General features: G+C 48.7%; 5 protein-coding genes and 4 long non-coding RNA genes across 36 annotated transcripts; 6 read left to right on the top strand and 3 right to left on the bottom strand.

Moving 5' to 3' along the window:
• Positions 1 to 16,537: 16,537 nt before the first annotated feature.
• IL36RN (interleukin 36 receptor antagonist) lies at positions 16,538 to 22,095 on the top strand. The gene is made up of 5 exons (XM_072770185.1): positions 16,538 to 16,621; positions 16,801 to 16,861; positions 18,415 to 18,500; positions 19,559 to 19,686; positions 19,881 to 22,095. Exons 2-5 carry the CDS (start codon positions 16,833 to 16,835, stop codon positions 20,103 to 20,105), a joined length of 468 nt encoding a protein of 155 aa, XP_072626286.1. The 5' UTR covers positions 16,538 to 16,621; positions 16,801 to 16,832; the 3' UTR covers positions 20,106 to 22,095.
• On the top strand, positions 19,559 to 34,409 carry IL1F10 (interleukin 1 family member 10). Its single transcript, XM_072770184.1, has 6 exons — positions 19,559 to 19,686; positions 25,048 to 25,158; positions 30,848 to 30,907; positions 32,933 to 33,018; positions 33,309 to 33,436; positions 33,722 to 34,409. Exons 2-6 carry the CDS (start codon positions 25,112 to 25,114, stop codon positions 33,932 to 33,934), a joined length of 534 nt encoding a protein of 177 aa, XP_072626285.1. The 5' UTR covers positions 19,559 to 19,686; positions 25,048 to 25,111; the 3' UTR covers positions 33,935 to 34,409.
• Positions 34,410 to 38,598: 4,189 nt separating this feature from the next.
• LOC140601372 (uncharacterized) lies at positions 38,599 to 92,763 on the bottom strand. 2 transcript variants are annotated; one of them, XR_012004386.1, is made up of 3 exons: positions 92,518 to 92,763; positions 85,977 to 86,137; positions 38,599 to 38,975 (listed from the first exon to the last, which is right to left on the bottom strand). It is a non-coding gene; the product is annotated as an uncharacterized lncRNA (long non-coding RNA). The 2 variants fall into 2 exon arrangements; XR_012004385.1 differs by lacking the exon at positions 92,518 to 92,763 and adding an exon at positions 92,240 to 92,405.
• IL1RN (interleukin 1 receptor antagonist) lies at positions 68,540 to 82,310 on the top strand. 3 transcript variants are annotated; one of them, XM_072770177.1, is made up of 5 exons: positions 68,540 to 68,717; positions 76,716 to 76,767; positions 78,503 to 78,591; positions 79,731 to 79,843; positions 81,004 to 82,310. In XM_072770177.1, the coding sequence occupies exons 1-5, from the start codon at positions 68,708 to 68,710 to the stop codon at positions 81,214 to 81,216; spliced, it is 477 nt and encodes a 158-aa protein (XP_072626278.1). In that variant the 5' UTR covers positions 68,540 to 68,707; the 3' UTR covers positions 81,217 to 82,310. The 3 variants fall into 3 exon arrangements, with proteins under 3 accessions (XP_072626278.1, XP_072626279.1, XP_072626277.1); XM_072770178.1 differs by lacking the exon at positions 68,540 to 68,717 and adding an exon at positions 76,469 to 76,574; XM_072770176.1 differs by lacking the exon at positions 68,540 to 68,717 and having other exon boundaries at positions 76,583 to 76,767.
• PSD4 (pleckstrin and Sec7 domain containing 4) lies at positions 92,160 to 127,282 on the top strand. Of its 5 annotated transcripts, none has more exons than XM_072770179.1 (17): positions 92,173 to 92,485; positions 111,325 to 112,415; positions 113,541 to 113,666; positions 113,926 to 114,004; positions 114,502 to 114,883; positions 117,740 to 117,916; positions 118,328 to 118,408; positions 118,554 to 118,666; positions 118,903 to 118,961; positions 119,166 to 119,255; positions 120,367 to 120,410; positions 120,760 to 120,920; positions 121,946 to 122,016; positions 122,106 to 122,269; positions 122,976 to 123,120; positions 123,363 to 123,506; positions 125,046 to 127,282. In XM_072770179.1, the coding sequence occupies exons 2-17, from the start codon at positions 111,438 to 111,440 to the stop codon at positions 125,301 to 125,303; spliced, it is 3,072 nt and encodes a 1,023-aa protein (XP_072626280.1). In that variant the 5' UTR covers positions 92,173 to 92,485; positions 111,325 to 111,437; the 3' UTR covers positions 125,304 to 127,282. The 5 variants fall into 5 exon arrangements, 4 of the variants coding, with proteins under 4 accessions (XP_072626280.1, XP_072626282.1, XP_072626283.1 ...); XM_072770180.1 differs by lacking the exon at positions 92,173 to 92,485 and adding an exon at positions 104,077 to 104,227; XM_072770181.1 differs by lacking the exon at positions 113,541 to 113,666 and having other exon boundaries at positions 92,174 to 92,485.
• LOC140601371 (uncharacterized) lies at positions 126,892 to 131,968 on the bottom strand. The gene is made up of 3 exons (XR_012004384.1): positions 130,937 to 131,968; positions 127,651 to 127,697; positions 126,892 to 127,555 (listed from the first exon to the last, which is right to left on the bottom strand). It is a non-coding gene; the product is annotated as an uncharacterized lncRNA (long non-coding RNA).
• Positions 131,969 to 138,492: 6,524 nt separating this feature from the next.
• On the bottom strand, positions 138,493 to 195,483 carry PAX8 (paired box 8). 21 transcript variants are annotated; one of them, XM_072770157.1, is made up of 12 exons: positions 195,368 to 195,483; positions 194,925 to 195,032; positions 164,024 to 164,216; positions 161,836 to 162,036; positions 160,365 to 160,453; positions 159,931 to 160,056; positions 159,480 to 159,667; positions 154,913 to 155,036; positions 154,295 to 154,504; positions 147,506 to 147,607; positions 141,159 to 141,245; positions 138,493 to 139,694 (listed from the first exon to the last, which is right to left on the bottom strand). In XM_072770157.1, the coding sequence occupies exons 2-12, from the start codon at positions 194,947 to 194,949 to the stop codon at positions 139,618 to 139,620; spliced, it is 1,422 nt and encodes a 473-aa protein (XP_072626258.1). In that variant the 5' UTR covers positions 194,950 to 195,032; positions 195,368 to 195,483; the 3' UTR covers positions 138,493 to 139,617. The 21 variants fall into 21 exon arrangements, with proteins under 21 accessions (XP_072626258.1, XP_072626262.1, XP_072626259.1 ...); XM_072770161.1 differs by having other exon boundaries at positions 164,024 to 164,189; XM_072770158.1 differs by having other exon boundaries at positions 195,324 to 195,445.
• On the top strand, positions 148,402 to 150,374 carry LOC140601368 (uncharacterized). The gene is made up of 3 exons (XR_012004382.1): positions 148,402 to 148,522; positions 149,850 to 149,911; positions 150,277 to 150,374. It is a non-coding gene; the product is annotated as an uncharacterized lncRNA (long non-coding RNA).
• LOC140601367 (uncharacterized) lies at positions 153,974 to 158,571 on the top strand. Its single transcript, XR_012004381.1, has 2 exons — positions 153,974 to 154,925; positions 157,538 to 158,571. It is a non-coding gene; the product is annotated as an uncharacterized lncRNA (long non-coding RNA).
• Positions 195,484 to 207,098: the final 11,615 nt, after the last annotated feature.

Here is a 207,098-nt window from a genome sequence, read left to right as displayed (position 1 = left end):
CAGGGGGTCCAGTGTTTCCAATGTCAATTTTTTTCTCTGACAAGGTCAGGACTAAGCACTAGATGACTGCAAGTCTGGCTATGAGAGACTTGTGGCGGCAATGAAATGGACACATAGTAAGCAGGTTTTATGAGAAGGGCTACAAAGAATGTCAGTTCTATAAATAGCTGACCATGTAGAAATAATAGTAGACATCGATAAAAAACACAACATAATTCTAGGCTGTGATTATAAATATTAACTTCTCAGAAATCCCAAGAGCACTGGAGATGAGCAGGAGGTAGATGACCAGCCTACTTTACACTGTACCACCTATTCCTTCTGACAGAGGAGGCGAGGAAGTGGTGGTGGTGAAGGAGGAAGATGAGGAGGGGCAGGAGAAACCATAGAAGGACTCAAGAGGCAGTTTCTGATATTTTATTGGCTCTCCGAGTTTGAGGGAGGTTTTAGTCCATTTAGTCCTACTATAACAAAATTCTGTAGACTGGCAGGCTTAATAAGAATAAACATTGTGTCTTGCTGCTCTGGAGGCTGGAAGTCTGATATAAGGGTACTAGCATGGTCAGGTGAGGGCCCTCAGTGTGTTGCAGACTTCTTGTTTCCTCACGTGGTGGAAGGGGATAAAGGTCTCCTAGGCTTCTTTCACATGGTTATCAATCTCATTCATGAGGGCCCTACCCTCAGGATCTAATCACCTCCCTAATCTGATTACACTGGGCATGAGGATTTCACCATATGAATTTTGAAGGAATCAGACATGCCCATTCCCACACCCCATATTCTCCATCACACTTACTCAAGAGAGAAACCTAGGAGCCACCCTTGATTCTTAATTTCCTTGGAGCCCTAGCTCTAATCCATGAAGTCTATCTCTAAAGAGATCTACCCTCAAAAGATTTCTAATCCACCCATTTCTCTTCAGCTTCTCTGCCACTCACCACTCCAAATGAGGCAGCCACTATAACTCACTGGTGCTGTAAATCAGACTCCTGACTGGTGTGTTCCATCCTCTTTTCCCTGTATTCATTCAATCTGGCCTCTGTGAGCCAGTCAGGGTTATTTCCATAAATGGAAATCTAAACTATATCTTTTCAATGTTCATTCCTTCAGTGCTTCCATTTGCACTTAGAAGGAAATGCAAATTCCCTTCCATAGTTTTCAGGGTTGCCTGAATGGCCTAATCCCTGCCTCCAACTCCTTTTCCAGGTAATTCTTTCTCCCTGTCACTATTCTCAGTCATGCTCATCTTTCAGTTCCTTGAACATGCCAAGTTCTTTACAGCCTCAGGGCCTTTGCATATGCTGTGCTCAGGTACATCCCTATACTTATATCAGTTTACTCTCATTCTCTGCTTTTCTGGCTTCTTCAACCTACCTTTTCATATGTCACCTCCTCAAAGAAGCCTTCCTTGAGCACCATGTTCAAAGTAAGCCCCTCTTCTACCTCCTAAATTTTCTATCTCTCATTTTTTACTGTTTCTATCATACAATTTGTAATGACTTTATTTATCTGTCTTTATCTCTACCCCCCTCCTTACACTATAAAGTCTTCGGTTGCAGGGAAGTGGTATTTGTCTAGATTACCACTATATCCCTAGTCCTTACATGGTGTCTGTGTTTAATAAATATATAACTTGTTAATAAATTAATAAGTGAATAAATGATTGAGGAACTGACTTCTTCCCCAGGCAGCTTGCTCTCCTTAGTGAGAATGGCCTCATTCAGAATAAAACCTACCTTCCTGCTCCTAAGCCTCAATGTCGTGGAGAAGGTATCTCCCAAGTCCACAGAGTAAGGACATAGCTTTGTGAAGATTGCTTTCATTGCCCTCTTTAACCTCTCTTTCTCCTCTGACATAAACCACCAAAGACGGAGAACAGTTCTTCTCCACTTCTGATGTCTCCTTCCATTACACAGCTGCCTTTCTGTCGCTCCCTCCTTTCCTCTACCCAAGTGGAAGAAAGCTCGAACATCCCAGTACACACTATCTTGGTGTAACTGCTGGTATGACCTTCTTTCCCTTTTAGAAGTGTCATTTTATATGATAAATTATGTGGTCACCCTACCTATTAGAAACAGAGAGGGGCGCCTGGGTGGCTCAGTCAGTTGAGTGTCCAGCTAACTCTTGATCTTGGCTCAGGGCTTGATCTCATGACTGTGAGCTCAAGCCCCACATTGGACTCTGTGCTGGGCATGCAGCCTACTGAAAAAGAAAGAAAGAAAGAAAGAAAAAGAAAGAAAGAAAGAAAGAAAGAAAGAAAGAAAGAAAGAAAGAAAGAAAGAAAGAAAGAAAGAAACAGCAGGGATAGTGTGCTCAGTTGCTATTTGCCTACTTTCCATTGGGAGCCAATTGCATTGAAGAAAGCATCTTTATAGACATGAAATGGTAAACATTTTGTGGAACTGTCCTGAGTCAGGTGCCTGGATCCTGTTCTGTCTGAACATGGGAGCTCACTGGGGTCAGGAAGAGCACGTCCTAGGGCTCAGTGAAGGTGTTCTCATGAGGAGCATCTCCACCTGACAGTTCCACAGCTTCTCAGAGCCCAGGGAACGTCACCACTATGAGCATCCTGGACCCTAAAATGGACTCAGAATCCCTGTTAGAAATCCAGAAGAGAGAAGAATTTTCTCTAAGGCTGAGGCTCTGGCTTACAGCCTTTCCCAATAACCTCTTCCCAATTCCCAGTGCCTAGAAAGTGTTGACTTTTCTAGAGATATATGAAAACAGAAGACTCTTCTAGTATTTCCTATACCAGCAGATCTGGAAGGGCGTATGGGGTAATATTCTTCAGAAGCAGTTGGTGGAAACTCCCACTCCAACTCAGAACTTTGAGATACATAGGAGGATAGAAGAAAATCCCAGAGGCTCTCATGATGCATGTAAAGAAAACTGGGGTTGGAAGAAGGCTGGGAACCATGGGATTTTTCTCCAAGGGAGTAACGGGTCAAGTGACGAGATGCTCCACCCTGAAAAGAGTTTGATCCTGGGAGCTATTCGGTCTCTCCAAGGGTGCTTAACAGTGGGTAGAGGCAGAGTGATGCTGACAGTCATACCCTCCCCAACAGCCACACACACACCACCTACTGAAATCTGATGAAACCAAACTACACATTCAGAAGTGTGGGAACATCTTCCTTGCAGACCCAAAGCTAGTGTCCTGAGAGGGGCTCTTGCCCTTCCTATTCTTGTTCTTTGCTTGCAACATTTTGGCACAAAGTCTGGTAAAAAAAAAAAAAAAAAAAGGAACAGCTTCCAAAATCAAAGCATCATCTCTTCTTCCCCCCACCATTCTGAGAAAAATGATAAGAAAGTTATGGTTGTTGGATGGATGATGTTATGGGTGTTGTTAGGGGGCCTGATACCGAGTGGGAAAGTGGAGTGAATACTGCAAAATCTAAAGTGATTGCACTAAAGGAAAAGAAAAACATGAAATATTTTGATGTTTATATCTAGATGATTAGATGGTCCCTTATAAGTGGTTTAGAAAAGGAAATAGACTAGGAAGAGAAAGACCCCGGAGTCACAGAATAAGGGCTCAGCCCAGAAGAGGGGATTCCTACAAATAGAGAATCCATTTCCTGAATGGATCTGAAGATTGGGCTAAGAGAAAGAAGACGGTGTGCACAGGACTCTGTTGTTTTCAGTTATGCATTTAAAATTTTCTATCTGGCTTTTAAAAACAGTCTGTATGTATTACTATAATAAAAATTAAAATGAGTAAAAGCGGTATGATTCTCTGCCCTTCTTTTACTCATCTGGAAATGTCTTTCTTTTTTCATTGCGATAAAGACTGAGTCCATTTTAAGGAGATAAATATGGGAAGTCCGGAGGGTTTATCCAAAATCACAAAACATGGCATCTTTCCTCTTTTTTCTAGAGAGGAAAACCAAACTTCTGATGAATATACTTGAGAACATCACGCTCATTTTTCACATTCATTTTCACCTGGATGTTGGAGTTTGTGCCTCAATCCCTGTACTTCTTGGTGACAAAGTCAGTGATGAACTAGAACTTCTTTCTCCTGACCATTCATAAGACTTCATTTCTGTGGGTGCCCAAATAGCTCAATTCCCGAATAGGTCATTCTCAGGCCTTCAGAGGCCCTGGAGCCATGGAATGAGTAAAGCACTTGATCCTGCCCAGAGTGCCTCATCCTGATTTCTCAAAGCCAGGACTCAGAGATGTTCCTCTCCTGGTTTAGAGTAAGGTGGATGCTGTTGGAGGCCCAGCCTTGATGATTCAATCAGTGGAGGCTGTATCTGCTTAAGACAAAATCTAGGGCTGCACTGCCCTGCCTTCATTCCACCTGTAAGCAATTTGCCCTTCCCTAAGTTTCTCAAGTCTGGTGAATATTATTGAATCACTGTAACTATAGCAAAATAATTGCTAAGATTAAACCTGAATCTATATAGTTGGAGGAGCCCTGGCTCTAGATTCCTCCTTATGACCCTGAGATATGTTTATAAGTGCTTGAGAACCAAGAGACATCTCCCCCTGTCCTTCCCCATGATAAGTATAGGTGTCTGTATGCATATGTAACCACAGATGGAGGAATGGTCCTCAGATTCCATGAGGCTGTGTAACCACCATATCCAGGTTCTTTCTGTCATGTCCTCTCTGGATATTCCATCATCAATACTCTTTGCTGTTTCAGAGTTCTCTTGAGACTCATTTTGGATTCTCTCAATAGTCCAGAGAATGCAACCATTTGCTCTTTGGATGACCCAGCTCTTGTAGAAGATCCAACTTCTACATGATCCAACTGGACCATAATTTCCATTTATGTACATTCTTCAAATCATTATATGAATGATGGGATTCTTCTATATCCTTGTAGTCGTCTTTTATTTTGTCTAGTTTTTAACACATTTAAGAACTCTTTAGGCAGTTGCCCTTAGTAACCACCAGATACTATGCTTGAGAGGTCAGCTTAGTTAAAGGAACAGATGTTTGGTACTACTAAATTTGCATGGATAATTTTGTGTTTCATAGTCCAGTTTAATTTCTGCATCATAATTAAGGCAGTTCTGCCATGAGAACTTCCTTGGGCATTTCTCTTCTTGAGAGAATGAATAATGAGTTTGGGTGAGCCTTTGATACTGACATTTGAAGTTCAGTGGTGTTGTTCCTCCTCAGATTAAATGACAGCTTAATAGCTACCCCTTCCCCTCCACTACAAAGCCCTAAGTGAGGCTGAGATATCCTCAGAGAACAGATTGTAATGATAGCTTGGGCCAGGAAACAGTTGGGATTTCAGTTTTGCTCTTCCCAAACAGGAAAGATGCTTTTCTTTTTGCTACAAGATGATAGAGAGAAGGCTTTAGAAAATGGAGTATCCAGACCAGATAATCCCAGCTCCAGTAGGCTTCTCATTGCTAGCTGGGCTCAGGGATCTGCCTAAGAAAGTGAAAGATAAGAGAACCAAATTGGTGAATAACATAGTTTTAACTCAAATGCTACTCATCTCTAAGCTGCCCTTTCCAGTCCTCTGTGCAGAGCAAGTTAATATTCCTTCATTTTCTTTTTTCTTCAACTGTTCTTGGCTTCTGACCAAAAACCGAACTCTGCCCAATCTCCATCTGGGACCAGCAGCAGATGAGAGGGAAGGGGCCCAGAGCTAGAAGACCAGAAGGCTAATGCCCAGGGCTGCCCTTCTTTGAGGCCAGAGCTTGGGGATGGGGTGTAGCTAGGGGGTGGGATGTACCTTGACTCTCACTTTGTACATTTTCCATTTTGGAATTTTGAGTTTCATTGTTGTAAAATTTAAATTCTTCCCAGTTAGTATATACATATTTTTAGAATTGAGTTTTTATTTATTATTACAACGGATCTGCCAAAGCCCAAATATCCTCTGGGAGAATGTCCTCAGTTGGGTGATCTTGAGGCGTGGTGGGGGTGGGCTGGTTTTCTTACTTGAACACAGAGACTCAAGAGGTGACAATACTTTGTGTGAATAAAGTACTTATGGACACTTGCAAAAAACCCAAAACCCAAAACAAAATTATGGTCATTCTGGACTAGACCTTGTTCCGTGGTACTTCTATTTCCTTGCAGATAGAGGAGCTTTCTTACAGGGAAGTCAAATGGTTCTGGGCATGCCCTTTGCTTCCCCCAGAAATCTCTGCTTCATGCGACTTCTCTAGAAGGTCCAATTCCTATAAGAAAGGTAATTTCCTGATAGAAGATATCAAACCTAGCTGTGACCTCTGGTTGCATCACTGTGGTAGTTCAGAGAGAGTGAAATGTATGATAGTGAGTGATATCCTTAAGTCTCAATTCAGTGTGAGGAGGCTGGTTGATGTAGGGGAAAATACAGAGTAGTGAAGATTAAGGCTCAGATGAGAGGCTGTGGGATTGGTTATTTTAGGAAGGCATGATCCCAGAGTGCAGGGATAAGACATAAGTTTCATGACTCCAAGGACATGTGGTAGGAGTTGGAGACAAAGAGACAGGAATGAGGTAAAAGATTGAGCTTCTGAGGGTCCATGGATTCAGGGACAGACTGGAGAAATCCCATCCTCTCGACTGCTCAATCTCCTTCTCTGCTTGTGTTTCAGGTAAGAACTCACCAAGGAGAGTGAGTCAGTGAGAAACTGCCCGTAGAGGACCAGACAAACCATGTCCTCTTGGGATCTTCTCCCTTTGTCACCAGACTGAAGGCAAATAGCCATGGGTCTAAGGCTGAGGAGAGAGGAAGGGTAGGGTAGTCTTGGATTTATGCATCTGTCCTCTTGTCTCTAGGTTGGATATTATCTTGTCTCTACTGTAATAAGACTCTGGATGCCAGACTTATTCCAGGCATCTTGGGTATTCAAGGATGTAATCAGTATGTGTTTTGTAAGATGGGGCAGGCATCAACTTTGAGTTCCACTCTTTCTTTTTTTTTAATTTTAATTTTTATTATTTTTTAAAGATTTTTATTTATTTATTCATGAGAGACACACAGAGAGAAAGAGGCAGAGACAGAGGGAAAAGCAGGCTCATCGCAGGGAGCCCGATGTGGGACTTTGATCCCGGATCCTGGCATCAGGCCCTGAGCTGAAGGCAGACGCTCAACTGCTGAGCCACCCAGGAGTCCCTCTTTCTTTATTTTTTTTTTAATTTAAATTCATGGTTTGTGTCCCTCTCTAATTTTTCCTACCATGAGAGACTCCTAACTCTGGGAAACAAAGGGTTGCAGAAGGGGAGGTAGGCGGAGAGATGGGGTAACTGGGTGACAGGCACTAAGGAGGGCACTTAATGGGATGAGCACTGAGTGTTATACTATATGTTGGCAAATTGAATTTAAATAAAAACAAATGTAAAAAATAAAAAAGTAAAATCAATTAGTCAACATTATTAGTTTTAGATGTAGTGTTCAATAATTTATCAGTTGCATATAACACCCAGTGCTCATCATATCGTGTGCCCCCCTTAATGCCCATCACCCAATTATGCCATCACCACACTCACCTCCCCTCCTGCAACCCTCAGTTTGTTTCCTAGAGTTAAGAGTCTCATGATTTTTCTCCCTCTCTAATGACTTCCCATTCAGCTTTCCATCCCTTCCCCTATTATCCTCTGTACTGTTTCTTATATTCCACATGTGAGTGAAACCTTATGATAATTGTCTTTCTCTAATTGACTTATTTCACTCTACCCTATAATACCCTCCAGTTTCATTCATGTTGATATAAATGGTAGGAAAGGATGAATACTTACCATTTGCTCTTTCTTGACCCTTCATCATTACTACCCAAATGGCAGAGAGTTCCACTGTATGCCCTCATCACAAAACTCAAGACTCAAGGAGGGAAAATCAGATACCCCAAAAGGTGGTCACCATCCTATCCCTGTGGCCACCCTCACTAGGGCACAGTTCTCCAGCTAAAAAATATTGATTAACTTTTATTTAGTTGGGTTAAGAAAGATTGTCAAAATAGAGTAACTATCAAAATAACAGAGAGCATGTAACTTCCAAATTTGAGGGAAGGATGAGCAAAGGGAAGGCAAACAAAACCATCTCACTCAACCCAGTTGAAGGCACTAAAGGAAGGAGAAAAAGAAACAGAAAAAAAGACACCAGAAAGAAACAAATAAAAAAAAAGAATGAAAAGAAAAAATAAAAGGATGGTAGAAATGAATTGACGTATTTCAGTAATTGGTCAATTTAATTTAACAGACTAGAAAAAGAAATACTGCAATGTGCTAATTAAAAGAAACATACTTAACAACGGAAAGGCATGAGGGTTTTTTGTTGTTGTTGCTTTTTTTTTTTTTCTTTTTTGGTGCCAAGTAGGCTCTGACTGGACCAAAGCTTTCACAAAAACAGCTATAAGATCTGGAAGGAAATGAGTAGGAAACTTGAATGCATTGATAGTGAGCACAAGCAAACACATATAGGTAGATTCTGCAGGGGAGTAGCTACTTGGAAAAAATGCTGTGAATGTGTCCGTTTCCTATATATCCTATTTTTACACATTGAGGTCAGGTTTAAGCTGCATGGCATGAGACAACTAAAACTGATAGAAAACCATACAGTCCTCCTTGAAGAACCAGGGGACAGATTTGGGACAACCACAACCACTGGAAAGTGAGGGAGTAATCTTAGGAGGAGAGAGGCAATGGGAGAGAGCTTGTGACTTTATGGCCGCCCCTCAAGTTGGGTTTGTCTGGTGTCTCCTCATGATTAGATTCAGCTTACACACCTTTGGCAGGAGTGCTACAGAAGAGGTAATGTGTCCTTCTAAATGTGCCATCTCCTATGAAGAGGCACCTTGTGTTGTCTTGCGCCATTACTGGTAAGTGAAATTTTGGCCACTTGGTTAAGATGAAGTTGGCCAGGTTTCTCTGTTGCAAAATGACCAATATTCCTTTTGAATTGATAAGCAATCTGTGAGGAGATTCTTTAAGACAACGCATAGCTCTTATTCGTCATCAGACAGTCGCATAAAGGCTTTAACATCTGTTGATGATTTTTACCTGAATCACTCATTACTATGATGATTGAAAAATATTAAGTTTATTTTTATTATCCTTGAACTAATTATGTTTTTTATATATTGGCAGCAAGCTGTTAGAAAATGAAATAAAACATCAATTCCATTTACAATGAAATACTTAGGAAAGGATTTAACAAAGGATGTAAAGGACACATACGTGGTTGTACACTTAAAAATGGTTAAGATATTACTCAGCCATTAGAAACGACAAATACCCACCGCTTGCTTCGACATGGATGGAACTGGAAGGTATTATGCTGAGTGAAATAAGTCAATCGGAGAAGGACAAACATTATATAGTCTCATTCATTTAGGGAATATACAAAATAGTGAAAGGGAATAAAGGGGAAAGGAGAAAAAATGAGTGGGAAATATCAGAAAGGGAGACAGAACATGAAAGACTCCTAACTCTGGGAAACGAACTAAGGGTGGTGGAAGGGGAGGTGGGTGGGGTGTGGGGATGACTGGGTGACGGGCACTGAGGTGGGCACTTGATGGGATGAGCACTGGGTGTTATTCTATATGTTGGCAAATTGAACACCAATAAAAAATAAATTTATAATAAAAAATGGTTAAGATGGTAAATTTGTTATGTGCATTTTACTACAATTAAATATAATATAAAAATAGAAAAAACAAATGTGTAAGCACTCACTAATAATTGTTACCTACATAATTATTATATGTGTGTGTGTGTGTGTATATATATATATATATATATATATATATTCTATATATATTAAAGGAAGTAATCCCTGGTTCTCGAGGAGTTTGCGAAAGGAGATGATTCTACTCTGTCAGTGCCAAGTGCCACAGACAGATCCAAGGAAGGCTTGGGGTCTCCTCTGGAGGAATCCCAATGTAGTTCCCCTTGCCCTGTCTAACTCTGCTATGGGTATTCACTGCTCCAAGTCTTCTGTGGAAAGAGATTTTTTTAAAAAAATAGGAAAGACTGCATGGATTGACCAGGTAGATGTTTGGAAGAAATGCATCCAAGTGTGGCCTGCTCAATCCAGCCTGGCCAAGAGTGCCATCTCTGTGAGGTCGTAGCCATGCACACAGAACCTGTACTCTGCCCAAGCAGAAGGACCATGGCCCAGGGAGCAGGAATGATGGAGCCGGACCGGTACTCTTCCCAAGCTATTGACTTTTTCCTTCCACATTTGGCTTATTTCCAATTTTCAGCTGCAGAATTTGATTCAAGTCCAAGCTGTTCTGTGGACAGAGGTTCAGAAATGGCCAAACCACATTATCTGTGGGAGGTGGGTTCTCAGACTCTGGAGGCCTCTTAAGTACAAATGCATGAAGCACCTGGACCTGCTCTGGAGGGCCTTAATTGGATCTGAGGTAAGGAAGTTGCCTGTGTCTCCAGTCCTGCCCTTGGTGACTCAGTCAGGAGAAACTGCCTGTGGGTGTGACATACACCGCAGTCTCACCCTGCCATTGCCTACACACTCCCCGGTCCCAGCCTGTAGAACTGGCCCTTCCCTAGACCCTCCGCCCTGGAAGATGCCATGGGACTAAGCAAGGAACAAAGCAACACGTTTCTGGCTCAGCACCCAGCTGCAGTGCTCTGACCCACAGACTTGCCTGTAATTCCACGTGGATTCCAGCGTTACTCAGAAGTGCTACGAGTTGGGTAGCACCTTCTCCTCTGTCGCTCCACACAGTGACTATAGGATGTGGCTGTAGTTGGGGCGGGTGCCCAGGGCTCTGGCAGGAGTCCCTTTCTGTTCACATTTCCCTGCATCACCACCATATCTCCTGTGCCAGGCAGGGCCTTCATGGTTGTTCAAAGCCACCAAAAGTCACTCTAGGGAGGGAAGAATTCCCTCTGTCCTGATGTGTGCCACACTCTGTTGTGGTGGAGCCCTGTGTCTCTGGACTAACTCCATTGGTTTCTGCTGTCTTTCTTGAAGTCTCTGCTCTTCTCAAGAAGCCCCTTGGTCCTTCCTGCCAAAGACTCCTGGCAGGGAGCCTCCTTGGCCTCCAGCTCTGCCCTCCATTCTTGATTGCTTGAGTCTATAAGTGTTATGTGGCTTATTTGTTCACAGCGGGGGATGGGGATGAGTTAGTATGAAATCGAACTGCCGGAGTCCTAATATCAGGTCTTACTAGCTTGTGACCTTGAGTTAGTTACTTAACTTCTTTATACTTGGCTTTGTCTTGTTAGTTAAATGGGAATAAAAATTACACTCACTTCACAGGTCTGATGGCACAATGCCTGTACTGCTTTTGAGGTAATGCTTGAATGCACAGACAATGTTAACCTTTCTTGTAAGGGATTTGAGAATCTACAGCATATGCTGTGGTCATTCAGCCAGGCTGAGTTGGGGCCTTCTCCCTCTCTGGGTCAGGTAAGATGTGTTAGCACAAGCACAAGGAAGTGTTTGGTCTTAAACTGGCCTCAGGTTTAGATCAGGGTAAACATGGCCTCTGCCATGTTCACAGGGTCCTCTTCACATACCTGGGGAGGAGGGCCAGAGAGGTGAGAAACAGAGGGTGTGGGAAGCAGGTTGTCTGTGGGTTTGTGCTAAGTGCTTACACTGCTCTTCACAGCCTCTGTCTCACCCATCCTCATGACAGTCCAGTGAGGTGGTGGTTCCTCCTTTCTTTACAGAGAAATGCAAATGAGGTGAGATGAATCATCAAATCAGAGAGATGAGGCAAATTCCCTCAGGCCATGTGGCCAATGATGATGATGATGATACAGCTGACATTTAAGCACTTACTTGTGCCAGGTATGGCTCTAAACACCTCATATACATTAACTCCTTTAATCTTAACAACCACTCCTGAGTAAGTATTATTTTTAATTCCCATTTTACAGATGAGAACTCCAAAATGCAGAAAGTTTAAACAACTTGACTAAGGACATAAGCTAATAAGTGACAGATTTAGAACTTGAATCAGGATCGTTGTGACCAGAGTTCAGCAAGCTTTTTCTATAAAGGACTGTATATTAAATATCCCAGGTTTTGCAAACTTTGCAGTTTCTGTCACAGATACTCAACTTTGCCATTGTAGTGCAGAAGGATCTACAGACTGCGTAAACAAATGAGCATGGTTACAATAAAGCATTGTTTAGAAAACAAACAGTGGGACCATGTTAGCCCAAAGACACTGGCCAGAGAGTGTGCACTATGGTCATAACTGCTATATTAAGAGAATGTGGACCCAGAAGCATCAAAGCTCTCTGAGAAATAAGAATCATAGCTGCAAACAAAATGTGAGACAATTCTCTGGCCTTTCCAATGTGCTACAGCATACAACTCATTCAGTGTTAGTACGATTTTATTTATTAAAGATATACTGTTTACCAGGCATCACCTTAAGTGCTTGGAATACACTAATGAACAAAATAGACAGGAAACCCCTCCCTTGTATGAGCTTATCTTCCAGCAATATAGGGTGGGGGAGCAGATAAATAACACACCTAACACATAGCTGAATTATATATACAGTGTGTTAACAGATGTGGGGAGCTGTGGAGAGAAATAGAGCATGGTAAAAGAAATGTGGCAGTAGGAGAAGAAAGCATAGGATGGTGAGTATAGGTCTCATGGAGAAGGTAATATTTTAGCAAAGACTTTACAGAGGTGAGGAGTGAGCCATGCTCATATCTTGGAGAAGAGGTTCCTAGGCAGAGAGAAGAGTCAGTGCAAACGCCCTAAGGCAGGACTGTGCCTGGCTTGTTCAAGAATGAGCGAGAGGTCCATTTGACTTGAGTGTACTGCATGGTGTGGTAAAAGAATGGGGTCAAGAATTAATGTCAGCCTAGTTTTGAGGGGCCTGCAAGCGTGGCAGAGACTTGCCTTTTAGTTTCAGAGACTCAGGGAGCACAAGAGTGACATGAACTGAGGCAGATTATAAATGGATCCCTCTGGGTGCTGTGTTGTGTCTTAGGGTCCATAGCTTTAGACTCAGGTTTCCTCAATTTGGTTCTGATTATTGGTTCCATATTATGCAACATAATTAAGCTTTCTATGCTTGGTGTCCACATCCATCAAACAGAGATAATAAGAACATTTACCATATAGAGCAGTTATGAGCATAAAATGAGAAAATTCTCATGAAATAGAAAAAAAACCCATTAAACATAGTTCTAGGGACATAGTGGACACCAAAAGAATACTGGTTATTTTAATTATATTCAATTTATCTGCCTAATAAAAAATTACTATTTTACTATAATAAACTGCTTGTGAATGTGTGCTTAATACTGATACAGGTGTGTGCTCTTCTACCGTTTCCTCCCTCATCTCTACAGCAAGAGCAGGAGCCACCCTCACCTCTAGGGCACTGCCACTCTCACAAAAGTGGTGAGAATCACCTTGGGGGACATTACTCCTCTGCAGACTGGCACAGCTTTTGGAACAACCTCCATGGTCATATAAAGTCCATGAAGAATTGAGATATTTCCTAAGAAGGAAGGATACAAGCTGAAGCCTGAGGAGAATGAAAAGAGAACAGGAGAAGAAACTGCCCATGGTGATGACAAAGTGTGTTAGTTACCTGTTGCTGTGTAACAAATTATTCTAAAACTTAGCAACAGCTTACAACAGCAAGCATTATTTCACACAGCTTCATAGAATAAGGAATCAGAAAGGTGACATTTACTGGGTGGTCTGGCTCAGGACTTCTCATGAAGTTATAGTCAAGATGTCACAGGCTTCCTCATCAGAAGGCTGGAGTGGAGCTGTAAGGCCTGTTTCTAAGACTGTTCACACATAGCTGTTGTCAGGAGGCCTCAGGTCCCCACCAGACAGGCCTCTTCATAGGCTGCTTGAGTGTCCTTCTGACATGGCAGTTGGCTTCCCCCAGCGGAGAGAGAGCCAGGAGAGATCAGGATGTGGCACCCTGCCACTTCCACCAGGTAGTATATTCTTTAGAAACACGCCACGAAGCCCAGCCCACACTCAAAGGAAAACTAAGCTCCACCTCTTAAATGGTAGAGTATCAAAGAATTTGTGGACAGATTTTAAAACCATCACACAGGATGTATGACTTGGGGCAAAATAACATATCTTAAGTAGTGTCAGTTCAATTTTCAAAAAAGTCCAAAACACAACTCTCACACAAACACAGAGTGAGCATGTGCCAAGGATTTATCATTATTAATAAGTGAAGGAACTAGCAGGATGATAAAACTGATTCAAAAGACATGATCAGTCAGGAAATAAATGGTGGAATGGGTTGGCTGACTTAGATTTAAAACAACAACAACAACAACACCCTGCTTAATGAATTGCAAGGCAATAAAACTGCACCCTCTAGGGCCATCTTTATTACTAGGCAGAAATGATTTGCAATTTATCAATTTCCTCTTAGTTCACACCTAACTTCACAGAGTCTATCTAATCCATAGTCATCAATAAGCCAAAGACATCTGTTTCCTAGAGAATTGAGTAATCGCTGGTGGGGCCTGTTTGACCATGCTCTAGTGTGATATTGGAAACACATGTGGTCACCATTTTGTCTTATTTTCAAGTTTGAAGAACTTAACTTTCTTCATGGCATTCATTTTATTTTTGTCACTTGCATCATCTTAGCTCATTCATTCACCTCTCCATCCATTCATCCTGTACCCATCACCATGAAGCACATTGCAAGGGAGACGAAGCTGGCAGACATAGCCCCCTGTACCCTCAGCAAGCCGCCCCATCTGGAGAGGGGAAGCCATGCACTGGTATCATTCTATCTTAGTCAGAATGAGGACAGAGCTTCTGAAGCCCCACAGATGTGTCCTGTAGGTACATGGGTGCAAATCACTGAGGTCAGGTGATCAGAGAGGGCAGCCTTTTCAAGTGAAACAATATGTATTTCTCTAGAATCACTTTACAAATGAAAGTCGGTCTGCTTAAAACCACTTTTGGGGGGCCTGGGCAGTGTAGCTGGTTGAGCGTGTGACTCTTGGTTTTGGCTCAAGTTGTTATCTCATGAGTGTTTGTTAGAGCTCCTGGTCAGTTGGGCTCTGGGCTCAGCCAGGGGTCTGCTTGAAGATTCCCTCCCTCTGCCCCTCCTCACCCAGCACTCATGTGTTCTCTCTCTTTCATTTTTTTTAAAAGATTCTATTTATTTATTCATGAGACACACACACACACACACAGAGGCAGAGACACAGGCAGAGGGAGAAGCAGGCTCCACACAGGGAGCCCGATGCGGGACTTGATCCCGGGTCTCCAGGATCATGTCCTGGGCTGAAGGCAGGTGCCAAACCGCTGAGCCACCCAGGCTGCCCATCTCTCTTTCAATCCCTCTCAAATAAATATGTAAAATCTTAAACAAACAAACAAACAAACCACTCTGTCTATAGGCCAACACCTTCTGGTATTTCTTTTTCATTTTGTTCCTTTTTGTAGTTATTTTCAGTGTCATTTCCATTTGGCCAATTTAATGATTTTGCATAATGTAGCCTCTATATTTTAAAGTTCTCTGAAAGGTGTTTATCACATTAGAAAACCTCAATATTTTATTTATTTTTGAATGCTTTAAGGCCTTTTTACCTATAAGCTGGAACACAATTTCTTTAAAATTTGTACCTTAACAATAAATGGCTATCAGTCATTAAATTGTTGGTCGTTAAATTGTTATTATGCACTGCCCTCTACCTTTAATTCAGCTCCATCACGGAGAGTGTATGGAGGTATTGAAACCACATGAATTTTTTCCCAGTCACATATTTTTTTTGCCAGTTAGGTATTGGAGAAGGATTGAGTACAGGTGGCATGGACTAGATTTTATTTTCTAAGGAAATAATCAGACACATGAGTGAAGAGGTTGATACAAAGATGTTTGTCATCACATGATTTTCAATAGCAAATAATAATAGACTATAGATAATTGATCATTATAAATAAATGATGCGTCTATACAGTGAAGTGTGTGCAGCTATTCAATGTTATGCCATAATTCATATTCGGTATGGAAAGATATTCTTCTATTTTGCTACATGAAAAAAAGCACGTTGAATAGAGTGTAGGCTCTATGACACAGTTGTGGGAGACAGGATTGACAGTCACATGTATATGTACACAGAGGAAAAATGTCATTGGTTTTCTGATGGTACACTCAAAGAAGACAAGTTTTCTTTCTTTCTTTTTTTTTTTTTTTTTAGAAGACAAGTTTTCATGGATTTTTTTTCCAATCTGGACTTTCAGGTTTTTTCTACGATGAAAATGTAGACTAAAACATTGCCTGAGCAGGAAAGCCCCACCTCTGGCATTTTCCATAGGCCTGGCAAAGGAAGGAAGGACAGAAGGAAGAGAAGAAGGGAGGAGAAAGGGGGAATTTGTTCTGAAATCTGCTTTCCTTGAGGGGCTATTTGCATTGAAGCCTTTGGGTCTGGAAGTGTCTAAGGTCTGGGAGCTGAGTGCTCTTGAAGAGCTGGAAAGCCCCTTGGAAATTCATCAGAATTGCTGAAAGAATGCTATCTGCAGAACCTTCCTTCCCTGGGAGAGGTAATGAACAGTAGGTGTTTCCAGAGGCTTAGGGTGGTGTGAAATACCTGGGAAACCCTGCTCCTCCTCAGCTTCTGGCAGTTTCAGGGGCTCCTCCCTAGTGCATTATTAAAAGGGCTGAGGCATCCCAGAGGAACGGGCAGATACACAGGCTCTGCCAGGAGAAAGGAGCATTCTGAGGTGTCCTTTGGGGAGCTGGGTTTCATTCTCCCCAGCAGGATTGAGGCTCTCCGCACCTCTAGAACCCTCTGTTCTGTGGGGGATGTTCACATACTGTGGGCGGGGTCAGAAGGCTGTTTGCTACCCAGGCCCCTGCCAGCTCAGTCTATATCTCCACCTAAGATTTTGTGTTATTTCAGAATAAGAGAGTCTACACACTTTGAAGCTAAAGATGGTCCTGAGTGGGGCGCTGTGCTTCCGGTGAGTATCTGAACCTCTGATTGGGTGTGTCCTCTGGGGGAAGTAAGTTATGGGTAGACCCGTTGTCCATCCTTTCTGGGTAGAGAAGGGCTGTGGCTGCCCAGAGCTGGGGCTCTCATGGGTGGGTGGGCAGCTCGGAAGTTGTGAACAGCCCTTCATTGTCCTAAGAGAAGTTTTTCCAGCCTCTGTCAAGCTGAGGCTGGCCACCTCATGGGGGTTCCCTGATGAGAAGAGGGAGCAAGTGCATCAGTCTGTGTGCAGCCGCAGCCCTGAGTATCCATAATGAGAAGGGAAGTCAGGAGACCCAGTCGGAGCTGTTACCACCCACTGGGATGAATTGATGTCAGTCCAGCCACTCTGCTCCATTACCTCCCTGCTGCCCTTCAGGGCGAAACAACAACAAAATGATTTAGTCAATCAATCTCTCTGTCCACTGGCGTGTACTGAGCCAGTCAGTCTGCTGCGTTCTGGATTTTGCACTAGTGACTGAAAATGGTCTTTGCTTACTCTGAACTCAGAGTCTACCATAGCTTTTCCCAACGTGTGTTCTGTAGATCCCCAATCCTATGAGTGGCTTTACAGTGCTGCTCCTTGATCAAGTCATGTGGGAAATACCACTGTGTCTTCTTATAAGAGAACCACAGTGCAATGCAATATATTAGTAACTTTGAATGAGATTTGTTTGTGTTTAGCCATCACTGAACCAGTTTTCACATAGCATACTTATTTCCATATAATTTCTGAAGAAACCCACTTTAGGATATATTTTTCACCTCACAGGATGTCAAAAAATCAACTGTGATCAGAGATGAGAAATAAGTTTGAAAAGTAAAATGAAATAATTTTAATTTTTTGTACTTTTTAAAGATTTATTTATTTATTTGAGAGAGAGTGTGCCTAGTGGGGAGGGGCAGAGGGAGAGGGAGAGAGGAACTTAAGCAGACTTTGCACGGAGCTCGAGCCTGACACAAGGCTCAATCTCATGACCCTGATATCACAACCTGAGCTGGAAACCAAAAGTCTGATGCTCAACTGACTGAGTCATCCAGACGCCCCAAGAATTTTAAATGTAAAGATATTCCTCACTTAATAAATGGAAGTAAATGTGACTTCATGTCTTTAAAAATGATTGAAGAATCATATTTTCATCTGGAAGAGGCTTGGGGATTATCTAACCCATTGTCTTAATTTAGCAATGGGGAGACTCAGGCCCAGAGAGAGCAAGCAGCTTATCTGTTGTGACTCAGCAGCAATGGTGGCACAGCCAGACAAGAACCCAGCACTCTGACTCACAGTCCACACATGGAGAATATTGGTTGGTGTAGAAAAGATGGAATAAGGTGAAGGAGCAAAATCAAGAGTCAGATGGGAGGCTGTGTTATTATCTCATTGGTAGGGTATGAGCCCAGCAGGCTGGCAGAGAAGGTTGGGCAGTTACTTCTGGCACAGTGGGAGGAGACAGAGACAATGCCTGATACTGGGGGACTCTGTAGAGCCCAGCCAGCCTGAACAAACACCCATCCCTCCCCTAACTAAGTGTCTTGATGTTTCAGAATGAAGGATGCAGCACTGAAGGTACTTTATCTGCATGATAACCAGCTTCTAGCTGGAGGGCTGCATGCAGGGAAGGTCATCAAAGGTTGGTGGTAAAAAATGACCCTATGTCCCTAGGTGTCTATACACTGAGAGGAGGGGGCCTGAAGAGGGCTTAGAATAGCTATGCAAACTGGCACAGGCCTACAGATCCCAGACCTGACACAGTAGAGGGGACATCATAAAAGCAGGACAATTAAAATACTATACCTTGTACCAAAGTGAGGACACATGCCCCAGTGCCACCTGAAGCCTCTATGCAAACGTGTGAATATTTTCCAGGATGAATGCTTTGTTCTTCCCTCATAGGTGGACTTAGGCCAAACCTTCCTTTTCCTGGGACCCAGTACTGAGGAGAGATCTGAAACAGGCCTCTAGGCCTTTATTCCCATGTGAGAGTGACTTTCCACCCCTTTACACAGGGTCCCCTCTGCTCTGTGGGGATTCTTGGTTACTCAGAGTGATGCAACCCAGATAGCAGGTGGTACCATCTGGCCTCATGCTTACTTCTTCTGCCCCATACACTATGACAGGTTTTGTTTCTAAAATAGCACATACCTGCCCACTTGGGACACCTTTACTGGGCTGTGGAGCCAGGCAGATACTCCTGCCAGGCTGTGTGTGCTTGTGTGTATGTGTGTATGCATGCATGTATGTATGTGTGAATGTGTATGTGTTTGTATGTGTGGTGGGGGATGGTACAGAGAAGAAGGAGACCCTCTTGTTCTCAGGAATATCACAGAAGGTATAAATATGCCTGAATAAATCTGATGATAGTCTTACCAAATCAAGTTTCCAAAACAAGGCCAGAAGGGCAAGAGGCATTAAAGGAAATGGTCAGATCTTCCCTAGAGCTTAGAAAAGACTTGAAGGTTTGAACCTGGATAAGAGGATGGGCCTAGGGATGGGAATATGTATGGTACAATGTCCTTACATGCCTCAATGTCATTGGGCCAGTTGGCAAGAGACCACCCTTCCCTAGATGACAGCGGCTAACAGGCTTCCCTTTTCCCAGTCTAGGGACAGGATGTCTCATGCAGGTCTTGCTCTCCAAAGTCCACGATGTAGGGGAAGATTCCCCTGAATATGGCTCCCTTTCTCTAGGTGAGGAGATCAGTGTTGTCCCCAACCGGTCTCTGGATGCCAAGCTGTCTCCAGTCATCCTGGGCGTCCAGGGAGGAAGCCAGTGCCTGTCGTGTGGGACAGGGCAGGAACCAACTCTGAAACTAGAGGTGAGTCCTGTGGGGGCTTCCTTGCTATCTGACCTCATAAGCCAGCAGATCCTGAAGCCACTGGGCCATGCATCCTAGGGCCTGAGCTCCTCTCCCTCACAGGGTTCTGTGATTGCAGCCCTGCCTTTCCATGCCCCCAGCCCAGTTCTCCTGCCTCCTCCACTCCTTCCCCTCACCTGCCCCTCTGCTCACAGCCAGTAAACATCATGGAACTCTACCTTGGTGCCAAGGAATCCAAGAGCTTCACCTTCTACCGGCGGGACACGGGGCTCACCTCCAGCTTTGAGTCAGCTGCCTACCCAGGCTGGTTCCTCTGCACCGTGCCTGAAGCAGACCAGCCTCTCAGACTTACCCAGCTCTCAGAGGATGCCAGCTGGGACAACCCCATCACAGACTTCTACTTCCAGCAGTGTGACTAGGGCAATGCATCCCTCAGAACCTACCTGAGCAGAGGCAGCTCAGGCGGGGCAGAGGTGGAGGAGGACACTGATGGCAGCCACCCACCATCTGCTCTCAGGGCCTCACCTCTGGCTGGCACTCGGCCACTCTCCCTTTTGATTCCCAGTTTAGGTAAATCCTTCTGAGATTTGGGGCTTTGTCCACATTTTCTTTCCCTGTTGAGTGGTGCTACTTCTGTGGAATCTTGCAAAAACCACTCAAGATGAATTGGAAATCACATAAAAAGGTTCCTAAGGGGTCAGGGTTGAGGGAATTGTGGAAATCCTTCATGCTTCATGGTAACTTACCCAGTAGTCTGGAGCCCCACAGACCAGTCCATCCCAAGTTGAGCCTATTAGGGCCACCAGCTGCTCACATGAAGTCCTGTCATCCACCAGTATGCAGAATAGGGAGGTCATAGAGTTAGAGACCCAAGGCCCAGCCCCATCCCTCTTCCTTACAACTCAGCTGCCATCATATTCTATCTTTTCCATATCAACCCTCGTGCTCTAGCCATGGCAGCAGAGGGTGGTGATGTCCGAGGAATGACTCCAGCTCAGAAGGCTGAAGAATGTCCAGGCATTACCTTTTGAAGCCTGAGGTACCATTAAAATCCAAGATACTGGTATCTATTCCCATGAAAAGTTGCTCGTGGCATTCTAAGTGAGAAGAGCAAATTACAAAGTAGCATATCTTGTAATTTCATTTTAATTTAAAAAATATCTATATGTGTCTGCATAGAAGTCTGAAAGAGTTTACTTCAATTTTAGCAATATCAATTTAGCAATTATAGGTGATTTTTCTTTTTGTTCTTTTATTTATTTGCATTTTCTAATTCTTCCATGATGAAGATGGACTCCTTGTGTAATAAATAAGTTAATCTTGGGGAAAACAGAGCAGACAATATTTGTGACCATCCTCGGCACTCCCTGAGTGAAATTCAAATTGAATTGAACTCTGCTGGTCAGCAGCAGCAAGAATCAGAACATAGATCTCCTCAAACCTGCAAAGAAAGAGAATATGATGAGTTAGCATGGTTGAAATCTCCTGAAGAAGGAATTTATAGAAAGAACAATTCTGGACCTAGAGTGGTCACAGCTCCCTAAGATTGCAAGGTGTGGGTTTCAGCCTCCAAAGGATCCTGTGCTGGTTGAAATTTATTTCCTTCTGGATACCTTAGACTGTGACCTTATTTGGAATTAGGTTCTTTGCAGATACAATTAGTTAAGAGGTCATGCTGTATTCGGGTAGGCTCTAAATCCAACATGACTGCATGTGCAAGAAAAGGAGAAGACACGTAGGCACACAGAGACCAGGAAGGCCATGTGAAGATGGAGGCAGAGATTGTACTTTCACTGCAATAAGGCAAGAAATGCCATGATTGAGGCAACTGCCAGAAGCTAGGAAGAGGCAAGGAAGAATTTTTTCCCAAAGCCTTCAGAGGGAGGATGGCCTTCTAGTCTCCTGAACTGTGAGAGAACAAATTTCTATTATTTTGAATCACCAGCTGTGTGGTAATTGGTTGTGGTGGCCCTATGACATTAACACAGCCGTTGCTGATCCCATCTCACATCGTGTGTGTGTCTTTTCCCACATTGTACCCACATTTTCTCTGTGACCAACAGAATGTGGCAGAGGTAATATTATGCCACTTTTGAGATTAGATTACAAAAGACTCTGCAGCCTCTATCTTGTTTTCTCTCTTTGTTTACTTGCTCTGGGGAAGCCAGCTGCCATCTCCTAAGCAGCCCTAAAAAGAGACCCATGTGTTGAAAAATGAAGCTCCTACCAACTGCCACATAAGTGCATTTGGAAGCAGCTTCCCCAGCCCCAGTCAGGCATTCAGATGACACAACTCTGGCCGACAACTTGATTGCCACCTCAAGAGAAACTCTGAAGCAGAACCACCCTGCTAAGCGGGTCTAGATCCCCAACTCTCAGAAACTGAGAAAATAAATGTTTTTGCTTTCAGTTGCTAAGGTTTTTTTTTTAAGATTTATTCATCTTTTGAGAGAGAGAGAGAGAGAGTGAGAGCACAGGCACACATAAGTGGGGAGGGCAGAGGGAGATAGAGAATCTCAGGCAGACTCCCAGTGAGCATGGAGTCTGACACAAGGCTTGATCTCATAACCCTGAAATCATGACCTGAGCTGAAACCAAGAGTTGGACACTTAACTGACTGAGCCACTCAGACTCCTCAATTAAATTTTGGGGTCACTTGTTATACAGCAATGAGATAACTAATACAGAGGGAAAGAGAAAGAAATACATTTATTTTATTATGGTTACAATTTTCTCCAATAGTTTCATTTCCCTTCTCAAAATTAACATCTGACCTTTTATTTCCCCAAACATTCTGTTTAAAAGTTGATCATACTAAATTTGTTGAATATTCTCTGTTCCTGCAAGATTTAGTTCCTCCTTGATTACCTTTGCAGTTCCAGTCTGACATGCCAAGGACTGTCACTCCAGCACCCCTACCTTCTAAACTCTAGGGGATCAGAACAGAAGCCAGAGGAGAGGTCTAAATCTGAGCCCCAGGCATTCTTCCTGCACCTCACCAGTCAGACAAGCTTGGCAGGTTCATATTCTGCTGAGGCACTAGCAAGGAGGTGGCCAGACCAGAAGGGTCTGTCTCCGTGGAGCTACTGAGACCCAGATGCCGCCAAAGCCTTCAGGTAGCAGACAGCATAAGTTGTATCACAGACCTCTCAGAAGTATCAAGAACATGAGCTCCGGGCATCAAGCTTGTTTCTACAGATCCAGTTCACACTCTTTCTTTGCCCACAGGCCCATTCATAGTCTCATATCATCATCTCCTCCAAGAAGGCTTTGCTGAATTGAGATCTCTGGTTATCTACTCTGTGCTACATTGCTATGCCAACTTCTATGGCCCCTGAAATGACCTCAAGGTCAAGGCTGTATCAATTTGTTTCTAAGCACCTCAAATAATATTTGACAAATAACTGGAAATCAGTGAGTACAGAAGGTGGAAACTATTCTTCCACCCTGGAATATTCTTTCTCTCTCCTCCACCCATCTAAATGGGCCCACCTTTCAAGGAGCAGCTGAAATTTCACCTCAACCTGGAAGCTTTCTCCAGCCTAAAGTGATTGATTCATCATTTGTAAGATGGTAGAGTTCAAAACGGTTTCAGCAGAGATAACCTGATATGAATCCATAGAAAAGGAAGGAGTATTAAATGCTGCCTTTAGGAATGTATAGGCTAGGGGACCCTGGCATCCTGACTCTTTTTTGAAAGAGACATAGTGGTTTTAGATTTCTTCAATTTCAGTATAAGCCCCCAGATTGGCCTGTATTTATAGAGGTGAAATGCATTGGTGCCAGTTATAGGCATTGAGGACTACAAGTGTGTTCTGAGTAATAGAGAGTGTCCTAAGACCAAATCCTAAGGGCAGAGGCTAAGATGCTGAAGCTCTTTATCCTGGAGAAGCAAAGCACAGAGAGCTCCATTCAAACACTCAAAGCTCTGCCTCATAGAAAAATAAACTTGTTCTGTGTAATTCCAGGAGGCACAAGCAGGACTAATGAGTAGAAATTATGTGTGACCCAAAAATTTTAACCGCAAGGACCACATACACTGTTAGGGTTCCTTTAAGAGGTTGCGGAAGTGTTGAAGAAGAGCCTGATTAACTATGTCTCAGGGGTGCCGTCGCACAGGTTTCTCCATTTGGAGGAAGCCTATATGCCATGACTCAGGCCCTTTCAATTCTGGGAATTTTTTTTTTTTTAATTCAAGGAGATTCTCTGCCTCTATCGTTTCCAATGTGCTCTTGTCCCACAGATTAGAGTCTGGCCTTCTTAATTATCTTTTTAAGTGTTTATGACTTAGCTCCCCAGCTGAACCGTAAAGCTATCTAACAACAGGGACTATGCACTGCATGTCTTTGTCACACAGCAGTGAAATGCTCAGTAAATGCTCATTGATTACCTGGCATAATACCCCATGTGTTGGCCCTTTCCAGAGAGATAAGAGATTGGGAGAGGGGTGAAGAATGACTGTTGGCCTTAAGAAACAGAAATTGGGTCCCCTCCCTCCCATCTTTTCTTATCTGTCACCCTTTAAGCATCTGCATGAGGACCTCTCCTACTTTCTTACCAGGCCCTTTGTGGAACTGTGCAAATGACTTTAGAGTGAAAATTACCATAAGGCAGATGGTCCCCAGAGAACACTATGCTAAGCTTCTCTGACCCTTGTGAATAGATAGATGGGTGGATGGGTGGATTGGTGGATGGGTGGATCGTTGGTTGATTGGACAGACAGATAGGTGGATGGATGGACTGAGTTAAGTAATGTTGATTAGAGGCTTGAGTATTCTCTTTACTTCTGCCCTGCTCACACTGTCATGTGTCCAAGCACTTCAGGGCATGTGATGGCTGCTCAGTCCCAGCATGTATCTAAGGTCAATGTCCTCTGTAGGTGGGTTTCCTTAGATGTTCTGTGTCATCAACCTAGTATCAGCTAATATAGGACCTGTTGAAAAGCTTCCCTCCCCTCTTTCCAAACTGGGCCATACATGTAATGCCATCAGTCCCCTCTCTTATCTCACTGGCTGCAGCCTGGCTTAAAACACCAAAGGTTGCTCTGTCTTTGGGCCCCTCAGATGCATCCCCTCTTGCCTCCTCTACCTCTCTAAGTCTAGGACAGAGCCCCATGGGGGCACCAAAGGGAAGGTAATATGAAGACATCTGACCCCAAGACTGTCTACCTGGCTATTGAAAACACCAATAACAATGTCAATGACAGTAGCTATGAGCAGGGGCCCAGCGACTGGCTTCTGCTAGGGGTTAATGGATGAGTCTCTCCCCCTTCAACAAACACTCATTAATGCCCCACCTTCTTATTATCCACTCTGTACTAAAGGCATTGTGAAATTTCTAGTCTCTTCTTTCCCATCCTAGAGCCAATTATAAAGATTGCTGCAGGCTTGACCCACCCTGACCAGACAGTATAAACTCAGGGCAGATGCCCTGGAGAAATCAGTTGGACATTCCAGGCTTCCAGGATTACAGGTCAGTGGTTGATAGGCAGTATTCTATCTCTCCTTCTCGTTTTCCTTCTCATTTCTGTCAATATTTCTGATACATCCCCTCCCTCAATGCCTCTTGGCAAGCTCTCTAGATAACAAGGTACCCCCTGCACAGAATTTCATGGGATGCTAAATAAGTCTGGGAGCACATAGAAAGAATTTGAGAGAAGGCATTGGTTAAGCCAAGTCAAGATTTAAAAATACTTAGATAAGAAGATTTTAAAAAGTAATTTCAGATAGCTAGGCCAGTGGAATTCAAGTGTGTGGTGAGGCTTGGGGTATGCCCCGGTGCTTGCTGTAGTGGTCAAGGACAGTACAGTGTTCGCAGGGTTCTGGTGTCACCATCATGCTCTGTTTCAGCAAAAGCAAGCCCCCTTTATCTGTTTTACTTTCATTAGGTTTCCTTGTAAATTTTCATTGTGAAACTTAGTTTTGAAAAATACTGACCTTGCCTAGCCTCTCATTGTAATAACTAGTGGGAGGCCCAGGGACTACAGGGGATTTTCTAAGGTGGCAAGACAAATTGGTAGCAGATTTAGGTCTAGAACCCAACCGCGGTTGAAATCTCCCATGTGTGTTTCTATGTCCTGGTTGTAAGTATATGTGTGTGTCATGGTGGTGGGAAGAAGATACATGCTACCCTTCATGGATCAAGATATTCTTAACTTTTATAAGGGAAAATATGTCTGTATATAGAACAATACACAATACAGTGAAATTTAATAGGAGTTCAGAGTAGGGTTACAAGAGTAAAGATTCATTAAACTCTGAGTCATGGAATCATAGATAGGTTGATTTGGAAAGAATCTTAATAACCACAGACTCTAATTCTATGATTTTATAGATGCTGAAACTGAGAACTGGAGGTTAAGTGACATAACTTCATATGTCTGAGCTGTTACTCTGACCTGATAATTAATTTGGTAGAGCCAGAGACTCAATCTATGGATAAATGATAACATATCCAGTGGCTCTAATGCCAAAAGACCTGAATGGATGGAAAGGATGGGGCATGGCTTTTGAGCCATGGAAATCAAAGACAACTCTGAGCATGCCCACTGGAAAGATAAGAAGAAGGCACGTGCCTAGAGGGGTGGTTTAGTGTCCACAGAAAAGTAAATACACTCATAAAAGTGAATCAGGGCCAAATGATGATGAAATGGGCAGCCACTGTAGATTCTAGAGTGGGGTGGGGATGTTGTGAAAGCAATACCTAGAATATAGGTCCAGGTACCTCACATAGGTTGGACTAGATTAAAGGTAGAAAAATCAGGAATCCAGGCACAGGTCCAGTGGCTATTAGGAAGACAAAGTTACATTTTAGGGGCACCTAGGTGGCACAGTTGGTTAAGCATCTGACTCTTTATTTCAGCTCAGGTCATGATTTCTGGGTGGTAGGATTGAGCCCTACATCGGGCTCCATGCTCAGCATGGAGTGTGCTTGAGATTCTCTCTCTCTCCCTCTGCTTCTCCTACTCATGCTCTCTCTCTCTCTCTCTCAAATAACTAAATCTTTAAAAAGGAGACAAAATTACATTTTTTATAAAAGATCTTATTTATTCATGAGAGACAGAGAGAGAGAGAGAGAGAGGCAGAGACACAGGCAGAGGGAGAAGCAGGCTCACCATGGTAAGCCTGATGTGGGACATGATCCCAGGACCCTGGGATCATGACCTGAGCTGAAGGCAGATGCTCACCCACTGAGCCACCTAGGTGCCCTGACAAAATTACATTTTAAAGAATAACTTATCAGTACTTGTTGGTAAATCAGACTTAGAATAAGGAAAAGGGGGGAGATGAATGGGCTGAGAGGAGGAAAAGATTGATTTGATTTCATATCTGTTTGGTTGAGTGTGATGGCAGGATGTCCAAAGGTAGGTGTCCTATAGACTGTTGGAGATAAAATAGCATGTTCAGTTGGGGCTTGGGAAGCATTAGACCAAGATGATCACTGCAGCTCTGGAAATGAGTGAATGGCAAATCCATGCAGTACAAGAGAAAGTGCTTAGGACTTAGACTTGTGACTTCCACCTTAGGAACACCGCCAAATGGAAGGGAGAATCTACATGAACCTGAGAAGGGGAAAATGGAGGTGTGAATGAATCAATCAATGTCAAGAGCTCTGAAGAGGCAGAAGCCAAATATTAGAGGAATCAAAAGAGTCTTTAGATTTGGCTCCACAGAAGTTAACATATGGGTTTGGAGAGAACATAGTCCACATAGAAAATGTATAGGAGAAAGAGGAGAGGGTGTGATGGAGAAAGCCTAGCACTACTTGGATAATTGTTTTTGACTCAGGACAGGTGGATTGATGAAGTCTGAGACAGGCAGAAGTGGTGTCCAGAGAGGACTATAGACCAAAGTCCAGGGAAAGGTCACTTGGTGATGATAGGGAAGGGAAAGCTTAAGGTATGGAGTGTGTGGTGCATTGAGAGGGATCATGGCAGACACTCAGCACCAGAACCCCAGGCTCTCTGATGGACGAGAGGCCGGCTTCTCACTCCTATTCACCTCATCACAGTCTAGCCAGAACCCAGGTAGGGGGTGGCTGATATGGGAGTCTTTGAGAAAAATACTGGGATTTAGGGTTAGGCCGGGACAAAAGGCTTCTGGGGCCCCCAGGGATCCAGCTGGACTGGACCAGCACTGAATTTCTGCCCGCCTCCCCATGTGCTGACAGTGACCAAGAGTGGGAGTCCTCATCCTCACACACAGAGCCCTCCACTTGATCTGTCCCAGCCAGACTTTGGCAAAGCTACTAGGCTTCCCATATTTTTGCAGCTACAACCAAAGGAGCCCCAGTGGTTCAGTTGAGAGATGGCACAGCATTAAGAGTGCTTGCACTGAGGCCACGCTGCTGGCAGCCTGTCCATCTTACTAGTCCTTTGCCACTCAAAGTGTGGCCAGGGACCAGCGGTATTCATATCACTTGGTTTCATGTTTGAAATGCACAGTCTCAGGTTCCAGCCTAGACCTAGGGAACCAAAATCGGCAGGTGATTTATATGTTCTACTGAGAGTGAGAAAAATCGAGATGGTGTACCAGTTCCCAAGCCTGGCTAGTCATGGAGTCACTTCAAACACTGGAGAATCAGAAACTTTAGCCCAGAAAATAGTACTTATCCAGAGGCCCCCAGGTGATTGGTGGGCAGGCGTGTTTGGGAGCCAATGACTTTAACTGATTTCAATTTTTTTTATTGGAGTTTGATTTGCCAACATATACCATAACACCCAGTGCTCATCCTGTCAAGTGCCCCCCTCAGTGTCCATCACCGTTTCACCCCATCCCCCTGCCCACCTCCCCTTCCACTACCCCTTGTTCATTTCCCAGAGTTAGGTGTCTCTCATGTTCTGTCCCCCTCACTGATTTTTCCCACTCATTTTCTCTCCTTTCCCCTTTATTCTCTTTCTTATTTTTTATACTCCCCAAAACGAATGAGACCATATAATGTTTGTCCTTCTCCAATTGACTTACTTCACTCAGCATAATACCCTCCAGTTCTAACTATGTCGAAGCAAATGGTGGGTTTTTGCCATTTCTAATGGCTGAGTAATATTCCATTGTATACATAGACCACAGCTTCTTTATCCATTCATCTTTCGATGGACACCGAGGCTCCTTCCACAGTTTGGCTATTGCTGCTATAAACATTGGGGTGCAGGAGTCTCAGTTTTTCACTGCATCTGTATCTTTGGAGTAAATCCCCAGCAGTACAATTGCTGGGTCCTAGGGTAGCTCTATTTTTAACTCTTTGAGGATTTCAATTTTTGAAAAAAATGAAAACCTGCTTTATACTGCAAAGGAAATTCATGTTCATATAGTAAAGATGTTAAGACATGTTTAAAAGGAAATCACTCATAATTCTGCCTGCTGAAGACAGGTGGTGTAACAATATGGACAGTCTTTATCCCTGGGTGTATCTCTCAGTGTGTGTGCCTTTAAATGGGATCATAAGGCACACATTCTTTATAACCTGAATTTTCCACTTCCCATATTTTGATGTTGTAAAATGTTCTTCCACAATATCATCTTTAATGTACATGTTTCTTATTTACTTAATTTGCCATCATTTTTTAAACTAATGATGTGCTATTGGACATTTAGCTTATTTCCAAATTCTTACTACTGTCTGAATAAAGTGAACATCTTTATAATTAAACATTTGGACAATCCATTACTTTTCCTTATAATAAGGGGAACAGGTGATATTAAAGTATGTGTAGAATGTTTTAAGATTTTATTTTATTTTTTTAAATTAACTAATTAATTAATTAATTAATTTATGATAGTCACAGAGAGAGAGAGAGGCGCAGAGACACAGGCAGAGGGAGGAGCAGGCTCCATGCACCGCGCCACCCAGGGATCCCTGTTTTAAGATTTTAATCATGTCACCGACATCCATCAGAATTTGCACTCCTAGAGGCACCCTGTTATTCTTTGCTCTCACCAAAACTTAAATGCCCACCTCCAAGTTCAGGGATGGAAAATGACTTGTCCACAGTGACTAAGTGGCAGATCCAGTACTAACACTGGGCACTGGAGCTCAGTGCTACTGGCGTGGCCAGAAGCCCTGCTGTCATCATCAACCTGTTCCTCCTCACCCACTTTTCAAAATGTCCCTCCATGTCAAACTCTCTCCCTCTGAGCCCTGCTCCTTTCTGTCCCCATTCTTTCCCCTGTTCCTTCTTAGTTTCTACTATCCCCTCTTTTTTTTCTATTTCCTCTTCTTACTCAGTGAGAATCAGACCTACTGTGTATACCTCAGCCCCAGCCGCCCTTGCATTTACTTTTCTGGGCTACTTTTAATGGCTACCACTCTTTTGCCCTGATTGACTCTGGGTTTTCTTCCTTGCTAGGTTCTGGAATGGCCTTTCTGAAGGTGGTCATTTTGGGGAAAAGCTCTAGGGCAGGACAATCCAACCAGAAGGAGAGGAGAGCCGTGTGAAGCTTTGTGGTCCGGGATTAATAATAGGATACAATTTAGATCACTCATCCTCAAATTTGAGTGGTCCAGGATTAATAATAGGATACAATTTAGATCACTCATCCTCAAACACACAAGTCTCTATATTTCAGGCCTGTCCTGTTTTACATCTGGAGCAGAATGGGGGTGGGGTGGGGTGGGTGGTCTCTTTCACAGTCTTGGCAGAATGTTCCAATCTCTAGGAATGAGGCTAACCCTGAAGGGAGATCCTACACCCTCCAGCAGCAGGCTGGTGATGCCTCCCGGTAGCGCTGCTATTCCCTCAGCTCAGGTCGGGGAGGACAGTAGTGTGGTGACTCTAGGACCAGGCTGGGCAGTGGGACATGATTTGAGCTCAGCTCATCCCCAAACTGTGAGGCTGGAGCACATGCCACCTCAGTTTCATCCCCAGGAAGTACTCCTGTCTAAAATCTTTGAGGAACCCATTCTTTGGTTTCCCCAAGCTAGCACCATGCACATGTCATGGGCTCACACCCCTGCCAGATGGCCCCAGAGGAGGGTGAGGCAGAGCTGCCTGGAGCTTGCTGGGCTGGAGAGACCATGGTGGATTCCAGCAGGCCAATTATACATAAGCAGCCTAGTGAGATCTTTCCAGTTTGTGATTTAATGATTTGGGGACCCCTAGGGAGCCTGCCCCCAGCTCTACATACCCTCCTTCTCTGACAGCCCTTCTCTCCTTCTCTCTCAGCAAGGACCAGTCACCCACAATCACAGGAATGTGCTCCCTCCCCATGACACGATACTACATGTAAGTCTTCCTGGAGTCCTTCCTTTATGAACCAGGGGTTTAGGGATGACATGGGAAGAGGGAAAGAAGGCTAAGGATAGGGATGCAGCTCCTTCTCACCCAAAAAATCTCAAGTGACCCATAATTAAGCTTATTCATCATGATCATAACAATAGCTCTGTTTCCTGAGCATCCTCAAGATGCCAGCCCTTCTACTGCCTTGCCTCCATCCCGAGTAACCTACAAGGGAGACATGACTGAGTCCATTCAAACCAAAGCTCAAAGAGGTTACATAAATTACCTCATGTCACACAGAGCCAGGATTCACCCTCTGTGCTGCTCCGTCCTCCTCTCTCCAGGAACTCAGAGACAATTTTGAATCTCAGTGACAGCATCTTTATATGTCAGCCTCCGTGGCCTTTATTCCCTGTCTGCACTCCCAGCTGTCACTTTTACCTCATTTGACATTCGAGACACTACTTAGAGTGTATATTTTATTGCCTGTGATTTTTTTCATTGTAAACTGCCTCCAGCCCTTTGAGAAACAAGATGAGACATAACACAAATAAAACAGGACTGACTTCTGGGCTGCATTTCCTCAGTTCCACCATGGGCCTGCCCTGTGCTAGACATGAGGGGGCCAGCTGGGGCCTCCAGGAAGTTTCAACGTGCCTAGGATGGCAAGACACATGTGTGTGAAGCACCCAAATGACAAAACAGGTGTCAGCACTTTGGCATATCTAACTTGGGTTCTGGTCTCCAAATAGAATGTTGCTGGCAGATGAATTACCCACAAGTCCTCATTGCCCAGGTTGGAGAGGGAATGCCAATTGGCAAGTCCAAGGTCTTTTCAGAAATTTATTTTTATTGTACAAGTGAACCTACTTTAAACACATACAGTCATTAGCTAAGGATATTATAATTAGCTGTTATTGAGAGAGAAAAATCTCCTGGAGGCGATGGCATTGGCCCAGAGGTTCTGCCCTTGGAGGTAGGGTGGGCTCCCAAGGTCCTGAGAGTGACTGACAGACATTTTGAAGACACCCAAGTGACCGAGCTAATAACCTGCGGGACTTTGATGTTGTGTACATTCAACCACAGTTCCCTCCCTGCTCCCCTGCATGTATTTACCCTCCCATGCCGATCATTGGAACCACTGCCAACCCCAAATGACTGTAATCACACCCTCCAGCTCTTCACTGACCTCCTAAATTTGGCACCCATAGCACGGGCTCACCCTAGAACACACCTTGCATGGAACAGGGTGACCATGTTGCCAAACCTTCTGTCACATAAGATTTTTTTTTTCTGATTTGTGGATTTTACTCTACAAGAAAGTCTTTAAAATATTTGAAGAGCAAACCACATTTATTTTTTTAAAAGATTTTATTTATTTGAGAGAGGAAGCACACATTCGAAGGGAAGGAGTAGAGAGAGAGGGAGAGAGGATTTCAAGCAGACTCTGTGCTAAGCACAGAGCCTGACATGGGGCTTGAGCTTATGACCCTGAGATCAAGACCAGAGATAAAATCTAGAATTGGGTGCTTAACTGACTGAGTCACCCAGGTGCCCCACAAACCACACTTTATTATACACTCAATTAATTCCTTCCTTGAAGGGAATAAACATTTATGCAAAATTGGTTCAGGCCCAGAAAATCTGGGAAAAGAGTCACTCTATTCTAGAGAGACATCTGAGCCTCATTAGGAAATTTCTCAGGAAGGGCATGAAAAGGGGGCTAGCATAATCAGGAAAACTGTCTACCCATTAGTGAGAAGACACTGGCTTCCCTCGCTAGCCCAGAGCCCTGACAGAGGCTAACGCTGGTAAAGGGAGCCTCTGAGAATCATGAGTTCCAGAAGACCTTCCCTTGCCTTAAGGCTGACCTGGTTTCACCTACTCTTGGGTGGAGTCATACACCTACTTCCTCCTGTAGGAGAGAAGAACACCTAAATGCTCAGTGTAATCCTTCAGAGCGTGGGGGTGACTTTGGGGCTTGGTGCTGCCTAAATGGAGCAGGCTGTCAGCTCTACCATCTTGTTCCAGAATTAAGGATGCAGATCAGAAGGCTCTATACTTCAGAGGTGACCAGCTCCTGGTGGGAGATCCCAATGTGGACAACTGCTGTGCAGGTGAGCATCTGGGGCCTCCACCCCCTTGGACACATTCATGCTCCACCTGCCACTGGCTTTCCTCTTCCCTCCTGCCCTGGTGACAGTAAGAAGAGGCAGGGAGCAGCTGAGGACCTCTCCTTTTAGGAGTGTCATGACCGCTGCAGGGGTCCCAGCCTGCCTGGCAGCTTGCATGCAGGGGTCAAGCCAGGTGTGCCCTGGCCCAGTTTTTTCCTGCCCAGGCTTAGCTCACTGAGAACTTACAATCTGGGTCCTTTTATCTCCTGGCTCTCTTCTTTCTTTCCTCCCAGAGAAGATCTGCATACTTCCCAACAGAGGCCTGGACCGTACCAAAGTCCCCATCTTCCTGGGGATCCAGGGAGGCAGTCGCTGCCTAGCATGTGTGGAGACAGGAGAGGGGCCTACCCTGCAGCTGGAGGTGAGAAACCACACCTTCTTCTGGGGGACCCTGAAGGCATGGCCTGGCTTCCAGGATGCTCTGACATCTCTGCACCCATCTGTGGGACTCCCGGCCAGGTCCACACATTCCTCCCCTTCCCTCTACACCTAGTGCCAAGACCCCTGCCCTCCAGAACCTACAGAAGGCCCTTCCCTGGGTATGGACCCTCCCTGTAAAGTCCCTCATTGGCCAACCCCCAGAGGCCTCTAGGGCTGACACTTCAACCAGTGGCCTCATCCTGCAGCAGCCATCTTGCCCCCACAGGATGTGAACATCGAGGACCTGTACAAGGGTGGTGAACAGGCTACACGCTTCACCTTCTTCCAGAGAAGCTCAGGCTCAGCCTTCAAGCTTGAGGCTGCTGCCTGGCCTGGCTGGTTTCTCTGTGGCCCAGCTGAGCCCCAGCAGCCAGTACAACTTGTCAAGGAGAGTGAGCCATTGGCCCGCACTGAATTCTACTTTGAGCAGAGTCGGTAGGGATGCAGGAGGCTGAGCTCCAGGCCAATGCCCCCGCACCAAGCTCATCCTGCTCAGGATCTGTGGTAGGAAAATTATGCCCCTCCTAAAGATGTCCACATCCTAATCCCCAGAATCTGTGAATGTTACCTTACAAGGCAAAACGGACTTTGCAAATGTGATGAAGGTAAGGATCTTGAGATGGGGAGAGCATCTGGATTATCACAGTGGTCCCAGTATAACCACAAGGGTCCTTCTAAGAGTGAGGAAGGAGGGTGAGAACCAGAGAATGGAAAATACTGTGCTGCTAATTTCAAACGTAGGGGATGAGGGCTACCAGCCAGTGAATGCAGGTGGCTTCCAGAAGCCGGAAAAGGCACAGGAATGGATTATGCCCTAGAGATTCTAGGAGAAACAACTGAATTTTAGTCCACTGAAACCCATTTCTGACATCTGACCTCCAGAACTTTAAAATAATAAATTTGTGTTGTTTTAAGCCACTGCGTTTGTGGTAATTTGTTATAGTAACAATAGGAAAATAGTACAAGGTCTTAGTATATCCCTGTGAACAGTGCTTACTGAAAGGGGAATGAGTCACTCAGTGAATTCTTGGAAGGTTGCCACAGCTTCTCCTGCAGCCCATCTGCTCTACAACTTCCAGAAACAGCCAGAAGCTCCAGGCAGAACCCAGCTCTCCCCCTCTGTCTACAGGTGGACAAAGTCTTGGGCTGCTCATAATTTTTAGTAGATTTAGTTTAAATCTTGTACTTTGCCTATCAGATATTTCATAGTTAATCAGTCATTCAACCGATTGATCAGTGCCCCTGGTTGTCTGCTAGTTTTGACTTGTGAGGAGCAAGGAGGATCAGCGAGGGAGAGATGGCGAGTTTGTACTGAGTGTGTTGAGTTTAAGGCTATAGTGGAGCAGGGCCGAGCTGACTTGTTCCAGCCAGCAATACAGGGTTGGGACTTGGCTGAGAGTTTGCAGTCAGGACTGACATTTGTCCTCAGAGCCAGGATCCCTCTCCATTTCACAGACAATGTGGGGTCAGGCACAGACGTGGGCAGAGAGCCCATGGTGTCAGTGCTCAGAGTGATGGGCTGCTGGCACTCTTTCTCTCCTGTGTAACTACTCCACGTCCATCCAACATGCACCAGGGACCAAGGTAGCCAAGGACAGGCTGTCTTCACCTTCAGAGCTGCCCTGCAAGGTGAACATTTGTATCCCTTTGACAGATGAGGACACTGAAACAGCAGGGGTGAAATAACTTGCTGAAGGTCGCATGAGCTGTACAGGATGAAACCCAAGATATCCGGGCCCATCTGACCCCAATGTTGTTCCACACATTTTTATTCCACTCTTGTTCTGGGAGATGGGGAAAAGAGGGCGAACAAGAACAAGCTTCTTTGGAGCTGATCATTGAGTGGGAGAAACATTAAACAAATAAGAACAGTTTATATGATAGAGGGTAAGGGTGGGTGGTAGGTATTGAAAGATATAACATTGGAGAAGGTGGTCTGGGGCAGTGACTCTTTTTAAGGCGGTGACATCTGAGCTGAGGCTGAAGGACAAGAGCAAGGGGGACTGGGAGTGATGGGGCAGAGGAGTGGCAAGCATACAGGGTCCTAGACAGAAGTGGCTTGGTGTGTTCAAATAGCAGTGGGGGACAGGGGTGTTGGAGCCTGGGGAACAAGGGAGAAAATTAGGAGGTGAGCAAGACCAGCAGGGACTGGGTCATGGAGGTCTTAAAGGCAAAGTGAGGGCTTCAGTTTATCTTTAAGTGTGAAAGGTAGCTATGTGAAAGATTTTATTTTTTTAATTTATTTTTTAAAGATTTTATTTATTCATTCATGAGACACACAGAGAGAGGGGAAGATACATAGGCAGAGGGAGAAGCAGGCTCCCCGTGGGGAGTCTGATGCATGACTTGATCCAAGGACCCAGGATCATGACCTGAGCCAAAGGCAGATGCTCAACCACTGAACCACCCAGGTACCCCTATAGGAATGGATTTAGCAGAGGAGAGACATGTTGGCCTTATGCCTTTAATGAGTTTAGATTCTTACCCTGCTTCTCCAGGGCCTGCATCTGCCCCAATTATTTTATCACCTGGCTACCATGTCATAACTATTGTGTTTATGTGTTGAGACCACTCTGTGCTTTTAGAGGGCATGTTCTGTTAAATTTTGGGTCATCAGTATCCAGAGTAGCTGCTAGAACACCAAAGATGATGCAGAAGTACAATGCCTTCAATAGATTAGTGGATGATCACTTGGGTCTTGTGGATTGTTCAAGATACAGTGTAAGGAGAGCCATATGGTAGCCAGGTGGATGCTCCCCACTGCGGCACAGAGGTGGGGTTAGCAGAGAGGACTGGACAGGGCTTCCAAAAGGAAAGGGCACTTAGTCTGGGTCTCAAAGAAAGAGTAGTTTTCCAGGCAGAGAGTGTGGGTATAGGCATTTCTAGGCAGACAGAACAATTTGGAGAGGTATGATGGAAAAGAGCTCCTAGTACTTCTGGGGCATGGTGGGACACCACCTGCTGGCCCCCAGGGCTTGTGGCTGAGGAGTTGTCAAAAATTAAGATGAGAAGTTAGGAAGGAAAAAAAAAAAGAGAGAAGTTAGGAAGGGCCTGGCTATGAGTGCCTTGTGAGGGAGGTTACACCTTATCCAGGAGACCTGGAAAACTCATCCAAAGCAGGACTGGATTTTAAGCTTGACCCCCTGAGGTCAACATTGGACAAATCCAGCTGCTACTAGGGCTGCAGTACCTCCACCTTCCTCTTCACTTCCCCCACCTGCCTTCTGTTTGGCACTGCCCTGGGATCAGCTTTGGTGCTTTGGTTCCAAGGTTTGTCTAGCCCCTGTCACCTCCCCATATTTGCCTATCCCCTTCACTCATGGTAACTCAATTTGACCCAACTTGGCACAGGGTCCACAAATGGGAGAAGAACTGGGTTTGCCTAGATGGTTGTGGACAAAGTTCATAAGAGAAAGGTAAATTGGATCAATTTCTCTATTTAAGTAAAAAAGAAAAAAATACACATTTTGAGCCTCTAATATATGTCAATTCTTTATTAGTGGTTGGGAGATGAAAAGGTTGAAAGAAACTCAGGAGACACAGTCTCTATCCTTTAAAGGTGTAGATCGTGTAGTATGGGGAAACTAGATGTTAGGAATAAAAAACAACACGTTTTGTTGTTTGCTTTCTACAGAATGACTAGAAGACACTCCAAACAGCACTCAAGGAGCTTTGGACTGAAACTCTGCAGGGCTCTGTTATGAATTGTGATGGGATGTTCTGACACTGGAATTTAAGAGTAGGAAATGGAAGTAACTTCTGATAAATACAGTTCAGAGATGCTAGGAATGTTCTTCCTCCAACTCCCAAGACTTTGTTTTTTAATTCTTCCTCCCCCTGGTGACCACAAAAAAGGTTTCATTCCAAAATCACCCAGTCAGGGACTCCTAGGTGGCTCAGTGATAGAGAGTCTGCCTTCTGGTCAGGTCATGATCCTGGGGTTTAAGATCGGGTCCCGCATTGAGCTCCCCACAGGGAACCTGCTTCTCCCTCTGTCTATGTTTCTGCCTTTCTCTGTGTATCTGTCATGAATAAATAAATAAAATCTTAAAAAAAAAAAAACCCCAGCCAATCAAAGCTATTACTGTGTAAATTTCTGGGAGAGGCACACTTTACATTTCAGCCACTATTTACATCTCAGGGTGAACGGTAGTTGGGAGCCAGAAGCTAGGAAACAAGTGATTGGAAAACAGTGTAGTAACCTCTCATTCTGGTAGCACCAGGGAGCCAGGCTGGTGGGGAGAGTAAATGGTTCCATTCAAGAGGGTTAGGAAAGGATTTAGAGAAAGTGAGGCATCCATGGGGACCAGCCAGGTGAGGGACAGGAGGAGCTGTGGGGGCAGGTCAAGATATTCCAGGCAGAGGAGACAGTCACATGCCTTCAGGAAGTCCTGAGTGTGGCAGCATGTGTGTGTTAGTTAGTACACACATGTATGTGTGTGCTCATAAGCATGTACATGTGCGTATATATGGATGGTGTGCATGTATGCACGTGTGAACCGGTGTCCACATGTGTACATTTGTGTGTTGTATATATGCGTTAATGTTTGGGTGTGTGTGCTCTATGTGTGCCTGCAAGATGTGCTAGACAGCTAGGCAGCTGTTGATAAAGGACTTTGTCTTTATTCCAAGAAGCTCTGGAGCAACTTTATACAAGAGAATAATGTGTTCAGGGTTTCCTGTAACCCATATGTCATTCCAAGCAGGATTTAAAATCTAGGGACACTTACCTTTTGACCCCAATTTTCATCTCATGATCCCACTCCTACATTATAGCCCCTACAAACAATGGCTCAAAACATTTGACACAAACTCCACAGGCTCCACAACATAAGGCAGTTTTAGGGAGGTATAAATCTGGAATCAGGGAGGAAAATAAAAGTGAGAAAGAAGACTCTAATGGGAGCTAAATTTTCCTAGATACCATTTGGCTAAAATATATGACCATTTCATAAATGAGCATGACAAAAATGAACAAAATGAGCATAAACAGGAAAGTTAACATCTTAGAAGCATTGGCATTTGAGTTATTTGATAACATTGCTGGTTGGATTTTACATTTGCGTAACTATTAATGTTCCCTAGTGATTCTGCCAAAACAAAGTCTATCCTTAAAGCAAATTCCAATCTCTGCCCCTAAAAGGCACAAACTCCATGCAATCCAGGATCTGGTCCTGGAGCCCGTTTCTGAGGCCAACAGCTTGCAGTGAAGCCTTCAGGCTGCAGGTGGCAACAAAGATCAACCTTCTTCACTGCCTTTTTGAGGCTGTGAACAATTAAATTTAATTCCTCCTACATTTAGTATTCACTGTGTGTTAACTCCCGTGCACCAAATCTCTGCCTCACTTACAAGAGTTGCATCCTTCTCAGATGGTGTGTGAGTGCAGATCCAAATCACTGGGAGACGTCACAAAGCCCTGCATGCTCCTTCCTTCTGGCAAGTTTCCTAGAACCTTCTAGGTGCTCTAGAAGCTTGGAGCCTAGGAAGGAAGAAAGATGGATATTGAACACATATCAATTTTATTTCTTGTGTATATGTGTGAAGGAGCAAAACATATACACCTGATTCCTTCTCCTGGTGACAGAGATGCTACAGTGAATCATCCTCTCCTGCAGTCGTCCCCTCCAACCCCTTTGGGACACCCCTAAGCTCTGATCATAAAAGTAGAGTGACAAAGAAGCCTGGAAGCCTGGAGTTTTGGCAGAAGCCCTTCTTCACTGGAGCATCTTCCACTGATACTTTCTGAGGACCCATGGCCATAAGATCTGAGAAAATCAATCAATCAATCAATCAATAAACAAACAAACAAACAAACAAATAAATAGTACAGCCACCATGACCTTGTCTACTCAGAGAACTGGAGACTTGGGTATCTCCTAGCTAAGTATTTTCTAGACATCTTACAGAGAACATTATTTCAACGAATGCTCATGGGTTTATGGGGGAAATGGATTATTATAGTTTCATGTTCCAACTTGACTGAGCTAAGGAATACTCACATAGCTGGTAAAGCATTATTTCTGGGAGTGTCTGTGCAAGTGTTTCTGGAAGACATTAGCATTTGAATTGGTAGGATGAGTAAAGAAGATGGCCTTCACCAATGTGGGTGGGCTTCATCCAATCCACTGAGGGCCCCAAAAGAAGAAGTAGACAGAGGAAAGGTGAATTTTCTTTTTTCTCAGGCTGGGATATCCATCTTCTCAAGCCCTTGGACATTGAAGCTCCAGGTTCTAGGACCTTTGGACTCCAGGCTGAGTTCTGCCGCTGGCTTTCCTGGTTCTCCTGCTCACAGATGGCAGACTGTGGAACTTCTTGGCTTCCATAATTGTATGAGTGCATTCCTATAATAAATCCTTCTTTTTTCTCTCTCTCTCTCTCCATGGATAAATAGATATATATGGGCTGATATGAGTATTTATATCTTTGTATCTCAGTATTTCTGTATAATCTATCTATCTATCTATCTATCTATCTATCATGATCATCATCTGTCTATTTAATCTGTTCTATTGGTTCTGTTTCTCTGGAGAACCCTAATACAGTTATCTCTGATTTACTCTCCTACATTTTTCTCTCCGCTTTGGCCACAACAAGCTCTTCACTGCTCTCCAAAAACAAACACTCCAGCCTTGATGCCACCCCAGGGCCTTTGCACTAGCCTTCTGTGTGGAAGTCTCACTTCCTCAACGAGGGCTACCCTGATCACTTCATTTAAAATAGCAACATGTACCCTTCCCCGCATCTCAGCACTCCCGAATCCTCTATAATACTATCATATTCTATCGTACTCTATGATTTAGTTTTTATTTGTTTTACTTTTTTCCTTTTTGTTCCACTAGAATACAAGTTATACAGGGCAGAAGTTTTAATCTGTTTTGTTTGTTTATATATCATGAGTATGCAAAAGTGTTTATAACATGTGTCAGGCACTTAGCAACATTTGCTGAATAAATACGGGAATAGATGAACAAGTAAGCTGAATATTCATTATTCAGGTCACTATGGTGCTCAGTCCCAAGAAACTCAAGTAGGATTCTCAACATGGTCCAATTTGGAGGTCAGGCCCTATGAAGAATAGCACCAGGACACTTTCCCAGATTTGTTAGGAATGGTTGGTAGTGGGTAGGAGTAGTGGAGGAAGGGTCTAGTTTCCAGGGGAGCTGGTAGGAGTGGATGGGGTCTCAGGACTCCTAGTCAATGTCTAAAGTGCTTCTCATGGTATCTCAGTTACGTATTGCCATGTAACAACCAATCTAACCCTTAGGAACTTAAAACAACAATTTATTATTTTTCATGACTGTGTGTTGGCTGGTGCATCCTCTGCCGATTTTTCCTGGGTTTGGACACATTCAGCTGAAGGTTAGCTGGTCTAGAAGATCCAAGATGGTCCCACTCATATGTCTGGTGGTTGATATGAACTGTTGTTTGGGGGCCTTGGCTCTCCTCCATTTGTCCTCCATCAGGTTAGAGTGGCTTCCTTATGTGACAAATCTTAGGGCAGCTGTTCAAAAGAGGAAAGGTAGAAGCTGCAAGCCTTCATGAAGCCTAGGCTCTAGAACTCATATTGTCATTCTTGCCATATCCTACTGGTCAAAGTGACTCACAAGGCCAGCCCAGGTTTAAGGGAATGTGGGTGGAGAAATAAACTCCACCTCTTAATGGGAAGCACTGCAAAAAATTCGTCCCCAAAGTCACTTGAAATAGAAAAGGAGGGGTTAAACCCAGATTGAATGAGCACTCTTGACCTTCATGTTACCCTGCCTTCACAAGAAATTCAAAGGGCAGTAAACTCTTATTCATTCATTCACTCATTCATTCATCAAACATTACTGAGTACGCATTGTGTTCAAGTGCAGTGCTGGGCATGGAGGATACAGAAATGAGTGGGGTCCAGCACTTGATGCTTCTAAGGAAAATGGGAAAGCCATGTTGCTCAAGCCCTCTAGGATGTTCTTTATCCTGCTTAGTGGTTCTAAGGCTAACTGGGAACCCAAGGAGAGTGTTAGCTCTTGGAAGGATGTCCAGAGGGAAGTGTGGTCCAACTAGAGCTCTTATCTGTGGGAGGCAGACTGGTAGAAGTGAGGGTAGGAGTTAAGGCAAATCACTAAGGCTGGAGAGGAACAGATCCAAGGAAGAGAAGGAATAGCAGAAAGCAAAAGGCCTATGGCCCCAGGAATGGGTTCTGAAATAGGTAAATACCACCTGCCTCAAACCAACTGACCTCTGGTGCCCTACCAATATTATGATAAAGATAGAAATGCTGTTCTTCAATGTTTCCTTCCTTCTCTTTTTCTTCCTTCTCTCTCTTCTATTTGTATTTACTGAATCCTACTTTAGATTCTGTTAGAAACAATAGCCAAACTGTGGAAGGAGCCTCAGTGTCCATCGAAAGATGAATGGATAAAGATGTGGTTTATGTATACAATGGAATATTACTCAGCCATCAGAAACAACAAATACCCACCATTTGCTTCAACGTGGATGGAACTGGAAGGTATTATGCTGAGTGAAGTAAGTCAATCAGAGAAGGACAAACATTGTATGTTCTCATTCATTTGGGGAATATAAATAATAGTGAAAGGGAATATAAGGGAAGGGAGAAGAAATGTGTGGGAAATATCAGAAAGGGAGACAGAACATAAAGACTCCTAACTCTGGGAAACGAACTAGGGGTGGTGGAAGGGGAGGAGGGTGGGGGGTGAGGGTGAATGGGTGATGGGCACTGAGGGGGGCACTTGACGGGATGAGCACTGGGTGTTATTCTGTATGTTGGTAAATTGAACACCAATAAAAAATAAATTTATTATTAAAAAATAAAAAAAGATTCTGTTAGAAGATATCTATAGGTTTTGACTTTGTAGCCTTCTCAACCTCATACTCTCAAATCTTGAATTCATTGTTGATCATGTAGTGAGGACTTAATCAATGGATTGAGATGATTCTAGGCTATAGATTCAAACTGAAAGGAAGATCAAAGAGTATCTTCCTAAGATATTCCTTCACAGACATTCTGGTAGCTGATCCTCATCCAAGACTATCTCTCTCTCACATCATACAACTCCTAGGATGTTGATCACCTTGTAGGTAGTATAGATTTGCATGCTTACTAGGTTAAATAATAGTTTGTTCTCAGAGTAAGAGAGGGTCTCAAAATCTCTTAACCACTTATATCAGGATCAGCTAGTTAAAAATGAAGACTCCTGTGTTCCCATCTCAAACCAGCTGGTACAGAGTTATGGGGTTAAGCCTAGAAACCTGAATTTCTAGGGAGCTGGTGGGTGATATTTCAGAAGTCTCTGAGGATCTCCAATGTAAACGAAACTTCACTTCCTCCACAATCAGCCCCACAGAAGTAAATCCCAGTCGGGGGACATGGCGCTCTGTCTGTGTATATTTCCATGACAAAAAAGGGAATAACTAAAACAGGAAGTTGAGAATCAGAACATAACTCTCTATACAAAAACATGTGCCACAAATGTGACCTAAAATGTCATTCTCTGCTCAGGCTCATTAGTCATAGAAGATCATGGAAAATCATTCTCATTATGAGGGGCTGCTCATTAGTTGTAACTTCCCCCAGACACTTTGTGTGAGAGGCAAAGTGGGTGACCAACATGGAAATTCAGGGAAGCCCTGGTTCTGAGAATTCACTAGAGTAGACTCCACTGGGGCAGGAGGTGCTTTGCCTAAGATTGGCTAATCTGGGGGCTAGGGACATGGTTTTTAGGTGAGAGTTCAAGGTTGATGTTACCTCCTTTCTTATTCTGGAAGTTGGGTATCTCTCCTTACTGTGTTGTCCTCGGGTACACTTGTATTTTACCTTGTAGGTGGCACGTTGTAGGCCTGACCAACCTTCTAACCAAAGGGATAGGAGCTCCTGCTACTAACCCGAGGTCCTGACAAGAGAATATGGGAATAGAAGCCCATACCCACTCATTCTAAATACACTGCTGGGGGTAGATGAATGCTTGACCCTTTATCAATATTCTTATTACAAGGCACTAGACTGTGAGCTCCTAAAGGGCAGAGACTTGGCATTTTTATTCCTATACATTCATAAACGAGCACAAAACTGCTAACATCACCTCATATGGATGTGCAGATTTTATGCTGCATGGCTCTAGAAGACACCACTCACATTTTGATATCACGGACTTGAATATTTATTATGACAATGTTATGGTAATTGACAATAAAGTGACCTGTACTAAAAAAAAAAAAAAAAAAAAAAAAAAAAAAACAGTATTTCTAATGACTTTCTAGCTGATGAGAATAAAAAAGGAAGCTTTATGCTAATTCATTCCAAGGAACCACAAGTGGTTGGAGTACAAGGAAAGGGAGTGAGGCAAGAGATGTGGCTCAGAGGAAAATAGGGGCCAAATCATGAAATTTATTAAGGCTATATATGCTAAACCCTGCTCTTTAACAGGAGGACAACATGGATTCCCTATGGACAATTTCAAACAGAGGGATAACATGATTCGATTTGCCTCGTCCAATAGCTGCTTCTGGCATCTGGCTGAAGAACAGGTATTGGCACAGTCTCTCAAGTGGTTTCCTTTTTTGCCTTTAATCCAATTGAGAGATGAGTGTCTAACAATTGTCAAGGAGATTTGAGGAAAGTGAATGGATTTAAGGTATAGTAAGAAGGTAGAGTTGATAGATTTTGGTGATTTATTGTGTGCAGAATGAAGGGGTAATTGTTGAGATGGTTTAACAAATTTCTATTTTATTGTCTATTGATGGATGTTTCTACTGATGGGTAGTAGATCTAGTTTTTAAAAAATATTTATTTATTTATTTATTTATTTATTTATTTATTTATTTGAGAGACAGAGAGAGAGAGAGAGTGGATGGAAGGGCAATTGGAGAGAATCTTCAAGCAGACTCCCCATTGAGAGCAGAACCTGGTGTGGGGCTTGAACCCATGACCCTGAGATCATGACCTAGGCTCAAACAAAGAGTTGGTTGCCCAACTCTCTGAGCCACCCAGGTGCCCCTGGCATCTCTATTGGCATCCACTCTATTGGTGGATGGCAATTTCATTCACTGACATAAGGAATAATAGAGGAGAAAGTGGCAGTTTTTGGGGAAAAGATGATAAGCTTTGCTTTTGACTAGTTGAATTTTGAGGTATGTGTGAACTCCAGATAGAGGTGCTCAGTGGGCAGCTATCTATGCAGATCTGGTATTCAGGAGAGAAATTTGGAATGGAGATTAAAATTTTGGAGTCTCCAGCATAAAGGAGATAATTGAATCTGTGGGGTGAGTAAAATGGGGAGAAAGATTAGTTTAAAAGAGAAGATGGTCTAGGACAGAGGGATTTGGAGATGTGGAGGACACAGAGGAAGGTTGGAAGGAGAGGCCTGAAGAGGTAGAGAAAAGATTGGGAGACATGAAGTAGGGAAATCTAGAGAAGAAAGGGTTTCAAAGTGAGAATCAACAGTGTCAAACACTGTCAGTACATCAAGGCTGGTAAAGTTTGAAGTGTCCATTGGATCTAGGAGCTAGGTGACTGTAGAGCAAAAGAGAAATAAAGGGTCTTCAGGAGTGAGTGGAAGGTGAGAACATGGAGTCAATGAGTAGAGACAATTTCTTTAATAGATTTGGCTGTGAAGGGGAGAGAGACAGATGGGTATAGCTAGAGGGAGGCATGTGGCTAAGGGAAGAATTTTTCAAGATATGACAGGTTTAAACAGCTGAGAGGAAGGAGCTAACAGAGAAAGATGGGTTGGAAGGGGCAGAGAGAGGATGGGTTTGTAGGTAAGTGTGTGAGCTCTGGAGTAAGTCTGGGTGACTAAATTCCTGTTCTGCTCATTCTCTTGTGAGTACACTAAATGAAATTGTCATACTGAGGTTATTTTAAAAATTATATAGCAGAGTCATATGCTTTTTTCTTTTTTTATATTGTGCAATACCGGTTTTATTTATTTTTTATTATTTTTATTATTTTTATTTTTTTGTATTTTTTTTTATTGGAGTTCCATTTCTTTCGATGATGCATCTGGGAGAAAAGAAAAGTGCCAAGGACCTTCCTCAGATTTAACAAGAAATCTTTTAAGCCTTTATGCCATTTAAAGATATGGAAATGTTTTTCAGCATTATTTCCAAGGTGATTGTTTTATTTATCTATTATTATGAAATAAGGCATCCTGGAACTTAGTAGCTTAAAAAAAAAAAAAGGACAATCTTATTTTGCTTGTGATTCTGCAATTGAACAGGGCTCAGTCTTGTCTCTGATCCACCCAGCATCAGCTAAGGGAACTCAAAGGTAAAAGCTGGGGTCATCTGATGGCTCCTTCACTAACAGGTTTGGAGGTAAGACTGGCTCTCTGGTGGGACCGTAGTGGGGCTATTGGCCAAATTACCTTCATATGGCCTCTCCACACAGAGTGGGCTTCCCCACACATGATGACTCGGTTCCAAGAGTGAGTATCTTGAGAGAGAAAGAGAGCCAGGCAGAAGCTGAATAATTCCTGATGATCTGGCTTAAAAATCATTCAGCATAGCTTCTGCATTATTCTATTCATTAGAAGTGCATCACTAACATTGTCAACCTATATTGAAAAAGAGGGAAATTAGATTCCACCTCCTAATGAGAAATGTCTTAAAGAATGTGTGGGCATATTTTAAAACCACCACAACAACACATTGCCAATTAAGACAAATTAAAGCTATAGGTTTTTTTTTTTTATCAGGATTAGTTTTACATAACTTCTAAACCCTGAAGTGTTTTATAAGACCTGCTTGTTCAAATAATACTTGCAAGGGCATATTTGTTTTAACTAAGAATAGAAAAGTTTGTGACAGTAATGAATATTCATACAGGTCTTCATAATGTGTAGAACAAAAGTGATAGTCTTGTGGCTGTTCTTGATTTAATGTTGCTTAAAATGGATTCTTTGAAGTAGTTTATGCTGCAGAACTGTATCTGTCCCCCTGAAGCTGTAAGGAAGAGGGGATACCTCCCATATTGCTGGGATTTTTTTTGTTTGTTAGTTATGAGGACTAGCACTCTAGCAAGATTATTTGTATGATAAGCAAACAGCAGACCCTTGGATTTAATTTTAACAGCAGAATGGAAGAATTTTAAAAAGGATTTTATTTAATGATAGTGGAATAAGGAACATAGAGTGTTTTCCTTCCACTTGATGTAAACTTGGGGAAATAAAGTGGGTGTATACTAATGTGAGCGCCTCATCATAGCCTCATAGCCTTCCCCCATTTGGGGGAAGATTGAGTAAGTTAATGCATGCCAAGCTCTTGGCATGAGGCCAGGCACACAGAGTGCTCACTCAATAGTTAAGAATGGTGGGTAATGTCAGAACCTTGAGGAGGATGAGTGGGTTGGTACCCAAAGCTAAAACATCCAGGAACTAACCTTGAATAAGATCAAAGAAAAAGGAAAGGATGAAGAAAGTTTCAATGGGTTTTAATGTGGGCTGATGGGGAGTTGAGAAAGTATTTCTACCAGTTTCCATTATTTTGTTATAAAAAGGAAGAAGAAATTAGGTAGGAGATTGAAGAAAGTAAGGAAGATTTGAAATATTTTCTGTGGAGATGGGACAGCTAGAAAATTATAAGAAACAGGAAAAGGATGCTAAGCAACTATAAAGGACAGCTGGTTGGCTATCATGAAGGTGCAATGGTACAGATCTGCCATGTTCTCCCAAGCTTCTCGGCTCTGATGTAGAATCAGAATGAGGAGGCAGACATTGGACAGATCCAGAGCTTTGCCAAGTAGTGCAATGGGTGAGCAGAGGGCTGTACAGTGAGAGGAATATTGACAAAAGAATGGTCCAAGTAGGGGCTGGAAGGAAGTGAAGATAGGAGGAGATGATAGAACAAAGTTGAGTTGGTCAAAGGACTAGAGGTCTCTGGTGATTGAATAAGTAAGGAGTGGGAGGGATCCCTGGGTGGCGCAGCGGTTTAGCGCCTGCTTTTGGCCCAGGGCGCAATCCTGGAGACCCGGGATCGAGTCCCACGTCGGGCTCCCGGTGCATGGAGCCTGCTTCTCCCTCTGCCTGTGTCTCTGCCCCTCTCTCTCTCTGTGTAACTATCATAAATTAAAAAAAAAAAAGTAAGCAGTGGGAAAGATGGAGAATGGGGGAACAGAGGGAGAGAGAAAGAGAAAGGAAGAAAGGAAAAACAGGCCATAAAGTCTGTCTTTGTGGTCAGAGAGTAAGATGCTTGAACTTTTCAGAAGTGAAGAGGTTATGATAAATGATAAGTCATAGGGTATAGCAATGAGGGTGGGTGAAAAAGTGTAGAAGTGGAAGTCATTGAAAGTGAGAAAGTCAAAGGCCTGAGAGGTCATGGTGTGGGTCATCCAAATAATGTCAAGGTCCCTTGGGGTTTAGGGCAAAGAAAAGGACTTGGTTCCAGTACCAAATATTTAATAAATGGAGGGGAATGATAAGGAAGTCAGTGGCTGAAAGCTACAAAGAGAGGTACAAGATGGTATAAACTTCAAAAGGGCTGGGGTTTTCATTTGTTTGCTTTTGTTGGTTGTTCATTTAACAAAGGTTGCAGATGTCACAATCTGATGTCAGTGGAAAGGTGACCCAATGTTGGTCCCAACTTCCTGGCTCTGAAATATCTGGTGTAGGGGGGGCTTGGGTTCTTTCTCCTTGAGAAAGCTACAGGGAAAGCATGGTCCCTAGAGGACAGCCAGGGTTCAGTCAACACAAGAACTGGGGGAATATTTAGAAAAGAGAATGGAAAGAGAATCATTCATTAAAAAAAAAAAATAATGATCAAGCACCTGCTATGTGTGTGATACTCTTTTGGGCATTGGGATGTATCCATGGCACACATGGGTGGCTCAGTCATGTAAGTGTCAAACTCTTGATTTCAGCTCAGGCCATAATATGAGGTTCCCTGCTCAGTAGGAAGTCTGCTTGTCTCCCTCTTCCTCTGCCCCTCCTCCTTCAAATAAATAAATAAATAAATCTTAAAGAAAAGTAATTTATATTCCAGTAGTAAGAGACAGAGAGATAAACACTCGAGCAAATACATACACAATAAACTTTTGGATGATGGTACAGGCTGTGAAAGAGAAAAATAGGGCTATTAGCTGGAAAGTAGAGGGTGTGTGGAGGAAGTGGGAACTTATTTGTCACAAATTGTGTCCTTCAAAGGGAATGGAGGGTGCAGTGGGAGTTGTGTCGACAGTAAGCCAAGATAGATTTTATAGAATCAATGCTTATTAGAATAAATAATTTTGTTGAATAGCAGATGGAAGAAAGCACATTAGGGTTTGCAAACCATCACTGTGGGATGTGTGATTTTGCAAAATAACTGTGAGGGTTTTTGCAGCAATTCTTTCCCATTATAGCCCCCTGAGAAAGCTATGGCCACTGCATGACCTTTTCTATCTTTTTGACCCCAAGGCCAAGGACAGACACTTACAATTCCTGCCACAGGCCCCACAGGTCTCACAGGTCACTGAACTACTGGAAACCAGAGCAGACACTTACTGTGTGGGAATGGAGGCAACCTCTAGGGTAAGACAGTTTGCATGCCACTCAGGAAACAATGGTGTTCTTGAAGTTGAGCAAAGGGAAGTGGCTAGCACTTCAGACATGACATTCATTGAGGCTTAGAGGAGATGTTTTTACAGCAAAGAAAAGGAAGCTTTACTTTACCAGGGTTAGTAAATACAGGAAATTTACTTTCTTAATAGGTCTCTAAATAAGGTTAGAGGAAGACCAGGAACAATACCCAGTGGAAAGAGCTAACTGACTGATAATGAGGACTAGGATTTAGGGGAGGAAGCTTCCTCAGTGCAGGTGGCCCCAAGAACAGCCCTGGGCTCTTGTGATCCTCTCTGATGCCCTGATTGGCTGGGGTGCTAGGAATGCCACTTGAGCCCAGATGGTTGCCCCCTTGCCCGATTTTCCTTTATCAGGAATCCTATAGTCTTGTATGTCCTCATGCTCTATTCACTTGAGATAATGAAGAAGTCACTTGAGGTAATGAAGAAGACGTATTTTTCTAACTATGGTTAAAGCCCTTCCCTTTAAAAGTAGGTAAATCGATATTGATTCACTTGTTACTACCCTTTGAGCTTTTACTATATTCAAGATAATTGTAGTAGAAAACAGAGACTCAAAGATAAAAACGTGATAGTTCATAATGCAGTAGGGAGAACCAATTGTCTTTAAAAATGACATTACATGGGATCCCTGGGTGGCGCAGCGGTTTGGCGCCTGCCTTTGGCCCAGGGCGCGATCCTGGAGACCCAGGATCAAATCCCACGTCGAGCTCCCGGTGCATGGAGCCTGCTTCTCCCTCTGCCTATGTCTCTGCCTCTCTCTCTCTCTCTTTCTCTCTCTCTCTCGACTATCATAAATAAAAAAATAAAAAATTATAAAAAAAAATGACATTACAAACTACTCTGTGCTGAAGCACTGGTTTATCCTGCACTCTGCACTCTCTTTTAGGCCTCTCTCAGGCTTCGACTATTGCTTACAGATTTTTATATTTAGAGCAGTCTCCTCTTCTAACTTCCAGGTGTGTGGGTCCATCTGCCAACTAGACACCCCCACCTTGGGTGGCCCATTTACATCGCTAACACAATGCAACTGAGCTCATTTAACCCCACTACCTTCAGAAACAATCTGCTCCCTCTGCTTCATGTATCTCTATTCTTAGTAAATGATTGTACTCTCTTCTCAGTTACCGAAGCCCCCAAATAAGAACATCCTTGCTCTCTGTTGTCCCTCTACTTTCACGTGTTGCATCCACATTCAGTAGTCACTCAGTCTTAGTGAATTGATCTCCTAAGTATTTCTAGGTACTTCCATCTATCCTGATGGCCAGCACCATAGTTCAGACCCTTGTCTCCTCATCTGTGGTGCTAAGGTAGGTGACTTCCCCACCAGCAGCCTTACCACAGTTTTGCCTTGTCCTAAACTTTGGTCCAGACTGCTACATCTGGGTGGTCTTATGCCTTTTCTTCCACGGTTCCCATATGATTTTAGCACAGACAAGATACTTCACGTTTGGGGCTCAGCCAATCCTCAGGTCATCTCCCAGCTGCGGTCACAGTTCCCCACACACACAGCACAGTGTAGCCATCAGGAACCTCTTGCAGCCCCCACCCCACCCCGCAGGATGCTCTTTCTCACATCCAAGGTCTGTCCTTGCACAGACTGCTCTTTCTGTTTGGAAAATTATTCCTCTTTAGCTTCCCTGGCTAATTTTACTCATACTTTGGAGCTCAACTAAGGACTCAGGCCCTCAGGGAAACAGTGTGTCATCCTGTGGCCACAAGGTGTATCTCTTTTCTATGGTCTCTATGGTCTTTTGAGACCCTGGATAAACCCTGTCATAGCACTTGCCAAACTACATTTTAATTGTGAACCTCTGATTAATCTATAAGCAACCTCTGGGCAAAGGCTGTGTCCTATATATTTTTGTATCTCAATGAGAGTCTTGTAGGAAGTGCTTAGTAAATGTGCGATAAATGAGTAAGTGAAAGAAATGAAAAATGAATGAAAGGAAGGATAAGGGGAAGATGGAGAGAGAGAGAAGGAGGGAGAAAGGTAGAGAGAGAGAGAGAGAGAGAGAGAGAGAGAGAAAGTGCATGAGAATGGAGAAGAACAGGAACTAAACCATACTAGAAATAGGCAGTAAAGGCTTCAAGGAAGAGGTGATATTTGAGCCAATGTTGAGGTAGAAGTAGGAGTTAGCCAGACAGAATCAGGGCAAGAGGATTTTTACACATAGTTGAGAATACACGCAGGCACAGAGATAAGGAAGATGGAGAGATGTTGGTTTATTTTTCAGGATTCAGTTACAGGTGACAGGAAATTAATACAGCTGATTTAATAGGGAAATGTTTTCGTATCAAGAACTGTACGCTTACAGAATCAACGGAATAAATAGGGGAATGAGCTTTACGCTGGGCATTCAGAAATAATCTCTGGAGGATGGCTTGCTGAGGGAGCCATCATCTCTGCCACAATTTGGGAGATGCTGTCACAAATTCTGGCTCCAGCTTCACACCACCAGAGCCCAGTGCAAAATCAGGAAGTGGTTGCCGTGGCTGTTGGCTCCAAGAACATGTAGCCTCACCCAGATCTGGGGACCTGAAGCATGCCACGCTTGCTAAAATCTGCAGGGAAGAAATGGGTGGCTCTCCCCAAATAATGCATTCCAAATTCAAGTCTCCCATGGATGTGTCTGATTGGCAGAACTAAAGTCACATCTGGAACCTTCACTGCAACAGAGTCTGCAAAATGTGGTTCTCTGCTTTTTGAGAAGCAAAAGGTGGTGCAAACACAGCTGGAAAGCCACTATAATTAGGCAGAGGAGCCAAGCTACCATATGCACTGCCTCCTCCCACTTTGGTAGAGCCACAGTCACCAGAAATGGCCCGTATTATGTGGGAGAGATGAGCCCAGGCTGTCTTCAGGGTCACTCCTCCTGCTCCCCTGACATTCTGCTCAACAATGCAGGCAGGGTCTGTTGGGTCTCAGGGTCAATCCTCTCTGCTGAAGCCTATGCTCCTTCTCTGGATTCCCACCTTACAGCTCACAGTCCAACTTAGAACCAGCATGTGTGGGATTAGTGCTCATGTCATGGCTGACCGACAATGATAGATATGGTATTCCCCTAGGGGGGAGTGTGGTGGGCGGAGCATGGGCCCAGGGGAGAGATGTGGGCAGAAGGTCTTGTCCCACAGTGAGCTTTACTCCTCAATAGCTCTGTGGACTTAGACAAATTACCTCAATGTTCTCTATCACATTCAGTGCTTCATGTCCTCAACATGCTCAACATGAGGGATTAGGATAACAGCTGCCACCATTGCTGTGAGTAACTTGGTGCTGTTTCTTTGAATCAGTCCCTCAAATTCAAAGTCCTCACGGGGAGCATCCACTGGCCCGTCTTTGAACATATTCCCACACCCTCCTTACTGTCTAGGGAACAAGAGAGGAGTAGTTGGTTCTTTCCAGTTCTGAAATGGAACGCAGAGAGCGCTACTTCCTACCAAGACCAGTGGGGTATTTATCCCCTCATTGGTAGCATGTTTAGTTGGTGAATAGAAAATTTAAAAGCCACTACGTTATGGATATATTTTTATTTTTTTAATTAAAAATTTTTAAAAACATTTTCTTTATTTATTCATGAGAGACGGGGGGGCAGGTGCAGGCGGTGGCAGAGACACAGGCAGAGGGAGGGAGAAGCAGGCTCCATGCAGGGAGCCTGATGTGGGACTCCATCGTGGGGCTCCAGGATCATGCCCTGGGCCGAAGGCAGACGCTACACTGTTGAGCCACCCAGGGATCCCCTGGACATATTTTTAAAATAGAAATTATCCATTTTAGCCTCCTTCTGAATACTAACACCCTTGAAATCACAAGTTTTATATTCTAGCTATATTTGTTTCTGTTACATCTTAAACACAATAACACTACTGAAATATGAAAATATATTCTGGTATCTGATCTTGTCTCATATACCACCAGTGATAGCCATCACACACTTGTTGAACACATGTGCACATGGCACATGAAGTGTTATAATATTAGTGTCACAAGCCTGTCATGGTTGGCAGATCCATGCTTGTCAGCCAGAGACAAGGAATAGAAATGGACTTAGTTTTTTTTTAAATTTTATTTACTTATTTATTTTAAAGAAATAAAGAGAGATTGTGAACAGTAGGGAGGGCCAGAGGGGTAGGGAGAGAGTCTCAAGCAGACTCTATGCTGAAGGTGGAGCCTGATGTAGAGCTTGATCTCACAACCTCAAGATCACAACCTGAACAGAATTAAAGAGTTGGACACTCAACCACCTGAGCCACCCAGGTGCCTCTGGACTCAGACTAGTTTAAATAGAAAAAATAGTTTATTGAAAAATATTATCAAGTGGTTCCCAGAATCCATGGGAAGCCTGCAGAGCTGGCTCAGAAAACAGGCAGAAATAAGAGCCAAGAAAGGGTAGAGAGAAAGGCTGCTCCCAGGGGAAGGGGCATTGTGCTGTAGCTTTCTGTTCTTTCTTAAACACTGGCAAACTGGAGAGTATTTTGTGGTTAGACACATTTACATTCACACAACAGGTGCTAGTTGAGTCCTGTGCCCAGAGAAGCAGGGAATGACAAGATGTGGTATCAGGACACAAGTATGTTGGACCAAGTGCTGGACACTGGGAGGCACAGAAGGAGTGTGTCCTGGTATTTATTAAACGTATGAAGATGGTCCACTGGTAGACCCCATCATCGAAATGGAGCAACCAAGCCTGAGAATTAAGGCACTTGCCTTAGTAAGCAACACAGACAAGATTCCAATTCAGAGCCTCCCAACTGAAAGTCGTGTTTGTGAACACTATGCATTTCTTCTCCTCCTTTGGAGATTGTGTTTAGGAATCTCAAATGATCCAGGATGTAGATGCCACAGGGAAGATTCAAAGAACCTGTGAGGAGTTAGAGATAGCAAGCAGCTGGGAAATCTGGAAGGCTTCATGAAGGAAGCAGTGTTCCACATGGGCCTTGTGAGCTCACCAGGGTATCAGCAGGTGAATATGTGTAGGAAGGAGGATGTGGCAGTTTGAAGGCATGAAACAAGCCAAGTGAACCAGAAAGGTGGAGGGGGGTTAGTTCTAGAGACAGTGAAGGGTCCATGTGACAACTATGGGAATGCATGGAGGGCAAAGGAGCAGGTGGGGACCTCCTCTGGGGAACCTGCTATAACCTGGATGGACATAAAGAGTGAAACAGTTTCCTTCCACAGGCAAGGGAGGCATTTTTATTTTTTTAATTAATTACCATTATTTATTAAGTATGTGGGCCTATTGATTTAGAGAATTTTTTGTTTTATTTTGTTTTGTTTCTTTCTTTCCCTTTTTTTTTTTTTAGTTTCAGAGGTAGAGTTTAGTGATTCATCAGTTGCAAATAACACCCAGTGATCATGTGCCCTCCTTAATGTCCATCACTCAGTTACCCCACTCCCCACCCCCCTCCCCTCCAGTAACTTTCAGTTTGTTTCCTATAGTTATGAGTCTCTTATGGTTTGTCTCCTTCTCTGATTTCATCTTACTTTATTTTTCCTTCCCTTCCCCTATATTCATCTGTTTTGTTTCTTAAATTCCACATACGAGTGAAATCATATGATACTTGACTTTCTCTGACTGACTTATTTTGCTTAGCATAATACCCTCTAGTTCCATCCACGTCATTGCAAATGGTTAGATTTCATTTTTTCTGATGGCTGAGTTTGCATTCCCACCAGCAGTGTAAGAGAGTTCCCCTTTATCTGCATCCTTGCCAACATTTGCTATTTCCTGAGTTGTTAATTTTAGCTATTCTGACTGGTGTGAAGTGGTAGCTCATTTCAGTTTTGATTTGTATTAAGGGGGGGGGCATTTTCAGATTGAGAGTGAATTGGGGGCAGGCGGCCTGATATGCTCGATGATCAGAGCTATGATTTAAAACCGCTATCTGGGGGATCCCTGGGTGGCGCAGCGGTTTGGCACCTGCCTTTGGCCCAGGGCGCGATCCTGGAGACCCGGGATCGAATCCCACATCAGGCTCCCAGTGCATGGAGCCTGCTTCTCCCTCTGCCTGTGTCTCTGCCTCTCTCTCTCTCTCTCTCTCTGTGACTATCATAAATAAATAAAAAAATAATAATAATAAAAAAAAATAAAACCGCTATCTGTAGACCTTTCTTTTGAACAACTGATGCCAAAATTTTTTGCATTTATTTATTTATTTATTTATTTATTTATTTATTTATTTTTTGTTGGTGTTCAATTTGCCAACATATAGAATAACACCTGGCACTGAGGTGGGCACTTGACAGGATGAGCACTAGGTGTTATTCTATAAATTTTTTTAATTCAGGAAAGCAGCTTTGAATTTTGACAAGGACTTTAATGAAAAGAACAAATTATGTCCCCATTACCTCATAAAATCATTGTTTATTCTGTGTGCCCCTCCCAAAAGATATGATCTCAGAGGAAAGGTCAGTCTTTTTTTTTTTTTTTTTAAAAAAAAAAGGAGAGTTGTCAACAGTACTTCAATACACTTAAATATCAAGGTCTCTCACTTTCCTCATTTTATTTAGCCCATTATTATACTAGCACAGGCCTAAGGACCAACATGTAGAAACCACAGCTCTGAAAGATCTGGTCATGTATAGAAGGCAGACTGATGCTGCAAAAGGTCACAGGCAGAGCAAAGATTTCTGATCTTAAGGGCTATTGCAGTACTTTGAACATGCAGTTCTAATTAAGAGCAGGGGAGGCCTGTGGGCATGGGAAGGAGAGGTCAGATGTGAGAGATACTGGATGGAGATGCACAGCACTTTTGCTGTGTTCTGTCCTCTGATGACCACGGATGACATGACTAATTGAGAAGATCACTCTTTCTTAAGGGATCCAAGACACAGTCTCACAGTCCTTAGTACCATACTCCAGGCAGCCTGCACCAGTGGATCAGAGGGGACACGTGACCCCAAACATCTTTGCTATTACTATATTGGGTGATTTCCTGTGAAAGGAGATGGGGATGGGGATGGAGACGGGGTCACTAATATTCCTGATGATTCTGGCCCAGGATTCTGGAAGAAGTGTGGTAGGTAGATTTCTGGCCCCCAAACATGTCCACATCAATGTATACAGAATGCCCAGAACCTGCCAACATGTTATTTTACTTTTCCATGTTACTTTACATGGAAAAAGGGATTTTATAGATGGAATTAAGGATCTCAAAATGGTAAGAAAAATGATCCTGGATTTTCCTGGCAGACTCAATGTAACCTCAAGGATATTTATAATAGAAAAGCAAGAGTGTAAATCAGAGAAGATATGGCAACAGAAAAAGAGGTCAAGGAGATGAAGTCACAAGCCAAGGAATATGGGCAGCCTCTAGAAGCAGGAAAAGACCAGGAAAAGGACATCCCCCCTCAGAGTCTCTAGAAGGAACACAGCCATACTGCCACCTTGATTTTCTCCCAGTAACACCTGTGTCAGGCTTCTAACCTGCAGAACTATAAGATAACAAATCTGTGTTTTTAGAGAGAGAGAGGCAGAGACCAAGGCAGAAAGAGAAGCAGGCTCCACGCAGGGAGCCCGATGTGGGACTCAATCCCAGGACTCCAGAATCACACCCTGGGCTGAAGACAGGCGCTTACTGCTGAGCCATTTCAGGCATCCCTGAAATTTAGTAGTTTGAAGGGTGGAGTGGGAAGCTAATGTACTCTCCTTGGGGCATTCTAGATGTCATGTGTAAGGTGCATATTATTGGGGATATGTCCATCCAACAGCTGGAACTTCAGGGACAGAAAGGAAGGAACAACAATATTTTAAAAGGAGGAGAAATGCATAATAACCGTTTTTTTGTTGGGTAACTACAAGGTTTCTGGTTCTTTCACCAAGTTATTTTATTGAATCATTATTACATCTGGAAGGTAAGTTTTTTTGTTTGTTTTGTTTTTTTGAAGGTAAGTTTTTTAAAACGTATTTTCACAAATAAGGGGCCCAGGTAAATGGCCAAGGATTAGGAGATGTGCTAAAGGTTACCCAGCTAATAACAGGACTCATATCTGGGTCCAATCTAATTCTAGACAGTGTCACTTTTACCATTATGGTTCTACTGCAGTTCTGGAGGAGGAAATCAGGGCAATTTCTGATCCATGTCCTGATTCTTCTCAGGAACACAGAAAATGAGGTCACCAAATAGGTAGCATCAGGGTTAAAGGGCCACTTTGAGAGGTTAGAAGTAAATAAAGTTTAGAGCAATGGTAGTAGGAGGGGTGACAAATTTTTGGTAACCTGGAGAGGATGCTTCTCAGAAGGAAAGTTTCTTCACGTTGTGGGGTCACTGACTCCAAGACCAGTGGGTGTCATGGATGATGACAGCAGTGATTCACTGTCTGTTGGCCCAGCAGAGGGATAGGGCAGGAGACTAGGCAGTGGCCAGGGATCTGAGTCCTCTGCCCCTACAGTACTTTATTCCTAGACTTCCTCACTGTGGGGGCAGGAGGAGGTGCGTGAAGGGATTTCCCCAATGTCTGAAGGTTCCAAAGGGACAGGAGAAGCAACTTCTAATTTCTAGATCTACAGTTGGATTCCTGTTGGCTCAAGGAGCTGGAGCCTTCTGTACTTCATATACCTTCCCCAGCCCATGTAGTGTGGCACTGGGCTTGGACCCAGAAGACTTTGGTCTTATCTACTCCAGGGATTCATAAACCTGAGTACATAGCTACCATTTATGGAGCACTTAACATGTGCCAATAGCCGCACAAAGCAGGTTTTCTCTGACCCTATTATTCTGATAAGGATCAGAAGTTCAGAAAGATTCAGTAACTTGTCCAAGGTCACAGAGCAAGTAATAGGTGTGGCAAAAACTTTAAACCAGTTTTATCCAACTCCAAATCCCATACATGACACATTTTGCTATGAATTAAACTCCTGGTCACAATGGGGAAACAGATAATTGAAGTTTACCATAACACAGTGTAGTAATGTGGAGCTAAAAAGAAGTGTATGGATGGCCAGGGAAGAACCCCTACTACTGAGAGGGAGATGTAACGGGGAGGCTTCTCGAAGGAGGTGACCTCAGAGCTCAGAGGTGAATGAGTTTCTGGCCAGTAGAAGGGTAGAGCAAGAAATAGGCAAAGATGTGAAGATAGTGGCCGTGTTTGGGAAGAATGTGTAGTCTGGCAATGAAGATGATGAGTCAAGAATTTATGACATCAGGGATACTGTTGACATGGATGAAGACAGGAGGTTCTATAAAAAGAAAACCCTCAACACTTCCAGCTAAGTCCTAAAGCCATGCTGCTTATACATTGTCCCTCAGGAGAACCAAGGAGGTGAACATTTGGGCCTGCTTATCATTCTGTTCAGTAATAATTATGTTGTTCATTAAGTACGTGTCAGGGTAACATTTTTGGTGAGATTTGTTTGATCAGGATATAAACTCTGTGCATGTAGTCACAGGTTTCTCAGTTTGTTGCTCATACACTAAGGTCATCTGATCATGAGGCACAGCCAGCTGCTCAGACTTCTTTAAAATACAGGGAAATTGGCATCTAGTTGCACATCCTCTGAGAACTGTGCACCTCCAAAATCTCCATGCTTTTTCTGAGCCTCAGTTGGGTGAAATGACACTACCAGTGTGCAATAAACATATTTTGTGTTTGCTATTTGGTCTCTAAAATTAAACATCTCAAAGAGCTGCATCATTTTCCATAAATATGGCATTATTAATTAATTTCCCTTTTCTACACATTGAAGTTTCTTCTAATGTTTCACTATTTTCATCATGAAATAACCCATGTGGTTTTCATTCTTTGGATGATTTTCTATTGAAAAACTCCCTGAAATGGGATTAATGGATCAAAGATTGATAATGTTTTTATGGCTTTTGGTACATGTTACACAATCACTTTCTGAAAAGTTTAGAACAATAGCCCATTGCTGGCATCAAGTTTCTGTGCAACCTCATCAGTGGTGGGAGGTGTGCTTTTCCTAATTTTCACTAATTCATTAGGTATAAATGCCTTTTTTTAAACTATGGCTATCTCTGACTGGGAGCTCGATCTGACAACCCTGAGATCATGACCTGAGCTGAATCCAAGAGTTAGATGCTTTACTGACTGAGCCACCCAGGTGCCCTCAGAGTAGTGATTTTTAAATTGTTTTTAGATTATACATCTTTTTGCGATATGGGTCCTTACTTCTGAAATGAACCTGACCTATTGCATAAAATTTAAATGAGTTCGTGGACCTACTCAGGCCTATACACAGACACCTCTCAGGTTAAGATCCTTTGTTCTATAATAAGCACAATAATTAAAATGTTCATTTGATTATTACTCATTCTTGCCTGTCTTAGCAAAAAGCTGCATTATTATATTTTGTGTTAGAAGTCTAATGTTATGAATAATTCAGTGTATTTCTTTTCCTTTTTTCCCCCCAGTGTTTTGAGCCTATCACTGGGTGGACTTCAGAGTCCCAGAGGGAATTTGACTTCATGACTTAGACCTCCAACTTCAGTATGACATGATCCGAGTTACATAGGAACCTGAGTCTGAAATACAACTAACAGATTGAGGCCCCTAAGACTTCAGATTTATCAGATTCAGAATTTTAAATAACCATGTTTGAAATATTTAAAACAAAAAAAAACTGAATCAAAATGTGAGCAAGAGAGAAAAATAACAAATGACCTGGCAGTTTGGGGAAAGAACTAAATTGAGTTTTTAGAAATCATAATTATCTTTAAAGTGCTGAGAGAAAATTAACTGTTAATACAGAATGTATACCAATGAAAACTATCTATTAAAAAAAGGATGCAATAAGGATATTTACAGGTAAATAATAAATAAGCTTACCACCACCAAGCCTTCATGAAAAGAGTAAAGAGTGTTTTAAAAAGAAGGAAAATGAGTCCAGAAAGAAGGTATATTAGTTTTCCATTAGTTGCTGTAACAAATTGCCGCTAATGTACTGCCTCAGAACAACACAAAATTATCTTCCATTTGTGCAGGTCAGGATTCAGATCCAAGTCTCACTGGGTTAGACTAAATGTATCAGTCCACAGGGCTGCTGGAGGTTCTAGGAGACAAACTACTTCCTTGCTTTTACTACCTTCTAAAAGCTTCCCGCATTCCTTGGCTGGTGGTCCCTTTCTCCATCTTTAGAGCCAGTAACAGGTGTTGGGTCCTTATCACATCATATCACTCTAACTCCTCTTTTGTTTCCCTCTTCTACTTTGAAGGACCCTTGTAGGTAGGTACATAGAGCCCACCCAGATAATCCAGAATAATCTCCCTATTCTAAGGTCAGCTGATTAGCAACTTGCATTCCATCTGTAACCCTAATTCCTCTTTGTCCTGTAACATAACACATTCATAGGTCCCAGAGAATAGGAGGTAGACAGCTTTGGGAAGCCCAGGAGATCTGGGCTATTAGTAAGAATGGTGAGCCAAGAAACCAGTGTAAACATGTGGGAAAATAAACAAGCCTTGTCTTGTCTATTTAAAAAAAAAAGGTGGGGGGGGGGCAGCCCAGGTGGCTCAGCGGTTTAGTGCTGCCTTCGGCCCAGGGTGTGATCCTGGATACCCGGGATCGGGCTCCCAGCATGAAGCCTGCTTCTCCCACTGCCTGTGTCTCTGCCTCTGTGTGTGTGTGTCTCTCTCTCATGAATAAATAAATAAAATCTTAAAAAAAAATGTGGGGTTAGTGACAGTAAAACTACAATGCCATAGAACAATAACATAGAGGTTGAGGAGGAGATGACTGAAGTTTAAAATGCTTATAGATCCATGTATTTGGGGGTAAGGATGTGTAGATATTTATTACCTTTAGACCCTGTAAAGTAAAACATTTGTGGTAAAATTTTAATAGCAGTCACTGACAAGAGAGGAGAGATAAGCACTGCAAGAGAGCTAAAACAGAAACGAAAATGTAAGTAATAAAGCAAGTCCAAATATATTAAAGATTACCAAAAAAGGGATGTGAACTAGGCTTCCTAGCTGAAAGACAGATTGCCAGATTAGATTTTAAAATCTGGTTTGGTGATGTGTCCAAGACACATGCCTAAAATATTAAACATAAAAGTTCTAAGTACAAGGATGAAAGAATATAGCCAGGCTCTAACTAAAAGACAGCTGGGTCACTCTAAATGTTGGAGCAGAATCTCACTGAGAGAGGACCAACAGGAAGGGGCTGGCCACAGCAGAGCAACCAGCTCTTTTTTTTGCCACAAATATAGGGCATTTATGAACTTGTATGGCTGCAAAAATATGATAATAAAAAACTTCAACACACATGAAATTTTGGATGAGTCATCGCTATCAGCTGACATGCTATGTCTATGTCACTCTACAGAAAGCTTTGCCTGTGTTATCAAGGTGCTAACATTATTCCCATTTCACAGATGGAGAAAACTTCCCATTACAGGCAGAGATTATATTTGGGCCATGCCTTGGTTTCTCTTGGGCTCTACTCCCTCCTAATTGAGCCCACGCCTCACCTGGAGATCTTTTTCACATCACCCATCATAGGACAAGCAGGTGGTGTCCCTTTACCAAAGGACAACAGTCATCCTCAAGTGTGTTTAGATTGATCTGGAAGGAGGCTTCTCTGGTCGCACATGAATCAAGAGGCTATGCAGTATGTCTGATCCCAGATCAACCACTGCATGCACATATGCATCCACAGACTTCTCTTGGCCTGGCAGCAATGCCCACACTCAGATCCTGGGTCCTATTCTGGATTCTTTGAGGAAACTGTCTTCTGGGTCTTATAGGAAGACCTCTTCTCTCTTCCCCTTTGTCCTCACCCCAGGGTTTCTTTCTGGGATGTGGCTTGCAAATCTTGCCTCCATAGCCTACAACTGTCTTTAACCACCCACATCAGACCCCTAGCAAATTAACCCCAGAAAGGTTCTCAGAGCAATACCCAAATTAAAGAAACAGGTCTTGCTGCACGAGGCAAACATTTTCACTCTCTTCCACAGTTTGCACTTTGGGGCAGAGACAGGTTCATATGCTGGCCAGCCTATAAATCTCCCAGTACTTCTGTGGCATTGGAGCAAGCTCCTTACCTGGTAGGTGTGCTGGAGAAGCCAAGTTCCCACCCCTTCCTGGGCTCTGTGTCCTTAACAAGTTACCCTTCACCTTTGGACCTCTGATGGTCAGTTGTCAAAAGCCTCTGGTTATTGAAGGGATGAAAATATAATCTATATAAATAAAGCACCTGGCATGGTGCCGCCCAGCACAGGTGCACATTTGACAAATGTTGCTTCCTTCCTACCTCTCTCAGGAAGTCCATATCCTCTTGGATGGGCCAGCTCTTGTTTCCATTGTGTCATCAGATACAGGCTAGGGCCCTGTTGGACATGGATTCTGGGAATCAATTTTTGGCCTCAATTCTGTCTACAGACTTCTTTGTCATCTACCTCCATCCAACCATTTGCCAAATGGAGGTGTTTGCATTTGCCCTCTGCCAGTTGAAGTACCCAAAAGGTTTACATTTCTGGCCATACTTAGAGGTTTGGGGATGATCTTATGACTGCCATTTCTTAGATCACATATTGTTCTTCATGTGTAATAAGAATTCCATCTAATATTTGTCTAGGGGTTAGCAGTTCATAAAGCACACTCAGCAAAAGGTAGATCAAGTATTAGAATCCTCATTTTAGAGCTGGGAAAATTGCATCCAAGAGAGAAATAAAGACTTCTCTGGGAAGCAGTCAGTGGCTAGATGGGAAGTGAAGGTGTTCTGTGCCGAGGTTTCCTCACTACACATCCAGTGCTTTGCTGGTGAAGCAGATGTTATTGTAAAGCAGACTCTGAGCCAAACAACACTGGGCCTCAGTTTTCTCATCTGCAAAGTGAAGATAATAGTAACACAGTCTGAAACTATTGTGAAAGTTCAGGGATATAGTCCTTATGGTAGCATGGCAGCTGGCACTGGGCGCTGCTGCTGTAGATGCTGGTGTGTGCTGCCCAGACCTGCCCCCGCCCCATGAGAATGGCCTACACCTGAAGAAGTTGTGGCTGCTCTCCAAGGGAAACCTACATCCAATGGCCAATCAGCGTGGGATGTGGAGACCTGGCTCACTTTCCAGGTCCACCCTAGCTCCAGAGGGATGGGGGATATCCTAGGGATGGGCTAGTGTTGTGACTGCATGGCACTTCAGCTCCTTCTGCTCACTCCTCCTTTCTTCACACCATGCAGGGGTAGATCCTGAGCTGACTTTCCAGTCAGTGCCCTGTGTGCTAGTCTTTGTATCATGCTGGGCTCTGTGCGCATGTGTGAAAACCATCCTCAATCAGGTGTGAACCACAAAGGGGAGTGGGTTTGCATGGAACCATCCACACAAAGCCCTCTTCCCAGGGTAGCAGAGAGGCTGGCCTGGTCAGGTGTGCACCCCGTGTCCTTACAACAGACTAGGACGGGCAAGTTCTGGGTTCTAAGTCCATGACCCTGGCCTCCAGCCCTGGGATCCAGACAGCTGGGGAAGCCTTTAGGTCTGAGCAACCCCAGACTCTGGGTTGTTCTGTTCCTGGGCACAGCCTTCTTTCCCCAGTGATGCAATTCTTTGCAACAGACCACAGGTCAATCGTGTTCCTGTTACCGAGCACAGAGAGGCTTGTGGCTCGGTCTCTCCAGGAATTCTGACGCACCGCAAGACACTGTGGTTGGAATGCTTCTTTCCTCATAAAAGCCCCTGGCTTCAGAAAAGGAAGCTTTCTCAGGTGACTAACACTTGAGGTAGGGCTTCCCAGGACCCAGACACTCTGTTACATGAAACAACCTACAGAGATCCACTTTAGCTCAAATTATTTTGAGGGGGTGGGAATAGGACCCCATATTTACCATCAGGTCCCCCATCTTCTCCTCCCCCAGGTAAGCATACAGGGTAAAGGTAAAATGCAAATTGAACACTTGCTAGCCTATTCCTCTCTTGCCTCCAGACTGGCACCCCAAGTCTTCCCTGTCACAAGTTCTTGAGCCACTAATGCTGCCCCAGATCTAGAGCCCATGATGATATAGATGGGTAAGGGCCTGGAGGCCAGAGGCTCCAACTCTGTAGGCTGCTCCTGCTGCTTTTCCCTGCAAGCACTATACTTCAGCTCTGCTTTGCCTAACCCCCCATTTCACTTTGGAGCTTCTCTTCCTTCCTCCTTCCCTACTTGTCCCATCTTGCTCCCCTGGCTGCTCCCCCAAGCCTGTGTAGGGTGCCCCTGGTCTATGCTCCCATAAAACCCTGTGCTTCCCTTATCCACGCACATGTTACCCTGTGATGTAGTTTTCTAAGGGTGTGAAGATTAAGTCCATGAGGACAAGGACACACCTGCCCTGCTTACCTCTGTCCCCTCAGGATCTGACATTTAGCACCTGGCAGTGGTGGGGGTTGGGGGAGAGGCATAAATTTTTGTGGAGTGAATGTACACTGGGCTTTGTTACAATTGTTAGCTGTTGTCACAAGGGATGAAACGCCACCCTGAGCCGGCTGACAGCATCTACCATGTGGCTGCTGTGAAAGTCAGAGGAACCGCTTGTGTTCCTGAGATCAGCTTGAACAAAACCAGGAGGATTCAGATTATTCTGACTCAGGTCCCACATCCCATGCACTGTGGCTGAGGATGTGGTAAGGTGGCAGGGCTAAGAAAAGCAGGGGCAGCTCACTAGCATGAGGCAAGGAGCCTGACAGAGAAAACCTCAGGCCCTACTGAGCTGTGGATCATGAGGAGGAGCTTTGTGAAGGGCAGTGTACCGCGCAGAGCTAGGGAATGGCCTCCCAGTTGTCAGCCTGTGCCTTGCTCGAGTCTGTGCCTTTGCATTTTCATTTTGGTGGACTTCTCACTTCCCTTCCGTCTTGCTTGTTGGCCTTTACAGGATTGTTTAATTGAAGGTTTTGGTTGCAGGAGACAGACATGCTTGAGCTAGCTTCCACCATAATGGGGAGTGGTGAGACAGGGCCCTGTGATAGGATGTGCAGTCAGACCTCATGAGAGACTGCCTGGGAACAGGGGGGTTATGAGACGGGAAGCCAGTCGTAATTATCTGTCAGGCAAAGGCCTCTGCTTTCTCACTTCTGCATCTCTCTGCTTTGTTCTTCCCTCCCCTCAGAGGGGCTTTCTCTGCCTCTCTGCAGCAAGTGGCCACTCTAAAGGTAATGGATTTTGAAGTCCTTGGTTTGAGAGTGTTTCCACATGGCCTAGCCTCTCTTCATTCTAGTTCCCCCTCCTGGCAGTCAGTTGGTTGGAAGCAGCTGCCCACCAGAGGTCCTGTCAGCCATGGCCTGGGGACAAAGTCAGGTACATTTCTATACGACTGGCCCTGAGAGTTGTGATGGTGATGACAGGGTAGTTCCCAGAAGAGTAGATCTTGGGGTTAAGGAGAATCTGCATATCTTAACAGTAATTGATGTGAACTTGTATATTTCAATGTGTGACTACTTTTGAATGTCATGTTGGGAGTCTTACTCTTTTATACAGATGTATGAGTAAGTGTGTGTGTGTGTGTGTGTGTGTGTGTGTGTGAGAGAGAGAGAGAGAGAGAGAGAGAGAGAGAGAGAGGTACTGTATACATGAGCGGTGGCTTCCCATGTATTCCTTTACTCATTTGTCTGTGTGGCAGGTTCTGTGCTGTGAGTTAGGGATGAAATGATAAACAGAGCAATCTTTGCTGTGACATGCCAGGGCACACAGAGGATCACACAAATGAAGTGTCTGACCTGAGGTCTCAAGGGTGAGGATAGTCTACTTGTTCCACACAGAGGACGAGCCTATGTCAAAATCCTGAGGCAGGAGGAAGAGGTGCTATTGAGAAATCAAGAGACTTGTGTAGCTAGAATTCAGAGGAAAAAGGAGATTGTTTTGCAAGTCGAGCCTGAAGTCTGGTTGTGTAGACTCTTAGAAACCCTGCAAGGACTAACATTTATCTAAGACCCTGGGGAACAGCTCATTGCTGTCTCTTTTCACAACTCAGATCCATGGCTCTGGCCTCATGGACCTAAACTAGCAGGAAGCAGGATGCCCCCTCCATGCCTCTTGCCCAGGACTGTGGTGAGGGGATTCTTTGATGCTCGTAGGCTTCCCACAGTGCACAGGGACCCCGCCAGGAGCCCAGCGGATGACTTCCCCTTGGAGCTTTGGCATCTGTTCTACCAGGAGACCTCACCTGCAGCTGTCTCAGTCTGAAACATGGGCTCTAAATAACACTGAACCTCAGTATCTCATGCTTCCATTCCTGAGACCTGCTCTTCTTGTTACCTCCCACCTCCCCCCATCTTCTATCTGTCCCCCACCCCCTTCTTCTTTGTGCAGCAGGCTGGCCCCAGGCAGGTCAATGCTTGACTGAATGGTCAGTCATTGTGCTCGAGGTGGAGTGCCTCTGTGTTCTCCAGAAGCAGCCCCCTCCACCATTGAGGATGCCCAGCCACCCAGAATTCCCAAGTTCCCAGATGCCAGTGCTTCCCACAAATGCAATCTTCCCCATCTCTGGGATGTTTTTTGGCTCTGGGCATATCAGGTGCTCTGACTATGCTGGGAGGAGAGGTGGCAAGCCTGGAGAGGAGAGTTCTGGAGTGGGCCAGGCCCAAGGGGTTGGCAGTGGCCACAAATGGCCCCTCTGTCATGAATGTGCCCCATGTCAGGCCTGACAGGGAATGCCAGTTTTGTGCACTGATCAACACACCATCCCTGGCCTTGACTGGGAGCCTGGTTTACTTGCTTCCCAGAAGACTGGCTGGGCCCTTAGCACCCCAGGCAGAAAGCAGACCTGTGCTCTGCAGAAATTATAGCTACTACTTAGATTATGCTTCTTGTGTTCTTAGCATCTTATGCTTATCAGCTCAGTCCTCACAACTATCCTACAAGGTGGGTAACAGTCTTACCCTCCTTTTATAGATGTTTCCAAAATCATACAGATGTGGTTTGTGAGGCCAGGACCTGAAACCCTGGATGCCAGAACCTGCCTCACCGAGTAGTCCTCCCAACGTAATAATGCATGCATGCCACGATGACAAGATGGTGTGCACAAGCAGATTCCCCAGCTGCCCTGATACCCAACTTTCCAGGTTTACAAAATTTGTTTCTGATTCATTAGCGAATGGGCATTTCTCTGCAAAAGCTGCTTCAGAAATTCCCAGCCCAAACTCAGAGTCCTTGATATTCTAGTTGATGAGCCAAGAGTGAAGAGAACAGGAAGTGAAGGCCCTGTGGGAAGTCCCTGTGGTCAGGAGTACCCAGGAAAGGGCACCCTGGCCAGCTCTGGCTCTCTGCACCTCCCAGCCGACTTCAGGCCCTGTGGGCTGAGTGAAGGGACCCTGGGAATGAGCCCAGCCCCCAGAGACAGGGTTAAGGGAAAGTGAAGCACTCCAATAGGCCTGTCTTGTGGGGTTTATGAATGATAAGCCCTTCTGCAAGTAAGCATGGTCTTTCCTTCTCCAACAGAAGAGACAGGCTTGAAGGTAGCCAGTAGGCTGGTCTGCCTCTTCACTCTCCCCTTGCCCTGGGCCCTAAGGCACTGCCTAGAGCAAGGCCCTGTTTCAATGCACACAACTTGTAAAGGATTTTATAGTCTGCATGCCCCTTCTTCCTCCAGCCTTCCCCTAATCTAGGGACACTTCCAGAGTCATAGAGCTGATTAGTTGCAGGCCTGGGGACAAGACCTAGAACTTCTAGCTTGCCAAGGGGGCCCTTGCCACTGCTCTCCATGCATCAACTCAGATGGTCTTAAGGATTCCTGAGTTGTCTGCTTCGTGCTGGCAGGATCCAGGGGCACGAAGCTAGAGAACAAGCTTGGAATGGCAAAGAGGAGAAAGTTTAGAACATAGGGTCTTATAGAGAAGGTGAGGAGAGAGTATCCAGCCTTGTGGACAGTGTTATGCCAACAGCTGGGGTGGGGAGCCTGAGGGTAACGGGAAGAAAGGATGGACACCCTGCTGCTCCATAAGCTGTGTCCCAATCAAATAAGCCTCCACATGGTCCCCAAATAAACCAAGAAGATCCCCACCCAAGGACCTTTGTGCTTGTTGTTCCCTCCCCCAGGACACTCTTCCACTCCTTTGACATCAAGCAGACCTCAGCCCACAAGTGACTTTTTCAGATCAGCCTTCCCTGCCACTTTACAGAAAACATGCTCCCACCCCTGGGTCCTTCAAAAACAGAGCATACTTTTTACTTTCCCTAGAGCACATGCTGTTATGCAAAGTTAGTTTCTTTGTCTATTAGCTTCTTGTCTGCCTTCCTCCATTAGACAATCAGAGACCTTATCTGGCTTTCCCCTAATGTTTGGAAGAGTGCCTGGCACACATGACCAAGTGAGCCCATGTTGTCTAGATGATAAGGGCATGTGTGCATGAACTGGCAGCAGTGAGGTTGGACACAAAGCTGAGATCCAGCCTTACTAAGCCAGCTTAGTTCCTCATGGGAGACTTCTGGCTTTACAGAGGTAAGAACCAGTCTGGCTTCTATTAGCCTGAGTCACCCTTTTGGAAGCTGGGTCTGGCAAGCCCTGCATGGGTGTGTGGAAGGCAGGCCCTGGCCCTTCCCCTTCCTCTCCTCAGGTAATCAGGAAAGAAGGAGCAGCTCTATCCTGGGAGTTACTGGCAGCACAGGTACCACACGGTGCTTCTTTCTGTGCAGCAGCTCAGTCTGGAGCCAGAGGCCAGAAGACCTTAGAAGACCGTGGATTTAAAAAAAAGAAAAAGAAAAAGACCTTGGATTCTACTGGGCCCTTCCCATGGCTGCACGTAAGCTCCTTTCACTCCTACTTGTCCATCTGTAGCACGGGTAGGAAAATATCTACTGTTAGTGTTTACCAAATGCTTTCAGACTCTGAAGAGCAAGCTTCCAGGGAAATGTAAAGGGTATGTAGCTCCAGGCCTGTCTGGGAGGCCTGGCCAAGGTGGAGGCAGTGGCAGGGCAGGGGCTGCCAGCCCAGTGACTACCAAGACAGCAGGCAATGGAGGAAGTATGACCATGATGAGACAAGTCATGGAGCTCTTCAAGTCTATTGGTCATTTTCCACTATTGATAGAGACATGGAAATTGGGAAAATATTTCTGTCAGATGAGCGAAAGAACAGTGTGAGTTCAATGAGAAATACTGACAATGAGTTGGGCACTAGGTCACAAGATCTGAAGGGTAGTATGAAAGGTAGGGACTGTGAACTGATTCACTCCAGCAGATGGTTTTCTCATGAGAATGCAGGCCCAGATGGCTAGAACTTCTCCTTTTTCAGGAGCAGTCAGATATTCTGATTTCCCTATCTAGTATTTTGATTAAATGAAACAATAAAGTGAACAAAGAAAATATTCAACCTGTAGGCAACTGGTTTGCAATCTCTGGTTAAGATCTGTGTGGGGCAGAGAAAAGATCTGAAGACTTGGTTTCCAATTATATGCTTGACCTCTGATTCCTCCTTTCTGGGTCTCACTCTTCTCAGTGTCAAGAGGAGACTGGCCAACACTCAGGGTCTCACGGGCGCAGTGATAGCCAATTCTTCCATAAGCTTATGAGCCATGCACTCTGCTGAGCTCTTTACATGGCCCGTCTCTTCTAATCCTCACAACAACCCAATGAGGAAGCACTATTATTGTTCACAGTTTCAGAAGTGGGAACTTGGACACAGATAGATTCAGTGATTTGCCCAAGGCCAGACAGCTACTATAAGGGGAGGAGCCAGGCTCTACTGCAGACAGTCTATTCCAAACCACCATATTGTGCTCTAGAGGCACAGAGACTGAGTGAGGTCATGGATGGAGAAGTGCCCAAGCAGTTCTTCCAAGGGCAGCAAACCCTTCCCTTTACCCCAGTAGGTGAGGCAGTCTCCAGTGGAATGAGTTAAAATGTCAGCTCATGGTCTTATGTATCTTTCAAATGTGTAAAGATGATGCCACTCCTGGAACCAGATGATGATAGAATGTGAGGAAACTATTATACTTAAAAACAGTCCATTCCAAAATATCTTAAACTGGCACATAGTAGGTCCTGAGTAAGTTTGAATTCAGGAGATGAGTGCAGTGTAAGCCCAGTGAAGTCATGTTTTCTGGGAAGCCAGGAGCAGGGCTTGAGAAGAGAGACCAGGGAGAGATTCAGAGTTTGCCTCAAGAGCTGGGAGCTCCAGGACAGAGGAGCAAGGATGGAGGTGGGCATGTACCTGGGCATGGTGCTTACCTCACTGGACCTCTACCTACTCTCTAACACCACTGACCTCACCGCTAATGCATGTGAAGAAGGCAAGGCAGGAGGAAGAGGACGTGAAGGTGCAGATGGTGATAATGAAAGAGAAACTCTTTTTATAGCCTAAGTTTGAAACCAATGTTAAACTACTAGAGGTTGACATATCTTGACTTACATAATTGGAGGAAATAAAATGTGAATGGCTAAACTAAAAATTAACTTGATCAGAAGGGGAGTGATTGATCAATACTGCATCTGCCATAGTTTCTTCCTGAGTGGAAGGGTCAGGCTCTTGGTTCTCATGTGCTTTATCTTCCTGTCTAATAAAATGGGCCACATTTCTGCAGTGCAAGACTCAATGATTAGCAGCTAATCATGCCTGCAATTTGCAATACTAGCCAGCAGATGGTATGAGCACTGATTAAGGATTCGTGTTATAAGGTGACCAATCATCTCAGTTTTCCAGAGACTAAGGATGCAGGACTTTCAGTACTAACCCTTGGAAAGTCCTGGAAAAACCGGGGTAAATGGCCATGCTAGTCCAAAACCAGGTAAAGAGCTTTCTTTTTAACCTCTGTAAGTTTTTAGAATCATCCTTTTCTTACTACCAAAAAACGAACAAACTCCTAAAATTTCCAAGCAATTGTGGAATAAATCGTTACTCTGTAAGACATGAGTTCAAAGCAAAGGGAACACTGTAATACAAATATAAGTCTTGCTTCCATTCACTGTGCAACCAAGCAGAGGAAAGAGGTCAGCTGCCTTTCTGGCAGGACTTCAGCGTGGGAAGGAATACAACAACTGGGTGCAAATCCTGCCTCAGCCACGATCTGGAGCAAGTGATTTCATCTTTCCGAGCCTTGATTTCTTTGTTTTTTAAAATATTTTATTTATTTATTCATAAGAGACACACACATAGAGAGAGAGAGAGGCAGAGACACAGGCAGAGGGAGAAGCAGGCTCCATGATGGGAGCCTGACGTGGGACTCGGTCCCAGCAGTCCAGGATCAGGCCCTGGGCTGAAAGCGGCACTAAACCACTGAGCCACCCAGACTGCCCACGGAGCCTTGATTTCTGATTCTGCAAGTTGAGTATAAGTATATGCCCATCTCGAAAGTGGGTGCAAATATACCCACTTTGCATAGCTGTTATGAGGACTGAGATCCATATGAAAGAACAGAACACACAGTCTGAAGCATAGCCGATCAGAAACACAGCTGTGCCCACCCCGACCTAATTCCTGCCCCTCTCCCTCTCTGTTTGCCCATGGAGAAGCTAGCTGCCTTATAAACCTAGTCATCTATGCCACGAAGGCAAGAGCAAACATGTACCTCTAGAAGCACGAAATAACCAGGTAAATAATGGCTTTCAACTCAGATCCATATCAAATCTAGAAGTTGCTGGAGCAAAACCATCTTAGAAGACTTAGAAGCTTATAAAAAATTCACAGTGAGTTTGCCATTTAGGCCTAGGAGGACAGTATGCTTCTTATGAAGCAGTGATTGACAACAGTTGACTTCATATACAATCTCCTGACCACCATTCCCGGGCCAGGAGGGCACTGACCCTGATGGCTGCAGCTTGGTGGGACAAGATGCCAAGATATCTATTTCCAAGCCTGGCCTGCTGCCCTAGGGAGTTTCTCAAATGCTGCTGCATTTGGTTAAAATTGACTTGGTTACCTGGCAGGGCTGGGTAGGTGGAAGCTGACAAAGAGAAGTTGTGAGATCATATTTGCCCTTCCTCCTCCTGTTTGTACTGATATATTTACCCATCTCTTGGAAAGAGTAACCAAAGACTTTGTACTATTATCTTAGTAAAAATTTCCAAAGTTTGGACAACAGCACTGCCCGTATTGTGTGCTGTGTGCCGTGACACTCACATATGTAAGAGTTGCCTGACGGACCTAAATATGAGATTGAGCCACCACAACTTAAGATGTACACCTGTCCACCCAAAGCCAGCTGCTTAAATTTTTACAAATGGTGCTTGCATGACATGAATGCAGGCCAGTTAGGCACAGCTGAAAACGTCTGCACCAAGATTCACTGAAGTGTCCTGATAAACTGGATTTGTCAGGAGGGATTACTTTCTGTAAGGGGGACAGGACCTGTGGGGTGAAACATTGGGCTGAGATGGGAGAGACTGGAGTTGGGAAATAGGAATTCATGTTTCTCTTGAGAAAGATGAAGAGCCGCCCAATCTCCCCACCTCTGTAGGGTGTTGGAGACAGCAAGATCTGCTGTGAGCATCTCTTCCCAGCTCTGCATTCAGTGTTGTTAGGCTGGTGGCTTGAGGTCATCCACGGTGTGGGTATTTACACCAGAAAAATTGGCAAATGCTACTAATGAGAACTCTTTTGGAGATCCAGCTGTCAACATTTACTGGCACACTACTGCCATGCCTTCAGGCTCAATGACCCCAAACCACACACCAAGTCTAATATTATCTGTCCGCTGGCTCCAGGATGATCTTTAATAAAACAAACCTGACAGTGTTACCTTCTGATTCCATTTTCTTTAAGATAAATTCCCTGGCCCTCGGTGTGGCATTAAAGCCTCTTCTTCCTCCCACTCCTGCCCAACTTTTCGATCGCTTTTGCCCCTACCCCCAAATGCCATTCCAACTCTGCCACCCTGAATAATACGACTTAAAAAATAAAAAATACACATCAGGTTCCACCAAACTTCTTGCTGTGAGGGATGACCAAGGCTCTGACATACTGCAAAGGTCCGGATAGGTGGAAGTCAGCATTGGAGCCTTTTGCCCCGGGAAGCATTTGCTGGTGTCAAAAGCCCCAGTTGAGTTTTGGACAATCTTATGAGGCTGGGCAGGGGGTGAGTGAGTATAAAATTTGTACTTTATCTCCCACTGAGGAGAAGGGGCCTTGATAAACACCCCAAGTCTGGGCTAGAACCCTAAAGGATTAGGACTGAATGGAAATGGAGTAGCCTGCATAGTTACCTATGTGCCATTGTGATCATCTCAAGCCTGCTCGGGGTGGATGGTCACCTGGAGCTGCAGCACCCAGCCTCACTGCCCAGCAGAAGCAAAAGGGAATTCTCTCTACGCAACTACAATATTGTCCAGAGCCTCAAATGATCTCTACAATGTTTGATACACTACGGTGCCCAGCAGTCGATAAAAAGTAGTCAGGCACATGCAAGACAACCTGTGGAGCAGACAAAATCAGATGGCAGAAGGCGACCCAGCAGAGATTCAAATAATGAAGCTCTCAGGTGCAACCTTTACAAGAACCATGAGTACTGTGTTCAGAGATCTGAAAGACAAGACTGAGACTTTTGGCAGAAACTATACCAAAAAAAGGAAGCAGATGGAAATCTTAGAATCGAAAGATGCAATTAGCTGAAATTGAGAAATAGCATTTATTGAACACTTCTTCTGCGGATGGTGCTCTAGAGGCGCCCACAGGGGCCCACTGCTTGGACTTGTAGAGCTTGTCCAGTATCACTCCAAAGACATAGCTGTCCTATTTCCCTTTGAGGGGGCCTTAGTCATTTCTGCTGTCACTAGTGTCCGATAGGGCAGGGCTCGGCATATAGAAGACACTAGATACAGTTGTGATGTCTGGAGCTTGCAGGGAGAGTGTAAGGTGCTGACCAGGGAGGCAGGGTCCACTGCAATGGTGTGGTCATTAACCTGAATTCAGGAACTGGAGTGCAGAGCTGAGCACCCGGAACTGAGAATAAGGTTAGTCAGAGATTTCCTGTAGGCAGAAATCATAGGGACACCAACTATTTTTGATAAGACGGAACCAAGAGTGGAATTGCAGCCAGAAGCGTGAGGGGAGGGAAGGAGCCTCTCCTCCCCTACTCATTTCCCCCTCCAGCCCCGACAGATGAGGGCCTCCCCCTCTGGAGTCCAGCCTGGTGTACAGGGCAGGGTTGAAGGGTTGAGGGGTTAGGGGCATTGTGACTGACCTCTCCCACCTCTCCCACTCTATGTGGGGTGAAGAAGGAGACATAATAGCTTTCTATTGGGTGAGTATTTCCTACATGGAGGGTCAGGGTGAAATACACCCTGTGCAACATCTCAGTCCTCACAGTACCGGTGACAAGGCCTCAGTTTCATTATTCATCTACTGGATAATGAAACTGAGGCCTTGAGAACAGAGCCTGGGTGACCCAGCTCCCAAGTGACATGGGAGAGTGCAGCCCCAGGTCAGCTTGACTTCTTGGTCGGATCCTAGGGACTCCCTCCTCTCCACCCGGAAAAGGCCTACCAGGCCACTTCTCAGGCGCAGACCTGGCAAAGGTGGAGAACCCAGGGTTCTGCTCTCCAGGAGATATCTTTCTCTCTGAATTTGGGATGGGGACAGAGAAGCATTTACCCAGGAGCCACAGCATGGGTGGGACCTGTCTGACAGCAGGCAGTCAGGATAGAGTCCCCCGGTCTCCCCTGGGCAAGTCTTTCCTCCTCTTCAGTCTTCAAGCACACTTTTCAAGGGATGCTGAGGTAACATTGAGGAGGGCTTCAGCAAAGGCATTAAAACACAAGTAGGAGAGAACTGATCACAGTGGGGGCTAGCTGCCTTCCATCTCAGCAGGGGTGGTGACCAGTTTAGGCCTCTGATGATTCGTAGCTGTTTCAGAAACTGTAACCCCCAACTCAGCAAATGCTGCAAGTGGCAAATAATCAAGCAGGTTCTTAAACGTCATGTCCTTCAGCCAGCCTTGCCCCAAACAAACAGAACTCACCCCTACCCCCTGGCCCTCAAAGGTAGATATTATTTCTTGCATGTGTTTCAAAGGTGAATGTCTGTCAAGGTCACTCACCTTGTGAGAACAGAGGGGACACGTACATGTCACTTTGCCCCTCAAAGTAATCACACAGGGAGGTGATACAACTTTTGCAGAAATGTTCCATTTGCTCTGAAAGAGGAGCTCTTTAAAGATTTGAGATATTCATTTGTAACCTTCATTTTTTAAAAATGTTTAATTGAGGTATAATTGACATATAATATTATTTTACTCTCAGTTGTACAACATAGCAATTCACCCATCACCTGTTTTATATACATAGTTATAAAAATATCTTTTTTCTTGTGAAGAGAACTTTTGTGATCAACTTTCAAGTACATAGTATAGCCTTCCTCCTTACAGGATTTTACTCTCATTTGGACATGGACACTGATTTTTTTGGTTGAAAATAAAGTCAGACTCATCAAGATCAGTTGCTGTCACAGGATGACCACCGTCTGGGAGTCTGAAGACCTGGATTCCTGGACATGCCTTTGCCATTCATGAGCTGTGTGGCCTTGGACAGGTCCCTTTCCCTCTCTGGGTCTTTCTTAGTGTTCTTCAGAACAATGATAGGGTGGGATAGGACGAAGGCTGAGCTCCCAGCCAGTTCTCCAATGCTGCCATCTGCGCTTCGCATTAGCATTATGTGCTCTGGTCATGTGAAGCCCTGTCCGTGTTTTCCCTATCCATAAATAGGAGTATGCATACATTTTCCCTAACTTCTAGAATGTAGGAAGGAAAGAAGGTGATGCTTATTAGTGCTCACTGCAGGCTAGAATTTCTCCCTCCCTCCCTTTCTTCCTTCCCTCCTTCCTCCCTCTTTTCACCCATGAGAAAGACATGAACAATCTCCCACTGGGCAACCGAGGCAGAGGAGGTAAGTGACCTGTTCCAGGTCACACGGGTAGCAAGTGGCACATGAAAGGGGTGAAATTTGGACCCGTTTCTACACAACTGCTGAGCTGGGTAGATCCCATTTTCTCAAGACCATAACTTTAAAGACTTGGCTAGTAGGAAAAGCGCTGGCTTCAAAGCACCTCTTAGGAAATTTCCTCTATAGTAGGAGTCAGCAACCTTCAAAACCTGATCCAGCCACCACTTGTTTTTGTAAATAAAGTCGTATTGGAACATGATCAGCGTGTCATTTACAGATCACCTACTACTGTTTAAGCTACGATAGACGCTAGCTGAGTTGAGAAATCATGACAGAGACAAGCCCTAAAATATTTACTATCCTGTCCTTCACAGAATGTTTGCTGGTCCAGAGTCCAGCAAGGCTGTCCCCCCTTCAGAGAACACGAAGTGACATGAGACCGTCCTGTGTGCTGAGGAGCCCTACCGCTGGGCTGATTAGGAAGGAGGACTTTTCTACTTAAATCTATTTTTTTAAAAAGTCAACAAACAGCCTCAGGATACCTGTCAGGCAGATAAAGGCGTTCAGTTTTCATTGTGCTTTTCTTCCCAGGAACTCAGTGAAGGGGAAATAGAAATCTTAATTTTGGGGAAATTGCACAGGGGAAAAAGAGGGAGGGAATCAATTACAACACCCCATTGCGACACTCAGCACGGTTGAAAGTGACAACAACAAGGGTTTCTCATTTTGGAAATGTGGGGGCATTTCCGTTTCTCAGAGCAGGACAGGGCGGCAACAGCCTGACTTGGGTGAGTGACTATTTTCTTTATAAGCAGTGACTCCGGGCCGAAATGGCAGTGTCCCGTTGCCTCGCTGTGGCCACCGAATGGAAACCTGCAGGTGTCCTCTCAGCTACCTAATCTCTTTCCTCCTTTTCCTGTCCCATTCAGAGACAGCCTGCCGTCCCTTGGGGAAGAGACCTTGCAGGATGCAAGCCTTCAGGTAAGGCGGCCCCCCTGAGGGGGGTGGGACAGACCGGGAAATGGAGCCACCACAGCCATCGGGGGCCTCTGGCTTCTGCGGTGCCTGAGACTGGGCTGAGTTTGGGCTGGAAAAGCATGTCCGTGATTCGTGAAAGGGGAGCCACATGCGTGGTCATCAGGGCTTGTGCTTCAGAAGAGCTCAAGATGGGCAGAACTTGGCCAGAAGCCTGGCTTCTTCTCCCATAGACTCTGGCAATTCAGTGAGTGACAGACAGACAGATGCGGAGGAGCCACGCTGGGGCTTTTTGCCGGGCAAGGAAGCAGGAGGGCCACGGTGGGTGGCAACTGCTGACTAGTGCTGCAGATCTGTATTGACATGGTGGAGGACTCTTGGGGGCCTCAGTCTCCCCATCTGCAATGTGGGGTTAAGGATCACCTCCTTCCTGCCTGCCTTACTGGGTTGTCGTGAAGATCACACAGTGCCAGAAAACTACGTGATCTTTTAAAAGTTGGGCCAGGAGTTTTGTGAGATGTCACCAGCACTGTTGGAAAATTGGCAGGCTGTGACGCTGTCCTCATGGGCCCTGGGTCCTGTGATATCCCAGGACTGAGTCACATCACCCTCAAACTGAGTTTTCCTAGCTTGAGGCTGCAGTTCAGGATTCTCTGTGTGTGTGTATGTGGGTGGGTGCATCCCTCCCCTTTCCAGACACCAGGTACCTCCCCTTTCCAGGCTTCACGAGGTTTGCCTCTGCTGCCTCCTACTGACTGGGAGCTCCAGGAGATGCACCTAAAGGTCTCCAGTAGGAGTCTCATCCAGGAACTCAGAATAATCTGGAAAGGTCAAATGCTCATGTGTGCAAAGACCTTTGCAGTTGGTCCAACCACCCCTCACTGAGCTCATGAGCTTCCCAAAGTCACCTGATGACATGGGTATTGTCAGCCACATTTCATTTGTGAGGAGATGAGGCACAGGTCCAAGGTCACATGGGTGGGCAGCAGGGAATGGAGGGCCCACATTCTGGCTGGGGTTCTGCAAGCCTTGCTCTAAGCCCTTCACCAAGGAGAAAAGACTGGGAGCCCCAGGGTGAGCTGGCTCGTTCCCAGGGAGGGCTGCCCCTGTCAGATCCAGAGCAGCCACTGAGTGATGGAAGACTGGCACTGGGAAGAGACCCTCATCGTCTAAGGTTCCAAGTGAGTTAGCTGCAGCGTGCTTTGTCCCTTGAAACTGCCATGATGGCCTCTAGTCACAGATAACTCTTTAAATTTATACTTAAATTAATAAAAATTAAGTTAAGTTAAAAATTTGGATCCTTCGTCACACCACACTTCAAGCACTCGATAGATAGCCATATGTGGCTGGCAGCTACCATATTGGACAGTGCAGATATAGAACATTTCTGCCCCTGGAAAGTTGTATTGGATGATGCTACTCTAGAGCATGTTTTGCTGGAGTAGAATGCGTCTGCTCTGGGAATCTGAGGGTGAAGAGAAAAGATGAAGAGAGGGGTAGAATGTGGGTGCCTTGTGTTCCAGCTGGGCCTGCCTCTTAGTGTTGACCTCAGTCTTTCCTCCATGCCAGGGATGTGCTAAAATACCACCACCACCCCCCAAAAAATACCACACCCCTGGGCCCACGCCTGGCCAAAAGTTGAATGCAGATTCAGTGAGCTCTGGGAGACACAGGAAGAGGTGGAGCACAGGGCTGGGCCCACAGAAGTGGCTCACTGTACCTGGGTCCTTTCACATTTCAGAATCTGGGATGTTAACCAGAAGACCTTCTACCTGAGGAATAACCAACTAGTCGCTGGATACTTGCAAGGATCAAATACTAAATTAGAAGGTGAGTGGTTGCCAGGCAAGTGGACGTTGTGTGGGTCCTGGGTCACTTTGCCATGGAGTCTCCAGCTTGCCCCCCAGAAAACCTTAGTTTCAAAGTCTTAATCCCCACTTGGGTGTTTGTGGCCGAGTGAGAAGCTGGGGGAGGCCTGGCCAGTAGAACGCACACTTGAGGGCAGCCTCCAGAGGGCAGCAGGGTCAGATCAAAGGTCAGGAGCCCCCAGCTACTGGCACGGTGTTCCAGAGCCACAGCTGGCAGGGGTAGGGCACAGAAGGCAAGTTGCTCCTTTTCCCTCCTGTGACTATTAAGCCTTCCATGTTCCTATGTTGATCAAACCCTAACTACCACCCAGAATGAATACACCATATCTAGGCCTGGGTTATGCCCCTTATTCACAGACACCATATTCAGCCACCTTCTGGTCCTTGCTCAAAACAAGCTGCATGAACATGGGCAGGCTTCTCCTACTCCATCCGTTAGTTTTTTCTTTGCTAAAATGAGGCCAGTGTGATGGCAGATGGGGGAGAGTCTTTCAGCGCTAGCCTTCTGGGATGTTTTCATGGCCCTGTTGCTGACGTGGTACTATAGGATGACGTGATCTCCACCTTCCCACCCTGCCCCATCCCCTTGTTCTTGGCCCTCTGCCTCCCTCAGAGAGAGCGTGAGACCTACCTTCCCTGTCCTTCTGTTAATTCTCCTAATGGACATGCCAAACGCAGAAAGGCTGAGATTTTCACAGCTATGTGAGGGCTCAGAGACTACCAAGGGTAAGAGGCAGCTTCAAAGTCACCCAGGTCCCTGTAGACCCTGTGTGTAGCCCTGGGGCCCACTGTGTGCTATATCCCTGCCCATGGGCAGCACCCCTGGTGACCAGGAGCACATGTGTCCTGAGGAGAAGCGAGGATAGAACCCATGAGGAGCAGAATCTGGGTGACAGGGAACTTGAGGAGTAACTCGATAGAGTGCTTGGTTTGATCTTCTGTTTGAATGCAGACCAGGATGATGTGGCCTCAGCATCCTTTTGACCTTAGGTTTTTAGTTGGTGGAGGGTGGCAGGAGGGAGACGGAAAAATCTCCTGGGAGAGTCTAGGCTGCCTCCTCTTCTTTCTACAACCTGACCCTGCCCTCTGCTCTTCCTCCAGAGAAGTTAGATGTGGTGCCCGTCGAGCCTCATGCCGTGTTCTTGGGGATCCATGGGGGGAAGCTGTGCCTGGCCTGTGTCAAGTCTGGAGATGAGACCAGGCTCCAGCTGGAGGTAAGGACCAGTCTCAGATAATGACCACACCAAACCTGGTGGCTGGAGCGACTGTACTGTGTTCTTTCTCGGGACTCTGTGGGTTGATTAGGCAGGCGAGGCTGGGCAATTGTGCTCCACTTGGCATAGCCTGCACCCCTCCCAGAGCGGCATTCAGCAGGGAGCTCTGCTGACACGGAGGTAGGCGGAGGTGTGCCTAAGGGGGTTTCTCACCCTCTAGCTCTTGTTCCACGTGCTCTCTCAGAGCTGCACTGCCAGCCTGCGCTTCCTTACAGCATGGCTGCTGGCTTCCCAGAGAGATTAGTTCAAAAAGACAATGTGCAAATGCCTGTTAAACCCCTGCTGACATCACACCGCTGACGCCCCATTGGCTGAAGCTAGTCATGTAGCTGAATCTAGTCTCAATAAGGGAGGGAGACAGGAAGGATGGTTCATTTGGGGGCCTCATTCTCTGCATGCCACTCTCTTGCCTGAGGGCCTCCAACCCACTTAGACTTGCCCTCTTTCAGTGAAGCCAAGCTTCAGAACTTTCCTCTTTTAATCTTTATCCACTCAAACCCACAAGTTGGCAGCCTATCCAGGGCCCTGCACTCCTTGATCCCTGCAGTATTAATGGGCTGCCAGCCCTGGGAAAAGATGGTTTTGTCTCAGGGACTTGTTGGATAAGATCTTAACCCAATGTGAGTGGCTGTAACAGTGGCCCTGTCTCTTCCCCCCACCAGTGGACAGGGGCATTCTTTTGGAGGGTGACTACTCCGTGTGGAGTAGGAGTGACCAGGACATTGTATGTACCGTGTTGAGTGGACTACAGTACTCTCTGCCCACCTTCTCCGCCATGCCCTCTTACCGGTGGCACAGGCCCTGACAGAGCACCAGCCTCCACATGCACTGGCCTCTGCTGCTGATGCCATGCATTCACCAAACATATTGGCCCATGGCTAGAGTGGCCAGATTTCCCAAAGTCAAGGTGTGACAATGGGACAGCCTCTTTGTGTCGCTGCTACCTAGAGACCCGGGACACGTGGCCTACTGCAATGGTCTGTGGTCACTGTTTTTCCAGCACTTGTGGGCCAGCCAGAGGCTAAATCATGGTGGGGAGAGGGAGGCAGCATGGGACCTCTGGGCTCCTCAGCTCTCACTGCTCATTTCTTGGCTTCCAGGCCGTTAACATCACTGACCTGAGTAAGAACAAGGATCAAGACAAGCGCTTTACCTTCATCCTCTCAGACAGTGGCCCCACCACCAGCTTTGAGTCTGCTGCCTGCCCTGGCTGGTTCCTCTGCACAGCACTGGAGGCCGACCGGCCTGTCAGCCTCACCAACAGACCAGAAGAGGCCATGATGGTCACTAAGTTCTACTTCCAGAAGGAATAATAGTGTGTCCATTCCGTGCTTCCCCCCCACTCCCAACACATCAATGACTCCAGAGATGCCTCTCCATTCTGCCTGGGGTCTCCTGGCTGTGGTGGAGGCTCTGAGGAGCAGCCTCGGTGGGGTGGACCCTCAGAAGGATGTATGAGAGCCCTGGTAACGGGACCCTGCCTCCAGCCTCCTCAGCTAGCCAACCTCAATGCTGCCACCACAGTGGTCTTTCTAAAGTGCACCTCTAGCTGCAGCACTGCTCCAGGCCTTTCAGGGCTGCCTCTGCCTTCTGGATTAAAGCCAGGCTGCTTGGCCAGCCTGGCCCCCTGCTCTCCTCTCCGTAACTCCTTGCTCTCCTCCCTTGCCCCATGTCCATGTCCTGGATCCCTCCTGCCCCTTTGCTGGCCTCCCAAACCTTGTGTTTTGCAAACCGATGCTGTTCTGTGGGGAAACCTTAGAGTCTGTGCCAAGATGGAAGATAAGGATTTCAACTTGGCTTTCCTTTGAAGCCAATTTCATCCAGTTTCAAGGAGAGTCCTTTATTTAGACACTATGTCCATTCTGGAAAAGTGTGGGCAAGGATGAAAGTAGCTCTCCCTTTTGATTTCTCTTATTTTTGTAACGTCCTGACCTGCAAAAATGACAAGTTAGTGTGTTATGTTGGTCTCTACTTTTTTTCTTTCTGTGATGTTCCTAAAGCCTGGCCCCACTGCTCCAGCGAGGTACCATCTCCACTCCAGACCTTTGACAGCCACCTGCAGTGCTTCTCCTCCCCCATCTCTCCCATCAAAACTCCCAGCTGCAGGCCAGGGCATCAATGTGGCTCCACTGTTCCTGGGAGGGAGGAATTACTCTCGGACCATTTTAGCACTTCTGACACTCTGAGACTTGTTTGAAAGGTTGTGTCTCTGTCTGTCTCCCACACCAGACTGTGAGTTCCCAAGAGAAGGGAGCATGACCTCTGTGTTTTGGGGCTCCCGCAGGGCTGAGCACACAGCTCCAGCCCTTAGCACGTGCTCACTGAATGTGTGTTGTATGTGTTGAGTAGAAAGGTTTCTACTCTCTGTGACTTAAGCTCTGTTTTACAATAAAATCTTAAAAACTCATCTACTTCACTGGCTGTGTCTAGGGCCTTGCCAGGCTTGGCGCATGGAGAGCTTGGGAAATGAGGAGGCCAATGGGCCTTTTCTCACCCCAGGGACTAGGCCTGACTGCCTCTTTTCTGAGAGTCTTTTTCTTTTTGGGGTTCACTCTTTCTGGATACATGAGAACAAATCTCCCTGCCAGGAAGGTGTGTAGCATCATTATCCACAATATCCCCCAGTAGAAAACAATCCAAACACCCATCACGGAAGAACGAAACAGAAATCATGTGTGTTCACACAATGCAATGCTCAACAGCAAAGAAAGTGGATGGATTGCAATCCACAAAACATGCATCTTATCCACATGGTGTGGAGTCAAGAATCACAGAAGCATGCACAGAGCATGATTCCATTTACATAAAGCTAAAACGCAAAACTGAGCAGTTGCAGGGAGAGCTGTGTAGACAGGTGGTGCAAACATGGAGAAGCGGGGGGGGGGCTGTGTCTGAAAGTGGAGTTTCTAAGTGACTCCTGGGAGACAGAGGGTCAGGGGGGAGTGCCCAGAGGCTTGTAGGATCTGGGCAACACTATTTCTCGGCATGAATGTGATTAGACAGTTTTCTGTGTGTATGCTATATTTCATAATTTTGAAATCTAAAAAAATAAAAAACCTTGCCCCTCTGAGGTGTGAGAAAAGGGGGCACTGGGAATGATGAGAACACCAAGTGGAATACTGAATTTGGCCCTGTGAGGTGGGAGTGCAAGACTGTCCTCAAACATAGTGCAGTCCCTCCTTCTGCTTGGGTTCTGCTGACTTCTGGACGTGGTCTCAGGAGTCCTTGAGTCAGGCCCAGCTGGGTTGCCCCCCTCGTTGGGGCCTGCTGCTCACTTGTTTCCAAAGATTGTTGACTTAGATGGGCTTTGCAAACAGCGTTCCCTGGACTTCTCTCCAAGGCCCAGGAAACAGAACCAAACTCCACAAATCTAAGTCACAAGGCTGAGCTCCATGCCTCGAACCCACTTCCAGCTAAGCCCTCTGATCCTCTCCACTTACAGACCGGACTTCACGCATCCCCTTGATGGAAGAGGAGATTTCATCGCTAAAAACTAACTTCAACAGGTTAAAAGGCAACCTGTTTACCAATTGGTTAATTGGAGAAAATCTTTACGCTCTTGTCAAGATCTCGGCTCCTTGGAGGAGGCCACCCTCAGGTCAGCTTTCTCTTCCTCAGATGGAAGATGGAAGGAGCCACACCTGCTCCTCAGGGATGATTGGGGGATAAAATGAGTTGGTGTGGGTACAATGCTGTGTGTCAGAGAAGGGTGCATGTGGCGGATAGATTTCAATTTGGTAAAGGGGGAAGTTCAGGGCTGAAAACACTTCGAGGCTTAATGGTACCAGTATCGACAACACTTGTGGGGCTCTACAGCCACCCTGCCCTCCTCTTACAGAAGGGGAAAACATGAGGCTCAGCCACTTTGTGTGATTAGATCAAACAGCCAATTGTAGGTAAATAATGGACAAGGCCGTGAGACAGCCATGCACATGAGCTCTAGAATGTTCTGGCTCTCCTGTTTGCAAAGAGTACTCACGGACAAGTGAGTTAATGTCTTGGATGCTCTGTTTCCTCATCTCTAAATGCAGGTAATAACTAAGGCACAAGGCTGACTTATTTAATCTTTGCAATATTTCTGTGTAGTAGTACTACTGTTATCAGTTCTGGAAGAGTCAGTGCTCAAGGGAATCTGCTTGAAAGCCTTGGTGCTCAAAGTGTGGTACCCAGATCAGCAGCAGCAGCAGCAGCAGCAGGGTTGAAGAGTTAAAATGCAGAGTCTCAGGCTTCATGCCAGACTTCCTGACTTAGGATCTTCATCTTGAGCAGATCTCCAGGTAACTCAATCCACGTTCAAGTTTAAGAAGGTCTGCTTCAAAGAGCAGCCCTCATGCGGTGTATAAACTCAGGTGCATTTGTTAAACTGACTCTCATAAACCTAACCCATGTCCTCAACATTCCTCCCACTAGCTCACTGATGATACCCAAACTCCCTTATTAAGACCTTCTTCTCTGGCTTAATGTGTTTTTAAGAAGAAAAGCTTTATGGATGCCTGGGTGGCTCAGTTGGTCAAGCATCCAACTCTTGGTTTTCACTTGGATCAGGTCATGATCTCAGTGTCCTGAGATCAAGCCCCGTGTCGGGCTCCATGACCAACGTGGAGTCTGCTTGTTCCTCTCCCTCTGCTCTCTTTCTTATAAATAAATGAAATATTGGGGTGCCTGGGTGGCTCAGCGGTTGAGCATCTGCCTTCGGCTCAGGGCATGATCCCGGGGCCCTGGGATTGAGTCCTGAACCAGGCTCCCAGCAGGGAGCCTGCTTCTCCCTCTGCCTGTGTCTCTGCCTCTCTCTGTGTCTCTCATGAATAAACAAATAAAATCTTTAAAAACAAAGTAAATAAATAAGTAAACTCTTTTAAAAAGAGAGACAGAGAAGAAAAGCTTTAAGCCCATTCTGTCCTGTTAGAACATCATCGGCTCCACACATGCAGGGATTTTTATCTGTTTTGTTCTACGACGCACCCCAAGTACCTAGATCAGCAAGTGATATGTACAGGTTGGCCAATAAATATTGGATGAATAAATGAATTGGCCAGTGATACATCAGTAGGAATTAATGTATTACATGGGTCAGAAAATTTGGGAAGACAGGGAACTTAGGCCAGGGAAGTTTTGAAAGAAACCTAGAAGAAGGGAAAAAGATGAGGGTGTTGTTGCAGGTTGCAGAGATTTTGGAGCTCATCAGGGAGAAAGATATGGCCACAAGGTGGCAGTAATGCACACGGGCTTTACCGGGCTACCCTTTGACAGGTGCCCTTCCCTGCAGGCTTGGAAGTCCTTTCAGGGGCTACTCGGCAGGTAGGAAGTTGCTACTTAGGAGGAGAGGCAGGCATGGGGAGGAGAGAGAGAGAGAGAAAGACAGAGAGAGAGGGTACTCATGTGTCTAGGTGATGTCACTAGCAGCACAGTAGGGAATTTCTGGGTCAGCACAGCATCAGCTGGACTCTTTATGACCTGATGCTTATCCCTGGCTAGCAGATGTTGGGAATAGCTTTGTGGGGTATGCAAAGCAGGCAGGCTCTAAATGGCTAAAACACAGCTTATTTGGGTGATGTGTAAAACAATTGGTTGTGTAAACATTTGAATTTGGCCTCAGGTGGGCTTTGGTGCGAACAGGTCTCAGCTCACTGTGAAGAAATCAGCGACCTAGGGGCCAGTATGCAGAGGCCACCTTTGGCTCCCTTACATAGCACAGGGCCTGTGAAGTGGCTCGGAAAAGGCAGGCCTGGGCCGCCTGTGAAGGCGACAAGGAGGCAATCAGGGTGGCTGGGAGGTCGGAGGCTTGGGTAGGAGAGCAAAGCACAGGGAGGGAAGATGGGCAAGATTCGGAGAGGAATGTGGCCTTTTCGGTCACTTCGAGGTCTGCCCTGGAAGACCACAGAATCATGGAACAGCTCATTTGAAACTGCAAACCTGAAAGTATGGGACTCCATTTGGTTTTTAAAGTTTTCCTAGTCTAGTCAGAATTTCCCTACTAAGTAGCGGACCAAATACCATCTCTTCTCTGGACCTCCATGTTCTCACTTACAAAGGGAGAGGATGAGACCAGGTCTGTGGTTCTCATTAGGCTCACCTGTGGAGCTTTACCAAAACCGATGGAAGGCTGACTCCATCTCCAGAGACTGGTTTGGGGGTGGTCTGGGCACGCTCAGGTCAAGATCCCCCTGGACCAGAAGGCTCCTGAGTTCAAGTCCTCACAGCTGCTCCCCCAGAGTGAACCCTGTCTGGTAGCATCTGGAAATGCAAAGGAGGTAAATGATGCTTACCTTCAGAGAAAGGTTCTTTACCAAGTCAGCAGTATATTTTGACTATATTTTAATCTGAGTTGAAGGTAGAAGGTTTTCTACTTAGTCTAGTTAAGGCACACTTGGAGCTTCTTTTTTTGGCATAAATTATGCTATAACTGTAGATGTTAAATTGGGGTAAAAGTCTTGCAAATCTTGGGGAAACCAAATAATCTTGTGTTTCCTCTTCATAACATTATGAAATCCCTGATCATAGCGGCAAAATGTAACACGCTTGATATTGAACCCAATTCTTAGAAAAGTTTGGAGATAGTTGAAGTATGTGTTTTGGGGTTCTTATCCTCAAATCTGACAAAGCCTAAATACAGGGATGTTCAGCTTTCAAAAGAATGTTTCTGGGTCTTCTGCTGCATCCAGTATGTGGGGGTTTTCAAACAACAACAAAAACTCAGAAACCAAAAAAACCACCCAAAAAAACAGTTCAAGAAATGTCCACCAGAGGTCAGCATTTTACTGAAGAGAATCCAATATGCCAGCCTGCCAGGGAGAGGGCAGCAGAGCAACAGAAGTCCCTGACTTGAAGTCAGAAGGCCCAGGAAGAAGGCCCAGCTCCACCATGTAATAGCTAGAGGATTCTGAACAGGCTACTAAAGCTTCCTGAAGCTAGTTTTATTCATTTGGAAAACCAAGATCATAGTACTTCTCAAAGTTGTTTTGATGATTAAATAGCATGTGTAAAAGTACCCTGCATAAAAGCTTTATATAAAAACTGGCTTAATAATGTTATAACCCAGGGCACCTGAGTGGCTCAGTGGTTGAGTGTTTGCTTTCAGCTCAGGTCGTGATCCCCAGGTCCTGGGATCGAGTCTTACATCAGGTTCCCTGCAGGGAGCCTGTTTCTCTCTCTGCCTATGTCTCTGTCTGTCTCTCTCTCTGTGTGTCTCTCATGAATAAATAAATAAAACCTTTTTTAAAAAATGACGTTATAACCCAAGTGTCCCCAGATGTCTTCAGGCTGTGGAAACAAAGCAAATCACATGGTCCGAGTGTCAGGATCCCGGTCCAGCTTGCCCCTTAACACCCTTCCTTCCTCCCCTCAATCCATAGGATTGCTGGGATGACCTAGTAAGGGGCCCACACTCTTGTCTGTCAGGACCTTAGCCCCAAACCTTCCACCCCTTACTTCCCTCCTCTCCTTATTCATCATTGTTTGGACCAAGGGCCAGCTCTCCAGATCATCCCAGAGCATCCAGTTCTCAAAGTGTCCAAGTGGGTTCTGAGAAAGGGAAAGAGGGTTTATTTCTTCAGCTCTTATACCACTAGGTGGCACTTGTCTCCCCAAAAAGCACTTGGTGAGGCCTTTCCCAGTGAAACACTTGGCCTGTGATCATTTGAGCATTCCCCAGAAGCGGCAGCAATTTTTTGCAGGCACGATTCTGATTTGGGAAGGAAACACAAGGAAGCAGTGTGCAGGGACTCGGTCTCTCCTCTCCTGCTCATGCGCCTACAGAGTAAATCTCCAATGCCTCCCCTTTGGAGGATGGTTTCTGCTTGGCATAATCGAATGACTCCATTCTTCCCCCAGAACGAAGGATCTACTTGCCCCAAATGCCTTTCCAAAGGTTCCTTTTTTTTTTTCCTGACAAAATTGCTTCCTGCTTTGAAATGACAATTTCTCATTCAACATCATGCTTTTGAGATTCATCCACATGTTGTGGGCAATCAGTAGATTGTTTCTATTTGCTGAGCACTAGTCCAACTTATGAATAAATCACTATTCATTCATGGAGTTTGGGGTTGTTTCCAGTGTTCGTATTTGAAAAATGAAGCAGTTGTGAACACTTCTTTGTACAAGTCTTCTTGGGGACATTTATTTCTCATTCTCTTGAGTAAATTGCTAGGAGTGGCATGTCTGAGTTCAGTGCCAGATGTGTTATAAGAAATTGACAAATTGCTTTCCAAAAAGGTTGCATCTTTTTTTACATCAGCAAAGTAATAGTCATTCTACTTCCTTGCCAGTATTTGGTATTATGAGTGTTCAAATTTTAGCCATTCCTGGAGAGATGATGTGATATCTCACTGTAGTTTTATTTTGCATGAATGATACTGCGCATCCTTTTCTGTGCTTATTGGCAATTTATCTTTCAGTGTAAAGTGTCTGTTCAAGTCTATCGGCCTTTATTTTAATTGAGTGGTTTGTATTTCTACTATTGATTTGCAGCAGTCGACTATGACCTGGATATAATTCTTTTGTCAGATATGTTTTGTGAATATTTTCTTCCAATCTAGAACTTGCTTATTCATTTCCCTAACAGGGTATTTTGGTGAACATAATTAAAAAAAATTTTTAATACAATTAGTATTGTAAAAAATTTTGGACTCTTACAAAGTTGCAAAATTATCTCCTTATTTTCTTCTAGATATTTTATAGTTTCAATTTTTCTAGTTAGATCTATGATCCATGTTGAGTTAATTTCTATGTGTGATGTGAGGTGAAACATGGGATTCTTTTTTTTTTTTTATTTGCTTTATTGAGATACCATCATTCACATGCCATAAAATTCAACCATTTATTTTTTTTAGGATGTACTTATTTATTCATGAGAGATACAGAGCGGGAGGCAAAGACATAGGCAGAAGGAGAAGCAGGCTCCCTGCAGGGAGCCCAATGTGGGACTCGATCCCAGAACTCCAGGATCATGCCCAGAGCTGAAGGCAGATGCTCAACCGCTGAGCCACCAGACATCCCCAACTCAACCATTTAAAGTGTACAATCCAATGGTTTTTGGTACTGTCATGGTTAATTTTATTGTTGGGGGAGCTAAGAGATACCCAGACAGCTGGTAAAACATTATTTTGGGGTGTGTCTGTGAGGGTGTTTCTGGAAGATGTTAGCATTAAATCAGTAGACTAAGAAGGTGGCTCTCACCAATACTGGTGGACATCATCCAAACCATTGAAAAGAACATAATGGCAGAGGAAGTGAGAATTTGCTCTCTTTGTTTAGGCCAGGACATCCCTTTTCTTCTCCTGCCCTTGCCCATCAACTCCCCTGGCCTTTGGGCTCAGACTGGGACTTACACCACCAGTGTTCCTGGTTCTCCAGCCTGTAGAAGGCAGATCGGGAGCCAATTCCTATAATAAATCTCCACTTTTATAGAAATCTGTATATATATCCTGTCGGTTCTAGTTCTTTGAAGAACACAAATACAAGCGTTTGGGTAGTGTTGTGCAACTATTATTACCACAATTGATTTCATCCTTTTCATCACTCCAAACCCAAACCCCATATTTTTAGCAGTCACTGACCATTTCCCCTTTTCCCTAGGCCTAGGCAACAGCGGATCTACTTTCTGTCCCCAGAGATTTGCCTGTTCTGAACATTGCATATAAATGGAATCATGCAATACAGGGTCTTTTGTGACTGAGTTCTTTCACTGAGAAAATGCTTCTGAAATTAAATCCAGGGGCACCTGGATGACTCAGTTGGTTAAGCCTCTGCCTTTGACTCAGGTCGTGATTCCAGGGAACTGGGATTGAGCCCTGTGATGGGCTCCCTGCTCAGCGGGGAGTCCACTTCTCCCTCTCCCTCTGCCCCCCCCCCCACTCCTGTGCTCTCCCTCTCTCTCTCTCAAATAAATAAATGAAATCTTAAAAAAAATTGATACATGATGCGACAATATGGATTTAGATAGGATGAATAATATTGCACTGTATACATATACTACATTTTGTTTATTCATTCATCAGTTAATCGACATTTGGGTTGCTCTACTTTTGGCTACTATGAATAAGGCTGCTAGAAACATTCCTGTACATATTTCTGTGTGGGGATACATTTTCATTTCTCTTGGATATATACCAAAAAGTAAAATTGCTAAGTCATACGATACTTCTATGTTTAACCTTTGAGGAGCTGTCAAACTGCTTTTCCAAAGCTGTTAGATCATTTTTTTAATGTTATAATCCCACCAGTGACATATGAGGGTTCCAGTTTCTCAACAGAGAGATTAACTGTCTTTTTTTTAATTGTAGTCAGCCTAATGTGTGAAGGAGTATCTCATGGTGGTTTTAATTTGCATTTCTCTGATGGCTAATGATGTTGAACATCTTTTTTTGTGCTTCTGAGCCATTTGTGTATCTTTTTTTTGCAGAAATATTTGTTCAGATCCTTTGCACATCTTTCAGTTGTCTTTTTGTTATTGAACTGAAAGATATCGTTATTCACTCTAGATACAAGTTCCAAGGTTCACGTTTTACCATATGGCTTTCTATGTGTTCCAGAACAATTGGGAAGACTTTTCTTTCTCCATTGAATTACTTTAATACTTTTGTCAAAAGGTACCAGTTGATGGTTTGTGTGTGGATCTATAGCTTGAAAAGTCTGGTTCAAACATTGATCTGCTTCTCTGTCTTTATGCCACTTTGGTTTCAAGTGTTCCTTTTTCCCTGTGATGTCTCCTTTGACTCATGGGTTGTTTGGAGATGTCTTGCTTGATTTGGCATTTTCCAGGTAAAAGACTGTTACTGATTTGTAATTTAATTCCATTGAGAAAGGTGAGGATAACCATCTCCATGAGCTAACCCACTGAAATTCAGTGATTGTTCTCCACTGTCAGTCTATATGGTCAGTCTTCATCCCTTATCCCACAATGCCTCCTCAATGCCTGACATATATGCTGCAGGTGCATAATGTATGTTTGCAGAGTGAACTAATGAATTAATAAGTTATAGGATGGCTGAGCTAGCATCGGGCGGGGCTCCCTCTAAAAAAGACAAAGCATCGGCACTGCACGCTGATGTAGAGCATGGACTCCAGGTCCTTCTGGCTGTGTGACCTTGGTCGGGTTACTTAATCAATCTGTGTCTCAGTTTCTTCGTTAGGTGAAAAGCTGCCTACGTCATCGGGTAGTTGAGCGGATTGCATGTGCTAAGACAGGGAGCTATTGCCTGGCACATAATCAACACAATAAACAGGGATCCCTGGGTGGCGCAGCGGTTTGGCGCCTGCCTTTGGCCCAGGGCGCGATCCTGGAGACCCGGGAGCCTGCTTCTCCCTCTGCCTGTGTCTCTGCCTCTCTCTCTCTCTCTCTCTGTGTGACTGTCATAAATAAATAAAAATAAAAAAAAATATTAAAAAAAATTAACACAATAAACATTAGCTGTTGTTCCTTCCAGGAGAGCCTGGTCGGTTCCATCTTAGGCAGCATCAGGCGAGGAGATGGGCTGCCCCCGGGTGCCAGTCTCTAGGACTGGGCTATGTCGGAGATAAGGAGTCACTTAACCCGGATTTTCACATACGGTGCCTTAACGTAGCCACAGAAACAGAAACCAGAAACCGAGAGCCATCAAGTGGAATCCTGGAAACTAAAAGCTGCCCGCCAATGTCGACCGATGTCTGAGGATATGGCTGCTAAAATAGGCTCGTCTCAAACCACAGGTACTGGCCATCATGCCGTCAAGTAGCAAAGCAGCCGGCAGAAGCACACCGAGGTCGGCGGTCACGGCCGAAATGCTGCGCTCGGACCACGCAGTGCTCCTCGCGCCCGCGAAATACAAGCAACGGGTGTGCAGGGACCGGGGGCTGCGCGCGTCGGCTCGAGGCGCGTACACGTCTGGGCGGCCTCGGCTTCCGGGGTCTGCGCGCACAGGCGAGGGACAGGCCCCCCGGCCCCCGCCCCGGCCCCCGCCCCCGCCCCGGAGCGCGCAGGCCGGCCCGCGCCGCCGCCGTCAGACCAGTCGGGCGGCTTCGCCCCCGCCCGCCCCTCCCCGCCCTCCCGGAAACCCGGGCCCTCCCGCGAGCGCCCGAGCAGGCCGCGCCGGCCCGCGCAGCCGCCGCCCGCAGCCCTCGCTCCCGCCCGCGCTCGGGCGCCGCGCCATGGGGCCGCCGGGCCCGCGGGAGGCCGGAGCAGGCGCGCGGCGGGCGGTGCGGAGGGGCCCGCGGGGAGGCCGGGCCGGGGCGCCCGCGCAGCCCTCGACGGTGGCCGTGCGCCGGGACGCGCCGAGCGCGGGAGCACCTGCGGGGGCTGCGGGGCCCTGCGCCGAGGGGCCGCGGGACGGTGGGGAGCGAGCGGCGCCCTCGGAATCCAACCTCATCTGGTGACAGGGACGGCGCACGGTGCGACGGTGCCCCCTGGGCTGGGCTGGCGGCTCTGCTCCGGGGCTCCTCCAGCTGGGCCCGCTGGGTCTGCGCCCCGGTGTCAGCGCCGGGTGACCCCAGGGCCTCGCTGCTAATGACCGTTGCCCTGTGCCGCCGCGGCCCCTGCCCTCCCTGCCCTCGTGGATGTTGGCCCATCTCCATGTGCCTGGCCAGAAGACATCGGAGATTCCTGGGAAGGTAAACAGTGTCTGCTCAACTAACAAACTCACATTCCCTCTAGGGTTCCTTGCTGGTCCTAGAATGGAGTCTAGCTTGTCCTTTCTTGGGACGCTGGAGCCAGGAATGTGCGTTCCTTTGCTGGGTTTTTTCCATGCCGCAGGATAGAGTTTGCTTCTCTGGTCAGTGCACTCACCCAGACCCCTGTGTCTGTGGCCTGCATGCTAGGTCAGGAGGCCAGTATCAAAGGGAGGGCCTGAGTAGTTTGGGACTCCACCTGCCCTTGAACCTCATTAGCCCAGCCGTTTCCCCAGCCCAGAGCTGATTGAATGTAATTAGCAACTAATTGAATGTCTGTGAGCCCCTCTGCGTAAGAAATACACCAAGGCCAAGGTTTGATAGCAGATAGTGCAGAATGATTCATTCTTTACTTTCAGACATGGTGTTTTCTCTGTGTGGGGCCTATGACGAAGAGCCATTCATTCATTCATTCATTCATTCAACAGATATTTACTGAGTGCTGACTGCTAACCAGGCATGTAGGCATTGGCAGCCGCTCTTGTTTACATACATGTTGTATGAGAGAGAAAATAAACAAGTGGGTGAATCACGTTATTTCAGAGAGCATATTTTAAAACAAAAGAAACTGGCTGGTCGCGGGCATGGTGGTGAGACAAGAGAAATTGGCCCTTAGCTAGATAAGGTACAAGCTTTCCTTTTTTTTTTTTTTTTTAAGACTATTTATTTATTCATGAGAGACAGAGAGAGAGAGAGAGAGAGGCAGAGACACAGGCAGAGGGAGAAGGAGACCCCATGCAGGGAGCCCGATGTGGGACTCCATCCCGGGTCTCCAGGATTATGCCCTGGGCCGAAGGCAGGCGCTAAACCACTGAGCCACCCAGGCTGCCAAGGTACAAGCTTTCTAAATGAAGTGGGAAGGTGGTACAATTTTCAGGCCCTAAAACTCTGGGGCTCAGGTTAGGATGTCCTCTGTTTCCATGAGCAGAGACTTCTGAGCTGCCTCTGAGGGGTCAGTGAGCAATGGATAAGTGGTGAGTAGCTCCTCTCTGGAGTCCTCAGAATACACTTGTGGGGGAGCTTACTTACATCAAGGCGGAACTCTAAGCTTCCCCAGAAGACAGGCTTCGTGGGTTCACTCGCTCATTTGTTCATTCAACAAATGCTTACCGAGGGCCCATATATTCCAGGCACTATTCCTGGTGTTAAGGATACATCAGCGAACAATATAGTCTTTCCCCTCACGGCGTTTATTTTCTGGTGGGAGAAATGGACAATAAACAACAATAACAGCAATTTTAAGGTCATATCTGATAAGTGCTATTAAGAGAAGGAAAGTAGCTTAAGGGGTTAGAAGATGATAGGGCAGTTGTGTTCAGTAGAGTGGTCAGGACAGGCTGTGCTGGGGAGATGAAATTTTAGTGGAAACCTGAATGTAGATAAGATATAGTCATGTGACTATCTGAGGGAAGAACATTCCAGGCAGCAGAAATAGCAAGTGCAAAGGCCCTGAGGCATAAATAAGGTGAGCATGCTGGGCATGCTGAATGGGCTGGAGGAATAGGAAAGAGGCCAGTGTGACTCTGGGAGGCGAGCAGACATTTCAGAGGCTCTCCTCAGGTGTGGCCACAGCCTGATGACCAGAGGCATTAAAGAAAGCAGATGATGCTCCCAGGTGCTGAGGCAGGAAGATTCATATTCTCTGCAAACCCAGGGTCAAGCCTCATGGTTTACAGTGAGCAGGGGAATAGGTGATCACTAGAGATGGAGATTATGTGTCTTAGCACGAGGGGCGTCACTTGCTTTTCTTACACCCAGTATCCATCAGGAAAACCATCATGGGGCCACACAAAGAGAACTAAAGTGGTAAAACAGATCCCAAGCTTTTAAAAATTAGTAAATCTCTGGAAACTGGATATGGGGAGAAAAACTTGCCTTCTTGGAAGATTCCAATCACCTTTCAGTCTTTAATTAGGTGACTTATTTAGGCTTAAAAGGAAAACAAGACATTTATCATTGACATTTATTGAACACATACTTTATGCCAGGCTCTCCTTTGAGCACCTTATGTGCAAACACAAATCCTCACAGCAAGTCTGTGAGGTAGGTACTGTCCCATTTCACAGATGAAAAAAACTGAGAGACCCAGAGAGTAGGACAGACAGTTGCCTGCTTTTACACAGCTAGTAAGTGAAGAGTCAGGATTTACCATCAAGGGGCACAATTTTAGAGTCAGGCACTGAGAGACAGAGAGGGGATGGGGGAGGTTTTGGCTGAAGGGATGTTTGTCCACAAAGGAGAGAGGAATCCAGTAGAAAGAGATCCTAGGGCCTAACAGCAGGGGATGGTTAGAGGAGACCGTAGTGGTTAGAAGCACATTCCACCTCTTTTTGTTCTTTTTAAGATAATATTGCACGGGTTAAAAATTCTTTAGAAAGTATTTTTAAAGGTACTACCTGTGTGTGTAGTACCCTAGGGATTTTATCAGCCCTTAGGGATGCACAGTGGAAAATCTCCCTCTCCCTCCTGTGCTCTGACCCTCAATTCTCCTCTTCGGAGGCAATTTCTCAAGACTATTTCAAAAGAGATGTGTTCTGTTTGCAAAGGAGCATCCAAGTATCTATAACTTCTCTCTTTTTTTTTTTTTTTTTTTTTACATAAATGGTAGTAATACTCAGTTCCGTATTATCATCATCATTATTATTTTACTTAAGATACTTATTCTGATTCAGCACATAAAGAAATAGTTCACCCTTTTTAAATATACATGCAATGTCCCATTGAGTGGGTGCAGCCTGTTTTTCTAGCCGGTCCTCTATGGGCTTTGAGGTGGTTTTCCCCAGTTTTGTGTGTGTCTGCTGTGACAGCAAGCACACGTGTACCTATGGGTCCGTGCACTTCTGTGACTATATCGGCAGGGGAAATGAATAAACGTGGGATTACCGACTAAAGAGCAACGAGTATTTTAGATGTCGATGCTGTCAGCCCTGCATTCCAGGGGCACAGTATGACACACTTCGGACACAGCTTGCTTCCCCACTGCTCCACCAACTCCGTGTGTTACCAACCTGTTCCTGCCAATGTGACAGATGAAGACAACTGGCACCACGTTGTCGTTTTAATAAGTCTTTATAGGGAGTGCTGTTATGTCTCACACCTGTTTTTAGCTATTGGTCTTTCTCTTTCTGTGGACCGTTCACATCCGTGGCTGGCGGTTTCAATTGGATTTTTGCCTTTTTGTTGTTGTGATTGAATTATCAGGGGTCTTGTTGTGAAGAAGAAGACTTCATCCCTCAAATCTAGTCCCACCGACTGCCCCCTCGCACCCCCCCTCCCTTCTTGTGAGCAGCAGCCACTCTTGAGATATTTGTGGTAGGTTTATTCTGGGATCTGGATGTATTCTAGAGAAATAGATGATGTTGATTTATATAGGCATGTATTTCAAACTTACATAAATTGTATTGTGCTACAAATCATGTGCTTTTTACTTTTTCAGCCCGAAGCTATTTTGTTAAAAAGATGGATCTGAGTGCTGTGTGAGCACTTGGTTGGTCGCTCCCAACCGCTGCCTGGCGCTCCCTAGCTGGGATTATGGGATTCTCATAATAGCTGATTCTTTCTGGCTAGTGGCTTGGTCTATAAAGATGGTTTGGAGAAATTATGGGAGTAGCCTCGGAGGCTGAGGAGGATTTAAGAGATGAAAGTGGTGAAAGGAACAGATGACCCAGAGTATAGCATGAGGACACAGCAGTGTGCCAAAGTACCAAGGACACTGAGGGAGTCCCCTAGACTTCAGGATTGTGCTTCGGGATGTGGAAGTGTGGTCCTGGGAGATACTGGGGGGTCTCACATGCCAGTGTTGCACCTTCCCAGATGGCAACATGGGTAAGGCAGGGGCTGAAAGACAGCAGGAAGTATTTTCAAGGGCAAGAGTGATCTCCTGGAAAACTGGAACCTTCTGCCCATGATTCTGAGAGGCGGGAGGTCCCTGCAGTTCTCCTGGTGAGAGAGGTTTTGGGTGAGAGTAGGGCAGTGGCATGTGCTGGGGAGGGAAAAGCAGCAGGATGGGGCACTGGGGTCAGGAAGGGTCTGGGCTGGTGTCAGGGCTATTAACTTGGAAAGCTGGGTGGATGTGACACCACAGACAAGACCCAGGAGGGCAGGCTGGGCACGGGGATGGGGAGGCGTGTTTGTGGGCATGTGGGCATACTGTGGGGCATGCTACTGAATCTAACTCCTGCTCATTGGGCTAGAGGATTCTTGCTGGCAGTTAGGACTCCCGGCTTTCAGCAAGAAGGTGGGAGGGAGATGAACCTGTGAGGTGAGTGAGGTCACCCCAGGAGAGAGTAGGGCCAGAGAGGCCCAGGCAGACCAGAGCCTGGGGCAGGTCTGCAAGTAGAAGTGGATGGACAGGCTGAACCAGCCAAGGAGGCTGGGTACACTCTGCAACTCTCCCTTTGTTGGCTGCATGACTTCAGAGAGGCTTCTTCTCCGCATGGGAGCCTGGGCAGGTGTGGGGTGGAGGGCCCTGCCTTCCTGGTGTCTCCCAGTGCAGCTTCAGAGGAGGCCTAGACACACAGAGACAGACAAGAGGGAGAGGACCTCGGGTGGTGCAGGTGTGTGGGCTCTCTTCCCAGGGATGAGCTCTGAGCTTCCCTGGTGCTGTTGCCACTGGAAGCTGCCATGCCAGGCCACCCCTCTGTCTCTGCGGGCCACAGTGGAGAGAGCATGGATCAGGTCCTCCTGGCACAGAGAAGGGACCAAGAAGCCCAAGGCTCTGTGGCTTTGAGCTGGGTTAAGTCCCAGCACCTCCAGGGAAGTCTGGGGCCTTTTAGGTGGACCCAGGAAATGCCTTGCCCTAAGTGTCATCTTCCTCCTTCACTAGGACCTTCACACCTGTTCAGTGCTTTATGGAACACCACAGCCTTGCATGCCTGCTAATCGTAAGCCTGAATATCCATTCAGCAGTTGACAACTCATCAAGGCTAATTAGCATTATCATACGTAACTCCCAGTTCTTTCTTCAAAGTAAATGCTTTTTACACAGTGTCTACTCATTTACATATCTTGCCATGATTTTTGACGGGAGAGTTTTCCATCCATACTATTTCATTTCATATTTTTCCTTGACTACACACAATTTGAAACTAAAATAGCTATTATTTACTTCCACATGGCCCTAAGAAACAACATCTATGACAGCCCAGGTTCATTGTATCAGCTATATTTTTAAAATGCATATTCAAATAAATACTCAACTACTAAAATTGTTCATTATGTGTACTGCATCCCTACTTAGGCAAACACAGCCTTAGGTTCATGGAATCCTGGAGGAAGTAATCTTTACCATGTAGGAGCCAGGGGAAACTTTTCCTCTGCCCTCTTAGATTCAGTCACTGGGACAGACAAATTAAACTGGCAAAAGATTACCAGTCAAGAGAGGTTTTTTGGCATGCACCTGAGACCCAACCAGAGAAGCAGCTGGCTTGTTAGAAGCAGCTGGTTAAAAGTGTATACACCTATACACTTGGGGGGGGGCAGGCAGGGAGACAAAAGGTCTCTATGGGAAGAACAGATCGGTTTCTTTAGGAAAGACAAATGGGTTTTTAGAACAGGTGAGAGATGAGAAGGTTTGTGAGCACATTTGTCTCTAGGGTATGGGTGATCTTTCAGTGTCCTTCAGGGCCATAATCTTTCCTGGAGAAGGGAATTGGGAGAATTTTTATTTCATCTTCTGGGGGTAGCTCCACCCTGAAGCAGGAATTTATGGGACCTGTATTTTCCAGAATTTGCTGCATTTAGTCAGTTAAAGGAAGCTCTGAGAAGACTTCTTTTTGCCGCTGTCAAATCTCAAATGTCTTCACCTTAAAATAATCTTCATAGCAACTCCGGAATTCTAAACAGGTCCCTGTCAAAGACGTCAGAGAGGTCACCCCGGCAGCCACTTGAAGGGTGGTGACAGTGAGGGGTCAAAAACAGTGCACACTATTGCAGACTGTCCTCGTGGCATACTAGCTCCCTGCCTCCACCCAAAAGGAGGGACGAGGTTGGTCAAGAACATCCCAGTCTTTGAAGTGCATGGAAATCGTCACTTGTTGTTTAATTCAGCATATTTAATTTCCTAATGCCTTTATTGCTTTTGCTGCTGATAAATATAATACATACTTGTTTTTAAAATTTAGCTACATACCAAAAAGTGCATCAGGAACTTTAAATCGTGTATAGCGTTGCCATATGCATTCAGCCACTATCAACCAATGCTTTGGTATTTTGTTGCCTAAATACACAAACATGTTTTTAAAAATTAAGATCATAATGTATAATTGGTTTTCTTAATAATATGCCATGAGCATCTTTCCACTGCATTAAATACTCTCTAAAACTGAGATAGTTAAAGGTGGCTGAGGCTCACCATATGGCTCTGGGCTCTACCATAATCTATTATCCAATTCCCAATTGTGGGTGTTGAGGTTGTGAGCTCTTTTGCCACTAGAAGAACTGCATACTCTTGTACTTTAGCAGATGCTTGTGAGCATCTGTTGGGTGCCAAGGGTGGGCTGGAGACAGAGGCAAATAGCTAGGAACCTACCCACGCTTGCCTAAGGAGGAGGGCAGACCCATGACAAGAGGCTGTAGGGAAGGTGCCAATCTACAAAGACACAGAGTTGGGAGGGAGTGGAGAAGGGGAGCCTTGGGAGACAGAGGCTGGGTCCAGACTAGTCCCAAGGAAGAGGAGAGCCAGGGAGCTGTGGCCTGGGCATCTGGGCCTGCAGTGTAGAAACACCTTCCCAAAGTTACTGTGCCTCCCATGGAACTGGGCAACCAAGCCCAAGAGGTAGAAGCTTGTCATTCACTGTCATAATAATCACTTCCTGCCTTTTTCCAGGAATCCAGGGGCAGCACTGGTGCCCACATAGGTATCGAGAGGTCGGTGGTGGTGGTATTACCACTAGACTAGGCTCCCTGCCTCTGAGAGACTTCTCCCTCCTGTTCTAGGGGAAGGAAGCCCTTACCACCCCCAGTGCTCCCTCCTCAGCTCCTGGCTCAGACCCCCAGGGTGCCCATAGTCACATAGACCAGTGCAGGTATCCCCATCTAACCTGAGAGGAATGTTTAGGGAGGCAAGCGTCCTCCTGTCTGTCCTCCCTGGGGCCCCGGGGTTGTGGAGGCTGGAGAGCTCAGAGGGAATAGGGCCTTTTCTGGAAGACAAAACGTGTAGCTGCCTAAACAACAGAAAGTGTTATTCAGCCACACAGGAACCCACTGAGGGACTTTTGGCTTCAGCTCTCACCCTGCCCAGTGGCTGGTGTCCCTGCAAGGACAGCTCAGGAGTTTCTATAAGCTTCGAATGGGGAGAGGTAGTTCAGGCTACACTGTCAGTAGTGCTGCTACTTGCAGAGATCTGCTCCTTCATTCACATCAGCAGTAGGCAAGGGGCAACGGGGTAGAGCAAAAAGTGGATTCACTTGGGTTTGGCAGTCCTGGGTTCAAATCCAGCCAGAGTAACTGCTCAGACCCTCAGTCTCCTCATCTGTGCTGCAGCTTGTAAAGGGCCGGGTAAATGTCAGTACAGGGGCGGGGGGCAGCGCGTGGTGAAGGGCAGTTATAAGTCAGGTGCCAGTTCCCTTCCCTGCTGCCCGTCTCCTCTCATGCCTCCACCTCTCAGGAGGGCAGACTGCAGTGCTGGAATCCCCAGAGGGGATTCCTCCCCTAGAAGGTGGGCCCTATTCCCTTCTCTGTGCTTAGCTCGTAAGCTATACCTCCGTACCTTTGCTGAGCTGCTTCCTCCGCAGGCAAACAGGAAGTCACTTACCTCCAGGCAGGCAGGAAGGGGCTGCCAGGCAAGGCTGCATGCCCAGGGGTTGTGGTCAGGTCAGGGGGCTGGGTGTCCTCTGGGCCCCAGGGCAGGGATGGTGGGCTGGGTGGGGAATCCCTGGGCGTGGCAAGGGGAGGTAGGTCAAAGCTTGTGCTGGCGAAGGCTCTGGGGCAGAAGCCAGTTCCCTCCTCCTGTCCCCATCCAAGCCACATGGCCACTGAGTTGGTGCCCTCCTTGCCTGTGTCCAGGGATCCTCCCTCCAGAGTTTTAGTCCTGGAAACCTTGAGAAGGGGCTGAAAGCTCTGGGAGATGGAAGAGAGCTGGTGGCTGGTACAGTCAGGGAATCTGTTCTTGGAGATTGCTGTGAGTAGAAACACCCCCACACCACCAAACACACATCCCATATGCACGCATACAAGCCCCCCGTACACCCCACTGGTTGGGAGGAAAGGGAGGGACAGATTCTATTGCCTGTGGCATCCTCCTGATGCGATCAAGGAGGAGACGAGTAGCTTTCATTCATTCACTCAAGTGGCCGTGGGCATGCATGAGCCAGGCGTCCACAGCCTTCGTGCTCCACAGGTGAATGGGCTGGTCCTTCCCTTGAGGAGGTGGTAGTGTGGGGAGCATGTGGACTCATAAGTCCACAGAGGAGGCGGACCACTGGCACCCTGCCTGACCAGCAGCTTTGTAGCCACCGGAGCTGCTTGCACCAGGATCATTGCGGTGGTGTAGAGGCTGGACTGTGGGGGGCAGAGCCGGAATCGGGGTCTGGGACATCGACCCCAGGTCCTCACCTCCTAATCAGTCCTCACCTTGTGACCGCCTGGCTTCAGCCCCCATCGTGCCCCTGGTGCCCCCAACCTCTGCTTGTCCATAAGCTCCGTGCAGCCACATTTTTTTTTAAAGATTTTATTTATTTATTCAGGAGAGACTCACAGAGGGAGAGAGAGGCAGAGACACAGGCAGAGGGAGAAGCAGGCTCCACGCAGGGAGCCCGGCACGGGACTCGATCCTGGGTCTCCAGGATCACACCCTGGGCTGAAGGCGGCACTAAACCACTGGGCTACCAGGGCTGCCCGTGCAGCCACATTGGATGGCCACTTTGCTCCTTATCTTCCTAGACTTTCTAGTAGCATTTGACATAGCTGACCACTTCCTCCTTCTGTAGTTATCTCCTCTCTTGTCTTCTGTGATGTTTCTGTCCCCTCCCTGGCAGTCCCTTCTCACTCTCCTTTGCAGACTCGTCCCTAGTAGGCTCCATCAGTCCCTCAAGTAGCCCCTTCCTGCTGCTCACACACGCTCACTTCTGCAGCCCAGCCTTCCTATCCCCGCCAGGCATGGTTTCAGTTGCCTGCTTGAGTTTCACAGGTATCTCAAACCTGAAAAAAAAAGAACTCTGAAAAAGCAAACTCTGGATCTTCTCCCCAATCCTGCCATTTTTGCAAATGCCATTTGTACCCATCTGGTTGCTGTAGTCAGGAATCTGGGGCTTGCCCCTGACTAGTCTTTCCTCTTCACACCTTGCTTCTGCTTGAGTAGCTGGTCCATCCACTCAGCCCAGTGTGTATCCCAAGCCCCCCTGCTCCTCTGCTCTGCCCTCTCTGAGCCCCTCCATGCCACCAGCCTGCCTCTCCTGGGCCCCCGGGGCTCCCAGCTGGTCCCTGCTCCTCAGTGAGCCCTTGACTGTCTGTTATCCATACGGCAGTAGTTGATCTTAAAAACCAATATGGCAGTGCTCCTGACCTGTCATTTCCCTGCTTAGCCTGCACGCTGGCTGGCTGCTGAGGCCCCCCTGGCATCTGGTCCTGCCACTCCCACCTCATCTCCTCCCACTATCCCCTGAGCCAGCTGCCCAGCCACACTGGCTTGCTTTCTGTCCCCTTAACCCATGGAGAACTTTCCAGTCTCAGGCAAGGAATTAGACATGCTGGCTCCCCTTCACCAAGGTGTAACGGTCCCCACGAGCATTGCAGGTCTCCTGCCGCTGGCCCTCCTGGCTCCCCACCCCTACCTTCCCCAGTAACCACAGTTTACAATCAGATGTAGATTACCTAGGCCACTTGTCTATTTTCTGCCTCTGTCGCTAGATTGGAAGCTCCCTGGGGACAGATGTCCTGTGTCCTGTTCCTGAGGGGTCAGCAGCTTTTCTCATAGGAAGCACAGGAGGAGTAGGTGCTGGCCGGCTGGGGCCATGTTCCAGAGAGGCCTCAAGGGAGGGTTTGCATTCAGGCTGAGGTGACTTTGGGTTTCTGGCATGTACAGCTGGGCACAGTTCTGTAAGATCCCAAATACAGCAGGACGGGCAATGGAGGGTGGGGGTGATGAACCCGGTTAGCATTACATTGAGTCTGAGGCACTCAGGAGATAAACCTGCCCCTAGCATTTGCTAGCCCCAGAACATGAACGGTGGAGGGGCCCATCTGATGTGTTCAAATATGTAAAAATTAGAACTGCAACTGACAAAGTGTTCTTTGAAGTGTGTCTATCCTCCTACCTCCCATCTTAATAGTATGACCTGTTGAGATTTGAATTGAGATTCTCGGCTTCCCCTGAATGTGGCTACCACAGCAGAGCCCACTTCTGGCCTCCAACCCCTGCTGTGGCCAGCCTCCCCTCCCTCTTCTCCACCCTGTACCATGTGTGCCTGCAGGGGGCAACCTGCCCACAGGTGCAAACCTCGTCCCTCCTCTCCCTGTCTTCCCCAACGCCCCTGCAGTCTAGGGCTGCACAGAGCAGTGATGCAGGGCCTCTTGGTAGGATGATGCCACATGGGCCCAGGAAGCCGAGAATTCCAGGCTCCTGGGTGCTCTGAGTATGGTGGAGAAAGGCCTGGTGGGCCTGACCTTCTGGGGGAGAGACACAGCGGAGGAGGGGTAGAGCTGGAAATAGGCCTCTAAACTAGGGGCCAGGGCAGCCTGGGTCAGAAGGTATTCTGATTCTGGGGCTCACAAGTGGCAAAGTCTTCTGGGCCCTTGGAATTGTGCAGACCAGAGCTTGGGGCAGGGATGGGGCTTTGGAGCCTCAGCATGAAGCTGGGGGTGCCTGAGGCCGAAGACGTAGATTGTACAGAAGGAGAAGAGAATGGTACGCGAGCAAGGCTCCCCACCAGCCTCTGTGTCACACTCGTGGGCAGCTGTGACCTGCATCCTGCAGGAATTCAGTAGTGGGGAATGGATGACTGTTGGTTCTCGTGGTCAGACACTCTGAGTTCTAACCTCCGCTGTGTGACTTCCCAGGTGTGCGACCCTAGGCAGTGGTGTCACCTCTCCGAGCCTGCCTTCAGCCTGCAGTGGACATAGCAGTACTTCATAATGGAGCTGAGAGGAGTGCAGTACGGTGCTCCTGGGGGACACTTTGTAGCTGCAAGACAAGTGTGTCAGGCACCGCTATTACCTGTATGAAAAGAAGCCTTTCACAGTTTGCAATATCATTTGTGAGAAACGGAAAAAGAAAAGCTGCCAGGCTAGGGCCCTCCTCTGTCCCCTGGGTGCCTGGCGACGAGGGACCGCCAGCTGGGGCAGAGATGAGAACCTGGTGACAGAACCACAGGGAGGAAGGGGGTGGGGCCTGTCCACAGCCCGGGCACAGCACCTTCCCCTTTCTGTCCCTGGGCCCTAGCCTGGGGAGGAGGGCGTCGCCACGTCTCTCTGGGCCGCCTGGAGGGTAGGGGGCCGCGGGGCAGCAGGGGCCTGAGGAAGGGGGCCAGAGGCAGTGGACCTGGGAATGGAGGCGCTTGGCTTGTGGGCAGGAAGTGTGAGGTGGCGAGGTGCTCAGGAGCCCGGAGGAGGCCGCGGGGTGGGAGGGGTGAGCGTGTCGTGGTGGTGAGGGGAGCGGAAGTCGGAAGCACCGGCAGCCACATTCTCCATTCACTGGTGGACGGACCTGCATGGGGAAGGCCCGCTTATCCTTTCCTGGGTCCTTGGGAGGTGAGCAAGGTGGGCCTGCTGGGGGTGGCGGCCTGGCGGGAGCTGAGGGGAGCAAGGGATGTGGAGAGTCCCATGCGGGCCCCTGTGGTAGCCGCAGGGGCAGGTGGGCAGGAGGAGGGCTCTGTAGGCCCGCTGCGGGCCCACCTTCCATGAGCCTGGCAGGCCTGCAGCCCTCACGTTCGTCTTCCTTCTCTCTGTCCCCCTCCTCCCTCAACCCACCCCACCCAATCTGGCCTTGCCTCTGATCCCTGCTCTGACCCCTAGGTACCTTGGCCTCTCCAGAGCCGCTGGGGGTCTCCAATTAGGAAGGGGGAAGGGGCTCCTTCCTGAACCTCTTATGCGCCTCCTCAGGTCCCTGGTGACCACTGTTGCTGGGTACCCAGTGGGGGCTTTTGTGACCAGAAGCTCCGGGTGAGCCTTTGAGAGCGAGGCTAGAGAGAAGGAAGCCAGACAGGCCTGGGCTTTGGGGCGGAGGCAGCTTTGGGTGTAGTTGCTGCGGGAGCTCAGACGCAGAATTGGCCATTAGGGGGCTCCCAGCTCTACCTCGCCCTTCAGGCCCCACCCCAAGAGGCTGGATTAGTGCCAGGGACCCCACTAGCTGGTTTGCCAGGGCAGCCGTGGTTTAGGCCCGTTGACCTGATACGCAGTGGCCATCATTTTACTCGCCAAAGCCTCCCTGTTCAGGACACTGTGAGGCCTTCTGCTCGTAGCTGTCATCCTCATGGTAAATGGAGTCTCACGGAGGGAAGGTCCTTCTAAGGGCCTAAGATCCTATGGTTGGCTTCACTCCTCTGCTAAAAAGGCAGGGGAGGGTGAGCTGTCATCAGCAGATAATAAATACTCCTCAGGCCTGTTGGACTTTAGCCAGGTTGGAAGGAATGTGCCTCAGATGGGCCTGTATCCCCAGCCTCCTGAGGCTTTAAAACATCCCAGAGCTGCTGCTTTCTGCAGGTAATGAACCACCCAGCACAGGCCTTAGAACCTGGGCTGCTGGGCTCTTTGGGGAAGGAGGGGAGACCCAGGAGGGGTGAGGGTGGTCCAGCCTGGCCCTGAGCCCTCCTAGGGGTCTTTGTCATTCCCAGGGGGCAGCTGCTCTGGAGATACATTGGTGGTCTGCCCCCATTCTCTCTGTACCCCAACCTCTCTGCCCCTCATCTTCTCTGCTCCCACTCTCCCTTCCCCCACCCTCTCTTCCCCCATTGTCTCTGTACCCCATTGTCTCTGTACCCTCATTCTCTTCCCTCTCTGCCTGAGCCCCAGCTGACCCCACCACGGGATCCTCCGCACTGCTGGTATCTCTCTGTCTCTGTCTCTATCTCTGTCTCTCTCTTTGTGCACACTTGCATGAAGGCTTCTTCCGTGTAGGCAGGATGTGGGGCTGCCCCTAGGCATGTCTCTCACGGTGCTCTTGCCCAGGTTTAGGCAGGAGCATCTGTCTTGCAACTACAGATAAGGAACTCTTCCTCTATTCCTCTACCCTCTGGGATGACATCCCTAACCTGGCTCCTACCAAGGGGTGTGTAGGGACAGGCCACTTCCTAAATTCCTGGATGGGCCAGGAGCCCATCCTTTGCTTTTTCCATAGGAAGGAAAATTTTCTAGGGATAAGGAAGGAATGTCTGCTGAATCTGGAAGCTTCAAGGGAGTGAGGCACAGAGCCATAAAACTCGGGGATGTGGCTCAGAGCTTAGGGAGCCCACTGGGAGGGTTGTTTGTGGGCTTATTTGTTTGGGCCTCTCTAAATAACCAGCAAAGCAGCAAAGTTAAACTGAGCAGGACATGCTATTTCTGAGCACCTGCAGGGGGCCAGGCCAGCAGCAGCTCTCAGACCCATCCTGCTTTATCACAAATCTATAGCATAGCTTTACTCCATCTTATTTCCTTTATTTTATAGATAAGGAACCAGGTGAAGTTTTTGACCAGAGTCACATAGCTCATCAGTTGTAGTTGGAGCTTGAGTCTAGTCTGTGAGCCTCTAGACATAGGGGGGCTACAGACATGCAAGGCTGCCACCTCCTCGCCCAGGGCAGGCCCTCCCCCAGTGTCCTGTGGCCTCCCTGCACCTCAAAGTAAAGCCGTGTGCCCCAGCAAGGGCGAGGGGCGGGCGGTGAAAAGCAAATGCACTCTCAAGAAGTACAGTCCAAGAGCCAACTGGTCTCCTTGCCCTCCCGCGCCGCCCCCCCCACCCCCTATCCCCCCACCCCCGAGATCAAGACAAAGTTGCATTGAATCCCAGGGTGAGGGGCGGTAGGGGGGGAGGGACTTAGGCCCCTTAATCCCCTAGTGATGAGTTTGTGTGTCCTATATATTCCCATCAGCCAGGCCCAGCCTAGCCCCTGCACTGTCCTCCACTCCAGTAGAGAGGGGGCGCCTCCCCCCTACCTCCTCCCTCTCCTCCAGCCTCAGCTCCTTCCCATTCCTTCCTGTCTTCTGGAGCTCAAAACATTTTGTTGGATTCCATAGAGCCATTCTGCTTCTCCAGGAGCTTATACTTCAACTTCCCAAGCCATCCAAGGGCCGCTTTATTTTGGAGGTTAACAAAACTCACCATGTAAGGCATGCAGCAGAACTTTCTTCCTCGTTTGTTCTGGTTAGAACACCTGAGATAAGCGGTTTCTTTTTTCTTTTTTTTTTTTTTAAAGATTTTATTTATTCATGAGAGAAACACACAGAGAGGCAGAGACATAGGCAGAGGGAGAAGCAGGCTCCCTGCAGGGAACCCGATGTGGGACTAGATCCTGGGACTCCAGGATCACGCCCTGGGCTCAAGGCAGACAGACGCTCAACTACTGAGCCACCCAGGGGTCCCAGATAAGTGGTTTCAAAAGAGATTTCACTCAACACCAGGGCTGAAAAAAAAGTAAATCAAGACAATTCTAGATATGGAGACCTGAGTTCTGGTCCCCAGGTCCTGGCCCACCTCTGACTAAGAAGGAAGGTTGCCTCCAGGAAACAGGCCCCTACTCCACCCTTGACCCTGCCCTCACCCAGGCAGGGCTGCCTTGATGGCCATAGGCAGTGAGCTTACCCCTCAGGCCATTCTACCCCTTCATTCAGGGAGGAGTGATTTAAAAAAGGAGAGAGAGAGGAGAAGGGGGAGAGAAAGAGAGGAAGAAAGGGAGCAGAGGAGGAGAGACACGTAAACTCTCAGTCACAGTAGCCCTTGCAGAGGCGGAGAGCACAAATCACGTGATTGAATGAGTCTTCCTCATGTCTCCTCCTCTCTACCAGCTGCTGCCTGGGAGCCGGGACCCATGTGAACATTTTGGCTGCTGGCCTGGCAGGACCCTACCTCTGGGAGAGCTCTGCCCCAAGGGTCCTGGGCTTCCTGGGAGGAAGGAAGATGTGATTGGTTCATAGGCAGACTGTCCTTGGGAGGTAGTTGCAAGGTCAAAATGATGCTAAATCTCCTCCAAGCCCCATCTCCCCAGTCCTTTGGTAAGGTTGTCAAGGAGGGGTTTTCAGGATCCTTCCCTTCCATGCACTCATCCATCCATCATCCATCCACCCATCCCTCCATCCTTCTCTTTTATCCATACCTTCTATCCATCATCCATCCATCCGTCCATCCATTTTCCTTCCCCTCCCTCCCTTCATTCCATCCATCCATCCACCCAGCCATCCTCTCATTTCCACAAACATTTTTGGAGTACCACTTCTGAGTCAAGCAGACACTGAACTGGACAGTGGGAAAACAGATGAATTCAAGAGACTCTCTGCTTCACAAGTAATTCATGCTTCATTCAATTCATGAAGGCCCAAGGGAATTGATTTATGGGTGGGGAGAGAGGGTGATACATAAGAGAGCCACAGACCTGCATGCAGACTCCAGCTCTGCCACATACTACTAGCTGAGCTACCTGGGTACATTTTTTACACTCTCTGAGCTTTAGATTCTATTAGGAAGGAGATGATAGCACTTGTCTCATTTGTGGGGTGGCTGTCAAGACAGATGAGCTCATGGCTGTGAAGCACCTAGCTGGATAACAGGTGCTTTGCGGGGGCTTGGTACATTTTTTTTCACCTCCTCTGTGGGGTTGGGTTGCCAGATAAAATACAGGATGCCCAGTTACATTTTAATTTCAGTTAAACAGTAAATTTTTAGTATAAGTATGTCCCAAATATTGGGCATCCACTATGTTTATTTGCCAAAGGTGGCAACTCTACTGTGAAGCCATGTGCTGCCCATTTGGAACTGCCAGCCTAGAACCAAGAACACCTGCCACCAAGCTCTGTAACCCCAGGGGTCCCATGGGTGGTCCTGAATTCTTGAGTCAAAAGTAACCTTTAGCTTTCTAATCTATCTATTTTCTTGGTGCTTCCATTCTGGGAAGGGAAGACAGGAGCCATGTGAGTGAAACACCAACAGTCACACCTCAGGATAAATGCTCTGAAACAGAGTGAGGGGTGGGGTGGAGTCAGGTCGATTTTAATCCATTCAGAGTCATGGACTAGCCAAACTGTATGCCTCTTCTGTCACCAAATGCCGTCTGCTTCTTCCTTCTATTCCTCGGTCCCTACCCCACCTCCCTCAGGTCCCAGAAATCTGCTCTCTCCTCTTTGGTCTCTGGAAAGCTGCTACAGCTTCTGTCCGCCCCCTCCCCTGCCCCCCCAGCCCGGAACCTGTTGATCTGGATTTGTTCTGGGAGGGCAAATCCAGTGATCATTTATGCCTAGCAGAGTCACGAGCATTTACCCATTTGGCTCCTTAATTCATATACATATTTATTTAAAAGTACATATTTGCAAAGAGAAACACGTGGGACTCCTGTCTCATAGCAATTGCAGAACTCCTTTCCACAAGGCTGCTGCCAACATTTCCCATTCCAGTTACTGGCGTTTGAACTTTTCCCACCAAGTGAGTTCACTGATGAGAGTAGGGGAGTTGATGTCATCCAGACAAAATGCTCTCATTCCCACAGGGACATGCTCCTGAGGCTGGCACATGTTCATGTACAACATGTGGACCGTGTAGAGGAATGAAGACCAGGGCAGGGGTGTTGGGAGGGGAGCCAGCTAAGCACAAATAGCCCAGGTCTTGGCAGGAAGGGAGGGTAAAGAAAGGTCGGCCTTGGGATCCATAAGCGAACTGTAAAGAAGGTGCTTCCCTCCACCTCTGTCCTCTGTCTCCTAAATGGAACTGCCTTCTCTGTGTTCTTTGTACCCTGTGGGCTTGCTTGCTTGCTTGCTTGAGAAGGCTGCAGTGGGGAGATCTCACCTCCTCTCTCACATTTGATCATTCTCCAGACAGGCCTGGGGAGGTAGATTGGATCTGGTGGGGTAGCCCAAATATAGACAGTGGGTTGTGAGACTCACTCGTCCTTCTCCCTTGGAAGTACCCAGAGAGGACTGAGAGTAGAAAACAGACCACACTGCTTGGGGGGAGGAAGGTTCTGGTATTGCCTGTTGGACCAGTGCAGGACTTAAGGAGCAAAGCATAGGAGTCCTCAGCCTATAACTGGGAAGAGGGGCGTGAGGTGGAGACAAAGAAATGAGAAGGACCAATGGCTGAGCAAGGAGACCCAGACGACAAGAGCCAAGGGTAAGACTGGTGCACATTGCTTTGATTCAGAGCATCGAATACAAGCTTAAAAATAAGGACTAGCCTCGCCTTCAAGGAAGGTATAGTCCACACAGTCACTGCTAGAACTTGGTAGCCCCGAAGGCTGGACACGAGCCTTTCCCAGGGAGACAGCCTCCAGATCTTGAGGCCCAAGCAATGACAGGTTCCTGCTCTGAGAGAGGAATGTAGGGGTTGGGACAGAGAGGGAAATATCCAGACAGGGGTTCTAAGGGACTTTTAGGAAGAGGCTCTCAGAAGGAGCAAGAAACTGAAATTCCTGGTGGTCCTGTGTCGTTTCTGTCAGATACTGTCCCAAAAGAGGGCATGGTGCCAAGCCATGTTTTCTAGGTGACTTTAAACGATAGGTTTGAACAGTAACTCCCCACCTGAGCCTGGGGGGGGCGGGGGGCGGGGTCCCATTTATCCAGTGTTTAATGGTGGGCCAATAGGTAGGCCCCAGGTGGTTACAAGTTGGGAGCAGGTGTGTGTCTCTTTATATCTTTGTTCCCCCAAATAGTTTAACACAGCACACAAGCACACACAAGATTTTAGGATGGAAACACATGAGTGCAGGATGTGGGCCAAAGGGAAACTCAGAAAAGTTCCAGTGCAGCCAGGGGTATGTTCAGTATCGGGCATCTACTCTAAAAGGGCTGTGCACTTAGCCCTGCACTTCCTGGGACTCTACCAAGCAGGAAATGGGTCCAGTTAGGAGTTGCAGAGTGTCTATGTGGTCAAAACAAGCCATTGTCCTGAAGAAGTAGGGCCGCCCAGAGAGTCTTGTAACTCGTCTCTATGCTGAGGATGGAGATGCATGCTTCTGGAAAAGATCCTTCAAGATTCTTCAGCTAGTGTGGCCGATGCACTGGGCAGGTCTGAGCAGATGTGGTGCAGCCACAAGTCTCCTGCTGCTCCCTCTCCTTCCCGTGTAGCTGGGTAGGCCGCAGGGGCTGTGGGTCCTCTCATTGGGGCCCCCAGTGAGTTTAGCTGAGCCAAGGATGAGGCCTCAAAGACAGGAGCCCTGGAAAGTAGAAATAAGGCAGCCTGTGCCTTCCTTTCCTGGGTGCCTGCTTCTCCCTCAGGGCTCCTCGCCTCCAGTCTGTGTCTGTTTGGCTCCCCCATACTTTGGTTTATGTGTGTTTTCAGCTTGCCACTGCTTTTATGCTGCTCTGAGGAATGTCCACCTTCTGTTCCTGCTACCAACCACTTCAGTTTCTCTGTTCTCCCTTCCAGATTCCCAAAAAAAAGATCAAGTGTGCCCCATTTGTCTTTCTCAGCTAAGCCACTCAGCCACCTTCTGCCAATAGATGGGTGTCTTTGGAGCAGGTGCCACCCTGGCGTGAGCAGTTGAGATTGTGAGATGGACAGCATTGATGGTATACCCCTCACCCCTGGCAGGGCTATGGAGGGCATGTGTTCCTTGACCGGTGCCAGGGATACAACAGGCACCCTGAAACCTGTCTGATACACAAGACGCATGTGTCCATGGACTGACAGCCCTTTGCTAACCTGCATTTGCTTTGGGCGTTTCCAGGGTAGGTGCAGACTCCCAGCTGCCACTTGGGCCAGCGCTCCCCATGCCCAATCCTCACAATGGGATTGTGAAGGCAAACACTTCTAGGGGCTTCGGAGCAGCTTGCACTCTGGATGATGGGGGACGACAGACTCTCTGAAAAACCCCAGCCCATGGAATTTCTCAACCTCTATTTGGGAGACAACCTACAGCCATGTCCAGAAGCACACCTGAAGGAAACGTGCAGCCTTCTCGACCCTCCCAAACCTGAACCTCTTCGGGAACAGACCTGGGCCTCGGAGCCTCCTGATTGCATGAGGCCAGATGCTCCTCCCAGTGGTGCCAGCATGGAGCCCCCGCACCTGGGGAGTGGCTCTTCCCAGGGCGGGGCCGGGCACAAAGCAGCACCCCCTGGGTCACCCAAGGATAGCCATCCCCTGGGGAGCCCAAGGCAGAGCCAGAGCACATCCACCCAGGTGATGTTCTGGGCAGGCATTCTGCAGGCCCAGATGTGTGTCCTGGACCTGGAGGAAGAGTTGGAGAAGACAGAGGGGCTCCGGGCTGAGCTGAGATGCTGCCTCCCTGCAGCCCCTGTGGAACTCCCCCCTCTCCCCTCCAGCCCTGCTGGCCCCCGCAGCTCAGGCCTCCATCCCAGCTCACCCTCGGTGGAGGCCCCAGGGGGAGACAGCAGTGACCCTGAAGGGGAGAACCAGAATGCTGTGTGGCCCAGGAAGGGAAGGACAGACTCCTCCCCAGAGTGGGGTGCTGAGGAGGAAAGTGTGTTCTTTGACAATCCCCTCTTTTTGGAGAGCCCTTGCTCGGACACGGGTGCTTCTGGAGCTCGCTTTTCCTGGGAGTTCTCAGACTCCTGCATGGATTTGAGATCTGAGCCCCAGGGTCCCCAGACCCTGGAGCCTCCCCCCTCAGGAGGAGGGGTGCTGTGGGAACTGGACAGTGAGCCAGATTTGGGGGATGGCACAGCTGATTCCAGTGGCCACACCACGCCTCCCTTCCCTGTGCCCACCTACAAACCTCACTCCTTCTCACAGACTGTGGTGGATGAGGCCACCAAGGGGACCCTGGAAGCACCAGGGTGCTGGACAGAGAGTGAGGTAAGCTGAGCCCTGGGGACCAAGCCAAGGCTGTGCATGGAAGGAAGGGCCTTTCTCTGTGGTCACCAGGCCCAGAACACCCTTTTTAGATGCTAGGGCCTTTTGGAATCCTAAAGTAATAGAGCAGAAAAGCAGGCCCAGTATGACCTTCAGAATTATAGGGCATTTTATAAATGCCGTGATGTCATCAGAACATGATGGCAATTAAGTCTTCAAATGTCTCCATCTCACCAGCTCCAGGGGGCTGAGTCTGGACACATTTAGAGAACAAACAGCTCCTCCAATTGCAGTATGTTCCAGACCATTCTTAGACACTACTCCTCCTACTTCCAAGACATTCCCAGCTATAACAGGATAGTGCTCAGCCTGCGAGATGACCTCTGCCCCAGGCTGGGAGATATCTGTTTTAAGAGTCTTGTCCTTTCTTTTCTAGAGATATTTCAGCATTTGGTTACTTTTAGTTCACAGTCTTTTATTCCCACCCCTCCGCCTCCTCCCCAGGGGCCATAGGTCAGGCTTGCATAACAATGGCAGAGGTTCTTGATATCAACTAGGACAAGTTCTGGGGACAAGTGACACGTGAGACGGTGGGGAGCACTGTTTTCCCAAGGAGCCCTCTGTTTAAGAGATAAGGACACTCAAGATGGAGAGCTGGGCTGTAACTTTCTAATCTCTCTGGTCCCAAAGAACAGTGCAGAAGAGCCGTGAACCAGAGCAGCTCTCTCACCTGACCCCAAGATCAGAGGAGCTGCTAGGTATTCTTGGAGGCCCCCCTGCCCCCACCTGAAGGCTGGGAGGTCCAGCATGGGGCATTGTGGCTCTGTCCTGTGCGAGTACATTCTTGGGACCTTGTTGCTGTAGGGCCCTTGGGGACCTCAGAGGGAAGCCTGGGAGCCTCATCCTCACAGCAAGTAGCATTTGCTCTCACCTCCGTGCCTGAGAGCTGTCATAATCCAGGCCGTCCTTGGGCTGGTACTGGAGACCACAGAGGGAGGAGGATGGAGGCAGAGAAGACCAAGAGTCAGTGAGCATGGACGAGGGGCTCCGGAATCCTTGTGGGATGCGTTTAAGGCCCTAAGAACTGTTTCCCTTGGGTCAAACCTCTTGCCTCTCCTTCTCTCTAAGACTTTGCTGGGAAGCAGTCTTAACTCCGCCCTATCTGCAACATCCTGTGTGGACAGAGCATTGACCTGGGACACAGGACAAGTGGAATCTGATCCCAGCTCTGCCACACATCGTGTGCCACCTTGGGCAAGTCACTTCTCTCTCGGCCCCCCCTTCCCCATCTGTATGAGGTAATGCCCCGGTGGTTCTTGGGCCAGCACCAGCGTTCCTAGGATGCGGGTCTTCTCTCACCCAGGATTCCTCTTCTGAACTGAGGCCGTGCTGTCAGAGTGGGAAGAGAGCAGAGAAGGAGGGGCCCTGTCACCCTCCTCAGTCACCCTCCCCCTCCTGCCCTCCCCTCTGAGTGTCTCCCAGGCTCATGGAGATCCCCTGCCTTTCTCAACAGGCCCTGCCCAGCCCGGAAGGCTGGCAGACAGAAGAGGGCCCTTCCTGGGCCCAGGTGCCTCTTCTCTCCCAGGACCGAGGTGAGATCTATTAGAGACTCTGGGAAATTGGGTGTGGGAGGCTTTGGATTTGGGTAGGGACAAAGATGGACCTTGGATCCATAGATATCATTAAGAAGTCCCATGGTATTGTGTTGAAGCCAGACCAAGGGTGAAATCCTGCTTCTCCCTCTGTGGCTTCATTCATACAATGGGTTTGAAAATGCTCATTGCATAGAGTTAATGAGGAAATGTCGAAAAGACCCAGCATTTCTGATGCCCAGGCCTCAGTGGTTTAGAAAGTCCTGAGCCCTGGGTTGCCTCAGACGGGAGTCCTGGGAACCCTCTGCCCACTCCCTGTGCCTGGGGGAGGTCCCTGTCTGAAGGAGGCACAGAACATGCGGCCCAGCTTCAGGGGAGGAGCCCCAGGGAGGGCGTGTGTGGAGTAGCTGCCCAGGCGGTTTTCCTGGCTCTGCCAGGCCCCCGGCCCTCAGCCTGCCTCTCGCCCCGTGTCAGCTTCCCTCCATGCTCTTCCTCAGGTGACAGTGATGCTGAGTGTATCCAGAAGTCTGCTCCATACACCTTGGCTCCGGGCCCCTGGGGGAGCACAGCCTCTTTGACAGAGCCTAGCAGTCCCGAGTCTGAGGGCAGAGGCCCTGGCCCCAGGCCCAGCCCTGTGTCCTCCCAAGAAGGCAGCCCACAGCACCAGGACCACCACTTGGGCAGCAGTTTCCCCGGGTGCATACTAGATGCTTCATGCCCTTCACTCTTGGAGCCAGATGGCACAGAACCAAGTTTTCTGGAGAGAGAAGAGGCAGGAGAGGCCCCACACCCTGGGGAAGAAGTAAGGAGTGAAGGTCCAGCCAGGACTGCAGAGGCTGGAGCCTTCCAGCCTGGCACTTGCTTGACTTCTACAGAAGGGTAAGTGTTAGCCTAACCGGTCGTCTGACTTCTAATTGTGGATGCATTTAAGAATACCCTGGTCTGGATGGAGCATGAGAAATGCACACTGGGATTTAACATACTAATATCTATTAAGCCAGGATTGTATGACTGGGTGCCAGCAGTTATGAGCAATACTGGAGGATTTGAAAGCATGAGAAACCAAAAAGCAGACAATTACACATGTGGGGCAGAATTGGTGTGTGCCGAGGCAATGTCCCAAGAGCCTGGATACCGGGGGGTGGGGGTGGGAGGGTGGTTCAGAGGACCTGACCAGGCCTATGTGTCCAGAGAAATGGCAGTCGTGCTAGGCAGGGCTGGGGAGTGGGAAGATCAGAGTTTGTGATGTGTGAATTACACACTGCTTTGAACTTGAGCAGGTGTCTGGGAGAAACTCATCCATGAGCCTAGGCCCAGGGTGCTGGCTCAGATCTCAGGAGAAGTCAGAACACCAAGGGGAAATTTGACTGGAACCAGGGAGTGGATCTCAGAGCCCATAATGGGATCAAATAACCATAGAACTGTGGCCCGAGGCAGGAATAGGACAACTGGGAAGCCAGTCTCGATGTCTGCCTGCCCCAGGAGGCTGCCTGAGGTCTGTCGGTGCCCAGGGCCTCCACCCAGGAGAGGGGTTTTGTTCTCTGGCTGCCCGGGTAGGGGACATACTGAAGAGGCCAGGAGGAACCAGTGATGATGGTTCAGATTGTACTAACTGGAAGGTCGGCCTCACCCCTATCTCAGTGTCACTGGGTGATGGGGACAGAATCTCAGGCAGTGCCAAAACCAGAGCATCTTCCCCATGCATCTGGAAAACCATACTGCCTCTGGAGGTGTTCGGAGGCTTGGTAATCTGAGGGGATTACCAAGGGGAGTCTTTCAGGATCTGAGAAGAGAGGGCTCGTCATACCAACATTAGTGTCAATTCAACTCAAAATAAAAGTAAGTAAATCCACCTAAAATGAGAACCATATTTTCTTTTTTTAAGATTTTATTTATTTATTTGAGAGAGAGAGAGAGCACACAAGCAGGGCGAGGGACAAAGGGAGAAAGAGACTTCCTGATGAGCAGGGGGCCTGAGACGGGGTTCAATCCCATGACCCCAAGATCACGACCTGAGCCAAAACCAAGAGTTGGACACTCAACCAACCGAGCTGCCCAGGTGCCCCTCAGTTAATTTTTAAATTTTTAAATTTTTTTTAGATTTTATTTATTTATTCATGAGACACAGAGAGAGAGAGAGAGGGAAAGACATAGGCAGAAGGAGAAGCAGGCTCCATGCAGGGAGCCCAATGTGGGACTTGATCCCAGGACTTCAGGATCACACCCTGAGCCAAAGGCAGATGCTTAACCCTGAGCCACCCAGGCATCCCAATTAATTTATTTTAATAACAGCTTTTTTGAGAAGTAATTCACCCATTTAAGTACACAACACCACAACAAAATGACAGTTTATGTTTGCATCATTTTTTCCTCCAGAGTAACTCCCCATCTAGATATTATTTTAGTTATCACACCAATCGGCCAGGTCATTTCTGTAAAAGCATTTTAGGGCTTGCTCAGCTATCAGAGTTCTCTTCAGATGAGACGAGTTGTCCTTATTTTTCTCTTCAGTTGTCCACTGGACTCACTGCTCCAGTTCCTTGTTTGTCAGTGGCTCTTCCTGTGATTCCTAGACTCTTCTGGCCTCACTAACACAGACTTCATGAAGCCCCATGTTTTGGGCAGGGGGCAAGATGGGTGATGTTGCTTCTCCGAAGGTCTCCGTTATGCCAGCCCCGCCTTGCTGGGTGTACGGGAGCCTCAGAACTCAGGGAGAAATGAACAGTGAAGACATGGCCCGGTTGGGGGCAGAGATGGACACTTGTGTTAAGGAGAGAGGGCAGTCGAGTGCAGCCCCATTTGATAAGTGGTCAGTTTACCAGTGAACATTTTCATGTTCTCATGGTGTTGCTTATCTGTACAGCTCCCTAACTGTGGTTACTAGGATTCAGAATATTCAGATTAATGATGATACCCCCGCCCCCGATTGTAATGTTGCAGGGGAAACGGAAAAGTCGGGTGGAGACTGGCTTGGTGACTTCCAAGGCTCTGAGTGTCAGACCCTGAGCACCCCCCGAGTCTGTCAGGGTGGCCTGGTCCTCTGTATGTTCATGATAATAACAACAGGTCACCATGTGGGCTCCTGAGGAGAGGGCTTGCTTACCACAAGGCTGCGGGTATGAGAAGGGAGAGGTCAGAAGCCACCTCTTTGACTCCCTCCCAGCTGTCACCATGCCTGAAGCCAGGCTTCTTGTTCATCCCTCACCCTTGCACCTTCCTTGGCTCCAGCTCTAGGAGTGAAGCCTGAGGCTGGGGCTTAGAGGGGGGAAAGGGGGCAGGGAGGCATCACAAGCACAGCAGGACAAGTGAGGGAGACAAATGGCTGGTGGGGCTCAGGGAGACAAATGCCATCCCTCCTGGGGATGGATTAGATACCACTGGCATCTTCAAAGGACTGCACGTGACAGCTAATGTGACCTGGGCTCAAAATGTCCTTGTGGTTTAGCTGAGAAAGTGCTGGGGCCTAAGCTTGGTTCCCACGCTTGCTGGCCTGGCAGGTATGCCACCTCTCTGGATCCTCCTGTGCTCAGGCCAGGCCAGGCCCCAGTTTCCCCAGGAAGGCACTGGTCCAGCTGCTGCCTCCACTACTCAAGGCCTGGGAGCTCCAGCTCCCCTGCTGAACTCTGAGCGTGGACTCTGGGCACCCCTCCCATGGCTAACCTATAGGGACGCTTGACCCAGTCCCTTCCTGCCCATCCCACGTAGTAGTCTGAGGACACTGTTGTACCTCTACAGGCTTCCTGAGAGCCCCATGCCCCAAGCACAGTCCCTGGAGGAAGGCCAAAGGCCACAGGCTGGAGACAAGCTGGCTAATGGTGTCAGCCCCGACAAGGTGGCCTGGAACTTGGCCTCTCGCCTCTATCACCTGGAAGGCTTCCGGAAGTCTGAAGTGGCTGCCTACCTGCAGAAGAAGTAAGGGGCTTGGAGCGTATGCAAGGCTGGAGGTTGTCAGGAGAGGGAGGAGTGGTCAGCGGACTCTGTCGACCAGCCGCCCCTCCGGTCCCTGTGTCCCTGCTGCCATTCATCCCATCCTTCTTGTCCTATTCCATCCCCTTCCCTGTCCTCTTGTGGTGCCTGCCTCTTCCTCTTAGTCCCACTTGTCACCTCTTTTCCACACTTTCCAGCCCACCCGAGAGCCCCCAGTCCTGGCCACCCTGCCTCCCAACCCGACTCCACGTGTCCTCCCCACTCAGTTTTGGATGGGTGCCAGTGGCAGACAGGACCCTGGCTGCCCCCTTGCCCTCTTACCCTCCAGGGATGTGCGGGCCCTGGGGCCCCAGCCACACCCCCAGGGCGGGCTTCACTGCTATATTCTCTCTGCAGCAATGACTTCAGTAGGGCTGTGGCTGAGGAATACTTGTCCTTCTTCCAATTTGGAGGCCAGAGTCTGGACCGAGCCCTCAGGTAATGCCTCCAGGCCCTCTCTGGGGAGGAGCGACAGTTGGGAGGTGGTGGCCCTGGGGAGGCTGGAATAGGATTGTCCCCCAGCTTGGGTGCCCTCTGGCTGCCCCAGCCTGGGCTCTGTCCTGGAATCTGGCCCTCCTTCCAGGGGCTTCCTCCAGGCCCTGGTGCTCAGTGGGGAGACACAGGAGCGAGAGCGAGTCCTCTACCAGTTCTCCAAACGCTTCCATCACTGCAATCCTGGGACCTTCTCCTCCGCAGGTAGGAGGGGCAGGCCTTGAGGGCAGGGCAGGGGGTTCTGTGGTGCCTGGGAAAATGGCATGGAAGTGTCCCCAGGGGTCTGCTCAGGAGTACACTGGGTAGCAGCTCGTGGGAGTATTTGGGTGGCTGTGGAGAACCAGAAGCACTTGGGCGTCGCTGCACCCAGCATCGGCAGTGGAAAGGCAAGAGTCCTGGTTCCAACGAGCTTTCTCTCCACTTGCCTCCCTCTGGGGCAGATTCTGTACACACCTTGACCTGTGCCATCATGCTCCTTAACACGGACCTGCATGGACAGGTGAGAGGGCAAGGGAGCTGGGACCAGCAGCATGGAAGGGCCCCAGGGGGTGGGGGCAGGGTTATGTCTGGAGAACTGGGGGTTGGGGGTAGGGGAGGAGTAGGTCTGGAGAACTGGAGAAGATTCCAGAGTGGCCGGCTAGGGGGTTATTCTCTTGGGGTGGGGAGTGTGTGTCAGCTGTCCCACTTCTCTCAATGGCCACAGAACATTGGGAAGAGCATGAGTTGCCAGGAATTCATAACCAACCTGAATGGCCTGCGAGATGGCGGGAACTTCCCCAAGGAGTTGCTGAAGGTAAGGCACGGGGAGCTGGTGGCTCACTGGGATAATGATGCCAGGGCTCCCTGTGTAGCTCCTCATCCCGGCCGGGGGGGTGGGGGGGTGGGGGGGGATGCCCCGCCTGGGCCTGGCTCTGCTGCAAAGTCCTTGGGAGGCCAAGGCTTGTTTATGGAAGGTGCTAAAGTGTGCATCCTAGTCAGCAGCAGCAGCACCTTAAAATTTGTTGGCTTGTGCAAATTCATAGGCCCCTTGCCTTGGACCGACTAAATTAGAATCTCTGGGGCTAGGATCCCTAAAATGTTCTCTTGAGTTTCCAGGTGATTCTGAGACATGGGGAATCTGAGACTCACTGAGATTTTGTTTTGTTTTGTTTTGTTTCTTTGGTTCTCAGAAATGAACCAAGGCAAAGTTTTAAGTGGCATTAAGTCTAAGACTTAGGAGCTGCGTGTTCTAGGGTTTGAATTCTTCTAGTCTTAGGCAGCTTGGCTGCTGAAGTTCCTCCAGGAGTAGCGACTGCTTTACAGTGTGGTTATCACAATGAAATAAAGGTTGTCGTGCTTAGCATGACAAGGGGCACAAGCCTGCTTTTTAGTAAGCTATGATGGCACTGATTCTTTCGTCTCTGTGATGGACACTTCTCGAACACTTGCCGTGTGCCTGGCATGATGCTAGGCATCGCTAGAGCTACAAAGGCCAGCAAGATGCATGGACACGAGTACTCTTTGTTGCATCATTTCCGAGTTCCAGCACTGATTTACTCATTCTTCCACCATCCATATTTTGGCCCTGTTAGTCAGCTGTTCCTGCATTGTCAGATCCCTCTGGGCCAGGATGGTATGTGGATGATTCATTTCCTTTTCAGGAGAACTAGCTCAGGCCTCATGAATCTCAGGTAGGGATCAGGATTGCTTTGATCACCGTGCAGCATCTGGCACAGTCCCTGGCACACAGTGAACGCTCTGTAAATGGTTGCACGTATGCATGAGGACATGGATGCATGGATGAGCTGCCTCCTGGTCAAGGAGGAAGGGGATGGAAGAGGCAGACTGCAGCTTTTCCCTGTCCTACGTCTGAGTTTGGGCCTCATGGGCAGAGGCTCCCTGCTCACTGTGCACTTCCATTCTAGGCCCTCTACTGGTCTATCCGAAGTGAGAAGCTTGAATGGGCCGTGTAAGTAAGACTCCCCTTCCTTCTACTCCCCGCCCCTCTCCCCTGCCTCTGGGCCTATCCTCCTTCCATCCACCCACCCACCTGAGAGTTGGAGGAGCCCAGGGCCTCTGTGTGGGGTCCAGACAGAGGCCAATCTCAAAGAGGGTAGAGGAGTCTAGGTAATACCTGGAGGATCCAGGGGCCGTGGGGAGTAGGGATGACAGGAATAGCTGGCTTTGAAGGACTCCTTTTGGGGGGTCCTGGGATATGGCTCTCCAGTGAGAGAGAAGGTAGAAGGTGCTGAAGCTGCGGGCCCCTCCTGGTGGCTTTTACCCAGTCAGTACCCCCAACCTGATTCTCTGATGCCCAGGGACGAAGACAACGCAGGCAGACCAGAAAAGGCCCAGCTGTCTCTCCCCTCTGGCAAGATGAGCAACCCCTTCCTCCAGCTGGCCCAGAACCCCACGGCGCCCACCTACAAGCAGGGCATCCTGGCTCGGAAGATGCATCACGATGCGGATGGCAAGAAGAGTGAGTGTCTGCTGTGCTGAGTGTGTGAGGCTTGTGTCTGCCACCGAACCAGAGTGTGTGTGCATACAGGCATGCAGAGTGGCTTGGCATAGGGACATGAGCTGAAGTGTGTGCCAGCATGCAGAGAGATGGTGCAGGTCAAGGACAGGCAGCCTGTGTTCTTTCCTTGATGGGGACCATGTGCTGGGTGCCGGGTAAGATGCCAGGGGGCGGGGGTGCAGAGACAAGACACACTAGGTACTCTTTGGCCCCCAGGACCCCTGTGGTAAGGGGGAGGTGAGACAAGTACATCAGTGTTGGGATAAAAGGTAGAAATTGCTGAGGGGTGTAGGGAGGGGGAGGTCAAATATGGGGGTGTGGAGGAGGGCTAGGTTTTGATTTTGTTTGGAGGGTGAGATGTGGGGGACAGGGATTGGTGAGGCTTCTGGGAAATGATGGTATCAGAGTTGAATCTCAGAGCAAAAGAGGCCAGAGGGCATTTCCCTCAGACAAGGAGCAGGAATGGTTTGCTGGGAATAGAAGGGGTGTGACAGAATGGCAGGGGGTGCATTTGGCCTCATTCTGCAGACAGGAGCTTTAGGGCAGGGCAGCCATGGGACCAGAGTAGTAATGGAATCCTGGATTGGATGGGGTGTGGGACCAGCCAGGAGCTAGCATTTGGGCCTAAGCAAGGCCGGGAGGCGACCCCGGGGAAGCCGGCCACCTACTGCATGACAACCTGAGCCCTGTGACTCTCTGGATGGGACCAGAAAGATGTCTGGTGGAACTGTGCTTGCGGGTGGGAGTGTTTGGAGGGAGGATGGTCGGTGTGGACATCTGGTTTTGTTGTCGTTTGTGCGGTCCAAGCAAGATTGCCTGGGTGTGAGGCATGGCATCTGCTTGTTTGCGACTGTTTTCTTGTGTTGGTACGTCACTGTGTGTTCATTATGTGCACCCTGGGGAGGGACTGAGTTGGCGGGGAGAGGGGACTGCATGTGTCTGGTTGGGGTGCCACCACCTGCTTTTGTGTTCTACCCCTGGAGCAGCACCGTGGGGTAAGCGTGGCTGGAAGATGTTCCACACCTTGCTTCGAGGGATGGTCCTCTACTTCCTGAAGGTAGGAAGGGCAGGGTGGGGAACCAGAATGGTTTGGAGGGTGGGCAACTGATAGGCACCCCTTTTCTGAGGCCCTGTGCCCTGTGGCAGGGAGAGGACCACTGCCAGAGTGGTCAGAGTTTGGTGGGACAGATGGTGGACGAGCCGGTGGGAGTGCACCACTCACTGGCCACCCCGGCCACCCATTACACCAAGAAGCCGCACGTCTTCCAGCTGCGGACTGCCGACTGGCGCCTCTACCTCTTCCAGGCACCGTAAGTCCCTGGGGGTGCCCGCCAAGCAGCAAGGCCCTGGCCCTCCTCTCCCTGATCTCACGCTCACCCTCTGATGGCTGTTGGCTGGGGCCTTGGTGGGAACTGCCGCCTTTTTGTTTTTTTTTTTTTTAAGATTTTATTTATTTATTAATGAGAGAGGGGCAGAGACACAGGCAGAGGGAGAAGCAGGCTCCATGCAGGGAGCCCGACGCAGGACTCGATCCTGGGACTCCAGGATCACGCCCTGGGCAGAAGGCAGGCGCCAAACCGCTGAGCCACCCAGGGATCCCCGGGAACTGCCTTCTTGACCCGGAACATCAGACCGCCGCAGCCGGCAGGGGTCCTAGGGCTGCACCTGAGGCCTCCTCTGACCCTGCCCACTTTGCCACTGCAGGGGCCTCTTCCCTGGAAGCCCCGGGCCAGCCTCCTACTTATGAACAGAGGATCCCAGGAAAGCCTCTAGCCACTGATTTTTTTTTTTTTTTTTTGCATTTGATCTAAAATCCATTGCTTTCCTAGATTTTCCTCTTTGACAGATGATAAAAACCACCCGCAGAGGTCAGCCACCTGGGCTGGTGACCGGCTTCTGGCTTTTTGAGGCTCTGGGTCTCGAGAGTCTGGAACTGTGCAGCCCGCAGGAGGCCGCGGGGAGAGGGACGGGGCCGACTCTGTCACCCTGGGGACTAACGGCCTCCTCTGCCCTCAGCACCGCGAAGGAGATGAGTTCCTGGATCGCGCGCATCAACCTGGCGGCCGCCACGCACTCGGCGCCGCCCTTCCCTGCCGCCGTGGGCTCCCAGCGCAGATTCGTCCGGCCCATCCTGCCTGTGGGCCCCGCCCAGAGCACGCTGGTACGGCCCGGCGGGGACGGGCCAGGGGACGGGCCAGGGGACGGGCCAGGGGACGGGCCAGGGGAGGGCGGGGCTGCGCCCCGGGCCTGGCGAGCCGGAGCGGGTGCGCCGAGCACGAGCACGAGCACCTAGGCCCGGGAGCACCCGGGTCCGGGAACGGCGTGAGGGGATGGGGTGGCCTGCGCGGCGCATCGGGGCCCGGGCGGAGCGGTGGGACAGCTTCCCCTCCGGCCCGCCCCCAGGAGGAGCAGCACCGATCCCACGAGAACTGCCTGGACGCTGCCTCCGACGACCTGCTCGACCTGCAGCGGAACCTCCCGGAGAGGCGGGGCCGCGGCCGCGAGCTGGAGGAGTACCGCTTGCGGAAGGAGTACCTGGAGTATGAGGTCCGGCGCTGAGTCCCCGCCCCTCCCCCGCCCCTCCCCCTCCCCCGCCCCTCCCCCTCCCCCTCCCCGCCTCGGTGCGGCGCTCTGCCGCCCTCTCGTGGCCGCATTCGGCGGCCCGCGGCGCCCTGTGCACGGTGCGTGTCCCTGTGCACGCAGACCCCTTCCCTTGCCCTGGGGGCACCTGGCATGGTCTGCAAACTCTTCCAGCGGACTCTTTATCACTTTCACCTAAGAGTATACTATATTCGCCTTTACCTAAATTGAAGGGAAAACTGTATTTTAGTTGAATTATTTTCCCTAATACCTACCTAGTACTAGTAGACGGTATTTATAGAGCTTGTAATACTTGCCGGTATTATCTTATTTAGGCGTCTCACAACTCTGAGGTAGGGACCGTCATCCTCCCTTTACAGATGAGGAAGCAGGCAGGGAGAGATTAAACAATTTCTCCAAACTTGATGAATTCACATCCTATTCCAGGCAGGGCCGTGCCTCATAGTCTTAACTAAGGAATAATCTGATCTGTGCCGCACTGTTTTATCCCCTGGCCCCACATCTTACCCTCCCTCCTTCATCTTACATCTTAGGCCTCTGGTCAGTGCACACATTCTGGGATCTGAAGCCAAGAGGGGCAGGGGAGGGGCAGTATGAGGACAGAGAGGATCAGAGCCATCCAGAGGCAGAGACCAGAGAAGGAAGCATCCGTGTCATCCTGGGCTGTGCTCACCAGGTCTCACACTGCCCTCTCCCTGCCTTTTTGGCTCATCCCTTAGCTTGGTAGGTGGTCCTCAGCCGTGGATGCACCGTTTCCCAGAGTCTCTGGGGTGACAGGACCCATCCCTGCCTGCAGAATCCTAGCCTCTCCCTGCCTATGGTCAGCTGCAACCTGTAGCAAGCCCTTGGCCCTCCCTAGATCTCATTCCCTTCTTTATAAGGTGGAGAAAACGATTCCCTGGTCACCCAGTCAGCCAGAGCTGGGATGAGGATCAGGTGGGGTGGAGGATGAGCATACACTCAGTACACTGGGACCCCACCCGCATCTGAAAGCTGCTAGTTATGGAGGCCTTCGGAGAGTTAAACAGATGAGGGTAGTTAGCATCCCACTCTCCAGATGCCAATTGTTAAAATGCTATTCAGACTCAATTAGGCTTCAGTACAGATGTGAGCTGTTTGTGTGCAGCGCTGCACAGATCAGGCCTAGTGGGTTATGGATCTTTTAGTGTCTCAGAGATGTAACGTGTTCTGGAGGCGTTAGTTACAGCATTACAAGGTGGTGGCTGTTAGAACAAGCTTGGGCTGGTAGGTGTTATTGTAAAACTGTCCAGATAACTGCACGTTTTGGGCACGTTGCTGCTGTGTCCTGCAAAGTCTACAAAGTCAAGCTCAGTACAGATGTTGGCTGTTGGCCCAGCACTCCTTTTGCAGAAATCTTTACCACCAGAGTCTTGTTCACTGTGAGTGGTCTGTCCCCCATGATTCCAGCCTTCTCCAGCCCTGGAGCCAGGGTGGTGCTAAGGTGGCGGGTCCCTTGTGTTGCAGAAAACCCGCTACGAGACCTATGTGCAGCTGCTGGTGGCCCGTCTCCACTGCTCCTCAGATGACCTGGACCTGTGGGAAGAGCACCTGGGGAGGGAAGCCGGAGGCACTCAGGAGCCCAAGCCCAGCCTGAAGAAGTCCCACTCCAGCCCGTCGCTACACCAGGAGGAGGCCCCCACCACTGCCAAGGTGAAGCGCAACATCTCAGAGCGCAGAACTTACCGGAAGATCATACCCAAGAGGAACCGCAATCAGCTGTGAGGCTGGTGCTACCTCACAGACTCTGACCACATGTCCGGGGTGGACCTGAGATGAGACCCCACGGAGGAGCCTCATTTCAGTGGGTCCCTGATGGGGGATGAGGCCCTTCCCCTTTCCACTGAAGGACAACCCTGATTTCTCTGTGATCCTCCCTCCCTGTTCACTGGAACTTTCCTAGTACTCTGTGCCCACCCCCAGGTTGGCCCCCAGCTGCCCCAGTCCCTGCTCACTCTCAGGGGAGGATGGATAAGAGTTTGGCTGTACTCCTGGGGGCAGCTCAGCACTCATTTGAAATTCAGAGTACTCCTGGGTTCTGAGCTTCCAGAAGGGAGGCTGAGGCAGCGGAAGCCTCTGGGCAGTCAAACCAGTGGAGCCATAGCCCTGAGGGTGGTCTTGCGCTGGGAGTCTGGTGACCTGTGGTGAGAGGTCCTGGGAGACCCCAGCCATCCTCAGGTGACAGCAGGGTGGCTCAGCCCTGTCCCCTGACAGGTAGGCCTTGGGAGGGCAGGGTTTCAAGAACAAATTCAGTGAGGCTGATTCTTGGGCCCCGGGCCTTTGTGTACAATCATCCATGCACCAGGGGCAAATGAAGGAGGCCCCACCTCACACACCCAATTGCTAATCATCAGAGTAGAGCCATTGGTGGTCGGTGAGGGCCAGAAGGGGTTGGAGCCTCCAGAGCTCTGTGGAGAGCCCTGGGAACAAGGGGCCTTTGTTTCTCCAGAGCAGGGAAGGAGGTCCTCCAGGTTCAGACCCTAAGAGAGGGCTGAGGGGCAAGATGTGACACATCCCCCGGGGGGCTCTCTTGGAAGGAGCTGAGAGCTGTGAAGTCCAAATAGAAGCCTGGCTCCCTTCCACACACCCCATCCCATAAAGTTGCATTCCCAAGAGGGGTGCCAGGGCCACTTCCAGAACCCTCCCCCCACCAGCTCACAGGGGGCTTTGCTCCCCTCCCTGGGAAGTCCCCTTGTGCTGCCCTCTGACTGCCTCCCAGCTGGGCTCTGGGGGAGGTTCCGGACACTCATGGACCTCAGACTTTGCCTGTGGGAAGGAGGCTGGGTTGGAGGAGCAGCCACCATTGTCTCTGTTCAGCCAAGTGTGCGAGCAGGCTGCCCGCCAAGAGGGGCCTCTGCTGCCTGTCTGCCGCCTGCTGGCTGACGCATTGCCTCTCTGGCCTTCCTGCTAGAGGGTGGGGGGCCTCCTCCCTCTGTGTTTGTAACCAGCCCCGTGGCCTGGAACTCCACCAACTGGGGCTGACCCTCCAAGACCATAAGAGGTGTCTGGCCAGGGCCTGGGGCCGGGCCAGGTACTCAGTGAGTGCACAATAAATGCAGGCACGTGAAGAAGGAGGTGTGCACAAATGTGTGAGGAAGGGAGGGTCAGGCTGTTCTGAGCAGCTGGAGCCACCTGCAGGGTGCCAGGCTGAGTCTCCCTTCACCTAGGTGTGTCTGTACCTCTGCGTGTCTGTATGTGCGTGTCTAGGTCTGTGTGCATGTGTGGAAGACTGTGAGCCAGAGGGGACCTCAGAATCATTTGTTCATCCACTCATTCATTTCATAAATAATATTGACCACTTTTTATGGGCCAGTACAGGAATTTCCAAAATGACTGGAACATGTCTCTGGCCTCTGGGAGGTAACAGTCCTGTTCTCTGGTCCTTGCTATCAGTATAGAAGCACACTTGATCTTGCTGGGGAGGCATGCTGAGGATGCATTCCCATCCTCAGGAACAAATCCCACGCTAAGGGATTCAGATTCAGTAGGTCTGGGTTGAGGGCATGATTATGTTTTTGTTTTTGTTTTTGTTTTAAAGCGGCTTGGGTCACTGATGTGCAGTTAATAGGTGAAAACCGAGCATCAGGTGGATGAGACTTGCCCCAGGACTGACACAAGCTTGGCCTTGAGTGGGTTATTTGACCTCACTGAACGCATATCCTTATTTCTAAAACCAGAATAAAAAAGGCAGAGGTTTATCCACATTTGTGCATGTGTGTGGCACTATGATGCTTCTTTGTTCAAGTAGAACTGGCACCTCTCTTTCACCTGGGCGCAGGAAGCCGTCAGAGACAGGTGGTGGCTGCGGGGAGGTGGTGGGGGCAGCGGGCCAATGCTGCCTAGGCCCCTTGGCCTGGAGGCCTGGGAAGGTGCAGGCTGCGTGGTTAGGCTGCAGTTCTGACCTGTGGCCACTGGGGGGCGGGCTTGCATCTTTGAAGCTTGTGGGGCCCAGGTGTTCAGCCGCAGAGCTCTGCTCCCTGAAGAAGAGGAAGTTAGTCTGTTTGTCCCCAACATCACCAGAACCAGAGCCTTCCACTTCCCTAAATCCACAGTAATCCAGGCCAGGCCTCACCTTCTGGAGAAGTCCGCCAAGGAGAGGGTTGCGACTCTGACATCTTCCTATAGATGGAGGGAGAAAGGATATCGTATCCAGAGCCATATGGGGGCAGCCTAGAGTTCCCCAAAGTATTATCCCCACAAAAGTGAAAACTGAGTGAGCTCCCCGTCCCAGTCCTGAGGCATAGGGCAGCGCCAACCCTCAGGCCTGTGTCTGACCTTCCTTTCCCACCTGGGAGGTGGGTTGGTGATCTCTTTGCTGACAGTGGGGTGGGCACAGATTCTTGGTAATGGGCTCAGGCTCTGCAAGGCTGGCTGAAGTTTGTCTTTGGCTCCTCCTTTCCCCTCTAGGGAAGCTCAGTCTCCAGGGCCTGGGCCTGCCATGACCCAGGTGACACCCCAGATGTAACCTCTTCCTGGTCTCCCAGAATCTCTGTTTTGTGTGGCTTTCTGCTGATAACGTTCATTTGTGGGTCATTCATCAGGCACCAGAAAAGAATAAAAGGCCACTGAGGCCCAAGGCCTGGGTCTTTTTCTTTGAGGGTCAGAGTCAGATGGCGACAGCAGGTGGGCTACGTTAGAAGGAGCTGGGCTGCAGGATTGCGGTGGCAGTGGGCAAGGGAAACACGGTGGTATGGCTATGGTGGGGTCTGGTCACTCAGGCCCTCGCCTGCAGCCCAAGAGTGTGCTTTATCAGCAGAAGAGGCACAGGCTCATGGCCTGGGAAGCAGCCAGCCTGGGAGCCTGCTTTAGGAAAATGATGTGACTTGAGTGAATAAGGCCAATAGGTAGGGTCTGAATATGGCCTGGAGACACCACACCACCTGTGCAACTTTTCTGTAAGTCTAAAATAAAAGATGAAAATGGGGGAGAAAGGGATCCCTGGGTGGTGCAGCGGTTTGGCACCTGCCTTTGGCCCAGGGCGTGATCCTCGAGACCTAGGATCAAATCCCACATCGGGCTCCTGGTGCATGGAGCCTGCTTCTCCCTCTGCCTATGTCTCTGCCTCTCTCTCTCTCTGTATGACTATCATAAGTAAATAAAATTTGAAAAAAAAAAAGAAAATGGGGGAGAAAAATCAATGGCCTGGAGACTTAGGACAACCTGGCAATCCCCCACCTGACCCTCCTCCCCCCCTTGCCCCCTATGCCCACGTGCATGCCCATGCCGGCACATACTCCAACGTACTTATGGCTCTCCATAATGGCTCCTCCCACCGCCGCTCTGCTAACTTTTCTGGATGTCTGTGCCCCCTTGCCGTCCAACTGTGGCTCACACCTTTACCTGTCCCTTCCTCTTCCCTTCTCTAGAAGAAGAAGTGCTCACTGTATATCTGGGACTGACCACACACTGTCCCTGCTTCTCCTGCCTGCCATGACCTCTCTCCCTCAGGGGTCCCATCCAGGTCTTTGGGCCTACTTTCTACCACCTTCCTTATCCCGCCTTGCAAACAAATTCCAGTATACCACCCTTGGGAGGAAAAAGAAAAAGAAAAGCCTGAGTTTCACTCTTTGCTGCCTATAGCTGGGACCCACAGATGTGTGGTCTTTGCCAGCTGTTTCTCTCCCTCACCCAGCTCCCATTCACACCTGGCTCCTGCTCTACCCTTCCCAGAAACGGGACACACCAAAAGGGCCACTGATGATGCTTAATCATCAAATCCAATGTCTTCTCAGCCTTCATGCCCCTCACCCCTCAGCGACCTTTGACTCAGGAACCTGTCTGACCCTGCACAAGGCCCAGCGTGATCTGGGCTCACCAGCCAGGGCCTGGAATTGGACTGTCTAGGATCAAGTCCCAGAATGTTCTCTCTTCTAGCTGTCTGACCACAGGCCAGCTCCCAAGCCCCTTGTACTCTGATTTGCTTCTTTATCAAATGGGAATAATAACACTATTTTCTTCACAGAGTCCTGGTGAGGAATAAGTAAAATGACCCAGAACAATGCCTGGCACTGAAGGAAAGGCTCTCAAGTTAGCTGTTAGTCCGCAGCCTTGTTTGCCTCACTACATGCACCTGCCCGTCCTTGGGGGCTGCTGTTTGGGTTCTGCTTTTCTAAATTCAAGGCCTTGGATTTCCCTCTGCCTGGAATTTGCAAGTTACAAATCTTAACTCAAATGGGCTTTACTAAAAAAAAAAAAAAAAAAAAAAAAAGGACATTTGATCACTCCCATAATGGGACAGTCTCTATATCCAGGTCAGATGAGGCTTGAGCTAGGACTCTCAACTAAGCCTTGCCCCCATTTCCCTCTGTTCCTCTGGGCTCTGTCCCCCCAGGAGGCAGGAGCAGCCCTCATGGTACCAAGAGGGCCCCAGCAGCTACCAAATACCGCTCTTCGTGGTGCTGGTCCAGCACATAGAGACTATCTCTTCTTGGAAAGTTCTAACTCATGTCTAGGAATGCAGTCTCTTGGAGCTGACCACTTTGAACCGTGTGCCCATCTCTGAGCCATCACTAGAGTCAGGGGCCTAGGGAAATCAGAGTCCCTCTGCTGAGATGAGGGTGGCGGGTGGGGATAGTATCACCCAAAGGATGGGGACTGGGACCAGCTGCTGAGAAACTCTGAGTACCACTGGTACCTAAAAGGAGAGGAAACCAGCTGTCTCTGGATGCCATCTCCTCCAGGAAGCTTTCCTCGAGCCCAGCTCCATGTGAGAAGTCTGTGACTTCCCACATCCCTCACTTCCCTGGCTCTCCCCTCGCTCCCCTTCCCTCTTCCTTCTGTCTCTGCTCCCAGTAGAACATCTTCCCATCTCCCAACTTCCCAAAGGTAGGAGCAGGGCAAGTTGGTTTCCACGGCTCAGGGTGCAACACCTGCAGTCCAAAAGTGTAACTCTCGAAACCATGTCCCCCACCCCCACCCCCACACCCCTGGCTTCCAGCTTCCGCGTTCTCCAGGTCCTTCTATGTTCTGTTTCTATCTTTCCTCCACCTGTGCCTCCAACCCGGGAACTCAGCCTTCCTCTAATGTGCAGCTTTCCGAGGCCTGCAGGAGAGCCGCTGGGAAAGCCTCCCGATGGAGGCTGGAAGCTGTGACCTTCGGCTCTGAGATCTTCAGCTCTGATCTCTGCTCTGGATTTCAGACCCGGAGGTCTAACTGGACAGGACTCGGCCTCCTTGATCTTCCCGGAGAGGGTCAGTTTCCATAGGGAAGTTACTTATTACCCATGAGACTGGATTCAGTAGCGTCCCCTAAGCCTGTCCCCTTCTGACTCCCGTTTTCCATTAATGATTCTGTGACAGTTGATTTGAGAGGCAACACACCAGCATTATGAGGATATTTGAGCCAAATGGGCCTCTCACCTTTGGTGTCAGATGGAAGCTTCTGGCTTTCTGACATCTTTGTCTTTGTCTGCTGTGATGTGGACAGGGTCTGGAGGAGGTATGCGGCTGGAAAAGCAGGGACTGTCATCCAGCGAACGAGGTCAGGTAAGCGCCTGTCAAAGCCCTTCCACTTGGCCACCACCATGAGGCTCGAGGTTTGGGCCGATTTACAGCTCAACTGCGGCTGCTCGGGACCCCTCACTGGATTTTCTGTGGTCCTGATGCTTTATTTCCTATTTATATTTGACTAATTTATCGAATGCGTTTCCTGTGAGCTGTCTCAAATCCTCTCTGGAACAAGGTGGGGAATACATTAATATTTAAAATAAAATAAACAAAATGTCAATGTGTGTGCGCGTCTTAGGTTGGAAATTCCTTAAGGGCAGGGACCGTGTCTGTTTATATAGCACCTGGCACAGTGTCAAATTGAAGCTTAACAAATGAATTTTGATGAAGAGGAAGAAAGAAGCTGCCTGCAGGAAGATACGGAGAGATTTAGACTTCACCCTCCAGCTACCCCTCAGCCAAAGCCCCTTCTGCAAGGGGTCCCCTTCCGCACGCAGTTCCTGACCATACGGGTTCCCTCCTGTCATCCCTGCCCTGTCCACACTCCTAGTGACCAACCCTGTCTTCACCCAGACCCTGCTGTCTGGCAGATGTTCGCCTTCTCACACAAGCACAGCCCCAAACACACCTCACTCAGCGCTTCACCCCGAAACACTCAGCTCCACCTCCCCCTTTCACCCACTGCCCCAGCCCCCCAGGCCCAGCCAAGGCTGGGCAGCAGCAGGGCCGAGGCCAGGAAACACCACTGGCTGAGTGGTTGGAGTCGCTGTCCCCACTCGTGCCTTGGCCCCGTGGGGGCCTCCAGCCAGGCGGGGACCTGGCAGAGGGAGGGAGAGGATAAGCTGCTTCAAAACTCCAGATGCAGCAGTTAAAAAGAGGACAGAGGCAATGATCCTTCAAATTGCCACATCTGTATAATCTGCCTTTTATTTTCTGCTTCATGAAGTTTTATTTCCTATTATTTATTCACCTCCCCGCCCTCCCCTCCCCCGCCTCCGCTCCTCCTTAGCAGGCGACATGCTCAGATGGGCCTTGAGCCTTGGCCTGGGTCTCAGCCCACCCCCACTCCAGCCTCACCCCCACCCTGGGCCGGCTGATGAGAAAAGGCACCTGCTCCCCCTTCTAGGACAGCACCCCTCCCATCATGGTGCTGCAGCCCCTCCGGACCCCTCCCTCCACCCTCCTTGAATGGGGAGTAGAGATCAGGGAGGTGAGGCCCCTGGTCCCCCAAGACTGCGATCACTGTCACCACCACTTAGCAGGAGCTTACAGGAAAGAAGAACCCAAAGACCTAGAACCCGCAGCCAGCTGGAGTCTCTGTCCCTGTGTGCCCTCTGCCCACTCTCCTGTGTCTCCTTTCCCAGCGTCAACACCTCTTCCTTCTCCCTTCCCTTCTGTTCCACCAGGCTGTGGTCAGAGATGGGGGGGGGGGGGGCGGGCAGCCTGCTGAGCTGGGGAGGGGTGAGTATTGAGATGGGACAAAGGGGGACCAGCCAAGCCTGTACAGGGAGCCGCAGCTGCCAAGCCAAGCTCCTCTAGGCCCTGAGCCCCCTCTTCCTCTTCCCCTTCCTGAAAGGTCGCTAACATTTTCTGTGTGCCTCACTGAGAGCACCCTACTCCCGCCTGGGAACAAAAGCACAGGAAGCCCTTTTCTGGAAAGAGACATCTGGGCCTTTTAGGCCCCAGGGGGGTTTAGGGTTTGCAGTTGGTGTTCCTAGCTCTGCTGCTTGGAGAAGACAGGGATGCCTGCCCAAGAAAGGCCTGCAAGGAGCAAGAAGGATTTTGAGGATAGGATCTGAAACCTGAAAGCACTTTAGATCTCTCTCATGGCCTTCAGCATTTTCCCACCTTGTGCCCTAGTGACTTTCGGAAAAGTCTTATTTCTAAGTCCGAAAGATGTGGGGTGGAGGTGGTGGGTGATGGAATTCAATAGGATTTCTCTTGCTCTTGGCTAAGTGTTTGTCTTCGAGCCTGGCACATAGTAGGTGGTTCTCGAGAGACTCCAGGTTAACCTATGGAGGAATGCCAGGGCTCAGCAGACTTTTCCGCCCCCACCTCTTTAACTGTGGCTCCTCAGCCTTGCTTTGGTTTCTGCCCCAGTCCTGAAATCATTTGGAAGCCCAGCTTAGCTCCCCTGGCCAAGATGGGGCTCCAGTGCCCTGGGTGAGTGGGGCACCAGAAGCCACCCCACCCCACCCCAACAGAGACCTGATTCCAAATATGGAACTATGGTGTTTTGTACAGTGTTTCATGGAAAATTACCTGGGGAATTTGGGAGAAAGAGGCTTCATACCTGAACCAGTCAGATGAGGCTGGGAATGCCTTTCACTGACCCAGGCAACTACTGAATCACAACGTTAGGGCAGCATCTCATGGCCCAGGAGCATTCTACAAGTGAGGAAGCTGAGGTCCCCTGGGGTCTCCAATGGGGAGGCTACAGAACAGGGTCAGAGGCCCATACCCCAGCTCTCTCTGGGCTCCTTAGCTACATCCCTGGCCCCTCTCTCTGAGGAAGGGGTGGGAGAAACAAAGGTGATGACTGGGGGCCTCCTTGTGATGACAAGAACTAGCAGGTTCTGGTACCCCCCAAATTCGGTCTCTGGAATGGCAAGCAGAGCAGCCCCTTTTCCCTGGCCCCTCCAGCCAGCTTCCCCAGTCTTGAGCCCTTCTTCTTTCTTTTCTTTTCTTTTCTTTTTTTTCCCCTTCCTTCTTTCTTAAGCATTTCTGTTTCTCTTCCCTTCTTCCTTTGGTGGGGAAATGAGTTTCCATTCAGACCAAGCTCACCCCTTTCTGGACCATGTGTGTCCTGTTGCAGTGAAGTCCCCTGGGAGTGGGGTGGGGGGTACTGTAGTAAACAGATCCCACCCAAGGAAGCTTCTGGCCACACTCCCTCGGCTGTGCCCCCAGGGTGCTCTCATCTCCGGGGGGTGGGGACACACACATACCTGGTGGGGGAACCAACTTGGCTGGGGGCCGGGGGCCTTTCAGAATGGCAGGGGCAGCCCTGAAAAAAAGGAGGTGACGGTGGTGGGAAGATGACAGTGGTTTGAAAGGCCGTCCACACTCGGGGCAAAGTGGGGGCTGTATGTAAGTTAAGCTTGCAACCAACGCCCCTTCCCCAAAGCAAACAAACAAAAACCAAACCAACAAAAAGATTTATTTGCAAATGAACGGGGCGGGGGTGGGGGTGGGGGTGCGGGTGGGGGGCGCGGGTGGCTCCTGGAGCGCGGCAGGCTGCGCGCCCCTGTGCTGCGCGTGACGGTCCGTGTGCAGTGGGCTCGGCTCCCTGGCGTGGGGGAGGGTGCCCGGGCCGCGGAGGAGGAGGAGGAGGAGGAGGAGGAGGGAGTGGGGGTCTCGGCGGGAGGGGGAGGGGAGGGGAGGGGAGGGGGGGGCGGGTGTTGGCTTCATGCTGGTACTGGTTTGATTTATCCCTAATGAGTTCTCAGCACATGGCTGCTCCCGGCTCACTCCAGGGGCCAGCGCGGCCTCCCGCGGGCCCCAGCCCGCCCCGACTCCACAACAGCCGCGCTCGCTCAGAAAAGAGCCAATTTCCACACTGCACAGTCCGCTTCACTCAAGGGGAAATCACATTTCCCTGCGAGAGCCGCAGGCAGCGCTTCACTCCACAGCCTGGCCAGCTGCCACCAGGCGCAGCTGCGGGGGAGCTGGGCCCGGCCTCCCTTGTCCCTTCTCCCCTCGCCGAGCCCCTGCGTCCCTGCCGCCCGGCCCGGTCCCGCCCCAAATCCCTGGGCGGCCTCTCCGCGGCCCCTCTGCGGCTGCTTCTCCTCCAGAGCAGGAGAAAGGGTGCCTGCCGGCGGCCGAGGATGCTGGCCAGGAGGGGACTCGCCTTGCCTGCGTCCCTGGGCTCCTTAGACGGCCGGGCAGCTGGTTCTGTCCCCAGGGTCGCTGACATGTGGCGGTGGGGCTGCAGGGGGGTGGTGCACCTGCAGGAGCCGGGGGGCAGCGGGCAGGTATATGGGCCTTTGGGAGACAGGGCCTCTGTGCCGATGTCCCCGAGTGCCCCAAAGAGCAAGAGGAACAGAAGAGGAATGGAAGAAGGTCATGAAAAGAACAAGGAGCCAAAAGATGAGGCGATGGAGAGAGGAGGAAAGCATTCTGGCATTAGTGGAGCAGGACGCAGGGCCGCCTCTCACGTGTCCACAACTTTGCAGACACCAAAGGGGTAGGGGTGGGGGTAGGCAAAGGAACGATTGCTTTGGACCCCACGGAGGAGGGAAAGGACAGAGGCTAAGAGATGGCAAGTGTCAGGACAAAGAGGTGAGAGAGGTGGGGGGACACAGGGTTCTCCACCAGAATCACAGCCACCCTGGGGCACCCTGGTCACCCAGCTTGCTCACTCCCTGTGGAGCGTGACACGTAAACCTGAGCACCGGCAGAGAACAATCAGATCCCTTACAGGTGGAAATGCTTTGTGACCCTAAAGGTAGGAGGACAGCTGCCAAGGGATGGCCTGAGGAGAAACTCAGGCCCAGGGACAGAGGGGGAGCAGGATCAACCTGGCCCTGCATGCCTTCTCCACCTGTAGCCTGACTTCCATCTGGGAGTGCGTGGCCATGCCCTAGGCGGTCGTGGACCTTCTGTTCCTCCCTACACAGTCAAAGCTGCCTGAGGTCTCTGCGGAGGCCTGGCCACACCCAGGCATCCAGGCCTTAGATTAGGATGCAGAGCTGGCCTTGGATTAGGGGTGGGGCTGTGGTCCCTGCTCCTCTGAATGACCTTGAGAAAGTCAGGTGATCTTTTCTTCTCAGTTTCTCCAAGTGCAAAATGGGGCCGATGTCCAGAATCACCGACAAAAATTGATGTGAATGAGCTTTATAACTAGAAACTAAGTCCATGTGAAGGTTAGTACATCTTTTGAGGATGAAGGAAGAAGAGGGGGGGGCAGTAAAGTAAGGAGTGAAGGAGCCCCAATCCCCACTGGCTTCCCTCTGTACCTGAAGCTCATTCCCACTAACAAGGGGCATGGAAGTCTCTGGGCCTTTCCTTTGCTCCCACCCCAAAGGAAAAGGACATCAGGAATTGCCTAATGAGGACCGAGGTGTGTACACACCTGAAAAGGTGTGTGCATTTGAGGAAGGAAGCAGGCAGATGGGGAGGGCAAGCAGAAGGGCCACCTTAGTAAGCACCTCAACTTCCCTGGTCTCCTATTTCTTTCTGTAGACTGTGGCTGCTAACTCCTCTTGTCTGTGCTTGTCTCCAGGGTGGAGTGTGTGCCCCCACGGAACATACACTCTCTTTAGTAACAGCTCACGGCAAGAATATTGGAGAAGGTAGGGGGTGGGGAGGTTGGAACCAGCCCAGGGTTGACCTTGGAGACAGGACTCCCCACTTTCCCCATCTCCACCCCTGCAGGCTGTGTGGTAGGGGCCAGGTGGTCACAACAGCTCTGGCCCACCTTAGAAAGATGGATTCTACTCCACCTTGTGGCCCCCGTGGTTTGAGTCACCTACAGGGCTGCCTGGCCGGCTCATACTCTGTGAGCTACCAGGACCCTAGGCTGGCCTGGCCGAGCTAGGAGGGGTGGGATATGGAGGACGGGGGTCACTGAAGGGGATGGGTGAAGATGCTGGAGCAGGAGCAGGGATTGCTGCCTGGAAAGCTGAGGAGGCCTCCCCACACAGGCTGTGATGGGGATTACTCCAGTGGCTCTGCAGGGTGGGTGAGGCTGGGCCCTCTATGCCTTGGGATGCACAGGCCTGTGCATGCCTCGTCCCAAATTCTCCTCCCCAGATGCTCTGCTCCCACAAGCCTCCACAGAGACTTTGCCACAAGGTAAACCAACCACCTGTCACGCAGCTCCCCACAGTGCCTCCCACATTCCAACACATCTCCCTACTCTCCTCATAGCCCTTTGCTGCGCCCTGCCTATGCCTCCCCAACTGCTCTCAACAGCGCCCCCATGCTGGGGCACTTCAAATCATTGCTTTTCCCCAACACATAGAGGACTGTATTTTCCGAACCCCAAAGGTGGACCATGGTTTGACCGTGGATTGAATGTCTGGATAGGCACCGGCCAGGACACACTGCCCTCAGCCCACACCACATACCAACACCTACTTTAAGCAGAGTGCCCTGGGATGCTCACTCCACCTCAGAGAAAGGAAGGGGAGTCTTGAACCATGGTCACCCTGGGCAAAAGCACAGCTCCCGTGGAGAAGGCCTGCCAAGGGCACCAAGTGTTCCCAGAGAGGGTTTTCGCTGCAAATGAAAAATCGCTCTGCAGGCTCCCTGGGGCACCATGCCTCTCAAAGTGATCTTGGATGGTTGGCGGGGGCAGTAATTGTTGCTCCCAAACCAGGTTGGGGGCTATCTTAGGGCATTCGGGGACTGAGAGTTTGGATGACAAGGCGTTTCAGATACGATGGGATTCAGTCCTGCTCCCATGCTTGTAGCTGGAAGGAAGTGCTATTACTGGAAAATGAGGCTCATCTTAGATCCCCTCGGAAGAGAAGAGACAGGTTTTCTCTGTGGGACAGTCTCATGGCTCTACTCTCGTGCCATGGTCAGTGAGCATCCCTGGCCTCTCTTTAGGGAGGACCAGGGGTGGGGTAAAAGCCCTATCTCTCCTCCTCAGCCCTCCCTAGTCACCAGGGAATGCCCGGTGGGTGAGGAGTCCTCTCTTCATCTGACTCCATCTCAGTCATCTGCCCTGCTGTTAGCATTCACCTGGGCGCCCTGCTCCAGAGCCCCGCCCCTTGTTCCCACTGCACCCCACGCAGGGCGGGGGGAGGGGGAGTGCCAACAGGCCAAGTGCCCTGATGGGGGCAGAGCCCTTGTGGCCACCATTTTATGTGACCCCTGTTCTCCAGAATTTCTTACACAGGGATCATCTGATGTCCCTGCAGGTTCCCTCGGCCTTTCCTGGCCTCTTGCTCAGTCTTTCCAAGAGGACTTGATTGAATCCAGCACTTCCCCCACCTTGGGCAAGTTGTTTCATTCTGTCTGAGCCTCAGTTTCCTCAAATGCAAAATGGGGCTAATCCCACCTTAATTTATGCGAGGCCCTTCACACTGAGCCTGGCACACAGTAGAGCCCAGGAAGCGTCTCCTCCCCTCCCCCTCTCACAGCACAGGGGACATGGGAGCTGGTAAGTGGGCTCCAGAGTATAGTGTTCCCAGAACCTTCACCAATCCTCCCCACTGATTCTCTGGCTTCCTGTGAATAACAAGAGCAACTACTTGTGGGGAGTCTCTGATTGGCCCGGCACGTGCCATGTGCTCATTTTATCCTCGCATTCATTCACAGTGGAAATCAAAGCTTAGGATAAGTGGCTGCCCGGCTGTGCTGTTAACAGAGGGAGAGAGAGGATGCTAAGTCAGGGCTCCTGGGCAGCAGAAGGCCCTTCAACTCTCCACCCCCCAAAGTGAGCTCATGGGCCACTGGGCTCTGAGGTTCTCTGGAGAAAGCCCAGACCCAGGGTGCTTCCTTCCCCAGCTGACTGCAAAGCCTGAGACGAAGAGTAATGGTTTATTGAGTTATGTGGTAATGGTGGGTTGTCTTTAAAAAAAAGGAAGAAGCATCAAGGAGAGAAGCCCGACATGGCAGGGAGACAATTCACTGAGAGGCCAAAGTCTGGGGGTGGAAAGAGGGAAGCTTGACCCAAACAGAGCTTCATTTACAGTATTTACAGTCAGGCTTTGGGGGCAAGGGCTGCGGGGGGCCGGAAAGGGCACCTCCATGCTGGCTTCGGGGGGGTTGCCACAGGGACTCTTCGGTTGCTGTGGGCTGGGGCTGCAGGCCGCATACCTGGCTTGGCAGGGGCTGTCGAGGGAGGGAAGTGGGTCCCCAGCAATACTGCCTTGCTCTGCCCGGGGGCAGGGCTGGAGCTCACTCCCCAGGAGCCGCAGGGGCCCTTGGGAATGTCTGTCAAGCTGTCGTCAGTTGGTCTGGCTGCGAAGGAATGATCCATCGGAGGAGAACCTGGGGGGTGCTCACACATTCTCAGCAGCAGGCAAAAGGAAGGCCCGATGACCACCAGGTGGAGCTTCTGGCTTCCACTCCACCCAGCCCTTAGCCCTGGCCAAGAGAGAGGTGCAGAAGAGCCAAGCAAGCTGGGTGGAGGAGGTGGACAGCAGGAGTCTCAGCTGTGGGGCAGCCGGACAGGACTCTCCGTGGGGCTGTGAGGGACAGCCCTGGTGCCCGGCTGCAGTGTGTGGGCTGGACAGGCGTGCTCACAGCCCGCGCCTGCAAGAGCGAGTTGATGGTAGAGCCATGGGTGCCTCTGTGTGGCCTGAAGCCCATCAGGCGCCCAAGTGTCATCCCTCGCAAGCTCCTCGGCTGCTCCCTCTTCTCTCCATATTTCTCCTCCAATTTTGTATCTTTTGGAATGGGACAGTTCTCTCTCCCTGGGACTCCTGCCCCTCATTAAGGAGTTTTAGAGGACAGTTTGGCCTTCTCCAAAGTCATCCCGTCTTTCATGGTTCATTAAATCAACCACACAGGGAGTGAGCCGCAATGCTGGACTTGTGGTTATTTTTCATGTAATAAATAAAGATTCCTTTGTGTGACTCTCTGGGGCCTGTCCCAGGCCAAGTCCTCCTGTTGCTCAGTTGCTCCCACTGTCCCCATAGCAACTACAGATGGTCAAAGGCCGTGGCGGTGGTGGGTGGCGCACTTGGCCTTGATGTGGAACTGTAATAATATGGGGAACCTGGACATGTTAAAAAAAAAAATAACAACAACACTGCTGGTCAGAAGGGGAAATTGCACCATAGCCTCTCCTGCATCTGCTAACCTTGAAGACAACACAAGTTAATCATCTACCCCTCTGGCCTATCTGATCATCAAAGATTAACTCCTCTCTGGCCCTATTTCCTCCTTCTCTGGCCTCACCTTTGGGTTTCTGGCCAGAATGAGAACTGTGGCTTCTTGCCCCTCCTCCCATGACTGCTTTGACCTTCAACACCCTCGTTTCAGGGAGAGGGCAATTGAGAGCAGTTGCATCTGGAATCTTGGAGAACCAAGCACACTGGGGGGTCCCTGTGGCCTTCCCCAACCTTACCCAAATAGTGCGAGGTCAGAAAAGTTTCCTTTTAGGGCCAAGGATTAGAATCCTGACTGGCCACGGAGGATGTGTATTTGAGGGCCTCCACGGGGAGGCTCTGCCCACCTGAAGGATGGGCAGCCCAGGTAGGCTTGGCAGGGAGGTGTCCTGCCACCTGGCCCAGCTCAGCCCCCTTCATTCCTTTCTGGCGCAACTGAACAGAAAAGTGGCTTGCAGTTGAACCCATCTGGCAAACCCAGGTTAGCAACTCTCCCAGTCATTTCTGGAATGCCAAGAGGTAATGGCAGGAGAGGGGAGGTGGGTCCTAGGAAATGGATGGTCCTACCTGGCCTGTGATGGCACCCATGGGTGGGCCACACTTGCTCCATTGCTTCTCTTGGGCTCAGATTTGCTCTGAGACCCTCAAGGGAGACTCTAGTGGAATTCCTCAAGTTCCCCATTTATGGGGCTTGGTTTCCTAAAAAAGCGTCTCTACCCAGCCTATAGCCCCAGGGCAAGAGAGGAGTGAAGAGTAGCCCAGAGCTTACTCTCTGGATCTCCCTCCCAAAGGGTGCCCATTCACATCTCAAGCCAAATATCAGACACATGAACAAAAGATCCCAGTGGAAGGGTTTCCGCGTGGAATAATGAGCTCTGGGGCACCACTTAGATGGTTAATGTGTGCGACAGGCTGGCCCTGTTTGCCAACAGCATGCTCCCAGGCAGGAGGGCAGTTGGTGCTCCTGCAGGGCGCCCCCACTTCAGTGTCCCTGCTGCTGGACTATGAGCCCCTGAAGGCAAGAAGTCCACTCTGAGACGTTTCTTGAGTTCACCCTTGCCCTCCCAAGGCCTGAGCCCCAAATCTTATGAAAAACAGATTTCAGAGACATGGCCTCAGGCAGTAAGAGAGAGAATGATGCAGAGAAGTCTCCTGCTTATGTGCTCTCCCTCCAAACAGCCGGGTCCTCTGCCTTCCCTCCACCTGCTTGGACTGCCAAGAACACCTGTCTCCCCAGGCCCTCCATTTAACCTGGGCATCCTGGCTGCCTTTGAGGCAGACTTTCGGCCCCGCCTTGTCCCCCAACCTTGCCCCACGTAGCAGAGGGCCTGGGTGACCCCAGGGGGACTTACTCAGCAAGCTGGAGTTGGGGAAACGCCAGGCCTCGCCGTAGGAGGAGTAGGGGGTGTGGCCGTAGGCATTGCCAGAGTATTCGCTTCCTGTTGGAGGCACACAGGTGAGAGGCCTGTGAGGTGGACACACCAATGTAGGCTTGGGGGTCTGGGACGAGGGTCTGCAGGGCTGGGCACTGGGCCCGGGGACAGCATGAGCTCAGAGGCCTCTTGATCCACTCTTCGGGGGCCCTTAAGTCTGCATCAGTTTGGACAGGGCCCTTTATCGCCAGGTATCAGGGTCACTGCCCTGACAAGCTCAGACCTCCCAGCTATCCCAGGAAGGAGGGAATACTATAATGCCCGTCTTCCAGGTAAAGAAGCTAAGCCTTGGAGATCTGAAGAAGCTCACACAGCAGAAGGGTTTGGTGGTGTTTGGAAACTGTGCTGTGACTCCTAGCGCCCAGGTTCTAGCCACCTTTTCTGCTGCCTGGACCTCCGGCAGAAGGCTGTTCCAGAAGGGGCTGAAGGGAGTGAGAGAGGTCAGAAACAGCAGGAGGAGGAATCAGCATTTATAGACTTTTTAGCCTCCCTAGGTCTGAGTTTGTTAGGGACGGGTGTGTGGGGGGCAGTGGCAGTGAGGGGAGGGGTGCAGGGGATTAGGGGAAGGAGCAGAGGGAAGAGCCCTGCAGGGCGCCGACCTCTGTGTCCTGGGACTTGTTCTGAGGACGCCCCCACTCCCATTCCATTTGCACTTGAAGCAAACTCAGTGCATGAATTTAAACAAAGTAAATCAGATCACCAGGAGTCACAGAAGTCACTTGGCTCCCAATAGCAGATGAGATTTTGAAAGGTAGTCCGGACATTGGGTGAGAAATCAGATCACCTCTGTGAGTGAGTTTTTGGGTTTACCAAAGGCATGATTTTCCAAAGAAATCTCGTAAGGATTCCCTTAAACAACAGCAACAAAGCCATGCAGACCAGTCCATTACCATCGGTACTTGGTAGGGAGCTTAAAGTCTGCAAAACGCTTTCCCACACACTAGGCTCCCTTATCCTCAAGCATCATATGAAGCACCCATTAATACCACCAATTTCTAGAAGATGAGTGCGGCAGGATTAAGCAGTTTCCCTCAAATCACAGCGTTGGTAAATGGCAGAGTAGAACTTGACCTTAGGGCTCTTAACTCTGGATTCCAGATAATCCCTTTATGTGTTTCTGAGCCAATTACCTCTCCAAAGCCAGGTTCCTGCCAACTCTGCCATCCCTTGAACGTCAGCATTGCCTTTCAAAACCTCGTTGCTATTGGGAAGTGAGTGCCTTCTGTGGCTCCTGGTCTCTTTCAGACTCTGGAAAGGAAGCTTGAAAACTGCCTGGCTCTCAAGCCTGCCTGCCTGAAGTCAAATCCCTGCTCCCTACTTCCTAGCTGTGTAACCTTGGACAAGTTGCCTTGATTTCCTTATCTGTAAAATGGGGGAAAATTATTGTCCCCATCTCATGGGGTTTATTCAGGATGAAATTAAAGAATATACATTAAATGGCTAGCCCCACACTTGGTATATGAAAAGCACTCCAAAAATGCTAGCTTTTGTTATTTTCCCAATAAGCGAGTGCTAGAATAAAGCTCAACAGAGGATCACAAATGAAGAAGCTGCTCTCTAGAGAGGGAAAGACATTTGTCCCAGGTCCATGTTCAATTAGAGCTAGAACCATGGTCCCTAGCTCCTACTCCAGGGCTCTTTCTTGAATCCAACAGTGCTAACTGTTCTCCACTTACGGCTGGTGTACCTCAGAACTGCCTGGTGTCAGAGCACCCTAGGAAGAAGTGGATTCTTTTTGGGCTCCACAGCCAGGGCCACGTGCCTTTCCCTCCACCTGGTGCCAAACACTGCTGGCTCCAAAGAAATAGAGGTGGAAAATACAAAGGGCTTCCTCTCTCATTTTCTCACTTATTCATGCCTTCACTCACTCACACACTCACTTATTGAACACACATTCACCAAGTACCTATGTGCTTCAGGCACCCAGAAGGTGGCGTAGGGCTTTGGGCTCAGGAGGCAGCACACACCTGGGTGCAGCATCTTCCCAGCACAAGATCTGTCAACCAGCCTGCAGCCATGGTGGATGAAATGTCCCTGCACCCACAAAAGCCCAACCCATCCTCTTTGCTCTGCATCCCACCCCACCCCACTCACCTCTCCAAGGACTTGGCCCCTACAATCTATCCCTTCCATTTTTCTGCTTCATTGATTTCTCCCTTCCTAATTTACCACTTTCTCTAGCTGGCAAACATGCTCTGCCATCTTCTGTTTTAAAAATTGTCTCGCTGCCCCACATCCAGCTCCCTGAAGCTTTCTGTGCTTCCTGATGTCTGCCCTCACTTCCTCATTCCTGTCCAATCGGGCCAGTGATGATCCTCTGAAATCCCACAAATTCCACCCTGATCATTCCAATGGTCACTTCTAGGCCTGCCCCGCCCCCCCCCCCCCCCCCCCCCCCCCCCCCCCCCCCCCCCCGCCAAACCTCCTTGCTGACTGTGATTCAGGTCATTGCTCCCTCTACACCTTTGGGTTTCATGATGCCTCTGCTATCAGATCCACTGTCCTCTCCCACTCACTCTCCTTGGTGGTTTCTTCTCTGTTCAAGCTCTAAATGCTGAAGGCTTGGTTTGTGAGCCCTCTGTGATTTTCCATCCACATTCTCTTTCTAGTGATCTTGTCTAATTCCTTGGCATTAAATAACAGCTCAGTGTAATGGCTGAAATTTATGCCCTGGCCAGAATTCTTTCCTGACTTCAGACATATATCATGTGCCTACTGACTTATTAAACTGGGTATCTGGAGGTGTCTCAATTCTATTATGGCCCAATAGAATTCTTGATTTCCACCAGCCACACATTCTACATCTTCCTCTCCAGGTCTCCCACATATATACTTGCCACCACCACCAGTCATGCATTTTCCCAAGCCCCAAGCTTAGGAGTCATCCTTGTACCCTCTATTTTGGAACCCCTATGGCCAATTCACCAGTAAGTGTTGTTGGCTGTACCACTAAATAATCCTCAGTGTCTCTTTTCTCTTCCCTCACTGCTACCTCCCCAGCTCAAGCCACCGTCGTGTCTTGAATGAACAATTGAAATTGTCCCTCCTCTAATTGGTCTCTATGCTTCTACTTTTGACTATCTACAATGTGTTTTCCCAGCTGCCTGGGTAGTCTTAAAATTTGACCAAGCCACTTCCCAGATCCTCTCACTTTATAGTGTTTTCCCCATTCACTTGTTGTTCTTGGGTATACTCACCCCCTTTTTAGTGTGATCATGCTAAACTAGTTCCTGCCTTGGGGCCTTTGCACTTGCTGTTCTTTTGGGCTGGGGATGGTTTGCTCCAGTTTATCACTTGGCTGACCACTTTGAACACCTTCTCAGAGAGGTTTCTCCTGTTCATCCAATCTAAAGTAGTTATCTCCTCTCCCTGTGGCTCTTTATGACATCATTCTATTTTATTGTCTTCATGGCACTTATCATTATCTGAAATTATCTTGTTTATTAATTCATTGACTTGTTTACTGTACTTTTTTTCTCCATTGTTAGGTTGTAAGCTCCATGAATAGAGGGACCTGCCTTGTTCAAGGCTATATCCCCCAGCATCCTATACCATAGTACTCAACCAGTTTTTACTAGGTGAAAAAGAGGTGAATGTATGGAAGGATGCAAGAATGGTTGAAAGATTGGGTAAGGATGGAGGATGGGAAGATGGGTAGGTGAAGGAATGGATGTGTGGAAGCATATATGGATAGACAGATAGATGAATGGATGGATAGATGGTTAGATGGGTGAATGGATGAGTGGATGGAGCATGGATGGATCAATGAAAGGATGGATCTAAGGAAGGACGGATAGATGAATGGATAGAAGGAACAATGGATGGGAAGAAAGAAGAATGGAAAGATGGATGATGGAAGGATGGAAAAATGGGTAAGAAGATTCACGGATAGATGGAAAAATGTGTATAAAGATGCATGGATGGAAAGCTGGGTAGATGGATGGATGGATCCATCTATCTGGAGTTGCCAGTTCAGCCCTAGAGCTGGTGTGAGGGTCATCAACTCTGTTAATGGGGCAGGAGCAACTACCACCACTATGAGAAGGCAAAACAGAAGATGAGTGGATACGAGAAGTCTGTCCTGGTCCTGTTCTTGTGTTGCTTTCTTATAGCTTGTGTTGTTATTTCTAGTATTATGGGAGGCAGTGTGGTATGGTAGAAAGAGCCCCAGATTTGAATTCAAAAAGACCTGTGTTAATGAACAGCTCAGCCACGTAGTATAGTTCATTAAGACCCTCAACACACTAAGCTTGTTTCCTTATTTTTATTAAACTAGAATAATATCAGCCTCCTAGTCTTATGTGAGGATTAAACAAGAAAGTTATATCTATGAATGACCAGGCACACAGAAGTACATAATAAATTATCTTTGCCTTCCTTCCACTAATGATTGAGGAATGTCATTAGCATGCCTTGTTTTAAGCCTGTATTCTGAACCTGGCACGCAGTAGGTGCTCAGTGAAGGTTTATTAATTGTAATGGAAGGAATCGCCATTCAGTTCACTGGGAGATTGTGGCTACTGGTAAGGGATGGACGAATAATATTTTATGAAAAAAACAGTTCCTTAAGAATTCATTTGTACCATGGAGTTCCTAGGAACCAGATGATGCATTTAAATAGTATTGCATTTTCTGAAAACTAATTTACACATAACTTAGTGGGGAGCCCATGCCCTGTGTAAGGCAAGGTCCACCCCTTTTTGCAATTCACTGGTAGTTGATGCTACACTTGTGCTATTTTTTTCCACAACACTCACTCAGGATGAGATCTTTCTGGAAACACCTGGGGGCCTTTGATGAGAGGCCCAAACCTTCTAGCTACCTCACAGGTCAAACTCCAGGCCCCAGGACCCCCTTGCCCTGGGCCTGGCCCCAGGGAATGATTCATAATTAAGAGAAAAGCCCTGTGCTTTATGTTTCCTCCTCCTCCTCTAAGCAGGCGGCAGGGGAAGGTGGAGAGGTTGGAAGGGGGATGGGGGGAGCCGACTGGAGCCTGGGATTTTGATTGAGAGGCCCCATTATCCACACTCTTAAAAAAATAACCGAATCTTTTCCTTTTTTATCTTGACCAATCTCATTTCACGCTCCAGAAGAGGAAAGGAGGGAGGGAGGGAGTCCAGGGCCAGGAGGGAGAGAGGAGTCAGTATTCTGTATTTTCAACGCTGCATTAAGCACATCGCCACGGTAACCAGGCAGCAACAAGTGCCAGCTCAGCAGGTTCCCAGGGAGTGCAGAGACCTCCTTCCCTCCCCCTTCTCCCTCTCCTCCCTCTACCCAGGAGAGCCCAGCCCACCTGCAGCACAGGGAACCCAGAGTGGGTGGCTGGCAAAGAATAACCTCTGTCAGGGAGGGAGGGAAGCAGGCCTGGGTGAATGTGCTAAGTCTCTGGGGTCAGAGCCATGGAGGCTGACCCACGGTTGGCATGGGGGTCACAGATGCCCTGATTCAGAGCCTGTTCTAGAAGCTCCAGGTCCTGGGCCTCTAGAGGCAGTAGAAATGACTCGATTCTGCTCTATCCACCCTTGGGTCCTTCCCATGTGGTTCCTAAAAAAGTGAGTGTGACTCTAACAAAGACATTCTCCTTGTCCTCCTCAGTTGCCTAGAGCTTGACACTCTGGGTCACTGTTAGGTGATGATCATGCTGGTAGACAAGGAACCCAAAGGACTGGCAGGCAGGAATCCAAGACAATCCAAATGATGATGGAGAAATCCTCCCAGCTTATCTCCCTGTAGTACCTTTGGAGTATCCAGAACTTCGGTCTCACCCATGCAGGGCTGAGTGCGGGGTGTAATGGAAGGTATATTTCAATCATCTTCAACATCATCATCACCAACACCATTCATACTCAGATTTTACAGAAAGGGCATACAGATTCATCAGAGTGAAATAACTGGGAGACCGTGGGTTGCTCAAGTGCCAGGCTGGTGTTTAGCTCATACTGTTCTGCGGACCCCTAGAGCGCTGTCCATCAAGGCTCACTGAGTCAGTGGAAGAAATGGCAGAGCTTAGATCTGAACATTGGTCTGTCTCAGGTCTGCCCATTTCATCATGAGGAATCTGGGAGCATGTGGGAAGAAGGAGGCTGAGTGGGGGAGAGTTAAGGAGCTAGAACCACAGCAAAATCCTGGCTCCAGGCATATACAAGATGTGCTCTTTGGGAAATCGATGCATGGGGCGCACCCTACCTCTCTGTCCCCTCTTGCTTCACCTTTGGCCAACACTTCCTATTTGTAGCACTCCCCTCCTGCCCAGCCCGTCCCCTTACCTGCCACCATGCCTGCGATGGCAGAAGAGGCATAGCTGCCCTGTCCACTGGTGGGGATGTGGGGTGGGTATCCGGGCAGTGTGGGTCCCACCATCTCTCTCCCTGGAAAAACACAGCAAGGAGCCATTAGTTAGGCCATCGTGGGTTCTTGCACTTCTTGTCTTGCTTCCCTGAGGCTCAGCAAGTCTTTCCTCATGCCATGGCCACTCTCTCCAAAGCCATTCTCCAGAACCCACTTCCCCCTCCTCCGTCCTCTGAGTTCAAGCTTCTGCCTGTGTCTGGCCTTCCAGAGGACACAGGCTCCACCACACAGGGAGCACTGCCTATTGCAGTCCTGTACTGTGGCCCGTCCTCCAATGATTTTATTTGCATGAATCTTAATTCACCCATAAAAATGTCATGGTATTGGAGGAAGACTGGGGGCTTGGTCTTCTGGGTCTTTGTTATCCCTTGGTGTCCAGCACAGCAGTGGGTGCAGCTGGCCTAAGTAATACATTAGAGGCTACTGGGCTCAGACCTTATGCTCTTCCAGCCCCAGCTCTGAGGATCAAGAACAAGGCCCTACAAGGGATGGCCCAGGTGTGGCCTTTTGGTCACCATCCTTAACTACCCTTCTTGGACCTGTGGCAGACATTGCTAATCAATCACTGTACTCTTTTCCAGTGGACCAGAGAGGGCATTGGTCTCTTCAACCTGGCCTTCCAGGTGGATACAACCTATCAGAGCTGTAAAGGACACAAAATCTATTGGCTATTCCTGACCTAGAAAGGAGATGTGGGCTGAGAGATATTTAGTGTTTATACATGAACATGAACCACATATCTGCCAAGTCCATTCCTGAAAGGGGAAAAAAACATTTTCAGCCAAACAGGCACCCATCTCTCTCTATCATTTGTAGGTAATGCCCTTGCCTTGGTGGCAGCGAGGCAGCTCTGTAGAGACCTGATTTCCCTGGCTCCACCTCTTCCTTACACCTGGAAGTCGAGCCTTCCCGTTTTGGAGGCTCCATCTGACTAGGTGAGTTTCTTCCAGAGCCGAGATATCCTGCAGGCCCAGATCAGACTCTCCCTCACCCAAAGATCTTTGGCAATACAACCTGGTTTGCCCACACCTGTCCAGGTTATGACCACTGTCCCAGCATATTTATTAATAATGTCCATTTCACTCTCAAATGCCCCAGTGTGAATGATGAATTATTTTGTCATCGCAGCTCTTGGTGATACTTAAAGGCTTTCTCAGCTTCAGCACCACTGAATTGGGGCTAGATAACTCTTTGTGTGGGGCCATCCTATGCACTGCAGGATGCTCAGCAGCATCCGTGGTATCAACTCACTAGATGTCAGTAGCAGTTCCCACACCGCAGTGTGACAATCGTAAATATCTTCAAATATTGCCTTATGTAAAATCACCCTGAGTTGAGAATCTCTCTCAACTCAATTGAACAGAATCTCTCTGTTCAATTTCTCTCTGTTTCAATTTTTCTGACCATTTTACCCAAATGCCTCTGCTTCTTCCATGCTGAGGGCTATTTTTCTCCTAGGGCTTATATGGACTCCCTGTAAGCCTGTCAACCAACTTGCCAAGGTCATCCCCTCTACATTACTGCTTGTCCCACTTTTCTCCCTGAGGTCCCCCCAGGGTCCTACATGCTTTGAACTCTTCAGGGGGTAGCCAGGAATATTAAAAGGGAAGGTATGTCCTGTGGAATTTTATGAGTTGTCAATACCAGAGTGACAAAGTCTTACCTCTTACCCTGAAGACAACTTGTGCATTCAGTAAAGATTTATTAGTAAGTATAATGTCCTAGGCACTTTTTCTGAGTACTGGGGATACAGCAGTGAGTAAGAATGCTAAGTTAGCAAGACCAGCCATTAAATCAAGATGGGGCATGAGCTGGGATGAGCATGTGGAGCCAAGCCTAGGGATTAACAAACAAGACCACGCCTTCTGGTCTTCTGCTCTTTCTCTGGATGGAAGGGTCTAGGAAGCAGAGGACCTCAGTCCTTATCCTGCTTCTATAGCTAATTTTCCAAATGCCCTTCAACCAGCCACCTATGTGCCCAAGCTTGTTTCTTCATGTGCAAAATGTGAGAAAAAGAGTAAGAGTAGCCTTGTGCACCTTATTACTACTGCTATGGTGTTATCAGCATAATTCAGAGCCAGGGTTTCATGTTACAGGTGGGCACTGAGTGGTGCAATGGACAAATTCCATAAATTGTGACATGTCATGGGAACCATTATAGAATAAGTCCTATTTGAAATGAGCCATCAATGATCATTATTTAAAACTATGTGATTGTTTTCATAAAAATGAATATCACCTCCTAATTTGTTTGACTTCTAGTATGAAGGGCAGCTATGGTTGGTGTTGGACCAAAGAGGGTGAAATCTACTGGAATTTTATAGGTGGGTTCAGTTCAATTGACCCAAAGTCCCGAACAAATGAAGGATTGGAAACCCAGGTGAGGCAAGGAAATTTTAGTATATTTAGAAGTAGGAAAATATGCAGGATCTATACCAAGATAAAATCTGGTCTTTCTTTGAAGAAGACTGCAGTACTATCAGCTATCAGACCCAGCCCCCTCGGCCCTCAGATGAAGCACTTGGCCAGGTACTGGAGCCTATGAGAGCAAGGGGGGACAAGAAGCCTGTGAGAGCAGTAGGGATACAGAGGATAGACAGGTGCATGCATAGAAGAGTGATGGAAGACGGTGATGGCTAATTCAAGCTCGATGCCTTCTCTCTTTCCTCTTCCTGCTTCCTCCTCTGAGAGAGAGATAGAGAGAGACAGCACTTGCAGACACAATGTGTTGAGCAGGATTCTGAGGCTGCATCTGTGTCTACCGTGACTGGGGTTGGAGGTGAGGAGGTAAGTCTTGACTCTTAGGCCACCTCTTTGTTGGTACTGGCCTAGGTGCTCTCCAAGGCTCCCTTGGCCCTGGAGCCCTGTGGTCTCACACTCTCCTTTCTCTAGCCCTTCTCCATCCCTGTCCATCAACTGACCCTACTGCTTCTTGACCTTTGTGGCTCCATGGGCAGAGCACTAGGGCACGTGCTCCCCTGAAGCCACAAATTAATGAAGTCACAGTTGCCCTGTGGGACCCCATCCCATGAAACTAGCCCTTAGACTGCTCTTAGATAAAAATTCATCAACCTCACTCACTTAAATTCTGAGATTTTAATCTTCATCTCTCCTTGGTCACCAAATTTTCTCCCAGTGGGGCAGAGGTTTCTGAATCAAATGCTGGAGGAGACCCCAAAAGTGTCCATGAAACTTGGCCCTCCTGGAAAGCCTAGGAGGACTTTCTATAGGATGGCTCTCACCCAGCATGTGGTACCTTAAACTCTCCTATCAATCCTTCAAAACTTTGTTTCAGTTCCTTAAATACATGGTTTCTTCCAAAAAGCCGAGAACCTCACAACCTTCTCAGAAATGAAGCCACAGAAGCCATGAGGTAGATGCACTCCAAAATGGCCTGTGACTTTTAATTGACTTACTTATTTTTAAGGCTCTTCATCACTAGTTTCTTTGATTTGTAACTCCTCTGTACTCAAATATATCTCAACATGGCCTTGTTTTTCAGAAGGTGATGTAGACACAGGTCCATGTTGGCTGGCTGTGAAGTGGGGTTCTATAAGAAAACACTAGCACCCCAGAAATATTGGTAAATGTTCTAAATATTGGGGGCATTCCTTGGAGGAATTCAGAGGGTAGAGGTGATTTCAGACAATTTTATTTGCCCACTTTGATGTCTGCCCTCTATGTGACCCTTTTCAATTCCTTATCTTGTTCTGATAGCAAAGAAAATTTATAGCAATCCAGAAATCTCTTTGGCAGGACTAAATATAATTCCTCACAAAAGAATGGAGGCGGGTAATGGACTGTTTGATGATAAAACCAAACTCAGAGCTTTCTGATCAGCTGAGCTGGAATCAGCCCTGAAACATCCAGGGCAGGGACAACCTCGATATCACTCTTACAAGTGTGTGGGGACCCAGACTGGGGCATTTGAAGGGAAATGGCAGGAATATTAGGGGCAATCCTATTGTTTCCCAAACTCTGATGCTTCTTCTTTTTCTGAGTTGGGAGAAGCTGAGACTTAGAAGGGCAGTCACCCTGGAAATTGTGCTATCAAAGCCACTGGGTGAGGAATAGAAGTGACCCCAGGAGGAGACCATGAAGCAGCAGGGAGGGTCCTTAGGAAGCCACTCAGAGGAGGAGAGCCAGGAGGGCTCTGGGAGGTGAGGGCCAAGCTGAATCTGGAATGAAAACTCACCTGGCCTGCCTATTCCTCTTGTCTGCAGCCCTCCCTCAGAATAATTTAGTCTTGGTTACCTTTTCTTTAAGTTCACCTTTTCCTCCCTTGGATCGGTTTCTAGCCCCTCAGACTCTTGAGATCCTTCCTCCTAATCCTCCTTCTCTCTGGATGTCCTCCCAGCCTGCTCACCATGGCTCAGCCACGTGGTAGGTATTTAGGTCCCTTCTTGACCATAGGCTGCAGGTGGACAGTCTTCAGGGAGCTCCAGTTCAACACCCTGGGCTCTGCATGGACACCAGCCATCATGTACTTGGTGCCCAAGCCACAGAGCTGGCCTTACTCTGAACTGCAGTCCTGACTTGCTTCCTGCTCTTGGCAACCTGCCTGGACCCAGTCTCTCTAAGCCTGGGCACCTCTTGCTTTTCTCAGAGCACCTGCCTTTGGTGCCACCTCAAGTTCTTGAGCTGGGCCTTGCAGCTCACCATTGGCTTTCACAGGGATCATACCCTGTCCCCTGGCATGTGTTGCCAGCTTCTTTACCCCATGCGGTAGATGACCTTCCAGTCTGGCAGTTGGTCTGAAGAGTAGGCATGCCTACTAAACTAAGAACTGACAGAGGTTGGAAGTGGCATCCTGGTTTGATTGCATATTGATAGGGAGTGCTTGAAGCCCTAACAGGGTGACAGAGAAGAGAGAAAGTATGGGGGCTTTGGGGTAGGGAGTTTGCTCTGGGCTGTTCCAAATATCCAAGACCACTTCCTACTGCTATCTGCCCTTCCCTCTCCACTCAAGTGGGCCTGCCAAGTCTCTGGGCAACTCACATAGTAACTGAAGTCCTGCTCCCCATTGTCACATGATTTTCCCACACCTTAGCCGTTGCCTGCCTTATTGCAGCCCTCCTGGTCGGGGCCTGCCATTCACACAAAGCAGGCAGCCTCACCCAGTGATTGGGCCTCTCCACCCCACAGTGGATGTGAGTCTCTTTACTCCCTGGCTCCCCTCTCACCCTCCCTATCCCATTTTCTCTAGCTGACATCATTCCACTCAGCTCACAGATTTTTCTCCTTTAATCACGTTGGTCAAAACAAATGACCCATCTCCACTGACTTCACCCGCTTTTGAAATTTTGAACTCTGAGTCAACATTTGCTTCCTTGCTCCATACCCCAAAACACCGCCTCTCTGCCCACACACTGGACTTCCCTTGTTAACCCTTTAACTCTGTGCCCACTCCTTCCAAGAGGGCTTCCCACATTAAATGTGGGGATACACAGAGAAAATAATCCCAGGTGCCTGCCAGACAGGATATGTAGAGTCAGTTATGAGACAGAGTCTGTGAACTTAAATTCAAGATGACCTTGGAGTCCCTCTGGGCAGGTAGAGGTCTTATTCTTCTGGTTTGGTGGTTTTCAAGTCCAAGGGCTTTCAGGGGGCATAGTCCCTACTTCAAACAGAGTAGCTCTTCATTTGTCTGGTTTGGGTACCTGGCTTCTATAAAAGCTATCATTTCAAGAGAGCGTTCTGAGGCCCAGTAAGTTGAAAACCACTGGTCCAGAGGGCTGGCTCACTTTTGGCTTCCTCCATGTGTTCTAGTTCAATGCCTTGGGCCCACATATAAAATAGTCCCATCTCTGTGGAAGCCCATCAGATATCTGAAGACTATCATGGGTCTCTGCTCCCTTTTTTCTCTCCATCTCAGGCCTTCTGCCCAAGCCAGATGTCTACCTGGACTCTTTCGCCTGCTGCCCAGGCCCTGGCTGGATGGGCTCATGTCATTCTGCTAGGGAGGTCTGAGCCCTAGCCGGTGCACACAGGCTGAGCCCTCGACTCTGCCAGATGCCACATGCCTATTCAGGAACCATGACCAGGCCCTTCTCCTTCTTGGGCCTGTTCCCATCAGTATAAGGAGAGATTTGCTCTAGATGCCCCTAAGGTGCTTCCAGCTTTAAACGTTTTGAGGCCAATGAGGTTCCTGATGGGAGGTTCTCCTGTTCTCCCATCTCTCAAGCTGGTGAGTTACTCTGCTTCAGTGTTCTCCAAGGGAGACCCTGTTAAGCTGGGTACAAGGAGAGCTACACTCTGGGGATCCAATGGGGACCGACCCTCTGTTTTTTTTAAAAATTCCATCCAGAAATTGGCTACAAGAGCCAATGACTTTTTCCCTCCAAAGTTCTTTTTTGTTTCTCATCCAGACCAAGGGTTCACTGCTCTATACTGCCTGGCTCCTGGCCTTAAGGTGTCTCCTCGTCCGTGGGTCTTTGGGGTGAGGTTCTAGAAATCGGCCAGGCACCCCACTTCCTGGGATCCCCAGAGTGCCTGCCCACCCCCATGGCCGACCCCGCCGGGGCAGGGGAGCACCACATCTCGGCTTGTGCAAAAGTTGCAGGAAGATTTAGGGAAGAGAGTGACGGTGGACTGGGCCGAGGGCCGGAGAGGGGGCTGGACCCCAAAGCAGGGGATAGTGGCCGGCCCTGAGGACCCCCCTCCCTCCCCCCGCGAGAGCTGCACGGCCCGGGACCTCCCTGTCGTACCTGAGAGGAGGGCCTGGCCCGTGAACTGCCCGTACACGGAGGCAGCATGGGGAAAGGCATTGAAGGGCGGGACCGAGGCACCGGCTGGGACCCCGGCGCCGCCGACTTGCTGCAGATCCAAAAAGGCGGAGCTAGATAAAGAGGAAGGGGTGGAGCTAGAACTGGACACCTCGGGGGTTTCCTGCTTTATGGCGAAGGGTGAATGAGGATCTGCCGGAGGGAGGGAGACAACAAGGAGAGAGGGGTGTGAGATGATGGGGCGGGCACATGCACGAACCCAGCCATGAGATGTGGGGGGTGCGGGCGGGGCGCTGGGGCAGGCGGCTCCTCTCTGCGCTGGGGGCCTCGGGAGAGTGAGCGGGAGCGCGGGAGCGGGCAGCTCCGCCTCCTGCTGTGCCTCGGCGACCGGCGGGGGCTGGTGCGCCCCCCTCCCCCCCGCGGCCGGAGCAGGGCCTGGGCTGCAGGCAGGACCTGGGGACCCACCTGGAGGCCCCGGGCGGCACAGCCCACCTCTCCGCAGGCCCAGGGCCCTAGCCCCCCTCAGGGCCGGCCACACTCCGCCTTCCAGCCTTTCGGTGCAGCCGGGGCGCATGGCCCAGGACATTCCAGGCATCGTACCTGCCACCACGGGGTAGGTCTGGTGAGTCGAGAGGTTGCGCCCCAGGGGTGTATTGGAAGGGGTCAGGGTGGCCTTGCCGTCGTCCAGGGCGGCGCTGTTGAGCAGGGGCAGCGGGTAGAGGCCCTGCGGAACAAAGACAGGTCAGCGCACCCAGGCCCCTGGCAGTGGGCCTCGCCGTGGCCGCGGAGACCCAGTCTCCCGAAACACTCGCCCTTCCTCGCTGTGCCCTTCCTTGCGCTCTCTCTCAACTCCACTTAGCCCTTAAGATTCTTACTCTCCGACTCCACTCACAGCCCTACTGTTCCTAATCCCTGGCTCATAGCTTCCCCTCCTGCAGCCCTAGAATTCAGAGTCCGCTGGTGGCCTGAGGGCTTGGCTGGACTGTGCTCTCCTTCCTCCTTGTCTCCTTGTAGGTCTGGACCTACAGAGAATGAATGGGATGCAGGGCTGGAGCAGTCCGCCTGTGGCCTGGTTCAGAGGTCTTCACTGGATCCGCTAGGTTATTCCTCTTCAGATAGGAAACACAGCCGCAGGGAGACCAAGAAACTTGACACCTTCCCATAGGGGGCAGAGCCAGGACGGAAACCTAGGGGGTCGGGCTCTCAAGTCTATACTCCCAAACGGTGCACTAAACTGGATGACATCATGACCGTATCCATTTGCAAAAAGTACACATTAGAGCTTTGCTGACGTTATCCTGTCCACTGACCCCAAGGGCCCTGTGACGCGGGCAAGTAGGCAAGCAATATTGTGTCTGTTTTATATGTAGAGAGCCTGAAGCCCGGAGAGTCAAGTGTCCCAGCGAAGTATGAAACAGATACTAAACTGAGGGCATTGGATCCTGCCCCAGGTGCTCTTTCCTTCAGTAAAGTGGCAGGCATGACACCCCACCAGAGCAGGTGGCTGTCTTCTTTCTCTCCTCTATATCCAGTAAATATAAATTCACAGGTTCACCTGGAAGATGATACTTTGTTTTTGTTTTTGTTTTGTTTTTTAAACTTTATCAAGTACCTGTGGGGTTTTCTTTCTCCCTAGTGCAGTGATGGGTAAGTGTGCACTACCCCTCACCGTGACTCCCTCCCTTAGGACAAGACAGCACACACAAGCACACACCTGTCCCCTATACGTGGGTCACACATGTCACAAACACACTCCGTGAAGCCATGTGCAATGGTAAAATCAAGGAATGCTCTGGTTACATAACAGCTCCACTAACAGCAGTCTCTTCCAACGATTTCCACGGAGCTGGGTTCGTGGTTCTCCAAGGGGCTGGCACTTTCTGGTTGCATGCCGGGCACTTTTGGAAGCTGCAGGCAATTCTAGAGGCCACCAGAGCACCATTATTGTTTAGCCGCAATTACTGACTAAATGGTGCTCTGGCTCCACGCTTTCAGAGGGGGCCTGCTTTGTGGCAGGGTGGAGTTGCTTAGAGCCCAGCTTAATGAAATTGAACAAAATACCTAATTTCTGGAGAGTGTAAGAAAAGTTTAAAATGCCTTATGGGTGTGTTGATTTAATAACAAATAACAAATTCCTACTCAAAATCCTACAGCTTTCCCAAATCCAGACAATTCAGTGGGGAAAAAAAATCCCCAATTCCCCCCGAAACCACCAGTCATCCCAGTCATGACTGGATTTATTTCTGGGGTTGAATTTGAACTGGAGTGCAGAGTGGCTTTGGTACTTGGGCCAATTTCAGCCCTCGGTCTACAGTGACCAGCCAAGTAGCTGTGGTCGCTGTGGCCTCTTTGAGCCGTGACTTTCTCACCTCTATGGCAGAGAATGGAATTTGTGTCCCTAGGCTGATGTAAGAGTTAAATGAGATTTCGTATATCTACATTAAACGCTTTGCAGGGAATGCCCAATACATTGCTCTAATGGGAGTTAGTATTTCCAAATTCTGGGGATCCCTGGGTGGCTCAGCGGTTTGGCGCCTGCCTTTGGCCCAGGGCGCGATCCTGGAGTCCCGGGATTGAGTCCCGCGTCAGGCTCCCGGCATGGAGCCTGCTTCTCTCTCTGCCTGTGTCTCTGCCTCTCTCTCTCTATGTCTATCATAAATAAATAAATAAATCTTTTAAAAAAAAAAAGTATTTCCAAATTCTGTGAAGAGTCGTAAGCTGCAAAATTCTTGGTCTCTGTCATAATATGCACATTCTGCTGATCTGCTTCTTGTTGCACTTGTAGAATACAGGACAAAGAGCTGCTCCTAACTGTCCTGGTAGTGAAATAGCAACCAGAAGTGAGGCCACATGGTGTTTCTATTGAATACTTTCTCCCTTATTGATCTTACAGAAAAAATAGCTGTGCCTTCCCTGCCTCCTGAGGTCGCGTATGAGGACCTGTGCTTCTCTCTCTCTCTCTCTCTCTCTCTCTCTCTCTCGGATCCCCAGGCCTGAGGGCCTTCCTGTGTCTAGGTGAGGGCACACAGAGTATCCTTCAACAGCACAGTCCGAGTCACCAAGGGCAGGGAAGGCAGGAGCTTGGACACAAGGAGCCCTTGGCACAGGCTGCATGCTCTCTGCCCCTCACTACCTGGCAAGGTGAATGGATGAGCGAGTAGAAGATGGGCTGAGGGAGGGAATGAATCATGGATGGATACTGCTGATTGGTTTCCTTATCCATAGGATGAGCTATTCCATGGTTTGGAGCTGTTCCATGGTTTTCAAACTCTTTCTCCAGCTGACAGAAGCAGCGTGTCTAACAGAGTGCGCAAGCGGACCAGTCTGAATGAAACCAGGTCGGCAGACCTGAGCTCCACAACCATTTGCTCCCCCCAGGCTCTGTCTACCCTTCTCGGACTTGGGTTATCGGCACACAAATGGAAAGACTAGACTCCATGATCCCTGAGATCCCTGTGGCTCTAAGACTCCCCAATACCGTGATTCCCCACATGCATGTGCCAGCTTGGGGCTGGTCTCAGGGTCTCCCTGTAATCAAGCAGGGCCCTTTGGGAGCTCAGCAGTGGAGCTAAGAAATGGCTCTGTGAGCCAGAGGGTGCCAGGGTGTCAGCAGCAGGGTTTCTGTGGGACGGCTGCTCCTTGCACCCTGGGCTGTGCAGCTCCTTGCCACAGAGCAGGCTTCCCGTGAGCCCCCGGCTTCTGCTCCACTTCCCTCAGAAAGCCATGTGCCGACTCCCGGTTGAACACCAAGGCCCTCTCCCCAGGTCTGCTGACGGCCAGCTTTCTCTGCACCCCCTCGTGGTTGCCACAGCCCAGGCTGATAAAATCGCTGACGCAGATTGCCTGCCCAGCTGCAGTGCTGGCATAGGCCCAGCAGCCCAGACGGTCACTGGCAGTGGTTCAGCTGGTTATTGGCATCGTCCACATTGTCCTGCTCAGACTTTAAAGGCGTAAGGCTTGCCTCACTCCTGGACTAAATGACAGCATGAGCGAAGTGGGGTGAGCACACCCATCCTAAGGGAATTCCTTAGCTGGTTGATCCAGGGGGTAGGGGTTGGGGGTTGGGGGTGGAAGCCGTTGCTACTGTGGAGAGATACAAATGGATGGATGGTCCTGGAAGTTCTGTCAGAGTCGTGGAGTCTTTGTTGGGCTCGGGGAGACCAAGGACATCTCTGCTAGCTGTTTCCAGAAGCTGACCTACTATAAACCATTTCACCTGTCATGATCCCTGGAAATAAAAGTTCCCCTGTAACTTGCAATTTATTGTTCTGGATTTCTCAGCTCACTCACCAAGACACCTTTACTGAGTATCTGTTCTAAGAGGGGCACAATGTTAGGTGCCATAGATTAAAAAGAAAGAAAGAAAGAAAGAAGAAAGAAGAAAGAAAGAAAGAAAGAAAGAAAGAAAGAAAGAAAGAAAGAAAGAAAGAAAAAGCAAGCTTCGAAATGCTGCCCTTCCTTGTGAAACCCATGGTCTACACCTCTGTCCACTGGACAATTCAGTACATAGTGAGAAGTTGCTGGAGTGACCTGTTGGATGGGCGGAAGCACAGACAAGACAGAGATGAAGCATTGGCTGAGGGGCAGGGCATGATTCATGGGTAAGTGATGCTTGAGCTGAGTCATAATGGCCAAGCAGTACTTTTCCAGGCAGAAAGGTAGAAGGAAAGGCACTCTGTAGCGGGCATGCAGTGTGTCAGTGCACAGAGGTGTGAACAAGAATGACATGCCTGGCAGCATGAGTAATGCAGTAATGCACTTGTAGGGTGTACAGGTGTGAGTGGCCAGAGGTAGGCTGGAGGTGCTGGTTGAGGTCATGGTGTGAGGCTTTGAGCTGCTGCTTTAGAGCTGTGGGACCTCCCCCTGTGGTCTGGGAGAGCCACTGAGGACAGAGGGAGGGTGCCACCTGGTTGTGTTGCTCTTTCCGAAAGGGTGGAGCTCAGAGGCTAAGGGTGGGGGGAAGGCAGGAGGACTGTGGGGAGAAGGAGGAGGATGCCGGCATCTGGTAAAGTCAAATCTGTGTTGGGGTTGGACCTGCAGGAAGCATGTGACCCTAAGCCACGGGCACAGGTTCTGGCCACGTTGGTGGCAAGACCGCAGGCTGACTAGGAGACCAGGAGTCTTTCAGAGACTGTGCTGTGTTGCAGTCCCTGCCTCGGCTGCTCACCTGGCTGCTTACCTGCTCGCCTTTGGTGTGGCTGGGGGAGGCATAGGCCTCCGGGTAGTGCTGCCGCTCGAATGGGCACTCGAGTGGCTCAAGGTGGTGTTGGCTGAAGGCGTCCGTGCGAAGGTGCTTGCGGGGCCCGCTGCTGCTGCTCTGGGAGTCGATGCTCAGCCGGCAGCTGTCCTGGTCACCTGGCATCCCCAGGCAGGGAGAGAGCTTTCAGGGGACCCATCTACCCATGCCCCAGGCCAGAGTGGAGAGGCAGACTCAGGCTGCAGAGGGACGGGGAGGACCTGGCTCCAGGCCGTGGGACTGTGGCCAGTTAGGGACAGGCCATGTGCTGTAGGCGGGTACCCGCCGGCACCTGCAAAGTCTGGGGCCACCAATCCCCTTGGAGCCTGAGCCGATTGCCCTCCTGCACCCCCAACCTGCCCTCTGGTTCCCCAATACTCACTGTCATCCATCTTCCTCTTGCTGTCGCTGCCGGGCTGAGCAATCCCCAGGAGCCCGTTGATGGAGTAGGTGGATCCCAGGGAGTCTGACTGGGGTGACTCTGGGGGCGTGACAGCTGAACTGGGGACTGCAGTGGGATGAGAGGGAGAGGGTCAGTGCGGGGTGGGGTGTGACTCCCCCCTCAGGGTCCCTGCTGCCACGACAGAGGAGTCAGGAGGCCCGCTGGCGGGAGGGGTGCTTGGAGACATGGCTGCCTGAAGTGAGGCCACCCCTAAATACGTCAGGGCACCTTCCCTGGGACCCAATGAGGCTCTGTCCCTGTGCAAGGGCTCAGTCCACACAGGCGGGTGTATCTCTGTGGGCCTGCACGTGACCATGTTTCTACAGATGGGTATGTGTGTGCAAGATTGAGTGTGCCCACGTGTCGGCACTCACTCAGCGTGTGTCCTGGGCTCAGGGACTTGGTGGCCACACAGCTGTCCATGGGGAGGTTGAACGGTTGCTGCACTTTGGTCCGGATGATTCTGTAAGAAGACAAAGAAGCTATTAGAGAGAAGAGGAGGAAGCTGGACTCACACTGCCCCAATCCTGTGCCTTTCTTGAAAGTGCACTTGGTTATCTTAGAGGCACCTCCAGCACAACTTGTCTATAGTTGGACTCCTGACCGGACCACACCCGGTCCTTCCCAGTGGTCCTGTTTCACAATCAGCTCCACTGGTCACTCAAGGCGGAACTGCAGGAGGGGCTTCACACCTGCCTCCCTCTCTCCTCTGTCAAACCCATCGTGAGGTTCTGTGAGTTTGACATTGTAAGCCTCTCCAGCATTGATCCGTCTCCGCATGTCACTGTCAGTCACTTAGGGCAGGCCTCCACGAGCTCTCTCCCACCAGGATCCCTCACTGGCCCACCCCTATCTGCTCTCAACCCTTTCTAATCTATGCTCCTGATTATAGCCTGAGTAGACTTTTTGCAATGCCTCCTGCAGCCTCCTGCTTAAAATCTGCCAACTTTCCTATGGGTCACAGGCAAGAATATGTGACATGGCCACCAGCCTCTATAGGGCAGTCTTTGCTGACATTTCCACTTCAGCTACCTCATGCTCCCCTGCCCCCAACCAACATTCTATCTGCTGGCTTTCTTTCAGCTCCCTGTCTAGGATCTGTGAGCCACAGGGCCTTTGCATATGGTGTCTCAGAGCCCCTTTCTTTGGCTCCTCTTTTCACCCAGTTAACTCTTATTCATTGTTTCTTACTCCAGGATATCTTTTCATTCCTTCCTAAACCAAGCACCGGATGCTAGTTCACATACCTCAGGTTCCTCTCCTTGGGAGGACTGAGAGCTACATTTTAACAATTGTGTGTGGGGGCACTTGACTGGTACCTGATTAGGGTCTGTCTTCTCACTAAACTATAAGCTCCACAAGGACAAGGATTGTGGGTTCCCAAGGCCTAGCACATAATGAGTGAATTATGTATATATGAATATATGAATGAATGAGTGAGTAAATGATTGATGGAGGCTGTGAGTGAATAATTGAATAACCGAACAATTGAGTGAATGCTTGAATGAGGGCCAGGTTAGGGGTCGTGTGGCCCAGGAAAGGATCATTCCAGGATTCTTTTGTTGAATGAAAGAGGATGTAGTGTGCGAGGTAGGAAACTACCAAAGTAGGGCCTGGGGTGGGGTGGGGTGGGGTGGGTGGGAATGTCACAGAGCAGTGGGAAGGTGTGGTACCTGCCCCATGGCACCTGGGGTGCCTCCTGCTTAATTCTTCAGCAAGAGGCCCCTTCCTAGGCTCTATTTCCACCCAAGCCAGGTCCTTCTTCCGATCTCTGTCATGGTTCCCCCAAAGCCAGTTACCCTGTTCTCCCCCCTCTTCCTGCCCCAGCTGCTGTGTCCCTCTTACCTGTTGATAGAGCTGACACTGGGCACAGTGTCGTTGTCACAGACACCCTCAGCCAGGAGCCGGTCTCGGATCTCCCAGGCAAACATGGTAGGGTTCTGCCGTTTGTAGTCTCCAATCTTCTCCACCACCTTGGGGGTGGCCACCTTAGGCTTAGAGCCCCCTATCACTCCAGGCCGGATGCTTCCAGTCTCGTAGTACCTACTCCAATAGAGAACCCCAAAGAATTACCCAATAAGCAGGTGGGATCTTTGAGCAAGGACTTAGCCAGAGACTCCTGTTCCTCTCTGAGGCTTCTGGGGGGGGGAGGGGTAAAATGCACCCCCAGGGCTGGCTTTAAACACTTGATGTTCCTAGCACTGTCTGTTTCCCTTGCATGAGTAGGTTTATGCTGCTGCCAAACCAGAACCCTCTGCTAAAGACCTTACCCTGGACACCTAGCTTCTCTCTTTTTCCCTCCAGCCAGTCTCCTGTATATGAGCTCCTGCAAGAGCCACCTATGAAGCACAAAAGATTTCCCTTCTTAGAAAGGAGGTTTTGATGCACAGGCTCTGTATATACATACAGGTTCATGGCAGCGGGTTTCTCTACCCAGCTTTCCTGCATTAAAGCTTGACTTACCATTCTCGGCTATCCTGGTTTTACCCCTCCCCAGGAAGCCAGCTTGGATCATTGGGCCCTCTGCCCTGTTTCACTGGTTCACCTTTGCTCCCTTACCTTCCTCCCCTCTGGCTGGCCACTAATTTTCTACCAGATTACATGATTCAGGTTGAAGCTGTTTCTCCTGGACTCTGGAATGGCAGCCTGGCCTGGATCCCTGGCCACATCCAGCCCCTTAGGCCATGCCCACTCTCCCAGGCTGTCCACTTTCCCTTTCCCCTGAGCCCTCAACTACCTCCTTTGGTAGATCCATGACTTACGGTAGGATGGCTTTCCCCAATTTGTTATGGAAACTCTCTGGTCTCTTCTACCATAGAATGAAATCTGGTTCTTTAAAACTCTGCTTGTTAGTCACAGCCATCCCGGGCTCATCTCTGGGACATTACAGCCCATCTCGGGAACCTTGCTCCTGACCTGAGCCAGGGAGCACGCTTTCCCCTGGCAACCTCAGTCAGAAATCTGGGGTTCTCCACAGTTCAACCACAGTTCAGGTCCTTTTGCCTCTTTAAACCAGAACTCCTGTTGAATCTACCTGTGAGTTGGGTGAGGGAGACAGGTACATTTAAGCCAATGCAAAGCCCAAGTGCCACAGTACAGGGGCATTTGGGGAGTGGCTGTCCAGACTATGCTATGTCAGTCTAGAAGCAGGCTTTACTGCTCCTGGTCCCTCCTGAACTTTTGGGTCAGTGGTCCTCAACTCTGGCTACAGAAAACTAGAATTATTCTATGGACCCTTAACACTATACAAACACTCAGGCCCATTCTCCTAAAGTTCTGCTTTAATGGGTGTGGGCTAAGGCTTAGACACAATTTCTTTTTAAATTTTTATTTCTTTTATTTTTTTCAATTTCTTTTTTTTTTTTTTTAATTAAGTTTCCCTAGGTGACTCTTAACGTGCAGCCAAGGCTATGAACCATTGGTCTGGAGTTACTGTTCATAAATGTTACTTGGTCATCTCATAAGGATCACAGCCAGGCCTGGCTCCCTGAGTGGATGCTATGATTTATATGTAGGCCTGAACCAGGCCTTAAGGATCTGCATCTCATCAAGGAACCCTGGTGCTTCTGTTGCAGGTGGTCTGGGAGTTAACAGTTTGAGAAGCATACTCAGATATCCCTCATGCAGGGGGTTAGACCGCAGGAGCCACCTCTGATCATGTGTCCGCTCCCTAGCAGCTTCATTTCCTTTGGTCTCAGCCCGGGTTGTTGGGGTACTTTGGGGCAGATTCTCCTGTTTTAGGAGTAGAGAAGCCCATAAAAATGAGAGATGGGGCAAAAGAGAAAAGTGGGAAGGAGAAATGAAAGGAAGGAGAATAGATAAAGAAAGAAGCAAGGGCAGGAAAACAATAAAAGAACAGGGGGCGGGGAGGCCCAGAAACACCTCCATACTCTGTTCAGATCCCAGTCCTTGGGCCAAAGCTTCACAATCAAGAATGGACCAAGTTCCCTGCGGGGAAAAGGCATGGCCAAGAGCTGGGCTGCCCAACGCAAGGCCTGCAGGGAAGGTGGCATGTGGTGAATTTCGTGCTTACCTGCCAAGGATCTTGCTGACACAGCCATGGCTGACTCGGAGCTGGCGGGAGATGTCACAGGGCCTCACGCCCTGGTGGGCCAGGTCCACGATGCGTTGACGTACCACTTCAGGCAGAGGTCTGCCGTTCACAAAGGCCCCTCCCAGCTGGTTCAGCCCTCCATGGCCTGAGAAGACAGGAGGCCCAGGAACAGCTGTCAGGGCCAGGCAGGGCAGGTGGGTGGGAATTAGCCCATGAGTGTGGGTGCTGTGTGTGCGCGCGACCGGGTGCGCGTGAGCTCTCCCCATCGTGCCCCCTGGTGCTCCCGATGCACCGTCTCCTGTGTCCCATTGCAGAGGGAAGCTAGCTCCCATTGGGGAGGGTGGTGTATGATGCCAGAGGGATAGATTGCCAGACTACGGTCTCCTCTCAGACCCTCAGCCCTTCACTCTGAATAACCACCTCCTACCTTCTTCCCTGCTTCTGAAAAGTATATAAAGAATTAGAGATGCAGGGTCTTCCTACTCTGATGCTGAGCTGTGTGATGTTGGAGAAAGTACCCTGTCCTCTCTGGCTCTCCTTTCCTCATCTATAAAATGAGGGCAAAGACTAAATCAGTGGTTTTTAAGTTTGTCTTTGTCTTTCTTCTTTTTAACACAGAGTCAGATTTTTATAAGCACAAGTGCATTGAGAAACATAAACGAACAAAAGCAGAGCTTCTCTGGGTGAGCTGGGGCAGAGTGGGGCTAGGCCTTGTTTGTGGCCTAGAGGGATGCTGAGGGATCCTGAGATCCTGAGGGATCTCCAAGTTTTCTCCTCTCTCTAACAGGCCAGAGCCCTAAAAGGGCGGGCAGAGATATCCCTGGTACACGTTCCCAGGGGTTCCAGGGATATGACATGTTGGGCTGCAGGCAGTTGTGCAGAACATGGATGCACCGTGGATACATGTGCATGTTTCCTCAGCTGCCTTTCTGACTTGCCCTCTGCCCTCTGGCCCCAGCCTGTATTTCGTTCTGAACACATCTACCTAGCCAAACACATACGTATTAACCGCCTACCATGTGCCAGGTACTGTAGCAGGCCCTGCAGATGCCCAGATGAATAAAGCAGATGTGATCTCTGTTCTTGCAGTTTTCAATGGCCAGTCACCAGACCACATGGCCACTGTTGGGCCCAGGGCTAAGCAGGGGGTTATGGGAACCACTGGAGGGGACCAAGCCCAGGCTTAGGGGACTCTAGAAGGGTTCCTGAAGAAGTCTAAGCTTTGACTGAAGATAAGTGAAGGAGAGAAGGGGGAAAACTGTTCCAGGCAGTGGGAACAGCACCTACAAAGGCTTAGAGGCAAGAAGGTGCTTGTCTGTCAGATTTACCAACATTCTCAACTCTTGAAAATCCTGAGGCCTGGGCTGGGCTCATTCTAGGGCTGAGATCTCCTTTTGCTGATGAAGAGACTGGGGTGTGGAGAGTGCTTTCTATGACTGATGTGACTCAGCCTGTATGAGGAGCGGCCAGGCTCTAGCCAAGGGTGAAAGCTTTCAGCAGTGCTTCTTGGCTCAAGCCCTGTTCTCCAGCACCAGCCCTGGAAGCTTGTGCTGCAGATGCCATGATCTGAGCATGAAGGACCTCTCTCCATCCCAGGGCCTGATGTGGTGATCTGGCTGGGATGGTAGAGCTCCAGGGGTGGGAGTCAGGGGGAGCAGGCAGGCGAGGAGGAAGAGCCAGTGCCAAGCCTTCTGTTGTGAGCCCGTTAAGGACTATTTATGGCCAAGGGTGGGAAGTGCCTCTGCTGGGCACATAGTGCCCATTACCACCCACTGACTTAGCACATTCAGAACTGCCTTGCAATGTCTCCTCAGGGGCCCAAGCTGGCTTCAGCAGAACAGTCTATTTCTCTTAAAAGAAAAAGAGAGGCTATAAGTCTCTGGCCTGGGCACTAAGTCAGGAGGAACAAGCCTGCTGGCCAAATACCCCAGCAGAAGGGACACAGTGATCCAGTCCCCTGATGGAGGCAATTGGGTGAGCTTGCACGCAACTTCCACTGTCCCACACTAGGCAGCTTGTCCCAGCAAGTGGTTTTCCACCAGACCTGGGAAGACATCCCAGATGGCCCACTCCTAAGCCCCTTCTGCTGGCCTCTCATGGCCACAGTCTGTCCTTGGAGAATGGCTTAGCCCTCACTCCATCCTTCTGGTCTTTTGGCTCTTTGGGTCCAAACACTGAACACAAGGGGGCACCAGAGAGCCACCCGAAAGCAGACAAGACCTTGAGACCGTCCTGGTTTGTCCCCATTTTCCAGAACTTTAGGCTGCCACGTCATCCACCAAGGCTCAGGTGTTTGTGGTAGGAACTCTATATCTGGAAGCAAAGTTTCCTACAGGTGGAGTTCTTCACCTTTAGAAAGGTAGCAGTTTTGAAAAATCAAGTGCCATTTTTGGGGTGAGCTGAGTTGAGTATTGTGCCTTAAAAAAATCAACCCTGTCTCTCTATTGAAGGAAGCTGTGTGGGCATTGTCCTAAATCTTCCTGAAGGGTTGATCAGGATCCTTAAAGACCCAAGCCCTCAGGAACCCTCCTGACATCTCATTTATTAGATCATCCAGCATCAGTGTGAAGGGAAAGGTGTACTTATACCTCTGGCCCTTAAACTATAAATTCTCTGGTGCTTTATTTTATTTTACTGGCTTCCGAATAACTTTATGTTGCTGTACAAAGAATATTGGCCAGATTCCTGCATTGACTCTGCCTGTTTTAATTTTATCATTTGAGAAAGTGTTTCCCCTCCCCCCACCTTTACTGTTCGCATCCACTGAATGGAACTTCTTATTCTGCTCCTGACCTACAAACTGCTATAAGAAGATGAGTAAATGAGGATGTGGGAGTGTTTGGTTTGCTGAAAGTTTTGGTTTAGTGGAAAAAAATTCTAATTTTAATATTTACATAGTTGAATTATGACCCTAAGCTTGGCCCTAGGATGGGAGCAGTGGTTCTCAAACTTGAGCATGCATCAGAATCACTTGGGAGGCTTGTTAAAACACAGGCTGATGAGCCCAATGCCCTGAGTTTCTGAATCAGCAGGTCTGGGATGGAACCAAGAATTTGTCTAAGAAGTTCCCAGATGGTGCTGATGCTGCTCGTCTGGGGCCACACATTGCAAACCACTGGTTTAGGCTGGGCAATGGCTGGTAAATAAAATTAAGAGAGGAACTAAATACTCACACACCTCCCACCTCGGCCCTACCAGCTCCTAAAGAATAATAATTTGTACTGTTTGTATATCACAGTTTCATTTCTTTTTAGGGACAAGAACTGGCCCTCAAGGGAACTTAAAATCTTTGGGGGATGCAATCACAGACACTGGGAATCCCCACGGTAAGGGAGAAGTTTCTTGGGAAAGATAAGTTCAGGGGCTAGGGGAGCCCACATAAGTGGTCAGATGGAGCTTGCAGGGAGAGATGACTAGGACGTAACCAGGTAAAGAAGCTTCCACAGGGAAATAAATCTATGCACAATGTCTTGGTGCTCTCAAAACATTGGAGGACATTTACTGTGATGTAGGACAGGCAGGTAGCAGTGTCTGGCAAGAGCCTGAGGGCTGAACATGGAGATGGCCCCTATGGTTTGAGGTTTTGAGCTAAGTCTGTGTAATGGAAGGACTTTTGTCCCTTCCTGTGTCCGGTGTGGGGGAGTGGACTCCTTTGGGTGAGTCACCACCAAATGCCCAAAGGTGGGTGCAGCCTTCCTTCCTGCCCCGGGAAGGGCTGGGCCGCCCACTGTGCTGACCACCTTTCCTTGCAACTACAGACCGGGTGGGCTTTGAGGCCGGAAGCCAGGAATGAGTGGGAGCCCCTGGTTAGGCTGGGGGGCGGGGAAGGTGTGAACCAGGAAGAGGCTTGAAGCTTCCTAAGCAAAGGCTCTTTGCATGGTCTAGAGCATTGTGGGTGGGGAGGGGTGGGTGTGGAAGAGGAAGGCAAGCCTGCCTGGCTAGACACAAGCAGGTTGTGAGTGTGAAGGCCCTCAGACAAGGGGATGCCAACTTTCCCAGGGCCAGAGAGGACTAGTCTACAGTGAGGGGTCTGGAGCCCTGCAAAGCCCCACCTGAAGCCTGCTGTCCAGAAATGTATACTATGGAGAAGTGACCATATAGGGAGGCGTTAGGGTTTCTTTTGGTCATTTCTTCACCCCTTAGAGAGATCTGAGGAGCAGCAACAGTAGAAGGAAAAGAAAGAGGCTCATCGCGCAAAACTCTCGGTCACAGGTACCAATCCCAAGCCCTTGAGGCACATGGAGAATTTTCCTGGGCACCCATCGCTCTCTGTACAAGTCTTCATCGTGGCACTGATTACACTGATCAGTCTCTCTATCTGTTTAGATTTCTTTAGGGATTCTCCTCAAGGGCAAGGTCCCCCTTTGTCTACCTGGCACGGTCACAAAAGGCTAATGAATCCTTCTGTAAATACATGCGACAGAGAAATGCCTTCCAAATGTGAGGGCTGTTGTGCGGCTATTGTGATGGTTATTGCTCAGACTCCCCACTGTGGGATCCCTAAGTGGCAGACTCAATACTTTCCTCTTTCTTTCTGTCTCATTTCTCAGGCCACTGCCCAGTCCTAGAGTGACTATGTGTGTGTTGTTCTGGGAAGATTTCCACTTAACTACCTGGGGGCTTTTCTTTAGCTCCAAAGCGTGTCAAGGTGGGAGTTTGAGCCTTGGCAGGACTATAAAGGGAGGGCCAGTGGCTGCCTTGAGATGCCCTTTCTATCACGCGGTGCCTACTCCCCTTCCACAAAGGAATGGCTTTGTCGACGGGAACCAGGCTCTGACATCCTTAGCCTAGTCGCTGCTCGCAGGCCTGTGATCTGCCACTACAACCTCCCAGCTGCTCCCCTTGGCCCAGTGCCCTTCTGGAAAAAAGGCCAGGGCTTCTGCCTCACACTACTAGAAGTGTTCCAGGACCATGGACACCTAGGTGCCAACCTCTGGTTCCATTTTTCACCCCAAGTCTGCACACTGGATCATGCCAGCACCCATGGTTATGGGTTACCTAGGCACACAGGCCCTGCTCTAGCAAAAAGGGGCAGGCACACTGAGAGGCAGTATTCCACATCTGGCTTCAGCCCCGACCTAGGCGTGGCCTTCTTACCATGCCTTCCACTTCCCCTCCCAAGGCTAACTAACTGGAGCCAAGAGACAGCAGCCAGCGGCTAAAGCTGTTGCTTATACTTCTTGTTCATGTCGCAATGACCCCTCACTTTCCACCTGGTCTGGAACGCTACTCCATAAATTATCCTCATATTTCTTTTATGTTATTTACCTCTTCCTACTAGGTCTTTCCCCTGGACCTCTGAGCACAATGAAATTCAACTATGCTGCTTCCCTAGCTCCTCCCAAACTCCCCCCAGTATTCCCCCCTTGACTAAGAACTTTTTTCTTACTATTGTTTTCGACCAGATTTCTCAAGAAACAGTCATACTTGCTGTTCCTACTTCTTTCATTTCCTTCCTTGCTGTTCATTGGTTACTTCCCCATGTGCCTCCAGCTAAGCAAGTGCCCAAACACTTGGCACTGGATGGACAGGGAGTGGTGCAGAAACCTCCTTGGAGAGGTTTCTGTGACAGCGCTGTCCCCTGGCTCCTCATACTTTCAGACCTGCTTTTGTTTCTCTTTCCTGGGGTTTTCTTCCTGCATTTGTTCTATTATATGTATACATTTTTTAGGCTTTTCTTAAACGCCAGGACTGCACCCACCCTACACAGTCATCCTTGTTGATCACACTCACTCTCATTGTTTGACCTATTACCTACGCATGGATGGCGCCGTGAGCATCCCAGGATCCCCAGTCTAGAGCTTCTCCCCTACTTTTATACTTAGTTTCTTATTGGAAATCTCCTGTTGGGTGATAAGGAGGCTTCTCTCTGGTGTTGTCTTGATTGAGAATGACACCAGCCACCAAGGAAGCAGAGAGCCTGCCCTGCACTTCACCTCATCCCACCTTCCACCAATACTGCCCTGCAGCCTCGTTGGCTCTCTGCGTGACCTCAGAGCTAGCATGTTGTTCTCCCTGGGGCTTTTGCATATGCAGTTCCCACTGCCTGAACTCTTGTCTTTCTTCCTCTCTTATCTAGCTAACTCTTATGCATCCTGTATAGCTTAGAACAAAGTTACTTCTTCGTCCAGATGGCTTTACTTTATTCTACAGAGAAGGTTAGGGCCTATGTTTAGACATTCTCAACCAACAGCCTTTACCTTCCCTGCACAGCCTTCACTCAAATTTTAATTTTACATTCATTTGCATGATTATATACAAGAGTAGAGACTGTCTTTTCTCACTAGATTGAAAGCTTCATGGGGGCACAACCATGTCTGTTTTGTTCATTATCAAATTGTATTAGGTATTCAATTAATATATGCCACATGAACCAACTAATGGCCTTTAGCTTCTTCCATTCTCCCCATATGGAGGGCTCACCAAATCATGACATTTTTGTCTTCTAAATATTTACCTAAGCAGTACCTTCCTAGCCATCCCAAGCATTCATACATCCATGTATTCCTTGTTTGTTTGTTTGTTTGTTTGTTTGTTTCATCCATGTATTCCTATACCCATTCAATGTATATTTGCTGAGCACCTACCATAGGGCAAGCACTTTACTGGAACTGATCATATAGAATTGATGCCTGACCTCATGGAGCTTCCAGTCTAGAAATAGGTAGATATTTACAAAGCAAACATACAAATAGTGTATAATTATTGTTTGGGTGATGCTAAGGACACAGTAGGGTACAGTATTAAAGAATAATTGGGGGGGAGAGGGTGAGAGATAGAATTAGTTCCAGGTGACACAAGAAAATCTCCCCAAGTGATGTATCATCTGGGACAAAGGTGAGTAGGGGTTAACCAGTCACCTGGACTCACTGGTCCCTGCACTCAACATGCACACATGACTTTTGTTGGGGAGCACCACATCTAAAACCTGAGTCTGTGCGCATCCCTCCCGTACTGAAGAAGCCTGCTGGGGCATAGCACCATCTCCTGCATGGTGAGGTCTGAGTTACTAAACCTGGAAGGACAAGGTCCACATGGGCTGAGCCTAGCTTACCTCTCCAGCCTCGATCCCTACCTGTCTGAGCCCTATTTCCAATGACCCAGCCAACATGGAATTGTTGGATGCTCTTTCACAGCATTGGAATCCTCCCCTGTGTCCTTGTCTGTGCTGTTTTCCATGCCTGGAGGGGCCTTTCTTAACTGGCTCCCCATTGATCTGCCTACCTTGAGTCACTTCAGGAAGCTTCCTCCTACAGCAAGTCTTCCCTGCCTTTCTTCCCTGCTGTCTCTGGTCCTTTCTTTTAAACATGCTGGGACACAGTCTCTAGCACTACACATCACTAAGAATGTGTCTATTTATGCTGGCTGTGTCCTGCTGCATAGACTGTGTGCCCCTTGAGGGATGACTTTTTTTTTTTAATCCCTAAAGCCCTAATATCTAGTATAATGCTTGGTGCACCGTAGGCACTCAATAAATGCTGGTTAATTATTGGAAGAAAAGAAGGAAAGAAAAAAGGAAAGAGAGGGGAAGAAGGAAGGAAGGAAGGAGGGAGGGAGGGAGGTAGGGATAGAGGGAGAAAGGGAGAGAGGGAGGAAGGAAAGTCAAGAGGCCTAAAACAAGCTTAGTGAAGCCTGCACAATCTTTGCACTAAGCAGAACTGTGTCTTCCAAAGTCACATTCTCTCAGACATGAGCTATTTTAGAAGGAGGCCCAGCTACCACAGTCCAGGAAAAGAGAAATTTGCCCTCCTGCAGGAGCCATGGGATGAATGCCAGGGGCCTTCCTTTACATCCAGGCTTTGGTGTCGTCGTGAAATGAGTGAGCACTTGTCATGGTTTACTTATGGCCTGTTTGATTCTGCAGGAGCCCTCTGGGAGAGCAGAGCCACTGTCACCAAGGCAGGTCTGCAGATTCCTGGGTGAGAGGGCTTTTCCTTCTAACCTTAGCCCCAGAGGGTCTGCAGAGAAAGACGAGGGGTGACTCATACAGAACGACCCCCACAGGGTTTATGGCTCTGGTGGGAGACTTCAGTGTGTATTGAGGGAAAAAGCCACAAAGTGATAGCTTGAACTAGGGATAAGCATGGTGTTGTGTCGAAAGCTACCCCTCCGGGATCCCTGGGTGGCTCAGTGGTTGGGCGTCTGCCTTTGGCTCAGGGCGTGATCCTGGATTCCCGGGATCGAGTCCCACGTCGGGCTTCTTGCATGGAGCCTGCTTCTCCTCCCTCTGCCTCTCTTTCTGTGTCTCTCATGAATAAATAAATAAAATCTTAAAAAAAAAAAAAAAGCTACCCCTCCTGGGACTTGGACACCCCAGAGTCAGAGGCTCCCTTGAGGAGAAGTGTCTGACTCGGAGCTGTTGGGCAGGGCTGCCCTTTTGTGTCTAACAGGATCCAGCTGGTCAAAAAGAAACTGGTTTCCCAGGTCTCACTGCCAAGAAGCTCTGCATTGTGCTGTGTTCAAGGCCAAGGGCATGACCAAGCCAGTCCTGGAATCCTGTTTCCTGACATTAAGTAGCATGTCAGTCAGAGTCCAGTCAGAAATCAGAAGCCTGTTCTAGGTACTTCAGCAAGGCGCTTCAATACAGGAAATTACTTCTCTGGGTGCTGGAGGATTGTAAGAGCACCAAGAGGCCATGAGGTACCCCTGAGGGGGAAGCAAAGGGAAGAGGTCTGTTCCTGTCTGATCATTGTCTTGCTCTGGTAAGGTTCTGGAATGCCCTAAGGGGCAGGAAATAATCCCAGCTCTGTCTTCCCCACTCCTGGAGCCCCCGTCTAGATGGTTAGTTATTGATTCCTGGGCTTGTTCTTGTTGATTTATTTTCCTGGTCTGTAGGGCTCTGCTCCTCCTGTGAGATCTCCATGCACTTTAACACACCCCAAGAGGTCTCCAGGTTGAGGCCATGAGGATGAGCTCCAGCTCCTGACTTCTCTCAACTTGAAGTTTTGGCAAATCTGAGGGTCTCCAGAGGCCCCTGGAACAATAGGATGAAAAGTTTGGCTCCCTAAAGCTCTGCCTTAGTCAGGCCCAGAGGGTGGGAGGGTTTAGCACCATTCTTTCCTCCTCAACAGGGAGAGAGAGAGCTGGGAGGTGCAGAGGGAGGGAGACAAAGGGTGGATAAAGAGGTTTCCCCTGGATTAGTCCCTAGCTGGGAAAGAACCAAATCTGGCAGGGATCTTGCCCATGTTGGACTTCAAGAAGAGGAAAGAGGGAGAGAAGCAAGGGAGCAAGCAATCCTATTTCCAGGGTTCTGCCTCCTGCCCCCACGAGTCAATGCTTAGGGATACCCCGAGCGCGAGCGTGGTGGGAGGTACTGACCCCTGAGTCACACTGGACATTCTAAATGCATCTTTTGGTTCGTCCTCATGACAGCCCTCTGAGGCAGGTAGCGACCTCAACCCCATTTTACAGAAGCGGGGATGAGGAGCCAAGGCTGTGTGGACCGTCCCCAGGCTGCATCATCACAAAGGGGCAGAGGTCTCCAGGGCTCCAGGTGTGGCCTGGCCCATCCTCCCCTGGGCAGCGCCCCTGGCCCCCGCGGCGCCGTGGCTCGGGGACCATCAGCCCCTTTCCCAAGAGCCTTCGTGTCTCCGCGGCACCTACCAAACCCACCTCGGGGTCCTCCCCAGGTTCTCATTTTGTTGAGGCCTCATCTTGCCTTTTCTGTGGTTTTCTTCAGTTAGAGGACTCCCTGAATTCGGTTCTCATTCACCCTCTTACCTGCTAGTTCATTGTCCTGCACTCTGTTCCCCTCTGTCCCCCCTAGTCTGTCCTGCTCCGGCTTTCACTGCCCTCTGTCCCTTCCCATTGCCTTCTTAGCCTCCAAGTCCAGCCCTTGCTGACGGCCCCTGTGCCTCCCGTTCTAGGTCCTCCCAGCCCCTTCCCTGCACCAGTCCCTGGGTCCCGTCCAAGGCGGCAGAGCCTGCCCCGGGGGCGGGGGGCACCTCTCTCTTACCCCTTCACCCCCAGCCTTCTCTCCTCTCTGCCTCTGCACACGCTCGCCTTTGGCCGGCCCCCTCCAAGCATCATCTTTATTGCCTGCTTGACTGCTCAGGTTCTTTATCCCATCTTCCCCTCAAAGGCATTCGCAGCTCGGCTGTTATTCTTGTATTAGCATTGAACCCATTAAAGCTAATTTGTTTGCCCTAATCTCCATTTATTTTTCCCTAGTTGATATTAGATTTCCCTTTCTATTGCTCCAGCATGATTTTCTCTTTGTCTTCCTAATGGTCTACCCCCCTCTCTCTTCCTCTATTAATCTGGTTGGCTTCACCGTATGTTTCAAGGCCTTTTTCCACCTCCCCCAGCCCTTAGATTAACCCTGTCACCTCCCTCCCAGGAAGGGCCCCAATGCGTGGATTTCTAGGGATGGAGCTGCTGGAAATGGACCTCTAAGCTTCCCAAGGAAAGTCCCACTGGAGGGGAGGCCCTGCCCTGGCCTAAAGCCAGTCTGGATGCCTGGGGGTACCCAGAGGCTGGTGAGCTGGGGGAAGGAGGAGAACCTGGGATCCTCTGAGCCCTGAAGGGTTCCCTGGCTTGGTTCCCCTCTGTCTCAAAGATTTCTGGAGGCCTCTACAAGCTTTCTCAGATCTATAAATTCTATCCGTAGGCCAAACAGTTGGATGGGCCACTTTCTCCCTGCAATTAAGGGTGGGCACTATGTCTCCTCCTTCCTTGTTTCTCTGACCGGAGACACACTCCATCCTCATCCTGAAGAGGTGAAGCCTCCTCTCTAAGGACATGGCTTTGGAGTGGCTAATCTGCACCTCACACTCTGGCCTTCATGTTGCCCAAACTAGTAGCCTCCGTGGACCAGCTCTCAGGGATCTTTACTACCCCCTACCCTCTTACCTCCCCTACTGTCCCTGTCCATGGCCTGCCATCTCATTATTAAGGCCTTTCTCAGGGTCAGTGCTTTTTCCTGGTCCCTAGATGCCTAGCTCCTTGAGGGCAAGGGTAGTGTCCTATCTGGCCATCTAAGCTTGCCTTGCAGGGGGATAGCCATGCTTCTGCCTGGCTGTGTGCTAGACTCACCTGAGGACTTTGGAAACTTTCTACCTCCAGTTCCCTCAACCAGACTCTTGACCTGGTGTCTCCAAATCTGTATTTTTAAAAAATTCCTCTGGTGATTGCCCAGAGTATATATTCACTCAGTAGATGGTCAAATACTTATTGAAAGCATGAATTACTTGATTAAACATAAACTTCCGGTCAGAGGCTACAGTGGATCTTTCCAGGGCTGGCTGGAGGTTTACTGGAGGTTATGCTTCTCAGCAACTTCCCACTGAGCTTAGACACCTCCAGACTCCTGGTGGTGCACACTGGGGGCTGTGGCAGCAGGGGCCAGGGCCTCTGTCTCTGGGGGGAGAGAGGTGCATGAGGCGGCAATGCCAGCACCCCCTGGATGCGTACTTAGAAGCCCAGCAACACAAATCACTGCACCTTCCATCACCCTCCCTGGGGTCAGAGGCCTATGGATATTAATGCGTTTTAAAAAATATGGATCTATATTAAAGCCATTTTCAGTTCGTTAGATTTCAATTCAACGAGTATCCCCTCTATGTCCAATAATATTCCAGGCTGGGTGTGTGTGGGGAGATGGTTTCCGAGTAGAAGACACAGTTCTTGCCCTTGAGAAACTTACAAGTTAATAATCCCTGACAACGCATTATAGAACCTTAAAATTTTAAAATCCATTCACACACACTATCTCCTTCAATTCTTTCGAGAAGCCTGTAGAATACCTATGGTGGGGGGAGGGTGTGCACGCACTCGTGTGTGTGTGTGTGTGTGTGTGTGTGTGTGTGTGTGTTGGGGAATGAGGGTGAGTCATCAATAATTCATGTCTGATGACATACATATGTTGTAGAACATTCTGCTAGGTTCTATAGCTCAAAGTTAATGTTATAAATGTGGGTTTTGTGGACATTGAGTTAAAAATCACCCAGAGATGAGGAGGGGCAGGGGTGGGAAGGTAGCCAGAAGGGCCCCTGGAGGGGAAGCAGGGCAGAAGAGGGAGGGGAGAGGACAGGGAGCAGCACTGGACAAGTGGGGTACCTGCAGTGACTGAGAGGCTAGAAGCATGAGGGCATCCTGAAGATCAGTGAAATCACGTGAAGAAGAGAAGAGGGAAATCTTGCCTCATCTAGAGGGTTGAACTCAATGGCCTCTGAAATCCTCTCTGACTGGGATTCTGTGCTGCTGAGATCCTAACTAAGATAAGAGGTGCCTGACTAGGTGCGGGGCGGCTGCAAATGATGAGCTTTGGCTTAAACTTGAAGCAGTTAGAAAGGTTGTGTGTCTGGGCGCATGTGTGTGTACGTGTCCATGTGTGTGTACATGTCTGTGTGTGTGAGGTGGAGAGCCCTCAGGGCTGGGGTGGGAGGGGGAAGGAAGAAGGCCTGGCCATCCTGAGGAGCGAAACAGGTAGGAACAAATGAAGAGGAACCGCTTTCTTGAGCCTGACGCACCGAGCAAAATCTGTGACAAAATTGCGTGTCTGTGGTTTCCACACCTGAAGACAGCTGGTTCCCCAGAACCTGGCACCGTAGCAAAGTGGATTACACACTCTAAAAGTCACACTCGCTGCTGCGTAAGGAACCAGCAAGGGACAGATGGGGATAGGCTCAGACTGTAGGTTATAGTTTCAGGGGAAGGAACAGGGGTGCTGAGACCCGGGTTCCAGCCACTCTGAGACCTTGCCTATTTGTGCCTCAGTTTCCTCATCTGGTCTGAAAGGAGCTGATGATGTTTAGTGTCCTCCCAGTCCAATGCCTAAAACTCCAGAACTGCTCCTGGGCCTGGGAACAGAAGCCAGAAATCCCCAGAAGAGGGTGCAGAGAGAGCTCTGTGGGGGGACCCTGGGCACCTTTTCCATATAGAAAACTACCAGGGGTTGGCCCTGAGGCCACCTGTAGGAAGGTGAGGGAAAGTGGCACACAACGGGGCCCTTGGGCTGTCACGTGACCTGCATGATGGTACAATGAGACCCTCTAGCTAACTGACTATGGAAGTGGCCATGTGCAGTATCTCATTTCGAACCAGAGTTGTGGGCCCTTCTAGAGTGTCCTTGGCCAGGAAGGAGAGGCGACCTGCCTAAAGTCACAGACTCACTTCATGGCATACCCAAGACTCACAGTTTCTGACCTACGTCCCCGTTCATTCCACTTTCCAGGAGGCCCTTGGGGACCTGAGCGCCATCTTGGCTGGGGCCATCTTAGCACACAGAGGAAGAAGAAAGTTGTGGGTATTGGGTAGAATGTGTTCTGAGCCAGGCACACCCTGAGAAGATTTCTGCTCCTCTCACCAGCTTGTTTGCTTGTCATTTTTATTTGCTTACGTGGTGAACCCAGACCCAAGGCTCTGTTCTGTGGGTTCTGGCCCTGGGAAGTAGAGTTCCTTCCTCTGTGGGAACACTGAGATGGGCACAAGAAGAAAGGCTCTGGAGAACCCATATTGGTTTCTCCTCCTCTACTGTCAGTCCCAACAAAGTCTGACCCATACCACCCACCTGCAACACTCAGGTTGTTACACATTGAACTGTGTCCCCTCAAAACTCATATGTTGAAGTCCTAACCCACAGTACCTCAGAATGCAACCTTATTTGGAAATAAGGTCTTTGTAAATGATCAAGATGAAGTCATTAGAGTGAGCCCTAATCCAACATGACTGTGTTCTTAAGAAAAGGGGAATTTAGACACACAGGGATGACATAGGGAGAATGCCGTGCAAACATTGGAGTTGTGTGGCCCCAAGCCAGGGCACACCAGAGATGGCCAGCAAACCACGGGAAGCTGGGGGAGGGGACTGGGAAACAGATTCCCCCTTAGACCTCTCAGAAGAAGCAACCCTGCCAACATCTTGACCTCAGACTTCCAGCCTCCAGAGCCGTGAGAAGATAACTCTATTATTTCACTGTCCCAGTTTGTGGTGTTTTGTTATGTCAGCCCCAACAAAGCCAATTCACAGATCAGCTGGGTGCTAGCTCTGAACTGGATCTGGCAGGCTTAGGGAGGCCCCTTTGGGCTACTCTCCTGGGATATTTGGCTGCCCCTCCAAGTAACTTTCCAGTCTAAGGCAGGCTTAGTCAGGCAGAGAGCACCTTCCAACATCTGATCTTGCCTATGTGCACCTGCTTCTCTTGACATTGCTGTCTTTCCTACAGGGCGGTCACCATCCTGGTCTCCATTCCTGATCCTTCTATCACATAGCAAATTCTTCTTTAACACAAGAATGTCAACACAGCAGCATAACAAAGCCCCCATGTAGGTGTTAATCACTCTTGCCCAACCAGGCTGGGTTCCCCTCAAGTCAGCCAGGACTTCCAGGCTTCTCCTCCTTTCAAGAACCTTCTGGATTCAGTCTAAAAGTTGGTTATGGACTCCCTTAACATTTGCAGAGCCCTTTAAAAGTGCTAGCAAGTAAGTGATTGTTAAACTTAATTAAGTTCAACAAATAGCAATTGGGCCTTGGTTGTACCAGGGACAGGTTTTCACAACTCTGTGAGAAAGGTGGGGCTCACATGTTGAGCCTGTTTTCTGGATGAAGACGCCAACTATGTACTAGCCAGTTAAGACCAGACCTGAGACTACATGTGAGTCTGACCCACTCTTGCCCACAGCCAGATGGGAAATCTCTGAGAGGCGGGGCTGTTGTATAGGAAGAAGGGCTGTTCCTCAGCAGGTTGGCATGAGGTTCTCCACCTGTGAGAGACCTCTGGCTGGGCCGTAATGGGCTGGCTCTAGATCTGTGGTTCTCAAATGCTGATCCACAGCAGAATCACTGGGCACTTGTGATGGGTACAGACTCCAGGGCCCTACATCTATTCACAGAGCCCTGGAAGCTTCTGATGCTAGAGCAAAAATTATGCTTGAGAAGCACTTGCATAAAGCAATTTTAAAAATGGTTATTTCATCTAGCAAATATTTATTAAGCATCTAGCATATATCTACTATGTGCCAGATGAGTTTGGGGAATTCAATTCCCAATCTCTAGAATCTTGTAAGCATTGGTTCTCACAGATGGCCCTGAATCTGGCCATCTGCCTTGCCCAACTGATGCCCAGTGTTCACGAGGAAGGACCCCAGTTTGGTCAGTCTTGCCCAGGACTGCTAGTGTTTGCTACTCCCAGTGGTCCCTGCCACCCAACTTTAACACCCCACATCTGGGCCTGGGCCAGGGAGGTGCCTCAGGACCAGGGAGGTGTCCCAGTGGGACAGCTTAGGCCACAGTGGCTGCATCATGTTTCCCAGAAAGGCTACAATTCCTTGTCTCTTCAGTCCCCTAGCACCCTCTTAGTATAAAGAAAAGCAAATAGTGATTATAGCAATAGCATGTGAAAGGACCAAGGGTGCTTCATGTTGGGAAAACTTTAATCACAAAGCTCAAATGTATAAGTTAGGTCAACTAGCAAAACAATAAAACATGCTATTGGAGAATTATGTCAAAATTACCACCATGGGCAACTGTCACTGGATTTAAGATTTTATGTCCAAGTGCTGGAGATGTAGAGAGAACCAAGAATTCTCGCTCCTGCTTAGCTCAGAGGTTAGTGCCGTGGGGAGTTAGACATGGTCTCTAAAGCTGAGGGGAGCAGACAGGGCCTGGTTAGGGAGGCAGAGCTTTGTCAAAGGGTGGGAGTAGGGATGCTGTTCCAGGCAGCTGCCATTGCACGGGCAAAGGTACAGAGGTGGGACTGTACATGGTATGTTTTGGAAACAGAGACTAGTTGGCTGGAACATGGGTTTGCATATGGAAGTAGGGGGAAACAGCGTCAGGGGGGTGGGATAGAATGTTCTTAAATTACATGCCAGAGGTTTGTCCACAAATGCCTGTTAATGATTGGATTAAAAGGAAGTACAAGCGGGACTCTAAGATTATTTTGGAAAATCACCAGGCTAAGATTCTCTGGAACAGAGCTGGGAAAGGAGAGAAATCAGAACATTTTGATAATGTGAATCATCTAGCCATCACAGATTATTGCCAAGCTGTTCCCCATCATAAAAATAACACAAAGCTTGAAGAGGATAAAGTAGGTATGTGGCTCTAGCAAGAGAGCTAAAAGGAATATGAGCATCAATGACAAGGGAGGTGTGAAGTCAAGCCAGGTAAGGATGGAAGTTTTCATGCACAGTGAGTAAAACACTCCTAAACGTGTACATCGAGTGCACTTGACCCAGGCTTCCTGATGGCAGAGCTGGTATCGACCCCTTAGCCTGGCCTCTCTGTCAAAGCTCCCTGTAGTTTGTCTGAATCCCATCAGACATTCCATTACTGTACTCTTTGGCCAGAGCTGACTCTGGTCCCTGGAGCCTGCACACACGCCTGGGACGCCACATCTCTGTTCCCTATGGTCCCTCCAAGAATCCCACATGGTAGGAATCCTGTCCCTGCCTTAGGGTAGGCTCCCACCCCTGCCTTGATCATAGCAATGCACTCTCTCTCCCCTCTCCTGCTAGCTCAGCATTTTGTGCCTGTCTGGACTGAGCCTTTCCTTTCTCTCTTCTCTTGTGGCTAAAAGTCCAATTTGTTTCCGTTCTCTCTAGAATGTCAGCATGAAGGCAGAGGACTCCTGAGTTCTGCAACCCCAAAGTCTAGCTCCGTACCTGCCCTACGAAAGGGTTCTGTAGATGTTTACTTATTAAACTGAACATTAGAGTACAAATGTTCTTTGTAACAATCTGGAGTTAGAGCTCAACACTTACGTGGTCAGGGGATGTGTGATTGGGTGAGAGGGCGAGAGTATGTCATAGGACCCTGGAGTAAGCATGGGGTGTGGTGTGGTGGGGGACTGGTGCAGTGTGCCATCAGAGACCTGAGCAGGGCACTGCCAGGCAAGTTCAGGCATACAGGAAGTCAGAGGCAGAGAGTAGGGGGGGCCTCATATGCTTCTTAGGAGCTGGAGTAAAACTTCAGGTGATCCAAGCACAGGGGCCAGGCAGGGCACCCACGTAGGACACAAATAGGCCAGAAGATCTGTCTCAGGACAGTAGAGGGCTGGGAATAGAACCATCTCTAGAGAGTGGACCAAGTGGTTTGTGCACCTGAGGAGAAAATAAATGATGATTTCTATGGCTGGTAGCGTGGACTAATCTCCAATGTGATGGTATTTGGAGGGGGAGCCTTTGGGAGGTGATTAGAGTTAGATGAGGTCATGAGGGTGTGCCCTCATGACGGGAACAGTGCTTATAATTAGAGACTACAATAATGCTTATTCTTTTAAGAAGAGAGTCCAGATCTCTCTCTCCCCAGGAACATGCACTGAGGAAGGCCACATGAGGACACAGCATGAAGGCCCTGTCAGCAAGCCAGGAAGAGCACCCTCACCAGACTTGACCATGGTGGTACTCTGATCTCAGACGCAGCCTCCAGAATAGTGAGAAATATATGTCTATTGTTTAACCTGCCCAGTGTATGGCATTGTGTATTTTTTTCTAAAGATTTCATTTATTTATTTGAGAGGGTTGAGGGGAGGAGAGAGGGACAAGCAGACTCCACAATGAGTGCATAGCCCGACACGAGGCTTGATCCCACAACCTGGAGGTCCCGACCTGAGCCAAAATCAAGAGTTGGAGGCTTAACCAACTGAGCCACCTAGGCACCCCTGGCATTATTTTAATAACCTGGACCTACTAAGACAGGTGACTGGGATAGAAAGTGTAGAGTTGATGGGATCTTCTGAGGAAATCTCAAGGAGAGGCATCACGGCCCTAAGTATGCTCCAGAGCAGCTAGAGTAAGGCGGGGGGGGGGGGGCAGCTTGTACAAGCAGTGTGGGCGAGTATCCTTACTCTGCCACAATCACTGGGTCCCTTAAATGACCCCCCCACACACACACGCTATATACAATGTGCCTGGAAAACAGGGGGCTTTTTGAGAAAGTAAAGGTGAGAGAGGTGGGGGCCCAGGAACAGAACTCTTTCCTTGATGGTGGCAACACAAATTCTCTGTAATGAAAATGCTCAGATGCTCTCTGCTTTTGATGCAGGCATGCACATCTCCACATTTCACAGAACTAGGGTGCTATACTCAGAAGGTGGACATCAGGCAACTCCAACCAGCCTCACATCCACACTAGCTATTCTGACATTTGTCAGGAGAAAGGGCCCCTGGAAGGCCACACAGACTTCCACCAAGAATGTGACCAAACAGCAGCTCCACATAATGAAAAGTAGAATGTGCTGCTCAATCGATTCAAGATCTAAGGGATATGCGAAGTAGTGGCCATTAGAAAAAAAATTACATCTTGAGCTTGAAGGTGGTTTGTTCAAAAATGCACTTTCTCCTGCCACTATTGCTCAGTTTCACGATATGAGTGAGCATCTCTGCTTGTTCTGCAGGGAAACATTGTTTGAGAATCACTGATTTATGAAGATTATACAAATATTTGTTGACCAAATGTACAAAGTATTCATGATGACACCGTATTATTTGTAATAATCAGTTCATGCAGGTGCTGCAGCAAGCCTTGCACATCCAGGAGATTTCGGTGCACACTCACATAGCCCTTGCATGGCTTAGTGCGCAGGGGCATGTGTGTTCATAAGGCTGCAGGGTGAGGACTGAGAGGCTCAGGGGGCAGAGCTGCGGGGGATTTCTGAGCAGGGGCGAACAATGAGACAGGATATTCTCAAGGTCTGAGCGGAAGGAGCCCACCAGTGACAGCCCTCCGCTGCCTGCATTCAGCGCTGCCATCCTCAAGGAACCTGCTGCTGTTGCCTACCTGCTTGGTCACTCTGTCTTCATCTGGGAAGAGCCACCATGAACCCCAGAGACAGAGCATTGATAGTGGCTCTGACACCGGCCTAACGAGAGGCCTATGTGAATAACTGTCTTTTGGTCTCATTGCAAACCAAGGTCTCTGCAGGGCCCCCGATACCACCTCAGTCCTATAACTTAAGTGGGGCCCTGGGGAGGAGGGCATGGCTGGACACTGGAGTCCCTCTGCTCAGACCTCAAACCATAGGTTGCAACAATGAGGAGACCACAGGTCAGTGACCTCATGCTTTTATTGACCAGAGTTGACCCACAACACATAGATTCCCTGGATGCCTGGGACCTCACTTTCTCTACCATGTCTATTACTGATGCTTCTCAGCAATGTGGACTCCATCGGAACTCGGCAACTGCACCTGTGTTTTCCTGGCTGGATCTCTTGGACTGTCTGAGAGCAGGGGCTTCATTGGCCCTCCTTTTTTTTTTAATCATTCACATACCTAGGACAGTGTTTCGCACACACATGTAGTTTGTCAAGGCTTCTTCCTAGTGTTTATACTTGTGACAGAGTAAGTATTGTGCATATATGTGTGAGCATACTTCACCCGCATGTATATGAGTGTGGTTATAACCCGCTATGTGCACATGTACATCACATATAGGGGACTATATATCCAGCCAGGGGCCCAAGGTACAAAATTCAAGGAGGCACTCATTCTCAGGGCCAGCTTTGCCCCTGCATTAGCCTGAGAGTGAGCGTGTCCTTAAATTTGGCCCTCAGGTTGCCTTTGTGTCTCATTCACCCTCATCCGAACCCCCACCTTGGGTGTATGTGTGAGTGTGTGTGTGTGTGTGTGTGGCTCTATAGTCTCTGTGTATGGGAGCATCTGTGTGGTGTATGTGTTCATATATGTGCCTGTGTGTCCATTTGTGTGTCCGTGTGTGTTGATGCCTCTCCCTGGGCTTCAGCTGTCCCTGTCAGCAGGTGTGAGAGGCCCTTCTTCTCAGTTCCCTGGGCCATGGCCAGCACTATCTAGACTGGAGTCTGGGCTCACTCTACCCCAGGACACTCTGAAGGCTGCTCCAATATCACACAGAGAGCCCTGGTTGTAAGTGCAGAGCCTCAGCTGTGCCACTAAGCCCGCGGGGTCCGGAGCAAGGCATGCCTCTGTGAGTCTCAGTTTCCTGGTCAGGAAAATGTGGCAATGGGGTTTCGCCTGGGAACCCCTTCTCTCCTTGACCAACTCTGGGTCCAGGTAGATATTTGGTGTAACAAAACCCTAGGGAGCTCCAGGGCTGGGTGAGATCCACCCCCTCGCAGGTGTTCAGGTAGCCCACTCTAAAGGGGAAGAGCCACAGAGAGAAACATCTCTTTACAAAGCATCCCTTTACAAAGACTGCAAAACATGCCTTAAAAATAAAGTGCTGGCAGGCGCTGGGCACTGGTGAGGAGGGAAAGCTTTAGGGAAGGTGGCATCTGAGCCGGGCTGGTGGAAGATAGCTGGATAGGGGAGCCCCCGACTAATCCTGAGATCAGTCAGTCCTCACAGGAGCCTGCTGAGGCAGGAAACATGAGTCTACTTTTCTGCAGGTGTAAATGGTTGAATGGGGACTCAAACCCCCCACACCAGCCCCTTTGGCCTTTCTTTTTTTCCTCCAGCAAAGGGAAGGATAGGCTCTCTGGTCTCAAGATGGGCACCATCTACAAGGGATGGATTGGTGAACACACACAAAATTGTCTGCAGACAATAGAAGGCTGTGCACGATTGTGTCCGTGCTGCGGTACAGACAGTGACTTCCAGGGAGGTGGGGACAGAGAGCAGTGTGGGCAGGGGCACGATGCGCTCCTGGCCTCAGATCTCTTGTGGAGATGGATACCTTCCAGCCAACAGGATCCAGCCAGCCAGGAACACAAATGTGAGAAAGCAATCAGGACAGCAACCGTGTCACTGCCAGCAGGATTCTTGAGAGCAGGTCTCATCTACAAAAGGGTGAGCTTGGGGATCTTCCTGGTGTGGGGCACTGTCATATCACCACTGAATGTGGCGACTGGAGGGACCTGCTCCTTGTCACACTGTCAAGGAGATGGGGGGGCCTAGAAGGGATAATCCTATAAGGTCTGCACATCTCTGAAAGTATGGGGGATATGCATCGGAGGTGTCCAGCAACCATTTGTATTTAGCAGATGTGGGCAAGTCTCCACAGCCTTTGCACCTACAGATGGGCAACATTTTACCATGAACCAGATAGCCATCCAACTCCAGAGTCTCAGTGTAGACCCCCACGGAGCTGGGGGAGCCTACACAGACTCCCATGCAGCCTTTCTGGAACAAGTGCTCCAGGGACCAACTAGACTCAAGAAAGCCAGATGAGCTTTATCTGTTGTCAGCAATAACGTGATTGGGTGGGGTGGCTATTGGAGATAAATGACCTTTGGTGTTCCCACCATTGGGGTTGTTAGTTCAGTCCTTGGCCTGCCACCGAACTGTTTGGTCTGATTTTTTCCCCTTCTGGTGCTATGGGTCTGTCCCCTTGACAGGGAATCACAAGACTCCAGCTGCCCTCCCCAAGGAGGTGCCACTCACCCCTGTCATTTACTTTGACCACCAGGGCAGCGAATGCCACCATTCCTGGCATGGTGTCCTGCACATCGTGGGTGGCCCCCACTAGGGTTTGTTACATTGAATCAAGCCCTGGACCCTCAAGTGCCAGCTGGCTCCTAGCTTGACTCCAGTATCTCTCCTGCCCTAACACTCTCCATCCCATCTTCATTCCTCCCCCTGTTTCCACCTCTAAGTCACAGACATGCCCAAGGACCTGCCAAGAGGTTGCCCCATGCCGGCCACCTCCATTTTGACAGGACCCAAGAACAATCCAATGTTAGCAGGGAAAACCAAAACAGCTGGAGTCAGTGATTTGGTACTCAGCTAATTTTAAATGTCAACCAGGGTTTGCCATCATGACAAAGCTGTATTATTATTATACGAAGTAGGAAAATATAAGATGGGGGTGGGGTGGAGGGAGAAAGAGAGAATAGTGAATTAAAAAAAAATAAACATATAGTTCTGTGTCAATTAAGAACAGGTACCGAGATGTATCTTCATGTGGTCCTCTCTTACTACACCACAGCATAGCTGCACATACACTTTCACTCACGCAACCTCTAAGACCCTAAATTTTACTAAAGTCCTAGAATGTTTTGGATTCCAACATAAAGTCCATGGATAGGCCATTCTAGTGTTCCCCCTATGACTGGGTTTTCTGGGAAAATGAGGTAAGGAATCATTTTCCAGAACAGGCTGCGATAGCAGCTGATAATGGCCACAGGGGTCTGAGCCAGCACTTCCCACGTATCCTTTCATTTAATCCAACACCCCTGGGTAGTAGGTTTATTATTTTGTCCACTTGGAATACTTAAAAGATCTGTCCTAAATTTTAACTGGAACAAAGTTTTTTTTTTAATTTTTATTTACTTATGATAGTCACAGAGAGAGAGAGAGGCGCAGAGACACAGGCAGAGGGAGAAGCAGGCTCCATGCACCGGGAGCCCGACGTGGGACTCGATCCTGGGTCTCCAGGATTGCGTCCTGGGCCAAAGGCAGGCGCCAAACCGCTGCGCCACCCAGGGATCCCCTGGAACAAAGTTTTGATGCTGGGTTTCAAGCTACTTGTGGAGAGTTCCACAGGAAATGCTAAGACAATGCGATGTTTGGGTGTCTCCCCGGGAGAATTTTCGCAGACTCTCTTCCCTGGTGACCAGTATATGGAGCAGGAAAAAAAATTCTTGAGTAGCTGCTGTGTGCCAGGTAGGGATACTGGTCAAATTTTTAGTACTTTCTAGAAGCTCTGCAACATCTTCACATTTTATACCCACGAAGAATCCAAGCCCAGAGAGACAACTGACCTACCTAAGGTCACACAGGGACAAAACAGCAAGGTCCAGACAGGCAAAGCCTCCAAGGCATAGCCCCTCCTGCTGCCTGTAGAGATGGGTAGGCTCCCAGATGGCCCCGGCTTCAGTGACTTCCAAATCCCTCGCCCTCCTGATGCCTCCTGGCCCCGGAGTTTATTCTAGGAATAATAGTTCTGCTGTCCTAGAGAAGCTGAGAGATAAAAAAAAAAAAAAAAAAAAGCAACACACACAGAGGACCCTGGGTGTGCAAACATGCAGTTCACATGATGACAGCAGATTAAGCTGTTTCTTAGATGCGTCACCCAACCAGCTCCCCGGCCTCTCTGCTGTGCTGGTCTGACAGCGACAATATGTCCCAGTGGACTAATTAGCACTAACTACTCAGGTCACTCCAAGGCCACTTAGGAGAACAAGTGCAAAAGAAAAACTGATGAGCATTGTGGCTGAAAACAGGAGAAGAAAGACAAGAGTTAAAAGAAGGGAGAGAAAAAAATATTTGTTTCTTTTCTTTCTCAGTCTTTCTGCTTAAACCATAGATTTTTTTTTTTTTTTTAATCCAAGAAATGCAAACAACTCCAGGAACTGGGCAGCTTCTCTCACAGGAAAAAGGGCAACATTAAAATGACCAGCTAATGTTACAAGATGAACCACAGAGGAGGCTCTGAAGGAGCAGACAATTTGGTTCTGAACCCCTGAGTGAGAGATACCTCGAGGAAGCAGCAGAGGGAACGAACCCAAGCTCAAGGAAATGAGAACCGGCTCCTCAAGTCCTCAGGACTGGCTGCTGGTGGACGCGACACCTGTGATGTCCCCTGACTTCGTGGGTGAGACTTCGCAGTAACTTTGAAACTTCCATCACACCCACTAACTCATTAGTCTCTGAAGTGGACCCAGGTAGGCAGGCCACGTATGGTTTGCAGATGCCAAGGGACTAGTTCCTTGCTGGCCTATGATAAATGGAGGTGCCAGAGGATAGCTCCCTCGCTCCCTTTTTTTGGTGCAGGTGGAAACATGGCAGCTTTGGGGGCATGCATTAAAAAAAAAAAAGCCTCTCTCTCTGCCTTTCTTAGGGGCTGATCATCTTTCTCCTCACAGCGACCTCCAGGAGGGACATCCTGAGAGGAACCACTTCTCCCACTGTGCAGATGAGAAGATGGAGAGCTGTACTGAAAAGGATCTATTCTAATGAGTGGAGAGTTAGGGACCCTGGCAAGGAGAAAAAGCTGAAAGACTGAAGGCCCTGCCTGTTGCTGTCACTATTGCTGTTCGTACAGACCCTTATGTCCTCTCACGGAGGGTTCTGGCCTGACTTCCCAGTGGAGTCGCAGGTGTGAACCATCCAATGGGTGGTTCACAACAGGGAGTTTGGATGATTTGGATGTCAGGAAGGTGGGCAGGAAGCAGGAGCGTTAGAGTCCGCTCAGCCTCTCTTAGCATCAGTTCCCTCCTCTTCTGCAAAAATGTCAAACACAATATGTGCCTGGTAGAGTCATGGGAATTAAATTAGAGGATGGTATGCCCTCTCCAGTGGAACACCATACCAAGAGGAGCCCTCGGAGATACTAACACAGCTTTCATTTACCGAGGGCTCACTCAGTGCCAGGGTGTGCTGAGCTCTTTGTGTGTGACTTCTCTTTCTTTGACTATAAAAGTGGCATTGGCAGAGCTGGAGCGGCCGTAGGGCTGACTGTGCTGAGCCTTGAAGCAAGATGCAAGACTTGGCATCTTATGTGGCTTTCAGGACTAGGGAGGGATTGTGAGGAATGAACACAGAAACAGAACCCACGTATCCTTGGGGGAACTCCTGAACTTCCTTCCCCTTGATCTTGGACATGCCTCAGTAGGGAGATGCTGGTTTCTGCCCAGCCCCATTCCTGGGGAAGGAGCCCCAGTCCAGGAAAAGCCTAGTAACTCAGTGACATGAATTGTGGGTTTAAAATAGAAAACTTGGGCAGCCCGGGTGGCTCAGCGGTTTAGTGTAGCCTTCAGCCCAGTGTGTGATCCTGGAGACTGGGGATCGAGTCCCATGGCAGGCTCCCTGCATGGAGCCTGCTGCTCCCTCTGCCTGTGTCTCTGCCTCTCTCTCTGTGTGTGTCTCTCATGAATAAGTAAATAAAATATTTTAAAAAATAAAATAAAATAGAAAACTTCCTGGGAAGAATTTTCTGGGTCTTGGCCCTTGTAAGAGACATTTGTTCATCATGTTCCCCACCTGGCCAAAGGAGAGATCTAGAGGGGCTTTCAAAAAACCCAAACAGGCTTGTCAACCCTAACTGTAGACCTCAGGAAATAGTTACAACCCTCAAAGATCTACTTAAAAGTGCCATGACCACAGATAAATAAGGAGGAGCAGAGGCTTCTGCTCACCTATCCCTATCCAGAGATTCTATCACTGATCACAGACTGAATGAGCTGGGATCGGCCTGGCATAGTGGAGCTTTCAGGAACCAGGAGACCCCTGGATGGCTGTTCTCTTCTGCTGCCTCAAAGAGCAACATCTAGAACCTCTGCAGGTGCCAGTGTGGTCACTGCACACACTTCCTAGGCAACATGTCTTCTAGCTCCTTCTCCAAAAGAATGCAGGGTACAAAGTGTTCCAGTCTGAACCCAGAAAAGAGTCACCCCCCCAAAAAAACTCTGAGTATGGGTGTGCATTCTCCTCTTTTTATGGAATGTTTTACATCCTCAAGTTCTATCTCTGAAGGGAGTGGGGGCCGGTGGAGGCCAGTGACTCAGCTGGTCCCCAAGTTTCAGCTAAAACAAAAACCAACTGCAGTCTTGAATAAGAATGCATTCTCCTGTTCTCTCCTTTGAAAAATCATCTTTTTTTTTTTTCCTTAAACGAAATTTGCTTTTATCTTTTGGCTCCTTGTGTACCCAGAACCACAGAGCTCAAAGCTTTCTCAGCGCAACTGAGAACTCTTGGACTGATAAATAGAGCAGCTTTAAAATGCTTAGAACTGAAGACAGACCAACTGTGGAGAGAGAAAGTAAACACATCCATGCACCAGTCAACCCTAGCAAGCTCCTCGCTGAGATTACAAACTGCAGTTCCTGCCTGAGCTGGCGAGGATGCTGGGGCGGGCTGCTGTGTGTGTGTGGGGGTGTGCAGAGCCACAAAGCAGGGTCCTCTGCCTCAGTTAGTTGTGCCCCAGGGAAGATGGGTCACCTGGGAGTCTGCTCAGGACCAGGTTTGGATGTTTCTAAGCATAACAGACCCTGCTGATGTGTTTCCCACTGGTTTCACACTTGGAATTGTCCCAAGAGAAGAGGGGACCAGCTTCATTCTGATATAAAGGCTCTCATCTTCCTCACTCCACATTCTTTGTGTGCTGGTGAATTTCACCAGCGAGAAAATTAGGACTTTTCACAAAACAGAATACGATCACGACATCATTTGATAGAGGGATATTTGAAGAACTATTCCTATGAAGAATCAATACTTTAAATATCCCCCTCGCCTGGAAACACACACACACACACACACACACACACACACACACTCACACACAAATTGTTTTTATGAGAACCAATTAATAAATGCTAATTCATTCAGGCATATCTCGACTAAATTACTGTTTCATTTAATTGCGGGGGAATTTTCCATTACTAAACTCTCCCTTGCTGATTTTTTTTGCATTATTTATATATTTTTTTCAGTTTCACTAATAGTGAGATTGGTATGTGATATTATCTGCTGTTTGTATGTCTTAAATTTCTTTTTTCATTTAAAATGTTTCCTCATTCTTGCAGCTCCACGTAATCTGGGAGAAACATCATTAAAAGCAGACAAGATTTTATACATAAATGAAAAAGGCACTGCCTGAAATTAACCTGGCAGGAGTGCATCTTGTCTGATGGTGCTGCTCTCATTTCAGGCGTGCATGAGTGTGTGCAAGTATGTGTCTCCACTTTGGGTGTGCGTGGCAACGTTTTCCTGTCAATGAGTCACCAGTCTATCTGCGGAAAGATTGCGGGTATACCGCTAGGAATGAAGATCACAGGGGTTTTAATAATAAATAAAAATAACACTCAAATCTCTCTGTAAACCCCCAGAACACAATGCGTATTTTCTTGCTTCCTTTTTATGGATACCAAATCAAGACTTTGATATCTAGACACCCAAGAGCCAGACCAGCTGGCTCCTGAAAATCCTGCCTCTTTTCATGCATAGAAAAGTGGGGGAGATTCCAGTGGTGTTTAGGGGTTACTTAGGGACTGTGGTAGAGATCCGTGTTCAAAAGGATGTGTTTTGAAGTAGAATTCCCATTTTCTTATATTGAATGACAAAGGTCCTGTGCACCTGGCTACCTTCTCTTCTGAAATAAGTTCTTTTCATTTTTATTCTCTACAGCCACCTTCTCCCTCTCACTTCTCTCCCTCCCCCATTGCCTCCTGTCAGGGTCTTTCTTTTTCTCTTTTTTCTGTCCCTTCTTTCTCTTTCACGGTAACATATTCCGAGGATGTGAATGATTAAACTGTTTACTCCGAGGTTTAAGTACGAAAAGGCATGTCACCGAAGTAAAGTTTCACCTTCATACCCAACTCTATCAATAATTACAGAACAGGGATGATGATTAGTAAATCTTTCTTACAATTAGCTCTTGTGAAAATGATGCCATTTATTCTGAGCATTCTGAGTTCTACTGATTTCACTTTTCACAAAAATTAATCACAAAGCATAGTAACCTCCAAAATGAAGTCAGCCTATAAAGAGATTGTGAGGAAGCCAGAAAAATATATACCCAGTGAACATGTACCCCATTAAAATTAGAGCTTTGAAGCCATGAAGAGAAAGTTTTGACATATTATTATATTAGTGGATGATCTCCTTTGAATAAAAATGTCACAATAATTAAAATTTCATGAGACTGATTTTTTTTTTGTTTTGTTTTCCTTCACTTCCTTTGTCCTCTTCAGCAAAATTAAGGCAGAGTCTTTTTGGGTACAGACTGATAAAATTAATTAACTTTTTTTCCACCCCAAAAATGTCCCAAATAAATGCTTCCAATAGACATCAAAAAAGTGTCAATTAGAAATAATTACTTCTTATCAATCAGTGGAGCAATTAAAGTGACAAAGCTTAAAAAGATACTTATCTTAAAACTAATTCACAAGGTAGCTAAATTATCTCCTAATTAACTTGCATTGAGGAGGGTGGGAGGATGGACCATCTCGAAACAAAGATGAATTGAGGAACCCCAATACCTCTTTATGCTCCTTGAGACTGTTTCCCATCCGGAGACCTTGTTTGCAACCCAGGCAAGAAACCTGGGGGAAAAAAACCCCAGATCCTTCCCCAATGCATTTGGTTCCCTTTCCTCCTTTCTAAAACCAAGATGAGGGAATAGGGCTTTGCATATCTGACCTAGCAAGAGGCTCGTTCATCCTTGATCTTAAGTTTTATTTTATCACTTGAATAACCTATTTTCAGCAGCTGGGGAAGAGGGCTGCTGCAAGTTATTGCACATAACTTTTAATGACAACCTGCTTGCTTTTACTAAACTCTCTTCCTCGTTGATGATGGTATTGTTTTCATTATAACAATTATGTGGCATTTATCTTTAAACATTAAAAAAAAAAAGGTTTTGCTTTAGAGGACCTTTGTTCCCTGATGCTACAAAATTCCCAGTAGATTTTACAGAACGTTCAGCCCATTGCTGACCAGCGCAATCAGAATAACTGCCTATGCGCTCTCCACAGCCCTTCCCGAATAAAAGTTGTAGGAAAAAAAAAAAATTAAGACTTCATTTCAAAGCAAGATCAGCCGAGAGTAAGCTGAGGATGAGCTGCAGCCAGCCCAGTGGGCAGAGGCTGCACAGGAAACTTTGCTCAGGCTTCTCTGGTTTTTGGAAACCCTGTGCTCAGCCTCGGTCCCGCGAAAAGCCCCGGGGCAGCCTGCGCCCCAGCATTCTGCTTCAGAGAAAACTTAAATAGAAGCTTTCCAGGCAAAGCCAAACTCAGGAATGGAAGTGCCCGGGGAAAAGAGGGAAGCTGCTAAACCTGAGAAATGAGCTTATAAAAATAGGAGGAGTCAGTTTATGAATTTATCTTTAAACATAGGCAATAGGTGTTAAGTAAACTGGTTAGCAAGACGGAGGACTCTGGCTCAGGTTTTCATGACAATTTAGAAAAGAAATGGGATAGCCTTGAAACGTTTGAGCTGTGTTTTAGGCAGTTTTCTTCTGTTTTATTAGCATTAAATTAAACGAAAGGAGAAAGGCTCATTTTTCCCTCCTTGCAGCTTTATTTCTTTTTATTTGTTTGGGGTGGGGGGGGGAAGGTTTAGAAGTGGCCCCTCTGCCTTCCTTAAACGGAAAAATACCTCTGCCCTGGCCCTGCCAGGGAGTGGACGGCTCTCTTCCCCCAACCCAAGGACCATTCGCATCTGAGCCAGTAGGAAATCGGCCTCTCATCTTCTGGGCCTGTTGCTGATTGAAAATAAAGTAAAAATAAATGGTGCCCTCCCACCCCCACTCCCCCTTTTCCTTCTTTTATCCCCATTTAATCTAGCGAGTGCTTCTAGAATGAAAATAAGTAGCGAAAACAAAATCAAGCCAGCCCAAGGGACCGTGACCTCGTCTTATTTCTAGCAGCAACAGAGGGAGAGGTAAAATCGAGGTCCCAGGGCATCCACTCCTACCATCGCCTGAAAGGTCAGGGGAAGGTCGGGCTGCGGGCGAGGGGAGACGGAGTGGGGAACCGAGCGGAAGCGGCTGGACCAGGCTGGCTTAGGATAGGGCAGTAAGCGCTGAGCGCTCGGCCTCGGACACCGTCCTGATCCCGAGGCAAGGGCGACGTCCCGTATTGTCCCCGGGTTTGGTTAATGACCGAGGGGCTAAAATCTGGTCTCGGCCTCAGAAAGTGGTCAAGGAGCGCGGCGGGGCGAGGGGTGCCAGCCAGATCCGCTCGGTTCGGGGCTCGCGACCCCGCGGCTGCCGGGGAGGGCCGCGAGGTCTCTACCGCCGCGAGGTCTCTACCGCCGCGAGGTCTCTACTGCGCGCCCGGAGAGGCGGCCGGGACGGCTGCGGCCGCGCTCTCCTCGGGGAACTGCGGGTGGGGAGGCAGCGGACTGCTGACTCCGTCTCCCACTCTAGAGCGAACCAGAATGACCAACCTTCCGGCGCCTCGCGGGGTTCCCCGCACCCCTAGTTGCGGAGCCGCGGCCCCGGGACCCGAGGCTGCGCGGCCAAGCTCGGATTCGCGGCGCTCTCGGCTAAATAGAGATCTCAGCCGCGCGCCGCGCCCGATCCGACCCTGCTTATTATAACAAATGTCCCGTTTGCCGAGCGGGACTTCATATTCGCCGAGAATTCATCTGAAATATTGATTTCCTCTCACTTCGCCGGCCCAAATCGATAGCGCTGCGCCCTGGCCCCATAAATCGCCTTCCCCGCGGCCGGCCCGGCTCCATCCATCACCGCGGGCCGGGCCGCGCCTCTGCCCTCTGTCCACACTCGCTGCGCGCCCGGGCGGCCGTGCCCACCGCGCCCACCCGCCCCGACCCCGGGGCCCCGTCTCCTTAACACCTTTCTCCCCAACCCCCAGCCCGGCCTGGGCCGGGAGGCGGGGGAGAGCAGGCGCCGCGGCCGGGACCCCGGAGCGCTCTGGAAGGCCCTGGGCCGGGGCGCCGCTGGGGAGGGGGTTCGGCCCCGCGGGCAGCTCGGTGCTCGCAGGCCGGACGCCCCGCGCGCGGCTCCCCGCCTGCCCCCGGCTCGGCAAGGAGCAGTCCGAGAGCAGCCGGCCGAGTGCACTCAGAGGCCCCCAGGCCCCGGGCCGCGAGATTCTTTCCCGCTGGCTTGAGGGGTGCGTGGGGCTCACGGTCCCGCCGGGCCAAGAGGGTCAGCCGGGGGCAAGAGCCGCGCGCACCCTGGCACAAGGGCTTAGAGGTCGGGGGCGGCCCAGGGCCCGAGAGGCGCAGGGTGTCCGCTCTCGGGGGCCGTGCAAGACAGGGGTGGGGCGCGAGGGACACCCCTCTGACCCGCACGGAGAGCTCCTCACCGCTCCGTGTGGTCCGCAGAAACCGAGGCCTGGGGAGGGCGGCCCGCCGGGCCGGGCGAGGGGGACCTCGGGGCCTGAGAACGGCGAGATGGCCGCAGCGGAGAGCTAGGCCAGCGGCGCCCCCAGCTGCGTCCCCGCGCAGGTGGGTCCCACGAGCCCGGAGCGTGAGCTCCCCAGCCCCACCGACCCGGGCGCACGCACGGACGCACGGCGACGCGGGGGCTCCGGGGTCCCGGCAACGCCGCGTCCTTACCGGATCTGATGGAGTTGTGCGGCATCGCCGGGGAGTCGCTCGCAGCCCGCCGAGGGCTCAGGGCTTCCTCGCGCAGGTCCCCGCCGCGCCCGCCGCCACGCCGCTGCCCTGCACAGACCCAGGGGAAGGGGCATGAGATTCGATGTCCCCTGTCTTATGCCTTCTCCCCAGGCCCTATCCCTTAGGCTCTCATCACGCGGCAGGAGTCGGAGGATTTTTAGGCGAAGGGTGGCCCGCTCGCCCGGCTTAACACACGTTTGCCCGGAGGATCCGGGATTGGGTGTCCTCTGAGGAAGCCCCAAACTCCAGAGCGGGTGTTTTTGCCCCAGCCTCATCCAGTTTAACTTAGGAAGGGAAAAGCTCCCAGGCTTCCTGGGCCCCTCTCCCTTCCCGAATCACCTCTGTCCCCCAGTCTGCTTTCGGCCAACCCCTGGGCAGCCTACCTGGCCGGCAGGCCACAGGCCCTCACTGCCTGGGTCCGCCCGCCCGCCGAGGGTGCCCTGGGCCCTGCTGTCTCTCCTCGTTCTGAAGTTTGTTCCCATCCACCCGGCATCGCCGACCGGTTTTATCCCGCCAGGGCCCTGAGAGATGGGTCTGGAGAGGCTCGCAGGCCGCGGATTGGCTGGCTGGGTGCAGGGGGGTGCGGGAAGGGGAGGATTTTGCAAGGGGGACATGGCTGAGTGGACTCAGGAGTTAGAAACATTCGCTGGAGCTTCTGTTTCCAGCGGAGAGAGGAGAGGGAGGCAGCTGAGCCCTACCTCAGCAGGCCTGGAAATATTGGAGGAGTGGGAGATGGAGACCTCAGAGCCCAAGCATGAGGGTCTCGGGTTCTTCTTGGGGTCACTGACCACCAGAAGTCAGAGACACAGTTTCTCTGTGACATCCTGCATCCCTTCTCTCACCTCTGCTCTGCTCTGTGGAAGCAACCTTTCCTTTTGTAGGAGGGAACTTTGGTTTTTAAGCCTGTTTCTTAAGGTACAAAGAAGTCTGCCAATAGGACTGGAGACAGCAAGGTCCCATCTTCTCACCCCTTGTGTGGACTTCTTCCAGACAGAACCCCAAACAGCCCCCAGAACTCATTGCCTCCATATCACTCAGACAGGAGCCATACCCTCACCTTTATTAGGTTGGTGAACATGGTCCTATAACCTATTGTACAGGGCTTCTCCTCTTCCCAAACACATGCAGCCACCAGCCATCCCTCTTTCTTGCTCCTTGAAGATTTTGAACTTGGGAGAACAGCTCAGAGGGTGGGCAGTGGGGCTCTAGATTTCACTTCAACATGGAAGGGTGTCAGCCAGCCAGCAACAGGACTGAGCTGACCTCTGGCCAGCTCTGGTCTGTGGGAATCAGGACCCTTGGGAGCTGGGGGCCTGCATGTGGATAAGAAGGGGTGTCTTGAATAGGAATGAGCTGACTCCTCTTTGGTCACAGGTTTTCTCTTCTGTCCGGGAGGCTGGGTTCAGGGAAGATGGTGTGTGCAAACAAATGTGCTGGAGCACCTGCAGGCTGGGGCCGTGGGCAGGGCCTGGACTCCTTAGTCTCAGACCAGATGGCCAGACTCAGGAGCACAGGTCTCTGGCCTGGAGGGGTACAGAGGCCAGAGATGCTGGAGTGAGAGGGGAGTGAAGGAGCAGAAAGGAGTTATTCAGGGGGATGTGCATGTTCCTGTACACATGTGTGCACCCACGTGAGTAAAAAAAAAACACACTTTTTCTTAATGAAAAAGAAAGTTTTCTCTTTCAGGTTAATCCACTTCTTCCTCCCACCCAGACTTTCTCGATTTAGTAGAGATTAATCATTTTTTGAAAAGAAAGAGAGGAGAATATGCATGTCCCCTAAGTGGATTCTCCACATTCGTAATAATGGCTCTAAACAAAAACAATAAGGGCTTTACTGTGTTAAAAGTTTCTCCAAAATTGGTATTTAAAATTGCTCTGTGGTTTCCAAATGTCCAGATACTGTACTTCTCTAGTAAGACCCTCCTGGGGAGAGAAGATCAACGGTGTTGGGACGGAAGTGGACCTCAGTGCAGGTCCCACGGCCACTACCATGGGCCAGTTGGCTGCTCTGGTGCCCAGCCTGCCTCTGTAGGGGAGCTGTGGGGCAGCAGAGGGGAAGGCAGAGACTGTCCACTCAGGCTCCCTCCTACCAAGGAGGCAGTGCCCAGCTGAGCCGGACAAGCCCTTACCCAAACAGTTCTGCAAACCTCAGAAGGTCTGCCCAAGCCAAGGGGCTGATAGGTACCAATCACCATGGAAACTCATGCATCTATTCTTGCCTGCACTTTTCTCCCACTTGACAAAACAAATCTGCCCCCTTTCCTTTTTTTGGCAAAAGTTCTCAAAGGACAAAAATAGCGACTTATCAAAACATCCCTGTCTCATTTGTGAGCTCATTTAAAAAATTCAGTTAAATTCGAAAACTGAAGGTACAAAAGGCCCATTCACAGACCATGAGAGCACCCCTTCCCTGGACTGCAGGTGACTGGAGATGGCCAAGAGGAGACTCAGCAGAGAGGTTCTAGAGCTAGCAAGCAGTGAGAATACAGTGAGCCCCGCTGAAGAGATAAACCCAGGCTTCATGATGCTTTCTAATTACAATCAGAAATCAGGCCTGGGTCCCTTTCTACTTTCTATCTGCCTGCCACTAAGGTCAAGAAAATGGTAATTAATCAGCACCCCAACTCAATCTCTTTGGCATCACTCTCCTCCTCTGCAAAATCAAGAGGTTGAAACATATATATATTTCAATATTTATGTTGAATATATTAAAATATATTTATGTCTATTTAAATAAAAAATATATATTAAAAATCCATATCCATGATCATTGTAATTATACATAAAAATCTTAAGCCTTCCTCTAATGTTACTTAACATTTCAAAATAAATTTGGCATCATGACTGAGAGACTATCAGATCAATGGTACATTAAGAACACACTTTTTAAAACCAATACCTCTTTCTCCTCTGGCTTTTTCTTAGATTTGATGCCCATAAGGTTTTCATGCTGAGGTTATCAACTGGCAACCTGTGATTTAAACCCAGTTACAATTTTTTTAACTCAGTGTTTTTTCCAAGAAAATGTAATTAATTGCCATCATGAAATTAGAGAAGAAAGAGTAACTCTGGCTTGCCTTTAAAAATTGGATAGATCTGGCCACAGATCTGAGTGTTTCTTTGTAGAAATAAATGTTCTTTCAGGTTTAACATTCAAAGAGTTTGAAATACATGCCAGGTATAGCTGCCTCACTCCCGTGAGTATTCTGTGATTTTTTTTTTTATTCTAAGTTGATCTGCTGAGCCTTCAAAAGATGTTCTTTCTTTCTAGGATTCAGCCAACATCGGCAGAGCTGGTGGTAGGGTTTGCCAGGGATGAGACTAAGGGCATTCTCTATATGTGGGATTTTCAGTGCTAAAACCAAGCTGCCCTAGGCACACCAGAAGGAGTTAGCCCTCCTAGCTGACAGAACTGGGAAGAACTAAGTTTGGAGTTCTTATAAGCAGCTCAGAGTTTACAGTGACTCCTGGGGTGGCTGTTTAATTGCACGAGTGGAATCCTATCACCTTCGGGCTCAGGCTCTTTGGCCCCTTGAACTAGGCCTGTGGGCTTTACTTCTTAATTCCAGGACACGGAGGGAATCTGGGACCCCCTCTCCCACTTTGACAAGAAGTCTCGAAAGTTCCTCTGTGCAGACCACCCAGAGGCCAGCCTTGGGGGAAGATCCTCACCCCCAGAAGGCTCCTTGCTTACCTGCCAGGCTGCCAGGCCCCCTTTTCCCTACATGGGAGACAATTCTGGAACTAAAGAGCATTCCTTGGAAAGAAACCAGTAGCTCTCTGCTAAGCGTTAGAAGGTAAACTTTCCAGCCCTGACTGTGTGAAACGGGACCATCCCCTCTCTCTGAGCCTCACTTGCTTATTCAGTGGGTTGTGGTTACAGGTGGAGAGTGAGGAGGGTAAGGCCTCATAGATTTGTTGGGAGGATGAACAGAATTATGAACGTGGAAGCCCTTTGGAAACCACAGCTGTGCACAAAAGTTAATTATTGTTAGGCAACAAAGGCTGGGCAATACTTTTAAGAAGGGCAGAATTATAACTCCTCTAAAATTTTGCTGGAGACATCCGTTCCTTTAATCCCCTCCCAAAAGCACCGTGAGTTTTTCAAACAGCTACGTGAACCAGAATGATGGAGAGGTGAACTGGGAGGGACAGGAAAGGGCCGGTGAGCCCAGAGTGCTGTGGGTGTGGGATGGCTGTTGTGGGGGCTGGGTGTCTGCGAGGGGAGCAGTGGAGGGTTTGACCCACAAAAAGGGGAGCAGTGCCAATGGCAGAAGGGGAGGGCCAGCTCCAGGGCAGAGCTTCCAGCCTCCTCAACATCCCCCCTTTCGGAGGGGGCAAAGGTGTGGAGGGCACCTGCAGGTCGCAGTCCCCTCTCCCCTCTCACAGACTTGCCCGTGGTGGTGCTGTGGCCACATGGGATCTTTACCAAGTCCCCACACCTCAGGAAATGGCTGACAGCCTGCCCTGAGGCCTCCTGGTGGCCCTGCCTGAGAATCAATCATTAATGAGCCCCTGCTCCGTCCCTCCCCCTCAGGCTGTCTAAACACAGAAATAGAAATACAGGTCCTGGCAGGTGAGAGGAAAGGCAGTTTGTGGTGCAGGTGTGGAAGGCAGTTTGGAAAAAGCCACCAACGGCAGCCAGCATTAGTCCTAATGGTTTGAGGCTGGAGAAGTGTCCTGGGCACGTGTCTCTCAAGCTCTTTGTCTACCCCCACAGTCCTTTGGTGGCTGCAACAGGGGTGTCTGGAGGACACCTGAGTAACAAAGAGCTTCACTGGGAAAGCAGAGGGGAAGGTGACAGAAGGAAAGGATGGGAACAATGTATAGGGGGATAACACGTCAACTTTTTCTAGTTTTAATAGTTTTTAAAAATGTTACAAATAATTAGCATGGCCCTTTGGTAACCCATTTTATAGATGAGAATACCGAGCCCCAGAGAAGGTAAGTAGCATGTCCAAGGTTACACAGCGGGTAGCTGGTACTCGATGACCAAATAAACACTAGTGATCCAAGCCCTTCGTTGTGTTAGAAATGCTGCTTACCTCATCCTACTTCCTCTCACTCCCCAGCACCTATCTACCTACCCTCTAGTCAGGAAGGAAGGTGCTGGAACCCAAGGAGTGGCCAGAGTGAGATCAGAAAACTTTCCTGCCACAGGAGAGGAGCCCAGCTCACTCAGCAGGAATGCCCTCCCTCCCATTGGCCGGGCCCCTGGTCCAGCCCAGAGCAGCAGGAGTCAGGGCACAAGAATCTTCTCTGGGCACTGGAGTGGGCTGCCTTCCTGACACCTGTTTTTGGGGAGGTGCCAAGGAAAAAACCCAGGCCCTGGGCTCTTCATCAGACTCCAGGCTGGCTTTGTTCTCTGTGGCCTTGGAATGCGAGAGGTCCCTGCTGTTCACACAGACCACAGAACAAGGCAGGGTTTCCCCTAACCCTTGGTAGTGCCCGGGGCCCTGATGAAAGGACTGAGAGATCTTGGTAGTTGGAGAGCAGGGTGGAGGGGAGAGGTTGAGGGATAGAGAAGATTCTGGAGACCTCATCTGCCTTGCCTTTTGCCCCCAGCCTTCACTGCCTGGCCCCTGCAAAGCTTCCTGCCTTCTGAGCAGAGCAATCCTGGGCACTTTGCCACACTTTGGGTCTTGGCAGGACTCAAGACCCCCTGCCTTCCCTGCGTTTGGGGGAGTAGCCCTGAGGGTTTACAACTTTGGACTCCAATTTGTATCTGTGCTCCAGTGCCCCAGCAATAGGTCCATCCTTGCTGTTCTATGGCCCCCATATGAGGGTGGCCTTGAGGGATTACTAAGCATGGTGCTTCTTTCTAATAACAACTACTGCTACTGTTATTTACAGGTATCATTAAATGTTAGGGGCTACTAAGTATCTTATGCACACCCAGTGAGGCCAAATTTTGAGGCAGCTGGGGCATAGAGGTTGCTCTCTAGGTCATCCCATTGCTGGGCAGTAGAGCCAGGATCTGAACGGAGGCTCATCTAAAACCTGAGCCAACATTCTCTCCACCACCCTATGTGGTGTTTCAAGGGAATGGACAGCCATGTAGCTTCAAAAATGCTGTAGGAATAAACTAGAAAATGAGTCTCTCTTGTCCGTTTCAGGGGCCACCAGTGGCCCACTGGCAAGAAGCTTGACCCCTAGTCATGAGGCGGAGGATTCCTTGGCCCTCAGAGAGGCCAGGCCAATGAAAGAATAAAAAACAAAGCAAAGGTTGGGGTCACGATACATTCCACCTCTCTGTCACAGAATTCCCACACATTTCGAGAAGCACAGACACAGAACTCATTTGTGGCAAGAATGAGTAAATCATCCACCTATACATTTTTCTTTTTCTTTTTCCCCTCCAGCTCTCTTGAGGTATAATTCACAAATAAAGTAAGAGGATAGTTCAGGTGTACATTGTGGTGAATGCCTGTGTACACTGTGAAAGGGTCCCCACTATCTAGTTAATGAACACATCCTTCACCTCACATGTTTCTCTCTCTCTCTTGCTCTCTCTGTCTTTCTCTCTCTTCTTGGTGAGAACATGTACTATCAAATGTTCATAGTGTATTCTCTCAGCAAGTGTTAACAATGATTGTCACAATGCTTTACATTAGACCCTCAGACCTTGAGCCTATACATTTTTCTAAATGTTGTTTTACATTCTTTTTATCCTTTTAGGTAGATCATCTTTATGTGAGGTAGCATTTCCTTTTATTTGTCCTAGTTCTCCTTTGAACCTCGTAGAGTATGCTGTGGTCGTGCTGATTTGTATTTACTTCTCTCCCATTCTCTGTCATGTTACAGATATTCATCCTATCTGCTCTGAGACTTCATTTTTCCAGGTAAATTCGCTTCCCTTAGGCTCATGCCAGCAGAGAGAGCCCAGAGTCCTGGGGAAGGATCTTTTCCCACTTGGATCCTGACACTGCCCTCCACAATGCAGAAACAATACAGGAGTTGTGACTGTAGGGCTGGGGGAATCTAGCAGCCAAAGTTGGAATCCTGGTACATTCCTGTACGGGCTGTGTGACTTTGTGCTAATCACCCAATCAAACTTCTCCAAGCCGGAGTTTCTGAGTCTGAGAAGTGAGACCATTAATGGTACTTCTCTTTTATTACATTGCAGCGATTGGGTCAGACAAAGTGCCTGGAACCCAGTGGATGCTCAGTAAATGTTAGTGTCTGACAGTAAAACTAGCCACAGTAAAGATGATAGAGACCATCGTTCATAGACCTTGGGGTGGTGTCACCAACACAATAACTCAACACCAGAAGACACTGGAGTTTCCAAAGGTGGTCATGGAGTCAGGGAACTGGGCAGAAGGAGGATTGAACATTCTAGGTCCTAGACAACTGGTCCCCAGACGTATGTAAGCAGTTTCCTATCCACCATTATCTGTGAATGTATACTCACCCGGCATCCTGGCCTCTATTCTCTGAGTGCCCAAGATCACACTCATGGATTAGAACTCGTTCCCCCTTCTGAAGAGGCTGCCAAGTCCTTCAGCCTGAGAACTGTCCTCCCAGAGAGTGAGTGTTCCCAGGGCCTCTAGAAGGTGGAGTTCAGAATAGAAGGCACCATTCTCGGGAGGGCAGGCATGTGGCTTCCAGGGCCCTGACTTTTCAGGCTTAGCTTTGTGGTGGGCCATGTCTGACCTAACTGCCACTTTCTAATTAATTGAAAAGCCAGAGTCTTCCCTAGTTTGTTTGTTTGTTTCTTTCTTTCTTTAGAGCTTATATGCATATAATATCATAAATAATTCAACAGTAATGACAAGTGGCTCCCTTCCTCCTGCCCTTAGCCTGAGGTAACCCTGTTACCCATTTGGTATTTAGCCTTCCAGAACTTTGCTATTCATACTTTATGTCTGTTAAGGTAGAAATTATGACCTTTGTTTTAGGAATGTGTGTTTCAGCATACATAGTAGCACACTGTATGTAAATCTTGCTCTGCAAGTTGCTTTTATTCACTTAGCAATATCTTGAACATTTCTACATGTCAGAACATAGCTCTACCTTGTTCTTTGGAACTTCTCAAGCATACTTCAAAATATGGATATGATGCAGTCTAAGTAACTGTCCTCCTTACCATGTATTTTTATCTTCTACTTCTTCTCTTATCAAAATTGGTCTGCAACAAATTCTTTGTGCACATGTGTGAATATTTTCCTGGTGAGATGAGAGAAGAGAAATAGAATCGTGGGGGCACAGGGTGAGCACCTTTAAAGTAGGCAGGGCTAATTGGCTTCCCAACAGTCTAGTCTGGCTTCTCTCATCATTACTATTTTTTTTAAGATTATTTAATTATTCATGAGAGACACACAGAGAGAGGCAGAGACATAGGCAGAGAGAGAAGCAGGCTCCTTGTGAGGGGCCTGATGCAGAACTCGATCCTAGGACCTTGGGATCATGACCTGAGCCAAAGACAGATCTCAACCACTGAGCCACCCAGGTGCCCCACTCTCTCTTCATTAATCTTGAATATCCCTTTAAAGATTGAAGTTAAGCAGGCCAGGTGGAGTAAGAAGGGAGATACCTGTGAGGTTTCCTAATTCAGGGTCATTGTCACCCTTTAGGCATGACCAAGGTACAGAAGTCAGTGTGGGCATCCTGCCTGGAGAATGCTCTTCATCCTGAGAACTTTCTTGACTCCTCAGAACTAATCGGGGATTAAGGAGAGGGTGCACCAAAACCCCCTGCCATCCCAAGGCCACCTTCACAGATCAAACTGGGTGACTGAATTATGATCTCTTCTTCATGATTTAAGAAAGAGCTGGCCCCTCATGCTTGAGACTCAGTCTCTTCATTCCAGAGCCTGAGGAGTTGTGAGCTCAAGTTCAAAGAGACCTGCATTTATGACACAGCCCAGCCCTGAGCTGTGTGATCTTGGGAAAGTCACTCACTTACTCTGATTATGAGGTCCCTCATACTTAGTAAAAAAAAAAAAAAAAAAAAAGGTGTATCATGTTCTCCTCCTACCAGTAGGGTATTGTGAAAGTGGTTTGTAAACTCTTCAGGAATGGAGAAATGTGAAGGATGATGAATTTGAAGCAATTGTGTGGAATATAATGCCAGGGTTACCTCGCCAGAAGAGCCTTTCTCTTTCCCTCCCTCTCTCTCTCCTTCCCTCCATTTCCATGAATTTAGTTGCATAGATACTTATTGGGCATCTACTAAGTGTTGAGCACTCTGCTAGGACCTGGGAATACAGTGATAACCAAAACAAGAATCATATCCTTGTGGAACAAATAGGCAGGTTCTTGCAGGGAGATGTGCTACATGCCATGATGGAGCTGGAGTGGGGAGTAGGAGGTGTGAGGAGCATGGAGCAGGGCACATCACAGAGTCTTAACTGTTCAGAAGAGACCTCTAATTAGACAGTGGAAGAAAGAGGTGCATTCATCCAGGCAAAGAGAGGAATGTGAGGAAGTGGACGTTGAATATTCTGGTCTGAGCAGGAAAAAAAAAAAAACACAATGTAAAGGTCCAAAGGGCCAGGGGGCACCAGGCACATTTAGGGAACTGAGCTCACTGTAGTGGGAAGTAAAGTGCAGTTAGAGAGAGAGAGAGAGAGAGAGAGAGAGAGAGAGAGACAAAGTATGAAGCTGTAGAGCTCAGCTCAGGCTGACATGAGACTGAGAATGTGAGCAGAGTTCGATCACCAATGTCCTTGTAGGCATGTTAAGGAATTTACACTTTATTCTAAAAAACAAAGGGAAATGTCTGAAGGGATTTTAGTAGCAGAAAAGGAATGGCCAGACTTACATTTTACAAAGTTCTTCCTCGCTGTGATGTGGACAATGGGTTGGAGGAGGCCACATGGCAGGCTGGAAGAGGCTATGTTACCCTGATTCCCTGAAGAGTGATGGGAACATTGAGGCTGGAGAGACACAATGTTGGGGTTGGGGTGGTGGAAATATTGTCCTGCTCAGCTCTTGGCTTTCAATTTCATCCTTGATCTGGGGATAATAGGCTGCAGCTCTATGAAGTCCAGATTGAATGTAAATGCTAGTCATGTCCTATCTTCCTATGTCCGCTGGAGGGCTCAGGGCATGGGTCCACCCAAAATTGTGACCACTGGCTCTTGTCACTTCAAAACCTCCCAATGGCCAAGGAGAAGTTTCTGTCTGATGACAGATCAGACAAGAGAGGATGGATTTGGGTCCAGGACCCAGACTATCATAGTCTGGCTGGTGGATGGAATAGAGAGGAGGCATGTGCCTCAAGCTGCCTGTGGTTTTGAATTTCAAACCTCATTCCAACCTGGGTACCAATAACACCCCTGTGGCTGAATGATAGACAAATGCTTAATGGGATGAAAAAGGGAGTAGAAAGGTATACAAGGGGTGTCTGCCGCTATACAGGGTAGTAAAACACAAGCACTGGCTGACAGTCAGAAAGTTAGGATGCCAGGCTTGGGACTGAGGCAGTAGGTCCTTGGGGAGGTCACTCAGCTTCTTGGGCTTTTGTGTCCCCATCTCCATAAAGAAGAATGGGGAGCTGGAACGTATACTGGTTCCCGAGAGTGTATAGGAGTATTTCCTAGAGTTGGGCCATGAGCAAAAAACACTCCCTGTTCCCTACACTCAAGTTTTTTTGTTTTCAATACAACGTGCTTAAGGATATTTTCCTTTTAAATTTCATTGGGTGGGCTCTTGGGAACTACTGTGTGTGAAAGCACTTTGAAAATGCTTAAGTTGTAATAGTACTGTAGCCCAATATCTCTCTTTATAGTGAATAAGTGCTGTCATATCCATTATTTCATTTAATAGGTTTGTCAGTATGTACATCTATTACTATGTATTGCTTTGTGTATCTGTTATATAATATAATACTGTAGAATTACTAATATATCTAATATATTTATAATACATATCACTACATGTAATTATTCTGTGTATATATATATATAATGCTGGCATGAGATCCTGATATGTTCCAGTGCATATTCAGTGGGTCCCTCACTCACTCAGAGAAAATGACAAAACTCCCAAGTCCTCTTCCATCAGCATATGCTACCCTGTCATTTCCCTCATATGTCTCCTTTCTTCTCCCCCTCTTTTATTCTCCTCCAGCCACTGGTCTCCTGGCCTTCCTCAGATATGCCAGACTTGCTCTCACTTGGTTAGCCTGATGCTTGCCTCATCTCTAAGTCTTGGCCCAAGTCACAATCTCAGTGAACTTTTTCTAATCCCCCTTGTTGCAACCCTCTCCTTGACTGTTTATCCTTCTTCCTCTGCTTTATTTCTCTCTGCTATTAACATATTATATTTATCATCTATTTGTTTGTCACCTGTCTCCCCCCCACACCACCACCAGTAACTGGTAAATGGCATAAGGGCAGGGAGTGCTCATCAGTTTTAGTCACTTTTGTGTCCTCCGTGCCTAGAATAGTGCCTGGTACATAGGAGGGGCTCAGTAAACATTTGTACTTGCCTGAGTGTTTGATGGAATGAATGGTAGCAACAAGGTTAACACAATGACTTTATTGTGACCAAGTGGTGCTAGGCACTGGACACACAGCAGTTAACAAGACAAACACCAGGCCAAAGTCTCAGCTGTGCCTGCCCCTCATTGGTTCTTGGCAGCTGGTGGTAGAAGCAGAAATTCAGTGGCCCTTAACTTTTTACCTGGGAATGCTTGCCTACCTGCTCCTTCTTTGTTCCAGGCATTTGAGGATGCTCTGAGTAGAATCTAGGTGAAAACTGGGCTCAGGCCCTGGCCAGAGTCAATAAAAGGTGTGCAGGGAGTAGCCTCCCCCAGATCCCAAGGGCAGTGGGAGACAGCCAGACCAATCTCCTCCTCTTTGGCATTCAGCCCTGCCACCAAGGGCTCCAAATCTCTGGGCAAAGGTCATAGCACCTGCTGCCCAGAGGACATGTGACCAGAGTGCTGCTGACTTGGAACAAGCCACACAATCAGGTCATTGTGCTAAACATGCAGGTCCTCTTGCCAAGACACACCTCATTCCATCACTGCCAGGCCTTTCTGGGGCCCTGATTTATAGGGGCCCCGAATTGGAGAGGGTATTGTCTCAAAGATCTTAGGGGAGGAGAGGTCTCTTCTGGGACACCCAATTGCTCTGCTCCAGAGTCAGGAAGAAGTAGATAAG

Source organism: Canis lupus, chromosome 12 (assembly GCF_048164855.1).
Source record: "Canis lupus baileyi chromosome 12, mCanLup2.hap1, whole genome shotgun sequence".
Lineage (NCBI taxonomy): Eukaryota > Metazoa > Chordata > Mammalia > Carnivora > Canidae > Canis > Canis lupus.
This window is presented reverse-complemented; position numbering and strand designations above follow the sequence as displayed.

Excerpts from the sequence above, each read along its gene's own strand:
- IL1RN (XM_072770176.1), top strand. The coding sequence starts at position 76,652 with ATGGAAACCTGCAGGTGTCCTCTCAGCTACCTAATCTCTTTCCTCCTT. Across the intron at positions 76,768-78,502 it reads TGCAGGATGCAAGCCTTCAG|AATCTGGGATGTTAACCAGA; the intron begins GTAAGGCGGCCC and ends TTCACATTTCAG. Across the intron at positions 78,592-79,730 it reads ATCAAATACTAAATTAGAAG|AGAAGTTAGATGTGGTGCCC; the intron begins GTGAGTGGTTGC and ends CTCTTCCTCCAG.
- PSD4 (XM_072770179.1), top strand. The coding sequence starts at position 111,438 with ATGATGGGGGACGACAGACTCTCTGAAAAACCCCAGCCCATGGAATTT. Across the intron at positions 117,917-118,327 it reads GCTGCCTACCTGCAGAAGAA|CAATGACTTCAGTAGGGCTG; the intron begins GTAAGGGGCTTG and ends TTCTCTCTGCAG. Across the intron at positions 123,507-125,045 it reads AGGAGTACCTGGAGTATGAG|AAAACCCGCTACGAGACCTA; the intron begins GTCCGGCGCTGA and ends CTTGTGTTGCAG.
- IL1F10 (XM_072770184.1), top strand. The coding sequence starts at position 25,112 with ATGCCCTGGAGAAATCAGTTGGACATTCCAGGCTTCCAGGATTACAG. Across the intron at positions 30,908-32,932 it reads CCCATGACACGATACTACAT|AATTAAGGATGCAGATCAGA; the intron begins GTAAGTCTTCCT and ends ATCTTGTTCCAG. Across the intron at positions 33,437-33,721 it reads GGCCTACCCTGCAGCTGGAG|GATGTGAACATCGAGGACCT; the intron begins GTGAGAAACCAC and ends TTGCCCCCACAG.
- PAX8 (XM_072770152.1), bottom strand. The coding sequence starts at position 193,086 with ATGAGAGGCCGATTTCCTACTGGCTCAGATGCGAATGGTCCTTGGGTT. Across the intron at positions 162,037-164,023 it reads GTCAGCAAGATCCTTGGCAG|TAGGTACTACGAGACTGGAA; the intron begins GTAAGCACGAAA and ends TCTCTATTGGAG. Across the intron at positions 160,454-161,835 it reads AGTGTCAGCTCTATCAACAG|AATCATCCGGACCAAAGTGC; the intron begins GTAAGAGGGACA and ends GTCTTCTTACAG.
- IL36RN (XM_072770185.1), top strand. The coding sequence starts at position 16,833 with ATGGTCCTGAGTGGGGCGCTGTGCTTCCG. Across the intron at positions 16,862-18,414 it reads AGTGGGGCGCTGTGCTTCCG|AATGAAGGATGCAGCACTGA; the intron begins GTGAGTATCTGA and ends TTGATGTTTCAG. Across the intron at positions 19,687-19,880 it reads AACCAACTCTGAAACTAGAG|CCAGTAAACATCATGGAACT; the intron begins GTGAGTCCTGTG and ends CTCTGCTCACAG.